This window comes from Rhipicephalus microplus, chromosome 1, assembly GCF_043290135.1.
Source record: "Rhipicephalus microplus isolate Deutch F79 chromosome 1, USDA_Rmic, whole genome shotgun sequence".
NCBI classification, from domain to species: Eukaryota; Metazoa; Arthropoda; class Arachnida; order Ixodida; family Ixodidae; genus Rhipicephalus; species Rhipicephalus microplus.
In genome coordinates this window covers 99,072,383-99,330,812 of record NC_134700.1, presented here as the reverse complement: position 1 = coordinate 99,330,812, position 258,430 = coordinate 99,072,383, and the positions used below count along the sequence as shown (strand labels likewise).

Here is a 258,430-nt window from a genome sequence, read left to right as displayed (position 1 = left end):
CTTACTTCGATGTGTTCTCCCACGGACTCCGTGTGACTTGAATATTTGTTCTCCTTTAGAACCGTCTTTCGCTACACTGTTGGCCTCAGGGCTCTGAGTCCCCCTAAACAAGCTGTGGCTTGACGACCTATTCTATTACCGACCCTCCTGCCTGTCACACCACTGTAGTGAATGCCATCCTGTGCGGAAGAGCAAGCGCCGGGCTCGTAGACGTCTTGGTTCACTTCCATCACGCTGTATCGGAGTTGCCAGTTCATACCCTCGATCACACAGTTGGCCTTGACTAGACTTGCTGTATAAAGTAACTCTAGCCTTCACTATATCCTCTTTTCAATCCCACGAGACTGCCCCCAGACCTCTGGGAGTGTGCATATGGTCACATGCACACTCCCAGAGGCTTCTGGGAGCTTACACATCCCCTCCTTTGTCTCTGAAGGTTCTGATCCTCGTCCTTCAACACATCATTGAGCCCAGCACGAATAATGACGAGATTTTCCCTCTCGATGATGTCCTCTACAACCACCTGAGCTTTGGCCAGTGCATCCACCATGCTCTTCCCTGACTGGGCCTCCACCCTCACTCCCACATCTTACTTCACTGTCGTGAAGACGTCATCCCTAATCTTGGCCACTCCCTAACCCTGGCCATGCTAGAGCCCCCACCACTAGGACCCTTCTACACTCCAATCGCTGGCTTCCTGTTTGTGATGGCGCCCCTGTTCGCTTCACCTGTTTCTCTCTTTGCCGTCTGTCCTGCGTTCCTGCCCTGTTTGAAGACTGCCGTGCCACCGAGCTGTATGTTCTCGGAGTCTCCGTGCTGTGGTCAGACACTTCGGCCCCCTGACCTCACTTCTCGCCTGTTCCTTCCCGCCTGTCGCCTTCTCCGCTACCCACGCCTTCCGTCTCACACCGCTCAGGGTCGGGGCAAAGCGTCATTAGCTCCTTTACCCGCTGCTCGAGCTCGGTTCGCCCTTCCCGTTCTTTTCGAAGGTCACCCTTTATTTGCTCTAATAGGCTGACGGTAGCCTCCCCACGCTCACGCGACGCTTTGAGCTGTTTTTGGAGTTCTATCTTCTGCCCCCATTCCGCCCTAAGCTCCTCTAAAGCCCCTCGATGCTAGCCTCCATGCGCTGCACGGCCGACTTCAGTGCCTCACACAGCCTACACACGAAGCTCGCCTTCTGCGCGTCGGCCAAAATCGAGAATTTTGTCTCGTCCAAGTAGCACCAGCGCTTGCATTCTTCGCACTGCACCAGCTCACTCTCGCCCGTGGTTTTCCTAGCCTCCTTAGCCATCGCCCGCCCGACCATCGGACCGAGCGCACACAAAGTGGTTCTTAAGAGAGAAAGGAAGAGAGAGAGAGAAACAACATTTATTTACGCATCCGGCGTGCGGGAAGTCACCGGCCACGCAGAGAAAAGTGAGCCCCGTAACTGCCTGCTTCAGCGAGCGACACCTCAACAGTAGCTCACAAGGGATGGGGGTGAGAAGGGATTAAAAGGATATGAATAAAGGTGTAGAGAGAGAGAAAGAGGCATGAGGTGGTAAGCTAGAGAGCGACGACATATCGAGGGGATAGGAGATATAGGAAAGATGGAAACACGGTCACAGGAGTCCGAGGACGGGGCACCACTTGCGAGAGCTCTTGTCAGCATCAGGAGGTGACGTAGAGCAGGTACAGTTGGTCATAGCTACACTGCCGTCAGAGGTCGGCGTCAGGAGATGACGTAGGGCGAGCCCAGTTGGCCAGAGCTACGCTGACGTCAGAGATCGCGAGGGCACAACCGGTCGGCACGGAATCCAGCGAGCGAGTGAACCGAGCGCCCGGCTGCCCTAAGTTCAACCGTAACCCAGCTATTTAGCTGCCTCCGCCAACTCTCCTACCTCAACAACTGTTAGAAGCTGCCGTCTACACCGCACACACACGTTTTCAATTTCGCTGTTGCCTCTCATTAGGTCCCCTTCGTGTTCGGCTCGGAGTGGAGCGAGCGCCGCAACACCATCTAGTGAGCAATTCGAATATTAGCGGTGTGATAAATGGATGGATGGATTGATATGGCTATACTTGTAGATGGGGTGACGGCTCGAGTGTAGACAAGGCCTCGAGAGTAGACAAGCCAAAGGCACCTCGAGCGCCCAAGAGGGTGGAGCAGCCGCATTTTCAACCGCACTTGCAGCAACACCTGCAGCCGCAGCAGCTTCATTTGGCACCGATTGTGTTTGTGGAAGACGAAAATGCCGAAATTGGGGAAGTGTACGTGGAGCAGCAGGTTGTGACAGCCACGGAAACGGCCATGGTTGTGGACGACCCCATTAAGCTGCTCACCTCCTTCTTTCGAGCAACATGTATTTGTGGATACATTGATTGCATTGGGGCCCTTTCCTGCAGACCCCACCTACCCCCATCAGATTGTTCAAAAACCTTCTTTTGTATGTTGTGTAGCTTTCGGAGACGCCTCATAAAAGCTTTTTAGGTACTCCAAAAGCTCACCACTTAGTCGCCGCCTCATCACTGCTGCGCCGCGCGGCGCACGAGCCACCCCCACACAGAAACGGCTGCTGCGCCGCATAGAAATGACGTCATGCATTTTCTGGTTAGGCGCTTTGTTTGAATAGTCGGGAGTGTCTATCGGTACGTCTAGACATAACGATAAAGCAGTTAAAATTACGTCTAAACGAAAAAGTGAACAAAAATGTTAGTTAGGTTCAGCGTGACAACAATGCAAAACCGGCTTGTTTGCCACCTCAAATTGATCGGCAGCTGTGGCGTATTTCGTTAAAGCAACACATCAACTGGTGAGGTCGGAGGTTCAAGTCCTATTGCAGTTATCGATACTTTCTCTCTTTTTTTGTTCACGCATGTATTGTTTTAACATTTGCGCCTCCTCATCAGCCCGACTTGCTGCTGGTGGTGGTCCCGTCCACAGGCCCTTTAATATTGGATCTTCGATGACTCTTGCAGGATTGACTATACTTATTATGATGAAGTGTTTTGCTAATTAGTGCTCTTAATCGGCGAGACGCAGAAAGACATGAAAAACTCGAATGCAGCTGGCTGCATTGGTTTCTTCGGCACAGGTGTCAGGAATATTGATTTCCACGGTTTATCAAAGTTTTGATGACAGAAAGGTGCACTGCAACGTAGTCTCGGGCAACTTTCTTTATGTCGCTCAGTGTACCATCACCTGACGAGGTAACCGACAGGCCGCTTTCTTTAAAAATACTGACGTGTCACCGCAATGTTCTAGGTGATCAGCACTTGATAAACAATGCCCAAGGGCAAGTGCCGACTACGTTAGCCCATCTAACTAGAAAACAGCTTGTCTGCCTAGCTCAATAACACGCACGGCCTGTGACTGCACGGGAGCATTCACGTAGCAACGGATGAGAACGGCCGTACGTGTTCGCACTTGACAAAACAGACGGCAATGCAGTAGATCTGGCCTTCGTAGATCACAGGCTTCGTAAGAACATTACAATAAAGTTGTTTCCATCCATCGCATGAACACTTTGCCGACACACTGGGGTTTCATGCAAGTGCGTCCGATCAGTCACACGTGAACTGTGCGAAAGCATTTATTTCATCGTCGACCTTGTCCTTCGCGACAAGCAAAACTCGGCAGCAAGAACACTTTCACCTTTGACAACACCACGCTTGGCATTGCAATCTAGAAAATGCAGTACGTCCAACAACTGTAATCCACACATCATACTGAGAAACATTATGGCGCACACACTCAGATGAGGCTGCGGCGCGGTGGACGGCCGCGCCAGCTCCAACCACCAGGTTCAGTGGTAGGTGTTCTGCGGTTCAACTAAGCATCCAGCAATCACATGAAGCAGCGACGACACTCCAGTCCTCCTTGGGAGTGGCCTAGGCCATGGCCACGATTTCATCGGAGTTTTCACCACCTAACACATCGCAGGCGGCTACCATCTTGCAGTGTTTACCTTTCGCAGCTGCAGCGCCCATGGCGCCCCCGTAATTAAAATACTTGTAATATGTATTTAAATAACAAACCTAGGCTAGTTGACTCGTTAAACACCTGCTTAGTAAAATTTTGTAGGTTTAACGCATTACGCATGAGAAATTTACACATTTAACTAGCTTTAGGTAATAATTTTCAAAGTGACGTCACTTCCGTGCGGCGCAGGAGCCACTTCTGTGTGGGGCTGGCTGCTGCGCCGCGCGGCGCAGAAGACGCTGCCAAAACTAAATTGTTTTTTTATCCCCTGTGTTGTTCAGGACACCTGGTTTGTGTTAAATTAGGATAGAAATACCTAACTTGCCTACTGGAGTTAAAAGTGAAATTATTTCCCAGCCTAGCCCGGTTTTCAAAAGAGAAAAAAAAGTAAATTCAACCCGGCCGCATTCCCATAATTTTGTCGAGCCGGACAGGTTTCTGTTTGGCTGTGGTGGCCTTTGAATAGTGAAGTTAAGGACTGGCACTTTGCAGTGAAAGATTTATTTTCACTCATGCCTTGATTGTAGCCACTAATCAGATAGCCTCCTTCTAGTTATTTCTACCCGCTTAAAGCCCATTTTGTCCTCCCAGTCACTGAACCCCCTCTGCTTTGAAAATTCTGCGCCATTATGTTGGACTATAGCGAGCCCTTTACACAACATTATCAAATGTTCAGCCGTTTCCTCCTCTCCACATGCACTGTACTACATAACGTGTCTGTACAGGCCTTTGTATTTGGCTCGGTACGTCTTGGTCCGCAGTTCTCCCGTTCTAGCCTCGAACAGCAGAGAAATACCGCGGGAATTATCGTAAAACTTTTTTCTATTGCATTGACCTACTTGAAAGTTCGGTAGGTCTCTAGTGATGGTTTCGTATAAGCAATCCAATCTTCCACATGTCCCTATTTGTTTCCTTCACCTTCTTCTTAAACGATGTTTCCTTTCAGCTTGGTATTCTGCTATTGTCTAAATACTTTTTTGACAATTTTCGAGTTCACTTCATCCATTTAGTATCAACATTCTTCATATTGTGAGCGCAGTCACCGACTCTTTTTTATCAATTGGACGTGTCATCACTTGTATACAATTTCCTCATCTGTAGATATCATCATCAGTGTGTGCCAGCTTGAGCTAGTCTCGAATTAAGCTATTCCACTCGATTCTTGGCCGATCCCCTATAGTGGGTATGCGCCAATATCATTATGTGAACAACAACAACAACTACTATTCCTCATAAGTGGTGGACGGTGCTTCTCGATCCCCAAGTCCTCTCGCACGTTACCACAGGAGTTCCGCTCGGGTCGTCGTCTACTACCACCTGCCATGGCAGTGCAAGACAATCCTGGTACATCCAACACCATCAGCCCAGTGCAGCCTCCGCCTTCGATCCTGGCCATCCGCAGCCACCAGCGTGATCCGCCAGTATTCTCGGGTCTCAAAGGGGACGATGTTGAAGAATGGCTACACACGTACGACCTCGTCAGCGAGTTTAACAGGTGGGATACTCTACACAAGTTACGCACGGTCCCTTTCTATTTAACTGATGTTGCCAAAACCTGGTTTTGGAACCACCTCCAAGATCTTCCCGTCTGGGACACGTTCGCACGGCAGCTCTGTCAGATTTTCGGTTCCCCCAGTGTTCGCGCCGAAGCAGCAACAAAGAAGCTTGCTGAACGCATTCAGCTGGCGGGTGAATCATACACCTCGTACATTGAGAATGTTCTTGCCTTGTGCAAGCGTGTAAATTCAGCTATGCCTCAAAGCGACCAAATACGCCATATTATCAAAGGCATAAATATCGTCACATTCAACGCCCTTGCGTCGCAAAACCATACCACGACTCAAGATGTCATCACCATTTGCCAGAGACTTGAAGAACTTCAGTCTCTTCGTCTTCGCCATGATGCCTCGGACATTCGTCTTCCTGCGGCCCTCGACATACGGGTCCTGGTCCGCGACATCGTTCGTGAGGAGCTTCATGGGCGCTGCTCTTCCTGCGCACCGCCATCTACTTTAGCCTCAGCTCCAACCAACTTGCGGAACATCATTAGGCAAGAGATTGCATCGGCGTCACATTTACCTTGTTCCGCCGAATCTAGACCTCGTCAGGTACCAACGTATGCAGAAGTCGCGGCACTCTCAGCACCCACCACTATCCCAGTGGCTACACTAGGTGGCCATGTACCCATGCCGTCAGTGTCCCCACCGATGCGCCCACAGCCGTATTACGCCATGCCGCGTCCTCCATGCCCAATCTGTTATTATTGCGGCTATAGGGGTCATATATCTCACTTTTGCCGAAGGCTCCTATACAGGACGAGCAACGTGGCTACGCTATGGTGGCTAGAAGGAGAGGTGTTAGCATCGGCGCACTGGAGAGCGAGCGAAAATTCATCCGGATGTGGAGCCGCTGCGGTCGCTTTCGAGATGCCCCTCCTCGCGCCCGCGCATCAGTCGTGTTTTGTTGCAAATATTTTACGTTATTCTGCGGATTATAACAAAGTCTACCTGTCACAATTCTGATGGTGCGCTGTAAAGCGTGTATTGACACTGAAAACTAGTGTTTTCAATTCACATCGTAGTATATAAGCTACGAAGCTTAGAAGATAGAGAATCAAGTGACTTGCCATGAGCTTGACAACAAAACAAAGTCCGTGCTGTTTTCACTTTGATGCCGCGGTGTTCTTCGTGAAGTCTCAGTGCACGTAAAGGTATCGGTAACAGTTATTTTTTGACTTGTGCAATCAAGGTCCAATTTTACAAGCAAGACATTTATTTTCACGAAAGCAAAAAACAACATGAAAAATAAACACAACATATGCATTAAGGTTGGAGAGAACTGCAAATGATACGAAACTCAGCTAAAACAAGTGAATAAGGCAACTAAAAAGAACAGTAAATATACGATGATACAATGGGCATACATACACACATGACATTGAGATTTTATTGACACACATTGATACAGTCACAAACCAGTTCACAAAAAATTGATTTCTGCCTATGTGAAACACAGCCAGACAGTGACATCACAGTTGTTTATGGCAGATTTGTAACAATGTGTACAAGACAATAGTAAAATCACAAGAAACAACACAGTGTAAGTAATGCATAATACCATAAAATAAAACCTTGTTCTCTCAGTTAACACTATGATATTTAGTTAATACATCTCAACGTGAAGAACTTCATTTTTTCTCTTTGTTTATTGGATGCATTTTCTCCAGCAACGAGAAAATGCATTCTGGTCATTGTAAAGAATCTAATTATCTGATTTGTCACTTCTAGCTTGTGGTGTTCACAGCCAACCATTTTTAACCTCTTCACAGACAGGCAAGGGATAAGGTCTGTTATGTTGTCACTTTTCAACTTGTTAAAACTGAAGCAATATGTAAATGCATCTTCTATAACTTTGACCAGGTCTGTTAAGGACTCGGACGGGTACAGAAGGCATGATTCTGCTGGAAGCAAGCAGGAATTCTCAGAGTGAAGCAACAACTTGCTACCGTTTTTGCACTTTGTCTTTTTTACCATCTTCCGGGCCACATAGCCATTGCCGTAATAAGTGATCCGGGAATCACTTTTGCGCCCAATGAGATCAGTGTGGTCAGGGGAGCTTCACAAGCAACAATAATTTCATGAACCTCATTGAGGCGCCCCACATCTAGACGCTCATCCAGCTTATTCTGCAATTTCATTGAATCAGTGTGGATGCGTGGACATAGAAGGCTGCTCAGAAATCTAGAAGGTATGTTTCCATTGGAAGGTGACTGCGCCAAGCTGTAAAAACTGAAGCAATTCATAGAGATAAAAAATTGTGTCGGCGAAGGGTGATCATTCGAGCCAGACATTTGCTTCATAATTCAAAAAAAAAAGATTTTAAGCGAGTCTTGGCAGAGGCGAGACGTCATCAAGTATTTATAGCCCAAGGTTTTCGTGACATAGTGCCGGATGGAAAGGATGCTGGTTGGAGTGAGGCGGAGTCCTTCAGCAGTTGACTCACTCCCAAACCCACCCTCCTTAGGTACAGCTCTTTCCCAAGTTGCTAAGAACCCGTTGATAACATGCATGTAGCTACGGATGATTAATCTTTTGTCAAAATCAGCTTCGCACGAGTGCCGCGCGAGCGGCTGGCGAGCGCCCTCGCCCGATCACAGTGGCGACTTGCGCGCCGCTCCATGGCGAACTGAAATACCAGCACGCCTCTCTTCAAAGCGCGGCCGAGACGATGCTGACACCTCTTCTTCTAGCCACCGGTCTCGCTTGCTGGATTCCGGGCCGACCGGTTGTGCGCTCGCGCGCCCCGCGCGCTTGCGATCTCCGGCGTCAGCGCAGCTCTGGCCGACTGGGCTCGCCCTACGTCAACTCCTGCCGCCGACGACCTTCGACGACAGTGTAGCTCTGACCGATGGATGGATGGATATGGCTGTACCCTTTAGATCGGGCGGTGGCTAGCGCCACCAAGCCGTACTACCTAATGAACCAAAAACTATATTTTTTTCCTTAAAAAGTGTGTTTGAGGATTCGTACTTTGCAGTGAAGAGTTTAATTTTCACTCGTGCTTTGACTTTAGCCACCAATCAGATAACCTCCTTCTAGTTAAGTCTACCCGCTTAAAGTTTATTTTGCCCTCCCGGTCCCTAAACCCCAGTGCTTTGAAAAACTCTGCGCCATCATCCTGAACTATAGGGTGAAGCCCTTTACAGAACATTATCAAGTGTTCGGCAGTTTCTTCTTCCTCTCCACACGCACTGCATACTGTGTCTACCCCTTCGTATGTGGCCCGATATGTCTTGGTTCGCAGTACTCCCGTCCTGGCCTCAAACAGTAGAAAACTACCCCGAGTATTATCATAGATCCTTTCCTTGGCAATTTCGTGCTTAAAAGTTCGATAGATCTCTAGTGCGGACTTCTTAATCATGCCCATTCTCCACATGTCAGTCTCCGTTTCCTTCACTTTCTTCTTAACCGATAGTTCTTTTTGGTTTGGCCACCTGCTGTTTTCTAAGTATTTACCAGTCAACTTCCTGGTTCGCTTCCTCCATTTTGTATCTACATTCTTCATGTACAAGTAGCTGAAAACCCTCTGACTGGACTTGCTCTACGCCACCTACCGACGCCGACAAGAGCTCTCACAAGTGTGCCCTGTCCTCGGACTCCAGTGACCGTGCTCCCATCTTTCCTATCTTTCTATCCCCTCAGTTTGTTGTCGCTCGCTCTGGCTTACCACCTAATGCCTCTTCCTCTCTTCTTCTTCCGCTTTCCTACACCTTTACTCCTACCCCTTTTCATCCCTCCTCACCCCCATCCCTTGTGAGCTACTGTGGAGGTGTCGCTCACTGAAGCAGACAGTAAAGGGGCTCAGTTTTATCTTCCTTTCTCTTTTAAGAATCACTTCTCTCTCTCTCAAGCCACTGTAGCTACGCTCCAGAGGAACGCGGATGTGGTGGCTAGAAGGAAAGGTGTCAGCATCGGCGCGCCGGAGAGCAAGCGAGAATTCATCCGGATGCGGTGGCGCTGCGGTCGCTTTCGAGACGCCCCTCCTCCCGTTCGCGCGCGTGTATCAGTCGTTTTTCGTTGCAAATATTTCACAATACCCTGTGGATTATAACGAAGTCTACCTGTCACAATTCTGGCGGTGCGCTGCAAAGCATGTATTGGCACTGAGAACTAGTGTTTTCAATACTTTTTCGTAGTATATCAGCTACGAAGCTTAGAAAAGAGAGAATCAAATGTCTTGCCGTGAGCTTGACACCAAAACAAAGTCCACGCAGTTTTCACTTTTATGCCACGGTGTTTTCTGTGAGGTCTCAATGCAGGTAAAGGTATCGGTAAGCGTTATTTTTATAACTTGTGCAATCAAGGTCTAATTTTACATGCAAGACATTTATTTTCACGAAAACGAAGAGCACCATGAAAAATAAACACAACATATGCATTAAGGTTGGAGAGAACTGTAAGTTAAACGAAACTCAGCAAAAGCAAGCGAATAAGGCAATTAAATATAACAGTAAATATACGATGATACGATAGACACACATGCACACCTGACATTGAGATTTGATTGGCAGACATATACAGTCACAAACCAGTTCACGAAAATATTGATTTCTGAATATTTGAAACAGCGAGACAGTGACATCACAATTTTAAATGGAAGGTTTGCAACAATGTGAACAAGACAATAGTGAAATCACAAAAAAAACAACACAGTGTGAGTAATGCACAATAACATAAAATAAAACCTTGTTCGCTGAGTTAACATTATGACAGTTAAGTCATACGTCTCAACTTCAAGAACTTCAGACTTTCCCTACCCCCTTTTTTTTGACTGGGCGCATTTTTTTCAGCAACGAGAAAATGTATTCTGGTCAGTGTAAAGAATCCAATTATCTGATTGATCACTTCCAGTTCGTGGTGTTCACAGCTGACCATATTTAACTTCTTCACAGACAAGTAATCGATAACGTCTGTCATGCTGTCACTTTTCAACTTGTCGAAACTGAAGCAATAGGTGAATGTATCTTCCATAACTTTGACCAGGTCTGTTAAGGACTCGGGCGGGTACAGAAGGCCACCTCTGTCTAAATAACGTGTGAGTGTGAAGCGTGATTCTGCTGGAAGCAAGCGGGAATTCTCAGAGTGAAGCAAGAACCTGCTACATTCGTTGCACTTCGTCTTTTTCTCCATCTTCCTGGCCACATAGATTTATATGGCGGTTTTACGTCGCGAAACCACCATATGATTATGAGAGACGCCGTAGTGGAGGGCTCCGGAAATTTCGTCCACCTGGGGTTCTTTAACGTGCACCCAAATCTGAGCACACGGGCCTACAACATTTCGCCTCCTTCGGAAATGCAGCCGCCGCAGTCGGGATTTGAACCCGCGACCTGCGGGTCAGCAGCCGAGTACCTTAGCCACTGGACCACCGTGGCCGGGCTCCTGGCTAGCCACTGACGTAATAAGTGATCCGGGAGTCACTTTTGCGTCCAATGAGATCAGTGTGGTCAGGGAGGTCTTCACAAGCAACAATAATTTCATGAACCTTTTAAAGCACCTCTCATCTAGCAGTTCATCCAGCCTATTCTGCAGTTTTATAGAAATATATGATGCCCTGACATAGAAGGCTGCTCAGAACTCCAGAAGGTGTTTCCACTTGAGTGTGATTGTGCCAAACTGTAAAAACTGAGGCGATTCACAGAGATCAGAAACTGTGTCAGCGTCGGGCGATAATTCGAGCCAGACATTTGCTTCAGAATGCCAAAAAGATTTTAAGCAAATCTTGGCAGAGGCGAGACGTCATCAAGTATTTATAGCTCAAAGTTTTCGTTACATGATGCAGGATGGAAAGGGTGCTGGTTAGAGTGACGCGGAGCCCTTCGGTAGTATATTCACTCAGGAACGCACCATTCTTAGGTACAGCTTTTTTCCAAGTTGCTGAAAACGCGTTGATGACATGCTTGTAGCTACGAACGATGAATCTTTAGTCGAAATGAGCTTCGTACACAACGCACTTTTTTTCTCAGTGGTTTGTCAGCGCGAGGAATCGCACGCTCCCAGGCCTTGCGTCGTTCATCGTCGGTGGGAGCAGAGAGATGCTTTCTTGCCTTAATTGTTTGCGGGCGGCGAAGCATATCCCACATTGCATCCAGGTGCAAAGCAGTGTTTTTGCTCTTTACTCATCTATGTGGCATGGCCACATTGGCACGTATTGATCTCGAACAAGTTCAAATAGGCAGAATGCAGACGTTGCGACTTGCGAGTGCACGAGCAAGCGACTTAAAGTGCCGCGCTAGCGGCTGGTGATCGCTGTAGACCGATCACGGTGGCGACTTGCGCGCCGCCCCACGACGAACTCAAATACAAGCACACTTCCTTTCAAGGCGCGGCCGGGACGATGCTGACACCTCTCCTTCTATCCACCATACCGCGGACGCTTCAGTCCACTCGCGAATTACCAGCGCACGCCTTACCGGCCAATGCTTTTCAGCGTTCGCCCTCTCCACCTTACAGGATTGGTCTGCCTGTGAATTCCCGTGAATCTCGCCACTACTCACCATCTCCCAATCGCCGTTCCGTGTCGCCTCTGCGACCCGCCTCCAATGTTCTGAATGCCCACTTGGAAAACTCCCCAATGCAGTGTTAGGAGGGGAAACTTAATTCATTCACCAGACAGCCAGCAATTTCTCCAGACAGACCATCGAACTTGTTAACAGTGTTAGTAGAAGGTATACGCGTCGAAGCTCTAGTGGATACTGGCGCTGCTATTTCCATTATTCACTCTGACCTTTGCTCCCATATCGGCAAAGTAACAACAACTCACTCGGGCCCGTCTCGCCGTGCTGCGACGAACGCCGTTTGTCGCCCACTCGCCGAGTGTACAGTTCGTGTTTTCATATACGGTATTCGTCATCATATTGCTGTTGCAATTCTCCATGAGAGAACCCCCGAACTCATTTTAGGGTGTGATTTTCTGACGTCTGCACGCGCTTCTATATCTTGTCGTCAGCGCCTCATCCACCTTAATCTGACCGACACTTCTGTATCGGAACCCGAAGAGCGCATTCGTCTTGTCACCACATCAGATTATGTTCTTTGGCCATCCCGAGAAGAAGTAATCAGCGTTGATTGCATCAACATTGTGGATGGCGATGTGCTTCTACTACCTTATGGCCACATGGTACATCGAGGCATTCTGATCATTCTAGGCCTTGTTCGTTTTTATGAAGGGTCTGCTTTCATTACCGCGTTAAATCAGACCCCCAACCCTTATTGTTGCCCTGTGGATCAACAGTCACATGCGCTATTGACCCGCATCCCATTGCAATTGTTGCCCTTCCAAGTCAAGAAGACCTATACCAGAGCCAAGTACGCCGCCACTCAACTCTCTCACTCCTCTATCGGTGACGATAAGCCCTGATCTGACAGCAGCCCAGAGTCAAGAATTGCTGAATTTATTGAACAGACATCTCTCTTTGTTTGACGTTCATTCTGCTGTCCTTGGTATGAGAACTGCAACTCACCGAATTCAGACTGACGGCTCCCGAATAATTCACCGGCGCCCATACCACATGTCTCTTGCAGAAAGGAAGAAAATCGAAGAAAACGTGTCAGACGTGCTTCTATGGAATATCATACGTCCTTCCTCTAGTCCATGGTCTTCGCCAGTTGTTTTGGTGCAAAAGAAAGACGGAACAGTACGTTTTTGCGTTGATTACCGGGCACTGAACAAAATAACGCGCAAAGATGTTTACCCTCTCGCACGAATCGATGACGCACTAGATTCGTTGCATGGCGCAGAGTATTTTTTCAATCTTTCCAGACATCATAGTGTTTTCGTCTACCTTTTCGCAACATCTGCAACGTCTCGAAAAAGTCCTAGTTTGCCTTGCAAAAGTTGGTTTACAGCTGAATACGAAAAATGCACCTTCGCAAGCAAGACGATCAAGGTTCTAGGGCACTTAGTCAGCAAAGACGGCATTCGACCGGATACTGAAAAGCTTGCCGCCTTCCTCGAGGTTCCCCGTCCGTTGCGCCAAAAAGACCTGCGCAGTTTTCTCGGCTTGGAATCCTACTTTCGGCGCTTCATACGTGATTTCACAAGGCTTGCCTGTCCGCTCCATCAACTGCTCGCAAGTAACACGGCATTCGTCTGGTCTGAAGACTGTGAAAGGCTTTCCTGGCGTTGAAGCAAGCCCTGACATCCAACCCGGTACTATGTCACTTCCATCCAGGTACACCCACCTTTCTTCAAACTGACGCTAATGGTCATGGTCTCGGTGCCGTTCTACTGCAGCGTAACAACACCGCACGCGAACGTGTCATCGCTTACGCCAGTCGTGCTTTGACTGCTGCCGAGAAAAATTACACAATAACCGAACAAGAGTGCCTTGCTGTTGTATGGGCGGTACAAAAATTTCGTCCATACCTCCCCGGCGGCCACTTCACAGTTGTCAACGACCACAACGCATTGTGCTGGCTTTCATCGCTAAAAAACTTATCGGGCCGCCGTCTTGGCCACTGGGTCTTCGTTTACAAGAGCATAACTTCGATGTCGTCTACAGGTCTGATAAGAAGCACCAAAATGCTGATGCTCTCTCTCGCTCCCCTCTACCCAACCGTAATAGCCCACCATCATCAATTTCCACCGCAGCATTACCCATCGTAGGTCTCAGTTGGTTAAGATCCGGCCGCCCTTCTACCCTTGTGTCGCATCAACGCGTTGATCCTTACTGCCGCTCCATAATAGCACGCTTAAAAGGCACATCCACTCCTCCGAACACCCGAATTCGCCGACAACTTAAACAATTCAAGCTTCCCGATCGTGTTTCACATCGCTATATTTACCACGTTGAAGGAAACAAATGGGTCCCCGTTATACCACGTTGTCTACAACGTCAGGTTCTTGAGACATTCCACGATGATCCTGCTGCTGGGCATCTCAGCTATCACAAAACGTATGACAAAATACGCAGTCGGTTCACCTGGCTTGGCCTCTCATCCGCGATTGCCAAATATGTTTCTTCGTGTGCCTTATGTCAACGGCGGAAACGTCCCACTACTGCTTCTTCTGGCTTTCTCCTACCTCTTCCTTGTCCCGCTTTGCCATTCGAAGTCGTCGGGATAGACTTGTACGGATAGACTCAGAATTCCTGTACATTAGTGTACTCTCAGTGCTAGCTCATTGATGGGCTTTTTGCGTATGAGTTTCTGTCGTTCCTTCAAGTCTAGTCGAATTCGAGACCGCACCATTCTATGGTCACTGTATCGTACCTTGCCAAGCACTTCCACATCCTCCACGATGCCTGGGTGTGCACTCAGTATAAAGTATATTGAAGGCGAATCATTTCTGAGCAAACTTCAGCGACTATCTATCTATCTATCTATCTATCCATCCATCCATCCATCCATCCATCCATCCATCCATCCATCCATCCATCCATCCATCCATCCATCCATCCATCCATCCATCCATCCATCCATCCATCCATCCATCCATCCATCCATCTATCTATCTATCTATCTATCTATCTATCTATCTATCTATCTATCTATCTATCTATCTATCTATCTATCTATCTATCTATCTATCTATCTATCTATCTATCTATCTATCTATCTATCTATCTATCTATCTATCTATCTATCTATCTATCTATCTATCTATCTATCTATCTATCTATCTATCTATCTATCTATCTATCTATCTATCTATCTATCTATCTATCTATCTATCTATCTATCTATCTATCTATCTATCTATCTATCTATCTATCTATCTATCTATCTATCTATCTATCTATCTATCTATCTATCTATCTATCTATCTATCTATCTATCTATCTATCTATCTATCTATCTATCTATCTATCTATCTATCTAGCCGCCTATGACTTTTCGCTCTCCTGGCCGTTTCAATAATGGTATCGATACCAAACTTGTTATGGCATAACATGACTGTATGAAGAACATATTGGACTTGTCATAAAATGAAAATTATTTAATGTATGTAATGAATGTCATGATTTACATTTCATGGTCCTGGAGCTATAGCGGTGGTTTCGTTCACATGGCATGTTGCAAAACTGGTATGGTATGGCATGATTGCATGGCGAACACAAGCGACAGACCCTAACAATAAAATCATGACATGCGTGTCATGTAACAACATGGCTACGTGCCACGCTCATGATGCGCTGGCGGCCGTTTCCCTAGCTCCACTTATACCGAATTCGGTATTACGGGACGTGAATGGATGACGAAGATATGATTCTGGTGCAAACATGATAAACATGATATGCGTGTAATGTAACAACACGACTACAAGCTATGCTCATGATGCGCTCGCGGCCGTTTTGCTTGCTTTACATGTACCAAACTCGGTATTACGTGACGCGAATGGACGACATAGGTACATGACACATCTAAACATGATAATCACGACATGTGTGTCATGTAACAACATGACTACATGCCATACTCATGATGCTCTCACCGCCGTCTCGCTAGCTTCATATATGCCAAATTTAGTATTACGTGACGTCAACGGATGAGGAAGTTATGTGACTGGTGCAAACATGATAATCACGACATGCATGTCACGCATGTAAGAACATGGCTACATGCCACAATCAAGGCGCCAATACGCTTCGACGTGACACGGCACGCGTGCGCATACCGGCGTTTATTTCGTCGTGTCACGCCGGCGTTGCCACGCCAGGCACCACACCGCGCTGCGTTGCTTTGAGGCATGCGTGTCAATCAGGACATGCGTGTCAGGACGCGCGTGTCATGTAAAACATGACTACTTGCTACGCTCATAGCGCGCTTGCGGCCGTTTTGCTTGACCCGCATCTACGAAGTTTGGTATAACGTGATGTGAATAGACGACAAATGTATATCACATGTCCAACATCATAATCATCACAAATAAGGCATGTACGGCATATTTTACGTCCACCCTGTTATGTTGTGCTGATTTTAGAGTGACCTATCAACTTTCCCCATTCGTGCTTCGCATATCGTTGATTCCCACTGCACGTGGGATCTGCCTTTTTTTTTGTAAGCATCAAATTCAAAGCAAACTTCATTGGAGACTAAGTCACCAATACCAGTCTCTGTAAGTTGTTTCATCAGAAACAACTATGTTTTTATTTATGATTAACGTGCGCGGGTTTCCTCTTCAATTCGGAAGAGTGTGCGTGTGCCGCTCTTTCAGTCCGGCCGTAAAGGTGGCTACCTACTACTACGACGACGACGACTGCCACTACTACTACATACATCGTGGACGCACGACCCACGGCTTATGGAGCTTCGCCCCTAAAATTACATCCCGTTCACCTTGCGTCTGCAATATTGGTATACCATTGATTCCCAAGGTACGTGGGATCTGTCGATTATTTTGTTTATTTATAGAGGAAGATCATGATGGTCTGTACCGATGTGCGAAGTGAAGACTCTTCAGCACGGACATTGCAAACCATTTCCTTTGGGCTTGAACAGAGTTTTGGGTGACGTTCGTCATAGGTTTCTGAGGCGAGGAGGCTGATTGGCCACCAAGATGACAAACGCCCACATTAAGTTAAGACGAAGATGGCTTTTGTCTTAGCAGGTGCATGCAAACAGTGCGACACTCTTTCACTTGCAAAAATGCAAAATGACAACGTACAAAGTAAAGCGAGTGTAAATATTTCATTGTTGTGTGCTACGTTCTTTTTAAATGACGTCCTGGGAATAATGAATTAATCTTATGTTTTCGTTTAAATGGTCACATAGAAAACGTATATAAAACCGTGGGACCACATTTATTAGCTGTTGCACTCACTTATTTAAACTTAGATAGAAACTTTTTGAAGGAAACAGCTCCGTTTTCTTGGCTCAAAAGCTTCGGCAGCGACTATCGAACCACTTCGTCAAGAGGTGTCTCTCCGTGGCATTCCTTCATGGTGTGGTTTGCCTATGAAACCCAAGCCGCGCCCATCAAAGAATGGCAGACGTGCCCAGTGTTGCCATAGCACAAAACGTTATGATTGTACATTATTTTCGGGCTTGAACTCTCGCGAAGGAAAGTGCAAAGACCACGCGAAAAAAAAAAAAACGGACTATAAAATTATTTTGCCAACAGCTTTATCTCTCAAGAGTTTTTTTGTTCCTCGCGCTGCTTTATGTGGTAAAGATAGGCCCATTTATTGATTATCTTATAACCGAACTTCAGTTTGCTCTTTCTCATTCATTTACATCTTCCTTATTAGATGAAGCGTTGAGTAATAAATTTCGTGTAGTACTGATATATAAATGAGAAATTGAGTGCCCGGTGAATGAAGGCAGGGGGGGGGGGGAGGGTCAAGGTGTGTATACCACCTCAAGTAAGAGAAGAAAAGGATCAGTACTGCTGCATTGTCGGGTAAAAATTTCGTTACATATACTGTCACAGTTGCACGATGCCGCATAGTCGTCCATGAGTGTATAAAGATCTTGATGATGAATGATGACCTATTAGTAAGGCTGAAACTCATTATGGGGATTGGCCAAGAAATGAATAATTAGATGGAATGGATCACCTAATCAATGTATATATAATGCATTGAAACATGAAAAAAGAAATAATTGTACAAATTTTCAGATTCACGATCAAAATCGTCTTGATTTGGTTAATAATGTTTTTGCATACTGATACCCCGGGGCCAACGATATATAATAAGGGGGTTCCCAAAAGAATAATAATAAAAATTATGAACTATATTTTAATTTTATCGAAAGCCGCCTAAGAATCCTTTTTTTATACAGTAAACTGAAGCGGTCACGATAAAAAACAATGTTAGATTGTCCCATTCTTGTTACACAATGTGCAAAAAAGGGAAGGAGCCACACTAGCTCTGTGCTTGTAATAATTCAGTATTGGAACACGACAGCGTAAATTTGATAAAATGACTTCTTTACGTGTTGAATAGAAATTTCGACATCAAGGAAACAAGATCTGCCGATATTCGTTTAGGTGAGATATTAATGTTGTACCAAAGTCTTGGAATATGGCACGACATCGAAATCTGTTACTTATTATGAGTGCTGCTGTGGGAATAATTAAAAGTATCGGACCACTGAGAGCGGCTTTCGCCAGAGTGTCCGACAGTTCATTCATTTTTATCCCCTTGTGTCCCGGAACCCAGATCAATGTGATTAAAGTTATATGAGTTGGGGCCAGAAAATGAAACGTGCGGGATAAATACCAATCACAACTGCACGCGAGCGCAGAACACAAAGATATCGAATCGGTAACTAAGGCCACCCTTGGGGCTCGCGGGCGGAGCTTTCTTAATGCCAGAATCACCGCCATAAATTCAGCCGAAAATGCTTACCAGAAATCGGGAAGTCATAGTGAGAAGGACCATTTGAAGGTCTCAGAGAAAATGCCAATGCCAGATTTCTTTTCAGATTTTGAGGCATCTGTAGCTATTTTATTTATTACACTTATCTTTGCTAAATGCTGTTGCAGAAGGCAATTTAATAACGGTCAAGACACATTTTTGCATGATTTGGAAATATATTGTCAAAATGATTTCATCATTCTGCCTTGCATTGCTAATGGGAGTGATATCGGACACCTTAACATCTAATGGACGATCGAGTCATAGTACGCATCCCACCTGTGGAGTCTTAGCTTGCACAATCACAAGCTAATATATAACGACTGTATAGCAGTATTTGAAGCGAAAAAGGCTATGTCGTCTGCATACACACATCTGTACACTCCATAATGACTGCAAATCGTGCTTAGCAATATTGTAAGGTAACGTACAATTTGTAACGTGTAAGGCTCACAATATATTAAGAAGAAGAGGTGAGGTGACTGCTCCCTGAAGAATTCCTCGTGACTGTGAATCTATATTTGAAGATTGAGCTTTTAGTGAGCAATAAAACACCCTTCCTAAAAATGCACTAAAACACCTCACCGTGTAGTTTGGAATGTCATGATATTTTAATTGATTCAATAATATTTTATGTTATATTGTGTTATGTGTTGATATTTTATGTTATTATTATGTTATTTTACGCTCTCGTAGCCTTTTCAAATTAAGGCATTAAAAAAGCGCAGCCCGCCAGCCCCAAGGGTGGCCTTAGTTACCGATTCGTTATCTTTGGGTTCAGTGCTCGCCTCCAATCGTGATTGGTATTTATCATGCACGTTTCATTTTCTCGTCCCAACTCATATAATTTTAATCAGATTGATCTGGGTTCCGGGACACAAGGGAATAAAAATGAATGAAATGGCGGACACTCTGGCGAAAGGTGCTCTCAATAGTTCAGTACTTGTGATTATTCCCACAACAGCACTGATAATGCGTTACAGTATTTGAAGGCGTGCCATAATTCAAGACTCTGGTAAAACATCAACTACTCACCTAAACGAATATCAACAGCTCTTGTTCCCTTGGCGTAGGAAGTTGTGGTCAACACGCAAAGAAAAAGTTATTTTCGCAAAACTGCGCTGTAGTGTTACAAAACTAAATTACTACATGCATAGAGCTGGTCTGGCTCGTTTCCCTCTTTGCTCATTCTGTAGCAAGGGTGAAACAATCGAGCATTATTTTTTATTGTGTAGTCGCTTCAAGTCATTAAGAAAAGTTAATCTGAAAGCGACTTTTAATCGAATTAGATTGGATTTGATTATTTCTAGTATTCTCTCCTTGGGAGCCTCCTGATTAGGTTATTGTCACCGGAATATCTATTCTGCTGTAGAAAGATTCTCAATTGAATCAAGGTGGTTTAGATTGCAAATCTCTTAACTTAATTAATTCTTCTAACTTAACTTTAATTTCTTCTAACCATTTTCTAATTATTTTATTTACAAGTAATATGTGATCTACTCTATATAATTACTCGTTTCTTGGCCAGTCCCCCAGAGTGGGTGCGAGCCACGCTTTTAGGCCATCATCATCAACATCATTGTCGTCCACGAGGCATCTTCTGCGTGCACAGTGGAAGAAGAACGTTCCGTGTACGCTTACGCCTGGTATTCTGGGTGAGCTCCTACATTTTTACGCGATGCGCTATGTTTTTCAGGTTCACAAAACGAACTGAAAGCGTCAAATACGTATAGCTGTAGCTGGCAAGAAAGCTGTCAAGCGAGGGATTATCGAAGAGTCTTCTGGGCGATAGCTCATCTTCACATCGGAGCGAAGGCTTTGTAGGTGGGTCTACCACCCAATTGTGTTGCTCCGCAAGTATATAGTACGGCATATTGAGATTGATATCAGTTTCGCTCACTCGCATCGTCAGCGTGTTTGATTATTATATTTACGAAAATATTTGTGGGAAACACATTTCGATAGTTCTGTGTACAATTCATAGTTCTACATTACGAGTGTACTTTTCTTGGAAAGCTAAACAGCACCTTCGCGGCCGCACACTGACTCACTACGTCACGGACGCCATGTTTACTTTGAAAAACGGACCCGCTGAAAAGGTGGCACTGTCTAACAAATGGAAGAAAAAGGAATGCAGTCTTACATAGTGAATAGTAGTTGTATTTCACCTACTACTCCCTGCAACTCTTCCAGTCTCATAATAAATAAAACAGCATTTATTTAGCAAGGGAAATTGACGAAATTGTCAGTAAACTTCTCGACTGGCCTGGCGTCATTTTTGAAGTTTGTACGTATAGCAGGCAACCCATGCTTGCCACTGTGTTCACTTTTCTTATGTGATGAGAGTTGTGCGGTGTTCCTTGGTCTTCTGTGTTTTTCTGTGCTTTTCACTACTACTGCGTGCTGTACGTATGGACTTGTGTATGTGACCGGGCAGCAGTACGTTGTTTCTCGTCGAGTTAGGTAAAATGAACGATGATCAACGGCACGGTTTACGGTTGCTCAAACTGTACGAACAGCAAGCTCAGTGACGAGAATTTTCACCAAGTAGGCTTGTATGTGGTGCCGAAAATCAAACGACGAGAGCGTGCGAAGACAACGGAGCTGCCGTCATGGCGCAGACGTCTATGAATGAGCAGAATCTGTCACGACGACCTGGACGAATAGGCATAGTACTACTGAGTTCGAGGAGCTCACTGCTTCAACATGTGAGCATGCCTCCCCGAAGCCATTGATGCACGCGCGGTTAGCGTAAAGAACTTCTCTGTCAGCATTATTCAGTCGCCACGGCAGCAGCAGCTTTTAATTGAATGTTTGCTGTGTGTGTGGCGGGCCTGCGCACCGACGGTAAGATAAACCAGTGTTCAGCTTACGCTACTATATATCGCGTGAGGACGACCTCAGGTGCGAAAAACACGAAGATGTCTGCTGATCCAGTGAACAGCGGCAAGAAAATGCCATGGGCTGGGTGCCACATCATCGATTGATTATTTGCCACATCGCTAACTTTACAGATAGCTAGAAAAAAACACCTAGTCCCTGACATGCGGTACATTACGTACCACATATCAGTGACGACGACGACGAAGAACTTCACCCGTGGTTGCGTCATGAGACCACTGGTGGCGTAATTATGAGCCCGCGGTGTTTTTTATCCGTTTAATTGCCCCCGTCTCACCAAGTGTGTCCCGCAAACTAGAGAGCTGATGACATCCGCACGGTGTACAATAGGGTTAGAACCAACATCGTTCGTGAAGTAGTCATCGGATAGCACCGACAGGTCTCGCCACTTTGGTGATGTAACCGTTGCGGACGGAGTCAGACAGCGACTTTGCGTGGTGACTGAGCAGCACCTTTCACAGCAGTAATAAATATGGTCGTCGGCAGGATTTCATCTTGGGGTGTGCAAACTGGTGTTCCATCGTTGTGAGCGAAGGGCGAGAGCTCCGGCGTATATAGCTTGAATGGGGTGCAAGGGCTCGGGTAGCTTGAGGGGGGCAAGTGCCTTTTTTGCGCACGCCCTCCTTCCTGCCGACGACCACAGTCCCACGGCAGATCGAAATGTTCGGTGGCGTTAGTTAATGTATCAATACATAGTGACAATGTGCGCTGTCACTGGTCCCGTTAATTAGAGAGGCAATCGCAAGGCTGATTCCAAGGGTAAACGTGTCAACCCCCCCCTCCCCCCCCCCCCTAGACGTACCACGAATGCTCGGACATTTTAGAATTGGTCCCTTTCAGTGCGACAGTGAACGCCGGCTGTGGTGCAAAGAACGAGGCAGAGCCGAGAGTTGATTACAAGAACAAAACTATATTCTCAGATAAGGCAGAACCGACAACACACAAACACGCACACTCGGCTATAATTCAATATAATACGTTACAAATCACAAGACACTCAAACAACGGGCTACACAACGCAAGATACTATCAAAACAAAGGGCACAAACAACACGCACTACAATCTAATCTCATGTATTAACTAACCAAGACACTTATAGACTAAAATGTTCGTCAAGCGTGTTCACTCCAAAGTTCTTAGAACAAAACTTCAATGGTTCTCTTAGGGGGTGCGCTTATTTTACAACGAAACCCATAGGTAATGAATATCGGCGAAAAGTGCTCAATGGGAAATGATAACCAAAGTTGGGGTACCTCCCACGGCCGATATCTTCATTCAAAAGTCGAGCTCTGTGTTTCCGAATCAATTCGAGAAAAGAAAATTGGATAAGCACTCACCGGGAAAATTTTACACGATTCGTATTTGCCCGGTAAACTCGGATTTTAGGGGCCAGTGTCACTGTTTCGTTTTTTAAGCAAAGCGCATGTTCTAAGTGGTCACTGATTCATTGGAAGTTTTGCCAATACAAACGCTACTTCACGTCAACAGTATTTCGTCGACCGCACCCAGCGCATATGGTCGTGTGTGAAGCAAGACATGTGCACTTCAGCATAAGTAAAGTCCCTCGCCAAAGGCGAATAAGGCTCCCTTAGGAGCATCTCGCGGGTCACATAGTACGCAACACGCTGTAGCACCCCAGATCTTTGCGTATGTGCGTACTTCCAGTGGTAAGTGATGTATATAAAGAGCTCGCCGTCAGTATGCTGGATAACGCATATGGCGAGTGGCGGAGTGATTTATGCGTCAGCGGTGACAGACTCAGGTCAGCGGTTGCTATCTATCTATCTATCTATCTATCTATCTATCTATCTATCTATCTATCTATCTATCTATCTATCTATCTATCTATCTATCTATCTATCTATCTATCTATATATCTATCTATCTATCTATCTATCTATCTATCTATCTATCTATATATATATATATATATATATATATATATATATATATATATATATATATATATATATATATATATATATATATATATATATATATATATATTGTGAGAATTATTTATGCGTCCCATCTTTTCATCTGTACATACTCATCACCACCTGTCAAGTTTAGGTTGTGGGGCACATACTCGAGACAATAAAGGAGAGTCTTGAGGGTACTCGACTCCATCATGCAATATATTTATTTATTTATTGTACCCTCAAGGCCCGAGGGCATTACAGAGCGAAGTGGTGAACGGAAAATTATACGAACTTGGGTAGTAAATAACGGAACAAGAACGTAATACAGCAGTGCAATAAAACAAACGACTAGAAATAGCAGTACATACAATGTAGCAAGGAAATGATTTGCAATAATATTAAACACAAACAAAGTAACATGACATTAATTCCTGTTTATACAACTTTACAACAATAATAAGGTGCCATGAATTCAAGTTAAACAATGTTAGCCGTAGCCTTTCGAAAAAGTTTATTATCGATGATGGTGAATATATCATTGGGAAGGTGGTTCCATTGTCGAGATGTTCTAGGGAAAAATGAATGATTAAAGGCGTTGGTGTTTCCTGCTTGAATTCCGACTTTGAAGCGATGGTCTACACGGTGCGATAAGTAATGTGGCTGTGAAATGAAGTTATTATGAAGAAATGGGTGATTCCATTCCATGGCCAGGAATGGCCAGGAAAGTCAATTTTGATCCTACGATTTTTCAATGTAGGACAGGCATATGTCTATCAAATCAATCAATCAATCATATGTCTATCGCTTTAACGAGCTAAGAATGATTGTAACAACATAAAGCTTGTCATTAGATGCGTTTAGAAGAAGTGTTTAACGATCTAGAGTACCAGGTACTCTACTATGAAAGAGCAGATACGCGCGACTGCTGCTTCCGTTAACGTGTCTTGTCATGAAAAGTTGCATCGTAAGAACTGCAAAACTATACGCTAAACACGTTACCACAGTCGAGGGATAGTGGCTTGATGACTTATTTCATGCAGTAAAACCACACTACTTGTCCCCATACGGGCAGTGCACCCACTACCTATGATATTTGCACGGTCAGCACAATCTTAAAAAAAATTAGAAAACAGTTGGCAACGCATGCATTTCCTTGTCTCAGCGTATTTTTCTGCATTTGCGAAACCCCTCTACTATAGCCAGCAGCTATAGTAAAGCTTGAAACTTTTGCCGTTACTAACCAGCAATGCTTTCTTGTTCTGTTTAATACGTAGATACCAAGCCACATACGTTGTCAGATCTCTCGTAAACACGTATGTCTTGCAGTAATTATGACACTTAAAAAAGAATTCAACCAATCTTATTTTCGTCGATAACTTTAGAATAAAATTTCGTACTAAGTGATGCCACACGTGTATAGAAATTAATACGACAATGTGTACGAAACGTTCACTACCTTCCTGAATTATATGGCTCCTAACGAGTACACAGTGTGCTATTGCAAAGTACGAGCATAAATAGCCTTCGAACGGCTGATACACACTCTGCGATACCAGCTAAGTCTTGATATTCTATGTGTGTTTGCGTGTATGTCATCGTCTGTGATTAGCTGATGTCTCTATGTATGCTGTTGAGATGCCTACTTGCCTTGGCAATTACATGAAGTAATTAGGGCTCATAATTATTCTACGTAGAGAATTGCACTTCGCGTATTGCCCTATATATACTTCTGCAATTAAATTATCTTGATGTGTCAATGTACATGGGCATATGAATTTCCGGTAACTAACAAATCAGCAATTATTGATTATTTGAGTTAGCACTATTCACGAACCTTCTAAACAAGAAAGTTTCATTTTTCAGCATTTTACTACCTTATCTTACCAGGCAGTTAGTGTTTTTTGTGACAAGTAAACGGTTAGTATTTAGTTAGTGAATGAGCAGACCCTTTTTCTAAGAGTGCACGTTTGAACGAATGATATTTCAGTATTGTTAAAGCTTAAGTGCGTTAATTCTGAAATGACGAATTAGAGAATCGTCGCGTGGAGATTCAGAGAGGCGCCGCCTTGTTTACGCGGGATCAACTGCTTTGGATGGCTACCCGATACCATGCTTTCAAGAGTATACATTCGATCACTTTTTGTACGATTCATTTTGTAAAACTGTTCATTGCACACGTAGTTCACATGGCACACAAATCATCATGTATGAATGTTCGTGGCGCTGACCTACAGACCTTGGCGATAGTGTTTCAGGAAAATGCACCCGTGTGTGTAGGCAGAGGAAACAATATTGCAAAAACAAAAAAAAAAACAAAGAAAGGTGGGAGGGGGGGGGGGGGAGTAATGTGCGGCGATTTGCGCGCAAACTGGTGTAGGAAAGCTTGCTGTAAACAAACATCGCACCAGCTTCAATACTCGTCACAACTTAAAGAGGCACTTTTTCGAATATGCGTTCGAGTCGTCGACAGTGGCAGAAACAAAAAGAAGTGAAGGATGGGGAAAAAGCAGGCAGCAGAAGTGCTACCCAGGGAGAAAAAAATGACAAAGTTAAGGGTTGGTATACCGCCACCGCATAGTTCTGCATGACGGATATTATGACCTAGAGGTGTGGTTACGTGAAGAGCAGAGAGAAACTTCGGAGCAACACAATCTATATAAGGACAGAATAATAGGTGTGGTGCGGTGCTTAATAATATGCCATGCTTGTAATTAGCCAAGCCTACTTAAGTTATTGCTTTATTGTTAAATTCGAAGGTCTAGCTTACTAATGTATGAGGACAGCACGTTGAAGTAGTGCTATATTTTCGCAAAGAAAGACGTAATTTTATTCCAATTCCATTCCGTGTAAATTGCGCTTAATTCCATTCCAAGTTCATTCCTCCAAGCTTTGTCGCCATTTATTTATTTATTTATTTATTAGAATACCCTCAGGGCCCGTAGGGCATTACAGAGGGGGTGGGTACAACATATATAACACACAAGAAAAAAAAGACAAAATAAAGAAACAAGTATCAGATGCGCAAATCAGGAAGGCAACATAAGTCAACTAAAAATGTATAAGAATTCAAGCACATACAAGACAAAGATAGATAATGGAAACTGCGTATAGTTACAAGCATTGCTGAGAAATTGCAGTCTTGAATAACAAAGGGTCTGTTATTGATACAACGGAAGAGGGAAGGTGGTTCCAATCGGCGGCTGTTTTCGGTAAGAAGGCTGCTGAAAAGAATTTGGTGCGGCAAAACGGAATGGCAACCTTATGCTGATGATCAATGCGCGATGAGTGGTATGACGGTTGTGAAATGAGGTCTCGCTTCATTGATGGATTGTGAAAAAATATCTTATGAAAAAAAATGCAGTCGCGCCAGTTTCCTCCGGACAGTTAAATTGGGTAGGTCAAGGTTAGATTTCATTTCTGATATGCTAGCAGTACGGGAATAATTAGAACAAATGAACCGAACTGAGCGGTTCTGAACAGATTCTAACGCGTTAATTAAATTTTGCTGCACGGGATCCCATATAGCGGACGCGTACTCAAGCTTTGGGCGAATTAGTGATCGGTATAGTAGAATTTTGAGGGACAGCGGAGCGCGAGAAAAGTTGCGGCGTAAGTATCCTAGCGTTCGGTTAGCGTTATTACAGATGTAGGTAACATGCGTGTGCCAAGATAGATTGCTGGTAATGTAAACGCCGAGGTACTTATATGAAGAGACATGCTGGAGGGGAACGGCGTTAATTCTGTAGGTACAAGGGGGGAGAAATAGATCGCCGGGTTATTGACATGCATTTAGATTTGTTAGAGTTGAGAGTCATAAGCCATTTATTGCACCAGGTTGAGACAGTGTCAAGGTCTGACTGTAGAAATTGGTTATCATATTCATTGTTTATTTCGCGGTAAATTACACAATCATCTGCAAATAACCTTATAGCGGAGTTAATGCTGTCTGGGAGATCATTAATATATATAAGAAAGAGTAAAGGGCCTAATACGGAACCTTGGGGTACGCCAGATGTTACTTTAGAAAGAGGTGAGTTATAGCCATTAGTTGTTACAAACTGAGTGCGATTAGTCAGAAAGCATTCAATCCATTTAAGAATGTTCGGGTCAATGTTTAAGGCACTAATTTTCAGGAGGAGTAATTGGTGAGGTACTTTATCGAAAGCTTTTTGAAAGTCAAGAAAAATGCAATGCACAAGTAAGCCGCGATCTAAAGCCGATCCTATGTCATTAGTAAAATAAAGAAGTTGGGTTTCACATGAGTAACTTTTTCGGAATCCGTGCTGGTAGGGAGTAAAAAAAGAATTTGATTCTAGGAATGAGACAAGGTTGGAGTAAATTATATGTTCTAACATTTTACAAGGAACACTCGTTAGGGAAATTGGTCTGTAATTGAGAGGAGACTGTGTGTTACCAGATTTGTGCAGAGAGACCACCTTCCCCATCTTCCAGTCAAGCGGCAAAGTGGAGGTCTGAATAGATTGCGAAAAGATTAAGGACAAGTAAATTGATGAATACAATGCAGTGTTTTTTAGAAACTTTGAGTTGATTTCATCTACGCCACAAGAAGAGGATAACTTAAGCTTGTGAATTAAATTTTGCACTCCAACGGCATCAACGGTAACAGGATACATGGGTAAAAAATCACGACTAGGCATTTGCGGCAACGCAGAAGCAGAACAACTTGAAAAAGAAGTAACAAAAAAATCATTTAATGCAATGCAACACTCTTCACAGCGAACTGGCTGCCCATCTGAGTTCGTAAGCGAAATGTTTATCTTTTCCCTAGGTTTAACAGTTTTCCAAAACTTAGAAGGGTTGGTTACAAGAATTGAAGGAAGGGTATCATTAAGAAAAACGCGCTTGGCTTCCTTGATAGCTGCTCTGTATTCGCAAAGGACAGATTTCTACACGTGCCAACGGGCTAACGAATTAGTCTGCTTTGCCTGACGGAACAACCGTTTCTTTTTATTCCGCAATTTTTTTAAGTCAGTTGAGAACCAAGGGGGGCGTTGGCGACCCTTGATAACGTATGTGGGAATGTATCGCGCGATTAAAGATTCAACTTTCATTTTGAACAAGTTCCAGTTTTGTTGAACGCTGCGATCAAAGAAGCCATTAGCAAAGCTCTCAAAATTCGATTCGAGCTCACTGTTGATTGAGTCATAATCGCCGCGTGAGTAGTCTTTTATTGTTTTCCAATTGTTTGACCGACGCCTTAAAGAACCTGTTAGATTGAAGTGCACGAAACAATGGTCACTTATGCCTGGGATATATGAAATAGAATGGACAAGGTCAGGTACAGTGGTGAGAATCAGATCAAGAACATTTGATGAATTGGGGCCCATTCTTGTTGGTTGCGTTACGAGTTGGGTAAGGTTAAAGTCTTCGCACAGTTCCACGAAATGTAAACTGTCGGCTGAAAGTGAGCTTAATGAACAGGAAGGAAGTGAGCAGTTTATTTTCGGGTAGTTAAAATCGCCTAGAATAAAAACAGGTGTATGCGGGTGCCTTTTGACAATATCATTCAAAGCATCATGCAGTTGCTCGCAAAACTCTGGCGTCGCACTCGGAGGGCGGTAACAGCCACAAAATATGACATTTTGATAGTTGACATGGAGGGAAACACAGACAAATTCTAAAGGTGATGCTATTACTATATGGCTAGAAACTATATAATCAGCTACGGCTATAAGTACACCACCTCCTGGCGATTCTTCTCTATCACATCTGTAAATGGTATAATTATTTTCACAATCGAACAGCTCTACACTTGCAATGTTAGGGGTAAGCCAGGTTTCCGTTAACACTACAACATCGGCGGCACAGTTATCAAAAATTGAAGATAATGCATCCCGTTTTTAAGAACACTTCGTACGTTAGAATATAAAACTGAGTAGTTACGATAAGTAGCCGAGGGGTGAACTTTGTTAGGATAAGAGCGTATCTTCGTCGGCATGCGTAGCGGAGGACGAAGCTTCTGATGAGTTCTGCGCATTTGTATGCAGCTCACAAACGCTGTCGGTCACCGGAGAGTACACAAAGCACTTTTTGTTGATTTAAAGCTTATTGTACTTGACGGTATACTTCTCGCCACTCGCCCTGCCGAATTCAAAAAGCTTCTTGCGCACGCTTCTTGTTGCGCGGCAGAAATCCTCGCTGATTGACACATGAGACTCGCGAAAACTACTTCTAGACTGCAGTATGCTTTCTCGGAACTTAAAAGAAGCAAATTTTACGATCACTGGTCGAGATTTGCCAACTACGAATCTGCCTAGCCGGTGCGCGCGGGATATGCGGTCGTCGCTACTTCCCAAGTTTAGCTTCAGAGTTTCACTGAGGATTTGGCAAATTTTTTCTTCTGATTGCGCCCACGTTTCCGAATCGCAATCTTCTATTCCATAAAAAATCAAGTTTTCTCGGCGAGAACGATCTTCAAGTTCGTCAAGGCGCTTGTTAACCGAAAGTACCTCCGGTACCCGTTGACGATTCGGCTCGCTGCCTGAGACCCGGACACATTCCTCAACTGCGCATAATCGGTTGTCTAATTCTGCCACTTTTTGTTCAAGAGACACTTGCGCTTCTCTAACTTCGTTAATGGATTCCATAAGTTCTTCGTGTTTTGCGTCTATCTTAGAGTGCAGCCCCTTAATCAACGAGATTAACTCGTTGTATTGCTTCCCCGTATCTTCTTTTGGCGGGCCCGGGTTTTCCTCAACATCGCCGGACATAGCCAGAAGCCTAACGACATGAACGCACTCACAAATGGACATAAGCAAAACTTGTGGGCATGGAAGCATCAGCAAACAAATGTTGTTTGTTTTTTTTAGCATAGAGGGAAACCGGTGAACTAACCTGCACAATATAACAGAAGGGTGTCAGATGCGTGTACATCTTTGCCGAAGTTCCATGCCCACTAAAGGGGCGGCCGAAGATCCAGCTCCTTTTATAGCTGCCAGTTGATGCATCCGTCGATGCTGATAACTGTGGGGGGTCGAGCACCGGCAGGCATTCACGAACGCGCAAACCGGAAGGCTGGCAAGCGGGAAAGTCAGGTGATCGCATGGTTTGATTGAAGCGCGTGTCCAAGAACGCTACCGGGTGCGCAGACGCGGCTCCGGGAAAAAGACTGGTAGATGAGGCAATGACGGTCGAAATCAGCACAACATAACAGAAGGGTACCAGATGCGTGCACATCTTTGCCGAAGTCCCATGCCTACCAAAGGGGCGGCCGAAGATCCAGCTCCTTATACAGCTGCCATTTGATGCGTCCGTCGAAGCTGACAGCTGTGGGGGGTCGAGCACCGGCAGGCATTCACGAACGCGCAATCCGCAAGGCCGGCAAGTGGGAAAATCAGGTGATCGCATGGGTTGGCTGAAGCGCGCGTCCAGGAACGCCACCGGGTGCGCAGACGCGGCTCCGGGAAAAGGACCGGTAGATGAGGCTGTGACGGTCGAGATCTGCACAATATAACAGAAGGGTGTCAGATGCGTGTACATCTTTGCCGAAGTTCCATGCCCACTCCATTCATTCATTCATTCCCATTCCATTCCAGGGTCGCAAAAATGTGCAATGATTCATGATTCAAAATGATTCAATGATTCAGTTCCGCTGTGGCAACTTCGTCACACTGCTTTGGATTCAGTACACTGTACTTTGGGAGAGGGTAGGAGCGCTCGTGTTGCTTAGGTAGGATGCAAATGGCTTTTTGGGGGAGACAAGTGCCACTTCTGAACCCCTTGCCAACACCCACGCAAATAACCGCTCTGTTCATGCCAGAAATTGTATGAACGCTGGCGAAGAGAAAACGTTGAATCGATTTGGCGTAAGCACTGTCTGACTATAGTTGGTAATTATGATCATAATCATCAGCACCATCAGCAGACTGTCTTATGTCAAAATTTTCCTGTTGCCCTTCGCAGCTTTGGCAGTCGGTTTCTTAGGGGATTAAAAGCCCGCCAGCCATCATCGTGGGCCGAGAGGTATCTTTATAATTTGCCGTTTGGTCAACGAAGTGCCTTCTTAATTTGCCGTCTGGTAACGGTTATTTTGATGACGTACTTCCGTGATGAAAATACGTTATTACCGCGTAGCATAATACATTCGTGTTAAAATGCCCTTTGCGATTCCATCAAAGTGTGTCAGTACTTCTTCAAGCTGTCTTGCTGGTACATGAATTACTATCATTTGTTTTATATTCATCGTCATTTATTGCGTAGAAAAAGCTGTGAACTAGTCTCAGAAAACTTTGTCCAAACGTATCGAAACTCTTAGCGGAATATGAATATTCGCCTGAGGTACCAACATTTGACAGAAGAAAGTAAACACAAAAAGTGTTGGCAGGAAATGTTCCGTCTACTTTCTGTCGTTTAGTTTCTCCATGTGCTACTTAATGAAACAAATTCACAGCGTTATTTATTCACTCTCATAAGACGGTTCCAAGGCCTTACGTTATGGAAAGTCACGATGAAATCACACTGACGTCGTCATGTCGTCACAAATTTTGATAACTCAATTGTGATGTCATCACCATCGCTGCAAAATGCCGACTCCGACGGTTATTTATCGCGTTTGGTGCGGTATCGAAAGCTTTCCCCTTACTGATAGCTTCTTGCTCGTCCATTTTTCACTACTGAAGCACTTCATTGCTTTGACGTCACACAGCAACCCAGAATTTCGCGCTCGTTTGCAGAACGCTGTCGCCAGTGATCGGCGTTCTATCCGTCCGGCAACACTGAAGAGAGGAGCGGTCTCGAGCGATCGAGAACGGTCTCGAAACCCAGACGGACATGAGCCTGATCGTAGCGCTTTACGTGGTCAAGCGTCGGCTGTGGCTGCAGACGGTGCGGCGCCACTACGTTGCCATGCTACTCGAGTTGCTGTGCGTGGCCGCAATGTCGAAGCTGCTACTCCCCCCATCCAAACCTGACACGAACGGGCATGCACTGAGTGCGCGACCAGAAGCCATAGTTTACCAAGCCTTGGAAGCCGACAAGCAAATCATGCCCGTTCTGGCTGTGGTGTACAAGCCTCGGAATCCCGTGATGGATGATCTCATCATGAAATCCTTCGTCGAAGGTACGCAAGCTATCAGTGGATTCGCAGTGCGCGTTAATTGCATGAAGTTTGCGGTGCAGCACAGCCATGAAGAATGATTACGCTGCGTTTCATGCATCAGATGCGCCACTGTGAAAGCTATCTATGCACGATGTTTGGTCAGCAATGTGTGCAAGTCCGCATGTCTCGCGCTTTTATTTCGTCTTCGTAAACATGACCTCCACGACTGGCTCCGGCTGCGCACTACCGAAACTGACCGCGGAGACCACAATACGAAAATATACACGCTAAGCATGCAGAGTGACAGCCATATAAACAGTGGGTTCGTTCGTTTCTAAGCCACAAGTCATCTTTACTCCATTGTCAGCCTAAAAACGAAAAAAATAAAACCACAATACGGGGCCTAAAACAACGTAACTAGTTTTTGGTGCAAATGCATCTACTGAAATAAGTTATATTTCACTAGTTTTCACACTGCGTAGCACATGATGTATGAGAATGGTGAGACAAAAAAGTGTTCATAAAGAAGTGAAGATGATGGACGCGAGAAGTACTCTGCGCGACAGTTTTACATCAACCGAACCACGAAAATAGGCTGAAGAATCTTTACGCGAAAGCCAGGGGCTCGCGTGAAGAAATATTTTGCATGTTGAGGCGTGGAGGAAAAGGGAAACAAGGATTCAACTATACTCATTATGTACGTTTGTGTGTTGATATTGTCGCGTCTTTTTAGATGTCCAGGTGAGGTTTATTAAACGTAGAAGTAGAGCAGCAGAACTCTTGCCAGGGGCGTCGCCCATATAGACGTGCACTCAAGAGGCGGATAGCGCGTGCACTTTCTTTGTATGGCACGTCTGCGTAAGCATGGCATCCACTATGTACTACGGCTGGAATTATTCCCTCCTCGGCGAAAAATAGCATCGCCTCGATGCTGCAAGGTAGGTGTAGGACACAAAAGTAAACAGATTACGCAGCGCGATAAGATAAGGACGATGAAAGGTAAAGTTGAAGCAGTAAATGAAGTTTAGGTGTAATAAAAAAAAGGATATGAATGGCAGGAGAAATTATGAACGCGCGAAATAAGGTTCCATGCGCAAGACATGAGCTTGGTTATCTTCGTTTTGTTCGAGTTGAGGACCCGCTGTCCGGAATTACCTTGTAGTTCACGTCACTCACGTGGCGCAGCACGTTATAGGGTTCAAAGTACCCGCTTAGCAACTATTCCGAGAGGCCACGGCAACGAACAGAGGTCCACACCTAAACTTGGTCTCCTCGACTGAAGGGCACGTCTCAATGGCGGGTATTGTAGTGTCGTGTATCTTCCTGCTATTGCAGACCGATGTGCAGCCGCACGTGGAACACACGCACAGTATTGAAAATTTTTCTTATGTACTGATGAACTGGTCGGAGAGCAATGATACGTTATGAAGGAGCGCACATAAGCACAATTTCTAGCACATAAAATTACGCAAACATAAACGTTGGACTGCAACTGGTAGCAGCTGAACCGCAAGCGGTGGAAGGCAACAGCAGAGCTTGTGACCACTTACGAATTTGTGACTGCTTGTGTTAATTTACGCGGGCGTGCTTATGATTGAGTCCGTTGTGCACTATTTCACCAAATTTAGGAACGCAGTTAAACTTGACCTTTCCGCCTCCCGACCGGCTATGGCAGTGGCTAATATGTTAATATTCAGTTGTAAACGCCACAGAAAACATTGTACTCAAACATTTATTTTGTGCTAAAACTTGCTTCGTTTTTTTTTCGGGAAAGAAAGCTCGTGAGTCACGCAAAATATGAAACAGTCGCGCAGGCGCGTCGCTACTCGAGCAAGCTCCAAGCAAAGTTTGATGAATACACGGCTGCATTAATGTATCGCGACATATATAGTGCAGGGTTCACCATATGGTGGGCTTCGATATGCTTCGCAATCTAATTAGCGGGTCCACCATGGTGGAGCAGAGGCTATAATGCTCAGACGCTGATCCAAAGGTCACTGGTTAGATCCCGGCCACGGCGGTCGCATTTCGATGGAGACCAAATGGTAGACGCCCCTGTAATGTGCAATGTCAGTTCACGATAAAGAACACTAGATCGTCAAAGTTTTCAGAGTCTTCTGCTACGGCGTCTCTCATAACCATGTCTTCGTTTTGGGACGTAAGAACACCAGATGATATTAGCGTAGGGTGCGAAGCGATAAGCTTTGGTGCCTGTGCACGCAAAAATATGTCGCGTGCGGGACTTCTGAATGGTAGTCGCAAGTTCACCGTAATGCCAAAGAGCAATAATGCTTTCTCTACTTTTATATCGCGAGTCCCTTCTCCCCTTCACTGCTCAATAACTGCGCCACGCTTACTTTTGCGCCAGCGGCTATAGTTTTCATGCCACGACGGCAAGCGTGAAACGATGCCGTGTTTCAAGCGCCGTACGATGCACAGATAGAGGAATGATTCTGGCCAGTGAAATATGAAGTCGAAATCGAAGTACAAAACGTTGCTTTACTACCGCTTCGTCGCGCGTGGTCCTGTCTCAGACAGAGTGCGAAGTTACATGTTTTATTGCTTTTAGAATCATTTCGCGCAATAGTGTGATTTTTTTTGCGACGAACTTTTGCTTGTGTTACCCTATGCCTACCTGAATTGCGTTTGAGGTATCCATTGACACAGCCGTGGGGGCTGCTAGCTGTGGTATCACGTGGTCTGCTTTCCTTTGTGCTTTCGGAACGCTTGTGACGGAGCAATCATGTTTGGGCCATGGGCGGATATAGCCACCCCCCTTTTTTCGGTCGCCTGAAGTAGAATAGGAGAGGGGGAGGGTCTTGGCTCTTGTATTTAGTGACTAGCATCACAAGAACACCATCAAAGCATACATTCTGTTACTTTGTGCTCGCAGTAGTCCAACTTATTTGACTTAGTCGGTGGTAGGAAGCGTTTACTTCAGAGACAACACTCGATGTCCTGAGGTCGTCCGCATACGGTAAAATCGTCCCCGCACAGTTCTCTATGACCTTGGTACTTACTGAGGACGACAGAAGCTTGCTTCAACCGGAAACGTCTTTTCGAGTGCTTTCTGAGGACAACAATTTATCCTGAAAATGTAATTTAAAGAAGTTTTTGAGAAGACAAAAGCAATGCACTAGTGCCGGTTCAAACGTATTTCTAAGTGCTTTCTGAGAACAACAATTGGTCCGGAAAAGGTCCTTCCAAGGACCTTTTAGAGATGACAAAAGCATTGCACTCAGCACTAACATGTACTTTCTCAAGACCTTTGCGCACCAAGTAGATGCATTTCATATGTGAAAACTTTCTTCCCATGTTTATTTCATACAGTCATAAAGTTGTTGTATATTTTCGCCTCTTTTGTTTCGTTTTTGGCAGAAAATTTTTCCGAATATGCGTTCCGGTCGATGAGACACGGATAATAAATTGGTTTAGGTATCGAACCTCTTATTGTGAAATGTCCATTTGAAGCAGTGTGTTCTTAAATGCCACAGCCTTAAATTAGTCATTATACATCGCAGTAGCGCGTAACAACAAATTAGCACCTGGGAACCATTGACCATGCGGCACCATTCTAGATAGTCAAATAGCCAAGTCATTGCAAGCCAACTGACTATCAAAATGGTGTCTGTCAGGGAAGAGCAGTGTACTAGTAGAGTGTTGTAAATGGGGGTAGTGGGATCAGGGAGAGCGTGTGGGTGTGACATCTGACATGGAAGCCGCGAGATGGCGCAACCAGCGCGTGGGCTGCTCAGTTCAGACTGGCGTGGTGGATGAAGGTGTTTTTGAGCGCTCCTGATCGACTGCGCAGATAACAGGTTTTGCATGTTTCGAGCTTGCCTTTATAATTAATAAGGCAGTTTTAAAACATTCGTAGCACTTAATACATTGTACGGCTTTTTCGGGGGTCAGCCACCATGTTGTATGTGTGTTTGTTTCTTTGTGTTTTTTTTCTTTTGCCACCCCGTGGAGGAGGTACTCGTACATCGAACAAACAAATTTTTGTAGTAGAGCATAGACTTTCTCTTTCTCGTTGGGCAGGGTTCATGTTTCGTAATTATCGAGTGACACAATTCATAAGGACAATTGATGTCAGAAAAACATGATTAAAAATGCTGTAAAGTGTTCAGGATGCGAGGAAGGATTCAAAATGGACCCAAGTGCAGAAGCGAATGGCGAGGAGGCTGATGCCAAGTGTAGGCAATGAGAGGTCGAGGAAAAAAATGGAGAAAATGATGGTTGCCCAGAGTGAACTGCTTATGAGGATCACCGAGCTGGAGACTGCGTTGGCGGCAGAGCAAGAGAAAACGAGGGCTATAGGAGAAAGGCTGAAGTCCGCCGAGGACGCACTAGCGAAGGTGAACAAAGGAACGGCCGACGGAGATAACAGTTGGGCACTGGTAACCAGAACGGCGGAGAAAAAAGAGCAAGCAAGTTTGGAAAAAAAAAAGGTTCAGCCGGTTAAATGGGTCGCAAGACCCAGCTTCAGCGAAGTAGTAGTGGAGCAGGGAGGGGACAAAGCAGCCGGCGTCACAGGTTCAAGTAACCCGCATGTACAGGATGCTCCAGCTGAAAAGTCACAGCATGTGATAATGGCTGAAGACTCGAATTTAAATTGATGCGCAGAAGCAATCAAAGAGAGTGCAAGAGGTCACAAGATGGTTGCAAGCAGGAAGAAGTCAAGAACTCAAAACTACAGCTGATGGACAGAACCTCGTGATAATTTCAGTTGGTTTAAACGATGTCTTAAATGAAGATATGGCAGGGCTAGCGATCACACTGGCGAAAGGGGTCGATGACATGTGCGCCACTTCTCCTCAGGTACAGGTAGTGGTATGAACGATACCGGAGGTACCAGTGCGTGACGGCATCCTGCTAAGAGCGGTTGTCAATGCAAACCCAGAGATATGGCGGATGAGTCGAGAGAAAGGCTTTGAGGTGGTGGAAATAAACAGAGAGGTGCATAGGTGGGGTGGTTTTCAACAAGACAGAATTCACTTCGATGGGTGGCTAGGTGATGAGGTGGGTTGGCGACTTGCAGGACGCGCAGTAGCTTTTTTGGGAGGCACGCGGGCCCTTCGGGGTGCTGGATAGCAATTAATGAGGGAAACAACCAGGGAGACTCTTTGAGAGGTGGTATGGACAGATAAGGACAGGAAGGAGTATTGTAGTGTCGTGTATCTTCCTGCTATTGCAGACCGATGTGCAGCCGCACGTGGAACACACGCACAGTATTGAAAATTTTTCTTATGTACTGATGAACTGGTCGGAGAGCAATGATACGTTATGAAGGAGCGCACATAAGCACAATTTCTAGCACATAAAATTACGCAAACATAAACGTTGGACTGCAACTGGTAGCAGCTGAACCGCAAGCGGTGGAAGGCAACAGCAGAGCTTGTGACCACTTACGAATTTGTGACTGCTTGTGTTAATTTACGCGGGCGTGCTTATGATTGAGTCCGTTGTGCACTATTTCACCAAATTTAGGAACGCAGTTAAACTTGACCTTTCCCCCTCCCAACCGGCTATGGCAGTGGCTAATATGTTAATATTCAGTTGTAAAAGCCACAGAAAACATTGTACTCAAACATTTATTTCGTGCTAAAACTTGCTTCGTTTTTTTTTCGGGAAAGAAAGCTCGTGAGTCACGCAAAATATGAAACAGTCGCGCAGGCGCGTCGCTACTCGAGCAAGTTCCAAGCAAAGTTTGATGAATACACGGCTGCATTAATGTATCGCGACATATATAGTGCAGGGTTCACCATATGGTGGGCTTCGATATGCTTCGCAATCTAATTAGCGGGTCCACCATGGTGGAGCAGAGGCTATAATGCTCAGACGCTGATCCAAAGGTCACTGGTTAGATCCCGGCCACGGCGGTCGCATTTCGATGGAGACCAAATGGTAGACGCCCCTGTAATGTGCAATGTCAGTTCACGATAAAGAACACTAGATCGTCAAAGTTTTCAGAGTCTTCTGCTACGGCGTCTCTCATAACCATGTCTTCGTTTTGGGACGTAAGAACACCAGATGATATTAGCGTAGGGTGCGAAGCGATAAGCTTTGGTGCCTGTGCACGCAAAAATATGTCGCGTGCGGGACTTCTGAATGGTAGTCGCAAGTTCACCGTAATGCCAAAGAGCAATAATGCTTTCTCTACTTTTATATCGCGAGTCCCTTCTCCCCTTCACTGCTCAATAACTGCGCCACGCTTACTTTTGCGCCAGCGGCTATAGTTTTCATGCCACGACGGCAAGCGTGAAACGATGCCGTGTTTCAAGCGCCGTACGATGCACAGATAGAGGAATGATTCTGGCCAGTGAAATATGAAGTCGAAATCGAAGTACAAAACGTTGCTTTACTACCGCTTCGTCGCGCGTGGTCCTGTCTCAGACAGAGTGCGAAGTTACATGTTTTATTGCTTTTAGAATCATTTCGCGCAAAAGTGTGATTTTTTTTGCGACGAACTTTTGCTTGTGTTACCCTATGCCTACCTGAATTGCGTTTGAGGTATCCATTGACACAGCCGTGGGGGCTGCTAGCTGTGGTATCACGTGGTCTGCTTTCCTTTGTGCTTTCGGGACGCTTGTGACGGAGCAATCATGTTTGGGCCATGGGCGGATATAGCCACCCCCCTTTTTTCGGTCGCCTGAAGTAGAATAGGAGAGGGGGAGGGTCTTGGCTCTTGTATTTAGTGACTAGCATCACAAGAACACCATCAAAGCATACATTCTGTTACTTTGTGCTCGCAGTAGTCCAACTTATTTGACTTAGTCGGTGGTAGGAAGCGTTTACTTCAGAGACAACACTCGATGTCCTGAGGTCGTCCGCATACGGTAAAATCGTCCCCGCACAGTTCTCTTTGACCTTGGTACTTACTGAGGACGACATAAGCTCGCTTGAACCGGAAACGTCTTTTCGAGTGCTTTCTGAGGACAACAATTTATCCTGAAAATGTAATTTAAAGAAGTTTTTGAGAAGACAAAAGCAATGCACTAGTGCCGGTTCAAACGTAATTCTAAGTGCTTTCTGAGAACAACAATTGGTCCGGAAAAGGTCCTTCCAAGGACCTTTTAGAGATGACAAAAGCATTGCACTCAGCACTAACATGTACTTTCTCAAGACCTTTGCGCACCAAGTAGATGCATTTCATATGTGAAAACTTTCTTCCCATGTTTATTTCATACAGTCATAAAGTTGTTGTATATTTTCGCCTCCTTTGTTTCGTTTTTGGCAGAAAATTTTTCCGAATATGCGTTCCGCTCGATGAGACACGGATAATTAATTGGTTTAGGTATCGAACCTCTTATTGTGAAATGTCCATTTGAAGCAGTGTGTTCTTAAATGCCACAGCCTTAAATTAGTCATTATACATCGCAGTAGCGCGTAACAACAAATTAGCACCTGGGAACCATTGACCATGCGGCACCATTCTGGATAGTCAAATAGCCAAGTCATTGCAAGCCAACTGACTATCAAAATGGTGTCTGTCAGGGAAGAGCAGTGTACTAGTAGAGTGTTGTAAATGGGGGTAGTGGGATCAGGGAGAGCGTGTGGGTGTGACATCTGACATGGAAGCCTGGAGATGGCGCAACCAGCGCGTGGGCTGCTCAGTTCAGACTGGCATGGTGGATGAAGGTGTTTTTGAGCGCTCCTGATCGACTGCGCAGATAACAGGTTTTGCATGTTTCGAGCTTGCCTTTATAATTAATAAGGCAGTTTTAAAACATTCGTAGCACTTAATACATTGTACGGCTTTTTCGGGGGTCAGCCACCATGTTGTATGTGTGTTTGTTTCTTTGTGTTTTTTTTTCTTTTGCCACCCCGTGGAGGAGGTACTCGTACATCGAACAAACAAATTTTTGTAGTAGAGCATAGACTTTCTCTTTCTCGTTGGGCAGGGTTCATGTTTCGTAATTATCGAGTGAGACAATTCATAAGGACAATTGATGTCAGAAAAACATGATTAAAAATGCTGTAAAGTGTTCAGGATGCGAGGAAGGATTCAAAATGGCCCCAGTTGCAGAAGCGAATGGCGAGGAGGCTGATGCCAAGTGTAGGCAATGAGAGGTCGAGGAAAAAAATGGAGAAAATGATGGTTGCCCAGAGTGAACTGCTTATGAGGATCACCGAGCTGGAGACTGCGTTGGCGGCAGAGCAAGAGAAAACGAGGGCTATAGGAGAAAGGCTGAAGTCCGCCGAGGACGCACTAGCGAAGGTGAACAAAGGAACGGCCGACGGAGATAACAGTTGGGCACTGGTAACCAGAACGGCGGAGAAAAAAGAGCAAGCAAGTTTGGAAAAAAACAGGTTCAGCCGGTTAAATGGGTCGCAAGACCCAGCTTCAGCGAAGTAGTAGTGGAGCAGGGAGGGGACAAAGCAGCCGGCGTCACAGGTTCAAGTAACCCGCATGTACAGGATGCTCCAGCTGAAAAGTCACAGCATGTGATAATGGCTGAAGACTCGAATTTAAATTGATGCGCAGAAGCAATCAAAGAGAGTGCAAGAGGTCACAAGATGGTTGCAAGCAGGAAGAAGTCAAGAACTCAAAACTCTAGCTGATGGACAGAACCTCGTGATAATTTCAGTTGGTTTAAACGATGTCTTAAATGAAGATATGGCAGGGCTAGCGATCACACTGGCGAAAGGGGTCGATGACATGTGCGCCACTTCTCCTCAGGTACAGGTAGTGATATGAACGATACCGGAGGTACCAGTGCGTGACGGCATCCTGCTAAGAGCGGTTGTCAATGCAAACCCAGAGATATGGCGGATGAGTCGAGAGAAAGGCTTTGAGGTGGTGGAAATAAACAGAGAGGTGCATAGGTGGGGTGGTTTTCAACAAGCCAGAATTCACTTCGATGGGTGGCTAGGTGATGAGGTGGGTTGGCGACTTGCAGGACGCGCAGTAGCTTTTTTGGGAGGCACGCGGGCCTTTCGGGGTGCTGGATAGCAATTAATGAGGGAAACAACCAGGGAGACTCTTTGAGAGGTGGTATGGACAGATAAGGACAGGAAGGAGTATTGTAGTGTCGTGTATCTTCCTGCTATTGCAGACCGATGTGCAGCCGCACGTGGAACACACGCACAGTAATGAAAATTTTTCTTATGTACTGATGAACTGGTCGGAGAGCAATGATACGTTATGAAGGAGCGCACATAAGCACAATTTCTAGTACATAAAATTACGCAAACATAAACGTTGGACTGCAACTGGTAGCAGCTGAACCGCAAGCGGTGGAAGGCAACAGCAGAGCTTGTGACCACTTACGAATTTGTGACTGCTTGTGTTAATTTACGCGGGCGTGCTTATGATTGAGTCCGTTGTGCACTATTTCACCAAATTTAGGAACGCAGTTAAACTTGACCTTTCCCCCTCCCGACCGGCTATGGCAGTGGCTAATATGTTAATATTCAGTTGTAAAAGCCACAGAAAACATTGTACTCAAACATTTATTTCGTGCTAAAACTTGCTTCGTTTTTTTTTTCGAGAAAGAAAGCTCGTGAGTCACGCAAAATATGAAACAGTCGCGCAGGCGCGTCGCTACTCGAGCAAGTTCCAAGCAAAGTTTGATGAATACACGGCTGCATTAATGTATCGCGACATATATAGTGCAGGGTTCACCATATGGTGGGCTTCGATATGCTTCACAATCTAATTAGCGGGTCCACCATGGTGGAGCAGAGGCTATAATGCTCAGACGCTGATCCAAAGGTCACTGGTTAGATCCCGGCCACGGCGGTCGCATTTCGATGGAGACCAAATGGTAGACGCCCCTGTAATGTGCAATGTCAGTTCACGATAAAGAACACTAGATCGTCAAAGTTTTCAGAGTCTTCTGCTACGGCGTCTCTCATAACCATGTCTTCGTTTTGGGACGTAAGAACACCAGATGATATTAGCGTAGGGTGCGAAGCGATAAGCTTTGGTGCCTGTGCACGCAAAAATATGTCGCGTGCGGGACTTCTGAATGGTAGTCGCAAGTTCACCGTAATGCCAAAGAGCAATAATGCTTTCTCTACTTCTATATCGCGAGTCCCTTCTCCCCTTCACTGCTCAATAACTGCGCCACGCTTACTTTTGCGCCAGCGGCTATAGTCTTCATGCCACGACGGCAAGCGTGAAACGATGCCGTGTTTCAAGCGCCGTACGATGCACAGATAGAGGAATGATTCTGGCCAGTGAAATATGAAGTCGAAATCGAAGTACAAAACGTTGCTTTACTACCGCTTCGTCGCGCGTGGTCCTGTCTCAGACAGAGTGCGAAGTTACATGTTTTATTGCTTTTAGAATCATTTCGCGCAAAAGTGTGATTTTTTTTGCGACGAACTTTTGCTTGTGTTACCCTATGCCTACCTGAATTGCGTTTGAGGTATCCATTGACACAGCCGTGGGGGCTGCTAGCTGTGGTATCACGTGGTCTGCTTTCCTTTGTGCTTTCGGGACGCTTGTGACGGAGCAATCATGTTTGGGCCATGGGCGGATATAGCCACCCCCCTTTTTTCGGTCGCCTGAAGTAGAATAGGAGAGGGGGGGAGGGTCTTGGCTCTTGTATTTAGTGACTAGCATCACAAGAACACCATCAAAGCATACATTCTGTTACTTTGTGCTCGCAGTAGTCCAACTTATTTGACTTAGTCGGTGGTAGGAAGCGTTTACTTCAGAGACAACACTCGATGTCCTGAGGTCGTCCGCATACGGTAAAATCGTCCCCGCACAGTTCTCTTTGACCTTGGTACTTACTGAGGACGACAGAAGCTCGCTTGAACCGGAAACGTCTTTTCGAGTGCTTTCTGAGGACAACAATTTATCCTGAAAATGTAATTTAAAGAAGTTTTTGAGAAGACAAAAGCAATGCACTAGTTCCGGTTCAAACGTATTTCTAAGTGCTTATTGAGAACAACAATTGGTCCGGAAAAGGTCCTTCCAAGGACCTTTTAGAGATGACAAAAGCATTGCACTCAGCACTAACATGTACTTTCTCAAGACCTTTGCGCACCAAGTAGATGCATTTCATATGTGAAAACTTTCTTCCCATGTTTATTTCATACAGTCATAAAGTTGTTGTATATTTTCGCCTCTTTTGTTTCGTTTTTGGCAGAAAATTTTTCCGAATATGCGTTCCGCTCGATGAGACACGGATAATTAATTGGTTTAGGTATCGAACCTCTTATTGTGAAATGTCCATTTGAAGCAGTGTGTTCTTAAATGCCACAGCCTTAAATTAGTCATTATACATCGCAGTAGCGCGTAACAACAAATTAGCACCTGGGAACCATTGACCATGCGGCACCATTCTTGATAGTCAAATAGCCAAGTCATTGCAAGCCAACTGACTATCAAAATGGTGTCTGTCAGGGAAGAGCAGTGTACTAGTAGAGTGTTGTAAATGGGGGTAGTGGGATCAGGGAGAGCGTGTGGGTGTGACATCTGACATGGAAGCCTGGAGATGGCGCAACCAGCGCGTGGGCTGCTCAGTTCAGACTGGCATGGTGGATGAAGGTGTTTTTGAGCGCTCCTGATCGACTGCGCAGATAACAGGTTTTGCATGTTTCGAGCTTGCCTTTATAATTAATAAGGCAGTTTTAAAACATTCGTAGCACTTAATACATTGTACGGCTTTTTCGGGGGTCAGCCACCATGTTGTATGTGTGTTTGTTTCTTTGTGTTTTTTTTCTTTTGCCACCCCGTGGAGGAGGTACTCGTACATCGAACAAACAAATTTTTGTAGTAGAGCATAGACTTTCTCTTTCTCGTTGGGCAGGGTTCATGTTTCGTAATTATCGAGTGAGACAATTCATAAGGACAATTGATGTCAGAAAAACATGATTAAAAATGCTGTAAAGTGTTCAGGATGCGAGGAAGGATTCAAAATGGACCCAAGTGCAGAAGCGAATGGCGAGGAGGCTGATGCCAAGTGTAGGCAATGAGAGGTCGAGGAAAAAAATGGAGAAAATGATGGTTGCCCAGAGTGAACTGCTTATGAGGATCACCGAGCTGGAGACTGCGTTGGCGGCAGAGCAAGAGAAAACGAGGGCTATAGGAGAAAGGCTGAAGTCCGCCGAGGACGCACTAGCGAAGGTGAACAAAGGAACGGCCGACGGAGATAACAGTTGGGCACTGGTAACCAGAACGGCGGAGAAAAAAGAGCAAGCAAGTTTGGAAAAAAACAGGTTCAGCCGGTTAAATGGGTCGCAAGACCCAGCTTCAGCGAAGTAGTAGTGGAGCAGGGAGGGGACAAAGCAGCCGGCGTCACAGGTTCAAGTAACCCGCATGTACAGGATGCTCCAGCTGAAAAGTCACAGCATGTGATAATGGCTGAAGACTCGAATTTAAATTGATGCGCAGAAGCAATCAAAGAGAGTGCAAGAGGTCACAAGATGGTTGCAAGCAGGAAGAAGTCAAGAACTCAAAACTACAGCTGATGGACAGAACCTCGTGATAATTTCAGTTGGTTTAAACGATGTCTTAAATGAAGATATGGCAGGGCTAGCGATCACACTGGCGAAAGGGGTCGATGACATGTGCGCCACTTCTCCTCAGGTACAGGTAGTGATATGAACGATACCGGAGGTACCAGTGCGTGACGGCATCCTGCTAAGAGCGGTTGTCAATGCAAACCCAGAGATATGGCGGATGAGTCGAGAGAAAGGCTTTGAGGTGGTGGAAATAAACAGAGAGGTGCATAGGTGGGGGGGGTTTTCAACAAGACAGAATTCACTTCGATGGGTGGCTAGGTGATGAGGTGGGTTGGCGACTTGCAGGACGCGCAGTAGCTTTTTTGGGAGGCACGCGGGCCCTTCGGGGTGCTGGATAGCAATTAATGAGGGAAACAACCAGGGAGACTCTTTGAGAGGTGTTATGGACAGATAAGATTCCAAAGTGGCACCAATATCTAAGACATGTAGAGTCCGGGGCAGAAACATACGTAACCACGAGGGCCGAACCAATTCAGACGTAGGGTATATTAACATGCAGGGTGGCAGGAACAGGCTGAAGTGGGAAGAGATTGAAGGACAGCTAAGTGAGGAGAAGCCAGTGGTGTACGGTTTTGTAAAAACACATCTCAGGGACATGGAACAACCTTCTAACAATCCGGACTACGCGTGGGAATATTGTAATAGAACAGAAAGCAGCAGAAAGGAGGGTGGTATTGGGGCGTTCCTTCATAAAAGTACAGACTGACAAAGGGTCAAGCAGTAGTGGAAGAAACATTTCTGGCTAAAAGGGTAAGGGGCAGGGCAAATGACACTCCTCGGTTTGGCGTACTTGTGGACGGGAGCAAAGGCCTAAGAGGAAAACCAGGCAATGGTGTAGTGTATGTCAAAGGACATTGAGGAATTAGGAGGAGAGTGCGAGATAATTATACTAGGAGATATGAATGCGCACATAGAAGATATATATAGGTATACTGACCCAACAGGCAAAATGATGATCGATATGTATGAAAGGCATGTTTTGATCATTTGCAACAGTACTGAGAAGTGTGAAGGGCAAATAACATGGGAAATAGGAAGGCTGCAGTCGGCGATAGATTATGCACTCATGTCACATAGGATGTATGATAGGCTCAGGAGAATGCACATAGATGAATGTAGCTCCAGAAGTCTGGGTAGTGATCACAAACGTATCAAGCTAAGTTTTGGAAGAGCAGCGAAAGTGGGAAGGAGACAAGACGAGCAACTACAGCAAAATTTTTATTCAGAAAGGCAAATAGAAATAGCTACTTAAATTGAGAAAGGAATCACTGAGGATAATAAAACAGTGTGGACATACATGAAATTAATTAGACTGTTTGAGCTAGAGCTTGCTAGGGCACGGGGCAAGTCAGCGTGGAAAAGCAGACCCTAACCCAAGGGTCGGTGAGATGAGGAAGTTAAGAGAACCACAGCAAAACGCCAGGAAGCCTCTAGTGAACACAGACATGCTAAGCAGCGGGGTGAACCGCCAGATGAAGAATGGGACATATTTCTAAGCTGTAGACAGGAAGCATTCTTTCTGGTCAATGAAAAGATTAGTAGAAAGGAGGCTCAGTGGCTGGCAGAAGTATATAAGAAGGATAGAAAGGCAGCTGCGAAATTTTGGAACTGTCTAAGCTCCCTAAGAAATTAGACGAGCCTATAGGAGAGGTTTACAACTACAGCTCAAGGTGCTAGGCTAGACGGGGACGAAGCTATTGAATATATAAGAACAAGCGTGACAGAAAAAATTCAGCAAAGATGTGCCTTATGCACCATAATAGACAAGGATGAAACAAGTGGCGCAATGGCTCCGTTTTCCCAACAAGAGTGGGATCGGGCTGAGAAGAGGTTTCCTAGTAGTACATCAACAGGCTCAAATAGCATTCTAATTATGCTGATAAAGACATTAGATGCGAAGTCTAAGCAGATTTGGAGAGAGGCAGTGAGCAAAAGAATAATTGATGGTGAAGTCCCCGGTGGATGGAAACTTAGCAGGATGTGTATGATCTATAAAGGAAAGGGGCCAAAGGTGACATAAACAACTACCGTCCTATAACAGTGACATCAGTGGTCTACAGGCTGATGATGCAGATTATAAAGGAAAGACTGCAGGCATGGGTAGAGGAGGAGTGGATGCTGGGGGAACTGCAGAATGGGTTTCGGAAACTCAGGAGGTTGCAAGACAATCTGTTCTCACTGACGCATGGCATCGAAATAGCAGAAAAGGAAACAGGGCCCTGTGGCTAGCACTTTTGGACATCAAGGGAGCATACGATAGCGTGGTTCAAGAGGACTTGTGGGGAATACTGGACACACTTGGTGTGGAAGATGGAGTCACTAATCTTTTAAAGGATATATATAAAGGTAACAAAGTAGTCATAAGGTGGGAAGAACAGGTATCCAAGCCCACAGAGGTAAAACGGGGGCTTAGGCAGGGGTGCCCCCTGTCACCTTTGTTATTCATGATGTACCTGCAAGGATTAGAGGCCAAGTTAGAGGGAAGTGAACTTGGCTTCAACCTCTCTTTCGTCAAACAAGGGAAACTCATTATACAGGCACTACCAGCATTGATGTACGCAGATGATATAGTGCTGATGGCCGCCAACAAGGAAGATTTGCAGTGACTGATTGACTAGGACGGTTTTCAGCTACTTCTTTATGAAGAATGTTGATAGAAAATGGGGAAAGCGAACGAGAAAGTTGACGGGTGAATACTTAGAAAACAGTAGGGGTCCAAACCAAAAAAAAGTTTTTGTTTAAAAAGAAGGTGAAGGAAGCTGAGACCGATATATGAAGAATCGGCATGATTAAGAAGTCCGTACTAGAGATATATCGAACTTTTAGGCAGCAAATTGCCAAGAAAGAATTTATGATAATACTTGGGGTAGTGCTCTACTGTTTGACGCGAGGACGAGAGTGTTGCGAACAAAGACATATCGGGCCAAATACGAAGGGGTAGACACGGTATGCAGTGTGTTTTGAGAGGAGGAGGAAGCTGCTGAACACTTGATAATGTTTTGTAAGGTGCTTCACCCTATAGTTCAGGATGATGGCGCAGAGTTTTTCAAAGCACTGGGGTTTAGGGACAGGGAGGGCAAAATTGACTTTAAGTGGGTAGAATTAACTTGAAGGAGGTTATCTGATTGGTGGCTAAAGTCAAGGCACGAGTGAAAATTGAACCCTTCTCTGCAAAGTAGCAGTCCTCAACCTCACTATTTAAAGGAAAAAAAATCTAGCTTTTGGTTCATTAGGTATTACGGTTTGGTGGTATAAGCCACCACCCGATCTAAAGGGTACAGTCATATCAATCCATCCATCCATCCCTGTATGGAACGCGAAACGCAGAGCTTCAGCAATGCGGAGAAGCCGAAGCCGTGTGCACTTGGTGTGTCACCGGAAAAAGGAAGCGCGTAGTTATTTAGCATGTTTTGGAAATTTTCCTCTGAATTAAGACAAGCGCAGAAAAACCTGGACGGGCGGACGTTTTAGGCTAGCGTGAAAATAAAGCTGACCCAACAAGTGCAGAAAACGGGTGCAGGACGATGCAGCCGATTGGGAAACTAAAGGCTCGCAAACACTGTAGAGGTAAAAATTTGGATGGTTAAATATTCAATATGTTTTGCCATTGACAATGGTCATACGTTAGGTCTCAATCGCACACACAAGTACGATTAAGCAAAGCAACTGCGGTGCCGCATGTACTAACACATTCGGAACCTGTGCGCTATATCAATTTCATTACGAGCGGTTTTATTTACGTTTGAACATACCCACTGAGAGCTTGGGATTTAATTATTCCCAAGACGATGCCGCTATGACGCGGCTGTAGTAGAGACCCGAGATAGCAAAGTTTTATGACGTAGGAAAAAATGATAACAAAACTAACAACAAAAAAACTTCATTGGCACAAAGCACCACAGTGTTCTCAAAGTACATGGCTGCAACGAGAGAGGCATTAAGAGCAATGGCTTATCTTCGCACGCAATTTCTTTTTACGCCATTCATGTCGTGATTTGTTGAGTTATTTTACAAAAAATGCATCATGGTCGGCTCATAGAACTTGGTCAACTCTGTCCTGAGCGTGTATAGATGCTGGCTGCAACCTAGGACATTACAAAAGTTTTCATTCACCAGCAACATCACATTCCCTGAAGAGTTTTTCGGCTGAAAAACAGTGAAGATGTCTTAACTGCAATAAAAAGCTCCTCTGAGTGATACAACAAGCCTCCCTTGTCACATATCACAGTGAACTCAGTGTTTCTGTTTTTGTATTAGGGGCTTCCAAAAGAAGGGTCTTGCAGGGCATGCAGTCATGGCATTTCAGAAACTTAATTTTGAGCAACACAACCGGCCATGTTATGTATTAGACGGCCATCACTCTTCTGCTCTATTAACTCTCTGTGCTCTGCAAGAATACTCCGAAACATGGGTTCAGCTTACACTAGGGACCCTTTTTCAATCAGATGGTCCACTGCAGGAACCATGGCTTACTGAGCAGGAGGATCTTGTGCACTCAGGCGAGAACTATTGTTAAGGTGAACTTTCCCGGAGCGTACGGTCTCAGAAAGGTTATAAAATTACGGACAATTCATGAGAATTAGGAAATGCGTGGGTCTAGGTTGATCGCTGGGCGCGTTCATCCATCCGAGCGTGCGGCCGTCACAACAAGCAGGCGAAGCACCAGCGGCAGCCACTCCAGCCAGCTCACGCGAGTACAGCGCTGCCACCAGCATCCGGGTCTCGTCCGCACTCGCCGCCTCCCTTCAATGCGTAGGGCGCTCCGGCTGCTGATCCCACTACCCCCTTCTAGAACACTGTAGTACTAGTGAAGGTTCTTGTCCTTTGTTGTTTGTGTGCATGTTTAAAAGTGAGATATGTGTGAGAGTGTAAGTCGTAGGTGATGATGGAAGGTAAATTGCTGTAATGATGGGTGCACTGGGCTTCTCAACCTTCAGACTGATCATGGATGTATTGTCACCAGCCGCCTGCGGCGAGGTGTGGTTCGAAGCAGCCTGGAACACCAGCCAATCACGATCAATTGTGCTTCGAAACAGCCTGGTCCCAACGTGAAAAGATCGACTTCTGCATCTGACACATGGCCTGACCGTGGGCAAGTCAAGTCAACGCCCGTGTCGAGTGTACTGGTCGGCTGTCAGAGCGGAGCCTCTAACACTATTGAACTTCATTGATTTACCAAATCCCGGATTGGCCCGCAGACGCCTCGGCTCATAGACGGCTACGTCACATGCACGTGATCTAAAAGTCCCGAGCCAGCCCAAGCGGCCTCGGGCCATCTACGCGCTTGATGCTGGCTGCATCCGCTGTGGCATCTGCTATGCAAGACTATGCCATCAGCTCCCTCCATAGCTCTGACACAGGCCACAATGCCGACCCAATTCCAACCTAAGCAGCAGTTAGGTAGTGAATTATTTCTATTTATGTTGTGATGTAACATACTGTAAGTGAACTACTCGAGTGCGTGCGCATCGTAGACGGGCGTGGTCGTTCTACTGCTGTTTGTACTAGCGAGTATAACGCGTGTTTGCCCGACCCACCGGACTACGCACATCCTCGACGTGGCTCAGAACACCGATGACCAGAACTCGGTGCGCAAACAATGCGAAATCCCGAAACATGCGAATAGACAGTAAAGCAAAGAGAGAGCAAGAGCACGTCGAAAATTGCCGTGTCTGACTTAAAGGGACACTAAAGTCAAATAACGATTTACGTCAGATTGAAAGTGTAGAGGGCACTGCCAGTGTTTCTTGCAGCATGTGGCCACAAGGAGGTACTGCTGTCCACTGAGTGTATATATGGGATTCGGGGAGAAAAAATAAAGTTCTTTTGGTGTCCGCTTGCCAGCAGTACGCCTCATTTCTTGGCTCCCGGGCTGACCATGGTGTCAGAAGTGGAGTTATGCCATTAATCCGACATGCTTAACGACGCGGTATCGACGCCCGCCGAAGCCAAAGTAAACACCGTTAAGGCGGGCATATCTGACCTGCGTCCTCCAGCAAACTTCACTTTTTCTAACCCCGGAGAAGGGCCCACGTGGATGGCGACGTTCCAAGACTAGGCCTTCTTGGCCGGCCTGCACAATGCTAGCGGCGAGGCCCAGGTACGGACACTTCTTTACTGTATGGGACCGCAAGCCCGATCCATTCTTTCGTCCTTTGGGGTATCGGCACCGGACACCGTTTTTTTCACATCTGTCAAAGAAAAATTGGATTCTCACTTCGTGCACCCTGTGAATGAGATATACGAAAGTCGTCGTTTTCACCGCCGCATTCAGCAGTCCGGTGAGTCTGTGGATGGCTTTTTCACGACGTTACGTAACCTGGTAAAGCGCTGCAGCTACAACAGCTCGCTTGTCGACGACAGTCTTGTTCGTGACAGACTTGTCGTGGGCATAAGTGACGAGAGGCTGTCTGATCAATTATGCCGCTGCACAAAACTTACCGCCGAAGGAGCGCTGTGCGCAAGCATCAAGCTCAAGATGGTGTTTGCTCTGTGGTTATGACCTACTGCACAAAAGGATGCCCCGACAAAACAAAGGTGCCTCTGCAGGTCACTCCATTTTGGAAGGAAGAGGGACAGACTGAGCGTGAACGACGGCATCCTTCTGCTGGACCAACGACTTGTGATTCCACCAGCCTTGCGCCAGGATATTCTCGCCCTATTACACGAAGGGCATCGGAGAGTGTGCAGTTGCCAAGAACGGGCCAGGGAGACTGTTTGGTGACCTAACTGTAACATGCATGTGGATCACATAGTGTCACAGTGTGCTGTATGCGCCGAGACTAGAGTTCAGCGATCCGAGCCTATGTTGCCAACGGTTACACCTGAGAGGCCATGGCAGCACCGTGGCATCGATCTGTTTCAATTGAAAGGGCGCGATTACGTCCCGACTGTTGATTATTATTCCAGGTTTCCCGAAGTAGTCTCCGTTCGGTCCACCGCGGCACCAACCGTCATTTCGGCAATCAAGAGCTGTATCGCCCGTTTCGGCGTACCAGACGTGGTCCAGACCGACAACGGACCGCAGTTCGTGTCACGTGAGTTTGCAGAGTTAGCACAGTCATATGGCTTCCGTCATGAGACCAGCAGTCCAAGGTATACTCGGAGCAACGAAGAGGTGGAGCACATGTTGTGCACGGTAACAGACTTGCTTTCCAGAGGTCCTGACCATTACCTGGCTTTGCTCTCATACCGTGACACATCCGGTCCAAACGGCATTTCTCCGGTCAAAGCCTTGATGTGAGGGAGATTGCAAACACGTCTCCCGCGACTACCGCAACAACTGGTGCCGTCATTACCATGTCATACAAGTTTCAGGGAAAAGGATACCAGTTAGAGGGCACAGCAAGCAAAGAACTACAATCGCCTTCGGGCTTCAAGCGAGCTGACCCCTCTAAGTTCTGGCGACTGTATGTAGGTCACCGACAGGTGCTGCAGTGGCGAAGTGCTTTCACAGGCTCAGAGTCCACGGTCATACCATTTTGAGACCCCCAGAGGTGTTCTACAGCGTAATCGTCGACACCTGGTGTCTCATTCGACAGAAACGAGTTCAGCACAACTAGCAGCTTCTCCGCCAGCCCTTCCCGAGAACTTGCAACCTGAAGCTCCGCAAGAAACCGTGCAACCAGAAGTAACGCCACGGGAAACTGTGACGAGGACTCGCAGTGGTCGTATAGTAAGGCCGCCCTGACGTTTGAACTTGTAGAGACCTGCCCTATAAAATCTGAAAAAGAGGGATGTAGAGGACACTGCCAGTGTTCCTTGCAGTATGTGGCCACAAGGAGGCACTGCTGTCCACCGATTGTATAAATAAGATTTGGGGAGAGGGAATAAAGTTCTTTTGGTGTCCGCTTGCCAGCAGTCCGCCTCGTTTCCCGGCTCGGGCTGAACAGAAAGCTCAGTGTATGCCAACATCTAAAACGACAATATTATCAACAACAGTACCCTACTTACCGAAAAATTAGGGTAAATGCTAAAGAACACAATCACCACTGTAGGACGTTTTCAAAATGATCCCGATGACATCAGATGGACCATCTACAATTCATGACTAGTAATCGATCTAACTGCACTAAATAAAGAACCTTCCGTGCATCAAGAGAGGCAATAAAATGCTGCTTGTTCGTTTCTGTTTGATTAACACAAAAAAGAACTGTCGGACGTCACTATGGGTAATGGCGCGAGTGGTGTTCAAAAATTCAAATTTTGAGTGGTTACACGGAAGAGGTGGTGCCATATAGCGGGGCGCAGTTGTAACAATAAACGTTTGCAATCTCGAAGCCAATGGCGGGAAATTGATCAATGACCGTTGTTGCTGCTGTGACCCCACCTGCTTTCGGTCTGTCGCTACTAGCGCAGTAAAGCCGGGCAACGTTATGCATGGCAACAGTGGCGTGAGTCGGTCCCGTCACCAGGCTTCTTGAGGCGGGTAACATGAAGTGCGCCAACCCGATTCGGATCACTAAAACGTAATTTTATTTCAAAATAGGCCCTTCCTTGGCATAAAAGTAACACTACGAAGTTTCTGGACCACTATTTCAACAATAAAAGTTGGATTAATAGTGGCCTTTACTGTCCCTTTAAAACGGCTGCACAGGCATGCGCCGCGCGCTGTCGGCTGCCAGCTTCCCGAAAGAATTCGTTCGGATGGTCCCGGGTCGCCCGCAGGCTGCTAGGCACGCAAAGAACGAACAAGCGTCCGAGTGACTCCGGACCAGTGGGCGGAGCTTCCAGTTGGTCCCCGAGAAAAATGAATGCGGTGCCGGCGTGCGGGGCCGTACGGAGCCGTCCGGGATGTGTAAATCGATGAAGCTTGGTGAGTGCATTGGGCACGATACACGTCGTGATGAGGACACTGTGTCAAACTTTCGAGGAAGATTACAAGCGTGGTTGTTAAGCTGTGCTGACTGCCTTGATAATGGTTTTCTTTTTTTAAAGACTATACGTGGTCTCGAATGCCCGGCAAGGCTATCAGTGTTGAATAATTACTGTTAAATAAATAAATTTCAGTCAACTAGCTTTGTTTGCTTTACTGTAATAGTGCAGCACTGCCACATCTCTGTTGATTGACACAGTATATATACACGACACCTCGCAGGTGTTTTTGTCTTGATGTATGGAAAGATCATGGAAAGAAGTAAATCATATGTAGTATCACTGCACATAATACCGAACCGGCCACGCTAGTTTTGTTCTGAAAAGATACTGAAAAAGTCCTAAAGTGTTGTTTTGAGGATGTTCTGAGGTTGTTATGTGTATGGACAAGGGGGCGGGATTAGTGCCATTCTAGTACTATAAAGGGACATTCTGAGGGCGTCATATTGTCCTCACAGAGGCATGCTGAGGACTTCCTGAGGTTGTGCTTGTGTTGTCTGGGGCCAGGGATCAGGCAATAGAAGGAGGGGGTTGGAGGTCTTGACACATGCTAAGATGTCTCCCCCACCTCCTCTTCTGGATCCGCTGCTGAGCAAGGCGTGAGATCGAGAGCTTTCAAGAAGCAGCAAGGTCTGCTTGCTTAATGCGAGGAGGTGGCGGAATTTTTCGACAGAAACATTCCGCGCTGCCATTGGACCACGCAGGTCACTCGCCAGAGGTGACGGCCTTGATGAAGGGGCCCGAGGTGGAGTCGAAATGCCGGTCCGAGTGGACCAAGTACGGCACACACGGTCAGGTCGCGTGCGTTGAGTTCACGGAGGTGTTTGGCGTCACCGGCGGCGGCAGCCTCGAGTACGAGTTACTGCAAGCGTCCCAATTCGAAGTGCCCGAGAGACTACCGTTGACCGGTCCGAAGAGCTTCACACTAGATTCAGACGACCGCTTCAAGGATTACTTCGGTAAGCGGCGTGGCTCTGGCGCAACGAGAAACACTTGTATTTTAAACAAATTGCTCTCCGTGAGGTAAAAATACGCAGGAAAGCTGCGGCGATTTTCAGTAATAATAATTAGGGGACACTGCAAAAAAATACCGTTGGAGTTGCAGATTTCAACTGACTCTTCAAGTCGCTGTATTCAAGTAGCTGTATTCGAGAGCATGTTTTGCTGAAACAAGTGCATTTCTATTTTTTAGCTCAGCATTGAAAGTGGTGATGGCGCTGTTAGATACTTAGAAAACTTGACCAAGTTATGAAGGGACGTCGTGAGTGTTATTATTCTCTAACAGGAGCGCCCAAAGCAGGAATAGAGCTTTTGTCCATAATCAAGCTGGTCAACCTGCGGGCTACGCAGTGCAGATTGGCAGGCGCTCGCGCATACATGGAATGACAACAGGTCGCTTCTGCTTTGTTACGTCCCTTGTGCCGCTATCGCTGGTGGCATCATGTCGAAATTTTCTCAATAAAGCTTCACATACTGACGTTAACGAAACTGAAGAAAAACCCGCTGACACAAGCTTGCACATTAGGCAATTTAGTGAACAATGTGTGAGTGTCCCGTACTTGTTTACATTTGACAGTGAGTTTGCTTTTTATCTGATAGGTTGGTATGATAGTTGTTTGTGTTCTTTGTGCGCTTGTACGCATGCGTGAGGGCTTCAGAAGATGAGCTACGGTTTAATATCTGTCAGTTGCGAGTGTGCGCTTTTCCGTGTCCCTTCTTTCGTATTCTTTCAAGTTTTGCGCCAACGATGTTTTACGCAGCTATGCACCAACTAGCCCGACAGCATACGTTACTGAGCTATCCTCAATTGTATCGTACGCGTGTACCTCTAATGTGCTTAAACGCCATGTAGGCGTATATAATCGCTATAAACGCCTAAACACTATCAGCAATATGAGCGCATCAAGCTATCATATATCACCAGGAGTTTGAGGAATTGCAATATTTTCAAACTTCAGTCACGTTATACATCATTTATGCCGCAAGCAAACCGTTATGGGAGTACTGTGGTTACTGTGCTCTGCTGATGACCCCAAGGTAGGTTAATAAAGTTAATCTTCGGGGTAATTGCTTTTGCATGATAAGTACAAACAGCGCGATATTCAACCCGGGGACACAAAGGAAACGGCACGGGCAAGCGCTGTCTGTGTCTTCCCTTTTGTGACCACGTGTAGAATATGGTGGTGTTCGTACTTCAAAGTAGGTCGCGAGCTCGATCCTGGCTGCGGCGGCCACATTAGTCACGAAAACGTAAATGCTCGAGGTCCATGTGCTTAAATTTAAAAGCACGGGGGAAAAACTCATGTTGTCAATTTCAGGAGCCCTGAAATGCCATAATTCTTATAGCTGTATAGTCATAGGGTGGCTTTAGCACCAGCAATTCTATTGTACCGTTGCAAGCTCTCCCAGTTGATTGAAGATACACAGGCATCGTTGCAATATACTTTGGTTATAGCCTTTCTGCTGTTGTCATAGAAACAATGCAGTAGCTAGGTTCACGTTTCCCGCTTTTACAAGAACATTGGTCATTCTTTAAACAATTTAGTAATAATAGTCGTTGGGAAGTAGCAGCCGCGAACAACAGTGTGATAATGAGGGACGTCATAGTGAACGGTTCTGAAAATTTCAATAACTCGGTGTTCTTTGGCGTGCACGTGAATCTAAGCACACGGGTCTCAAGCATTTTCGCCTCCACCGAAATTGAGGTTGCCGCTAACTATTTTAATATACTTAAAGGTTGCATCGAATAGAATTGAAATGTTGCGCTTGAGTTACTTTGATCATTGTTGTTTCCATTTTTTAACTTGAATAAAAAATGTGAAGCTGATCATCAAGATAAGGTGCAATATCAACGTACCTTGACTATTCATTCGTCCTATGCAAAGCAAGACATGAAATAGTCGTACTCAAAAAGTGATCCTCTCTCGTGAAAGGTGAGACAAACTCATACATAAAAATATTACGATTCAGCGTATGTTCTCCGAAGTTTTCTAAATGCTATCAAGGTCGGGTACATAAATAGTACGCACCCACTTCAGCTAACAATTGCTTGAATACACTGGCATGACTTCTGTGATTCTAGGAGTGCTTAGAAGACAAGCTGAAGAAATACAAAAGTTCAGACATACTATTTAAGCTTTTTGCGCGCAGTTATGCCGATACCCGGAGTTTGTATGCAATAATATTAAAAGAGACGAAACATGTTTTTTCGCAAGGAAAAGCACAGCCATTTTGATGCAAAATCAATTTTAGAACTTTTGGGCAAGTGTATCGTCTCAGCAGTTTAAAGACATAGCTTTGTTGGCAAATCAGAACTCACTCGTTGTTACCAACGGTTCGGGACCTTAATCAGTCCATTGTATAGATTAGTTTTGTATAAGCTAATCATTTACTCAAATAATTTTTACTTTTACGGGCAGGTAGCAAAAAAGTGTTTGTACATACGAACGAACTTTAGACACTTTGAATTCGCTAATAGTAGGCATGGGCACTATAGTAGAATTTATCGAAAACAAATAGGGATGAAGAAGGAACCACACGGACACAGCTCAATTTTCCCGTGTTTTTTTTCTTTTTGCGCTAAAGTTTGCTATGATGTTGTACCAACTCGCCCCACAAGCCACTGTTTCGAAGTATAAGCATTCAGCGCTTTACCAGAATCTGCATATTGCAACGTAAAGACATATTTGATTGTTTGAGACGTCCTACAATAAATTCCTATTCACTTAGGATGGTTTTCCATCTTTAAACTTCTGCATTCTGTCCACAGACTTTATGTTGGCGGAGCAGGCGAAGATTGACTCTAACTTCCTGGAAAAGGCCAAGGGTTCGCAGGACGTAAGGCGACAACAATTTGTTTTTTTTTTCGCATCACCTTTCAGTCATCACTCATCACCATCATTCAGGGCTCTAGAAATCAATACATAGCACTTTCTGAAGGCGTATATAAAGTAGTACTTAAAAAAAGTTATTTTCTTTGGCACCATGTGACATTGCTCATAATATTCAGGGTGCATCTGTGCTCGACGTGTGCGGCCATACAAAAGGCTGCCGAAACCCGGGAACGTGTAGTCTAGAAAGCATAACATTTCAATATCTATGAAATGATTTTGCAAAATCTTGCAAGATGCACGAAACTTCGAAGTTATTTCAGAGTGTTCGCGATCATCGCGTCGACATCAGAAGCGCGTGACGTCATTTCTCGACGTTTAGTTTCACTTTCTTGTCACTCGGCCTTGTTGACATTGCATCGCTTGTTTGGAGTTTCAGATGGCTATAGAGTAAGGTTTATTTTTGCACGCCGCCGATAAGCAAGGCGCAGATGTAGGCTGAAGTTAAATGCCAGCGACGTCTTACATGCAACTGCGGCTTCATTACGTGTCGAGGTGCAATAATTAGGGGAAATACATGTGGGTCACCTCGATCATACAAGACTAAGATATGCGAAATTAAAAAATAATGGCATTAGAAAAGGAACATATTGGAATGACCTGCCTTTTTGGTCTTGATTGTCCACTTTTTATTTCATGTCCATGCGTGCTGAGTGTAACTGATCGACAACATTGCTTTGTCGGCAGAAGTCGCGTGTATGAACAGGTCTTTGTGTTGCACATTATGCACTATTTTTACGATCCGCAAGTGCCGTTTTCTGGGCTGCATTTTCACCCACTCACCCATTGGTAGCACAATGCTACGAGAAAAGAGATAAGGAAGTCGATGGGCTTGTCACGTGTCCATTAGCAACTTACATTGTCGTTTTTATTTTTCACGCGCATTAATTTTGCTGTAGTCTTCATGATGGTGTGTTTGTGAGCGCCTGTCGGTTTGTCGCCTCTGCTTCGTTCAGCAGTTTCGCTCTGAGAAGTTCTGCACAAAAATAGTCATTTGGCATGTACACTTCAATTCGACATTTAATTTTCCGTGGCTCCAAAGCGTTGCACGACAGGCAAGGCTGGAGCGTTCCAAAGAGAAAAAAATCATCAAATGCGAAGCGCATACGCTGTCAGAGATGTAGAGTATTTTATTTTCGACACAAGGTTGCTGAAATGTTGCACAGTTCAAAGAACGTTTTCTTGTTTTTGCGTGTGGTGACGTTCAATTGATAAGGCCATGGATTGAAGAAGGCACCAACTCTTTCTTTGCATGTTCGTCTATTATAGCACTGTGCGTTTAGTTAGAATACAAAACAGCAATGTCACCAGCCCAATATCACAGCGCCGAAACCAATCTAAGACATTTCATTAAGTGGGATTGTTTTACGTGGCCTCACGCAAGTGTGAACAACCAGTCTGTGCACGTCACTTTGAATATGACAGTTTTCAGCTTTCGAGGTTATTGTGGGGCTGCATGAAAGACCGTCGATGACAAAACTACATGGGAACTGCTGGCTTTTTTTTTGCTGGGTCGCGGAACGTGAAAAGTTCTCAAAACTGGAGTCGGAGTTTAGAATAACCTTAACGCTATTGGTGACCTCGCTCGCACTCAAGTTTTAGCATACAACTTTTTAGTCAATTAGGTAGGGTGTGACAACCTGTAGACACGTTGGCAAGTAGACAGACTGTTCATAGGAAAACACGAAATTTTCCACAACAATCGTTCGAGAACAACTCCCTGCCAGTTTATCGATATCCTGACACTGAGCGCTCGTTTGTCAATGTCGTACCGAAGTTTTCTTAGAAATGCTTCGCTACCATTCGGCGCACTGACATGTGTACATACGAAACTAATAGAGCAGTTCACTTACGCAGTCATTCATTTCAGGTTCCGAAGGTGTTTCTACGGCGACTGCCCGATGCACCGCCATTCATAGATCAAGAACAGTTCCGAACCGGCTTGAAATACATCACGGTTATGGTCTTCAGCATTGCGTTTCTGCGCCGAGTATCAGCTATAACGCAAGAGCTGCAATCGGGAATGAAGGTGAGTCACTCTTACTTTTTTTCGTATACGTCTCTAGGATGCCGTTGTTTGTCTGTTTCTGTTAGCTTTGTTAAGCTGTGACGTGGAAGTGTCCATGCCACGACTGCTATACGGGTTATCGTATCCCCTGGTGAAACAAAAAAGGGCTTCTAGCTTTATTAAAGTGAAAGACTTGCATGTGTAATGACTCGAAATATCTGGCGACCGTGATCAGCCCGAAAAAGGGAATATAAAACGCGTAAAAGTTGGCAAAACTCACCCGATATTCAAGTCAATGAAACGTACCACTAGTAACATGATCTAAATGTCACGTGGCAATCAACGACGCCACGACTGTCGTGATGGCATCACATCGTCTCTTGGTCAAAGGAGGACTGATTTAGGGGTAGTGCAACACCACGTCACGTGTAGAATAAAGTTGCCACTCACCCATACCAGATCCCGTGTAGAAAGATGAGAAGCTGGTGGAAGGAGGGGGAACAGTCAGAGCCTATAGGATTTAAAATATAAACACTCGTTAGCATTGCACCAAGATACTTCGATTTCTTTCGCATTCTTTAGTGCTGATATAGCGATACAGTGCTTAACTAGATACAATGGATACAGTCTTTACACTGTATCCATTATCATCTTCTTCAGTGCCTGATTACATGAGTTGTAAGTATACCTTCATTGCTGTAAATGATGTAGAGCCAACGGACGGGGCCAGGAGGGAGAAAAGCGAATATGGAAGCGGAGTATGTTTATACGAATGTAAGTTTTCACTGCTAGCTCAATAGAACTGCAGTAATTAACACTTTCGCAACATTGTTCTTGACCTGACTAGTTGGTGACGATGCATAATAGCTTACGGCGCACTCTGGGACACGGGAGGAGAAGGGACACCATGTTTCTTCGTGTGTCCCTTTTTAGTTCGTGTCTCAGTGTGCACTGTAAGGTATTATTAATAGACAGCGTCTGCAGCAGCAACACGGACGCAGCCTGCCAGCCATTTGCAATGGCAGGCCACGTCCATATGGCTTTAGTTGCGCTTTAGTTGCGCGTCCATATGACGCGCAACTAAATCTGTCTGTTGACACTTTCGGCTGTGAAACACAAACGTGTGGTGCAAAGCGTGCTTGCTTTCCGCCGTGGCACCTCTTGGTACTCGTCTCTTCACTGACCATAGAATAGAATAAAGCAGTTGTTAACACGCGAACACTTCCTGTGACGCAAGTAAAATTTTTAAGCAGCAGCCGAGTGAAAGGTTGCGCTGAAGTCTAACGTTCCGCGTAACGGCTGAAGTCGTGTGTTAAGGGGATGCAGCAATTCATGCGGAAGAGGTGCTCCCGCATGACATACCAGTGGTCTGTTTGCGATTCCGGTGGACTATTTTCAGGGAAATCTTTCAAGCATTCAGTGGCCGGCTCTTACTGACACACGACGTGACAAAGGCCTCAGATCAGTGGTATAGAAATGTACAGGGAGGCGTACTATAACGCGTCCGACTACAACAAGACCTCCAGGTTCACAAAATAGAGCAGGACGACAATTGAATTGTTTAAATAATGGCAGCATATCCACGGAGTGAATGATGGATAGTGGGGCGAAGCATCCGTCCGTCCATTCGTTCTTGCTTCCGTCCACCCAGGCGTGCGTCTTTGTGGCCGCTCGTGCGTCTGTTCGTGCGTCCACATGTTCATCTGTGCGTCCGTTCCTGCTTTCGTCCATGCATCCACTCCTGCGTCCGTCCATGCGTCCATCCGTCCGTGCAGCTATCCGTGCGTCCATCCGTGCATCTGTCTGTGTGTCCGTTGGTCCACCTATTCAACACTCCAAGTATCACCATCTCGCATCTTTTCATATATTCCGCATATAGAAGCACCGCCATTCAGCGGACATTCCAAGGACTGAGCGAGAGGAGGCACACATACACTTTCTTACGGCTTGTGCGTCGTGTCTACTTCTCACCTTTAACCACCTCGAGTTCATGGTATATACTAGTTCACTGTATTCATGGCACTGTGGCCCAACGCTCGCTAAACCTTTCCAAAACCTAGGAGGTTACGCCCAGCGAGTATGACGTAGGAACCTTTTCTTGTCTTCTGTGCGTTGTTGAACAATAAAAAATTCGCAGCGTGCGCGTTAACTAAAAGCCGAATTCTCCTGTCTCTCATTCCCTCTTAGCAGCTATTGGCATGTACATTGAACACTATCTTTTATTGTTCAACAACGCACTGAAGAAATCTCTCACCGGCACTACCTTGGAGGTCAAAATGTAATATTTGTTACACACTACTACTATGGCCACGAGGGACGAACGGGTAACGCTATAAGGAACTTATGGACATATTACGTGCCACTGAAAACTTTGATTGTGGTCCGACTAATATTCGCGCCCGAGATCACACGTATGTCGACTGCTGCACCTTCCATTTCAGTGGTCTTTGGTGCAACTGTGTGCACATGGCAAAGTTGTCTGAAGCGTACAAAAGAGCTCGCTTTGAGTGCGTTCCTAATGCTGACGCAAATCTTTTGCGTTGTTCTGAAACTTAATTATAATAACCCCATTACTGCCAGACAGGCGTCCATCATTTTTCTTACCCATTGTTTCATTCGTTGTCAAAAAGTCCTTAGAGCACATGTCACTCACATAAGATATCGTGTACCTCGTAATACCTTTATGATCCTTAACGTTTTGGTAGCGCTATTACGTAAATTGAGCAGATTAAGCTGCCCTTATATCAGCAATGGAACATTGGCGTTAAAATATATAATGGATACTTGTGCACACTTTTATTGCGTTCATAGAAGTTGTGTAATGTTGGGAAGCGACACTGTGTCCTTGCAAGACGCGGCGATTGTCGCAGTGCACTCTAAAAACACAAAACGAAAAAAAAATTGGCAGATCCCACGTACAGTGGGAATTGGTGATATGCGAAGCACGAATGAGAAGTGTTGATATGTCACTTTAAAAACAGCACAATGTTCTGAGGTGGAGGTAAAGCAGGCCGTACAGGACTTCCGTGTCGTAATTATCATGTTTGAATGTGTCGTTTGCCTTCGTCGTTTATTCACGTCACGTGATACCAAATTTAGTATATGTGGAGCTAGCGAAACGGCCGCAAGCGCGCTATGAGCGTGTTATGTTGTCATTTCCTTACGTGACCTGCGCGTCAGGATTATCATGTTTGCACCATTCATAGGTTTCGTCATCCATTGACGTTATGTAACACCGAATTTGGTATATGTGGAGCTAGCAAAACGGCCGTGAGTGCATCATGAAGGGCCCAATATACTAAAATGTAGCGTTGACGCGCGCGCACGCTGAGCACAGCAACGCTACGTTGCAAAACGCAAGCACTCTATAGCACAGAGAAATAAAAAAAACGTTAAGAGTGGACACTCCCGTAGACCCCAGCGGCCCAATCGACCCTAGCACACCTGGTGGTTGGTGAGAGCAAGTGGCGTGCGCTTCCTCTTTCGGTTTCACTGGCGCAAGTTTTGAATTACTTTGTGTAACCGACGTTTGGCTATGGCGAAAGTTCATGATTTCAGACCACTTTTCATCGCCCAAATGGATAGTTTTTGTAGGTCGTTTTGATTTAGCGATTCCCTGTTTTGTTTTGTTCAGTGGTTCGTGCGAATTGCTCGTGACGTAATTTTTATTTCGATTAAGTTATATTAAAAAAAGATGCAGGTAATGATAATTCACTACGGTTTTATTCATCGCGCTTGTGTTTTTCTTTTGGAACAAGCGATCAATGTATATATCAGTCAAAGAGACAGAGTACCCGCAATGTTTTATTCAAAGGCAAGGTAGAGTCTGAGAATATAAAAAGCACAATATGACAAAGGTAGACAACAAATGCATCTCGCCTTACAAATAAATTGTAACAAATATTGTAACAAATACAGAGAGAACACAGATAATGCACACATCGCTAGAGTTGGCAGAAGCCGAGAAGCTGGTGAAGTATGACACACCGGGCCAGTGGGTAAGTAAGGATCTATGGCAAAAACACAGCGCGCAATGCTGATGAAGAAGGAACAAGTGACATATACACAGCAATGAAGTAGCGAATCACGCCTGGGGCTAACCGAAATAATGCATAGAAAAAAAGAGCGCACAGAAACCACACGACACAATATAGCAGAAAGGCAAAGGTGCAGTGTGCTGGCTGCGCTTAAGAACAGCTAGCCCAAAATGAAAAAAAAAGCAAACTTGATGCCTGCTTGTCCTCAGAAAGGTAGGGCTTTGCAGCTTGCTCACTACGTGAAAGACAAACTTTATGCTACAACACTGGCAGGTCTTGTGGCTCTTCTTATGTGTCACCTTCATCAAAAACTTAAGATCCCAAGTGATTTGCGTCTGGGTGTTGCTGTGACGCTTGCGAGCTAAAATAGATTGTAGTCATCACTTATCCAGAATTGTGGACCTTAATTGGTGCTACGAGAGCAGTATTACAGGGCTAATAAATAGCAGAAGGAAACCACTTTGGCTCATTATTTTTCACAAAGGCTCTACATCGTACGTTATCACTCACAAGCTATATAAAAATAAAATGGCAGCGTCCGCAGCCCCATCAAACGCTACAAGTTTGGGTATTCTTTGGAAAATTTTGATGGGCGAGATGAGGAGGTTTATGAGAAGCTAAAATACGAAAAGCGTGATAACGTGAACCGTGCCCACTTCATACTGTGTTCCTTACCCGCTCGAAGACATTTCAACAAGCGGTTTTGTTATCGATATATTACTTGAGCTGGAGAGATAAAGCATACACAGTGATCAAGCGACCCACAGTAAAGTGTACAGTTCGCCTGCATTTGCTATAAAAATACAGACAGGATACCCAACATTCTTTTTAAGGTTATGCAAATCACTTCGAGCGAATACACAGTGTCCCTACTCCTCATAGCGGGTAACCAAAACAATGTATGCAACGAAGGAGTGGTTAGTCCAGTTGAACTGAGTATAAGCATATAAGACCATAATGAAGTCTGCTGTGACGAAGTAATAACATAACAAAGCTATTGCAGGATTCGGCTCAACTCGAATACTTTAGTGTAAACCCGCCGCTAATTGCTAACCTTTGAACTTGTCAAGCTGTATGCCTGAGATTGAAGACTGGAACCTAACCCTATCTAAGTTTCGGTTCACAAAACGCACATGCCAACATAAACGAACCCGGCAAAACATTTTCAGAAACTTCGCGCGACACCCAGCAGAGCAGAAATGAAAATCGCCAACACTTGACAGATGGTGATGAAAACATCGCGCACTTTCAGGTGATGTGCAGTGGCCTCAGTCATGGCAAGAAAGCGAGATTCAAGTTGTTGTATGTATGCAAAAGCTGCTTCTGATGGCACAGTGAGATTTCCAAAAAGTTTGCTGGGGACGTGGTATGCTTTGAGCATTGTGAAATACTGGTGGGTACCCTTAAGCGTCTCACGACTGTCGTCTTTCAGTAACTGTGGGCAACTGCAACCGTCACATGCATTCCGAAGGAAGTGTTTGATGATAAATCCAGCTACATAATATTCAGCAGAGTCATCGATAATATGGGAGTGAATGTTGGTCGCAAGTTCAGAGAGATCGTCTAGAGCGGGAAAGTCGTCAGGCTGTGGCTGTGCACACTCCTCATTATCCACAAGAGACGCACTGGTGAGGGAGAATGGCGAGAGCTGCTCCTAGAGGTCACATTCATCATACTCAACATTTTCGTATTCTGACAGCCTGAAGAGTTTTCTTATGCAGATGTGCTTCAGGCCACAAATAAATTGTGCTACATTGGGGTTGGTGTTGCAACCCTGTTTTTGCCTAATGTGGCCAAATATGTTCTCCAGAGGATGCTGTTGAAGCCTGCGTGTTAACAGGTATTCAAAATTGTAATTTTTGGAGAGGTCGTCCCATAGTTGACAAATAGCCTGAATTGTAATTTGCCAACCTACGATGGTTTGTGGTTGACGTCTGCCAACAAACTGCCATGATGCAATCCAGGGAAGCTGGCCTCGGAGGAAGTCAATCAGCTCTGAATCATTTTTCATGATTGCATGCCGCAGCTTTTGCGAAGTTCTTTTTTTACTCGAGCTGTTCAAGGTATCGAAAATCCTGTCCATACGATCCCAAAATTGAGCTGTAGTGATGGCCGAGGCAGGCAGCACCTTCGCATACACCATTGCCGTGATAGCAATCGAAACTGATGCACTGAGGACCTGAGTTGCTCTGCTGACCTTCATATTAGAAAAAGGTTTCTGATGAACGTGCCGTTCAGTCAACTTTGGAGCCAATCGCAACCGCAACTCATGTGAAGATTGGTAAAGGCTTACAATATGCGACCACTTAACGATGTCATCCCCAATGTATAACTTGTGTGCTTGGACATTATCGCGCGTTGTTTTAATTACATGCGGAACATCAAAAATATAATACACCCACTCACTATTAACTTCAAAAAAAGGCTTTGCTACAGTCACTCTTAGTTGGTTAGCGAGACTTACATTTGAACTGCCCTGGTCACAAATGACTGCTTTCACTGCAATATTAATGCTACTAAGCTCCAAAATGAGTGACACCAGCAAGTTATGCATAACAGACGATGGTGTTGATGTGTGCCCTATAGTAAAAGCAACCGGTTGAACCCACTTTCTCGAAACACCAACAAGAAGAAAAACCAGTGCTCGATCAGCAATGGTTGAAGTGCGATGAGTGCCATCATCTGTAAAACCCTGGACAACGTCTCTTGCAGCATCATAGTAGAAATTCTTTTTGAGTGCTATTTCGTCAAAAATTAAAGCGCACACTCGGTCCCGTTCATTCCAAGCTTGAGTGTTTGTTGCAACGGAAGAAAGGTTTCCTGGAATTATGCCTGTAGTCATCTTCACATTAGCTAGCAACCTCCTTAATGAACGCCGTGAGGGCAAAGAAAAGTATGGAGCCAGAAATCGGCATGCTCGCGGACCTCGGAAGTTTAAGTGAAGAGCGAATTTCTTGAACCACACGCGAAACCGCTTGCCCTTGCGTTCGGGCCTCAAGCGAACATGTGCAGAAAGAAGTTTAAAAACCTCCTCGGTGACGTGTGGTCGGATAACTCCAAGGGCCTTTTGAAGTCGATGACGGTGCTTGGTGAGGCTGTCTCCGCAGTCTTTTGATAGTTTTCCGCTGTGCTGCTACTTTGGCTTGCAGATGTTTAATGGTTTGCTTGTACTTCATTGATGAAGACATTGCCGCTGGTACACAGGAACACACTGCAATAAAAAAATGGATGTAAAAGCGAAGAACAACTAATCCCATACGAGCACTTTCCTCACTCTTTCAGACCCAAGGTGCACAACTTTCTGTGGTGCAAAGTTTTCGATTCCACTGCCTAAAAACAAACCATTCACAATGTTGACAATGCACACAAAAAATGAAAATCACTGAGAGCCCACCCTTACATTTTGTAAGTGCACACGTAGTGTCCTTTTGAGGATAGTTTCCTCAGAATGTCCTAAACATAAAACACATATTAAAAACAGCTGCAATAAAAGCATAGTCACCATTTTCTCTAGGGCACTCGGGCGTTGAGCTGTTGACGGAGAAGTCTTCTGGAGGGTCTTGTGAAGCTTGGTCAGTGCCTCGGACAGTGCTGTCGGAACAATCTTGCGAGCGGCCTGCGGAAGTTTCTAAATCAATCCACTCTGGTGTTGAAGTGAACATACAACTTACCGGTCACACAAGTTCCTTTTGTGACAGCTGAACGACTGGTTAGGTTTTCTCCGGCAAGACGAAGTCAGCAGAAATTCTTTCACCAGCTACAAGGGAGCTGCCATTTGCAGAGAATTGGTCAACAGTAAATTTGGGTAAAAATAAATAAATCGCGACACTGAACGCACCCTGATCATCGGGGCACCTCAATGTGTGGGAGCCGCTTTTTGAAGCCTCTACCGCAGGTACTGAAGAAATGAAATTACGACAATGTGTCAGTAAGAGGCTTAAAATAACACAAACTGAACCTCATCCGCACCTTGCAGTGCAGCTTCTGCAGTTATGTCACAGTCACTATTTGAAGCGACGCTCAGAGAACCTGCATATATGTGCAGTTGGTACAAGTTACTAAGCTTGTAGCATGGGGAAACTCAAACAGCTCTTTCAAACGCATAAATTGGTCAAACGTGGAAAAAAAGAGAAGGCACCAACTAGGAAACAAGTAATTTGTGATTTTTGGAATTATCAACAGTGCCAGCTTTCACTGATGAAAGGTGTATGTACATGTGCACTCAGGCTTGAAGATAACATCAAATAGCCCTTTAAAGTCTTTCAAAATAAGTTGCGCAGGTCAAGAGCATCAAAAAACGACAGAAATGTAAAGCTGCTGTTAGGAAGGTAATAAATAGCCCACAATTCACAAAATTTAAGACTTTCCAAGTGTTACTTTTATAGTGAGGTTTCTCCATCGGCTACAAAGATCTTCGCGGTTAACTGTCGCCACTGATTCAATACAAGTGGCTGCTATTGCACATATTTGAGTTTCAGCCAATTACTTACATGGTGCAGCTGATTGCACACTGGGAACAGCCATTCTTGTAAGCCTTGTGTGCCCAGGGTCCATAAAACTTTGAGCAGTAAAATGGTCGCTACAAACCCTGTACGTTGCGTACAATAGGCTGGCCGGCTTACTCAGGAGATCATCGCGTCCAGCATACTGCATCCATGCTTTCATCCTGCATTGGCAATGAACTATCAGCTGAAAGGTGAAGTGCTTGAATAGGGATTTTTTATTGTTACCCTTACTGAGCAAGTACGAACAGTAAGCCTAAAGACATGCAAACCATACAAAAGTTTTAACTCACCTGCCGTCCCGTGGTATGCAGAAGAAACTCGTCCCAGGCTTCTTGTGGGTTCTGCCATTGTTGAAGCACCACGATACACAGCAGTAGCTGCCGTAGCTTGGACCGCCGGACGGCATGGCATCCGCGCGGTCTGTAAATGTTCTCAGTAAGTGGATGCTTCGCTGTCAAATTACGAAAAAGATATGTGCACGTCATAAGTGTACCAGCAAGCCCGTTTGAATCATTAGCTAATCGATGCACAATACGAAACCAGTGATACATCTCTGACCCATAAAACTCTGATTTACAAAGACAGACGTCAAGACCAAGTACAAAGATCTTCAGAAGTTTCGAGGCCGCTATCCCTTGTAATGCAATGGTATCGCGACCTGGGAACTCAAGAACACCTTCGTGCGTACGCAGTATTAGCAGTACATTGGGAAGAAAAATCGTAGTTGAAATTTGTGTGGTAAAATTATATTGGAAACGTCAAAAAAATTTGTGGGCAGCTTGCACTAGTGGCACAAGGCTAGCGAAGAAACAAAGATGATGGCCACTTGGCTAGTCCAGATTTGCCTCCGGCACGCCAAGAATTATTCGTGTTCCGAGCCTTCGGGAAACGCGTCGTGAAGCATGCGAGGCCCAGCTAACGCTTCTCAATATTTTGCACCGAGCCACCGAGCCTATGACCTAGCTGCCCAGCTATGCTCAGCGCACAGACGCTCGCGTCCGTGGCAGACGCAGCACGCATCACCTCGGCTTGACACCGTGCCGCCTTTGCTATACTGCATACGTTGCACAATGTTACCGTCTAGCCGCCGCATAGAGCCGCAAACTTTCTTTTTAGCGAACCTCCCCGTCCTTACAAGCTTCAGAAAAAGGTTGCAACTGCGTGAATGAGACGCCACGTAGGAAACAAACTCGCACACACGAAGCGCAACGTGTGTGTGTGCATCTTTCTATGTTTGTTGCATGGTGTCTTATTCGCGCAGGTGTAACCATTTTCTGAAAAATTGACCCAACAAGCCCAACAACATGTCATTCAACAAGTTTGGCTTGAAAACGTGCCTCACCTGTTATATCTCACACACGGAAACCCCGACGCAGCCGACGTTGACGAAAGCGCCGAAAGCTTCCCGCTGTCAGTCATGCATGGGCTTGTCGCTGGGTGTATGGTGTTTATGACAGTACGGCTGAAGAAAAATAATCGCGTAAGGTGTGTTGTATAAATTGTTTTTATGTATAAAGAACATACCAAATTTGGGTGTATAATTATTACTTTGTAAAAACAATTCTGTTGCATTGATTATAACTGTTTTTTTTTGCGCTTGCGTCCTCTGACGTTTGGTGAGAGCACTAGTTCGTTACGTAGTCGTGACGCACTTCCTGAGGCCAGGTTTCGCGGAGTGTCCTCTCTTGTCTTTTTCTTTCTCTATGTCTATAGTCTGACGCCAGGCGCGACCAGCGTCCGTCAGCGGGGCGCGACGGCAACCGGCGCGAAATATGACATGCTGCCTTTCGCGCCGTAGTGTTACCCAGACAACACTGCGTCTCCCTTTTTTCGTGACGGAGGTACGCCGGACGCGTTGAAACGCTCATGCGTCAAAGCAACGCAGTGGGGCACACGCCTGCCAGTATATGGCAGGACCGGCGCCTTGCGTGGCAACGCCGGCGTGACGCGACGAAATGAACGCCGGCGAGCACGCGCACCGTGCCACGTTGAACTGTAGTGGCTCCGTGACTGCGGCATGTAGTCATGTTCTCACATGGGGCACATCTCGTGATTATCATGTTTGCTCCAGTCACGTACCTTCGTCATCCTTTGGCGTCACGTAATGCCAAATTAGGTATATGTGAAGCTAACGAAACGGCCCCGAGCGTATCATTAGGGTGGCATGTAGTCATGTTGTTACACGACGCGCATGTCATGATTATCATGTTTGCATGTGTCATTTACCTATGTCGTCCGTTCGCGTCACGTAATACCGAGTTTGGTATTTGTGAAGCTAGCGAAACGGCCGCGAGCGCATCATGACCGTAGCATGTAATCATGTTGTTACATGACACGCATCTCGTGCTTATCATGTTTCCACCAGTATAATACCTTCGTTATCCATTCGCGCCCCGTGTCACAGGTCCCGTTAATTCGGGAGGCGATCGCCGGGCTAATTCCAAGGGCCGAAGTATCGGCCACCCGAACCCCACCACGAAAGTGTGGACAATTATGAAGTGGTCCTATTTGGCGCGCCAGCGGACGCCGGCTGTGGCCCAAAGAACAAGTCAGAGCCGAGAGTTGATAAACAAAACAAAATTATATTCTCAATTATGGCAGATCAAAACGATACACAAGTATGCACACTCTACAATAGTTGAATACAATAAGTCACCATTCAAACAACGTACTACGCAGTACAATCAGCCACTCTCGAAACAACGGACACAGACAACAACACGAACTACAATGCAGTCGCATGCATCCAACAACCAAGACGCTTAAAGACTAAAGAATTAGAACACTTATTCAGTCCAAAGTTCTTAGAACAAAAACTCCCAAGCATTTCCCCGAGGGTGAACATGGTTAAGTGCGAATACACGGGGTGATGCTATGAAGGGTATTTATTAATTCGCACTATTATATTTATTAATCACACTATGGTGCCTTTAGGGTGTAATGGTTCCTAAGAATCGCAATTTGATCACACGGGGGAGTTTACGTTAACTCACTGGCGAATACCAACGGATTTTAACTTTACTCCCCCTCACGACCCGCTCTCGACGGGAGACTGAGAGAGAAGGCGGGCGCGCGAGAGAGAGGGGTGCGCGCGCAGCTGCAGCGAGCGAGGAGAGCGGAGGAGCGAGCGAAGGGGGAGGAGGTATAAGGCGCGTTACTGACACCGATATCAGCGTCGCGTCCGTGGCTTATTCGGTAGAGCGTCGCGCTGCGGCCCGCCAAGTCCTCTTTATTTTAAAGATAGAGAGAAGACTGCGGACGCCGCCGACGGCGGTGAATGGTTTGGGGTCGCCTATAAAGTGTATTCACACTTAAAAGTCTGGATGATACGCTTCCGAGTTCACTCACTCAAAGTCCAGCATTGTTGTCGTTCCGCTGCCCCCGAAGTTTCTCATCCAGGAAACGTCGCGTCTTCACTTGGCCGCTCTCCAAGCTTCAAACTTCTTCGCCGAAAACACGTCGGCTTCCCACACGCAGCTGTTGCCACGCGTCTTCGCTCGATAGTGGTAGACACACACTCATGCCTGTAGCTTGAGTCTTCACACCTCAGGTGGAAATCCTCTTCTTCTCCTCCTTTGTCACGGAAGACAAAAGGCTTCGCTCACAAGGCGGAACACTCTACGCACTATGGCGCATACTTTCTTCTTCTCCTGCTTTGTCACTAAGGACAAAACCTTCACTGACAGACGCGGCGGGATACCCTACGCACTCTGGTGCTAACTTCCTTTTTCTCCTGTTTTGTCACTGAGGTCAAAACCTTCACCGACGACACGGCGGAACACCCTACGCACTCCGGCGCGAAATTCCTTCTTCTCCTGATCTCCCATCTCAGCTGCTCGATTAAATACCTTCCGCGCGAGATTCCAGAAAGTTCTCATCATTTCATCTGCGCGATACGCAGCGAAAGCTGGGGAAAGCGTGAGACGGTACGAGGGCCGTCCGCGAAAGATGACGCAACTCTGCATCACCACGCGCATTTCCATCGAGAACGTTCTAGGGCTTGCTCGGCCACCGATGCGAGGAGGTTTCGTCGGCGCACCTACGCTTCCGAGGGGAGAGGGACGCGCGCCCGGGGAGCTTTGGATGCTTATTTTCTTTTTTTTTATCGTTGACCTCTCGGCGCTTCGTCGCGAGAATTTGGCGGCGTGCCCTTTTTTGAGTGCTCGTTTTGTGTGACACCCCGAAATACCAAATTTGGTATAAGTGAAGCTAGTGAAATGGCCGCCAGCACATCATGAGCACGGCATGTAGTCATGTTGTTACATGACACGCATCTCATGATTATCATGTTTTCACCAGTCACATACTTTCATCATTCATTCACCTACTGTAATACCAAGTTTGGTATATGTGACGCTAGCGAAACGGCCACGAGCACATCATGAGTGTGGCATCGAGTCTTGTTGTTACATGACCCGCATGTCATGATTTATGTTTTAGGTCTGCCGCTTGTGTTCCCCATGCAATCATGTCATACCAAACCAGTTTTGCAACAAGCCATGTGAACGAAACCACTGCAAGAGCTGCAGGACCATGAAATTTAAATCATGACATTCATGACACCCGTGTAATGATTTTCATGTTATGGCTAGTGGAAAATGTTATTCATACAGTCATGATATTCCATACCAAGTTTGGTATTGACACCATTATCAAAACCGCCAGTAGAGCTAAAGGTTGTAGGCGGCTAGATAGATAGATAGATAGATAGATTGATAGATAGATAGATAGATAGATAGATAGATGGATGAATGGATGGATGGATGGATGGATTAGATAGATAGATAGATGGATGGATGGATGGATGGATGGATGGATGGATGGATTAGATAGATAGATAGATAGATAGACAGACAGACAGACAGACAGACAGACAGATAGATAGATAGATAGATAGATAGATAGATAGATAGATAGATAGATAGATAGATAGATGGATGGATGGATAGATGGATAGATAGATAGATTAGATGGATTAGATAGATAGATAGATACATAGATGGATAGATAGGTAGATAGATAGATAGATAGATACGCTCAAAGTTGCCGAAGTTCGCTAAGAAATGCTTCGCATTTAAAAGAAATGAGTTCCTTGACTATTCTTTGAGAACTCTGGCTTACCACGCATATGAATGCCCCTGAAGTGACACGTGAAATATTTGGAGATCTCGCCGGAGATACGTGTGAACCAGAGTGAGTTTATGAATTAGAATAACCAAAGGAGCGTACGTGTTTTTTAGAGAGAGTCACATACGTGCTCTTTTAGGGTTGTGTGCAATGTTCAACAGATAGCATTTCTCTTTCTTCTTTTTAGGGTGCGTTTAAGGAACTACTGCAATGAAAGTGTGTGAGTGAGAGCTGCAGGCATTAGTGTAGACACAAAGTAATAAATGTAGTCAGTGACGCTTGGTAAAGCAGGTGGACAGGGCTTGTTTGGAAAAGTGGCCATTCAATACATTCAACAGGCAACTGAATTTGGCAGCTACTCTGTAATATAGGTTAGAGTCTAAAGCAAAAGAAAATTCATTCGTGCGGAAAGACTAGCGAAAAAAAAATAAATCGACAAGTAACAAATACACTTGAGTTTACGCTGCTAAATGACACAGGCGATGCTAAATATTTTCAGCATAAGCTCAACTGTAAGCAATACACGAGCGAGTGTAACGCAAGCAGTGCCACATGGAGGAAACATTAGCAGCCGTTAAAGGCTGTTTTTGAAATGAAAAAGAAAATTGGCTTTTCAAATATTCTGTAAAGCTATTTTCTCCCATCTGAATTGTGGACTACAAACTGCCGTAACGCGTTTCTTTCAGGACCAGCAGCGACTCAACGGTTTACCATCGTCGGCTTTCTGGTTGGGCCACTTCCTCGCGGCTTTCACGATTCAGATGGTCGACAGCGCCATCGTTATCGCGATTCTGTATATCGCAGGAAGCCACGGTTATTGGAAGGACACCTTCTTCACGCATACCGACGTCAGCTTGGTTATATTCGTCATGATGCTGTTCAATACGGGGCACGTACTGTTGGCCATGATCGTGTCTGCTGTATGCAGAGCGGGTAAGTTGCAGTGCAATTCAGTTCCTTTTCAGTCGAGATGTGTTGGAAAATGAAAATTACATAGGACGGCGAAATAATGAAGACAAGGCAAACGCGTGTCAACAAAGTGTTTTGCGCCGTGTATACGCCGACGAGGTGCTTGTGGTCGAAAGCCTTTGTATGGGCGGATACACATTTGTTTTCAAGTGCGGAGCACTTAGGACGCTGGGATGTCGTATGCTGTGGTCGTATGCGGTACTCGTAGCTTGTTGCAATGCAGGCAAAGCCACGTATTGCTGAGCCACCTGAATAGAATATTGGACGCGCTTGCGCCAGCGAGCGCGGCCTTCGAGCACCCTGATGATATTAAGTTCGGACCACATTGAGGGCCTGTGCTGCTGTACGCTGTCGTCGCTCGGCGTAAAGCCAGCAAAACGACGTATGAAAAATTGAATATCAGGAAAGAAGCGAGAAATATAGAGAAAGGAAGGAAACATGGGAAGAAAATAGAAATAGAAGGGAGGAAAGAAAGGCGAAATTGCATAAACAAAGTAGTCTCCCCCACTCCACGCTTCATATACTGGCATGGCACCACTAGTCTGAAGCCTATAGTGGTGCCCCCTTAGGAGTACGGGAAGAACTAACTTCGGCGCGTTCGTTCTTTAGCGATGCGTATAGAGGAGACTAAAAGTTTCATCACCGTAATGTTTCAAATGTGCTTCTGAAGCATTATACTGATAGAACCACTAGTGCGATGTAGTGAACAGTGGGAGAACTAATGTGTCAAAGAAATAAAAAAAACAAAAAAAAAATCTAGCAAGTGCGTGTATTGCCACGTCAGTCTAGTCGAAGTTTGGCTGTGCTGTCACGCGGTGTCGCCGTTGGCCAGACTCTAAAAGAAGCCGAAAATCAAGCTGAAAGTTGCGAAAGTAACCTAGCTATTTAATTTTTGCGTCAAATCTTTAGCACAATGAAAAAAAGTTCTTAGTATTCAACAGTGAATGTTATGATTTTGAATAAACAAAAACAGATTATAACGAGCGTTATATTTTCCCCTTTTGCTTGGTCTCCAAGCCTTAGGTAACATGCAAAAAAATTATCATAAATTAACAAATGATTTTACTCTCAGTGCGCCAGCATTCATTTTGTCTACAATAGATAGTGTTCTTGCAAAAGTAATTTTAAACTTGCAACTTAGTAGGAACATCAAACGTTCCGGCTACTTTTTTTTTAAGCCGTAGACTGAGACGTCAACAAAGTTACAGTTTAGCTTCAAATAGAGAAATGTGGTTGATGGTGAAAAGTCCAGCTTCATTTTGTTGCTGATACCTCTTCAAAGCACTGTGTTTCAGCGTGACAATATGTCATGTCCGCACTGTGCTATATATATAGCCTCGCGTTACTTACATGCATGCATCCCTTCGAACGCTCGTTGGGTGCCTCGATTTTCACTAGCACACTGGCGGGACAAGGACGTCTGCATGCGTAGGGAAACCGACAGGAAAACTTGCAAATAATTGCCATTCTTTGAATTTGCTTTCTGCGTTATCTTCAGTTAATATAAAGAAATGGTCAGAAAATGCGCCAAATAGAATTTCAAAGTAACCAGCAAGTAGCCATGGCACCAAGATGAAATTTTAGTCGCCAGAAAGGGTCGGGAAGTAGAGAATATGGCACAAAGTGGCCACCAACGGCAACCTTAAGGCATTGTCGTTTGTATAGCACGGTTTCGTAATATTAAATAGGGCTATAACAAGAAGAGAGCAAGAGTTGATAAGGGAACAAACGGGGGTTAAGGATATCATAGCTGAAATCAAGAAGAAGAAATAGACATGGGCCGGGCATGTAGCGCGTAGACAGGATAACCGCTGGTCGTTAAGGGTAACTAACTGGATTCCCAGAGAAGGCAAGCGGGTTAGGGGGAGACAGAAGGTTAGGTGGGCAGATGAGATTAAGAAGTTTGCGGGTATAAATTGGCAGCAGCAAGCACAGGACCGGGTTAACTGGCGGAATATGGGAGAGGCCTTTGTCCTGCAGTTGACGTAGTCAGGCTGATGATGATGATGATGATGATGATGATGATGATGATGATGATGATGATGATGATGATGATGATGATACTCTGTTGATACTACGCATGCGCGCTGGAACTCATTGCACCTCAGCCAGCATGGGAATTATAGATTGTGTAAGGATTTTTCTAAACTTCGTTTTTTGTTTCCATGTGGCTCCATGTGGCCTAAAGGGCCACTTTCTCGCAAGACAAAATTCAGCAAACATTCAGCAGTTTCACATACGTTTTTAGGCTCACCAATTCAAATCGGCTCACAAAGTTCACAAAATTGCACTCTTTTATCCAAAAGAAGCGTATGAAAAGACTACAATAAATAAAGCCGTAAGCACGAAGATTAGACAAATTTTTGTATTACCCATCATTCACATGTTGGCTAAATGATGCCGTGAGCGCGAAGATTAGGCAGATCCGTATACTACCAATCATCACCATGTTGACTGAACAATCACAGCGACAGAGTTCCCTCTATAGGTAGTATCAGGACGCGCTATAGTTCGTAGCAAGTATAGGACGGTTTTACGTAAGCCACATGAACGCCACCAGCTTGAGCTGCTCTCCAGGCGGTTGTGCTGCATCGATCCTGTACCGATTCGACGGGGGTTACGGTAATTTTTACATCACCTTCGGTGTCCAGTGGAATCCTGACAGCAAAAGTACCTTTGTACGAGTACGGTCGGACGATGTAAGTCTATGCACGTTTCCCGTGCCATACAGCCGTGTTCTGCGGCAGCGCCAGCTGTAAATTACGCCTGCAAAGATGGAACGTCCCCGCGTCGTCTGCTAGCGCGCGCGGGATGATGGATTGCGCCACGTTCTACCGTCGACCTCCACGGTGCCACCGTGGCGTGCACTCGTGTTGTAGCCGGCCCAGAGAAACACGCGGCACCGCACGCGGGGTGCCCAGACGAACGTACGGCACGGCACGAGTGCACAGAAAATGCCACCGGTGCAGCCAGCCGAAGATGCCACAAGACTTTTGCGTGGTTATAACGTGGCCACAGAAACCACAGGGCTGAGGTGACTGGCGAAACCCGCGAAGGGCCTTTGCTTCGCACTTGGCGCTTTCAGGTTGATGACGTCGACGATAATGATATTAATGAACCACCGAAGTAAACATGTCTCACTAATAACAAAATTTTTGTCATTGGTACCAGGGAACAGAGCCACCTTTTGTGCTATATTCGTGGCCTTCTTCATTCCGTCGTTCGCATTCCCGAGTGAACCATCGTCGCTCAGCGGGTTGGTGTTTCAAGACCGCTCGGCGAAGCTCAAATCTGCCATCGCTCCACAATACGGATGCTCTATATTGCTGAGGACTCTCGCGATCTTTGACGACTACGAGGGTAAGTTTGCACGACATCAGGCTTCGAAAATGAGTAATCTTCATTTGGTCACCCACAAATGCCGAAGGGATTACTATCGCGGTTGTTTGACCGGTCACCCATTCTATTTAAAGCAGCCTTAGTGTCTACTTCCAAGGTAATTTTATCTTTGCGAACCTTTCCATCTTTGCATCGCCTATGTACGCCGCTGTAGTACAGTAATTACGGTGTTCGGCTGCTGCCCCGAAAGCGGCTGCCGCGATTCTGGTCTCGGCAGTTTTTTGTCATGTTTGTTGTACATGCCTGTCTTGCGATGCATATTCACCTGCCAAGGTAATGATAGGACCACTATGGCATCGCGGCGTAATGCATGACACGTACATTATGCTGTTCTCGTCAGGGCAATTCATCAATGTTTAAGATACACATGGTACGCCCATTTTAGTATATACTATGCTCGTGCAATGACAACCGGGCTATCACGATGGCACGCTGTCATTTATGTGGTGATAAAGCTGACATGTGTCGCGTTATTCATGCATTACTCAGCCCTGTAAGTTTGTGGCGTGATCATGTCATGTCAAGTGAATTGGGATACATACCAAGTGAATGAAAAAAAAACAGAAACCAGATAATCTAGACAGACAGACAGACAGGCAGACAGACAGACAGACAGACAGACAGACAGACAGACAGATAGATAGATAGATGGACAGATAGATAGATAGATAGATATAATTCGCAATTACCGCTCTAATGAGACAAATTTTTTTGTACATTTTATTCTCCTGTGTACATAGGTGGAGCCGGCTGGGGAAGCATATTCAAGCATGCACTAAACTTCGACAGCGTCACTGTGTTCGAGTTATTCGCCGTCATGGTGCTCACGTGCATTGTCGAAGTGTTTCTATTGTTCTACCTCAGCAATGTTCTGCCGTGGGCCACGGCTTATCCGCAGTCACCGCTTTTCATCGTCATGGTTCGTGCATTTTGCTCATCGCATTCAGCGCTCGCTTTACAATAAAACTGACAACATTAATTAGCACAGTGTCGCGTTTAGACAAATAGAACACCAGTTGACTTCGTGAAGTAAGGCTCATTGTGTGCACAGAAAGCGCGCAAAGATAGATAAAGATACACCCTTTTTTCTATAGACTGCCATCACGAACAGTAAAATGTCCTTGGTTTTACCTGCATGGTGCTTCTGAGGTTCTGACATTTTAATTATTCGCAGTGAAGCACTGTAAAAAAAGGCAGCAGGCGAAACAATATTCACCAAATCATGCTGACTGAAACTTTATTTTCCACATCATCAGTTGCCCCGCCGCGGTGGTCTAGTGGCTAAGGTACTCGGCTGCTGACCCACAGGTCGCGGGTTCAAATCTCGGCTGCGGCGGCTGCATTTCCGATGGAGGCGGAAATGCCGTAGGCCCGTGTGCTCAGATTTGGGTGCACGTTGAAGAACCCCAGGTGGTCAAAATTTCTGGAGTCCTCCACTACGGCGTCTCTCATAATCATATGGTGGTTTTGGGACGTTAAACCCCACAAATCAATCAATCAATCAATCAATCAATCAATCAATCAATCAATCAATCAATCAATCACATCATCAGTTTCACGGCCACAAAGTACAAACGCAGCGAGAAGCTTTACGGCGTCTGTCCTCAATTTGGCAGACGTAGCAGCCGCGAGAGAAAATGTAGTCACATTAATAAAATAATCGCCCGCTACATTCACTAAATATGGTATCACAATGTGACAACGATGGCAGTGAAGTGTATTCCAAGTTAGGAAGAGTACGAAGAGTAGCACTGCATATAGGATGTGTATGGCAAGCTGCACGGATTTGTACTATAAAAGTGAGCATGGACCAATAAGAACATTGCGTTGAAAAAAGGATAGAAAGAAAGATGACGTTTGTCATTAGGAAAGAAAACCGTGATGTTTTAAGAAACACAGGATAAGAAACACAGGAGAGACGTATTCTTTTTTTTTTAAGTGCAGGCCGCATCGTATCAGAGCAAGTCAGGTATCGTGTATTGTAACACGGTTTGTCTTCATACATGCAATCATGTCCTTTTTCTGGATAATAGGTACGCCAATCGTACTCATATGCATGTCAGCTGAGAAAGCATAATGGATAAAAAAATCGGCAGATCCCACGTACAGTGGGAATCAATGATATGCGAAGCACGAGTGAGGAAGGGTGATATGTCACTTTAAAATCAACACAACGTTACGAGGTGGAGGTAAATTATTCCGTACATGAATTCAGTGTGATGATTATCATTCTTGGAGTGTCGTTAACCTTCATGATCTATTCACGTCACGTGAAGCCTCATTTAGTATATGTGGAGTTAGTGAAACGACCACGAGCACACTATAAGCGTGGTATGTTTTTATGCTATTACAAGACACGCGTTTCATGATCATCATGTTTGCATCAGTCATATACTTTCGTCATTCATTGACGTCACTTAACACCGAATTTGGTGTATGCGGAGCTAGAAAATTGGCCGCGAGCGCATCATGAAGATCCCAATATACTCCAATGTAGCGTTGAAGAGCGCGCACGCTGAACACAGCGACGGTACGTCAGCAAAACGCGAGCACTCTATAGTTTGACGCCAGGCGCGACCGGCGCGACCAGCGTCCGTCGACGCGGCCAGACGGCAACCGGTGCGAAATTTCACATGCTGCATTTCGTGCCAATGCGTTACCCAGACAACACTGCATCTTTCTCTTTTCGTGACGGAGGGACGCCGAACGCGCTAAAACGCGCATTGGTCAAAGGAACGCAGCGCGGCGCGCGCCTGCGAGTATATGGTAGGACCGGCGCCTGGCGTCGCAACGCCGGCGTGACGCGTTGAAATGAACGCCGGTGAGCGCGCGCACCGCGTCACGTGGAAATGTATTGGTGCCTAGACGGCGGCATGTAGTCATGTTCTTACATGTCACGCATCTCATGATTATCATGTTTGCACCAGTCACATACCTTCGTCATCCATTCACGTCACGTAATACAAAATTTGGCATGTGTGAAGCTAGCGAAACGGCCATGAGCGCATCATGAGTGTGGCATGTAGTCATGTTACATGACACGCATGTCGTGAATATCATGTTTGTATCTGTCATTTACTTATGTTGTCCATTCGCGTTGCGTTATACCGAGTTTGGTACATGTGAAGCTAGCGAAACGGCCACGAGCGCATCATGAGCATAGCATGTAGTCATATTGTTACATTACATGGATCTTATGGTTATCATGTTTCCACCAGTATAATACCTTCATCACCCATTCATGTCCCGTAATACCAAATTCGGTATAGGTGAAGCTAGCGAAATGGCCGGCAGGGCATCATTAGCGAGGCGTGTAGTCATGTTGTTAAATGACACGCATCTCATAAATATCCTGTTTGCACCAGTCACATACCTTCGTCGTCCATTCACGTACCGTAATACCAAATTTGGTATATGTGACGCTAGCGAAACACCCGCGAGCGCATCATGAGCTTGGCATTTAGTCATGTTGTTACATGACACGCATGCCACAATTTTCATGTTAGAGTCTGTCGCTTGTGTTCTCCATGCAATCAAGTCACACCGTACCAGTTTTGCAACATGCTATGTGAACTAAACCACCGCAAGAGCTGCATGACCATGAAATGTATATCATGGCATTCGTGACATCCATGTCATGATTTTCATGTCATGGCTAGTCAAATATGTTCTTCATAGTCAGGTCATGCCATACCAAGTTTGGTATTGATAACACTATTGAAACGGCCAGGAGAGATAAAAGCCGTAGGCGGCTAGATAGATAGATAGATAGATAGATAAATAGATAGATAGATAGATACGCGTAAGGTCGCCGAAGTTCATGTGAACTTCGCATTAAAAAATAATTTATGCGGCTGCACTGGGCCCCAATGCACCGTCTCTACCCAACGAGATATAGCTCTATGGGCCCGCTTTGCAACCTACCGGACACCCTGGCGCACTTGCTTCTTGCATGCCAGTGTATTGCCAGACGTAATCTGCAACAACACACGACTGATAACGAAGCAGGACGGACGAACGAAGACCTAATCGAAACGTGGGAGGCGAAGCTTGCCCTCGAGGACCTGGAAGAGCAACAACTACTCGTCGCCAGGGCGAAGAGGGCAGTAGAAGCCAGAGGGTTCCTGGAATAAGGAGCCCTGCCACCTCAGGGTGACACCGGACATTGCTCGGGGCACTGTTTCAAAAAAAAAAAAAAATGTTTACTTCTCTCTCTCGGCGGCTGCACCCAACTTGAAAGCGGATCAGTTACTCACCTGCTGTTCGGCAAAGCTAGCGTTCACGAGCAAGCGTGTCCTGGCGTCCCAAACGTGCAGCATGCTTGGAGTCCTTGGAGGAAAAGGAAACATTCATTTGTGAGGCCGTGTCTTCTTTTCCAGTCCTCCATTTCCTCCTCTCCCCAACATCACTCCTCAACCTCACTTTTCTTACCACTTTCTATGCTACACTCCATACGGCTATGTTATACTTCACCTTCCGCGCATACTCCTTCCTCTCCTCTTCAACCTCCCATCTGTTCTCACCAGAACTCTTTTTTTTGCGCCGTTGCTGGTGGCAAAAAGAAGAGAGCGCGAGAAGCAGAAAAGGAAGAACAGGCGGCTATGGCATATCATGGCTATATATAATATGCGGCCATGATGTGCCGTAGCCGCCTCTTTCTGCTGCTCGCGCTCACGTTTTGGCCCTAGCTTGTCATCCCCAGTTTGTCACCACTTGATATATTGAACTGTACACATATATACTATGATTCATGTATGCTATGATTCAGTAGAAATATCAGCAGTCATGCAGACACTGTGGAATTAGGGCGTCGATGAAGCATATATAAACGTTCTGGAAGGAATCTACAGGGTGTCAACTGCTACCATAGTGCTTCATAATTAAGCAACAGAATACCAATTAAGAAGGGTGTAAGGCACAGGGATACAGTCTTCCGAATGGTATTTACCACGTGCTTACAGGAGGTTTTCAGAGGGCCAGAATGGGAACAATAAGGGATAAGAGTTAATGGAGAGTACCTTAGTTACATGCGCTTAGCCGGTGATATTGCATCGCTGAGTAACTCAGCGGACGAATTGCAACTCATGATTACGGATTTAGACAAGGAGAGCAGAAAGGTAGGTCTTAAAATTATTCTGCAGATAATGAAATTAATGTACAACCTCGGAAAAGAACACTGCTTCGAGTTGGGTAACAGTGCACTTGATGTATAAGACTATGTCTACTTAGGAAAGGTAATAACCGCGGAGCCGAACGATAAGATTGAAGTAACTAGAAGAATAAGAGTGGGGTGGAGCACATTTGGCAAGCACTCTCAAATCATGACAGATAGATCACCATTATCCCTCAAGAGGAAGGTATATAACAGCTGTATCTTGCCGGTACTTAGCTACGCACCAGAAACCTGCAATCTTACAAAGAGGGTTCAGCTTAAATTTAGGATTACGCAGTGAGCAATGGAAAGGAAAATGGTAAGTGTAACCTTAAGAGACAAGAAGAGAGCAGAGTGGATTAGGAAACAAACCGGGGTTAAGGATATCTTGGTTGAAATCAAGAAGCGGAAATGTACATGGGCCGGGCATGTAGCACGTAGACAGGATAACCGCTGCTCATTAAGGGTAACTAACTGGATTCCTAGAGAAGGCAAGCGGGTTAAAGGGAGACAAAAGGTTAGTTAGGCAGATGAGATTAAGAAGTTTGCGGGCATAAAATGGTAGCAGGAAGCACAAGACCGAGTTGAATGGCGGAACATGAAAGAGGCCTTTGTCCTGCAGTGAACGTTGTCAGGCTTATGATGATGATGATGATCTTTGCTATGCTTTGCCATCCTCATACTCACTATCATAATCAACACGCCTTTCCGCACTTCCCTTTCTTCCCTTGCTATGCGGCCGTAAACATGGTTATGCTTACATGGGTTCAATGCATGACGACATACATGACTGTGCTGTCTTTACCCCCCTCCTCACAATCACTTTCCTTTTCCACGTACGGCTGTGCTTTACTGCACATTGCTTTGTTATTCTATACTTTATATACCATGCTCTACCCTCTACTTTCCTGCTTTTCCACCCCTTTCTATATTATATTACAGGCGGCTATGCTGCGCAACACATGGCTACGCGATACTTTACCTTTTATCTTCCTTTTTTCCATACTTCCCACTTTCACATCACTCTTACTTACTGTCGCTTCCCTTTCCCGCGTTCTTGCTGTGCTGTACTGCCCATGACTGTTGTATTTATTCTTTACCCTGCGTGACGCAATGAATGGCTATTTCATGCTTTACCTTCTGCCCTCCATCCCCGTCACTCCTCTCCCTTCAATTTTACTAACGAAGCTTTTTAAGGTCGAGGCTTTTTCCGCTGGCGGCGTTGGCGTTCGCCGTAGCCGAACACGATGACGATGGTACTGATGACGATGAAGAACAAGCGCATTCCGGACCACACATTCTCTCTCAGCCATCACGGCACAGCACATGAAAGGTACTCAGTATACGCCATGACGATGACGCTGGTGATGATGATGATCTAAATGACGTCTCAAAATGCTCTACGATGCACTTATATCTGGAAACAACCAACAACCACCAAGGGAACGTGCCCGGACCTCCTCTTCGCCAAGTTCAGGCTAGAACCGATACCATAAAGCAATAATAATGGAGACAAAACACAATTTAGAAGTGAACACATCATACCAGTTATGACCAATAAGTAATTTATATATCTGTACACCGCTGGGAACTTATTTACATGCGTGTGTGGTCAATATTACGGGTGATTTACAATAACACCGAATAACGTCGAAAGACCCACTGCTTCGCCTTCTCATGTTCAATCACTTCATAGGCATGCCGTGTTTTTTCTCCGCCTCGTCGCTGTACTCTACGTTGCTATGCAATGAATGGCTGTGCTATTCAGGTTTTTTTCAACGTGGCAGGCGATGATGCGTGGCGACGGGTGACAAGGGACAGCAGCATACGACATCCGCATTTAAAGAAATGAGGTTTTACAACCAAGAAATGAAAATGTCTTGCATTCTTGAACACATATTTCGGTAGCGCAAAAAAAAAAAAAACACGAATGAAGGTGAGTACACAGGACGGGACGGGCGCCTATCCCGTGTACTTTTCTTCATCGGTGTTTTTTTTTCGCGCAATCGAAATATGTGTTCAATAAGGAACCAACTAGCCTAAAAGACAGCTTTACTGCTACGAATGTCTTGTAGCCACGAGATTGATGAATAGTCATTTGCAGAGTGAGGAAGCGTACCGTCGAGGACTAAACTGTGAAGACGTGGGACATGCCCTTCTGGGTCTTCTTTATTTACTCGTCATAAGTTACACACTTTTCACTTCTTTAGATACTAGTATATTTTGTAGGATGTTTTGCATAGAAAAGTCACTCGGTTGCATATATTCCATCCAGCGTTGTCGCCAGGACGGACGACTCTGAGGACAGACAGCGACGATGCAACCTTGTCTTTTACGGTTTTGAAGATGCCAGTGACGAGACTTGGGCACAGTCTGAGAAGCACGTCATGGATATATGTCTTGCCAATCTGGAAGTTTCAGTCCAACCTAGAGACATTGAACGCGCTCACCGCATAGGGCGTTTTCAACTAAGTAAAAATAGGCCCATCATTGTCCGGTTCTGCCATTTCAAGGATCGAGAATTAGTGCTGTCCAACGCCAAAAAACTAAAAGACACCAATTACAGCATTAGCGAAGATCTTTCCCCCAACACACGCAAGGCCCGTAAGCACCTTATTGAATTTGGTAAAGTATCTCGCAAGGCCTATAAACTTCGGTACAACAAACTAACCATTGATGGCACCACTTACGTTTTCGATCGCTTTTCTGAAAAAGTAATCCCCCTCCGCTCATAGCTACCACCTCTCACCCCAGCGAATCCTAAATTAAATCCTGAACTTTTGTCAATTGTACACACTTACATTAGAAGCCTCTTGCCGAAACTCGACTCGCTCTTTAATCTTATCTGCACGACAGAATGCCACTTTGTTCTCTTAACTGAAACGTGGCTAAACCGTTCAATAAGCGATTCCGAATTAGCACCATGCTTTCCTGGCTTTACTATTTTTCGGCGAGATCGTGATGGTAAGCGTGGTGGTTTCGTTCTGATAGCTGCTCACAGTCGATTAAATTGCTCCCCAGTGGTCATCCCTTCCAGCCTTGAATTACTGTTTGTCTGCTGCAGAAATTCATATCCCCTGGTTATCATCGGAGTCTGTTACCGCCCCCCTGACGCAGATGCTTCATTTATCACTAATTTCCACAGTGCTCTTAACTTCCTGAATGCCTCTTATCCTAACATACCAGTTATTTTAATGGGTGACTTTAACTTCCCAGGAATAATCTGGTCTATCCTCGCGCTCACGATATCTAAACACACTATGGAAAGCGACTTTGTTAACACGTGCCTAACATTCGGTTTATCTCAGCTTGTTTCATTCCCAACGCGAGCTACTGAGCACTCTTCAAATATTCTCGACCTCATTTTCACGTCACACCCCGGCAATCTTGCATCCCTAGTTCCTCTTTCAGAGATTAGTGATCACGCTGTGCTTCACGCTTCGTTTTCTAATCAAATACCAGGCAAAAGTCATTCCAAGAAAACCCTCACACTCTACGATAAGGGTAACTATGCCGCCATTAACAACGAACTACCCATATTTTGTGAATGCTATTTAAACGACTTTTTCCAACGCCCCCTTGAAACTAACTGGTCTTTGTTCAAGTGCAAAATCCATGATTTGATGAATAGATTTATACCCACAATTACAATTACGGAACGGGCGTCTTCACCTTGGTTCAACATATCTCTTAAGCGTCTTAACAACAAGAAAAAGCGATTATATCGCTCGGCTAAACTGTCTAACAGTGCGAGCGCTTAGAACAAGTACCGCGGAACGGCAAAGGAATTTGAATCACTCGCTGCGAAGGCTAAGCGTTCTCTTTTCTCTTCTATATTACCTGATATGCTACGAAATAACCCTAAACAATGTTGGAGAGCCATTAACCCCAACCCCACAAAAACGTTATCCTTACTCGATGAACACGGCGATCCTATTCCAGAACATGTTACCCCTCAAGTACTAAACACTGCCTTCTCTTCCGTATTTACCCCTGAATCTTGCAGCCCGCTTACAGACTCCCCATTTCTTGATCATCCTGTCATGCCAGGCATTACATTCGATTGATACGGTATTGCAAAACTAATTGACGAATTGAAACTAATGTCATCCGCGGGAATGAATGGCATCAATTCCAAAATTCTGAAAAACACTAAGCCTATAACAAGCATTCTTCTTTCGCACATATTTCAGCAGTCCATTTCATGCGGAGTGGGGCCGGAAGACTGGAAGCTTGGTAAGATCGTTCCTGTCCCGAAAAAAGGTCTTTCATCTTCACCGATTATCGCCCCATATACATCACAAGTGTATGCTCTAAATTATTGGAACACATAATTTATTCCCACATAGTAATTTTTCTACGTTCAGTACATTTCTTTCACCCTAACCAACACGGTTTTCAAAAAGGACTTTCATGTGACACTCAACTCGCCCTGTTCGTTAACGACCTGAGTTCTAGCTTGGATAATAACATACCTGTAGACGCCATTTTCATTGATTTCGAAAAAGCCTTTGACAAAGTTTCTCATAACAGATTATTTGTGAAGCTTTCACGTCTTAACCTTAATTGTCTTGTTTTTAATTGGATATGTGACTTCTTGACTAACCGTAAGTAGTTCGTTTGTGCTAATAACCATCGCTCCTCCCTATCCGCTGTAACCTCCGGCGTACCTCAAGGCACGGTCCTTGGTCCTCTACTATTCCTAATCTATATTAACGACCTCCCCAATAACTTAGCGTCTAACATTCGTCTGTTCGCAGACAACTGTGTCATTTATCGTCCTATTCACAATCCAAACGACCCTCTCATCCTACAGTCTGATCTTTGTTTGATTCAATCATGGTGCGAAAAATGGCTGATGTCCCTTAACATCAAGAAAACTTGTGTCATTTCCTTCCATCGCCGTCAATCTTATTCCTCCAATAAATACTTCCTATTTGATTCTGAAATAACAGCAGCTAATTCATGTAAATACCTCGGTATCACTCTAACTTCAGATCTGACCTGGTCATCCCACATTATGAACATCACTAATGACGCCAACCGCGTTCTTGGCTATCTCCGAAGAAACTTACGTCTAGCCCCACCTTCTGCTAAACGTTTAACCTATCTAACATTAGTCCGCCCGAAGCTAGAATACGCATGTGCCATCTGGGATCCCCATCAAATAACTCTTATTAAAACGCTTGAAACTATCCAAAATCGTGCAGCCAGATTCATTTATTCTGACTATTCTTATCTTAGCAGCGTCACCGAACTAAAATCTCAAGCTAACATGGTTAACTTAGCTCCACGCTGCAAAATTTCAAGACTGTGTTTGTTTCACACATTTTATCATGCCTTGCACCTAAACCATGTTATCGTTCCAGCCCATCGTCTTTCATGCCGTATCAGCCATTCAAAAGCGGTTTATCCAGCCCGTGCGCATACCACTGCCCATCCCTCTTCATTTTTTTGTGCAAACATCAACAGAATGGAACGATCTTCCTGCTGACATCGTGCACCACTCCAGCATCGCCCATTTCAAAGAAGCCATCGAACAAATCATCTGTTTGTGAACTGTCTACCCCCTCATGTAACATCCCTTGACTGGGGCCCTTGAGGTATTATAAATAAATAAATAAATAAATAAATAAATAAATAAATAAATAAATAAATAAATAAATAAATAAATAAGTAAATAAATAAATAAATAAATAAATAAATAAATAAATAAAAATAAATATTTCGTCTTGCGGTGTCATTGAGGCGTCGCTAAAGCATAAACACCCTTGCGTGCAGCCCAACTACTGGATGCCCGCTAAGGTGCTTCCGGAAGTCGAGGGTGACGTGCAAAAGCGAGACCCCGAACGTTTTGAAGCCCCGCCGGACCTTGCGGCAGCTGTAGACATCCGCGCCTTGACGGTGGTAAGAGAAACACGATATTATATTACAAAAATAGGAGAGAAAAAAGGAGGTTCTGTATGTCTTGTCTGCTTTACAGAGAAACAGCGCCTGCTTAGCAAGGACTTCATTTGATCTTTAATGCACGTGACAATAGGAACACGAATCATGTCTAACTTTGAGCTTAGGTTCGTATGGACGCATTGTCTAGTTACCTTGGTATGTACAAGATTTCTCCCAACATCAAGAGCCCAAGTTTTATAGCTTGCAATGGTTTCCTGAGTATCACCGACACAACGTACTCTGATAGCAGTCTACAAGTTTATGCTACTTCTTGTGTTTGTCGTCGAAGTTCAACTTTTATATTTTCTTTTTTCGTTCTAGCTACTTGCTAAGCTATAAGCTCTAGTTTAGTCTGATACTGCATGGCTCACTTTGCGTGGACCTGATGCAGCCATGATAGGAATGAGCGGTTTTTGTTATCGATTGAACTGCATCTCAGTAGCTTAAGGACTGTTTTTGTTTTGCATCTATGATGAACGTATCCGCAGAGTTTCGGCTCGTTCACCGCAAATGACAAGGTCAGTTTCAAGATCTACACAACCCAAGTGACTGCGCTGCTTGGCCACAACGGTGCTGGAAAGACAACCCTGATGAGCGCCATCACAGGTGAGTACTGCAGCTACAGTGTCTAGAAATATACCACCGAGTGGGCTGAGCGCGCGCATTCCGTACCAGAGTGGGTGGCTGCACTAGATGCCACAAGTGGCGCTGCGTGTCGAGAGGGTGCATGAACGCGCGAAATTTCTCTCGTCCTGTTGCTGCCAATGCCTCGCCACGTTTAAAATCAGTGTGTGACAGCTGACATCTGATTTACTGTGAAGTTCGACGGCGTTATATGTACACTGCAACACCCTGAGCTAAGCGGCAATGCAAAGAAAGGACGTGTATTGTGCCGCTGTGTCAAAGAAGTTATCGGTCGAACAAGAAAAAGGTGTCTTGTTCCCCGCACTAACGCCTCCAGCACGGTTTCCTGAATGAAAAAGTAGGATCAAGAGGGCAGACAGAAGGCTGAATACGAAGGCTGTCGTGTGAGAAAAGCATTTGAGAGTGACTCCACCGAACTATCCTTTCGGATGAGGGTGAACGGTGTCGGGAATGAAATCGCCGTTTAGGCGAAATTTCAAATATTAATATTTATCTAAAAAATCGAAAATACCCTTTCGAATTTCATTCACACAGTTTTCTCCCATGTCAACGTCGGAATTTCTTTCTAACAACGTTTTGAGTATCATAAGCGGCGAGTGTCAGAATGATATCAGTGACATGTTAGCATTCTTTGTTTTCACTCGAATCTTAATGGAATGCAGATTATTAGGTAAAGGTTTTAGGGTCTTCTGTGATAATTCTTGCTCTCAAGAACAAAGTACATTTTAAAAAATAACTCTGGTGGTTATACTGTCAGTAGTTTAAAAAAATAATTTCTTTGCATACTGCAACCACTTTGACTATCTATCTATCTATCTATCTATCTATCTATCTATCTATCTATCTATCTATCTATCTATCTATCTATCTATCTATCTATCTATCTATCTATCTATCTATCTATCTATCTATCTATCTATCTATCTATCTATCTATCTATCTATCTATCTATCTATCTATCTATCTATCTATCTATCTTTCTATCTATCTATCCACCTACCTACCTACCTACCTACCTACCTACCTACCTACCTACCTACCTACCTACCTACCTACCTACCTACCTACCTACCTACCTACCTACCTACCTACCTACCTACCTACCTACCTACCTACCTACCTACCTACCTACCTACCTACCTACCTACCTACCTACCTACCTACCTACCTACCTACCTACCTACCTACCTACCTACCTACCTACCTACCTACCTACCTACCTACCTACCTACCTACCTACCTACCTACCTACCTACCTACCTACCTACCTACCTACCTACCTACCTACCTACCTACCTACCTACCTACCTACCTACCTACCTACCTACCTACCTACCTACCTACCTACCTACCTACCTACCTACCTACCTACCTACCTACCTACCTACCTACCTACCTACCTACCTACCTACCTACCTACCTACCTACCTACCTACCTACCTACCTACCTACCTACCTACCTACCTACCTACCTACCTACCTACCTACCTACCTACCTACCTACCTACCTACCTACCTACCTACCTACCTACCTACCTACCTACCTACCTACCTACCTACCTACCTACCTACCTACCTACCTACCTACCTACCTACCTACCTACCTACCTACCTACCTACCTACCTACCTACCTACCTACCTACCTACCTACCTACCTACCTACCTACCTACCTACCTACCTACCTACCTACCTACCTACCTACCTACCTACCTACCTACCTACCTACCTACCTACCTGGGTGCCCTCACAATCACCGCCTTAACTTAGGGTCTTCAAAATAATTTGCAAGAAGAGCCAAATGTTCGTGAAACGCCAATGATGCTTCAAGTGTTGACTATCCAATTTCTTGAATATAATTAGTGCCACTTCATAATGTTTCACTTATTAAAAAATTGCAACAGAGTCACCTTGCATGGCATTGATTCCCAAGTTACGTGGGATTTGCGTCTCTTTTTTTTATCGCGGGCAGTAGCGGATGGCGAAATGTATGCCACGAAATGATCTTCATTTGGTATTGCAAAGCGCCAGTACTGTGAACGCAATCAAGTAGTTCCTATACAATAACGCATTATGTAAAAAAAAAACACTCCGAAAATGCAGAAAATTAATAGTTGGCCTCGCCCGGCTCGGCCTCCTGCAGGCTTCGCAGTGCTGGTGGAGTGCAAGGATTGATCGCAAATGCACCCACTCGCACAGCAGCGCACCATGTGGGCGCTGCCGGCAGTCATCAGCGGCAGTGCCATCTCCTAGCCCGCGCTAAGCACACTAGGCAGTATCTTTCTAGACACTGTACTACAGCGTATAAAGAACTTTCCCGAAAACTTCAGCTCTTTGGGTAAATTGTACAGCTTGTTTGCATGGGGTCTGCCGCGATGTGACTTCGAAGCTCGGCTGCTGACTCAAAGGTCGTGGGTTCGATTCTGGCCGAGGTGGTTGCATTTCAGTGGAGGCGAAATGCGATAGATGCGCGTGCGCTATGTGATTGTTGTGAACGCTAAAAAGCACCAGATGGTCGAAATTTTCCCAGCCAGACGGTCTTTCGAAACTACGCCAGCAGCAGAATTTCTCGCGAGGCATTGCAGATTCTTAGTAAAGGCGAAATTCACGAGGACGACAAATAGGTGCACATCCTTTGGTTCCCTGCCCACACCCCACTAGGTAGCCTGGAGGACAGTCCAAAATGAAGTGGCGCACAACCTGGCTCGAGGTCTTACGTTTCGAGTCGCGTCAGACGAAGCGGCCACCCAAACGGACTTTCCTGCGCCGGTGTGGGAATGGGGCGATCGGCTCACTAAATTTAATGACATAACTCAGCACTATCGACTGCAAAGGCGGGAGTACCCTCCGCCTCACCCCAAGCGAAATCGAGCCCAGTCCGTTCAGTAGCGACAGCTACAAACACGCACATACGCGAAGCCCGTCATCATGCACCACATATATCCCGACGTCTATAGTTTTAATCTGTGCCAGTACTGTACCACCAGAGCCACTCTTGACCATATCCTATGGGAATGTCCAGCATTAATAGAAAATTCTCGTGTAGTGGCCTCCAATGGAGACCGTCGGGCACGTTGGCGGACTGCGCTGCTCAGTTCGGGCCAGGTCAAGCAACTCTTGGTGATCCAGCTGGCCAAGGAAGCTGCCGAGAAACACGGTCTCTCCGTTAGCTCCTAGGTGGTAGCCCCGCCCAGCAATCTGCCAGAAGTTAATAAAGTCTACCTCTCTTTCTCTCTCTCTACTACGGCGTCCCTTGTAATCATATCTTGGCTTCGGGACGTAAAAACCCAGATATTATGTTACTTGCACTGGAGAAAATATAGCTCTTGAAAGCTGCGGCAATTATGTGTACATATAAGCTGGAAAGTTATCCGATATAGCTTCGTAGCTGTAATTTGGTATACATATACCGACAGTGACTGCTTGTCCCTGTATATATGTGCTAGCACATCCACCATCATGCTTTAGTAGCCAACTGATGCAGGGGGCAGGAAAGGATAGATTAAACGTCTTGCGCTTGTGATCTGCTCGTTCATTAAGCATCCGAGTCAAACCATTCTCAACAGAATCGAAAGTTGGGCTAGTTGGATATGCATGGTATAACTGTCAGTTCAAGCGCACGAATAAACAGAAAGAAAGAGAGGTGATTTCTCCCCCCCCCCCCGCCCTCGGGTCGCTGTGCGCAGGCTCTCTCTATTTCTTTATGTATAGGCTGACTTTGCGCCCCCCTCTTCAGTGACAAAGGGGAAAACGGAAAGCGGCCCCCCCCCCCCCCTTATGCAGAAGGGCCTATGCATAAGGGCCATCAATCATTGCAATAAAATCTCGCGTGTACATGTCTGCATCAACAATTGTATAATTTTTATTCAAAAGACATGGGCTTTTTTTGTGGTGATTATGACCGCTGCTGTTCTTTTTTTTCCTTTTTGCGTTCACTTTTGCGTTCACCTGCGAATGTTTTAAATTTCGCGAGCTTAACTTTTTACTTTTCTCCCTAAAACAGAAAAAAATATTTTGCGCTCTAAGTATTTGCGTGACATATATTTACGTATGTTGTTTACATTTAAATGCAATAACAAAGTTTTTTTAGTACGCAAATCCGAGCTACGTCTGCGGGTCTGTAATTATGATACTTGTGCTAGAGTCAACATTTATAGATACTTTTGGCTATAGTGGCTCGAAAGGTTTTCCTAGTGTCGGGAACGACGATAGTTACAGCGCTCGCATAAAAAAATTCAACAACTAGATAAAAAGACGCAAAGACAAGTGTTTTGATGCATGATGTAGGTGCACAGTGAAAAAAAATGAAAGAAAGACAGGTATATCTCAATGAAATAAGCATTATTTATTAAAAAAATTAAAAATGAGCATCAGCCCGCGATAAGTTGAAGTTTATGCACACATGAGGAATTAATATATTTTGAACATATATGAGGAAGCTGCGACAAACCGAATGTACATACATTACCATGAAGAAGGAAAAAAGAAACAAGTGACAGGTGGATGCGAACTTCGATTTCTCAGTGCCCCTATTTGCAATGACACTTAGAAAAAAATTGGTATTCTTACGTGAGGTTGAAACTGTGGTTACTGGCACCGCTGCATTTCCAGGTGTTGTTGTTTGTCCCGTTTTCAGGCCACGTTATGTGTTCAGTGACTGTGAAAAAGATACAGCCTGATGAGTGCATAAAACTTTATCATGTCCCCAGTGAGCCGCCGCTTATGTACTGTGCATGCAACCGGTTGGTTCGAGTCCACAAGCTTGAAGAAAAATCTAAATGCTGGTCGTTCGCGATCAATTTCTGCAACCTCGCCGTTGATCACATGCTTGAACGTTGACATAGCGGCCATCAAAATGTCGCGTACACACCACACACGTTTCGCCAAGCTTCCTGTCTTTTCTCGTGATGTTTCTCGCCCACCCTTGCAGCCGTGCTGGGCCCGTGGGAGCTCTGATTAAGGATACCTTTTCTTCGCAGGACTTGTATCCGCCTTTGCATAATGGCACGAAAGAAGTTCTCTTTTTATTTTTAGCCATATGGTACGTTTTAGCGGCTAGACAGATATGCAGTTGCACGCGGGCACAGTGCGAACCTTTCAAGACGCAGCTCAGAAATAAATTGGAGCAACCACCGGTTCCAGTGCCGAACTCTGACAGGACCCCCCCCCCCCCCTTCCAACTAGCGACGGCGGCTTTCCCACTCCCCTTCAACGTACGATCTAAATTAGACATATTGGTCTTCAAAGCAATTGACACGCTGATTTTCAAGGAATTTTTCGCAGCTGCTTTGTGCGTGTGTAGAAAAGCACAATAAAGCGGGTAAATTTCTTAAATTAACAATTGGTACAGACAGCTCTAAGTAGAAAAAAAAAATACAGGCGCGTCGTTTGTTGCATATATTTATTTCTTTCGTTGGTACTTCATCAGTCTGGTAGTTACTTGCTTACCATTCCATTCCAGCCTTTGTCAGCTGAAACATTCACTTTGAATTGGGGGGGAGGGGGGCACGCGAGCTCAGGTAAAATATAGCATATTTAGGAAGATACCTTGCTAAGACAGTTAAATTGTATTGCCGCTAGGTTGTGCATCTGTGGCAGGCTATATAGTTGGTAAAATTATATTTATTTCCTTCTATCCCTGCCAAGAAGATAATTAGTGATAATATCTACGGTTGAAATGAGTGTTTCGGGAAGGAGTTATGCGACAGGGACGCAGTTTCACTGCCGCCAGCTGCAGCCCGTCGTCAACCTATTCCGCCCGTCAACAGCGCGCCAGCAACAGGCAGCGCCGCGTCGCGGTGCATAGAATTCGGTTTCTTCGCCGCCGCTTGAGAAGGCGCCCGTTCACGACATCAGGAAAACTTTTCTAGCAACTATACTTTTGCAAGTGGAGGCTTGTGGCGGCTCGCAGGGCTCGGTTTTGCGTCGATTTTTGCCGTGTTTTGAGGTGTATTTGTGCTACGTGTTTGTTTTTTTGTGTTCTGCTGGTGTTGCTTATTACAAAGATTAGCTATACTCAAGCGAGGACGTGTGGCGTCGTATTGTGGAGCACTCGCCAGGTATGTACCACGTTCCTGCTGTCAGCGCTTTGTTAGTACAACGTTTTTCGTAACATGACGATAAGGGAAGTTTGTTAACGTAGCGAACCTGTTTGTGTGTATCGTGTCATCAGGATGAAGGCAAATTTGTTAGAAGTGAAGCGCGGGCGAGCTTTTTCTTTTGATCGAAGCATGGTTCAGTGTTTATGTGTGCACAGCGGGAATTCGGCGGCAGATTTGAGCAGAGTTACCCCCGAATGCAGAGATGTTACTTGGCTCGCGACTTCAACTTAACTTGAGCAAGTCGGCGCGAAGCAAGCAGCGGACTTCAAAACGCCCAAGTCAGCCTTCGCGTTTCATAGATGCTCAGGCTGTCTTGCTTGGTCAAGTCAAGAACGAGCTTGAAAGCAGAAACACGCTGCTTGCCTGCTAACGAGGGCACTAATGAAGTTGTTCGCGTAAGGCATGCATTACACCAAAAAAAGACCATACGTTTTAAAATAACTATAAAAACGAAGGGCCACAAGCATATTCTTGCCATTTTACGGCTAACGAGCGGCACGTGGTGCCTGCCACCACAGCGATGCGCAGTGTTGCTTCTGTAAAGCGTTCGTTGTCCGCTGGTTTTAGTAGCCACCCAAATGCGGTGCGTTTCTCCATGGTTGCTTGTTTGGAGGCGAAACAAGCATCGCGTTGGGTTCTTTCGTCGTTTTTTTTTCTCAATCGAACACCATGGCACGTATTTGTGCTGACCTGGCTCACGAGGGGACGCGATTTCCACGGTATTTGCCTTTCTGTTCGCCTGTGTGCATGCCTGTAATGGGCTAGGTCGCAGTTATTATGAAAAAAAAACAAGTTCTGGGAACAAATGTGATTCGTATCCTTCTGTTGAGCTTGGTAAACAAGAGAAAAAGCGGGGGTCAGGACATTGCCCTCAGCAGAATTCTGTCTCGCGGGGTGCAGCAATGCATCGCTGCATCATGGTGACGCGGATAAAAAAAAACCGTGATAGGGGCACCTCTTTTTTATGTGTGTGTAATTTTACGTAGCGTTGTGCTACAAGCGATGCCTTTCTGAGCGAGAAACAGTGCCCTAGACGGGACGAAAGGATAGACGAGGCACACGGACACAGCACAGTCAATTTTTTTTTTACCGAAAGAGACGGAAAATGTCGTCATGTTATAGAAAAACAGAAATAGCCTTTGCGGTTACGGAACACTTCGGCATTGTCGACACCGGGGCTATTAATACGCACGTGTGTGTAGTCGACACAACTTGTAACGCAAGGGAACTCAGCCACTTCATAATTGTCCGCCGGCTGCGGAAAGCGCACCAGCATCGCGTTACAGGTGCTTGGCGATGAGTAGCCTAACTTTTCCGACTGCACGGCACACTGTCGACTACAGAATGCGGACGAAATTTCCGGTGACTGGTTGGAATGTGCCAGCGCTGTAAAACCTGAGAGCCATCAGTAGCTGTAACACTGGATGCACGGGCTGTCTTCGATTGTCCCCACTTTCACGGAGCGGCAACATAACGAGCAGCTGCCCCACGGCGTTCTTTATGAATCTGTACCTAGCGTGGAATCGTTGCTCGTCGTACAACTCCATCGGGTTTCCTTGGTCACGTAAAGTGGTTCCAAGAATCTTCGGCAGGCAGTGCGCCTCAAAAAAATGCTACGCTTATGGCGAGGCAAGCAAACTCAAAAGCGGCCACCTTTCACGCGACGTCCATTCGTGAGGTGGCCATGTTGGAATAACGCGTGAAGTCGCTTTCAAGCTAGCTGCGCAGCTGACTTGAAACTTGTCCTGACTTCGACCGAGCCAAGTCGCCTTTAAGTCATCCGCAAGTTCGAGAACGATTTATGGCGACCGGCAAGACTGTCTTGAGTCAAGAACGAGTCAAGTAACATCTCTGCATAGGGGGGTTAATGGCGGCGCCCGCCTCTGTTGGCAGTGGTGTTGGAAGGGGGCTTGTGCGCGATGTACTACTATTTTGGTTAAATAATTCCTGGATGAAACGGCGTTTGTTAGCTCTAAGCGTTGATCACGTCTAGGGCGGGCGTACTTGGATCTGTTTTTTTTGCACGCCTGTTCATATTGTAAGCTTTATAAGTGAACCTGTCTAAGAGTTTCATATGCTGTACGTCCGTTTTGAACTGCTATCAGGAATTCTGGCGGGTAGCTGAACGTATGCAGGTGTATGCATCCGTATGGGCACGCATCTTTGAACTACCGCGTTACTCGAGTTGTGTTCGCGTGCAGCATGTTGCTTCGTCTTAAACAGGCCTCGCAAAGGTTGCATCATGCAGCCCGTTTAGTCAAATCCGAGCTTACAGCATACACCCGCAACATAGGTTGCCAGATTCGGCCAGAACTCGCGAATTCTGAGCCGTTTGTTAAAGTTGAACTGCATTTTGAGATATTTTTTGATGGCTAATTGTGGTCGAATCACTGTATCTAAATGCGTGTGGCCTAATTAGATCACTAGTCCATGCGATGGAGCAGATTTGATTTTATTGAGCTTGTTTTCACTATGCTTGGATTTCGTTCTTTTGTTTTGGTTTATTAAATATTGTGTGCGCCTCGCCCGACCTTGGTGTTCAAACTATGCTAACACTTTTACATGTACAAACAACAAGAACAGTTTAGACCACCACCTCCACTGAAATTTTGTAATAGATGACAAGCTGAAACTCATCTGGTCAGGAACAGACATGAAAAGAATCGGAAACCACACTCTGACCACGAATAAAAGCACGTTTGTCACTTGTGAGCAAGGCTCCTGTACAGAGGCCAAAATGCCGTGCTTTTATTAACTTTCATTCGTGGCGAGCGTGTTTTTTTAATTGCTTTCACATCAGATGACAAGCTTAAGTAAATTCTCTAGCCATGCGCTACAGTTGTAGAACAAATGTCTGGTGGTTCCAGAAACGAAAATTTTATTTATCACTCAAAACTCGTGATAATGTTATACATCACAATATGCATGCATAAGGCATTCACGTGTTGCTGTTAAAATATAAATTGGACATCGTATTTATCTGAGAATCATGAATATAGACAGAATGTTCCTAAGTTGTTTGCATTGAAGTAAATATACGTTGGAAATCAGTCTCATATATGTTTATAGTGTATTGCTAAATCCCAGTCAATAGATAGCTTCCAGGATTCTGGTTACTGGAGATTGTTGCAGAAGCTTGCTTGCTTTGTTGGAATGGTGTGTAGTTCAATATGGATGCCTTGTATGCCTTAGCATTCCCACTTTTTTTTCATACATTTATAACACAGCCTGTGATAACAGGTATGTGAGGGGTACTGCCTATTTAGCCAATCAGAATTATTGAAACTAATGGCCATTATTTAACAGCAAACAATAGTAATTTAGTGAAACCAATTTCTGATATATAGGTATAATCGTCACAATGTAAGCCGCCGGAAAAAAGCTGCATTAGCTGTGTTCAAAATAAAATACAGAATTTAATTTTATATGTTACCTACAATGGGTACTTGATGAAGGTGCATACCGTCATGTATGTGCTGTCATATCACTAAATTGGCATGTATACGCACAATGCAAGAGTGCTATTCAAGCATATTTGTGACATACCGGTAATGTGGAAATTGCATATTCTTTTTTAAAGTTGCGGCTGTGTTCACCAAAAACATTGAGGAAGTTTTCCTTGTAACATGTCTGGTTTTGTACATCCTGCTTTATTAAGACACATTGTACCTGATCATTCTAAAAGAAACTGCCAAATAAAGCTGTACTAACCGACACATTTTACTAAATTGTTTTTTTTTTTCATCGCAGCCTATGCGTGCTCGTCGTACGAAGAGTGTGGAAGACGTTCGGACTAGCCTGTCATCAATGGTGGTTCGTGGAAAACTTGGCTGCTGGTGCACAGCAGCTGTACTTGGTTTCTGTTTTCTGTGAAAAGGAAACTTGACAGAACCACCTGGTAGCTGTATTCAAGAAGCACGCATGTTAAGGATGATCAAAATTCACCCTTTTGTTTTTCCTTAAAAACGAAGTCAGCACTGTGTGTTATGTGTGTAAAAGCCATCTTTGAAGACAGCAATGTATCCAGGGAGACGCAGCGTGAGATAATAATTATCATTGTCAGCGGTGCCGCTGAGTAATATTGAATAATGAACTTATCGGTGACCGCTGTAGGCGGTTACTTATGTGTTGAATATTTCAGCGAGTCATATTTCTACATAACTTTACTTGTAAGAATTCTAGCATGCTTGTGCTCAGATATCCCACTGGAAAGTTTTGTTGCGGCTTGCATCATTATGTATGCAGGACAGTGAGAACTGGAACAGACTCCCTGATGTGATTGATGCATTTAATCTGACCATGAGTCAAAGACATGGATGGACAATATAATAATGGCTGCCCTTTCACTTTTGGCTGGCAAAAGCAAGAACTGGCTGCTTGTCCCACCAGGGAGTAATATATTGCTGATCCTCACTGCCTTGCATGTGTAATCATGAAAAGCAAAATTAAACATTGGAATGGGATATCAAACACGCTCAAAGAATTTTTCCAAGTGGGACTGTGTAGAAACACGCCCGCCTCCAACTTTCCAATGCAGACATAGCTGCTTTTTTCAGTTATTAAAATTTCAATATTCTTAGTTTATGGGGCAACTGACAGCATTATTTTTTTCTTTTTGTCCCCGTGGACACAACTTAATTGGAAAATGTTTTTTTTCCTTCTTGGAGCTGAATTTCAGTTCATCTACAAAGCACATTTGTGAATGTGTGAGTGCTACTTACTGAGCTCTTTAATGCATATTTAGTTTTTTTTTCAAGATTTACTGATTGAGCTGCACTCCAGACTTGCAAGTCATGTTTTAAGTGATGCCTTGTTAATGTTAAGTGAACTTTGTTAATAACTGATAGAAGTCATTCTGGAATATTGTAACTTGAGTCCATGGATTGAGGGGGGGGGGATGCTGAATTTTTCTAACTTTCTAACTACATAGTAATATCTGCTTGCTTTACTTTTTGGGAAGTGTAATTCGAACGATACTTACTGAGTTCGTGTTAAAACCACTATATGATTATCAGTAAAAACTGGAACTATAGAGGCACAAAAAAAATGTTTTAGGTGTCTATAATAGGCACTAAAGAGTGCCATTTAGGCATAAATAGGTATTAAAACTATCATTTAAGCATATATAGGCACTGATTCAGTAGCGTGCTGAGGACAAATATTCTACTTCTAACAAACACAGCAGGTGAATTCAGGGCTTTAGAAAAACTAAATTTATATTTTTCATGAAAAGCAATAGCAGGAAGCACAATCATTTGAACAGATTTGAGTGAAAGCTGAGGTAATTCAACATTGTGAGAAAGGCTGCGAAAACAGTGACAAACCACCATCATCTCAAGGTTTTCTGCCTTGAATTGTGCTTGCTTTCATTCAGTATTTTGCTTTTATGTGAAAAAGAATGCTCGACGTCCACTGAAGTTAGTGAAGCGTACTTGTGGCCTAGCACTTTCAATGCTTTAATCGCATCCAGAATATTTGAATCAGCCCCCCTCGAAACTTTAGACACTTGCTTTAGCACATACAATCTGCGATTCTTTCCAAGGCAGATTCAAGCATTGAGGCAACCCTGTCAGCGGCGGGTCTATTGGAGACGAGGCGAACCTTTCCTGCACATCCGAAAAAAGAAAATAAAGGGGGGAGGGATATTCTTAAGCTTTCCCTTTAAGCGTTAAAACGCGATAGCGACCCTGTCCCTAGTGCATACTTCCACCACTTAGTGCATACCTTTATTGCATGATGTTACTCAACAAGTTTAAATTGTGGATTACCATGCAGTGTAATTGATAAAGTTGAAAGTGGCTTGTATCAGTGAAGCTTTCACATATGGCTGCATTTTATGTAATATGTGCATGTGAGTTCCCAGATGTCGATATAAAAAAAACAACATGCATCTTTGTGCCCGTGGAATGACCACAAAATACACGTTATTCGCGCAGATTCAACGGTTGTTTCAATAAATTGACAGTTGCATAACCAATTTTGGACGTTTTATGCCTACGGGTGCATCAGAGTGGACATCAAACTTAAAAATATTGTTGACCTTCCCCATTTCTTCTCCCCAGCTTCTCATGTAGACCGTTTCTCGATCGACGAAGTAGCGCTTTGATCCAGTGGTCCTTTGCCTGAGAAGCTCATTTTACGGCTTCTCTTTATTTCGCATTGCTCGGCAGACTCCCTACAGCTGCCGTTATTAAAAACATGAAAGCCAACAAAACTTATGTGTGGGCCGTAGTCAGCAGCGCTAGGCTAGCTTAGTTTCGGCTGATTAGTGTACGTTCTAAGTACACTGTACTCTAGCCTCCCAAACGCAACCGCCGAGCTGCACTACTCTGGCACCTAGCGACTGGGATTTTTAAGGAACAGTGGGTACACTAGCGTTAGCCTCTCCTCGCTTCGCTACAGTATACTATAGCCATGCTCAAGCAGCAGTGCAGAACTACTCTCAAACGAAGCGACGGAAATCTTTTAGGGGGGCCTGCTAGCACTATAGGTGCTTGCCTTGCTCTTCCTCACTGAGATACAAGCCCCGCTCTCGTGAATGCGCATTTAAAGTGTGTTGTTATCTGAGCGTTGGCAAACGTCACATGCGTCCGAGCACATTCGCCGAGTCTAGATACATGTTGGCTGTGGCAGTGCGTCGACCTATGATCTGTTTTCGCTAATATAACACAGTGTATGCGCGCGTTGACCCTGCGTTGAACCATAATCGCACTTTACCAGTGGTTAAAAACATCAACGAAAAATAAAAACTAGCGCTCTATGCGTGTGTTGTCGTTATTATAGCACATCAAGTGCTTCTTGTTTTCCTTCGTATGAAGAGCTAATTTGAGCAAAACGTTTACGCAACAAACATGAAAAAAAATTTTTAGGCACTGAAAAGCTTATATAGGCACGAAGCTCGAATCAGGCACTTATAGGCACAATATATATGTGATTAAAATGTTACCCATCGCTTAGTTCGTGTTTATATGTGAAAGAGACTCGAAATGAATTCCAGAAAAAATAGGCATTTTGTCTAAAGTTCCGGTCTTTACTTATCAGGGACGCCATAGTGAAGGGCTTCAGAAATTTTGACCACCTGGGGTTCTTTAAGATACACCCATGTCTAAGCAGACAGGTCTCAACCATTTCTTCTTTGATCAAAATTGTGGCCACAGCCAGGGTTAGTTCTGCGGCCTTCATTCAGTTCTGCAGTCGAGGGTTACGTGAACAGTATACTGGTTGTGGGCTATAGTCTTGCTTCCAATGATGCAGGTTAAGTAGAGCGGTCTGTGCCAACTAAGCATCTCTGCTAGTGCTCTGATGTTGTGTTTGTCACATTCCTAATTTACTGCAGTATGTAATTATTTTAGCATGCACGCATTCACGCATTCTTCAGCCGCTCTGGGTAGTGTGTGCTGATGTTGTTTATTACATTCCTGATCTTTTGCAATATTTAATGACTGTTGCATGCATTGTGAGTTAGTTGAAGTTATGATTGTTCCTTCTTCTATAGTCTGTAAGGCTGCATACATTTGTTATTAGCCTGTAAAGCCTAACAAGTCACTGTGATACACTTTGCATATCGTACATGAAATGGCTAATTTAGGTGTGCAGAGCCTATGGAAGTAGCCCATAGTGTTTTGAATGCCTTGAAATTTGCATTGTGATGAGAAGTTACTGTTGTGGAGAGTGTGTTTTTTGAGAAATGAATGTAGTATCTATTACCTAGAAAGATGCTGAAAAATTAAAACCTTTTAAATGGTAATGATGTGCTGAAGCTTCATGGGGTTAAGGCTGATCCGTTGATCTTATCTTTCTTCAGCCGCCTACAAATGTACATTACCTGTTTGAATACTGTCTGTAAAATGCTCCAAACTGAAGTGTAAACAATAATAAATCAATAATTTTAGAATTCGGTGTTCATGTCCATGTACATTTCATTTACAGCAGCCGTATTATGCGGCACCATGCAGACAGTGCAACGGGCCTAATTTCTGGTCTGCTTAAAAAGTGGCTACTTACAGGACACATCCAGGACGGAGTCTCAGATGCGACATAAAAGCAGCGGCCTAATCGTGACAGCTGGGAGACGTGCAGGACGGTCACAGATGGGAAACGTACAGGATGACGCCTTGAGGCAACATAAAAGCGGCCGCCAAATTGTTACAGTTGGGAAACATACAGGTTGCGTCCTCATGTTGCCTCAAGGAACCTTACAGTACACGTACAGGACGTTGCCATTTTTATAGGGGTAGAAATAGCAACAAATATTCGATTAACAAGAAATTATTTTTGAACATGGATTACCTGCTGTGCTATTTTAGCGGCTAGGCTGCTGCTAAGAGGATGTTAGTTCGACTCTCGACTAAGACTTCCGAGTTTGGATGCGGGCGATATGCACTATAGCGCCTGCGCACTTTCACGAATTTCATGTGGCCTTATACAAAGGCTTGAACTGTTGTGAAGCTCAGTCATGCTGATGTTAACGCTCGTGGCAGCCGTTTAATGAACATAGCATGCATCGACCATGCGCGCGCTACTTACGCATCTTATGCATCCTATAATTTGACCAAAACAATCGCGATTCGCAAAAATTCGTCTCGGTTTACAACCTGCAGGCCTGCTCAAACCTACGTCGGGTGTCATCGAATTTCCCGGTGGTGACGGTGACGCCCACAATTCTACTGGTTTCTGCCAACAGTTCGACGTGCTCTTTCCTGACCTCACTGTCAGGGAGCATCTCGTGTATTTCGGTCAGGTGAGTAATCTCCTTCAGCTCATTAAGGAAATGCGTGCATGATGTAACAAATGAGGAGTATAAGTCTTAAGCAATGTGTTTTCTCGCTTGTGCCAGGAACATTTGTGCCACTCATATTGGGCACTTAAACATAGCGTTTATAAGCACATTTTTATGCCGTTTGAGAAGCTGTAGTACTGTCGAAGGCTGTCATGGAAGATAAACGATATGTTGTCACTCGAACACAATGCGAATTACAATTTTTGGCTAGGGTGATGGGCGATGTAAGTGGCAGGTCAAGCCAATCGCCTAGCTGGCTGATGCTGATCAATTCCTGCTGTTACTTTTTTACTGCTACAACTTATTAGTGCGTGTAAACTAGTGCAGGTTGTGCACTGTTTAGACGCCATTCTAATGATAAAAAAAGGACAGTGGGCTTTAGGGACTTCTGAGGATGGCACTTCCTCAGAAGTCCCTAAAGTAAATATAGTGTTTCCATTTATACTTCTATTAACAAATCTAGATTGTTCATTGTAACAACACTTCTTAAAGCTTCTAAAATGTGACACGTTATTTGGAAACGTGTATTTCGTGCGATGGTTTAAGGAAAGAAGTGGAAACTTCGTAAAGTGGACGATGGGGGGGCACCACTGTAGTTCAGTTGGTAGAGGATCGGACGTGTTCTTCGAAGGTCGCAGTTTAGGTCCCTGCCCGTGGCAAGTTATCTTTTCGTTCGATTCTCTTTAATCACATTTACATTACAATTACTAATATTAATGTTCCAGATACTTTCTTTAGCACAATTGTTTGTTGGTTCTTATTAATGCAATGGTTTAGAGTACTTGAGTAGAATTTTTTTGTGAAGGCTTATTTAGGCTACTTAAAGTTGACTCGTTCGTCATGGTGCCTCTCCTGATTCCTCCCAAGTATTGTAAGAGTACTATACTTGTACTTATAGAATACTTATAGATTATAACACATTTTCCCGAAACCACCATATGATTATGAGAGACATCATAGGGGAGGGCTCCGGAAATTTCGACCACCTGGGGTTCTTTAACGTACACCCAAAATCTGAGCACACTGGTCTACAGCATTTTCGCCTCCATCAAAAATGCAGCCGCCGCATCTTGGATTCGATCCCGCGACCTGTGGGTCAGCAGCCGAGTACCTTAGCCACTAGACCACCGCGGCGGGGCTGTTCCGTGTTATACCAATTCCTAAATAGAGGGATCAGCCACGTTATTTTTTCCTTTTGCGACGATCATAGCTTACCCTAAAAAAGTTCGACCAACTGCTATGTACGCCAATTTCTTCCCGATTTCAGGGCATCATGTAACGTCGAGTTCGTAAGCAACACTGTGAAGCGTGGTGCAAGAAGGTTGCGAATGCGCATTTGAGTTATTAATGAAAGAACATTTTAGGGGCAAAGCACCATACCCACGTATCCATAACCGCTTCTTTACTTGAACTTGACTTGCCACCGCCTTTAATGCAGTACAAAGGCATTGCGAATGCACTGATTTGAGGCGGTGGCAAGCCAACTTCAAGTAAAGGAGTGTTTCCGAATACTGAGGTCAGGGACATTTCACGCACTTCCCGCCCAGCCGCAACGCAGGTGCCGGGACCCTTGCCACACCCAAGCGGAGGGTGAAAGAGCGTCGCCTATTCGTTCACTTTGCCCCCCGCTTGGGTGCGGCAAGTGTCCCAGCACGTGCGTTGTGGCTGCGCGGGGAGCGCGTGGGATGGCTGGAGTCACACAATGACCGTTGTCGTGAGGCTTGCCGTCGTCCCTAGTCGAAGTGCAGGGGCGAAATATCTGCGCACAATACCGTCTACAGAGTGCAAATAGCACGCATATTACTTAAATATAGACAGTAATCTGACCGTGCATCAGTCTGTCCGTCCGTGCTTACATCTGTCCGTCATGATTATAGTCGGCGAGTTCAACGTATGCATTATGAACCTTAAGATTTAGCTTCCGTCATCATTCACTTTGTAAAGGTGCTGTGACGTTTTTTTTTACAAATGCCTTCAGTCAAACGATACATTCTATGTACATAGGGCCATATTGATGTCCATAGCCATGTCTAAAAAGTTCACAGAGGTCAACTCTTTTTAGGGCAGTGGTATAAATGTGTACCACTTTTTCACTGTATCTCGAACACACATATATAACCGCAGTCAATACTGGTGCCGCTTTTACTGGTGGAACCGCATACCGAGGTACTGAAAATGTTTATTTTAAGTTCTGACTACGTTACCGCATGTGGCGTAAATAGCGAATTGGATTTTGTACGTACTCTTGCTTACTGCTACATTACCGCTCGCTATCCACTGCAGTGGCCTAAACGAGTGCCTTGAAAACATCGCTGCAACACGCCTGTGAAGCGTCCCATTTCATTTTTTTATTAAGCAGAATCCAGTGATTCACTTTTAACACACGTAAATTTTTGCTGCCCTCATCATTCACCTTTTCAACAAACCAATTTTTGGCTTGATTTTGGTTGATGGTGTTAGCCCCAGTACGCTAGCCATTGCACCACCACAGATGCGCATAGGAAGTATTTTCAATTTGGTTTTTTTTCCATTTGGTCCTAGCTGAGTACCGAGGTGCACATGTACCACACTTGATGCCATGCCCTAACCGCAGTGCACGGTACATATACATGTGACTTTCCTGTTAGAATATATTCTGCTGACTTTATTAAAAATTGTCAAACATTTTTCTATGCAGTATTTAACGTTGTTCTGCAGGTGCTAAAGCGAAAGTTTCAATTTGAACGTAGTGCCTTACAAAAGATCAAGTATATAATATATTGCCACTACAATAGAGTAACCTCGAAGGCAGCGAGAAATATTGCATTTCCTATTGAGGTTTTTAGGGCACATTGTTCAAACACCCTGTGTATTAGGCACTTGAATGATGTGAACATAATGTATTTTTTATTAACCACCTAGTTCCCCAATTTGCATTGGAAATGACAAGCATAGCTGTGACCACCTAATTATGCTTAATACGCGCGCCTCACAGTTGCGGAATGTCGACAGTGAGGAGCTGAACAAGAGCATCGACAAAACTCTGGAGGCGGTGAAACTCACCGACAAGGCATGCTCGTTTCCCTCGCAGCTGTCTGGCGGCATGAAGCGACGGCTGAGCATCTCCATCGCGCTGGTTGCCAGACCCAAGGTACTCGCAGTCGGTGGTTGACAGTGCCGCAGGGGCATGCAATATGTGCGGCTGGTGTGTCATAGAGACTGTACCTCAAGAAATAATTTCACTTACGATTCCTGGAACGTTCACTAGGAGCACAATCACCCAGTGTTCTGCCAATCAAGACAAACCCTGTCCACTTGATAAGGAAATAGACCTTTTTCAAGCACACTAGCGCCAGCAACGGGCACGCTAGCGTTTATCGAAAAAGCTGGTACGCTGCAGCAGCTGCCGCGACGAGCATGCGGGCCTCACGCTTCAACTTTCCATTTGCACCGTGTCAGCGCTTCTCAGATCAAGTGAACTCCGTAAAGTGTGATGTATTACTGCACGGTTCACTCACAAACTTCAGTGTTTGGGTGCGATGACCTATATACGATTTGCTCTTATCCCCCTGTTCAACGATCTGAGCGGGTCAGAAGCGTCAGTTCATTATTAATATCCTTTAGCATCAGTCCGCTTTTGGCATAAATAAATAAAAAAAACAGTTCAACTTGGTTGCCTAAATGGTGGAAGCATTGTTCATACATTCACAGGTTTAATAGGAATCAATGTCCTTTGAAGCCAATTATGAGTTATTTGAACAGTTCTGGTATATTCTAAGATTGCTTTATAAATAAGCGCAATTTCATAAAATAAAAGGCATTGACTGGACCATTGCGCGCCGCTAGCAGCATATGCGTCTACCAACTTTTCTTGGCACCGTAACTGCAGATTGAAATAAAGCCTACGGGCCAAAAAAAAAAAAAAGAAAGAAATAGGACCAGCAAAGATATATGCACACCGGAAACACTCACTCGCGACTGAAAGGTTATCGTATGTGTTAACAGACATAGAAAAAAAATGGGGGTGCATCACGCACGTCACAAAGAGATACAAAAAGACTAACAACCTTTAGGCACGTGTTTATAGTTGATTAATGAAGTTAATTTTTGTGTTGTAGCGATAGCGAAGGTTAATTGACTTAAACAAGGTGCGGTGTTCTTTATGATATGTCTCAGAGATTTCTCGTGTGGTTTGGTTGGGGGAACTGTGCGAGATTACCAGGCCTCAAAAGTGAAATTGCATGGCTGAAAATGTGAGGTGCGATATGAGAAGGCTTCATTCAATGAATTTTGGTGCTTTCTGAGGAGCACGCTCATACATCAACCTGTCTGACCGATGTATACATATGTGAACACAAGAGGAATTCGGTTAGCCATTCTGGCACAATAGTTGAAAGAACAATTGACAACCTGTCATAGTACTTTGCTCTGCCCACTGCAGACCCCTGCGACTTTTTGCGCTCTATGAAAAAAATGTTACTGAACATAAGGTGCGGCAAACACAGCCCTCCCCTCGTATCGCTTCCAAACTTCCTTTCAGACTGTGCAGAACGTATGCATGAAATAATTGGAATAGTCCTCGTTTTTTGTTTTTGTTTTGCAGGTGAAGATTGTCCGAAATAATATTTTTTTTGCAGTGCGAATGAGCTGTTAAAGAACCAATGCATTATGATATAGGCAGGACACCGTGCCTTCTTGCAGCTGGAAACTATTGCTCATGTATTGTGCTCAAGATTTTCTTGGTTTTTTTATCTTCGCTGAGCCTAACTACGGCATCATTATTCCTCGTTAAACAATATTTGAATGCGCTTACGCGAAATTCAACAGTGGTCTCGCTGAATGCGGAATATACTGCCAGCAAACATGCTCCGCAGACGCACTCGAGCATCTTATAGGAAACTGCAAATTATCAGAGCAAGGTATCTCGCACGTGAATTCCTGTTCCTTCCCTTCGTCTTCAAACGCGTTCAGAATGTGTTTTCTTTTCTTTTCTTTTATTTTAGTGCGTCACTTGTTCTCAAAAATTAAAAAGAAATGCTACAGCTATAACACTTCTTGCAGTCTTGTCTTAACAGCCCAATCAAACCGCGATGGTATTAAAATCATGGCGCTTTATGAGCATTTCATCGTTGAATAACTGTGAATTCAGTGTTCCTGCTCACATTCCTCACGATAGCATGTTTTGACCGCACGTATTTGTACGCAACAACTCGCATGCCCCTCATCACCGACGTTCGATGTAAACCCGTCCAGTGATACCTACACTAACTGTGTTATTCATTTCACACTTCTTGCTTAGATATACATGCAGGTGCGTTCAGACTCTATTCAACAAAGTGTGGCATGTTCTTTTCGTTTTGTGCTCGCATGGCGTCCACGAGCCGGTTCTCCCGGCGTACCAACTTTTCCCATGGTGCACCGCGCGCCCGCTGGGCGCTGTGGGATTGCTTAAAAATGATCAATTGAACGAACGCACATTGTTTTGGTAACAACGGTGAAAGCCACGGCACTTTCTTTTGTCGTTCATCGATTCCTAGCTTATATTTTTAGTGCTTTCGTGAAGATGTCGAAGTTATGAAAGCAACAGTATTCTTGATGGTGTATATTTATTTGCTACGGTGGGCATATTAAGGTAAACATTGTCTTAAGTCGTAGTTTCGTAGTAAAGAGTGCAGTCAGCTGTCATGACCCCATGGTTTAGACAAATACCGCGTGGGATCTTGACGACAACGGTGTCACAGAACGAGCGCTAAAAATGGGCGCGCCGCCAAATTCTTGCTATAACGGGCGGGAGAAACGCCGCGAGGTCAAAAAAAAAAAGAAAACAAACATCCAAGGCTCCCCGGGCGCGCGCTCTCCCCTCGGAAGCGTGGCTTCGCCGATGAACCTCCTCACCCCACAGCGGTGGCCGGGCAAGCACTGGAACGTTCCAGAAGGAAATGGGCGTGTATGCCGGGTTGACTCATCTGTCGGGGACGGCCCCCGTACAGTCTCGCGCCTCTCCCCAGCCTTCGCTGCGTATCGCGCCGACGAAATGCAAGAACTTTCTAGAATGTGGCGCGGAAGGTATTTAATCGAGCGGCCGAGACGAGAGATCAGGAGAAGACGGAAGTTGCGCCAGAGTGCGAAGGGATCCCGCCGTGTAGTCGGCGAAGGTTTGTCCGTTGGGACGAAGCAGGAGATGAAGAGGATTTCCACCTGAGGGGTGAAGGCTCGAGCTACAGGCAAGAGCGTGTGTCTACCGCTATCGAGCGAGGACGCGTGGCAACAGCTGCGTGTGTGAAGCCGACGTGTTCGGGCGAAGAAGTTTGAAGCCTGGAGAGTGGCCTATTGAAGGCGCGAGGTTTCCTGGAAGAGAAACTTCGAGGGCGCGGAACGACAACAACGCTGGACTTTGAGTGAGTGATTCTCGGAAGAGTATCATCCAGACTTTTGTTCCAAGAACTTTGGACTGGATAGGTTTCTATCTCTTTAGTCTTTAAGTGTCTTGGTTGTTCAATGCATGCGACTGCATTGTAGAGCGTATCGTTCGTTGTCTATGTCCGTTGTTTTGAGTGTGGCTGATTGTACTGTGTAGTACCTTGTTTCATTGGTGACGTATTGTATGTAGCTATTGTGGAGTGTGGATACGTGTGTATTGTTTTGATCTGCCGTTAATGAGAATATAATTTTGTTTGTTTATCAACTCTCGGCTCTGACTTGTTCTTTGGACCACAGCCGGCGTCCGCTGGCGCGCCAAAAAGGACCACTTCTAAATTGTCCACGCTTTCGTGGTGCGGTTCGGGGGGCCGATACTTCGACCCTTAGAATTAGCCCGGCGATTGCCTCCCTAATAAACGGGACATGTGTGACAATTAATCTGGCGTCCGCGACAGGACCTTTTGGTGCACAGTGTGTCCAAAGTAGTGAGAAAGAGCCTCGAGTTGTTGATAGTGCTATCGGAACAATTTTGTGTGTTGTTCAGTGTTCTCGATAACGAGTGCAGGAGAGTGTTCCGATAGAGTGATTTAGGCAGATACTTTTCTTGCACGCGGCAAGGTTTTATTTGCGAGACACCATGGATCTCGAAAAGTTAGTAGCTCTTGGTGAGAAGATGGGTCTTTCTGGCGCCGAACTACGGAAGTGGGTAAGCCAGAAGGAGAAAGAGACGGTGGAGAGAGAAAAGTTGGCAGCTGAAAGGGCGAAGGAAGAAAGAGAGCAACAATTGAAGTTGGAGTTGGAGAGAGAAAAATTGGCAGCCGAAAGGGCGAGAGAAGAAAGAGAAGCGAGGGAGCGACAGCTGAAGGAAGAAAGAGAAGCGAGGGAGCGACAGCTGAAAGAAGAAAGAGAAGCGGAGATGGCTGAAAGGGAACGGCAGCGGCAGCACGAGATGGAACTCGAGCGGCTCCGTTTGCAACAGCGAATTGAAACTCCCGTCCAAGCTAGAGTTGAAAGCAGCGAACGGGAAGATCATGGCTTCCGCTTGAACCCAAGCAAGCTGCTCGTAGCGTTTGATGAGAGGAAGGACGACCTTGACGCGTACCTTCACCGATTCGAGACGATTGCGAAGAGCCAGAATTGGCCGGAACATCAATGGGCAACTGCTTTGAGTACTTGCTTAAGTGGTGAAGCGCTCAGTGTGTACGGTAGGCTGACGCCGACCGATGCAGCCAACTATGCAAAGGTGAAAGCTGCTTTGCTGAAGCGATTTAGATTTACTGTAGAAGGATTCCGAGACAGATTTCGGACAGGAAAGCCAGCTGATGGTGAGACGGCTACGCAGTATGCCGCCCGACTTTGCCATTATTTCGACAGATGGATTGAACTTTCAGGGACAGCGCAGGAGTACGATGAGCTTAGAGAGCTCCTAATTAAAGAACAATTTCTTACTAGTTGCCACCCAAGTCTGTCGCTGTACTTGAAAGAGAGGAAGGCTGAGTCACTTGAAGGAATGCTTGAATTGGCTGATCAATTCTTGGAAGCGCAAGGTGGCACTAATTTGTCCAAGGTCAAGAAAGATTGTCCCGATGAGTCGAAGAAATTGGCTCCCGAAGAAAAGAAGCGTGCACCAGAGAGCATTCCGCGATGTTTTCTGTGCAACCGAGTGGGTCATCGCGCGAAAAACTGTCGAACGATCTTTACGAGCCCTACGGCAGTAAAATGTTTCAAGTGTGGTCAGACTGGGCACAAAGCAGACGCTTGTCGGAACGGAGTGAGTCAAACTCACCAGGTATCCTGTGTGCAAGTGGCACCAAAATCTGATAATAATGCCGTCACCGATGGATTCGTAGAGTTGAAGAATGGGGAGAAAATTCCTATTGTGGGAGCTGTAATGTCAAAGCGGCCAACCAGTGTTACGAAGGGAATGCCAACGCTGCCTGGAAAGGTTGCGGGGAAGAAGATTACAGTTCTAAGAGATACCGGTAGCTCCACGGTTATCGTGCGGAGAAATTTGGTACGGGAAAGTGAGTTGACAGGCAGAACGAAACCGGTTTGCCTAATTGACCGTACGGTTCGGATGCTTCCCGAAGCAGAGATTGAGGTGGAAACCCCGTACTTCAGCGGGAAGGTTACTGCTTTATGCATGACGTCCCCCCTTTACGACCTTGTCATCGGAAACATCGCCGGGGCGCGAATACCGAATGATCCGGAAGGTTTGGAAGAAGACCCTAAGATAGAGCCCTCGCCAACCCAGCGACCGCGAAATACAGTGGAGGAGCATCCCGTGACGGATCTCACTAGAGCCCAAGGTGAAGCCGCGGCGCAAGAGACAGTGAATGAGAAGACGATCGAGTTGAATGAGTTCACATGCTGCGCAGCTGGACGTACGTCGGCACGACCCCAACCGACCGAGAGTGTAAAAATGACGGAGTCGGCCAGCCAGGCCCAATGCCGTGACATGAACAAGCTGGTAAATAAACCGACAGGAACCGTTGAACGTTATGACCCGTTAACGGTGTCGGAAGTGACAACGATGGCTGAGACGCCGCCTCAGATATCGTCGCCGGAAAAGGCTCGGCGAAAAAGAACAAGGAAAAACAAGAAGAAATTGAGCGAGCACCGCAAGAAAGGACGCAAGCGCAGCTCGAAATACACAGGATAAGTGCTGAAGTCGAATCAGAATGTGTTTGGCAGTGCTGAGTGCCATATGTTGTGTTAATGTTGTGTTATCCTGTGTCACAAGTGTCGAAGTGTCTGTGCTGTGGTGTGATGTATAGTGTTGTATAATTGTTGTAATGAGAGAACTTTGTACGTTTGTATTGTTCGGAATGTGTGATGAAGTGTTGTAGTCATGTACCTGAGATTATATTTCATGTGTGTGAGATCGAATTGTAATGTCCAATTGTATTGAGTGATGTATTGTGAATGTGAAGTGTCATGAGCGACGGATTGTGTTACAGTCTGTGAGAGTGTGTGGTGACTTTTCGCGCTAGTTTGTGTGGTTTTGAATATTATGAGATAATATTCTTAAAGGGGGGGGGCAGTGTCACAGAACGAGCGCTAAAAATGGGCGCGCCGCCAAATTCTTGCTATAACGGGCGGGAGAAACGCCGCGAGGTCAAAAGAAAAAAAAAAGAAAACAAACATCCAAGGCTCCCCGGGCGCGCGCTCTCCCCTCGGAAGCGTGGCTTCGCCGATGAACCTCCTCACCCCACAGCGGCGGCCGGGCAAGCACTGGAACGTTCCAGAAGGAAATGGGCGTGTATGCCGGGTTGACTCATCTGTCGGGGACGGCCCCCGTACAGTCTCGCGCCTCTCCCCAGCCTTCGCTGCGTATCGCGCCGACGAAATGACAAGAACTTTCTAGAATGTGGAGCGGAAGGTATTTAATCGAGCGGCCGAGACGAGAGATCAGGAGAAGACGGAAGTTGCGCCAGAGTGCGAAGGGATCCCGCCGTGTAGTCGGCGAAGGTTTGTCCGTTGGGACGAAGCAGGAGATGAAGAGGATTTCCACCTGAGGGGTGAAGGCTCGAGCTACAGACAAGAGCGTGTGTCTACCGCTATCGAGCGAGGACGCGTGGCAACAGCTGCGTGTGTGAAGCCGACGTGTTCGGGCGAAGAAGTTTGAAGCTTGGAGAGTGGCCTATTGAAGGCGCGAGGTTTCCTGGAAGAGAAACTTCGAGGGCGCGGAACGACAACAACGCTGGACTTTGAGTGAGTGATTCTCGGAAGAGTATCATCCAGACTTTTGTTCCAAGAACTTTGGACTGGATAGGTTTCTATCTCTTTAGTCTTTAAGTGTCTTGGTTGTTCAATGCATGCAACTGCATTGTAGAGCGTATCGTTCGTTGTCTATGTCCGTTGTTTTGAGGGTGGCTGATTGTACTGTGTAGTACGTTGTTTGATTGGTGACGTATTGTATGTAGCTATTGTGGAGTGTGCATACGTGTGTATTGTTTTGATCTGCCGTTAATGAGAATATAATTTTGTTTGTTTATCAACTCTCGGCTCTGACTTGTTCTTTGGACCACAGCCGGCGTCCGCTGGCGCGCCAAAAAGGACCACTTCTAAATTGTCCACGCTTTCGTGGTGCGGTTCGGGGGGCCGATACTTCGACCCTTGGAATTAGCCCGGCGATTGCCTCCCTAATAAACGGGACATGTGTGACAAACGGTGAATAAGTTGGAAATAATAAGGAGTTTTCGGATAGGGGCTCCATAAATTTGGGGCCCCAAAGCCCATTGCGTATGCTCGCTTTGGGTCAAGAAGGAGCTAAGAGTTTTCGAATAGGATCCGCTGTGCTTTGGACACTCTCACTATTATAGGTCACTCTAGTATTGGCCGACAGCCGGTGCCGTCATCTGACACGAAGATTTTGGGGCAGGCTTTCGGGCTTACGTTAAATGGGTGAAACAACATCCTCAATGCAAAACCCGGACCTTGATTGGTTGTCGCGAATGCGCAGTGGCCTCGACGCTATTTCTTTGGCGCCCCTACTCGAAAGCTCTTTAATGTGAAATGTGGCTATGAATGCAGAGACAGAAGTAATTATTGTTGCTGCAACCTGCACATTAATAAGGACATCGTAAATATCGAGCTATAACAATACGTACAAAACCTACCATACTATTGATAACACATCCGAGAAAAGCGCAAAAAGTTATAAAATACTCACAGGCCACCTTGTTTGTTTGCCTAAAGCGTGTTTCACATGCGAGCAACTGAGAGGCGTTAGTGCGGCAAAACCAAGTGGACGCACTTTCACCCTCCGGTCAATTGGCTTGGTAAGCGGGACTAGAAATACGTTCTATGTCCCGAGCGCTGTGCCGAGCACGCGTCTCTCATATCTCCAATCATGGCTTCCGAGACTTACCCATGACGTGGCGTTGCCGGAACTAATGGAGGAGAAAGCTTCAGCAGTGCTGCTGTTGCAGATCACGCGGCATATCGAGAATCGAGAGTGTTCGCTCGGTGTCTTCAGAAGACAACACCACGAGAGGCCCGGCGTCCACAGTCTCTGTTTTTTTTCACCGAAAGCGCTCTTTACGTTCGCTTGTGAGAACTCCGACTTCGTTTTTCGAATTCAGTAATGATCAAGCTGTCCTTACATGCTCCAACCTGGTTTTAGCCTCTTTTCCGGCCCTGCCGTGGTGGTCTAATGGCTAAAATACTCGGTTGCTGACCCACAGGTCGCTGGATCGCATCTTCGCTGTGACTGCATTTTCGGTGGAGGCGAAACTGCTGTAGCGCCGTGTGCTAAGATTTGGGTGCATGCTGAAGAACATCAGGTGATCTAAATTTCTGGAGCTTCTACTACGGTGTCTCTCATAATCATATGGTGGTCTTGGGACGTTAAACCCCAGATATCGATCATCAATCAACGCTCCAAAGTCAATTAAAAGAAGGCTTCAGTTTCCCTTTAGGAAGACTTGAAAGCGATCTTCTTTCAGATGCGAAGCATCTATGAGCGAGGTTGATCCGGTGGCGTCCGCCCTCCACTGCGCATACGCGTCTCCTCCCCGCACTCTCCTCTCCTACGCTCCCCCTCTCTCGTCTCGCAACGCCCACGCAGGCGGCATCTGCGGTCAGAACTTGTTTTTCTCTCTCTCCTTTCATCGTATTCTTATCCTACTGCTTTCTCTTCTCTCTCGCCGTCTCTAATATCCCCATCCTCCGAGAGTGTTTCAATTAAAGTGTCCGCATTGAGACAGTTATCGTGCAATTCTCCGCCATTTTCCTATACTTTCCCTCCAACTTTCTCGTTTTCTTTTTTTAATAAATGAAAAATACTCACCTTTACACTCGCTCCCACTCTCTCTCTTCTAGGCTGTAGAGTTTCCTAAAGTTAACCAGACGGGACTCTGGTACTGCGACCGTTCAGCGATCATGGGAATTATGGGAAGTACATGGACTTCGTGCTTGAGGGAATTGAACGCTCTTGCCGCTTGTTTATTGCTGCGGTTTGATTTCGTTTGGAATGAAAGAACAAACCGTTCTGAACTTCACGAGCCGAGGTGCAATCACAGAACGATTTCATTTCTTTATTCTATGCTTTTCGCCGTCATTAGCCGTCTGCGATTGGTCAAATTGCACATGTGGTGCGTTTCGATCAATCGCAGATGTATAATGACACCAAAAAGCGTAGAATAGAGGAATGGAATCGTTCCGCGATTGCACCCCTCATTTGAAATGGTGATCCTAAAGGGTGAAGGTGGTGAAGCGCAACTGCCGAACATTTGCTGATTTTTGTTTCGTGATAAAGCAGATTCGATTCCCGCAAAGCCAGAAGGAACTTGAACTACGAAGGCTAGGCAATCTATGTAATACTCATAATTCCTATGCTCGCGGAAGCGCCATGCGTTGTAGCTCCCATAGACAGTGGCGCCTAAGTTCCCTCTGGTGTTTGTGTAGGAAACTCTATTCTCTAGCTGTCTCTCCCGCGGCGTTTACACCCTCAATGCGCATGCGCGTCTTCACCCTTTTCTTTCCTCTCTTACACCCCCCCTCCACCGCGCTACACCATCGCAAGCGGCATATGCTAGCGAGTTCGTGCATAGAAAAGAATGGCTGATCCCACGTACAGTGGGAATCGGCGATATGCGAAGCATAAATGAGGAAGGTTGACATGTCACTTTAAAATCCGCACAACGTTAGGAGGTGGACTGACATAATACACAGTGAACACAAGTACCCGTGTGCTCAGATTTGGGTGCACGTTAAAGAACCCCAGGTGGTCTAAATTTCCGGAGCCCTCCACTACGGCGTCTCTCATAATCATAGAGTGATTTTGGGACGTTAAACCCCACATATCAATCAGTGAACACAAGTAGAAATGTTAAGTGCATTCACTCATCTAGGTAAGATACAAGTATGTTGTTTATAGTCGCGGAACGACGGCACCACTAGCGTTTGCGATACCAGCACCAGCAGTGGTAGGCATGTAATTTATGCCGTACACGACTTTCATGCCATGGTTTTGATGTCTACGCCTGACATTTGCGTTTGTCGTCCATTCACGCCACATAATACAAAATTTGGTATATGTGAAACTAGCGAAATGGCCACTACTAGTGCGCTAAGAGCACAGTAAGTAGTCATGTTTCACATGACATGAATGTCATTATTATCATGTTTGCACCAGTCATACACCTTTGTCATTCATACCAAATTTGGTATATGCCAAGCCAGCGAAACCGCCACGTGAGTGCTATGAACGCAGCATGTAGTCACGTTTTACATGGCACATATTTCGTGATTATCAAGTTTGGACGTGTCGTGATAAGCGTGGCATGCAGTCATAGTCTTACATAACGCGCATGTCATGAATATCATGTTTGTACCAGTTGTATACCTTCGTCATCTATTCATGTCACGTAATGTCAAATTTAGTATGTGTGAAGCTAGCGAAACCGCCGCGAGCGCACCACGAGTGTGGCGTGTAGTCATGACTTGCATGACATGCATGTCGTGATTTTCATGTTAGGGCCTGTCACTTATGTTCGCCATGCAGTCATGTTATGCCAAACCAGTTTTGCAATATGTAATGTGAATGAAACCGCCGCTAGATCAGTAAGACCATGAAATGTAAATCATGACATTCATGGTATATGTTTCATGATTTTCATGTCATCACTAGTTAGGCTCGTCATACAGTCATGTTATACCATACTAATCTTCGAATAGATGCATTTATCTAAACGGCCAGGAGAGCTAAAAGTCGTAGGCGGCTAGATAGATAGATAGATACGCTCAAAGTCACCGGAGTTCGCTAAGAAATGCTTCGCATTTAAAAAGGAAAAGCAGTGTTGTCTGGGTAATGCATCGGCGCGAAATGCAGAATGTCGCACTTCACGCTGTTTGCCACCGGGCCGCGCCGACGGACGCTGGTCGCGCCTGGCGTCAGACTGTAGAATGCTCGCGTTTCGCTAACGTAGCATCACTGTGCCCAGCGTGCGTGCGCGCGAACGCTAAATTGCAGTATATTGGGCCCTTCATGACGCGCTTGTGGCTATTTATAGAATCACATATTGATTGATATATGGGGTTTAACGTCCCAAAACCACCATATGATTATGAGAGACGCCGTAGTGGAGGGCTCCGGAAATTTAGACCACCTGGGGTTCTTTAACGTGCGCCCAAGTCTGATAGAATCACATATACCAAATTTATTGTTACGTGACGTCAATACATGACGAAATATATGATTAGTGCAAACTTGATAATCCTAACAAGTGTGTCATGTAGGAACATGACAAAATGCCTAGCTCATAGCGTGCTCGTGGCCGTTTCGCTAGCGTCACATATACCAAATATGGTATTCCAGTATGTGAATGAATGACGAAGGTATGATACTGGTGCAAACATCATAAACATGAGATGCGTGTCATGTAACAACATGACTACATGCTACGCTCCTGATGCGCTCGCGGCTGTTCCGCTAGCTTCACATGTACCAAACTCGGTATTACACGACGCAAACGGACGACTTTGGTAAATGACAGATCCAAACATGATAATCACGTCATGCGTGCCACTTAACAACATGACGACATGCCACATTGATAATGAGCTGGCGGCCGTTTCGCTAGCTGCACTAATGGCAAATTTGGTATGACGTGACGCCAATGTATGACGAAGGTATGTGACTGGTGAGTTTAGTTGAATAAACTTTATTTGTCCAACGGTTGTTGCTGTGCCTGGGGCTAGGCTGCGAGGGACACATCGTTCGAGGAACATCTTTTGAGGTCCTCGGCGATGGCTCTGGCCCGCTGGATGGCCCACACCTAGTCTTCGAGGGCCTCGCTGAGAAGGGCGGCTTGCCATCGTCAGCAAGGTGCCCCATAATGGTGGGTCCCTCAGTTGACGTCATCGTTTCTCGTGGCCTATCTTCATCTCTTTCGCGTTGCCAAACTATATGTGACATATCGGCCCGTTCGTGCGCGCACCACGGGCAGCCAGGCGACGGGTGCAGCGTGGGCCATAAGCGGTGCAGATGGTAGGGGTTGGTGATACTGCCCGTATGCAGCCTTCTCAGGTCCACCGCCTGCGACCTGTCCAGGCGCACGTGGGGTTGCGGAAATTTTTTCCTGTCTTTCCTATAGTGCGCAAGCACGTCCTGTTACGTGGCAGGAAATTCTTCTCCATAGCAGTCGGCGCACCTCTGTTGTCTCGCTTCTTCTGCACCAACTTCAGTTGCTGCAGCAACGGACGTGGTGGTAATTTCGGCAGTGCCTGTGGCCACCACCGTGCCTCGGCCGGTGCTCCTCCGAACCACGGTGGCGGCTGCTCCCTGGGTGGCTGCGTCGCGACGGGTAAGTTGCCTCGCGACGAAGTGGGCGCGTTGGTTATGGTTGGGTAGGATCCCGGTTAGTCTTTGGCTGTTGGCGTTGTTGCTGCTAGTTTTACGGCTGTTGTTGTTGATAGTTCCACTGTCCCCCATGTGAGCGGGAAACCATTTGAGGGCCTTGTCAGTAATCTTGCCTGACGCGAAGTCCCCAGCTCTGGCGTTGAGCATGCGTGTCACCTCCTCAGACACCCAGCCTTTAATATAGCTCCGAATCGCTGATTTAAAATCGTTAATAAACAGGCTGTCGTCTGCACCGCTGTGGAGTACCGCTAAAGCTATGGCCATTTCTTCTGCAGCTTCGGATGATGGCAGCCGTGCTGATGCCGTGACCCGAACCTTTCCTGTTGTACTCAGGACCGCCATAGAGAAAGCAGGTCCCGCCGCCGCTGACCAAACTCGCAGTTGATGTTGCCGCTGTCGCTGCAGTCGTTGTTGTCGTAGCAGTAGCAGTGGTGGTAGTGTTAGTGCCGCGACTTCGACTCGCTCGTTCACGGGTAGCAGCAGGGGTTCTGAGCGTCCCTCATCGCCGCCGCCGGCTGACAGAGAATACCTGGCCGCATCGACGAAGAGGACACCCTCTTGGCTTCCATGCGCCTTCAGGATTGCTGCAGCTCTGCATTTGCGTCGTTGCAAGTCGTGAACGGGGTACATGTTTCTGGGGATGTTTACTGTCAATATGGCGTTCCTGACTTCCGGTAGCAATGCTTCCTTCAGTCCACGCGCCTCATGATATCGAATCGCGAGCAGATCGAGAATGCGTCTTCCCGTTTTTGTGCCAGACAACCTCTCGAGCTGCGCGATCCTCTGCACTTCTGCTATCTCGTCGAGGGTGTTGCGCACACCCAGCTCCAGAAGCCTACGGGTTTCCGTGTACTGGGGCACACCCAGGGCTACCTTGAACGCTCGACGAATTGCCGCGTTCAGCTTCTCGGTTTCGCTTCTGTTCCAGTCGGCATACGCGGCGACATACGCTACGTGGCTCAGCGCGTACGCATGTATTAACTTCGTCACGTTGTGTTCCTTTAGCCCTTTTCTTTTTTTCGCTACCCGACACACAAGGTGTGTTGCGGCGGTCACTTTCTTTTGCAGTTGTGCTACCAGCTCGTGGTTCGCACCATTCTCTTCCAGTCACAGGCCGAGCACTCGTATTTTTTTGCACACTGTTGGTATTTGGGTCCCCTCCTTCGTCATGACGTAAATGCCCAAGCGACGGGCGTCCAGTACAGCCTGCGGGTGAGGTCCTTTCCTGCGTGGTCTATGCAGGAGTATTTCCGATTTATCGGGAGAGCAGACGAGTCCCGTGCCTTCAAGGTGCCGCTCCACGGCCCGGACGGCCTGCTGCATTCTCTCTTGCATTTCACTAACGCTCATATTCGCTGTGGTCCACACGGTCACGTCGTCTGCGTAGATCATGTGATTGATGCCCTCTATTGCGTCAAGACGGTCCGGTAGTCCGGTCATGATGAGGTTGAAAAGCATGGGAGAGAGCACCGAGCCCTGTGGCGTACCCGCACCCCCCCTGTCAACTGTTCGTAGTGGGGCACTGTTCATCTTCACCGTCGCCTTGCGTCCGGTCAGGAAGCTGCTGACGTACCGGTGGAACCTTGAACCAAGATCAAGTTGGCTGATCTTGTCCGAAATGGCAGCATGTTTTACTGTATCGAAGGCGCTTTCGAGGTCTAACCTGGGACTGGTGCAAATATGATGATTATGAGATGCGTGTCATGTGAGAACATGACTACATGCTACAGTCAAGGCGCCAGTACATTTCGACATGACGCGGTGCACGTGCTCACCAGCGTTCATCTCGTCGAGTCACGCCGGCGTTGCCACGTCAGGTGCCGGTCTTGCCATATACTCGCAGGAGCACGCGGCGATGCGTTGCATTGACGCATGCGCGTTTCAGCGCGTCCGGCGTCCCTCCGTCACGAAAAGAGGGAGACGCAGTGTTGTCTGGGTAGCGCATCGGCGCGAAATGCAGAATGTCGCATTTCGTGCTGTTTGGCACCGGGCCGCGCTGACGGACTCTGGTCGCGCCTGGCGTCAGACTATTGAGGGCTCGCGTTTTGCGAACATAGCGGCGCTGTGCCTATAGAGTGTGCGTGCGCATCAACGCTAAAGTGGAGTGTATATTGGGCCTTATGTGATGCGGGTGCGGCCGTTTCGCTAGCTCCACTTATACCAATTTTGGTGTTATGTGACGTCATGAATGACGAAATATATGACTGGTGCAAACATGATAATCCTGACTCGCAAGTCATGTAAGAACACGACAATATACCACGCTATTAGAGTGCTCGCTGCCATTTCGCTAGCTCCACATATACTAAACTTGGATCACGTGACGTGGATAGATGACAAGGGTAATTGGCACATCCAAATATAAGAATCATGACAAGGAAGTCATTTACCTCCACCACGTAACGTTGTGGTGATTTAAAGTGGCATATCAGCATTCCTCACTCGTGCTTCGCACATCCTCGATTCCCGCTGTATACGTGGTATCTGCCAATTTTTTGTTCATTTCGCCGTTGGTTTCTCATACGCCGCTTATTGAATGTGTATGATCGACGCTCGCGCATTCAGGTTAAAAAAAGTGTGCTACTACAGATATGCTGTGTTTAATGCCTTGTTGTAAAATGAAATATCCAGCACCACAAACACAAGTGACGTTGCACAGACATAACGCCTACCGAAGGCGTTTTTTCCAAAGCAGTTTGTAGACTATAGCGTGGCTCTGTCACAGAATACATGACTGGGATGCAGAATGCTTGGATTATATTCTAGTTGGAATCCTCATTTCCCTTCTTGCATTCGTAGGGTTAACACTGCTGATGTCGGTCTTTCTTAATGATGTCACGTTCAAACTACCAATGTCTGGTGTCGCCACTTCTGGGTAGACGGGAAATGTGAATCATTCCTTGCGCACACCCGCACACTGCGACCCATGATGTACGGGCATGTGCTGTACACATCGGAAGGAAAGCGCTTGACAACGTACATGACAGGATTTTCCAATACTCATGTAATGACCAAACAGCCATACTTAATTGTCAAATGATCTTACCTCTACACGCCAATTTTGGTTTCCACGAAGTCGATACGATCACGAGAGCACCTAAGCGTGAGAGGCTAGATAGATAGAAACAATCGAAGTGCCTTAGGTTCGCTCAGAAATGCTTGGGGTTGAAACGATGAGCAATGTTGTTTTTCATATCATATCATCGAATGAACAAGTTACACAGTCAGCTCAACGCGTAATCATAACACACAGCTGACGTAGAAAGACTACTGCGCAGTTTTCGTAACAGGTAACCATACGACATACTCGGCGTGACCGGCAATCGTAATACGCAGGTTAGCTATGGCCGAGTAAAAACGCTGGGAGGCTAATGCCGAATAACTTTGATTAAACGATAGAAAATGGGAGCACACGATAAAAAATGGCTGCCAGTGTTCAGTAAATAACCACTCATGTCGTCTATGCATGTCAAGTGGTGGCAGATGTGGCATAAAGCTTCTGTATGTTGGTTAAGAGATGCAATAACAGGAGCTTGTTTCGGGAGACATATGATCTACGGTTAGTAAACAATTGTCCAGAATTAGTGTGCCTACGATACCACCTTTTTGTTGGATTGGACCTTGTGGAATTACAAACTGAAATGTATTATGCCCTGCTATGTTTTAACTGTAACCAAAATGAAACATGTACGTTTTCTTGTCACAAAAAAGAGAAAAAACAAACCAGCTAGAGATATTCAAACTTAAGGCTACACAGTTTACGGCTGATGGTAGTAGAGGCGTGTAAATATTCACAATTTATTTTTCAATTTAGCGTGCACTGAGAAGCTAACTACTCGGTAGAAAAAGCGCATCGACAAACACGGAAGAAAGAAAAAAAACGACAAACTTACCGCACATTAGCAACTATGTCTTGTGGATATCCGATACCCACCACGATTTTCTCTAATATGGGGCTTGGTTGCCGACCCAAAAGATCAAGGCATGTAATGCGTGCTCCGACTGCTGCATACCGAAGGAGACCAAATGCTAACAACACATGTACTCAGATTTAGGTAGACGTTAAAGAATTCCAGGGGGGGTCGAATTTTCTGGAGCCCTGCACTTTGTCCGTCATAATCACATAATTGTTTTGAGACGCCAAACCCAAACAATAATAATTATCCTTATTGGACTTCAGGCTCGCCGTCTCCCGTCCGTAGTCAAAGCAAGCCAGACAGAAGCGTCGAAGTGCTAAAGATTTACCTTTATTATTACTCTTCATATTGGAAGTCGGGCTCTATCCCTCCCGGCCGCACTCAAAGCAAGGCAGACATTGGCATCACAGTACGAAAGACGTCTTTACCCGAGATAGCATCACTTTGCCACCATGGCCACAATTTCCGGGTCACGTGCTCGTGCAGCTGCTGATCCTGGACGAACCGACGACCGGAATGGACCCCGAAACTCGACGCAGCATTTGGGACTTGGTGGGCGAGCTTCGAAACAACACGAGCATCTTGCTCTCGACGCACGACATGGAGGAAGCCGATGTGCTTGCGGACCGCATCGTCATGCTGAGCTCAGGAAAAGTCGTCTGCGCCGGCTCGCCAGCCTTTCTCAAGCAAGCATGTGGTGCGTACTTGTTTTTTAAAGAGAATTGTGTTATTGACTTCCGCTATATAACACTAAAGTGAGACGTGTCTTCACGGAGAAAGTTCACGTTTATTAGATGTGAAGTATCTTAAGGTTGAACTCAATCCGGTGTGCGAATTGAGTTCAAACATCCAGTTTCTCCCCTTCTACGCTTCACCCTCTCTCTCTTCTAGGCATCCCTTCCTGCAGCGTTCATGGACGCATTACGCATGCGCGCCCCCTTTCACTCCTCTATTACGCTCCTCCCTTTCTCGCCTCGAAACGCCGACGAAGGGAGGGTCCGTAGTTTACAATCACTCCCCCCTCTTTTACTGGCATCCCTCTCGGAGGCGTATACACACCCATTGCTCATGCGTGCTTCATGAGGCATCTGGGGATTTCGTCGTAAAACGCTAGCTTTAACTTCAAATGTTGCAGGTGTGGGCTACACAATCAGCGTGAACACTGAGTCCGGCGACTTCGACCTCAATGAGACGTTGCACATCGTCCGAAAGACGGCGCCACACGCCGTGGTGCAAAATGAGAAGCAAGGCACCACGATGCTCGCGCTGCAGACCACCGACCACAAGGGCTTCGCAGAGATGTTCAAGAAGCTGGAAAGAAATTCTAAGCGCCTAGGAATCGCAAGCTTCGGCGTCACTGTGGCCACGATGGCGGACGTGTATATCAAGTGAGCCAGCGCCTTTTGGCGGCCTTCTGTGCGCACTGTAAAACATCTTGGACGACAGTATAGATGCTTATTAGTGTGGACGAACATATCCGCTTCCTCTGAAAAAAGTGTTTTTTCTCCCAGAATAAACGGGCTGCTTGCGTAATGTACACATTTGCGGACACATATGGGTACATTGGTATTAATCTAATACCCAACAGGAAGAGTTCCCGCCGAATACATCATCTATTCATTACCCTGAGTGCACTCTTCTGAAGTGCTTCACAAGTCCGGCAAATCCAACACAATGTGGAAATCAATTTTATGCGAAGCACTGAGTGAGTAGCAGCATATGCCGGATCCTTTGCCCTGAGCCAAGCGTTGCATCGTTGTGTTCATGAAAATCGTGTCGCTATGCTTATATTGTGGGTGCACTATAAGGCACCCATCGCACCGCCGTTTATAGAATAGTGGATAGTCTAGCTAAACGTCGGCGTTTACATTTAGCGGAGTAGAGATTTTACGTGGAGGAAGTGTGCTACGATGACGTGCATATCAGAAGTAGCCGTTGTAGGCGTATTTGCAGAACGCTTGACTATGGCTGACGGACGGTACACTTGGCGACAACTTTCTGTTTCAGGAACTGTAGTGCGTTGAAGGGTTTTTCGGTTTTGGTTTCGCTAGCTCACTTAGCATGTGCGTTTTCGTATTAAAATCCACGGCTTTATCGACAAAACAGTGTTGTTGGAAAGGATGCCTATCTTATATATATATATATATATATATATATATATATATATATATATATATATATCGTGAGCATCATTACTCGTTCCATTTTTTTATCTGTACATACTCATCATCACCAATCCAGTTTAGGTTGTGGGGCACATACTCGAGACAATAAAGAAGAGTCTTGAAGGTACTGGACGCCATCTTACAAGTGGTGGAGAGTGCTGCCCGATTCCTGCGTCCTCTCGTGCTCTCGGACAACCCCAGCGTCTTCTAGAACACATCCCTGGAGCTCCGTTCAGGCAGCCGCTTAAACGACCTGGGTTCGGTAATGTCGCAAGCCGACCAGCCTAGCGCAGCAGCTGCGCCACCGCTCCCACCGCCAAGAAACCCTTCTCACCTGGTCACCAGCCCTCAAAAGGATCCTCCGCTGTTCGCAGGGCTTCCGGGTGAGGACGTGGAAGACTGGCTCGAGGAGTATGACCGCGTGAGTGCCATCAACAACTGGGATGAGCCTGCGGAACTCACCCACGTTGCATTCTACTTGAGTAGCGTCGCAAAAACGTGGTTTTTAAACCACGCTACAGATTTTTTGACATGGCCCGCCTTTACGCGCCAGCTCCGCCAGATTTTCGCCAACCCGTCAGTGCGCTCAGATATCGCCAAGAAAAGGCTTGGTGCACGTGTTCAACGCCCCGGCGAGTCTTAAACTTCTTACATTGAAGATGTTCCCGCCCTTTGCCGCCACATCGACAACCATATGGCGGATAACGACCGTGTGCGCCACCTGCTAAAAGGCATTGCGACTGTCGCTTTTAATGCGCTTGTGGTGCAGAATCCCCAGACCGTAGCCGATGTTGTAGCTACCTGTCAGTGCCTCGACGAGCTTCAAACCACTCGGGTGCAACCTGATATGTCTGATCTCAGCTCGAGTCATGACACAACAGAGCTGCGTTCATTGATCCGCTCTATCATCCGCTAGGAACTTCATGCACAGGCTTCACCTCGCCACCTTGATATTCGAACGACGCCACCTGCTACTACTTTACGCGACGTCGTGAGGGAGGAACTGGCCTTGATCGCAGGCACACCAGTTCCGAGCTCACATCCCGTGCCCATGCCAAGTTATGCTCACGTTGCTGCAACGATGCCGGCGCCCCTCCAAAGCCTGACCTCGATGGCTGTCACACCTGTTCAGAGTTCATATCCTGTGGCCATGCCAACTTATGCTCAGGTGGCTGCTAGGACACCTGCACATCAGCACAGCCCAAAGCAGCTACCAGCGCCCGATGTGCATGGTTCGCTCAACTCGCTTGCACCGCGACCATCTTACCAGCCTTACAACACCTGGCCTACTACACGACCGACTTGCTTTTATTGCGGCATCCGGGGTCATATTTCAAGGTTTTGCCGACGCCGTCAACAAGACGAAAGACGAAGGTACGGTGACTATGAACGGGACGACTTCTACCCAACTGGACCACCCTATCACCGACTATATCAGAACAGCACACGCCGGTCGCCGTCTCCGCAGAACTTTGCCTCAGTTGGCAGTTCCCGTTTTTCACGTCGTCGCTCGCCTTCACCGACGCGGCGTTCCTCCTCTGCCCTTCAACTTTCTACTTCGATTCCCGACCGCCAACTGGAAAACTAAACAGTGCAGCTTCGGGAGGAAAAGCTGCATCTTTCGAACTGCGTCACACTCCTCCAGACCGCCCATCAAATGTTTTATTGGTGTATATTGAAGGTATACAGACAGAGGCACTAGTAGACACAGGCGCATCACTTTCCGTAATTCATGCAGACTTTTGTGCCCGCCTGAAACAAGTTAGGACCCCACACGATGGCCCTCCCCTTCGTTGCGCAGATGGAGTCTCTATTCAGCCTTCAAGTGTTTGTACAGTCCGCGTTTTCAGAGACGGCATCCTTCACCACATTCAGTTTCTTGTACTTCCTATGTGCACTCACACAGTCATTTTAGGATGGAACTTCCTATCTTCGGCATCAGCTTTCATATCATGTCGTCAGCGAGTAATTCATATGTCAGCTACTGAGAGTTCATCTGATGTCGATCCATACAGCTTCCGTTTCGTTGCTGCCGCGGATTGTTTCATTTCGCCAGGAGATGAACGAATTCTCACGATCGCTTCGGATACTGTAGTTAACGGTGACGTGTTCATTGCTCCATCAGTTCCCTCCAAACCCGCGGGGCTTACCATTGCACCCGGCCTTGTACGGTTTAACGACGGTAAGGCATTGGTCACCGCCTTGAACTCAACTTCTTCGCCAGTGATGCTGCCCCAGGGCACTGCTGTGAGCTGCTTCGCTGACAGTGAGCCTTTTTCGCTGGGTCCTCTTCACGCAGAATCACCGCCTTTGTCTGTTACAACTGATACCAAGGCAACCACTGCTGCTTTAAATGCTACCATAAGTCCTCACCTCACTGCTGAGTAAAAGAGAGACCTCTTAGACCTTCCCCAAAGGCACATCTCTTCGTTCGACGTACATTCCAAAGTTTTGGGCAGCACCTCTGTTGCAGAGCACAGCATCAAAACCGAAGGCAGCTCCATTGTGCGCCGCCGCCCATACCGGCTGTCTTCGGCGGAACGGCAAATGATTGAGGAAAACGTCGCCGATATGCTCAAAAGGGTTATTATTCGACCTTCATTCAGCTCTTGGTCGTCTCCTGTGGTGTTGGTCCGGAAAAAGGATGGCTCTGTCCGCTTTTGTGTCAATTACAGAGCGCTCATTAAGACATTGAAAAAAGGTGTATATATCCGTTGCCACGCATAGATGATGCCCTGGACTCCCTACAAGGCACAGAATATTTCTCCAGCCTTGACCTTCCGTCCGAGTATTGGCAAATACATATGCGCGAAGCAGACAAAGAGAAAACAGCGTTTGCAACGCCTGACGGGCTTTACGAGTTCAACGCCATGCCTTTTGGCTTATGCAACGCTCCAGCAACATTCGAGCGCATGATAGATACTGTCTTACGTGGTCTCAAGTGAAAAACCTGCTTATGCTATTTGGACGACATCGTAATTTATTCTTCTACTTTTCCTCAGCACCTTAAGCGTTTGGACGAAGTTCTTACGTGCATTTAGAATGCTGAGCTTCAGCTCAATACAAAGAAGTGCCACTTTGCCAGCAGGAGCATCAAAGTATTGGGTCATCTTGTCAGCAAAGATGGCGTTCGATCCGACGCTGACAAGGTTGCTGCCGTAATTAATTTTACACGACCGGGCAATCGCAAACAATTGCGAAGTTTCGTGGGCCTGGCGTCTTACTTCCACCGCTTTATCAGTCACTTTGCTGCCATTGCGGGGCCGTTACACAAGCTTCTGACGTCAGGAACGGCCTTCACTTGGACCGACAAGTGCGAGTGTGCTTTCCAAGCCCTTAAACGTGCTTTTACATTAGACTCCGTCCTCCGTCACTTCGATGAGAGTTCACCCACTTTCCTTCACACAGATGCCAGCGGCAACGGAATCGGTGCCGTGCTCCTCCAGCGCGACGACACTTCACGTGAGCGAGTAGTTGCGTATGCCAGCCGCGCACTAACATGTGGCGACGCAAAGCGGTGCTTTTGTGTGCGGTGCAGATAGTGCATGCGGCCGCACGAGAAAGTTATCTTCGAGAGGAAGGGTGATAACAAAAGCCAATTGTTCTTTGGGACGCGAGTTGTTCACTTGCGCAGCTCTGCCGAGCGACGCGTCTCAACATTGGTGACCCGGACTCGGAATACAGACACAGCGACCGGAGTGTCGAACCAGCCGCAATATGGATTCAACGTCCACGGCCGACGCCCCTCCGACAGTCTCCTGAGTCGACGGTAAGCTGCCCCCTTTTTGGACTGCGGACCCCACACTTTGGTTCATACAAGTGGAATCTCAGTTCACAGCCAGACGAATCACCGCAGACCTTACGAAATACCACTACGTAGTCAGCAGTCTGCCGCCCGCCATAGCCAGTGAAATCAGGGATCTGTTGCTCGCACCACCTGTCGAAAACGCATATGCAACGCTAAAAGAAACCCTTATTCGCCGAGTTACGCCCTCCGAGCCACAACGACTGCAGCAATTGCTTCGCGGCACGGAACTCGGCGACCGTACTCCTAGTCAGCTTTTGCAGCACATGCAACAGTTGCTTGGCGGAACATCAAACACAATAGATGGAGTATTGCTCCGAGAACTTTTTTTGCAAAAGTTGCCTGCAGGCGTCCGCATGGTCATCGCGGCCTCAGAGCACAAGGATTTATTCGCAGCCACCAAACTTGCTGACAAACTGGTAGCAATGACACCGCCCACACCCATGGCTGCCGTGCAAGCGCAACAGCCTCTAAACGAACTTCAAGAGATGCGTGAGGGGATTGCTCGACTTGCCGAAACAGTATCAGCTTTGCAATCTAGCAGGACGGCGCAAACGATAACCGAACCTAACACGCCGCTTTCGCAAGAGCAGCACGAGCATATCTGCTGGTATCATCGGAGGTTCGGAAGTAGTGCGCGTAAATGTGTCCCACCGTGCGCGCACTCGGGAAACAGCCGCGGCAGGCACTAAGGGCGACCAGTGCTACTACGTTGCCTCCAAGTCGTCCCTCAGTATTTTTTATTACCGACCGCAACAACGGAGTACGTTTCTTAGGGGACACAGGCGCCGAGGTGAGCATTATACCGGCGTCACAAGCCGAAAGAAAGAAACCTAGTACATCGCCCTTGCAAGCTGTCAATAACACGGTGATAACAACATATGGCCATCGTCCACTGTCGCTGAACTTCGGTTTCGACAGAACGTTTACCTGGGTGTTCATAGCTGCTGATGTCAAATTCGCCATACTAGGCGCAGACTTTCTCCAGTTCTTCGGTCTGTTGGTCGACGTCCGCAACAAACGGCTTGAAGATCCCGTTTCTCGGGGAGCGGTACAAGGCACGCCGTGTTGGCACCCCCCTATCAGCCCGGCCTTGCTTAGTCCGGCTGGAGAAGCGTACTTCACCGCAATACTACAAGAGTTCCCAGAGCTGACACGACAGCCACAGGCATTTCCAGAAGTAAAGCACGGCGTCCTGCCGTGCCTCACATCAAAAGCACAGGCCCACCGGTCTATGTGCGACCACGGCGCCTGTCACCCGAGAAGCTGCGGTTGGCTCGACAGGCGTTTGCCCACATGATGGAACTCAGGATAGTACGTCTTTCATCCAGCCCATATGCGTCACCTCTTCACATGGTCCCAAAATCAACAGACGGTGATTGGCGCCCTTGCGGGGACTATCGAGCGCTGAACCGGGTAACCGTGCCAGACCGTTGTTACCCAGTCCCACACATTCTTGACATGACCTCCTTCCTGCATGGTGCTACCATTTTCTCTAAAATAGATCTAGTGCGAGCATATCATCAGATACCCGTAGCACCGGAGGATATCCCTAAGACCGCAATAACAACACCGTTCGGAATATTCGAGTTTCTACGCATGCCTTTCGGCTTACGCAACGCCGGCCAAACTTTCCAACGGTTTATGGATGGCGTTGTCCGTGGCCTCGACTTTTGCAAGGTATACCTCGATGATTTTCTGATTGCTAGCAGCACTCCTGAAGAGCACGAGTGGCATCTCCGCTACGTACTTTAGCGACTGACAGAGAACGGCATCGTTATCAATACGGCAAAGTGCGTGCTTGGGGTACCGACACTATCATTTTTGGGCCACAGCATTTCAAGTGCCGGAGTACAGCCTCAGAAAGACAAGCTGGAAGCAGTACGGCAGTTTACACAGCCGAAAAACCTCCGCCAGCTTCGAGAGTTCCTGGGACTTGTCAATTCCTACCGTAGGTTTATCCCAAAATGCGCCAACATCCTTCACCTTCTCCACAGCCTACTTGCGGCAGCTGGATCTAAGGCAACTGCCATTCAGTGGAACGACCGATCCACACAAGCATTCCGGATGATAAAGGAAGCTCTCGCAAATGCTACCATGCTCACGTACCCGCAGCTGGGTGTTCCTCAGTGCGTCATGGTGGACGCCTCCGATGCAGCGATCGGAGCCGTGTTGCAGCAGAGGGTGAGCGGAGTGTGGCGACCAATTTCCTTCTTCTCCAGAAAACTGAGCCCGTCCGAACGAAGGTACAGCACCTTCGGTAGGGAACTCCTGGCCATATGCGCGGCTATCCGGCATTTCCGACATTATGTGGAAGGACAAGAATTTTTTTTTGCTCACGGATCACAAGCCACTCACCTACGCATTGCGCGCAAACTCCGATTCTGGTGCGCACGTGGCACGGGAGCTCCGCCAAATGTCGTACATCGCAGAACTCACGACAGATATACGCCATGTTAAGGGCACGGATAATGCTGCTACCGACGCTATTTCGCGCGGTGCAGTGAATGCTATCAGCCTGCCGAGCGGCGTAGACTTCACCACACTTACGACGGCTCAACGCAGTGATGGAGAATTGAAGCGACTACTGACGTCTTCAACCAGCGCCTTGAATCTGCAATGGTTGGCAGAACCCACAGGATCCGTATGCTGCGACATGTCTACAGACAAGGCCCGACCGTTTGTCCCCTCGAACCTCCGTCGCAGCATTTTTGACTTGCTGCACAGCCTGGCGCATCTCGGGATTCGAGCCACGCAACGGCTATGCACAGCGAGGTTCGTCTGGCCAGGAATAAACCGGGATGTCCGATACTGGACATGAGAGTGCATCGCATCCCAGCGCTCCAAAGTTCAGCGACATGCTGTGACCCCCTTGGGATCCTTCCCTCTGCCGGACTGTCGATTTGCCCATGTGCATGTTAACATTGTGGGACCACTGCCGTTGTGACAGAGGCAAAGCTACTTGCTAACCTGCATCGATCGCTTCACGCGATGGCCGGAGGCCGTGCCCATTCCAGACATGACTGCTGATACCGTCGCCCGCGCATTTATCTTCCACAGGGTGGCCCGCTTCGAAGTGCCGGCAACCGTGACTACGGATCGCGGAACACAGTTTGAGTCCACTCTGTTCGCAAGCGTCACCCGGCTCTTGGGTACTCACCGCATCAGAACAACTGCCTACCATCCGATTAGCAACGGTATAGTGGAAAGGTTCCATCGCCATCTGAAGACGAGCCTGACGGCTACTGCGAGTCACAATTGGGTAGAGGCACTGCCGTTTGTTCTGTTGGGCGTTAGGAGGGCTCTGAAAGCAGATATTGGATGCTGCTCCGCTGAACTGGTGTACGGAACAACGCTTCGCCTCCCAGGGGAGTTTTTCACTACCAGTAAGGACGAAAACGTGTACGCGAACGCGGACTACACCGTGCGACTGTGAGATATCATGAGCAAGCTACGCGCTGTCCCTCTGCGTCCGCCCGCAGCCCGGCCAGTCTACGTGGACCGGGAACTCTCCTCCTGCTCTCGCGTGTTTGTGAGGCACTATGCCGTACAGCCTGCACTCCGGCCACCGTACGACGGGCCTTTCAAGGTGCTGCGACGGGCAGACAAGCACATTACAATCGACAGAGGTGGTCGTCACGACGTGGTTTCTCTAGACCGCGTAAAGTCAGCACACGTGGACTCCGATAGCGAAGCGCCTGCACCACCTCGAGCTCCATCTTCGCAGGCACCCCCGGCAGACCACGTAGCGCAGCCCCAACAAGTCCTCAAACGGTTTACGCGGAGTGGACGGTGTACGAGACCCCCGGTGCGCATGAACGTATGAACCGCAGTGGGTCGTCCGAGTGCGGCCGTTGTGCGCGCACTCACTAGGGGGGGGGAGTACTGTGGCGACGCAAAGCGGTGCTTCTGTGTGCGGTGCAGAGAGCGCATGCGCCCGCACGAGAAAGTTATCTTCGAGAGGAAGGGTGATAATAAAAGTCAGTTGTTGTTTGGGACGCGAGTTGTTCACTTGCGCAGCTCTGCCGAGCGACGCGTCTCAACAAACACCTGCGGAGCAGAACTACTCGATAACAGAGCAGGAATGTCTTGCTGTCATTTGGGCCATTCAGAAGTTTCGACCTTATCTGTATGAACGCCACTTCACTGTCATTACCGACCACCATGCCCTATGCTGGTTGTCCTCACTGAAGAATTTGTCTGGGCGACTCGGTCGCTGGACACTCCGTTTCCAAGAGTACACTTTCGACGTTGTGTACAGGTCTGGAAAACAGCATCAGGATGCCGACGCTCTCTCTCGCTGCCCTCTGCCACTTTCATCTTCAACCACGCATCCTCGATGCCCCTCAGGTGATCAAGCGGCTTCCTCTGCACTCACGTTATCAACCCTGGCAGTGGCTGGGTCACTATCTTTAAACAGCAGCGCTCACTTTGCCGCGTGCCAACGTGACGCCCCATACTGTAACCGCATCATCGGGTACTTGAATGACTCGCCTTCTCCACCTAATGCGAGACTACGTCGTCAGCTACGGCAGTTCAAGCTAGACAACATTGTCCTGCAGCGTTATACTTACAATGCGGATGGGGATCGGTGGGTGCCAGTACTTCCCCGTTCACTGCGAAAACAAGTTCTCGAAGCCCTCCACGACGACCCATCAGCTGGACACTTGGGATTTGAGAAGACCTACAACCGCGTTAGGAGCCGTTTCTTCTGGCCTGGTCTTTCTACCTTTGTGGCTAATAATGTCGCTTCTTGTGCACGGTGTCAACGCCGGAAACGACCAACTTCTGCTCCTGCTGGATTATTGCAACCCATTCCATGTCCCGATACACCTTTTGTCGTTGTCGGAATAGACCTCGTCGGACCACTTCCCGTAACGCCAGTGGGCCACCGCTGGATTGTCACAGCCGTCGACCACCTCACACGATATGCGGAGACCGCTCCTCTACGTACTAGCTCCGCCTCGGACGTTGCCGCCTTCTTTTTAAAAGCCATTGTGTGGCGTCACGGTGCACCTCGCACGTTGTTGAGCGACCGGGGCAAGGCCTTCATGTCGACGATTCTTGATGAAATTCTAAAAACTTGTGGCACAGTTCATAAGACCACATCCACTTACCACCCGCAAACAAATGACCTGACAGAGCGATTCCACTGGACTCTAATCGACACGATATCCATGTACATCGAACCGAACCACGATAACTGGGACAAAATCTTGCCGTTCGTAACGTTTGCACACAACACAACTCCCGTCGAGGGTTCCTCGGACTGTCATTACCATGCATCCGAGATAGTTCACGTTTCACGCCCTAAACCCTTTGTTCGCCGTACCTTTCCCGCCTAAGTCTCGGCCAGGCCGGCCACTCAAGTGAGCGGGGAAAATAAGTGCGAGCATCATTACTCGTTCCATCTTTTCATCTGTACATACTCATCATCACCACTCCAGTTTAGGTTGTGGGGCACATACTCGAGACAATAAACAAGAGTCTTGAGGGTACTGGACGCCATCTTACAATATGTATATACTGATAAATTTATCATCAGCCTGACTACGTCTACTACAGGACGAAGACCTCTCCCATGTTCCGCCAGTCAACTCGGTCTTGTGTTTGTGGCTGCCATTTTGTACCCCGCACAATTCTCAATTTTATCTGCCCACCTAACTTTCTGTCCCCCCTCCCCCAACCTGCTTGCTTCCTCTCGGAATCCAGTTTGTTACCGTTAATGACCAGTGGTTATCGCGCTATATTCCCAACCCATGTCCATTTCCTCTTCTTGATTTCAACATTGATATCCTTAATCCCGGTTTGTTTCCTGATCCACTCCGCTCTCTTCTTGTCTCTAAAGGTTACACCTACCATTTTCCTTTCCATTGCTCGTTGTGCCGTCCTTAATCGAAGCTGAACCCTCTTTGTAAGTCTCCAGGTCTCTACTCTGTAGCCAAGTACCGACAAGATGCAGCTGTTATTTACCTTTCTCTTGAAGAATAGTGACAATCTATGTCATGATTTAAGTTTGCTTGCCAAATGAGCTCTACCCCACTCTTATTCTTCTAGTTACTTCAGTCTCATGGTTTGGCTCTGTGGTTATTACCTGTCTCAAGTAGACATAGACTATATATCAGTATAGCACTCAAGGAAAAGAAATATTTTTTTGCACCGAAAGTACATGGTGTAGTAATTTTAATGGCGTAAATTAAGGACGAGGCGAGGATTTGTACCGTAGCCACTTCTTTACACATTCATCAACCAGGAAACGGTCGAGAGTGATGCGCGTGCTTCACTCGATTAATATATAGGTACGAGCGATCGGACGGAGGCGCAGGGAAGAGAGAGAGCGAGCGGCACGGGAAGGAGCGGCAAAACACTGCATCTGTCCTTGTACCTGACGGCCATAATGAAAGCGTCTTATCAACACAAACGCTGCCAGCACAAACGCTGCAAGCGCATTTCAAACGCACTGCATTGAGCCGGTGGCAAGCCACCTTCAAGTCAAGGAGAGGGGCGCTGGTTGCTAGGGGCTAGGATAAGCGCGCGTGCCTGCAGCTGTTGCGAACAGCTGTCGTCGCCGAAGCGTGGCTTGGTGGGGACTCCAGATGCTATGGACGCGCGCTCCCGCAGCTCTGGGAGAAGGCGGTGGACGGATACCGGCGGACACCTGACATCGCCCGAGTAAGAAATGTACTCGCTTTAAAAGTACCTGGAATGATTGCCGGGCTCTTCTGCAAATCACATTATATAAAGCATGTGGCAGTGGTTCGAGCCCGCGTATTGACGTTGCTTTTTTTGTTTTGGTTTCTAGAAAGAACTGAGATAGATAACGCAGGAAGCAGTGTGAATGCCATTTTTACACACACAAAAAAAAAACGCGAGCAAGAAGGGAAGAAAGCCCAGACAGGCGCTGACTGTCCTTTGGAAATTTATAGTCGGGAAAATTCACATATAAAGAAAAAACAAGGACACATGGTTACGAATACAGGCTCGCGCTTAGATAATCTATCTCAAGTTTATGCAGGTTTACGGAAGGCCATGCCACACACTCGGCTCTTTTAAGCAGGAAGCAGTTTTATTTATGCAGTTGTTCGAAATTCTCGAAAGGCATGGCAAAAAGCAGGATCGAATAGTGCGATTGGAAATTCAACGTAATGTCAACAAACCATTTAATTAATTTCGGTGCATGCAGGGCCGTATTGCCGTTTTTGGAGACGCAACAATTTCTGAAGACACTCACGTTCTTCTCACAGCGGAAGCGACGGCATCGGCGGGATGCCGAAATCTCGGCCGCCATCGGTTGTGAGCGGGCATCTAACGTTTTTAACATGATAGTGTTAGAGAGCTCATGTCGCAGAAATTTAGCCGTCGGCGTCGGTTGTGAGAGAAAAATCGTCTGTGAGCGAAAAGTAAAAAAAAAAATGCAAACAAAGTAAAGAATAAAGCTTCTGGTCCTACTGAAGATCAAACCCAGAACGTTCACGTGGCAAGCATGTCTCCTACCACAAAGCAACGATGTTACTTGCTTCTAATTCGAAAAAAAAACACTATATAAATGCCATGTAGGGGAAAGAGTCTCCCTAACGTAATTTGTTCGGCAGGTGTCACGATGAAAACGGGCTCATTCGGCGATTCATAGGCGCATTTGGGAGGCCATAATGTTGAGAAAGGCTGGGATAGTGCAGTAATTGCCACTAAATGCACACACAAGAACTTTCAAACAGCATAGAAATGGACAACTATGTCCATCTATCAGAAAACATATCATGCCTATTCAGAGGTGTTGATCAAGCAAACACCAGACGATAGATAATGTGCTGCCATCTGTGAAGCATTGTGAGACTCCTTATGACCTCCGAGATAGCGAGCGTGTGGCGTGTATCTTGGAGGCCTTGCGATTCTTGCTTTCGATAAAAAACGAGTATGTACCATTGGCACGCGATTGCTGGTACAATCTACTGTGTGTGTATGTGTGTGTGTGCGTGTGTATGTAACAAAACATAATAATAAGTACGCACTTAGCAGTTTTAGGGCGCAATATGGGTCGGATTTCGCTATCATGTTCATCTCTTAAAGGTGAAGCGTAAGGGTCTACCAATTTTTTGAATTCCAAGCGGGTAAAAAGCTCTCCTTAATCACCGAGGTCAAGAACGGTGTTTTAAGGGTGGAGCACCATAGGGGTGAGGTTTTTTCGGTGTCCGTGCGTGAGGACTACATTATGTGGGGCAAAGCTATATATTGTATGGTAACGTGAGAAAGAAAAACGTAAAACGTTTATTAATGGACAAATGCCGATCATAATTATGGCAGAACATATACAACACTTACAAACCCTTTATATTAGTCGGCGGCTTCAGCGTAGACATTGTGGGCCTATAAATAAGTAAATGATTGAATGAATAAATAAATAAACAAATAACCTCTAGGATTCGTAATCTTTGCGAAAAGTCGCCAAAATCTTTGCCTAGCGTGCGCAAGTGGCCCCTCCTTCTGTGTATCTTCACCAAATGGCTGAAATAAGTTCCGTAAAGGCTGAGCGTAAGCGCACGCTCATTAAATAATTTTTTGCAACAATGTTTCATCCTGTGACGCTACGACACAGAAAATTCACCACTAAGCACACATTCTGCGGAAACAGACAAATGAAAATATTTGCAAAAAATACAGCACAATAAAAACAGGAACACAAACATCACTGTTGTTTCTGTCCTTTATTCTCATGCTTCGTATTTTGCCCTCCTTTTTTTCCACGCCATGCCATACCAATACGCTGAAGCACCTGCGTTAGCGGTATTTAAAGATTTGGCTGTCTGTACACTCGCAACATATGTTTTAATAAGGCATGCTAGAGCAGTTCTGGTGCAGTGGTTGTTATTTAGGCTTACACGTAGTGTAAAGGCGGTACTGACCTCCACTGATATAGCGAAGGGGGGAGCGGGGACCTCTAATGGATGTTGATATCTACCCCACATGTTCTGGAGGTGAATAGGGTGGTTCACTTCCGTCACAACAATATTTTTAATTACTGTGTTTTACGTACATTACAATATGTAAAAGTCACTTGATTCGCCCCTCCCTCCCTCTCTCCTTCCCTCCCTCCCGCGGAAAATATTTTTGGCTACACCCCATGCTGAACTTGTCTGGCTTCTTGTTTCAGAATAAACAAGCTTTGGGTTCCGCATGACGGCGACGAGGAACAACATGGGAGCACGAGATCTCAAGGTAAGTTGTCCCATCATGCTGGTCGTTGAGCGCTTTAAGGATCAAATTAAAAAAAATGGCAGCATATCCATGGAGTGAATGATGGATAGTGGGGTGAAGGATCCGTCCACCCATTCGTTATTGCTTCCGTCCATCCATGCGTGCGTCTGTGTGGCCACCCGTGCGTCCATCTGCCCGTCCGTGCGTGCGTATGTTCGTGCGTCCGCATGTTTATCTGTGCGTACGTCCCTGCTTTCGTCCATGCATCCGCTCCTGCGTCTGTCCATGCATCCATCTGTCCGTGCAGCCATCCGTGCGTCCATCCATGCATCTGTCTGTGTGTTCGTTCGTCCACCTATTCAACCCTCCAAGTACCAACATCTCGCATCTTTTCATTATATATTCCTCATAGAGAAGCACCACCATCCAGCGGACATTCCAAGGACTGAACGAGAGGAGGCACACGCACACTTTCTTACGGCTTGCGCAACGTGTCTCCTTCCCACCTTTAGCCACCTCCAGCTCATGGTATATACTAGTTCACTGTATTTATGGAACTGCGGCCCAAACGCTCGCTTAACCTTTTTAAAACCTACGAGGTTACGCTGAGTGAGTATAATGTAGGAACCCTTTCTTGTCTTCTGTGCGTTGTTGAACAATAAAAAGTTTGCAGCGTGTGCGTTGACTAAAAGCCGAATTCTCCTGTCTCTCATTCCCACTTATCAGTCATTGGCATGTACATTGAGCACTATCTTTTATTGTTGAACAACGCACAGAAGAAATATCTCACCGGCACCACCTTGGAGGTCAAAATGTTATATTTGTTACACAGGACTACAACGGCTACGAGGGACGAATGGGTGCCGCTATAAGGAGCTTCGCCCCTAAAGAACTTTCATTGATGGTTTCATTGAGCCGAACAGTAGCACTCGTGACACCTCCGCAAGCTATAAGCTCCACTCTGGCTATGCCATGTCAGCAGGGAACCAGTAAGCTAGCTAGCACAAGTGCAACTCTTTAGTGCTGATATCACTGTACTGAGCTTTTCCGGAGGAAGCCTTAAAGGTGTGGATCTGCCTGGCACTTTTTCAACAGCTAGTGTGCAAAGTCGCATACTAGAGGCATGAAGTAACCGAAGTGAAATAGACATGACGTATGGAAACAAAAACTTTATCAATATGCTCATATCCCTACTGTTTAAATGAGTTCGGGTTTGTTAGGATAACAGTGATGTTTAGTACACAAGTTACAAAATGGGAGACGGGATCATCCACGTCACTTTTCTCTGCGCTCAGTGTGAAATGTCACCTGAATAAACGGTACGCAATTATAAATATCAATATATGCAATGCATACACGATAGACGCAAGCAGAACAAATACAAGGAGCACAGCGCATATACAAGGTGCCGCAAACACAACGTTGCCGACGTTCGTCTCCTCACGAGGGGCTCGCGCTAAACAAGCCGATGTGTTGTCCCCACAGATTAACCGCGACAACACGTCCGTCTACGCGCGCCGCCAAAGAGCCTCGAGCGCTGCTGTACGCCGAAATCCGGCCTAATATTCCCCGCCAGGCGGCGCGATGGGCGCCGCCGTGCTAACCTCACTCAGGGTCTTTACAGTCCACGGAAGGACAGTGGCACCTCTGGCTCGATGGTTTTTAAAGGCAACTGCGACTTATCAGTAAACAAGGTTCACGTGTGCAAACGAGGTTCACGTGTGCTATTATGCGCAAACGACTTCGCAGAGGGTAATCGGAACCCCACAAGGAATGGTCGACGGTAATAACGAACACTAGCGTTACTGCGGTCACGGCACGGACTTGCCTGCTCCGCCGGCGCTTGTCGCCATTTTCTGTGCCCGTCGGATACACGCTCTTTAGCGATACGTTGATGATTACTCCTCCGTTTCGCTACGCAAATTTCTCAACTTACAAGATGCAAGGTTTAACAACTAGTGAAAGTTTTCAGAGCTGTGAGAAGTTTCTATAATTTAGCTAAGAATAGGTAGACTCCCGTCCAAACGGAAGATTTATTGTGAACATAACAGGAGAAGACGTTCGTTGCTTTTATCGCGTACACCACAGAATGGGTGCTAAGAAAATATACCAAGTGGTACTAACATTATTAGAACTAGGCATACACTTCGTGATTAGAATATGTCTGTGGCGATGCATGAAAAATGTAATTGGGACGTTTTTTATTCACTAAAGACATTGCGCTTTACCGTGCAAGTTAGGCCTGCATCTTCGAATGATTTATATGATTTGGTAGAGCTGCGCTTTCCCTAGCAGCAGACATTACATGAATATGACTGTCATAAGCACTCAAGTAACATATTCGTCAAACAAATAAAATATAACTACCGCACAATGATTTTGGAAATAATGAGGTGTTTCTGTTGATATAGAGGTTTCTTCGCAACAGTTGCCAGGGATTATGTAGTCCTATACCGTGATTTTTGTGAAATGCTGGTGTTCTACCGTCGCGTCACAAACGCTAATGGGAGTTTCATGTGGGCGCACCACTGATAGCAGCGATTTCAACACAAACGTCAGAAAGTCGGAATGAGCTCTTTCTGTGGCACACTCACGGACGTGGTCCAAGCAGTGGCGTAACCAGGGGAGGACTCACCGAACCCACGCCCTACTCCCCGAACTTTTTCCCCATGGAGAGAGAAAAATGACCATTTCAAGTAGGTGCCCTGCCCAACCGCGAAAAAATTTCAGACGATAGGCTTCTGGACCCATGTAATAACTGAAAAACATTCGCCTCGATGAGGCGATGACTGGTCTCGCACGTCATGCCCACCAATAGGTAATTACCTGCAAGGAAATTCAACATATGACGTAGCTATCTAGACTGGTAGTTCAGTTGCTACGATTCTGCACAAAGACAGAACCTGACAGCAATAGGAATTTTCGCACCTTACCTTAACCGCACTTGACCTCAATAATTTCGGTCTATTAAAGCTTCAAAATTATTGCGAGGGAAACATGGAACTAAACGTGTTGAGTGAGCAAGTACACGGGAAAAAAATTGGCCCCGTATCTGCATGCTTCACTGCAAATGTCGTTGAAAGAACTTAGTCTTGCATCTGAAGATTGATTTGTGGGGTTTAACGTCCCAAAACCACCATATGATTATGAGAGACGCCGTAGTGGAGGGCTCCGGAAATTTTGACCACTTGGGGTTCTTTAACGTGCACCCAAATCTGAGCACACGGGCCTCGACATTTCCGCCTCCATCGGAAATGCAGCCGCCGCAGCCGGGATATGAACCCGCGACCTGCGGGTCAGCAGCCAAGTACCTTAGCCACTAGACCACCGCGGCGGGGCTAGCATCTGAAGAAAGTTAAAACAGAGTTTTAGTGGTGGGTACCCGAGCGGCTTGTGTACCCAGGACGTTGAGGCGGCGGTATTGCCCATGCGCGAAACCTCGAGCAGATGCGTCGCAAGATCGCTGGGGCAATGGGGCCATGCATCCGCGTGGCCATAAGCAACGCTGCCACCACTGGCCTGCTAGCGGAGATAAGCTGCCCTGGCGCACATGCTGGCGCATCATGTAACCCGTGATGTCACCCACGTTCACCTCGAGCCGAACCGAGCCTGGCCAGAGCCACCAACTTGACTTTTAAGTTTTAGGCACAAGTATTATAGTGGCTAGCCACTATAAAAATATCATAGCACAAAAGCGGCAAATCTCGGACAGCATGGATCGGCCGCCTTGTAAGATCCAGCTTCGAAGGAACTCACGGTATCCGCACTGCGGATACTCGAGTCTACGAGTTAAAATAAGCCAAAGTGCGAGCACCAATAACGATTACGTTGTTTCAGCCAGATTAACAAAGCTAGAATGGCATGGAACATAGAAGCCAAAAATGTGCGAGCCCCTGACCAGCTGAATAGGTGGTGCCATCTATCGAGGCCATAGTGAACCAGGCAATCAAAAATTGTTATTGCAGAAACATTGTGCATTGTATGTCTGGTGCAATAACTGGGCAGTAGCGTTATTACAAATGAGTTACCTTAATAATCATTTTCACCCCAAAAACATTACGCGTAAGCCATAGTGTTCATGAATGTAATTGCACGAAGTGTCACATATGGACATCATCGTGACAGTAACCTTGCATTTTTCACTTTTTAGCACATACCAGGATACCGTATACAATAAAAAAAGTCGTGATTTTGCCGCAACTGTGATTCAATCCTACTCAAGTTAAATGCAGTTAGCATCACCATTTATGGTTTGCGAAAATGTAAAGGTATACACGTTTACGTACGTACGTAAACGTTTATGTATAAGGAGCTCAAAAAGTTGGAAGACGCCCGTTCCGGTAAGACAGTAAACGCAAACCGGTACCCGGTAACATGTTAACGTAAAGAATTATACGTACAGGCTAAAAGTTACACAGAGTTGCATGTTACACCGTTGTTCTGTCGTTGCGCTTGTCGGACTACGGCCGGCCGTCTGGATTGCTTGGCATCGACGGTGCCGGCTTCAGTCGCAACTGAGGCACATACGAAGAAGTTTTTTTGTTTCGGGTTGATAATTGTTATATTATTTAAAAATGATTTTTCGAAAATAGTTTACTTCGCGTAAATATGTATGTTTAACATTTGAAATCGTAAAAATTGTTTTATAATACTTACGCGACAAGACGCTATGGTGCTACGAGCGCGTGTGGCCTTCGTACGGCTCGCGTTTGCGTGCGCACCGCTATAAGGCATTTCAGTTGGGTTCGAGTTGCGTAGGCAACGCCACGCGCCTCCAAGCCCGCGGCGCCTCAAGAGCTTGCGAACCCAGCACTAAAAGAGAGTTTTAGTGCGGGGTACGCAAGCTCTAGGGGCGTTGCGGGCTTGGGGGCACACGGCGTTGCGTACCCAACCCATACCCAACTGGAATGCCTTATAGGGGCGCGTACACAAATGCAGGCCGCACGAAGGTCACACGCGCTCGCAGCGCCATAGTGTCCTAATTGTCGCCTAAGTATTATTTATGTTTACGATTCAAAATGTTAAATTAAACTTACACAGTGACATGAAGTAAACTAATTTCAATAAATTATTTTTAAATAATATGACAGTTATCAACACGAAAAAAAAACTTTTTGTATGCGCCACATTTGCGACTGAAGCCGGCACGGTCGATGCCAAGCAATCCAGACGGCCGGCCGTAGTCCGACAAGCGCGACGACAGAGAAACGGTGTAACGTGCAAACTTTTTGCAACTTTCAGCTTGTACGTATACTTCTTTACGTAAACGTGTTACCGGATACCAGTTTGCGTTTACCGCCCTACCGGAACGTGCTTCTTCCAAGGTTTTAAGCTCATCATACGTAAACATGTATGCCTTTACGTTTTTGCGAGTCATAAATAGTGATGAAAACTGCATATAAACTGAATTTAACTTACATAGGAATGAATCACTGTTGCGGCAAAATCACGAGACTTTTTTATCGCAAAAAAGTGAAAAATACAAGATTGCTGTAACGATAGTGTCGACGTCTTATGACAGTTCGTGCAACCACAGTTATGAACATTGTGGCTTACGCATCATATTTTTGAGGTGAAAATGAATAAAAAGGTTACTCATTTGTAATAACGCCGCTGCGCGTTTTTTGCACCAGACGTACAATGCACAATCTTTCTGCAATAACAATGTTGTGATTATCTGGTTCACTATGGCCGCGCTAGATGGCGCCACCTATTCAGCTGGTCAGGGGGCTGGCATATTTTTAGTTTTTATGCTCCAGGCCATTCTGCTGGCCTCCTAGCTTATCTCCGCTAGGAGGCCAGTGGTGGCAGCGATGTTTGTGGCTGCGCGAACGCATGGCCCCATCGCCCCAGCGATCTTGCGACGCATCTGTTTGGGGTATTGCGTATGCGCAATACCACCGCCTTAACGACCAGGTACGCAAGCCACTTGGGTACGCAGCACTAAAACTCCCTACTCTCTATCGCACTGGATGGGGCTGGCCGTTTCGGATATCTTTTGGGGCAGTTTGGGGGGTATCGTTACGTCGGACAAACAGACAAACGTACAGACAGAGAGACCAAAATTTTTGCGACGAGACACAAGGAAGACTATTGTCTTTAAAACACACATCAGCGGTTGCGCTATTCTAGGGCGAGTGCTTTCTGGTATATGTAGAGATACTCGATGGTGCGCGCCAGCGTGAGGCTTGATATTGTTACGAGTAACTTGTTTAATGAACTATTCACAGCGCAGAGAACCCGACGAGCAAGATGGCGTCAGAACAGCATCCAACGGAAAAACCCACTTCGTCCTCCTCTTTCTTGCAGCCGTGTTTAGCCGCTGTTTTGTATCATGACCCCCGGCGGTAGAAGCACCGTCCCGGTGCTAAATTTACGCAGATGATGTCGAAGGGGAGTAATAGGGCTTTAGCCGAGCCACGTGAACGGTGTCGCTCGGAGCTGACGATGACCTTGTTGGATCGGTTGGAACAATCTCGTACGTGACGTCTGTCACTTGGCGAACCATACGGAATGGTCCAGTGTAGGGCGACAACAGTTTTTCAGACAGTCCCACACGCCGAGTAGGTAACCAGAGGAGCACGAGAGAACCCGGAGAAAAGTGCACGTCCCTATGGTGAGAATTTTAGAGCTGTTGTTGGCGCGCCTGTGAAGCCTGTAGACGGTTACGGGCGACTTGGCGCGCGTGGTCGGCGCGGGCAATGGCTTCACCAGCATATTCAGTGGCTGCAGGTAGTAACGTGTCTAAAGGTAGAGTTGGGTCCCGGCCATATAGTAGATAGAAGGGCGAATATCCGGCAGTGTTGTGACGAGATGAGTTGTAGGCGAACGTCACATACGGCAAATGAATGTCCCAATCATGGTGGTCTGGCGCAACGTATTTGGCAAGCATATCGGTTAGGGTCCTGTTAAGGCGCTCCGTGAGGCCATTTGACTGTGGATGGTACGAAGTAGTAAATTTGTGCTTGGTATGGCAAGACCTCAGGATTTCATGAACGACAGCTGATAAGAACGTGCGGCCACGGTCGGTGAGAAGTTGACGCGGAGCACCATGCACTAATATTATGTCGTATAGCAGAAAGTCCGCAACGTCGGTAGCGCAGCTGGTCGGGAGTGCTCGTGTGATTGCGTACCGCGTCGCGTAGACCGTGGCAACAGCAATCCATTTATTTCCGGCTGTGGAGAGTGGGAAAGGGCCCAACAGGTCGAGACCAACTCGAAAAAAAGGCTCGTTGGGAACGTCGATCGGCTGAAGGTAGCCGGCTGGGAGGGCAGACGGCGTTTTGCGACGCTGACAGGGCTCACAAGCGGCGACATAGCGTCGAACCGAGCGGGCAAGTCCAGGCCAAAAAAACCGACGTCGTACCCGATCGTATGTGCGAGAAACGCCCAAGTGGCCCGTCATGGGAGCGTCATGAAGTTGATGCAGGACAGTGGAACGCAGGTGCGCTGGGATGACAGGAAGTAAGCCTAATCCGAAGGAATCAAGGTTGCGGCGATATAGGATCCCGTCTTTCACCAAAAACATTCGTAGGGACGGGTCGCGAGGCGTTGACTCCAGTTTGTCAATGATGGCTCGTAAAGAAGCATCCCGACGTTGCTCTTCGCCAATGTTTAACAGCTGCGACACGGAAAAAACGTCCGTGATAGCGTCAGTATCGGTTGCTTCGTCAACAGGGTAGCGGGATAAACAATCCGCATCCTGATGTAATCGCCCTGTTTTGTACATTACAGAGAACGTGCACTCTTGAAGGCGTAGAGCCCAACGAGCGAGAGGTCCCGTGGGGTCCTTCAGGGAGGCTAGCCAGCAGAGCGCGTGATGATCCGTGACAACACGGAATGAGCGCCCGTACAGGTATGGGCGAAACTTGGCGACTGCCCATACAAGGGCGAGGCACTCGCGCTGCGTGATGGAATAGTTGCGCTCGGCTGGAGATAGCAGTCGACTTGCGTAGGCTATAACACGGTCGTGTCCGCGTTGTTGCTGCAATAGCACAGCTCCTATGCCATGTCCACTGGCATCCGTGTGAACCTCGGTTGGAGCTAATGGATCAAAGTGAACCAAGATTGGTGGCGTTGTAAGCAATGTCGTAAGTTGCGAAAACGATGACGCTTGGTCATGGCCCCATGTAAACGAGACGTCTTTCTTCAAGAGGTCTGTGAGTGGGCGTGCAATAGTCGCAAAGTCCTTAACAAAGCGTCTGAAATATGAGCACAACCCCACAAAACTGCGGACATCCTTTGTGGTCTTCGGAACGGGAAAGTTCGTGACTGCGCAAATTTTCTCTGGGTCTGGACGCACGCCTTGAGCATCGACAAGGTGACCGAGCACGGAAATTTGACGACGAGCGAAGCGGCACTTGGAGGCGTTAAGCTGGAGTCTGGCTCGACGAAAAACGTCCAGAATAGCTGACAAACGATCAAGATGCGAGTCGAATGTGGGCGAAAAGACGATAACATCGTCAAGGTAACACATGCAGGTGGACCATTTCAGCCCTTGGAGCAATGAGTCCATCATTCTTTCAAATGTGGCTGGTGCATTGCAGAGTCCAAAGGGCATCACCATAAACTGATAAAGACCATCAGGAGTGATGAATGCGGTCTTCTCGCGGTCCATCTCGTCGACGGCTATCTACCAGTAGCCTGATCGAAGGTCAATAGTTGAAAAATAAGTGGCACCGTACAGGCAGTCGAGGGCGTCGTCGATGCGAGGTAAAGGATAAACGTCTTTTTTGTTAATTTTGTTAAGGTGACGGTAATCGACACAAAAGCGCCATGTTCCATCTTTCTTTTTAACAAGGACGACTGGAGAAGCCCAGGGGCTGCATGAAGGCTCAATAATGTTTTTTGCAAGCATTTTGTCGACTTCATGTTGTAATATTGCACGCTCCGACGCCGACACACGGTAGGGGCGTCGGCGAAGGGGGGTTGCATGGCCAGTATTTATGCGATGGGTGACAATGGTCGTTTGGCCCAAAGAGTTGCTGGCAAAGTCGAAAATGCTACGATAGCCCTCAAGAACGTGGCAAAGCGCTGCAGCTTGCTCAGACGTAAGGTCCGATGACACCATTCGCTCGATGTCGGCGCCCCAAGAACGTGATGGAGTGGAACCACTGACTGAGCTGCAGCAATCGTCAACTCTGAAGGGCTCGACATGGTCATCTTGGAGAGCAGTAATTTTTGCCAGGGAGATACCCTGTGGCAGAACTTGGGTGGTGAGTGAAAAGTTGACCAGTGGAAGGAAGGCGCGGTTTCTCTTAATCGTCAGAATCATATGCGGCACAGCAACCCCATGCGTAAGCATCACTGCAGGAATCGGGGCCACCATGTAATCACCATCAGGTACTGGCGGCGTGGAGGATAAGTCGACATGTGTGACAGAGTTAGGAGGGAGGCGCGTGAAATCAATGCAGCAGAGGCTGGTTTGCGGAGGGCTGGTCGGGTCGGAAAAGAGGGGTAAATCGAGATGGAGAGAACCAGCTGAACAGTCTATGAGGGCAGAGTGCATGGCTAGAAAATCCATACCGAGTATGAGTTCATGAGGGCAATGTTCGATGACGGCGAAAAGAACGACAGTGCTTCTCTCCCCTATAGACACTCGCGCAGAGCACATGCCAAGAATTGCAGCAGTTCCTCCATCGGCGACTCGTACAGCTCGGTTGAGGGCGGGCGTGACAACTTTTCTAAGTCGGCGGCGAAGGTTAGCACTCATAATGGAGACATGCGCGCCAGTATCTATCAATGCACTGACACGAACATTGTCGACAGTAACGTCCAAAAGGTTCCGGTTCGTTGTTAATGTTAATCGAGGATTTCTTACGAAGGTCGTCAACGCAGCTCCACCTCCAGAAGCTGCACGGCCTAGTTTTCCGGTCGGAGATGCTGCGAATAGGTCGGGGAGTACGCGCGGCGTTGTGGGGGCGAGCGGGACTGACGACGAGCAGGGGACGGTGACCGGTCGTAGCGAGGTCTGCTCAGAGGTGCTGTAGGAGCGGAAAATGTGGTCGGCGTTGATGGAGAAAGCGATGGGGACGCCTGGCGAGCAGAAGTGGTGTGATACTGAGGTGCATAATGGGACGGTGGAGCCCAGCGGCTGCGGCAGTGACGAGCGATATGGCCAACGCGTCGACAGTTAAAACATATTGGCCTGTCATCAAGAGTATGCCATTCGGACGGATTGCGTTGTATGCGAGGTGCAGAAGGGGTACGATAAGAAGGCTCAGCAGAGTATACGGTAGGAACAGGATGTAGGCCGACGTTCGATAGCTCTTGACGAACGACCGCTTGTATTAAAGAGATCGTGATCGGGGAAGGCGCAGGCGTCGGTAATGTCGTGGCTACCGGTTGTGCTGCCTCGACCTCTCGACGGATGATGCGTGTAAGTTTGTCACATCGAGGGGCCTGGTGGAAGGCGTCGTCACACGAAGAAGTGGCCGCTGTGTTCGGAAGGCGCACGATGCTTTGGGCTACGCGGCGGGCTTTAGCTTGTTCGAGACGTCGGCATTCTTTAAGGATTGTGTCGATGCTCGAGACGTTGTTAAAAACCAGCAGGTTGAAAGCATCGTCAGCAATGCCTTTCAAGACGTGGTTAACCTTTTCGTCTTCTGACATGGACTGGTCGGCCTTGGAACAAAGGGCCAAGACGTCAAGAATGTAAGAGACGTACGATTCGGTAGAAGACTGGGCCCGTGTGGCAAGAGTCTTCTTCGCAGCGAGCTGACGACCAGATGAATCGCCAAACAGGTCACGTATCTTTCCTTTGAAGAGATCCCAGCTCGTTATGTCTGCTTCGTGGCTTTCAAACCATGTTCGGGGAGTGCCGTCCAGGTAGAAAAGCACGTTGGCGAGCATGAGCGTAGGATCCCATCGGTGAGTAGCACTGACGCGCTCGTACCGCTTCAGCCAAGTGTCGAGATCGATCGTACCATCACCGGAGAAAGTGCCGGGATCCCGGAGGTGCGGTATTGTGACGTAGGTGGTGGCTTGGACTGATGAGGGCGGCGTAGAGGAAGTACCAGCAGTCGAAGCAGTCGAAAGGTCGCCGATGGTGCGACCGCTGCGCGTCTCCATCGAGGTACGGGGGTCGTCCACCTCCACCAATAATGTTACGAGTAACTTGTTTAATGAGCTATTCACAGCGCAGAGAACCCGACGAGCAAGATGGCGTCAGAACAGCATCCAACGGAAAAACCCACTTCGTCCTCCTCTTTCTTGCAGCCGTGTTTAGCCGCTGTTTTGTATCAATATGCTTGTGAAGGGGCTGTACGTAGATACGTGGATTTCTCCAGTACAAATTTTTCTAAAGAAGGAGAAGCCCTGATATGCTTAAAAAGAATAACCCATGCGCATTTCAACCTAATAATGTGGAAATGGTGACTTAATTTTTACTCAAAATCACACGAATATGCGTGATTAAGTTCGTTGGGTCCAAACGGAAGTGTGTTCTTGATTTTCACACACGTTGGAATGCAGCGGTCGTCGCTACGATTGGAATCCATCATCTCGATTAGCAGCGCGACGCAGACCTTCTCACTCATCTCACATTACTGTACTACCTAGCGCGTGATTGGGCGGAAGCAAAAGTAAACTTTTTATTCTTTTACTTGAAACATTACAAAATCTGTTTTCTACTTTTATCTGCATCTTGAGACAAGCAAAAGCGAACGAAAATATTGGAAGAGCGCACGAAGGAAGCGCATCATTATGTATATCGTGCCGCAGCTCGCATCGAGGAGTCCGTTCCGTGACGTAATCCACAAGGCGGCACCACTCCAACTTTTTGGGGCTAATAGAGTCAGTTTTGCTGTAGGGTAATAATGTTTCAAACCCACTATTTGGTTATGAGAGACGCTGTCGTGGAGGCCTACGAACATTCGGACGACCTGGTGTTTTTCGACGTGCACTCACATCACACAGTATATGGGCCTCTACCGTCTGCCTCCATCGAAATTCGACCGCGCGACCGGGATCGAACCCGCGACCTTCGGGTCAGCAGCTCAGCACCTTAGCCACAAATCCTCCGCGGCGGACGCGGGGCGATTCAGTGAATGCGGTTGCAAGAAATCGGAATGTTACACGAAGTAAAACTAGCCGAGAACTCCTTTAGGATTCGATGTGAACTTCGCTCCAGCTTAAGAACACGTAAGTATGATACCACAAGAAAAAGCTTTACACCAGTATTGTTGGTGGTCAACTGCAGAAGTTCAAAAAAGAAAGTGGATGAATTAACAGTCGTAGTTGAAACGGCAAAAATACAAATTGTTATGGCTTGAAGACACAATATCAGATGTAGAACTATTTCTGCGATGTTTTACAGAGTACCGTAAAGATAGAAACAGGCGTGGATGCGGTGTGTTGTTTTTTAATTTAAAGTAGCCTTACCAGTGAAGAAGTTAGTTTTTATAATGAAACTGAATATATATGGTGCCGTGTCCAACTTCCCCCGTCCATCATCGTTTTTGGATCGTTTTACTGCCCACCAGACCACAACACAACATTAAAGCATTACTTCAATTTGCTGACATTCTATCGCAAATATCTCAATACGTGATACTGGGAGGGGATTTCAATCTGCCCAACAAGAAATGGGAATCCGACTGTGTAACCTTACAGGAAACTCGGTATCGTTCTGCCTTTTCAGAAATCATTTGCGCGTTTATGGACTACAGCATTATGGGAACGAACCAACACGGTTCAACGCATTACTAGATCTTTTACTAAGCAATGATGAAAATGTTATTGTTCACACTAATGTATGTCCAGGAATTATTAATCATAGTTTTGTTGTTGGGGAATTAAGCCTTTCTAGAATACCAGCGTGTAAGCAACCCCCTCACAATGTTTTAATGTGTGACAAAGGGAACTTTGACGCTATTATTAAAGCGATGGTCTTGTAATATCCCACTTTTTCATGCATATCGAAGTCATGCGGTATGGGTGAATTGTGGAACATTTTCTGTGACAAGAGTACAGAGCTGGTGAATATGCATAAACCTCAGAGGTGTCTAAGATGCAGAAAAAACACAAACCCTGGATCAACTCTGAGATACGCAAACTTGTTAGAAAAGCAGCTAATGCCCACAAAAAGTTCCTTAAAAACAGAAGAGCAGTAAATAAAACAAAACTTAAATGTGTAAACAAAGAGCCTAGGTTAAAACTGAAACAGGCGAAATTCGTCTTCTTTGACAAGCTAAGTACAGACCTGAAGCGCAATACAAAATTATTTTGCAAGTACGTCAAGAGCAACAGAAAAGATGACACAGCTATCCGTGACCTCTTAGCTGAGGCAATAACTGATGACTTGGAGAAAGCTGGAACATTTAACGCCTACTTTCAGTCAGTTTTTTCAAAAAAGACTTAGCACTCACCAATATTATCTTCTAATAATTTTGGTAATGAAATTGAAATTGACTACACTACAGGACCTGATGGTATGTAATCTCATGTACTTAAAACGTGTCACGTTATTATTGCACAATATTTATGCATAGTGTACAAGTTGTCTCTAGACACCGCCGGGGTTCCAGGGGACTAGAAAACAAGAAATTGGGTTCCTGTGCACAAGGCAGAAAGCAAAAAACAAGTATACAAAATTATCGTCCCATAGCCTTGATTTCTACCTAATTTTTCACTCACTCCCAGCGTGGATCTCGCCAGGGTCGTTCATGCGTGACCTAAATCACTGAATTTCAGCTCGAAATATTGATTATGCTTGACCGTAACAACGTTGTTGATCAGTTGTTTCTCGATTTTCGCAAAGCATTTGATATAGTCTCACATAATCTGCTAAAAGTTAAACTTGCTTCACTGAATAATAATGCCAAGCTGCAAACCTGGCTCCAGAATTACTTAAGTGGTTGTAAATAGTGTGTCGTCTCAAATTTTAAAATGTATTCATATGTAAATGTGCCTTCTGAGGCGTGCCACAAGGTAGCGTTCTGCGTCCGCTGTTATTCTTGGGTTACATAAATGATATAGCAGAAAATAAGAAATCTAGCCTAAAATTATTCGCAGATGACTTCGTCACCTACCGTCACATCACTTCAATCGCACACACTGAATTCTTACAAGATGACTTAGACACAGTAGCACACTGGTGTTCCACGTGAAACATTTGCTTAAATATTTGAAAGTGCAACCACATCAGGTTTACAAAAAAAAAAACATTTCAGAAATCCTGCGCACATACAGTATTGATGAAGAGGCAGTTAAAAAAGTACCTGAGTGCAAATATTTAGTAATTCATTCAACAGAATCAGTCCATTGGAACAGACACATAGACGAAATGATCTTAAAGGCAAGCAGAATGTTGTTTTTAAAGACGATAGTCTTTCTTATGGACCTTCGACGCAAAACTTTTGGCCTGCCTGCCTGCCCGCCCGCCCGCCCGCTCGCCAGTCCGCCTGCCTGCCTGCCTGCCTGCCTGCACATTTGTCTGTATGTCAACTCGTACCTGCATCGGAGACTTGAAACGGCCGACCCCATCTGCAGCAACCACAAATGTTGCTCAAGGTGGAGCGTTCATGCTTGTGCAATTGTCAATTATTGCGGATGTCTTGGGCACCATAACGACTCGCATATGTTCTGCATATGCATTTCTTACTAGAAAATGCATACAAAAGTAATTTTAAGGACCGTAGCGCTTATCACGCTGCACTTACCATGCAACGCTTGCACGGAACGGGGAGTGTTTCCAACGCTTTGCTAAGACGAGATGGTGGTGGAACCTACCCGTTGCCTCGCGTTCTACACCTCATTACCTCTGAGACGGGCGCACACGGCCACGTCTTTGTTTTCCAAAAGAAACTGCCAGATGGCGCTCATGTCTCACGTGTGACGTAGAGTTACTGTATATGCTACCTTTTAAAGGTAGCATATATAGTAACTCTAGTGTGATGTGACTTGATGCGCTCGCTCACCTCCGCTGCAGGCTCGAGGCACTCTAACGCAGCGCCTCCGGAATACCATTCACCGATTTTCTTGCGCAGAACATCAAATAAATATTTTGTTCACTCTCTCCACACGCAAGACTATCGTCTTTCGATGACATTTGCAGATTACATGCAGATACGGGGCCAACTTTTTATTTACAGAAACTTCTCCTGTGCAACAAAACAGGCAAAGGAAACTCTCTACTTCCTGCATGCAAGGTCTACACTTGAATATCTTTGTGTTATCTGAGACCCGGCTCAAAGGTATCTTGCAGAACCAATAGAAAAAATTCCAAACCAGGCAGCTTGTTTTGTCAGCAAAAAATGTGGCCTATTTGCTAGTACTATATCAAAAATAGAGGTCACATTAGGCTGGGAAACTCTACAGTCTAGAAGACGAAAACTTTGACTAAAACTTCTGCATAGTATATACTATAACCTAACAGGAATTGATAGATCAGAATGCCTACAAGCACCAACACATCGTTCCACAAAATGCCAACACACATAAAATACGAGAATATGCATTCAAAACCACAACTCTTGCCAACTTTTTTTTAAAAAAACAATTAAAATTTGGAATGAACTTCCCGAAGATATCGTGAACTTGAATGACAACAGTGCTTTTTTTTCATCATTGTGACATGCCTATTCAATTTTAGTACCTGTTTGCTACGTGTCATATTGTATTAAAATATTTTTGATTGCGTACTGTAATTATTATATGTTGTTATATTTTCCAGAATGTTTAAGGTTCACTATAGCAGAAGTGTCAGCAACCATATTGGACTTGGTATGTATACTCCCTGCAGTAATACAACTGCGGCGTTGCAAGCACTCTGTGAATGAAAAAAGTAAATAAATTAAAAAAACGCCGGCGTGATTAAGTATGGCTGCTCGAGGAAAGGAAACGGTTTTTGTGCTGTCTGGCTTCAGCTCTATACTTAAGCGGCGAGAGCACAGTGCGCACATGGAAAGAGGCCATCTGGTTATTTAAGTCGAAGAAACCCGCGCAGGCGTGACCTCTATTGAAGTTCACAGCTATACGACATCAAATCAGCCCCATTTTTTTCTCAGTGATGTTGGTGGTGAAAACTTTATTTGTTTAAAAACTACAGAGTAAAAAAAGATTGCAGATCCCACGTACAGTGGCAATCAACGATATGCGAAGCACGAATGAGGACGGTTGATATGTCACTTGAAAATCAGCACAACGTTACGGGGTGGACGTAAAAAATGCTGTACATGACTTCCATGTCATGATTATTATGTTTGGACGTGTCATTTACCTTGGTCGTCTATTCACGTCACGTGATACCAAACTTAGTATATATGGAGCTAGCGAAATGACCAGGAGCACGGTATGAGCGTGTTATGTTGTCATGTTCTTACATGACACGCGTATAAGGATTAGCATTTTCTGACGTGTCATTTACCTTCGTCGTCTGTTCATGTCACGTGATACCCAACTTGGTTTATTTGAAACCAGGAAAATGGTCGTGAGCGCATAATGAGCGTGGCATGCAGTCATGTTGGTACATGACGCGCATCTCATGATTATAATTTTTGCCCCAGCCATAGCCCATCATCTATTCACTTCAAGTAATACCAAATTTTGTATATGTGAAGCTAGCGAAACGACCACGAGCACGCTATGATGGTAGCATATAGTCATGTTGATGCATGACGCGCATGTCATGATTTTCTTGTTTAGACGTGTCATTTACCTTCGCCATTCATACACGTCACGTAATTCCAAATTTGGTCTATGGGAAGCTAGCGAAACTGCCGCGAGAGCATCATGAGTGTGATATGTTGTCATGTTCTTACATCACGTGCATGTTATAATTATCGTGTTCGCACCACTCATATACCATATACTCATACACCATATACCATATATGCTCATATACCATATGCCATTCATACACACATATACGTCACAGCTTCGGCCCCGCATTTCTGGGGGTCAAGCATGTTAAGAATAGCACAGAGTGGGTTATGGCGGTGCCCAGCAAGCCTTTGTTGACAAACCTAAGAAGTCCGGAGCAACTTCCAGATCACTGATGCATGACAGTCGATCACCTCCGCGACTAAAAAATCCCGCTTATGCTCTCGGCAATGCATTGTGAAAATGGGGTCACTGGCCGTCCGGCTCATGACGTCTTTCTGAAGTGCGTGCCCATTGGGGCAGGTTTGTATGTATCCGCCTTTGAGAAGGAACGGCCATGGACTTCTGAACTTTTATCCGACTACTGCAGGACTGCGCAAGGTATTGAGTGGGAGGTTTCGGTTGTCACTCGTATCCCCGACAGCTGTGGGGAAGTTTCGAATGCAATGCTTTCATATCTTCCCCTGTAAATGGAATGAACATGAGAGTAACTCCTAAATAAATCAACACTACGTCAATTGGCTTTTATGATGGAATTCCCGCAAATTTGCAGGCACCCACCAGTCGTCTCTGACTGCCCACATGAACATCGCGACCTCCGCGAACGGCATCCAGCGGTTGCGCGCGCTGTTTCGAAAGCGGGCGCTGTACTGGACCCGCTCGCCGCTCACCATCATTCTCGGCTCCATTGTCCCGGTGGTGCTCTTCTACTTAGCTTGCTTCGGATTGCATCTGCCCAGAAGCCACCGAACTAGCTCAGCCGCGAGCGTGGGCCTACCCCAGACGGTGGAACTGCGCAGCAGCGTCCACTTCGGTGCCGCGCGCTGTTTCGTGGAAGAGGCACCCGCGGTGAACAAGTTCTTGGAGAACTTCGAGGCCCTGGCCATCAGCGAGGGCGCCACTATCGATAAGCTGGAGGATGCCAAGTGGAACCTTTTGGAATTCGCACGCAAGGACTTTGTAAAATACTACACTTACTACGCCTACGGGATCACCTCCAACGCTACCATGTAAGCTGCCTTTGGAACGGCAGAAGTGAAAAACTTCGTTTCGCCACAAGTGCGCAGAAACGAATGCAATAGCAACGTATTGAAATATTATACGAAGAAAAGCTAGCTTGCTCCTTTAGCAAATGTGGCCTCTGCAGCGAGCCAAGCCACATTCTTGTGCTGCATGACTTCAACGCAAACTTTGCGGTGAGAGCGTAACACAGGAATGCTGTTGAGTGTGTTGAGTGCGACCACAAGATACCACTCCCAGTAAGTAAAAGTATGGGCGTTCTCCGGCTCATATATATATATTCGCCGCGAAGACGGACATGCAGAGTGATGCCCTTTGAAACGCGCTCTTAGGCAATTTTTGCGACCTTGCGGGTAAAAGCGAAACACTGTTCTCAAATGCAGAAGCACCTCCGCAATATACGTACTGTCAGCGGTAAATGTTGCGTAAAAATAGCTCATCAATCTGTTTTTTTCTTAAATACTCGTGCTCTCGCCTATGCGGGCTACTACATCTCACGCCGGATAAATCTGTCGCCCGACAGTGCACGCCAAGCGCACGTGTTCAGGGAGTGAAGCAAATGAGCATGAAGCGCAGTTCGTGATGCGGCATGAAGCTTTGACAAGCTCAAGCAGCCTCGCTGCCAAAACACGCAATCTCTTTTGGTGCAGGATCGAAGGCTGGTACAACCCGGCGAGCCCCGTCTCGGCAAACGTGCTTCTCAACCTGATCGACACGGCCCTGTTACGCACCCTCTCCAACTCTCCCAAGGCCCGCATCACCACCACTGCGCCATTCTACCGCATCAAAGCACCTGGCCTCGAAGAAGCTTCCAAGGATGAAAAACCGTCGTCCTCAAGCGTCGCACTTTTCTGGGTCACACTACCGCAAGCCGTACTCGGTCTAACTGTGTCGACCATGGCCATATTTCCTGTCGCTGAAAAGAACAGTGGTGCGCTCGAGCTCCAGCTCATGACGGGCGTCTCGGGCCCACTGTACGTGTGCTCGCACTTCCTGTTTGATCTGCTCGTGCAGTACCTGCTGCCTTTCGGTGCCTCGTTCACCATGTATGCGTTCGGGTACGAGACAGACATCAACCTCGTTGGTTTCGGTGAGTACCAAGTTAAATGTACTGCCTAGACCTTTTCACTCAAGTCTCCCTGGGCGCTGCCATAGTTCTCTCTGCGCTGTTGTTAGTGCGCGTGACCCCCCCCCCCCCCCCTGCCCCAACAAAAAGTGCACTGCCGAGGTTGTAACGTCGGCTTTTCTACTCTCGCGCAACAGCCCAGAAGGAAAAAAATTCCTCCTCTTCGGAAAAAAAGGTCCATAGTTGGCGGTATGAAAGTTTATGCTCAGATGGACATAAGGGCACAAAAAACGTCTTCCACTTCTCGTCCCTAATCTTGGAGCCCTTTGGTTTGCGTACTACTTTCCGTGAAATATTCAGTCCGGTCAAACAATAACTCGTTAATGCATATAGCTGGCTTTGTTGGTACTGACATAATGAATGTGCAATATCCGTGAACACAAACTACTTGAGACACCCGCACACTACACAAGACAAAATCTAGATTTAAATCAATCTCCAGTGGTCTAGCTGAAGTTGAAGCCTTGCTGAAGGTCCACCATTTCGGAATGTCCGTTCTATGTATACGCATATTTTGTCCCGCTTCGAGGAGAGGGCGACGCTCCCTCGTGCCATTATGTCGTGGTAAGGAGAATCGTACGTCTTGGCTGGCTTCAAAATTTACCTGGAACGATTATTTTGTAGTTACCGGGTGCACAAAGGTCACTGCAATCATTGCAGTCTCCGTTTGCGAAAAGCACGCGCTTTTCAGACATAGTGAATTAACAACTGAGACGCTTGTTCGCGTGCATCTGTACCTGTGAGCACGTTTCGTGCGTCATTTGTGCGTGAGAAACTTGCAGCACGTTTAGATCTGCTTTCCATTCAGCGCGTGACCTTCTAATTTGTCGCTATCACGTTCATTCCTTCGCCTTTGCGACAAAGCTGTGACTTTTTTGTTTAAACAGCACGTCAAGCATCGAGTTGTAAACGTTGTTAGTTAGCTCTTTCTGTGTGTGTTCTTTTCGTGCGTCATATGTTCATGAGCAGTGCGCTGCTCGTTCGGATCTTCTAGCCCTTCTCAACTTTACATTCCAAGTTATTGCTATGCATTCATTTCTTTGCCCTCGCGGCGAAACTGTGATTTTTTGGGATGAAACAGCAGAAAAAATTAGCGCAAGGTATCAATACTCAAGTTGTGGTGAGGAAGGCTGTGCTGACTTTATTTTAACAGGACAACACTACGTGCAGTTGTACCTATTGTGAGCATTTTCAGCGCTCATTTCTGTTCCTTTAAAGCTTACTTTGCTGCGAGCACCAACCATTTTTTGTTTATTTGAGTGCTGTTACTTTGGCTGTCGAAACTGTCTAGCAGAGCTGTTGTCCCTAAATATGCACCTACTTTTCAAAAAGTATACGATATAACGAAACTTCTTCCACACACTAATATCCGATATTGCACTGAGCAATGAGTGGGGCGATTTCACATGGTTTGTTCGAATGTATTTATCTGTCAAGTTATCACGCACGCTTACACAAGCACATAATTACTGGTAGATAATATGACCTCAGGAAAACCAGAAGAAATAAAATCATCCGGCATTGTGATTGGTAGGTTCTATCTATATGAATGAGAGAAAAATTCAGAAGCTATCATAAACAATTGACCAAACTTCAACGCTTTTGCAACGCTACTTCCACCCTTCAGAAGCATGGCAAAGAATTTTCCTGGAGACTATAAAAGCTCAAGTAAGATATGAGTGACTTAGCGCGGCAATAAGTGACTAGTGATGTGGGAGCAAATTTTTCTTTATACGGTCATGCCTTAAAAGGTCGCACAGAGTTGGACAAACATGAAGTGACATCATCTTGTCAACGTCGGTGTTTTCACATTCATAAAACAAAATGTTTGCAGCTTCACCATGCGCCTTGGGCTATTTAGCTACTTTGCTTGCTTATATACGTGTATGTCTGGGGAGACCGCACTGAGTGCCTAGCGTGTCCATCTCCAACGTTCTAAGCACTAATATCCAAAGTTGCACTGAAGGAAGAACGGAGGAATTTCACAGGGGTACAGCAATATGGCGAAAATGCACAAAACGGAGATGATGTGTTTATTCCGTGGTATTAAAAGAAAACTTGCAGGGGATTCTTAGGCAATATTTTATTCGATGATAAAAAAAGTGACAGCTTTGCGCAGAGGCGAAGAAATGAACGCGATAGCTACAATATTGAAGGTCACGTGTAGAATGGCAAGCAGATCGAAACATGCCCTGTGTTTTTCACGCACTAATGACGCACAAAGCGTAATCACGGGTACAGATGAACGCGAATAAGCGTCTTAGTTGTTACTTCGCTATGTCTGAAAAGTGCTCCGTTTTCGCAAACCGGGACTCAACGATCGCAGTGACCTCTGTGTGCCCGGTAACTACAACAGATTCATTCCAGTAAAATTCCAAGGCCAGGCAAGACGTACGATTGTCACTACCACGAGATAAGCATGTGCGTTAGCGTCCGCCCGGCTCTCTCTCCGCGGGGCAATGTACGCGTGCGAAAGGAGCGCGCGCGCCGCCACGTCGTGACGATGGGGTGACGCACGCTCATTGCGCCATCTTGCTGGTAATATTGAAAACACGATAGTTTTCTCCGAGATGCCCGTCATCAGAGGTAAGTGGTAAATATAAATAGCTTGATGTTTGAATGTGGAAGGAGCTGTTCCTTCGTGACTCAGGGTTTAACGCCTCCCACTCATAATTTAGAGGCCACCAGTTCGATTCCGCGCACCAGGGTCTTCTAAGTGCGATGTATTTCTTAGCGAACTTCGATGTGTTTAGCCGTACATGTCTATTTATCTATCTAGCCACCTACGACTTTTAATACTCCTGGCCGTTTTGATAAAGGATCTATACCGAAATTGGTTTCGCACAACATGACTGTATGAGGAGCATAAGTGACTAGTCATAACATAAAAATCATGACTTGCATATCATGAATGTCATGATTTACATGTCATGGCCTTGCTGCTCCGGTGGTGGATTAGTTCACATGACATATCGGAAAACTGGTATATGACATGACTGCATGGCGAAGATAAATGACAGGCCCGCACGTGGAAATCATGACACGCACGTCATGTGAGAACCTGACTACATGGTACGCTCTTGATGCGCTCGCGGTTGTTTCGCTAGCTTCACATATACCAAAATTGGTATTGCATGACGTCAATGAATGACGAAGGTATATAACTGGCGCAAACATGATAATCATGATGTGTGTGTCATGTAAGAACATGACTACATACCACGCTCATGATGCACTTGCGGTCGTTTCGCTAGCTTCACATATACCAAATTTGGTATTACGTGACGTCAATGAATGACGAAGGTATATCACTGGCGCAAACATGATAATCTTGATGTGCGTATCATGTAAAAACATGACTACATATCATGCTCATGATGCGCTCGTGGTCGTTGCGCTAGCCTGATATATACCAAGTTTGTTATTCCGGGATGCAAGCGGATGATGAAGTTAAATCACACGTCCAAACATGATAATCATCATGTGCGTGTCATGTAGAACAGACTACATGCGGCGCTCATTGTGCGCTCGCGGCCATTTTTCTAGCTTCATATATACCAAATTTGGCGTTACGTGACGTGTGTGGATGACGAAGGTATAGGGCTGATGCAAACATGATAATCATTATATGAGTGTCATGTAAAACATGACTATATACCACGCTCATGATGCGCTTGCGGCCGCATCGGTAGCTTCACAAATACCAAATTCGGTATCACGTAACGTGAATAGACGAAGAAGTTAAATGACACGTCTAAACATGATAATCATGACATAAGTGTCTCATAAAGCATGACTACATGCTACGCGCATAGCGTGCTCGCGGCCGTTTCACTAGATTCACATATACCAAATTTGGTATTACGTGACGTGAATGGATGACGAGCACAAATGACATGCGCAAACACGATAATTGGGACATGGAAGCCATGTACGGCACAACTTCCGTCTGCCTCGTACTGTTGTACTAACGTTAATGTGAGAATTCAACCTTCTTCATTCATGCTTCGCATATCACCGATTCCCACTTTACGTGGGATCTACCATTTTTTTCTGAATAATTTGTTTCTTGAGTTTTCATATATTTAATTACGCATACATGTACGGTGAGTGACGCCAACGTCGACGCCAGCGGCAACGTCTTACCAAGACTGTCCGTAATATAATTGCTGTCGCAATAAAAGAAAAGTGTTTGTTTTAACTAGCTTTTTGTGATGGCGGCGTCATGCAATGTATTTTGTGGAAATTCCTCTTTCCGAAGCCCCGCCTGCAGGTGGTTGCTGCGGCAGTTCGTGGCGCTGGCCTGAGTTCCGGTAGAATAAGTCACGTGATTTAAAAAAAGTGGCTTCGGAGGCGCCAGCTGAGTGCGCCGTCTCACCTTAGTTCGGCCAGCCTAGTTCAATAGGAACCTGTACAGAACGTTCGAATCGATCAGCTGGGACTTCGTAGTAATAAATGCCTGCGTTTCTTGCTAACCGTTTTAAGAACACTTCATTTGTGCTCGTTTTCACTAATGTTCACGTTGCCTTTAAATTTTAATTTATGACATGCTGTTTAGAGCACACTTATCATCTAGATGCCCCACAGAGCTCATGATGTCATTCGCTATTTTGTTGTTGAGTAGTCTAACCTACGCCATTGTACATCACAAGTTTTTTGCACTGAACAGAATGTCCCGACTGTATACCGGTCACCATCGTCGATGCTGTGCCAGTGTAGACATGGCACATAAAAGTACCGTAGCAGATGTTTCCATGAAATGTCAGTGCAAATCACCAGATATTAAACTGTATTCTTTACGTTTAGGTATTGCATCGCAATATCAGCGCTGATATTAGTATTCTACCGTAGAGTACTATAGATTTCACAAAATATAGTGAAAATATTGGCTCCCAGATTACTGGTGTCCTCAAGATGCCAACCTATCGCGTTTTAAGGCTGATTAGGTATAAAAAGGTTTGGAATACCACTCGGCACGTTGAAACTTTAGCGTTTCAGGCGTGATAACAGATACTCGATGAGGCATCTTGTGATGAAGACGGGTGGTTAGAAAGTTCGACATGGTCGTTTGCCAGTAGGGTCGGGTACAGGATTTTTCCAAGAGAGAATCTGCTTATGGGAAGTGCAAGGCAAGCAATGGGAGGCCATAACAGATGCTCTTCTTAGAAGTACACAGTAAAATTAAAGTAGGGAAGGAGGTGGTGCTGCATATCTTTGCTTGCTCTCTGGATCTGCGCCCACAAGAGTGTTTTACAATGCTGGTGCTTCAATTTAAATTCACGTAAAGTACCTCAGGTAGTCAAAAAATCTTCAGCCATTCACTACAGTATTTCTGATATTCTTGTCGAGGTTTTTCGACTTTAAATATCAAGAAATATTAGGTCATATTATGTCCTTCACCAACTTTCTCCTTAGAAGTATGTACCAGCCAATGTCTCCATCGTGTTGCAATGTCTCCCCATTGGTTTTTGTGCGTACAATAATTTTCCCCTCTACGTGCATTTACCTATCCACATGTCAGGAACAGTGGCTCGGAGCCATGAAAAATTTTCAAAAATGACCACCTGAATGTAACACTTGTGAGCAAGTTCTGTTTATTTTTTATGCTGAGAAAAACAGAGAAGTGGCAGAGAGAAAAAGTAAGAGAGGGCAGCACAAAAAAGTAATAATTGGTTCTGGTCTTTAGTCTGGCTGTGGTCGGACGCTGCTCGTTGGAAACTTCATTTGCTCGTACACGTGCAGTGAAATTCTTGCGAAATGTTTGTGAATGCCTTTCCTGCAATAGTTCTTCACACGGGCAAACACTGGTCCACAGGCTAGTCTAGTGCTCCAAGCTTCTTTAGTTACTGTCCAGCCCTACGTGTTGAAGCGAAGGTAGCGCACTGTGGGATAATCACACTTTGAATTAAGCTGTATGATGTACAGAGCCAAAGTGAGCGAGGAACACGTGTTGATGTTGAAAAGAATGTGTTTGTGCTATTCTGTTGTCAAAGCTGCTCGTTTCAAAAATACATTCGCTCACGCATTCCTAGTAAATATTTTGCTTTGTCATGCGAGTGAGCTACTGGCTTTCCCTCATCTTTTGTCTCTCAACTCATAGCGCCCCGTGAAAGCAAACCCTACGGTGAAAAACTAACAGTATTTGCGATCGTTTCTGTAGAAAAAAAAAGTCAGTAGATTCGGACACCTTATTCCTCAATCAGTAGAAACATTTAAACAAAATCAGTAGATCTACTCATAAATCAGCAGCCGTGGTAACACTGCACTAAGGATATCAGACATGGTTTGTCCACAATCTATGTATACCGTCTTTACAGTGGCGCTGTACTTGGTCCTGCTGTCATTTGCTCCGGTGGCAATACTCTGGCCGTACCTGTTGTCCGGTGTGCTCCAGACAGAAGGTTCTGCATTCACTGTTACTCTGGCGCTGTTCGTCATAGGAGGTAACGTGCTGTTTCCCTATATAGTCTGAGCACCGCACAAGCAGTCTTTGAATTATAATAAGCACAAGGATAGAGTTGTCTTGTCTGAAATTTGTTCATCTGGCTAGCAGACTGTCGTACGGATGCGAACTTGCGCTATGGACGTTATGCAGCAGATGTTTTGAAACAGAGGAAACTCGGTTGTTATGACAACGTTTGTTAGGAGCTTGCTCGGCAACCTTCTTATGCTCGCGCCTTGTCCGGCAGCCGCCAGCGTGTGCACCGGTGTTGCCAGTGTACACTTCTCAGGTCGCCGCTCAAAGTATCCGGTGAAGGTCGCCGCTCCAATAGCCTCTCCGGTGATTCGAACGATGCTCACCAGATAGCGCACCGCCACCAAAGACGTCCGTTTTCGAAGGCTCGCGTGCTTGCCTCCTCGCGACTACGTCTACTTCGTTTTCCTCGGTTCATAGGCACGTCAGCACGTTACAAGTTCTTACGATGAGGGTTACGCATGAGTTTCTTCCAAGTGCCGTCACCTACTTGCTTTTAAGTCCATTGAAGAACACCTGATAGGTCCACGTCTGTTATTCAGGAGCAATAGGCATTTGACTCACGGAAACAGCCAGTAGGCATAAAAGGGCAGATGGTTAACGTGTCGATCAACATGGCAAACGCTGTGCAGTGCCGGTCGTGGAACGTGCCCGATAACGCTGCCTTCGACATACACATCATGCGCCAGCTCGTTAAACTAACAAGCCTTCTTACAGAAATGGTCCTGCCAATTAAGAAACAGTCTGTGCACCTCCGAGGAAGCTCCCCTATCGTCACTCATTTTGTGGGTACGGCGGTGATTTTTTATATCTCATTTGCAGAAATTTGTTTCACACCACATCTGCTCATGTCTTACAAATCAAATTGTCAAACAAATAGACGAACACATCGGGATTCTTATGCGAGCTGTTGCTGGTAGCTACCGCATTTTTTACCCAAATATGCACCTTCCTTGAGTCACTCACGCTTCAGAACGTCTTGTATTATGTATCCTCTTTGTCGATATTTAGACAAAGTGGGGTCAGCGTAGATGAAAAAAAAATGCTAGGATGCATAGAAATGTTATGTATATTTATTAGGTGCGAAACATTTCTTTACGAACCAAAAACACATTTACGATTCTTATATGTAGCCACATTCATCTTGTTTAAAAATCCAATAACATTTATTGCCCTGTTTAGTAATGAAATGAGTGGTTCCGAATATATCATATGCCCTACACCACGATGCAGTGGCGTAGCCAGAGGGTGGCATACCAGGCGCCTGCCCTCCCAATTTTTCTTTTGCATCGACATACTAAGTACAAAATGACACTCAACGAGATATGCCGGCCCGGCCCACCACTTAAAACCAAATTAGTGCCCTCGCTCTCCCAGATTAGTGCCCCATGTCTCCCCCGATGAGAGGCAAGTCAGTGCCTCTCATCGATATCATTCCCCTTCATACGTTGCAGATGCTGACGACGGTGTTGGTGATGTTCCGTGGAGATTGGGTGTCCATAACCATCCTGGGAAATGAATGAACGTTGCAAGCTGAATTCATTAGAAACGTTTGCTGCCCCGAAAACCATGGGCTTGCAATCTTTTGCGAACATGAGTTGATTACTGAAGACAAAAATAAATCTACTGGTCGAAGGACAATTGAAATGTTAAAGCTGTGGCCCTTACATACATTAATATTAGGATATGCTGATTTTTGGGGGACAAATAGTTAACCTTGCAATATAGCTTTCAGTGCAATTCAAGAAGTGCTCAGAAATCGGGTGTATGGTATAGCGCCTAGGGTTGTGCGAAATTTAATACAGATTCATCCTTATCGACCTAGTTCATAATCATATAGTGATTTGTTGTTGTGCCTTCCTAGATTTCTTGCACTCACTCGCTCACTCACTCACTCACTCAATAACTATCACACTCACTCTATATCACTCACTATCTCTCACTCTCTCACCCACTCTCTGTCTCACTCACCTACTAGAACAACGTATACGTGACGTTCAATAATTCCTGTGCAAGTTCAACTAACATTTACTTGCGTTCTACCAGTACTGGTTAATAGGGCGTTTGGAGAGTGTTGGCTAAATGCTGGCGGAGGTTCACTGATACTCGCCTGATGCTGCTAATAGTCCTAGTGTCGTCAATGAATAAGCGAATGAATGGCTAAGTTGTGTATATTTGTTTATTTTCGTCCTCGTAAACTGAAGCGTTGCTTCTATATCATCGTCCTCATCATCAGCCTCACTACGCCCAGTTCACGGCAAGGACCTTTACCCCGTTTCGTCAATAAACCTAGTCCGGTGCTCAATGCGGCCACGTTATCACCGCAAACTATCTCATCTGGCCACCGAACATACCAGTTCCTTTAACGTGATTTTCTTTTGAAATCAAGTAGTGGGCAGTAGTTATCCTGCCTTCGGCCCATTTACATGTGTGTGGGTGTGTGTGTGTGTGTGTGTGTGCGTGTGTGTGTGTGTGTGTGTGTGACTTTTGTGATGGTTATATAGTGTCACTCCTTATACATTGCTTTGTTATGAATATTTTGTATGTATTTCAGAGCGTTAGTATTTCTTGGTGTCTTGGGAAACATGCGTTTCTGCGTTTTTTCTCGTATTTTCACTTTCAGATGCCTGTAATATTGTAATTTTGTGTCTTGTTATCTTTTGCGATTCAAGGGGTCAGTCAGGTTGTGAAAGACCGCTTTTTCTCCCTTTACACCAAACCACTCATACCCTGTACTCGAATGTATCTGTCAAGTTGACTTAAATTAACGTCAACTAAAACAAATTGGCATATCCCATGCACAGTGGGAATCGATGATATGCGAAGCGAGAATGAGAAATGTTGATATGTCTCTTTAAAATCAGCACAACGTTACGAGGTGGAGGTAAATGATGCTTTACATGACTTCCGTGTCATGATTATCATTATTGGATGTGTCGTCTACCTTCGTCATCTATTCACGTCACGTGATACCAAACTTAGTATATGTGAAGGTAGCGAAACGACCGCGAGCAGGCTATGAGCGTGGTATGTTTTCATGTTCTTACATGATACGCAAGTCAGGATTATCATGTTTGCACCAGTCATATATTTCATCATCCATTGACATAACGTAACATCAAATTTGGTATATGCTGAGCTAGCAAAATGGCCGCGAGCTCTTCATGAAGGGTCCAATATAATCCAATATAGCGCAGACGCGCGCGCACGCTTGGCACAGCGGCGCTGCTGCTGCTGAAAAACATTTATTCACAGATGTTATTTACAGGGAGGGTGGGAACGGTCCTTAAAGGGCCGCCCCGTACAAACACTAGGTGAGCTCCCTCTTACGGGAGCCCATTGGCGTTGGCCGCGGCCCGGGCACGCTCTACCAGGGCCCGTTGGGCCGTCAGGTCAGAGCAGCCGAGCAGGGCTGCCTCCCAGTCCTCCCGCGAAGGGTTGGGTAGTGGGGTAAGGTTTGGGGTTTTTTGGCTTGCCCACACCATGTGGAAAATGTCAGAGGAATTTTCCTCACATTCGGGCACTTCCCCGTACAAGCGGGGTCAAAGTGTTTCATGATTGCCGTGCACAATAGAGTTTTAGTATAAAGGCGAAGGAGGATTCGCTCCTCCGCCTTCGTGAGGCCCTTACAGGGTTTCGGATAGACTTTATGGCCGGATTGGCAAAATTGTGTGACCTCCTTAAAGGTGTAGGCGGGATTGGGTTCGAGTTCCGGATCGGTAGGGGACGAGGATGGTGCCCGGAGAGTGAGCGCGCGGGCGGCGGCATCGGCCGTCTCATTACCATCGAGGCCCGTGTGAGCCGGAGCCCATATGATCGTTCGGTGCGCGGGGGCACCTAGGTAGCTGCTGTTCTGCAAAATTTTGTAAGCACGGTACGGAATGTATCCTTGTTCAATATTGCGACAGGCACCCCTTGAGTCGGTGATGATGACCCTCGAGTCCTGATCTGCGGCGGCTAGTGCGATGGCGATCTCCTCCGCGTGCGTAATGTTATGTGCACGAAATGTGAGTCCGTTTACAACGGTGTTTTGGTGGACGACCACAGCCGTGTACCAACCACCATGGGGGGGGGGCCGGAGGCGTCCACGTAAAATACTCCGAATTTGTGGCCGTAGTGTCGAGCCAAGGCTTCCGCCCGCGCGAGGCGTCGGCCACTGTAGTCGTCTCGGGTCATGTTAGCCGGAAAAGGGCGCACGTGCAAGGAGTATCGCCAAACTTCTAGAATCCATACGCGCTCTTCCGTGTGTATTGAATGATTGATGTGTAGCCGGGCAAGGAGGCGGCGACTCGACGGTGTTTTAGAGAGTCTAGTATATTGGTTTGTCAAGTGCGCCTCTCTCAGCTCCTTGAAGGTGTTCACCATTCCCAAGCTCAAAAGGCGCTGGTTAGAGGTGCTGACAGGAAGGTCGAGGGCGCGCTTGTAGATTTTGCGGAGAATGACTTCGAGTGCATTCTCGTCGGATTTGCGTAGGTGGAGGTATGGAGCCGAGTACAGGACTCGGCTGGTTACGAATGCATGTGCCAGCCGCAAGGCATCTTTGCATCGTAAACCCCCGCGCTTGTTGGAAACCCGCCGGACCATCCGGCCCACCTGGTCCCCCACCTTACGCAATTTGGCCAATGTTGTATCTGCTCTGCGATTTTTGTGTATAAAAAGCCCCAGTACTCTAATCTCATCGCGTTCGGGTATTGGTCCGCTGTGAAGGGAGAGGTCGATTTTTGTGGTGCACTTTGGTGAGGGGCGTATGTGCACGAATTCCGATTTGGACGGGGAGCACTGAAGGCCGCAGCGACGGGCATAGTCATCCACGATGTCCGCCGCTTGCTGCAGGCTTGCCTCCATGTCTCCTGTCGAGCCGTGTGACGCCCATATGGTGATGTCGTCGGCGTACAGCGCATGCTGTATGCCTTCGACTTTCGCCAGCTGAGCGGAGAGTCTCATCATTGCCACATTGAATAGGAGGGGCGAGAGGACCGCTCCCTGCGGAGTCCCTCTCGTGCCTAATCGGTAAGGGCCGTGTTCAATGTCCTGAATCCGAATGTATGATTGTCGGTCAGTGAGGAATTGTTTAATATAGTTGAAAGTGTTTTGGCCGCAATCCACCTGTGAGAGATGTGTTAGAATAATTTCGTGGGTCACGTTATCAACGGCCCCCAACAGATCCAAAGCGAGCACAACTTTGTCATCCAGGGGATACTCGACTGGATCGAGGATCTCATGGTCGAGCTGAAGCAAGACATCTTGCGCGGACCGGTGTGGGCGGAACCCGAACATGGTGTCTGCAAATGCATTTTTGGTCTCCAGGAACGCGCACAACCTGTCGCGCACCATCGTCTCCATTAATTTTCCCACACAAGAAGTAAGGGAGATGGGGCGGAGGTTGTCCGTGTTAATGGCTTTGCCCGCTTTGGGAATGAAGGTGACCAGGGCGGTCTTCCACTCAATTGGTAGGCTTGTTTTCCCGATTCAAATGGAATTTATGTAGGCAAGGAGCATGGTGTAGGCCGAGTCAGGAAGATTGGCAAGTAATTTCACGGTGATTTTATCCCTTCCCGGCGCCGTTCCTCGCCTCATTTTTGCTAGGGCTGCCTTCAGGTCGTGTAACTGGAACAGTTGATCCAGCTCCGCGTTTTCGGTACCTGCATACGAGTGCGCCGGCCCTCGGGAGTCCTGCTGTGTGCATAGATATTGGTCTCGGAGTTTACATGCCAATTTGGCTGCGTCTCCGTCGAAGCTGTGAAATGCTCGTTGCAGATGCTTTTGTGTCTCTGTTCAAGTTTGGGTCGGATCAATCAAGGCGCGGAAGAGGCACCAGGTACTCCGGCTGGACATTTGTCGAGCGGCCATGTTGCAACGGTCCACCCAGTTAGAGTCAGCGAGCTGGGCCGCGTACTCTGCTGCTCGCTGGGTGAGCTCAGCGATGCGAATTTTGAGCTTTCGGTTGTGTTTTTGCCGGCGCCATCGGCGGACGAGGCTGCGCCGGGCCTCCCAGAGGTGAAGGAGATGGTTATCCACCGCCGGAGTCGCCTCGGAGAGTTCAATTTGTGTTTCTGTGGAGCGTAATGAGGAAACCAGTTGCTGGGACCAAGCATGGTATCCTTGCTCCTCAATGGGTGTCGAATTGGCGCATATTTGTCGAAACTTCGTGTAATCGGGTAATTTTGCCTCTCCGTAGGGTCTTGCCAAAGGATAGGTGCGAATGGTAGTGTTGAGTATGCAGTGGTCGCTGCCGAGGGTCTCTTCAGTGTTGACCCAATCCGCATACTGAATGTTTTTCGTGAGGGTAAGGTCCGGACATGTTCCCGGGTCACGGAGTTACCCACGCGAGTTGGGTAGGCAGGGTCGGTGTGAAGAGTTAGGCCCAGCAAGTTCCGCTAATTTACGTCCACGTTTCTCTTCACGTGCATACCCCCAGAGTGTGCTGGGGGCATTAAAATCACCCACGATCACCAGAGGGTCCCTGTCAGCAGCCTTTAAGGCGCGGCTAAAAAGGTCTGCGAATGTAATGTTGCTTAGTTTCGGTGAGCAATAAATGTTTAGCACGTGCAGTGGCGGGTCCTGTTTACGCAGCGGAAGGAGTGTCACCATCACGTACGAGAAAGCTGGCTTAAGGCCGAGATCAACTAGGTTGGCCGTATAATTTTTGTGCACGCAGATGCAAGATAAAGGGTCCTGCTGAAACGTAGTATAGTTTGTGAGTGTGGCAGCACTCCCTGGCTCCTGGAGGGCTACCACAGCAGGAAGGTTTTGAAATGCTGCGAGGAAAAGCCGGAGGTTGGCGCGCTTAGTGTGAGCCTTAAAGCCCCGACAATTCCACTGGGTGATTTGGATGGGAGTGGCCGTATTGGATCAGCGGCGCTACGTTAGCAAAACGCGGGCACTCAACAGTCTGACGCCAGGACCGACCAGCGTCTGTCGGCGCGACCCGTCGGCAACCGGTGCTTTCACACCGATGCCATAGAGTAACATTACGCTATGCTGATGCGTTACCCAGACAACACAGCGTCTTCCTCTTTTTGTGATGGATGAACGCCGCACCCGCTGAAATGCGCATGCGTCAAAGCAACGCAGCGCGGCGCGTGTCTGCAAGTTTATGGCAGGACTGGTGCCTGGTGTGGCAACGCCGGCGTAACGCCATAGAGAAATAAAGGTTAAGAGTGGACACTCCCGTAGACCCAAGCGGCCCAATCGACCTTAGCACACCTAGTGGTTGGTGAGAGCAAGTGGTGTGCGCTTCCTGTTTCGGTTTCACTGGCGCAAATTTTGAATTACTTTGCATAACCGACGTTTGGCTATGACGAAAGTTCATGATTTCAGACCACTATTCATCGCCCAAATGGATAGTTTTTGTAGGTCGTTTTGATTTAGCGATTCCCTGTTTTGTTTTGTTCAGTGGTTCGTGCGAATCGGTCGTGGCGTAATTTTTATTTCGATTAAGTTATAATAAAAAGAGATGCAGGTAATGATAATTCACTACGGTTTTATTCATCGCGCTTGTGTTTTTCTTTTGGAACGAGTGATCAATGTATATATCAGTCAAAGAGACAGAGTATCCGTAATGTTTTATTCAAAGGCAAGGTAGAGTCTGAGAATATAAAAAGCACAATATGACAAAGGTAGACAACAAATGCATCTCGCCTTACAAATAAATTGTAACAAATACAGAGAGAACACAGACAACGCACACATCGCTAGAGTTCGCAGAAGCCGAGAAGCTGGTGAAGTATGACACACCGGGCCAGTGGGTAAGTAAGGATCTATGGCAAAAACACAGTGCACAATGCTGATGAAGAAGGAAGAAGTGACATATACACAGCAATGAAGTCGCGAATCACGCCTGGGGTTAACCGAAATAATGCATATAAAAAAAGAGCACACAGAAACCACACGACACAATATAGCAGAAAGGCAAAGGTGCAGTGTGCTGGCTGTGCTTAAGAACAGCTAGTCCAAAATGAAAAAAAGCAGACTTGATGCCTGCTTGTCCTCAGAAAGGTAGGGCTTTGCAGCTTGCTCACTACGTGAAAGACAAACTTTATGCTACAACACTGGCCGGTTTTGTGGCTTTTGTTATGCGTCGCCTTCATCAAAAACTTAAGATCCCAAGTGATTTGCGTCTGGGTGTTGCTCTGACACTTGCGAGCTAAAATAGATTGTAGCCATCACTTATCCAGAATTGTGGACCTTAATTGGTGCTACGAGAGCGGTATTACAGGGCTAATAAATAGCAGAAGGAAACCACTTTGGCTCATTGTTTTTCACAAAGGCTCTACATCGTACGTTATCACTCAAAAGCTATATAAAAATAAAATGGCAGCGTCCGCAGCCCCATCAAACGCTACAAGTTTGAGTATTCTTTTGAAAATTTTGATGGGCGAGATGAGGAGGTTGATGAGAAGCTAAAATACGAAAAGCGTGATAACGTGAACCGTGCCCACTTCATACTGTGTTCCTTAGCCGCTCGAAGACATTTCAACAAGCGGTTTTGTTATCGATATATTATACTTGAGCTGGAGAGATGAAGCATACACAGTGACCAAGCGAGCCACAGTAAAGTGTACAGTTCGCCCGCATTTGCTACAAAAATACAGACAGGATACCCAACATTTTTTTTAAGGTTATGCAAATCACTTCGAGCGAATACACAGTGTCCCTACTCCTCATAGCGGGTAACCTAAACAATGTATGCAACGAAGGAGTGGCTAGTCCAGTTGAGCTGAATATAAGCATATAAGACCATAATGAAGTCTGCTGTAACGAAGTAATAACATAACAAAGCTATTGCAGGATTCGGCTCAACTCGAATACTTTAGTGTAAACCCGCCGCTAATTGCTAACCTTTGAACTTGTCAAGCTGTATGCCTGAGATTGAAGACTGGAACCTAACCCTATCTAAGTTTCAGTTCACAAAACGCACATGCCAACATAAACGAACCCGGCAAAACATTTTCAGAAACTTCGCGCGACACCCAGCAGAGCAGAAATGAAAATCGCCAACACTTGACAGATGGTGACACAAAACATCGCACACTTTCAGGTGATGTGCAGTGGCCTCAATTATGGCAAGAAAGTGAGATTCAAGTTGTTGTACGTATGCAAAAGCTGCTTCTGATGGCACAGTGAGATTCCCAAAAAGTTTGCTGGGAACGTGGTATGCTTTTAGCATTGTGAAATACTGGTGGGTACCCTTAAGCGTCTCACTGTCGTCTTTCAGTAACTGTGGGCAACTGCAACCGTCACATGCATTCCGAAGGAAGTGTTTGATGAGAAAACCAGCTACATAATATGCAGCGGAGTCATCGATAATATGGGAGTGAACGTTTGTCGCAAGTTCAGAGAGATCGTCTAGAGCGCGAAAGTCGTCAGGCTGTGGCTGTGCACACTCCTCATTATCCACAAGAGACGCACTGGTGAGGGAGAATGGCGAGAGCTGCTCCTGGAGGAGGTCACATTCATCATCCTCGACATTTCCGTATTCTGACAGCTTGAAGAGTTTTCTTATGCAGATGTGCTTCAGGCCACAAATAAATTGTGCTACATTGGGGTTGGTGTTGCAACCCTGTTTTTGCCTAATGTGGCCAAATATGTTCTCCAGAGGATCCTGTTGAAGCCTGCGTGTTAACAGGTATTCAAAATTGTAATTTTTGGAGAGGTCGTCCCATAGTTGACAAATTGCCTGAATTGTAATTTGCCAACCTACGATGGTTTGTGGTTGACGTCTGCCAACAAACTGCCTTGATGCAATCCAGGGAAGCTGGCCTCGGAGGAAGTCAATCAGCTCTGAATCATTTTTCATGATTTGAAGCCGCAGCTTTTGCCAAGTTCTTTTTTTACTCGAGCTGATCAAGGCATCGAAAATCCTGTCCATACGATCACAAAATTGAGCTGTAGTGATGGCCGAGGCAGGCAGCACCTTCGCATACACCAATGCCGTGATAGCAATCGAAACTGATGCACTGAGGACCTGAGTTGCTCTGCTGACCTTCATATTAGAAAAAGGTTTCTGATGAACGTGCCGTTCAGTCAACTTTGGAGCCAATCGCAACCGCAACTCATGTGAGGATTGGTAAAGGCTTACAATGTGCGACCAGTTAGCGATGTCATCCCCAATGTATAACTTGTGTGCTTGGACATTATTGCGCGTTGTTTTTATTTAATGCGGAACATCAAAAATGTAATACACCCGCTCACTATTAACTTCAAAAAAAAGGCTTTGCTACAGTCACACTTAGTTGGTTAGCGAGACTTGCATTTGAACTGCCCTGGTCACAAATGACTGCTTTCACTGCAATATTAATGCTCCTAAGCTCCAAAATGAGTGACACCAGCAAGTTATGCATAACAGATGATGGTGTTGATGTGTGCCCTATAGTAAAAGCAACCGGTTGAACCCACTTTCTCGAAACGCCAACAAGAAGAAAAACCAGTGCTCGATCAGCGATAGTTGAAGTGCGATGAGTGCCATCATCTGTAAAACCCTGGACAACGTCTCTTGCAGCATCATAGTACAAATTCTTTTTCAGTGCTATTTCGTCGAAAACTAAAGCGCACACTCGGTCCCGTTCATTCCAAGCTTGAGTATTTGTTGCAATGGAAGAAAGGGTTCCTGAAATTATGCCTGGAGTCATCTTTACATTAGCTAGCCACCTCCTTAATGAACGCCGGGAGGGCAAAGAAAAATATGGAGCCAGAAATCGGTATGCTCGCGGACCTCGGAAGTTTAAGTGAAGAGCATATTTCTTGAACCACACGGGAAACCGCTTGCCCTTGCGTTTGGGCCTCAAGCGAACATGTGCAGAAAGAAGTTTAAAAACCTCCTCGGTGACGTGCGGTCGGATAACTTCAAGGGCCTTTGAAGTCGATGACGGTGCTTGGTGAGGCTGTCTCCGCAGTCTTTTGATAGTTTTCCGCTGTGCTGCTACTTTGGCTTGCAGATGTTTAATGGTTTGCTTGTACTTCATTGATGGAGACATTGTCGCTGGCACACAGGAACGCACTGCAATAAACAAAAAAATGGATGTAAAAGCGAAGAACAACTAATCCCATACGAGCACTTTCCTCGCTCTTTCAGATCCAAGGTGCACAACTTTCTGTGGTGCAAAGTTTTCGATTCCACTACCTAAAAACAAACCATTCACAATGTTGCCAATGCACAAAAAAAATAAAAATCACTGAGAGCCCACCCTTACATTTTGTAAGTGCACACGTAGTGTCCTTTTGAGGATAGTTTCCTCAGAATGTCCTAAACATAAAATAGCACATTAAAAACAGCTGCAATAAAAGCATAGTCACCATTTTCTCTATAGGGCACTCAGGCGTGGAGCTGTTGGCGGAGACGTCTTCTGGAGGGTTTTGTGAAGCTTGTTCAGTGCCTCGGACAGTGCTGTCGGAACAATCTTGCGAGCGGCCTGCGGAAGTCTCTATATCAATCCACTCTGGTGTTGAAGTGAACATACAACTTACCGGTCACACAAGTTCCTTTTGTGACAGCTGAATGACTGGTTAAGGTTTTCTCCGGCAAGACGAAGTCAGCGGAAATTCTTTCACCAGCTACAAGGGAGCTGCCACCTGCAGAGGTTTGGTCAACAGTCAATTTCGGTAAAAAAAAGAAATCGCGACACTGAACGCACCCTGTTCATCGGGGCACCTCAATGTGTGGGAGCCGCTTTTTGAAGCCTCTACCGCAGGTCCTGAAGAAATGAAATCACGACAATGTATCAGTAAGAGGCTTAAAATAACACAAACTGAAGCTCATCCGCACCTTGCAGTGCAGCTTCTGCAGCCATGTCACAGTCACTACTTGAAGCGACGCTCAGAGAACCTGCATATATGTGCAGTTGGTACAAGTTACAAAGCTTGTAGCATGGGGAAACTTAAACAGCTCTTTCAAACGCATAAATTGGTCGAACGTGGAAGAAAAGAGAAGGCACCAACTAGGAAACAAGTAATTTGTGATTTTTGGAATTATCAACAGTGGCAGCTTTCACTGATGAAAGGTATACGTACATGTGCACTCAGGCTTGAAGATAACGTGAAATAGCCCTTTAAAGTCTTTTAAAACAAGTTGCGCAGGTCAAGAGCATTAAAAAACGACAGAAATGTAAAGCTGCTGTTAGGAAGGTAATAGCCCACAATTCACAAAATTTAAGACTTTCCAAGTGTTACTTCTATAGTGAGGCTTCTCCATCGGCTACAAAGATCTTCACGGTTAACTGTCGTCACTGATTCAATACAAGTGGCTGCTATTGCACATATTTGAGTTTCAGTCAATCACTTACATGGTGCAGCTGGTTGCACACTGGGAACAGCCATTCTTGTAAGCCTTGTGTGCCCAGGGTCCATGAAACTTTGAGCAGTAAAATGGTCGCTACAAACCCTGTACGTTGCGTACAATAGGCTGGCCGGCTTACTAAGGAGATCATCGCGTCCAGCATACTGCATCCATGCTTTCATCCTGCATTGGCAATGAACTATCAGCTGAAAGGGGAAGTGCTTGAATAGTGATTTTTTATTGTTACCCTCACTGAGCATGCACGAACAGTAAGCCTAAAGACATGCAAACCATACAAAAGCTTTAACACACCTGCCGTCCCGTGGTATGCGGAAGAAACTCGTCCCAGGCTTCTTGTGGGTTCTGCCATTGTTGAAGCACCACGATACACAGCAGTAGCTGCCGTAGCTTGGACCGCCGGACGGCATGGCGTCAGCGCGGTCTGAAAATGTTAGTAAGTGGATGCTTCGCTGTCATATTACGAAAAAGATATGTGCACGTCATAAGTGTACCAACAAAGCCCTTTGAATGATTAGCTAATCGATGCACAATACAAAACCAGTGATACATCTCTGACCCATAAAACTCTGACTTGCAAAGATGTACGTCAAGACCACGTACAAAGATCTTCAGAAGTTTCCAGGCCGCTATCCCTTGTAATGCAATGGTATCGCGGCCTGGGAACTTTAGAACACCTTCGTACGTACGCAGTATCAGCAGTACCTTGGGAAGAAAAATCGTAGTTGAAATTTATGCGGTAAAACTATATTGGAAACGTCAAAAAAATTTGGGAGCAGCTTGCACTAGTGGCACAAGGCTAGCGAAAAAACGAAGATGATGGCCATGGCTAGTCCAGATTTGCCTCCGGCACACCAAGAATTATTCGTTTTCCGAGCCTTCGGGAAACGCGCCGTGAAGCATGCGAGGCCCAGCGAATGCTTCTCAATATTTTGCACCGAGCCTATGACCTAGCTGCCCAGCTACGCTCAGCGCACAGACGTTTGCGTCCGTGGCAGACGCAGCACGCGTCGCCTCGGCTTGACGCCGTGCCGCCTTTGCTATACTGCATACGTTGCACAATGTTCCCGTCTAGCCGCCGCATAGAGCCACAAACTTTCTTTTTAGCGAACCTCCCAGTCCTTACAAGCTTCAGAAAAAGGTTACAACTGCGTGAATGAGACACCACGTAAGAAACAAACTCGCACACTCGAAGGGCAACGTGTGTGTGTGCATCTTTCTATGTTTGTTGCATGGTGTCTTATTCGCGCAAGTGTAACCGTTTTCTGAAAAAATGACCCAACAAGACCAACAACATGTCATTCAACAAGCTTCGCTTGAAAACGTGCCTCACCTGTTATCTCACGCACGAAAACGCCGACGCAGCCGACGTTGACGAAAGCGACGAAAGCTTCTCGCTGTCAGTCATGCATGGGCTTGTCGCTGGGTAGATGGTGTTTATGACAGTACGGCTGAAGAAAAATAATCGCGTAAGGTGTGTTGAATAAATTGTTTTTATGTATAAAAAACATACCAAATTTGGGCGTATAATTATTATTTTGTAAAAACAATTTTGTTGCATTGATTACAACTGTTTTTTTTTTGCGCTTGCGCTCTTTGACGTTTGGTGAGAGCACTAGTTCGTTACGTAGTCGTGACGCACTTCCTGAGGCCAGGTTTTGCGGAGTGTCCGCTCTTGTCTTCTTCTTTCTCTATGGTAACGCGACGAAATGAACGCCGGCGAGCACGCGCACCACGTCATGTCGAAATGTATTGGCGCCTTAGCTGTGGCATGTAGTCATGTTCTCACATGTCACGCATCTCATGATTATTTCGTTTGCATTAGTCCCATACCTTCGTCATCCATTGGCGTCACGTAATACCAAATTTGCCATATGTGAAGGTCGCGAAACGGCCGCGAGCGCATCATGAGTGTGACATGTAGTCATGTTGTTACATGACACGCAAGTTGAGATGATCATGTTTGAATGTGTCATTCACCTATGTCGTCCGGTCGCGTCGCGTAATACCGAGGTTGGTACATATGAAGCCAGTGAAATGGCCGCGAGCGCATCATTAGCGTAGCACGTAGTCATGTTGTTAGCTGACACGCATCTCATGTTTATCATGTTTGCAGCAGTATCATACCTTCATCATCCATTCACGTACCATAATACCAAATTTGGTATATGTGACGGTAGCGAAACGGCCATGAGTGCATCATGAGCGTGGCATGTAGTCATGTTGTTACATGACACGCATGTCATGATTTTCAGGCTAGCCTCCGTCACTTGTGTTTGCCATGCAATCATGTCACACGATACGAGTTTTGCAACATGCCATGTGAACGAAACCACCGCAAGAGCTGCAGGACCATGAAATGTAAATCATGACATTCATAGCATACATGTCATAATTGGCATGTTATGACTCGTCTAATGTCTTCTTCACACAGTCATGTTGGGCCATACCAAGTTTGGTATCGATGCGATCATCGAAACGGCTAGGAAAGCTAAAAGTCGTAGGTGGCTAGATATACAGATAGATAGATAGATAGATAGATAGATAGATAGATAGATAGATAGATAGATAGATAGATAGATAGATAGATAGATAGATAGATACGCTCAAAGTCGCCGAAGTTTGCCTAGAAATGCTTCACATTTAATACCAATTTCTTCTTGATGCAGGACCAGTGACGTGGGTGTTGTATATGTTGTCGCTCGTGGAGGTGTCGTATCCTCGTCTGGTACGCGCGGCCTTCATGCTCCTGTCGCCGCCGTTTGCTCTGGCCCAGGCTGCCATTACAGCTGTCATGGAGGGAAAAATCGGCTACTTCTGCTCCATACATAGCGATAAAAAGAGCCGTGCACGGGTCTCTGCGCCGGTTAAGCAAAACCTACGCCTTCCAGCACGAGGCGAGACATTTCTACGGGGTGAGCTGGACCATGTCAGGCAACTGTGCATGTCGATTAACTCGCCTGAGGGGTGACGCCATCATGATCGGACTAGAAGCCTCGAGTGGCTCGGGATGTGATGACCTCGTGCGAAGCACAGCAGCAGCAAAAATTCGGCGACAACCCACGGCACCATTTAGCTACAGGCACTAAGTATAATTAGATATAATTAATGACCGCACTATTCACCGGCACTAATTTCTTTTAGGATCATAGCGCCTAGAGAAATGGTGCACGTGACGAGGCTGTGTTCGTGTCATCTACTACTCCCTCTACCTTGCTAACTGACGTTATTATGAACTAACTATATGTAAATAATGTGTGCATGTGCCATTTGTTCTGTTCGTTTTAATCTGCCACTGGTCATTGTGTACGTATGCTCAAAGAAAAAAAAACACAATTTACCGGTAAGTCGAGCCCCGATATTGCGACACGTGGCTCTGTTACGCCGTGGGTCGTATGTCCCGTGTCGTCGTAGTCGTAGTAGCCAATTGCACATTGCATTGTATGTTATAAAAACGGTGTCACAGCATATCCACGGAGTGAATGATAATGAATGGTGTGAAGCGTTCGTCAGTCCGTTCGTGCTTCCGTGCATCGTTTATGCATCTGTCTGTGTGTCCAACCATCCGTCCGTTCGTCTGCTTCGCCCCATTCGCCATCATTTTCCTCGTGGATTTACTGTGAATTTTTTCACTAGCATGCCAATAGCGGCGTTGCCAAGCGCATTCTATTTTTCAACGGAAGGTGGCTGGCGTGAAGCAGCCCATCTTTCTGTGGGCCCATTCGAAAGCCCATATCTTCAACGCTTGTTCATTGCTTATCAGAAGCTATGGCTACGCACATCATTTAGTTTTCGTTTTCCTAGATACCAAATACTTTAGGCGGAAAGGCCGTCGTCGTGGCTTGGCGTAACGCAGCCAGAACCAGATATAGCGAAGCCAGGTCTAGCACATTGAGCGCGCTCGCGTCGAAAAGAACTTTTCTTTTTCTTCTTCGAGCACGTTGGGGATAATTTTAACGCAAGTGTTTTTCCTATTGTTTGTCGAGTGCGACGATTACATTATAAGAGCCTCCAAAACTGTATACAGTATAGCCAACTGTGACACATTGTACCTGCACTCGCGCCAAAAAGAAATCTTTTTACTCTTTTTCTTCGAGTGCTTTGACGGGGATATACTGTGCGGACATTAGTATTTGGATATAGGGAAACACGACAACACAAATAACGTATAAAAGAGGAACCAATCGAGCAATAGAAAGATAGAAAAATAATACGTGCAAAAATATAATTCATAAGTGTAAACAAAAAAGACTTGAAAAAAAGACCACAAAAGAGAGAGGAGGAAAGAAACGAAACTGGAGAAAATCGAGGAAGGGTGCCCAGCTCCGTATTTCTTTCAGGCTTGGCACCGCTAGTGCCATGCTGCCCTGACTTTCGTTTTACGCTGGAGTCGCGAAAGCGTAGTTGCCTCGAAAACGCCATTTGTTTTGAGTGCTTTTTGCCCGCCACCCCTGCTTTGAAAATAGGAATGTGCTTGACATATTGACATCCTCAAAAAAAAAAGAAAAAAAAACCATCGGCGCGTGTAGCAATCTTGCCATTCCGGTTACTGGTCCCTCATGCCATTTCCACCCCCCGTTGAGACTGTACATACTTGAAAAAAGTTGCTTCCTGCTTAGCGAATGGAACAGCAAGTCGCACACTCTCTCGGAGTGCACCCGTTGAGAGCAATCAAGCGTTGATTGAAAACGAAGATTCGGCGCTCGTTTTCGCGACATTGCGCTAACTGAGCTTGATCCGAAGATGCAACGACCGGAAAACCACAAGAAGACAGCGAAGAACAACCTCACAGGACAAGCGCTAGTCCTCTGTGCTAATTGTTCGCTGCCTTCGTGTGGTTTTTCACCAGTTGCATATTCCGATTACTATGAACCAACGCGCTCAGCAATACACCTCACTAACTCAGCCCAACGGCGGCATCTCTAGTTCGAGGTTTTAATTGTGTTTTAATAATATTATCGAGTGTCGTGGCGCTTGATGCAATTTCAGGAGGACGATGATTTCCATCCACTCCAATCTCTTGCATACACAATGCAGTCACGAGGGCTGTACCACCGATGGTGGCTCTTTTGATCACGCTGACAAACGCTGCCATCATGGCGGTAAATTCATCTACATTTGATGTAACTAATGTCTTCAGTTTACAAAAGTGCCGGATCTTCTCGTGAGGTTTACAATGTGTTTATCACCCTTTCTTCACCACGAAATCATGTTCGGTTGCCGCTGACGTGTATTGTCTTTTACCCGTATTTATTTTTAAATTTTTGTGAGGGTGCAGTTTTCATGAACCCTAGCTGATTCACGACGCAGCGCAATGCCTTTCCTGCTACCCTGCAGACGAGAAGGGAACCCGTATACAGCCCAGGTAGCCCTTCCCAAATCCCTTTACCACTACGATTCGTTTTTTTATTTATTTATCCCCAACTCCTACTCAACGCATTTCGCATTCCAACTCATTCCAACAGCTTCTTGATGTCCTCTCTTCGCACCTCCTTTACTGTTGCTCTTCTAAACCAACTGTCTTCTGCTGCTCTATTTTGTGGTTGAGGGAAGGTGAGCAAAGCGTGCAAGTTTTTTTTAAGAAAGCCAGTTGCTGCCTTCTCGATGAGGGGTTGAGTTGGAGAAAACGTTGGTTTCAATGAAATGTGCGGCTGCGGAAGTCGATTTTTCGTGGAGGCTAAAATACTACGTTCCTGTGTGCTTACAAAAGCATCTTAAGAGGCCGCAGGTTTTGAAGGCCTCCACTATTTCGCGCCTCTTAGTAACATCGTGGTTTGGCGTCCAAAAACCTTGGGCATTGTTAATTTTTCCTTGTTTGAAAGTTAAACAATGCGGCATAGCGGGTTTCTTGCAGACTGCTTTGCAGAAGCTCAACTTCCAGGGCGTGCGCGTAACCCGGGGGAGGGGAAATAAATTTTGCATATATATACATGCACACATATAGGCACACATACAAACACGCACACATATACACGCACACAGGCAAATGCGCGCATGCATGAACGTTAATAAGGTATGGTTGAACCTTCCCCCCCCCCCCCCTTCAAAATTTCTGTATACGTTCATGTACCAAAGGGTCAATATTCTTCTTCCTTGTCACTGAATTGAAATAAAAAATGCATATAGACCTTTTCGAAAACGCCTCCCTGGGTGCCGCCATAGTGCTTTTTGGGCTGCGCAAATTGGTGTGACCCTTCAAAAATGCACTGACAATGCTGCGCTTTTGGCCTTTGTACTCCCACGCGCAGCCCATCATGGCAGTGTTTTTTTCCTTCCTGTGAGAAGGTGTATACGTGCATATCAGACAAAGCGATTGTTTTAGCCATGCTCTGTGCTTTGTTTCTCGTGTATGGCAGTTGGCTTTGACAAGAAAATCAACTACGAGGAAGAGGACCCGTGCAGCGTCAGCTTTTTCTCCATGTCCGAGCACAGCGTGTTGCCGGACATCTTGCTCCTCGTGGTCGAAGGCCTGGTGCTCTTCGTCATCCTCAGCCTTGTGCACTCGGGATACGGCTTGAGTCTTCGCAAGATCATCGATGCAGGTTCGCACTTCCAGCTGTAGTGTATGTGGAAAATGTGTGAAGAACCAGACAATATATTCTAGCTTTGCCGTCTATTATTTTTCTGAAAAAAGCTGACCTAGCTATTCTGCAGGATTTCACATAACATGAGGTAAGGCGTCCATGAGACAAACGCCAAGAATTAAGCGCAATTACGGATATCGGCGAGGAAGACAGTAGACACATAACTTGTCTTAGCGTGTGGAGGTATTCAAGTGCTACTGCTTATGCAAATCTGCCACAAGCGTGGTTTTTCGTATGATAAATGTTTAGGTACTTCAGTGTTTCTTCATGTAAAGTTAATGGAACGCTGATTCACGCATCTGTGACCGCCATTAAGGCGTTAGTGCTCGTAAAAGCGTTTGCAGAAATTGCCGAGTGGGCGCTGGCATCGTTGGTTGGGAGCGAAATATCAGCGCAAACCGTGGGGGAACATTCGATATATACGCAATCCTAATGCTTAGTTTCGGTGGTAATCAAATTGATGACTCTTGCGTGAGGAGCAAGTGTTCTGCCACGGAGCCTCAACCGTGTTAGAACTTGGATAAAATAATGTAAGAGCTCCTAAACCACCTCCGACATTTCTTCCAACATTTCAAGTGAACGCAACGTGTGCTCAATGCAGTCACGATCAACGCAGCCATGTGACAGTGCTATGAGCCACCGGTTTATCACAAGTTTCATGAAAATTTATGTGCCCCTCTTCGGGCCTTTGCAGCCTATGTGTGACGTCGAGAAGTTGAATCTCTGACGCGTAGCGCAAATCATGCTGCGATTGATCGAGCAAGGATCTACGACTTACGGTTAGTCCGCTATCTTCAATTGCTGTTCATCGTGTTGGGCGCGTGCTCCGCCTCCCTGCCTCATACGTTCTCCTGGCCACGCACAGACCACACGTGCAGCTGCATGCCACTGAAAATTGGAAGGGCCGGGCGCTTGGCGAGAGGGCAAAGTGGCCTTGGAAGAGGACGGCAGCCGAGGGTAGCAAAGAAAAGAGCTAAAGGAGTGGTCACCGCGTTTGGTAATCAAACTCGTCTAACTCCGTTGTTACGAAACTGCTTCCGAAAATTTTCACGACTGTGTGTTGTTGTACGCACGTGCGCAATTTCAATCTCTGGGTGTTTTAGGCGCCCTTTTAACAGCTTCTAATTAGTGGTGACAGCCTTCTTTGTTTCTCTTCAGTTTGTCTTGCTTTCCTTTTTACGATTTTTGGCGTGGTTTTAGTGGTTTTGTGTTTGCGGTGCTGTGTTGCTGTGCCTTTCGAGTGCGATACACGTCGCAGACGGCAAGTGACTTTTCCGCATTTTGAGAAGCTTCCGGGATACGTCCTTAAAGCGTCCACTGTGGCGTCTCCCTGCATTTCGACTGAGGCACACATCTTGAAGCCCGCGTACATCAGCTGCACTCCGAAAAAAGCCCACAAATGGTCGCAATTTCCGGAGGGCTCCGGTATGGTGCGCTTTAGAATCATATGGAAATATTGCTAGCTATTATAAAATCCTAGTATTGCCTCTTTCGTTTTAAAAAGATACTCAATAGAAAAACAAAATAAATTTCGCGAAAAAAAAGATGGGTTGAGACGCCACCTTGAGATTCTGCGTCTACTTTGTCCTACGTAGCTCCTAATCGATAAAAATGACGCACAATGTCGTCTGTGGGTGCCATGAACCTAGGATCCGAAGTTTCGAAAAGTTTCGTTGAGTTTATTGCGTAAAAATACGAAGAATGCATCTTTAAAATTTGGACGTTGCACGTGGAGACATCGGCGCGAAATGTAAAAGTGAAATTTCAACCGTCATTTTCCCCCTATAAAACAATAACAACAAAACTTTTTTTAGGGAAGGGATAGAAATAGGCGTACTCAAGAGCATGTCGGTTGGGGCCCAAATCCAGGGGCTCGCTGGCTTGCACCGCTCGCCTAACTTGACTCAGGAGTGCCCATTGCACTGCTAGGATCGAGCTGGCAAGGGCTACTAATAAAGTTATGATAGTGAAACTTGTGGCAATGGAGTTCTCAAAGCTCAGTTCATCAATTTAAATCAAAATATTGTTGCTTCTTAGTGTCCCTTCAACTATATGGTTTCACAAAATTTAGCTCACACCCACCGCCAATGTATCGTATGCAAGAGGTGATAGACAAGCTAACCTCGCGTAGACCTGCGAAAATACTTGCTGTGATTCTGAATTAAGTTCACAAGAAAGCAGTGTGTGGAACCATGTGAAGGCATAACCACACATGCATGTTGCAGTACGTCAGCAGGTGGCATGTATGTCCGCTCCACTTTCTATGTAGAAACGAAGCGCGCAGCTAGGGATAGCCGTGCGTCCCCTTCCTCCATAGCAAGAGGGCGCGGTGCCACACGCTGACACATTGTAACACATACGCGGGGTCTGGCTTAACGCATCTGTGAGCATAGCTGCGGCAGCTTAGTCCTCGTCGACGAGTTGCTTCCACCAATTGATTGGTAGCACATTAATCAGTGAAACATGCCACACAACCTAGAGACTAGGACCAGTCATCAGTCATTGCAGGAGAGCTATAAATTCCAGCTGCGGGCGTTGCCTGCATGCTGGTCGACGAAGTGAAGCGTCGAGGTTCGGTCAGTCAGCCAATGCTGAGGTCTCGAGTGTCGTATTGACAATGTCTCGCAGCCAGCAGCCAGTTGCAAAGCCAACACAGTGCAACAGCGCTTTCGATGACAATGTTCTGGCAGCCAGTGGTACCATAACGTGAATAATTCTGGTCGAAATACCAGATGACCGGCGTGAGCGAGTTTCGGTGACAGCGTTTAGCGGAGAGCACCTGCAAGCTCGGCCCCAGCCGAGGAAGAGTGACGGTTGGAGTGAGGAGAGAGACCTAAGGGTGGCGCATGAAGTGGAGTGAGGAGTTTGCGCTTCTTTTATTCTATTGAAGGGCTTTGTGCGTATCTGCAGATAATTATTGCGTCAACTTCCTGTTTCGCTGAAGTGCACCATTTCAGTCAATCGTCGGTGTGTGTGCTCCCTTGTGTCGGCGTTTGCACGAGTCGTCTTTCTTCATGATCTTACAAGTTCAAAATTAACGAACACGGTACAAGGCTAAGGCCCCTGTCTAGAGAGCAACTGCATTTGCAGTGCAGTGCACGTTAAAGAACATAAAATAATCTGATTCCGGAACCCTCCACTATGACATGCCTGATAATCATATCGTGGTTCTATCAAGTACGATCCCTCTATTCTTTCTCTTCTTGTTATTAATGATATTATAATAATAATATTATTAATAATAGTAATAATAGAGGTTTTATGTACCGGAAAGACGATATGATTATCAGACTCGTCGTGTAGGGTTCCAGAAATATAGATTATCTGCTGTTTAACGTGCAATGGCGACTGCAAATGCAGTTGTTGCTTTGGCCAACATAAGTCTGCTTGTCGAAAAGTTGGCTTCACTGACACCCCAGGGATCGTTCATGTATTCTAAAGAGCACATTCCTGTGTGAAAAGGAGGACACACTGAGGCAGATCTCATGCACTAACAGTGGCTTGCAGTCTTTCGCTTCTTCTCGATTGTGCTTTCAGTCCATGGAGCCCCACCCCGTGGAAGCGAAAATGCCTTGGACGAAGACGTGAAGACTGAGAGGGAGCTTGTCGAGCATCTGGCGAAGACCGGCGCGTCGCCCGAGCTGGAGCGACTGGGTTACACGCTGGTGGCACATGATCTGAGCAAGTGGTTCGGCTCCTTCCAGGCCGTCAAGGGAACCAGCGTGGCCATCCGTCGCGGCGAGTGTTTTGGGCTCCTCGGTGTGAACGGCGCTGGAAAGAGCACCACTTTCCAAATGCTCACTGGTCTCCTCCACCTCAGCGCAGGCGAGGCTTACATGAGCGACGTCAAGCTGACGAGTTCGCTTAGGAAGGTAGGGACTCTTTTTTCGATTGTTCAGTCGAACGAAACGTGAAGCGCTAGCTTATAAAAATAACACTGTTTCACAAGTGATCTCGTAGGAGTCGGCGTGTTAATGAAGCGACTTGTCGTCTTGTCTGGTTTAGGCAAGGCCCCTCATCTAAATGTTGTTTCAAGTGACAGTCCTTGGTCCGGGATCTCCCATTATAATTTGACTTAACTTGCAGAGCGTGCATCTTGCCTAGGGTAAACAATAAGTTCCAAGTGATATGGTCAACTTTTTAGGTTTTTGTGTGGAAAATTACATGATTGGGAATGAAGGTAAGGAACTTTAATTGGATGACGACTAATGCGAAGATATTTTGTGGCGACGAAAGTTACATGGAGTGAGTGTATGGTGTGGGCAGCAGTTCTATCAAATGAATTGGCTCGAACTAATGTGCTCTCAAATACGCGCCATTGTGTATTGGTTAATATTCCAAAAGAGTAACGGTACTACAGTAGTAACGGCAAGACACTAGCAGAACAACTGTGGCAATATCATATCAGTATCGACAAATTTTCCTGGTTCGTGGGTGACATAAGACACATATAAAGATCAAGAACCTTTAATACAGCCTTATTTACCCTTTCAAGACGAACAGGTACTCCGAATACGAAAAGAAAAACCTAGCTAGCAAATAATCCAAAGAGATAAGTTGCCGTTTCACCGTAAGGAGTAATCAATTATTGTGGTAGTAGAAAACAGGAAAGTTATGCGTACTAAGGCTTGTAGCTCACATCTAGAGCGCCTGACTTGGCATAACTAGGCAATTTGCTGGAAGCGAAAGCAGCTGCTTCAGCGATGGAAGTTACCTTCGTTGTGTCTATATGGCTTCAACACATAGTTTGCGATGAAAGCATGACACCTATAAATAAATGAAGGAGGCATCCGCTGAATTTCTCTAAAAATGTTGGATGCGCAAAACTGTGGGCGTGTCCATTCCCTGAGCACTCATTTGCTCCAAGGAACACGCTAATCCCCGCCCCTCTTCGGCTTCTACTATCGTTTGCGCGTTGAAAGATGCACAGGAATTTTCTGCTCTGCTTAATGGCCCATCAACGGTAGCCCACGCACATGGGGCAATGTTATTGTATGCAGCCCTTGTGCGATGGAGATGACCGGCCAACTTTGTGTTTGCTTCATTCGCGCTCATAAGCAGTATTCGCACGCTTTCACTTGTGCATGCAAAATACGACGCAGATGGGTGGGGTGGGGGGGAGATAATATTTTTGATGTGGGTTTTAAGCGGAACACAAACGCCGAGAGCATGCAGGAACCAACGCAGCGTATTCATATAGCAATGAAATGTAACGGGGTGCTGATACAAATGTTTTGGTGCGATCGGTGGCTTGTTGCAGCATGCCAAAAATAATTACAATCTTTTTATTGTCGACCAGTCTCAGTTTCGCTTTGGGAGAGCTCCGAGAACGAAGGCCCACCGTATGCCACCAATGTCTTCTAGCCTCTGAAACGGCACAGAACTGTGGGGCACTTTCGCGCTGCCTGCGTTTTCTATATTCACGTTCATTCGCATGCGGCATTTGCAGTGAGATGTAGTTTCCATGGTTATCATCATTCACCTAGTGCCAAAGACCTTCCTAATGCTTCGATACGTTCGCAGGGGCATGGACTGGCGGGCAGCTGCCAAACAGTAGTTTGCTAGTGCAAGCGCGGCAAAAGAACAGTGGCGACAATGGCGTCATGATTTGTTGGGCCTCTTGCAGCTCGGCCGCAGTGGTGATGCGGCGGAAGTTTGGTGTCACCTTCTAGTCGCTTCTTATGAAGCCATTGTCGCAAGGCGCGGCATGGTGCGGAATCGAAAACACGAAGTTCAAAAGTCATATAAACTGCCCTCCAAGCTGCATAATTGATCCTGCAGGCCGTCACAGCAGGAAAATTTTGACATTACCGCTTCAATGCACAAGTGATGGCTGGTGGAGCTAAATCGGACATAATAATTAACGCGTGATAGGCAGCTTCTGAAACTATATAAGAATGCCATGGTAATGAACTACGAATTCTGAAATACTCGCAAACGGTGAAACCCTGGGCGTCATCTCCAAGAGATGACGTGCTTTGTTACTTCAACTACATTGCCAGCTATAATTTAGTAACAAAGAAATCGTAGTCTGTGCTCAACATCTCGAAACAATACATTAGAGAGCACAAAATTGAATACACAGACAGACATTCCACTGAAAAGAAAAAAAAAAGCGAAAGAAAACCAGTTAACGAAGCAGTAGCCAGATGTTGCTTTGTATGATATGCATGCGCGTGGTTTGCATGCCTTTTTCCTGTTTTGCGTTCAGTTTTATGTGCATCCACATATTATTTCATTGGATATTTTACTGATATTGAGTTCCTAATAGCCTTATATTCTGAGTGTATTAATATTGATATTCACATAGAAACAATAATATTGATAATTTTTCAATGATTTCTGTACCTTGTGCTGCAAAATTACGGTGACCTTTTAATATATTTATGTTTTCTTCCCTTCACTATAGTTACTACAGTTTGCACCAGTCAACTATTGCGCATTATTGTTCCTGTTTCTTAGTATCTTTCTTATTTAGCGTGTCTGTTGTAAAGCACTGCTGTATTTCTCCATTGCGCAAAGAAATCCCACTACATCACAGTTCTTGGTTAAAAGTATGGATATGTAAATATAAAACTGGATAAATAAATAACTAAAGAATAAATAAATAATTAAATAAATAAATAAATAAAGCTAATGCAAGCAGCTTAGATTACTGCGCATAGCACATCCGGCTGTGCCTTAGCGTAAGTGATTAAAGCATGATTAGATGGTGTGAAAGCACGATGAATTTAATCTCTGAGGGTGAATGCGAGAGTTATAAGACAGTCACACAGTGGCTGTAAATTCAGTAGCATACTGAAAGAAAAAGCGAGCTAGGTTTGCATATTTCCGAGACTCTGAGTTTTCATGCAAATAGGTAACAACTAGTCAAGTAGTAGTAGCGAGTCAGGAATACTCAAAGATGGGCAGTCAGTAGCCAGCAGTTGCTATGGTCAGACTGTCCTTGCTTGTCTCTTACATGTGTATTCTTTCAACAAGCGCTCAAATTTACATTCCCTACAAAGAGAATACTACTTGAACGCCAAAAAATTTTGCGCACGAGCTAGGACTGTCAAATAATGTGCGATTTGTTTCTGTCATTCTCCTTGCGTAGTGGCAGTCCTACATCGGCTACTGCCCACAGGACAATGGACTCTTGGAAAAGCTCACTGCGTTCGAGCACCTGCGACTCTTCGCTGGGCTTCGAGGCGTCCCCGATAGCGTTGTCGAGACAGCAGTTCATGCGGCCGTTCAGTTCGTTGACGTGGAGCAACATGCGGACAAACCGTGCGGCACTTACAGGTGCGTGTACGTGATGTTCACGAAAACATGTACGTGCTCCAAATAAAGCAGAGAAAACAGATATGTACAGGGAAAATATCTTCACTGTGTCCTCATTATACAGATTTAGAAATTAAAGTATTTCGGGAGATTCCTTTCAATGACAAAGGCAAATTTACAACCGGCCTTTCATAGCATGAAACCTCAAAAAAATTCACGTAGGTTTCTTTTATAGAAAGCCTCTTAGTTCTGGTTTGGGGATTGAAACCAGGACCCATGCCTTTCCGGGGTAATCGCTTTACTGAGGAAGCTAGCAGTTGGCAGCTATAAGGTGCTTTTCGGCAACTAAGAGGCTTCCTTCCTGACAAATTCACATGCATTTTCTTGTGGCGTCTAACTTGAAACGGGTAGTCATCTATTTCTCTTTCCTACCCTTACGCCACCCCGCGGATCTCCGCTGAACCGATGTGTGATTACACGCTCAGTGGAGATGTTAGGCTGAACAGTTTGGGACAGACACGAGAAGCGAGAAACCGAAGCTATTTAAAGCGGGTGACTTCATACCCTGAAACTTCTTAATTAGAACAATTTCTAAGTACGCTTCTTGCGGCTTCAAGTTGACATCCTACAAATGCGCATTTATCGTTTCCTCACACAATTTAAACCACGGTGTTCTTCGCTAGCCCTTTAATTAAGGTGAAATAAAAAAATAAATATTGCTAGAAGATATCGTATTGCACCATTCTCGCTTATTCTTCTGTCCTCACCTTATCGATCCTGCTTGACGCACGAGAATGAAAAATCTCTTAATTACCATGAATAAATCATACTGCACAAGGCATAATTATTGCTAAACGTTACTAACGTTACATAAACGTTACATAAACGTTACTGCCAGGCAAATGTGTGCACCAAGACCTACGTGTATTCATCAATGTTCTTAGTTATTGCCGAGGGCACACAGAAAACAAAAGTAGAAGGAAGCATAAAATTATGTTTGGGGTCGTGGAGGCCCATCGCTTTGGGCGCTGCGCGCGGCTTCTCGTCGTGTCTTCCCACGGTTTCATTTTGGTTCACATCATTTCTGGACCATATGAAGAGCTGGTTGGTGCATGGTAAGCTCTAGTTCATCTTAGCGTATTGCTGGCACCGTCTAGCGGGCCGCTTCGGATCCCTTAAGTTAATGTTTATGCGGGCTTTGTCGCGATTGCGGAGTAATTTCACTAGATCTCAACGATGCGTTTCGAACCTAATATATGTAAAGGTTACGAAATATAATAACACTATTTAATTTATATGAGCTACAATTGTGAAAAAGTTACATCAGTTTAACGTAGTATTACACTGCCACTAGTGACGCTGAATTTTTCGCCGAAGGTTATGCCTTATTTAAGCCATCCAAGGTAATAGCGACTCTTGAAAAGTTACATTGCCTGTCTTACGCTGTGCATTGTTAACGAGAGTGGTTTGGTTTAGAAAGTCACACAACTGATTGCCAGGGTCTTAAAATTGGAAGTAAACCAAATAAATGCTGTTCCTGACGGCGCTACAAGCTATCAGCCAGTGGTGAAGTTCTTTTACGTTCTCATTGCATTATTTTTTTCCATCTCTCGAAACAGCGGAGGCAACAAGCGGAAGTTATCAATCGCCCTGGCCATGCTGGGAAACCCCCGGGTCATTTTCCTCGACGAGCCGTACGCCGGCGTCGACATCGTGTCCAGGAATAAGATCAATGACCGGGTGGCCACGATGCGCACCGGGCTAAAGGTGCCCGTCGTAATCACGTCTCACGGGTACGGTGTCATAGTGTCGACGGTTGTTGTCTGAATTCAGTTCGGTTTAACGTGCCTTCGTCATAATTTAACAGCCAGTGTTTGCAGTCACCCCGCCGTGGTGGTGTAGTAACTAAGGTACTCTGGTGCTGAACCGCAGGTCGTGGGATCGAATCCCGGCTGCGCGGCTGCATTTTAGATGGAGGCGAAAATGCTGTAGTCCCGTGTGCTCAGATTTGGGTGCTCATTAATGAACTCCAGGTGGTCAAAATTTCCGGAGTTGTCCACTACGCCGTTTCTTATTATCATATGGTGGTTTTGGGTCACTAAACCCCATGTATCAATCAATCAGTGTTTCGCAGTTATATAGTGCACATCAGCAAGGTTGTTGCCGAAGTCGTTCCTTCGAGCATCGCTTGGTTTGGCCGGTGTACTACCTGATGTATGAAACAGTAAACTGAATTAAATTGTAAAAGTTTGTGCAATCGATGTCATTAATCGACACCATTAATAAACATAAGCGCCATGGTCTAGCACAGGAAGCCAATAGGTAATATGATCTGTTGACATATCGGAGCCTCACATTGAGTGAGCACCTCTTTCAACACAAGGCAGCACAGTTTGCCATTACATTCGAAACCTCTTAAATAGTATAGTATACCAAATAATGCAAGTTGCGACGAACAGGTGAAATTCAAGTACATAAGAGAGGTGCATGCTTCCAAGGCAGTCATTGTTTACTCATGTACATTATCTTGCTCACAAGGTACACTCTGATAGTTGCACGTACTGATGTGCATTTTAGGGCCCGCAGCTAATGAGGGTGCTCCTGAGAGGGCCGCTGAACAACCCCTGAAAATACCAGTAACGGGCGCATTATTCTCTTCCGGCGTTCGCCATCTTTGCTCCTCAATTCCAGACGCCAGCAGTTTGTTCGCGTGATATCAGGATGAAATATGCTCTCGATTGGTCGATATAAGAGAAACATCCGTATCAGTCACCTACCTTGCATTACAATTCATTCGCATGCCTGCTGTACCTTGTCTCATATGACTAATTTTGCCTTTGAACTCGCTGTGGTTTGCGGGATCCATTCCCGTAAACACTTCTATATCATCTGCAAAGTATCAACAGCGAATATAGCTCGGGAGGTATTTTAAGTTAATGTTAAAGTTTGCGTGAGCACTCGACTCCACCATGCTGTTGACACACTCGAAGGGGACCCTTTGGGAACACCTAACTTTCCGCACGTCACCACGCTGCAGTGAATAAATCAAGTTATGATGACGTCATAGCCACGATTTGTCTTTTGCCGCGTTTGTTCTTGTTGCCTAGACGTCTCGGCGGCTAGTTGTGAGTGCGTGGCCGTAGCGCACGCTTTGAATGTTTTGTGTTTGGCGACCCTGCAGTCCCGTTGCCTGTTCGAAAGCAATTCTAGATGCGGAAAGTGTGGAAGTGTGCCACAGATATGCTGTGGGCTGACGTTATCGAGAGCTGCACACGCTAGGTGGCGATAGTTGCACCTTGGTTTTGGAGCTCTCTCAAATAGAAACTAAAACTGGTCGATAATGAGGGGCCTGTAATTAATTATATCTCATGTGCTGCAACAATGTGTCGTGTCATAAATAACAGGCCCCCCGCAACACATTGCTGCAGATAAACGCGAGGTCAAAGTTTTTGTATCAGTACCCCTTCAACATAGACAAAAAGGATGTATACTTCAGTCAGGTGTGCCATTCCATAAGTTGTATATTTGCTGTCTTAAATGATACAAGACTACTTGCTGAAACGTCGGCTTCAGCGACACTGTCGACCTTTTTGCCCGCTAAAATGGGTCAGTGAACATGTACGATGCTCCAGAAACATCTGTCACACAATCTCTGATGCATGATGCTGTGGAGTGTTGCCACCGGTGAGTAATGAAGTGGAGTATTGTGTTAGGACACTAAATAGAGCCAATAGGGGACGACTCGTCGACGTCACAGTTCAGATGCATCGATGCCTGCAGAGTTAACGCTGTCGTCAATGTTTCGTCCTATACTTGTAGTTACGCAGTTTGCCTTTCGCGTCGTGCTATTGTGGGATGGTTCGTTGTCACAGCAGTGCAGCTTCCACATGCCCTAAAGTAGTTTCTCCACCCTGGCTACTGCTTTCAGTACGAGGGCACCAATAGTAGGACTGCAGCAAGCGCTACAGAAAAGCAATGGCATCTACGGGTGAATGTCTTACAGTGGTGGAGCGGGGCACACACTTGCGCAATAAATTCGCGTGTTCACGGCTAGAGCTCATGTCTTGCTTGAGAAAAAAATAACTGCTCATGCCCTTCGTAGAAATGGTTAATCAGTGAAAGCTGAAACGTGTGGCCCTAGTGCTTAGCAGTGGGTTCAACCCAACGCTACACTCAATTCATTCTCAATTATTAAAAAAGAAAGTCTTTTTTGGGACGCTTCAATGCAAAAAAAGTGGTGTCTGTATGTCTGTCGGTCTACTTGTCTTTCACCCGAAATGGATCAAGTGCGACCACATCCGCAGCACCCGCCAATATTGCTCTGATTTCTGCACTCATACTTGTGCGAGTGTTGCTTAAAAGCAAATATTACGCATACACGAGGCATGATGTCAACACGTCATTATTCTGTAATGTGTTTTTTTATACAACTAGAAATGACACACGTAAGCAATTCTAAGAACTGTACGGCAAGCCAAAGATGGCATAAGGCGATACAGTCCTGCCACCTACATGGAAATCTACAAAATATGGCCTCCGCGATTGTCCGAGCAAGCTGTGCACTTGCTATAGCGGAGGCCTTCCTTTTGTTTTCTGAGATTACCGTCAGATGGCACTCACGTATCACGCAGCGTGTTTAGAATCTCATTCATCGATTTATTTGTGCAGAACATCAAATAACTGTTTTATTCACTCTCTCCAGATAGGAGACCATTGTTTTTCGACGATATTTGAAGTCAAACATGCAGATGTGGGGCCTTTTTTTAATACATGCTCATGCTTCTTAATGAGGTTCGACACACGTTTTGCTTGGGTTCACGATACTGCTTTTTTTTTCACGTCCAGCCGTGAAGACATTGCATCCGAAGGAAAGTGGCAGTGGCGAGACTCCCGCCGGAAGCAAACGCACTTACTTAATCATGACATTGACGTTTCGTTCCCGCAACGCCGCTTGTTCAGTGCGTCGTTGTTGCAAGTGTTTGACATCGCGAGCTAACTTGGTGGCGTAGTTTACAATATACGCCCGCCACGGTTGCTTAGATTCCCGTTCGCGATTTCGCGCAGCTTGCAAGGCGGCCGGATCATCGGTACACAGTTTCTGCTGAAACTCAGCCTCCCAGACCTGTTTTTTTTTGCTCGGACTGCAGCATCGGCTCTGCGAACGAGAGCTATCTCGCATTTACACTGTCGGCACTTTTCTAAAGTTGGCCGCTGTTTGAGAGTTCGTAGGATCCATGGCTTACCCACGTGGATGCTCTCAGTAGAAACTCATGCGCGCGTACTCATCGCTACGACGTCACTACCAGCGCAGCAAATAGCGTGCGTGCTTGGGTACGATGCTGAGAACTTCTGAACTGATAGCACAGCCAACAGAGACCACTCGTGACAGGGACTCGCTCGCTGGATTCTGTGCTGACCGGTTGTGCCCTCGCGATCTCCGACGTCAGCGTAGCTCTGGCCGACTGGGCTGGCCCTACGTCATCTCCTGACGCCGATCTCCGACGACAGCGTAGCTCTGACCTACTGGACTTGCCCTACGCCATCTCCTGACGCCGACAAGAGCTCTCGCAAATAGTGCCCCGTCCTCGGATTCCTGTGACCGTTTTTCCATATTTCTTCTGTCTCCTAACTCCTCGATATGTCCTCGCTTGCTGTCCCAGCACATCTCTCTCTCTCTCTATACCTTTGATCCTATCCTTTTAATCCCTCCTCACCCCCATCCCCTGTGAGCTACTGTTGAGGTGTCGCACCCTGATGGAGACAGCTACGGGGCTCACTTTTCTCTTCTTTTCCATCTTATAACCACCACCACCCCACTCGTGACACAGATGCCGAGTGGTGTTTTGCTTGTATTAGACATATGAAGCTTTCGCTGCAATATAAGGGGCTGGGACGTGTTGCCACCTGAGATCGGTGTACTGCACCATGACATTAACGAACGCCCAGACAAAGCGCTTTGATAGTTTCAGCGTTAGGTGAAGCGAGAGACCCCAGATGGAAGCATGACGTCTTGCCAGATTCATTGCTGAATCTACGTCTGCCTCTAGTAATCCTGAAGTGCTGTGATGCACATGTTTGAGTACAGGGGTAGGCTACCCTTTTACTTGGGAGGGAACACTGTGTCGGTTATCTCGTCAGACGATGACGTTTTGAATATGTGCATATGGAGCGGCAATGTTTATAAAGATCGCGATGATGTCATGTTGCACCATATGATTTGGCCAGGCATATGGTAACATCACCACTACAAGGAATAAAGCGTGATCATGGGCGTTAACTTGGGAATAGAGATTTGACGTTAGGTGTCAACGTGGACGCATTCATGTTAAAAAGTGCATAGTGGCTGAAAACAAGAATACATTGCACAAGCTCTTGTATATCAGCTACACTAAACAATCAGCTACTTCTTGGAAGGTAAGTTTTCCTTTCGTGTTATATTGATTCTTAATACACAGGAATCGGCCATATTTTTAAAAGCGAAGCTTTTGCAGCTTAATAGAAAATGCTGGGTGTTTGCGAAAAATCCTCCGCGCTGTTGCTGATTACGCGTGATTAGACAGATTTAGTTTGCCGTCCGTAGCAGCCGTACAGATGCAGTCTGCTAGCCATTTTTGATAGGCCACGTCCGTACGGCTGCTGGGGACGCGCTACTAAATCTATCTATTGCTTATTAGCCAGGTTCTCCGACGGACACAGTGCGCGCAGCCGTCGCGTCGAGTTTGTCCTGCGCACGAACCAATTTCGAACGACGAAAGGGTCGTGCTTCTTCTGGGGCTACTGTGGTCACGATTTCAAAGTTTTCTACGTCGACGCCTCCGGCCCGCATGAAGGAGGACGGTACACGGCTGTTGTCGCCCACCAAAACAACCCAGTAAATGGACTCACCTTCCGTGCACATAGCATCACGCACGCGGAGGAAATCGCCGTCGCACTAGCCGTTGCACATCACGGCTCCAGTGTCATTCTTTTTATCACCGACTCAAGGGGTGCCTGCTGCAACATTGAAAAGAGCTCTGTCCTTGGCCTACAAAATTCTGCAATACAGCGACTACAATGGTGCCTGCGCGCACCGAACAATCGTACGGGCTTCGGCTCCCACGGGCCTCGACGGTAATTAGGCGGCCGATGCCGCAGACCACGTGCTTACTCTCCGGGCACCGTCTTCGTTTGGCACCGATCCCGACCTCGAAACCAATTCTGTTCACACCTTTAAAGTAATCATAAAATATTACCAATGCGACCATCACATTAATCCGAAATACTGTAAGGACCTCACGAAGGTGGAGGAGTGAATCCTCCTTCGCTTTTAAATCAAAACTCGATTGTGCCCGGCAATCCTAAAACACTTCAACACCGCTATCACGGGGAAGTGCCCACACTGCGAGGAAAATTATCGTGATATTTTCTACATGGTGTGGGCATGACAAAAAACTCCAAACCTCACCCTTATATTCTACCCTTTCCAGTAGGAGTGGGAGGCAGCTCTTCTAGGCTGCTCTAACTAGGCGGTTCAACGGGCCTTGGTTGAGCGAGCCAGGTCCGCCGCCGACGCCAATGGGATCCCGTAAAAGGGAGCCCACCAAGTTTTTGTGTGGGGTGGCCCCTTAATGACCGCTCCCCACTCGCCCTGTACATAACTTTCATAACTAAATGTTCTAAATGCGAAGCATTTCTTAGCGAACTTCGGAGACTTTAGCGTATCTATCTATCTATCTATCTATCTATCTATCTATCTATCTATCTATCTATCTATCTATCTATCTATCTATCTATCTATCTATCTATCTATCTATCTATCTATCTATCTATCTATCTATCTATCTATCTATCTATCTATCTATCTATCTATCTATCTATCTATCTATCTATCTATCTATCTATCTATCTATCTATCTATCTATCTATCTATCTATCTATCTATCTATCTATCTATCTATCTATCTATCTATCTATCTATCTATCTATCTATCTATCTATCTATCTATCTATCTATCTATCTATCTATCTATCTATCTATCTATCTACGACTTTGAGCACTCTTGGCTGTTTTCATAATGATATCGATACCAAACTTGGTATGTCATAACATGACTGCATTACGAGCATAATTGATCAGTTATAACACGAAAATTATGAAAAATATGTCATGAATGGCATGATTTAAACTTCATGGTCTTGCTGCTCTTGCGGTGGTTTCGTTCACATGACATGTTGCAAAACTGGTATGGTAAGACACGACTGCATGATGAACACAAGCGACAGAACCTAACATAAGAATTATGAAATGGCCCCACTGCGGAGGCCTAGTGGCTAAGGTACTCGGCTGCTAACCCGCAGGTCACGGTATCGAATCCCGGATGCGGCGGCTGCATTTTTTTTCATTTATTGCATCCTTAAAGGCCCGAGGGCATTACATAAAGGGGGGCAAAAAATACGCTGTAAGTGTGTATAATTCAAGTTGAACAAATTATTATAAACAGTACAGTTCTAATATGGTAGTTTGGTCAAAAATGACAACAAAAATGATTCAAATAACACACAAAAGAAACGCTTTGGCTGGGAATTAGAGTACAAACAACTAGGCACAAGCAAATTATACATACAGTACGTTGGTAGAATATATTTACAGCCACGGGTTAATGGGTGGAATCAAAGTGGGATTCCAATTTTGCGCGGAATGATGTGCGGTCAGGTGTGGCAACAATGGTGTCGGGAAGGCGATTCCAAAGTGTTATTGCTTGGGGGAAAAAAAAGTCGTTCATTGCGGATGTACGGCCGTTGATTAGTGCAATGGGGTTTGAATGGTTAATGCGGGAAGAAGTTCTGTTTGGGGGCTGTAAAAGTTCGTGTCTTGATCGGGGTCGGAAAAAGAAACTGTGGAGGAGGCATAGGCGCGAGATGAGGCGGCGCGACGCGAGTGATGGCAGTTCAATTGATTGTTTTAAGGCGGTGATGCTGATTTCTCTGGAGTACTGTGAGGTTATAAAGCGGGCAGCGCGGTTTTGAACTGCTTCTAGTTCGCTAACAAGGTATGCCTGGGGTGGATTCCAAATGGACGATGCGTATTCGAGCTTTGGCCGTACGTATGTTAAGTATGCTAGTTTTTTAACGTCAAGAGATGCTGATTTGAGGTTACGGCGCAAAAAACCAAGCGTACGCAGAGCGTCTGAGCAGATGGACTGTACGTGCGGTGCAAATGAAAGAGATGGGTACATGTGCACTCCGAGATACTTGTATGACGAAGCCGAATCGAGAGGAAGCGAGTTGATAAAGTAGGTATGATGAACAGTGGTGCGTTTACGGGAAAATGACATCGATTTGCATTTAATTAGATTTAATGGCATTGATGAGTCTTGGCACCATAGCGCAACTGTGTCGAGGTCTTGCTGTAGTTTAGTACTGTTTTCAAAGTTGTGAATGGGGGAGTATATGACACAGTCATCTGCAAATAGTCGAAGTTTTGTTTGAATGTTTGTTGGCAGGTCGTTTATGAATATTAAAAATAGAAGAGGTGATGAGCCCGCACCCTGAGGGACGTCTGATGATACGTGAGTTTTAGAGGAGTTATGATTATTAGCGGAGGTGAATTGTTTACGGTTGGAGAGGAAGTGTTTAACCCAGGAGACAATATTCTGTGCATTGCCAAGGGAATTAATTTTGCTAAGTAATAGGTTGTGTGGTACGCGATCAAAAGCTTTGGAAAAATCTAGGAATATGGCATCAATCTGCAGGTTATCATCCATGCTTTTTAGTAGGTCGTGGGTAAACTCGGCTAATTGGGTCTCGCATGAGAAGTGCTTTCGGAAACCGTGCTGGTGATTATAGAAGAAATTTATTGATTCAAGGTGAGTCGCGATGTGAGAAGATATAATGTGTTCTAATAATTTAGAGGGAATGCTTGTCAGGGAAATAGGGCGGTAGTTTGCTGCATTCGTTCGCTCTCCTGTTTTGAAGACGGCTACTATTCCGCCTATCTTCCAATCGTCTGGAATTTCGCTTCTTTCAAGGGACTGCATGAAGATGAGGCAAAGAATCTGACTAACCACTGTGACGGTGTTAACTAAAAGTTTCGGGGTTATTTAGTCAGAACCTGGCGCTGAAGATATCTTAAGACCGGTGATTAGTTTAACGATTCCTTCAGGGTTAAATGCTATTTCGAGAGATACAGCGCCGGGGGAACGGGTAGGTATTCGCGTTGACTGTGTAATGTTAGGGGTAGAAAATACTGATAAAAAGTAATCATTTAAAGTGGAGGCAACGTGTTTTGCGTCTATTGGTTCCCCGCCTGGGCCTAGAAGATCTATGTTGGTACTTTGATTTTTGTGAGAGAGCATGCGCCAGAATTTAGTGGGATTTGAGCGGAGGATAGATAGTAGGTCACATAAAAAATATTTATCTTTGGCTTTTTGTAGTTTCGTAGGATACTTTTTGGCGCACAGGTGATATTTTTTCCATGTTAAAGGGTTATCGCATTGACTGGCGGTCCTATAAAGACGTTTCTTTTTATTTAAAAGACTTTTCAGTTGTTTGTTGAACCAATGATTTGTGGAATCTGATTTCACGCGAATGGTTGGAATATACTGTTTTTCTAAGTTAAGTATCGTGTTTTTGAATATCTGCCAGTTGGCGTTTACTGAGCGGGTTTGATATGATCCGCGAAAACTGTTAAAAAAAGAACCAAGTTTGTCGTTGATAGCGTCATAATTTCTTAGTTTGTAATCAGTTATAAATTTTTCAGTCGGTGACCTTCTGATCAGAGGTAGAGATATGCAGTTGTGGATAAGGGTATGGTCGCTAAACCCGGGAGTACTATTGTGCGCTTTATGTCATCCGGGCTTGATGTTAGAAGAAGATCTGAAGTATTATCACCTCTTGTGGGGCATGTTATAGCTTGGTGTAGGTTAAAATCTAGCGTCAGATCAAGGAATTTCTTTGATTCGTTGGACGGGGATGCACTAGGGACTGAAGGCCAGTTTATTTGAGGGAAATTAAAATCACCGAAAAGAAAAATAGGGGCGTCCGAGAACTTGTCTTCAATCCGGGTGAGTGAATTTGAAAGGAGGATGGAAAAGCCAGGTTCAGAATCAGGCCGCCGGTAAAAGATGCCAAAAATCGCCTTTTGGGCAACGTTTGACACTCGCACCCAGGTTAGTTCTAATGTGTCGTCATGAGTGAGAAGAGAAGATGTTAGATTGTTTTTAATAGCTATGAGCACGCCTCCACCCCGGCGATTAGTGCGATCATGGCGATATAAAGTGTAGTCCATGTTAGACGGGAAGATTTCGTTGTCGAGTACGCTTTCGTGTAGCCATGTTTCTGCTAGCACGACAATGTCGGCTTCTACATCTTGGATAAAACTATGTAGTCTGTCTAGTTTAGGCAGTATGCTTCGTATATTAGTGAAGGCAACATTTAGATTTAGCCTTGATGATCGGCTTGGTCGAGGGTTAGAGGTGCAGTAGACAGAGGGGTGTCATTCGGTGGTTTTGCTGCTCATACCTAATGACTCACCAGCTATGGCACGCACAGTCTGTTTTTTGCTGATTTCTACAATTTTGTCGGAAGTCTGGTCATACATGTAGCACTTTTTGTCCACGTGAAGTCTGTCGAGACTCAGTTTAAATGCGCATTTTTGGGGGCGGATGAACTGCAACAGCTTTGACCGCGCAATGCGGGTGGCAGCTGCGAAGTCCTCCCTAATGGCCAAGTCTGTGTCTTTAAGCATGCGACCGCAGTTCAGAATGCGTTCCTTCGTTTTGTAGTGGGCTAGTTTTACAATGATGGGTCGAGTTTTGTTTTCTGAAAAGGTCCCGATTCTGTGCGCGTTCCATCGCACCCAGTTCCAGAGTAAGTTTAAGCTTGTCGGCACAAAACGCGGATATCTTTTGCTCCGACTCTTCCCATGTTTCCTTTATGTTGTCTTTTATGCCAAGAAAGAGAACGTTGTCCGTCGTAGGTGGTTGCTGGCGTCAATAGTTGCGGCTTTGAGCACAGAAATTTCGTGCCTTATCTGGGATGAATCGTTGTTATCGCTAGGGTTGCTGGTTTGGGGCTTTAGTTTTTCTAGGATTTCGAGCCGGTTGCTAATTGAGGAAATTTGTTTTTCCTGGGTTGCTTGGGCAGTTTTAAGGCCGTCTATCTCTAATCGAATCGTTTCTAGATTGTCCTCGACGCGTTTGATAGAATCCAAGATTGCGGCTATATCACTTCTTTTTGTTGGGCCGGGATTCAGTTCCACGTCGCCAGAAAGCAGCAGTATTAATTGAGAACATAAACCAAAAGCAATCGCGTCAACGCACAAGTCCAATATACTGCGCAATTTAAAGTCGTTGGGGCACGACACAGCAATAAGGAAGCGATTACTGCTTCTACACGATTTCCACCGATGGTTCATGGTTCCACCGATTGAGATGGAAATATTGTAGGCCCATGTGCTCACATTTGGGTGCACGTTAAAGGACACGAAGTTGTCGAAATTTTCGGAGCCCTCCACTATGGCGTCTCTCATAATAATATGATGGTTTCGGGACGTTAAACCCCACATATAAATCAATCAATCAATCAATCAATCAATCGAAAATCATGAAATGTGTGTCATGTAACATCATGACTACATGCCACACTCATACACTCGCGGCCGTTTCGCTAGCTTCGCATATACAAAATTTGGTATTACGGGACGTGAATAGATTACGAAGGTATGTGACTGATGCAAACTTGATAATCATCAGATGCGTGTCATGTGACAACATCAATACATGTCACGCTCATAATGCGCTTGCGGCCGTTTTGCTAGCTTCACATGCACCAAATTTGACATTACGTGACGCGAATGACGACATAGCTAAATGACACTTGAAACAATATAATCATGACATAGAAGTAATGCACGGCATATTTTACCTCCGCCTCGTAACGTGGTGCTGATTTTAAAGTGACATACCAACCATCCTCATTCGTGGTTCGCATATCGTCGATTTCCACTGAACATGGGATGTGTCAGTTTTTTCACCACCACCTGCTAGGGTTCCCACCGCCAGCTTACCACGTTAGTTCTTGTGATATAGTTTGCACAATATTACACGGATGGCGTGTGCAATCTGTGGTTTGACTAAGTTTGTATACGTCAATGAAAGACCTGTATCAGCCAAGAAGGACACATTTGGCCCCCTTGTCAACCAGCTTTGCTCTTTAATAAGCTAATAATGACTTGTGTAAATGTCTGCCTTTTAATTCTAACAATTCCGAAGGCTAAAGCAGAAGGTTTCGGTAGCACGTTACTCTGCTGGTACACGTTAGTTCGATCGCAGCTGCGCTTCTTCGGCATGTTTTCGAGGCTTAACTGTTGCTTCAAAAACTCGTACTGTACGGTCACACTCATGCCAAGAACGTTTCTCTTACTTGACGTGTCCTCTTAGAAAAAAACTGTATTCGTGATCGAACTTACGCTTCTTAGCGCTTCTCACCTATAGCTTCCCTCTTCGTGATCATCGTCGGCCATAGCGTCCTAAGCCTTCCGCGCCATCCACGCAATTCGTTAGGCCCCGTTTGAGCGTCTTCCGCCACCGTCTCTCTCTCTCTTTACAGTTGATTGTCTCAGCGAGTTAGCTGTTTGTGCAGGTTGGTGTATAGGTTAGTGACATAGAAAAAAAAAACTTTTTCCGTGTGCAGAAAAGTTGAGCAACATCCTGCAATTGCAGCTGTCGTCACTGCTGCTGCTTTCGTCGCCGCTTGATAAGAACGAAGAAACACTTGCTTTTCTCTGTTCGTGCGGCGCTAATTACATTTTTCATGTGTAGCTCACAAAGCTAAGATCAAGTTACATTTCTTATCAGTCGACGAGACGCTGCATTTTGTCGAGGTCACTACGCATAGCACCGTTTGAGATTTTCACTTTAATTTAGTTTGCAGAGACATTCATACCGACAGGTTATGCACACTTGATAGAACTATTGCTGTGCGTCTACCCGTTGATGATCTGCCGCCTTTCAGCATGGAAGAATGCGAAAGAGCCTGTGACCGACTGTGCATCATGGTGGCCGGTGAGATGACTTGCCTGGGCACCATGCAACACCTTCGGGACAAGTTTGGCACCGGCTACACTATGCAGCTGGTGGTGGCGCGTAGGGAGCCGACGGGGACCCAAGTAAGCGCGGCAGAGGCAACCACCGCGGAGGTGAAGTCAAACCAAGCACTCGACAAGGACGTGGTCGCGCTCTTCCCGGAAGTGCGTGTCCTCGGCGCACATGATGTAAGATATTGGCTTGCCAATTATACTATATATATAGGACAGAGATAAAGTTTTGAAGGTATACAAAAGGTAACGTTGGTGGCCGCAAGGTTTATCTTGTCGCCATTTCGGCAAGACACGGCGAAAAATGTGTACATGGGAACTACATCCTCCCATACGGGAAAAAAACATGCGGGAGACGCAAGAAACACCAGATAACAAAATGTCGGTGATATCTTTAGTAAAGGTGTACGGCACAACAGATCTTTTTGAATTAATGCACGATTTTCAGCAAGGCGTAATTTCGCAACCAGCACAATAGCTTCCCGCTTTGGAGAACGTAGAGTTATATTGTTACATCCTCTCAAAAAGCCTTTTGAAATGGAGTATAAGGAGACGTTCGCCACTTGGCGTCTACATATGTCGTTTAAATAAACAAACAGAAGGATTAACATAGCCACAAGAGCTCTACGCTCGACATGCGTGGAGCTGTCGGCATATATGACCCTAAAAAATCAAATAATGCAGTCCATCCACGAATATTTATTGTAAGCAGTGACTTTATGGACGCAATAAACAGAGAAACGGGTCAAGAAAACTTCGAAAACGCTTGAACTTCGTCCTTAAAAGTAGAACGCAATGGCGTAATCAGGCTCAGTTCACATCACCTTCTCACATGCTAGTCAACCTGAGCTCCTAAGGTGTGCACCTACACCGCGCTGTTAGAAAACTTTGTACGCGCGCAACATCAGCCATTTCAATTATCATAGAACACCTACGGCAAGTAGGCTCGTGAAGTGCTCACCGTGTTATAATTCATCATTGTGCGAGTGAGCCACATTACCATTATTAGGCGTCCAAGGTAATGCGCGCACCTCGTAGCCGCACGATTTGATGAGGCTGTAGCTGATAATGACGATAAATTGCGCCGGTGTGCTCTGCAATGGGTAGACTTTAGCAGCAACCGCTCGATGCACAATCCACATGTTTCGACACCTGGTGCGATTTCGCGCTTTTGGCATGCAATATTTCATGCGCTAACACGACTACTTGCGCTGTATCTGCGCATTAAAATCACATCAATTCGATTTCATATGGGAGTACAGAACTCTTCGAATTAGGTTGAGTTCTAATTGGCGGGTGGACTCTAGAATGAACGGGCATCGCGTCATACTGCACGGACAGTGCCCAAAGAAGTGACTTAAGGACTCATTATTGTAAAATAACTTACATTTGTAGGTTTATAACAGTACAGAATTAACTAGTAAGTCAGTGAGGCTATAAACAAGCACCGACATGCATGTGAGCAGTGAGCCTTAATGTCGAAAAAGTATAAGTTGGTAATTATGTTCGAAAATACGTTTATTTGCATGACGGAGTTAACGCATTCAATCGGCAATTTACAATGGCTTGTGTTTTTTTATCCACACGTTTGAATAGTTTCCAGCTTGCACAGGAGCTCCAGTGCAGCGTATGAATTGTTATTCTCTGAGAAATGCTGCTGTTTTGTTGTTTTGCATCTCAAGCAAACGATTTGCAGCGCAAAAGAAACACGTGAAAGGAAGTCAACTAGGATGGGTGTACCTTAAAATTTACAGTATTGCTAATGCGGGTTCACTGTGTTTTTGGCCACAGAACGTGCATGACTACCACGTCAAGGAGAAACTTTCATGGAGCACTGTCTTCGAGAAAGTGGAGCAGCTCGAGGAGTCCCACAAGTTCTCCCACGTATTAATCCAAGACACCAATTTGGAACAGATCTTTATTTCGTTCGCCGAAAAGCGGGCTGAAGCTCACGAAGTTTGATGTCGGATTTTGGGATGTTATCCCCAAGAAACGTTACGATCAAAAATTAAGTTTCGTTGCATGTACAATAGGATGATTGCTAAATAATGCGTATTAAGAACTGTTATGATCCTTTGATCTGAACTTTTATTCGTGAATTACAAGTGTTTTCTGCCTGAGAGCCTTTGTTGAGAATGCTAAGGCCTCGAGTTGAAAGATAACGAGGCAATCACTGCCGCGTGGTGTTGGATATTTATGATTTAAGATTTTGTATTTAAGATTTTATGATTTAAGATTTTGTAGCTTGTGCGCTTCAACTTTTATTGTAATGGTTCTGTATTTGGCAAATAAAAAAGTAACCAGTCATTGAAAAACACTTTATTACTCTATGAAGTGAAATAAGACAAAATCCAGCACTCTGTCGTGTTCTTTCACTGAAGACCATAAAAGAGGTGCTTGTGGAGCATTCCGCCAAATACCTTTGTCACTACTGAGGGAGAACGTTACCCTTACTCACAATTCCGTTAAAATAATAGCGCAGCAAGTGTTTAATAGCAGCGTAGACATCAGAAGCTTCACAATATTATTTAAAAGGCTCCCGCCAGGATGTATTCGACCAGTGTGAGACGACAAAATCGAGTAATCACGCGACAACAATGTGATGGAGAGTAACGAAGCTGTCAGGTTAATAGACTGTCCTATGCGTCTATCCACCTACACTATGGTGCTCTCGTGGTTGTCTCCTCAATTTGGTTGATACCTAAAAAGGATGATTGAAGAATGTAGGAAAGGGGGCTGCAGCTCGACTAACACGAAACCTTGGAGGGCTGAAGGATGAAGTATAGGCCCTTGTTTCCCACAGCAACATCGCTGCTAATGGGGAACGAGAGACAGAACAAGAGATGGAAGGAGGGCCTAAACAAGGTAATTTGCCACATTTTTGAGAGAGATTTCTTCGATGGATCTCTAGCAGGTTCCAAACCCGAAACCAAGCGTAAAAAGAAGGGTCGCTAACTTCGTCGGGAAACTGCGTCGGAATGCAGTTTGCTGAGAGGTGATGCTTCTTATTTTTCTGCTCATTTTGTCATTGCCACGGGCAATTATTTTGACCTAAGTTGTCTTCGTGTCAGACACCGCAACCTGCTATAGATTGTGAATTACCGGAGAAAATTAATTACGAGGATTAAGGTAACGAACCCATGTTGATGAAATTAAATTCTCGTACTTCATCTGTTGTTGTTTGTCTAACTGTTGGTGGTCGGTAGTGGGATTTAACCTATTTTTGGGGTGCATACTGATTTATGATGGACCGTGACGATAACACGACATGCTGACAAGCGGGGCCCCTTAGGTGCTTCACCACTAAAACATCACTCATAGGAAAGATCATGAAGCCTTTAAGGACAGCAACTTCTTACGTGCATGGCTGCACTGGCTTTGGTGCAGCCGTGCACGTAAGTTGCTGGTGTGCGATCTCGGTGTACGTAAGATCCTGGTGTGCGACTTGCACTTTCGTGCTCGAGATGGGGAGTTGTCTGCCACTGCACCTTACCAAGTGTTAGACTTTTGCCGAGAAAATTGGGTAAGCCATTCGGGTTTATACAATGACGAAACACGGATTTTTTGCCCAGAAGTAAAATACTGCCAACATTCACGTTTCAACCTTTTTGCTTTGAATGGAACGAAAAAACTTAATTTGTCCTTTTGCATCGAACGCTGAAATATTTACTATACATTCTCGCAGCCCTCACATCCGCCATGCACATTTTTAACGTCACATCTTTGGCAACTCTGTTTTGACATCTTCGGCTATCGTTATCGCGATAAAAATGAATACGGAGGCACATTTCATTTCTAAACTTCAATATTTGAATAATTTATGCCTAAAATATCCAATAAAATTTCTTTAACATGTGTTCCTTGTCAAAACATCTTTCAGGCACGCAAAGCTCATTCTTTAATTTGTTTCAAGTTGTTCAATTTTGGCCTACAATCTCAAACGCAAAGTTCCGTCAATCAATTGTGTGAATTTTTTATGATAAGCCCTATAAGGAGGACACACAAGATAATGCTGGGTTTCCAGACAGCACAAGCACGGAACTTCTATTACGGTTAGGCATGCACAATATGCTTTATGAGCAAATAATGGCACACTCATTGCTGCAACTAGAAATACTATCGAGGACACGAACTGGCAGAATCATTGTGGACTAACTCGGGATACAAAAACCGTCGTGAGTGTCAGGACAGAAGAGAAGGAGCGGGCGAGAACAGGCACACACTACGACGTGGTTTCATAAAAGGAAAACGCTCACCTTTATAAATCAACATGCTGCGCAGGAGCACCATCACAACCAACAAAAAAAATTGAAAGCAGACGCGAAAGAAACCACATTTCAGCATGGTAAATTGCAATGGAAGTCTTGATCATGCACTCGTCACCTGCTTTTTTAATGAAAATTGCTTCTAGCGTTTTGCTAGCCATCTTTTCTCTACTTCTGCCTAGAGTTTTCGCAAATCAAAATCGTTGTTCACAATGCGAGCACGCTTTGAAGTGGTCATAGAGGTGACTTTTCTCCTTACTATTCAGATTTTTTTCGTGTTCCTGGAGTCGTTCATCGAGACAGCGTGCCATCTGACTGATGCAGACTTTGCCGCAGGACAGGGGTATCTCGTACAAGACGCTGTTGACACACTTCACAAAACGTATTTCATGGTTCTGTTAGCAGACCTCTTTATGCTTCACGCAGGTGGTGCGCCGGACCTGAAGACAGCTTCTTCGGGGTCAAGAAAACCTACCTAACCTTGAACCGACTAGCCCCTTTTTTCAGGCTGTGTGTGACGTTGTGCATGTGTGCGACTAAAGCAAGCTTGTGCCATCCCACCAGGGTCTTAGCGCATGGAAGTTTCAGAGTGACCGCTCATTATCTTCTGAACAAGCATCCCAGCAACAGACACTATGGCTGACCTGAGGAAAGCAGCTGAAGAAAAATTGGCAGGATATCCACGGAGTGATTGATGGAGAGGGAGGCAAAGCATTCGTCTGTCCATTCGTTCTTGCTTCCGTTCGTCCATGCGTCCATCTGTGTGACCGTCCATGCGTCCATCCGCCCGTCTGTGCGTGCGTCTGTTTGTGCATCCGTCCCTGCGTTCGTCCATGCATCCGCCCCTGCGTCCGTTCATGCGTCTATCCATGCATCTGTGTGTGTGTCCGTTCGTCCATCTATTCAACACTCCAAGTACCACCATCCAGCATCTTTCCATCATATATTCCCCATATAGAAGCACCGCCATCCAGCGGACATTCCAAGGACTAAACGAGAAGTGGCACACTCACACTTTCTTACGGCTTGCGCTTCGTATCTACTTCCCACCTTTAGCCACCTCGAATTCATTGTATATACTAGTTCATTGTATTCATGGCACTGCGGCCTAACGCGAGCTAAACCTTTCTAAAACTAAGGAGGTTGCACCCAGCGAGTATAACGTAGCAACCCTTTCTTGTCAGATAGTGCTCAATGTACATGCCAATGGCTGCTAACGGGGATCGCAGCGTGCGAGTTAACTAAAAGCCGAATGCTCCTGTCTCTCATTCCCCATTAGCAACCATTGGCATGTACATTGAGCACTATTTTTTATTGTTCAACAACGCACAGAAGAAATCTCTCACCGGCACCCCCTTGCAGGTCAAAATGTTATACTTTTTACACACTACAATGGCTAAGAGGGACGAACGGGTGCCGCTGTAAGGAGCTTCACGTGAGCTGCTGACTCCGGTTTGCAAGTGCTAAGGACGTCCCTGATCGTTCTACGTCAAGGGCGTCCGTCAGTACGAGTCATGGTGCCCGTCGCGTCTTGAACGCCTTCGAAGGCGCTTGTCTTCGATGTTGTTGTCCCTACGGGGACTAGTGCCGAGACCGTCGTTGATGCGACGGCCTTAATAGTCGGCCTCTCAGAGGTATACTGCGTGCAGCATCAGGGAGCTCGAAGCTTCCAAGTCACCGTGAAGAGCATGGCCTCCATGTCTCTAATCGCCAATGCTGGCTGCCTGGTGATTGGCGGCGAGCATGTTCAAGTCGTTCCCGTTGGCCCGCAAGTGACCAACGTCGCCTGTCTGTTCCTGATATCGTTCGTCTCAAACGAAGCTCTCGCCCAAGCGTTATCCCCCTATGGCAAGGTGCTCACTGTCAACAGTGGTTTGATGAGCGGGCGACGCGGCGTACTCACTGGAACGCTGTATGTTCGAATGGAGATGAACGCCACTAATCCTGTGCTGAACTACCTGCGCATCTCCGGTCACCGTGCTACGTTTGACTACCGTGGTCTGGAGTGTGTATGCCGAAGATACGGCTCAGGGGACCATCTACGAGCCCAGTGCACAACACCGTATTGTGGTCGCTGCGGTGTGCACGGTCACGTTAGTGAAGGATGTGACCGCCCGTGTCGACGCTGCGGGGATGGCCACCACACTGTGGTTTGCCCTGTCCGCCGCTCTGACTCAGACGCTGCCGCTGGTGCTTTTCCACCACTGACACCGGCAACGGAACCAACTACCGACTTGGGGGATGCAGAGGAGGTCACCGACGCTGTGCTGGCCTCACCCCTACAAGGACGCGCCATAGACGCCACCGGGAGCGGCTGCGTTTCGCAAGTGCTCCGGCAAAACTCCTGTTTCTGACTGCTTAAGTCATTCAATGGGAACCTGAACAAATGTGAAGCTTTCTACGGAATTGACCGCATCACCTGAAGTGATTTCAAGTGACTGCTTTGCAGTTCGCATCCACGAAGATAGACCTTTTGGCAGCGTTCGACAACCTCGGTGGGCCTACCGGCTAGGCCTACTGGCTAGGCCTGATTGATTTGTGGGGTTTAACATCCCAAAACCACCCATTTGATACTGGCTGTTACCATTTGATACTGGCTAGGCCAGTATCAAATGCCAGTATCAAAGTATGATACTGGCTAGGCCTCTCAACATGGTCATCTACGAAACAGAGGGAGAGGAGCTTCCCTCCGCCGAAGCTCTCGACGATGATGAAGGCAGCTGGCGTCAAGTGTTTGCCAAGGCCAGAAAGCCCGCTTTATCCCCGAAGAAATCGACGCCTGACATCAACACTTCGCAAGAAGAGTCACAGAAAGCTCTCCCATCGACTCGTCGCACTGCCCCCAGACCCCCTCCACTTCCAGTGGACGACTAGAAAATAGTTCTGCGAGTACGTGGAGGCCTCAGCTGTGCTGACACTCCACTTCCAAGGCTCATCCATTCCGTACTGAAAGCGGCAGCGCTCACAAGCTCCCTACATGACCAATACGGCATCAGCTCTGTAAGCAACATTCTGCTCATAAGCACACCGGACTCGGCACGCACCGAAGCATACCACCGTATCAAATCCATCAAGATGAACGAGCGCAGCTTTGAAGTGGTCCCCCACATTACCGATCTATCGAATCTGCCGAGGGGTCATCCGTAATATTCCTATAGAACACACATCTGAAGCCATCTTGTCAAGTCTGTTGGACTATGAAAGACTAGGCTTCATCCTGATCGGACGTCGCATGGGTTCCACAAGGTCCATCTTGGTCACCTTCAGAGGTACGCGCGTGCCTTTCTACATAAGTTATCAGGGTGGCATCACCAGATGCGTACCCTATCGTCATAAGACGGAAGGCTGTAATCTCTGCCGCAAGCTTGGCCACAGACCAGACGTATGCCCAGGCACCCCTCAGCCTTTATGTCCAATGTGTGGCATTCCGAACCCATTCCTTGATCACGAATGTGAACCTAAGTGTGTGGTGTGCAACAGTGACCACCCCACCAGCTCGCCCCAGTGCCGACAGCTCTACAAGCCCAAACCAGAGCACGCACCCTCAACTTTCCAGCAAGATGCAGCTACATTCCTCAACCCAAGCCCATCTTTTAAGAATGCTCCAGGAGGACGCTCACCCAGTATCAGAAGACAGCAAAGCCGAAAAAGCCGCAGCCGCAGCCGAAGCCGCAACAAAAGCATTCATCAAGACCCCAGCCCTCGCACTGGCCCTGGACACGAGGTCAGCTGGGCTGATGTAGCCTCCCCTGAAAGCTCTATTCAAAAGCAGCTCAAATTATTGCAGGATGAGTTGGCTAAATTAAAGGCAGAAAATGCAAAACTATGCCTAGAGCTTCAGTCCTTCAAACAACCATCTACCTCTCCACACCTCCCCGCCTCACCTTTCACCCCTACGCCTATCTCACCAGCACCAGCTCCTCTCTCAACCACCCCTATAGCTAGGCACCCCGCTCAACCATCTGCGCAAAAACGAAAAGTCTCGACTCCCACATTGTTATTCGATGAGCGAGTAGACCAAGTCGAAGCGAAACTAGAGAAGGTTGACAAAGAGAAAGAAAAATTAACTAAACTTGAGGAAAAACTAGACAATTTTATTACCTTCTTCACAGGTTTCTTGCAGAAGCTACATGAATCCGTGGCCTCGATACAACAAGCCATGTTACCGATGCAACAAACCCTAGATAGACTCACGCAGTGGATCGACGCGGTCCACGCTAACCATCCAGAGCTTGCCCAATTTAAGCCAACTCAACTTAGCGAAAATGGCTCCTCGTAACCGCACTGAACTTTGCGTATGGCAATGGAACTGCAGGGAGTTTCGCCGAAAAAAAGGCAAACCTCCTGCAGTACATCAAATCACACACTACTCCTTCCCCAATCATTGCGTTACAAGAAACAAATGATGTACTGCAGCTGCCGGGTTATAGAGCGCATCGAAACCCGGCTGGTGCTAAACCAAACACTGCTGTCTTAACTCAGAAGCACCTTACAGTTACCTATTTGAAATTAGTTGACATCGACATTGAGCACGACTTTCTCCAAATACTACGTGATAAACTTAACTCGCCATTCTTATACATTGTTAACGTATATAGTAGACCACAAGAGCAAAGGCACCGCTTCGATTCTCTATTTGCCCGAGTACATCCTTGGCAGGCAAACACACCCTCCTCATAGTGGGGGATTTCAACGCCTTCCACCCAGCGTGGGGATACACCGCATCTACACCGAAAGGTAGAACCCTCTGGTCCCATATTCAGGCACATCGTTTTACGCTGCACAACGACCCAGAAGAGCCAACTCGTTTTGGGAACAGTGTGAACAAAGATACATCCCCCGATATTACCCTCACTCACAATGCCCCCACAATGGTTTTGACTAACACCCAAACTAATCTTGGCAGTGATCATTACAATATTAGCATTACTTTACAACTAAAACACATACCCATTGCACTTAAACCACTGATGCTCACAGAATGGGACAAATTTAGAGAGACCCGCAACAGCACCGCTCCCTCACGTACTGCAGACCTTACCGAGTGGACTCAACAACTTCAAAAAGTTGTTGAAATTCACACGAGAACTCTACCCCTCGACACCCCGATTACTACTCTCGACTCCAAGCTTCTCCATATGTGGGAAGCAAAACAGTCACTTCTGCGACAGTGGAAAAACCAGCGCCACAACAGGAAACTACCCATTAGGATAGCGAAGCTAGACCAACAAATCGAGCGATACATGACTCAATCGGCGGCACAACAATGGGGTCAGCTTTGTGAAGGAACCCATCACCCCCTCAGTAATAAACGAACGTGGCAACTTCTTAGACATCTGCTAGACCCCAGCACTTCTCGCGCACAACGCTCTCACGCTATCACTAAACTGTTACACGAGCACAGTCACCATTTAGGACAGCTCTTCGATAACCTGCGTACGTTGCATTTACCTCAATTACATAAGGATTCTATACCATCTTGCACAGGGAAACCTAATGAGTCCTTAGATGCACCGATAACGAAAGCGGAAGTTAGGCATGCACTCGCAACACTCCGTACCACGTCGGCTTCAGGCCCAGACCACGTTAACAACAAATTACTTCGAAATCTTGACCCTATTTCTATTAAAGCTTTGACTAAGTACTTTAATGACTGTTTTGACACTGGCACCCTTCCACCTTTGTGGAAAGATGCCAAAGTCATATTTATACCTAAACCGAACAAAGCTCTCTTGGTAGAAAATCTGAGGCCCATTTCCTTAACATCGTGTCTCAGAAAGATTATGGAGCATGTTGTGCTTGCACGCCTCCAGAGACACGTGGAGGATAATGGACTACTGCCTCCAGAAATGATTGGTTTTAGCGCCTCACTTTCAGCGCAAGATGTGTTGCTTCGCCTTCAACACGACATCATAAATCCTAACCAGAGCGAGGATACTCAGGCAATCCTTGGTCTGGACATACATAGAGCATTCAATAACATAGCCCACTCAGCTATATATGCTGGCCTCAACTGCATTTCTTGTGGCGCTAATATGTACTCTTACATCGAAAGCTTCCTCACAGACCGCGCAGCTACATTAACATTAGGACCAGAACATTCCTCGCCCTATACACTAAGCAGCTTCGGAACACCTCTAGGGTCAGTGCTCTCTCCAATCCTTTTTAACCTGGATATGCTACCGATACCCAACGCTCTTCAACGTATCCCTGACTTGAACTTCTCCATCTTTGCCGATGATATCACCTTATGGGTGAAAGGAGGCTCAGATGGACACATTCAAGACACCCTACAAACAGCTGTAGATATAGTAACAGCACTAACATCTCAGATGAATCTCTATTGTACCCCGAGTAAATCAGAGTTACTCCTTCTACCAGCTCATCGTCAAAACAAACACGTTCCAATGATCGAAATTCACATAAATGGGTGCCTCATTCCTTGAGTATCACGCATTCGTGTACTAGGCTTATTTATCTAAAACAACCGACTTAATACGCACACACTCGAAGCTTTACGCAATACTGTTGAAAACACCCTAAGTATGATAGGAAGATTCTCAGGGAAAAATGGAGGGCTCCGAGAGTCAGAGCTACTTCGTATGATACAAGCTTTTGTGATTAGTAAAATCACATATACCCTCCCTTACCTTCACCTTAAATTAGCAGAGGAGGAATCGGTCAACACTCTTTTCCGCAGAGTTTACAAATACGCGCTAGGCATTGCAATCAATACCTCTAACGCACTACTCCACCAGACAGGAGTCATAAATAGCCTATGTGAAATCCGTGAAGCCCATTTAACAGCCCAATACGCAAGGCTCGCGACCACTACCGCAGGTCGCCGCACTTTATCGTCTACCCGAATTAACTTCACCTCACTCACCAATTCTAAATGCAACATTCCCCAAAACATACGCAAACAGTTACTCATACCGCCCCTTCCTAAACACATGCATCTAACATATCACACTAAGCGTAGAATCCAAAGAGCAAAAGCTTTCCAGAAAAAATTGCATGGAGCCAATGACGTGCTCTATGTTGATGTGGCAGAATATACCCATCCTCCTCATCCTATGCCCTCTCTGCTGTAGACTATAATGGCAAGGCGTTCAGAACGGCATCCGTCACTGTGAAATCTTCGGAGGAGGCAGAGGAGGCTGCCATCGCTTTAGGTCTATTCATCCCCAATATCACTATGATTGTAAGTGACTCCAAAACTGCCATACGCAACTTCAGCGCAGGTCGCATCTCATCAACTGCCCTTTCGATTCTTAAGAAACATCCTCCCACGCAAGACGTTGCTCTCATATGGACGCCCGCGCATGCGGGGTTGAGTGGCAATGAGGCGGCTCATACCTGTGCTCGAGGAATGACCGGCCGAGCGCAGGCCTCTAATGGCGCCTAAGACCACGCGTCCTTTTTCAGCGCGAGAGATTGTGTTTTGACCTTCCACGATATAACAATTCGCTACCGCCTACAGCGCACTATATACCCCCCCTTACATCATGGAGCTTCGCGCTACCATGAAATACTATGGCGCCAGTTACAGATCTGTACGTTTCCTACCCCATTTATACACCCTGCAACATACTTCTCCCCTTTGTGCATTTTCTGTCAACAAAGAGCTAACTTAGACCATATCATGTGGGGGTGTACTCGAAACCAACCACCTAATTCTCTACACATTAATAGTAAGGAGCAGTGAGAGACTGCTATGTGCAGCTCGGTGCCCGAGGTCCAGGACCAGATCTTGGATTGGGACAAGAGGGTAGTGGAGACCTACGCTGGGTAGGCTCCTCTGACACTCCACCACCGCACCTTTCCCTCTTGGGATAAATAAAGTTTTTGTCCTCCTCACCCCTACAAGTTCCTTCAAACGAAGCGCACAACGAAAGCGCGATTGTCGATGCGACGCTTGGCGCGTCGGCCTCCCCGCTGGTGCAGGAACCGTGCGCTTCGAAAGACGCAACGCACTGCCCTGAAAACGGCGTCGGCGTCTCTTCTCAGACGCCACTTGAGGAGGATACAACTTTATTTAAAAAATTCAAAGTAAATGTGGTTGGGCCCCTTGATGTTCAGTGCGCAAATGGCCCCAGTTCTCAGACTGCTGCGGTTGGAGTTGACCCTACAAGCCCTGTTATTTCAGAAAACAGTGGCGAAAATACCACAGACTCTTCTTTTGCGGCCGCTCCGACCATTTAGACATGGCATCGCACACGTAAAAAATCGCCCACACAAAGGGGGCCTACGCCGGCCTGCCGAGACGTGGACAGTGCTGCCAGCATCAAGGATGTGGATCCAAGCTTGGTGGCGGCTCAGTCCCTACCTCCTCAGGACACGTCTTCGGAAGACGGCTTTAGCCTGGGACTGGATAGTAGCATCGGACTGTCTAGCCTTGCCAATTTTGACGTCGAAATGAGAGCTCCACGTGAAACAAAGCGAGGGCACACTTCCAGCTCTTGCTCCGATGAACGCAGTGATGGCCATGGTAAATCCCAACGGTCCAAAAAACTTCGACCCTCTTCTGGAGGGTCGAACAAAGCGTTGTAATTTGGTTGAGCAAGTGTCCCCTGGACACTTTCCAGGACACCGTCTAGAACTATGCGTCCAGGTTAGTCTTCACTTTTTATGATGGCTACTACACTGCATATTATTTCATTAAACGTTCAGTGTTTTCGCAGTGCGGCAAAGCAGGCTGAAGTGATTAGTGTCGCCCACGCTGCAAATTGTGATTTTTTGTGCCTCCAGGAAACAAATTTCTCCTCGTTATCCGACGTGCTTGCTTTTAAATGAAACTTCAACCTAGATTGTTATTTCTCTTTCGCTACATCTCGTTTTATGGGAGTAGGTATTATTATTTTTAATCGAGCTCTATTACGGGATCATCATGCTTTTTACAATGGCGTGGGCAGGGCTTTAGACTGTAGCTGCTTTTTTTTTTCAGATTACGGATACTGTGTGTGTATGGGCCAGCGCAAGCTGGACAGTCTAATGACTCTTTTAGAGACCTGGATGTGTTTTTTCTTGACGGTCATGATGTCATTCTGATTGGCGACTTCAACTGCGTTCTAAATACGCAAACTGATGTAAAAGGTCCTGGCTGGGGCTGGTCTGCTTCGAATTCACGTGAGCTGCGTCGCCTTGTCACCCACTACTAGACGCGCACAATGTAGTGCACGGAAATACCTTTCTTTGGACATGGCGACGTGGACAATCCTCCATTAGGCTCGACCGGGCTTATATCTCACGAGCGTTAGAGGCGTTTGTCTCCAATTTATGCGTTCCGTCCTTCCCACCTTCTCCTGTGTACGTATCTGATCATCGGCCTATTGTCTTGAAGCTCGAAGTTCCATTTTGTTTTTCGGAAAAGCCATGGCGTCTTGATGTTCGCGTCCTGCAGGACGCGCGCTCAAGATCAGATGTCTCACGCGCAATACGAGTGTCACTCACGGCGTCTGGTCCTCAAGATTGGGGATGCGCTTGAAACACAGTGGCACTTGCGCTGCGCATTAGAGGGGCGTTCGCTTTGTCGACGCGTTTTTGAAGAGCTTGCTGATATTGCGATGAAGTTATGCATTGCTTTGCGCGCCGAGACGCCTTCTCCTCTGATGCGAGCGTGGCAGCGTGAACGCTTTCAACGCTTGAATGCTGCTTCGTCCCTGGCGGCAGCAGCATGGCGCTGTAGACACAACCCATGTGCACAACCGGAGGTGCTGCGCTACGCGAGACATTCGTTTTTCGGGCAATCAGAGCCATCGGTCTCTATGACAGCACAAATACTACCTGCGCAGCGGCTTCCTACGCGTGATCGATCTGTTTTCTTGGCTCATTTTGAAGCAATGTCGTGTTCGGCCATGCGGACTAACTGTGATAAAACATCGCCAATGCTTAGAAGTTTGCCCCGTATTCCTCAAGAAGCTGCGGATTGCCTTCACATCCCTTCGTCGCCTGAAGAGGTAAAGGCGGCACTGAAATCTATGAAACGTGGAATGGCCCCAGGGCCAGACGGTTTTCCTGCTGAGTTTTACTTGACATTTTGGGATGAGATTGGTGCTACCTTTACCACGGTAATCCGGCGATGCTACGAGGACGGTGTCTTTCCATCAAGTTTTCGAGATGGACGCATTGTGCTTATTCCAAAGGGTGATGCTTCCTCTGTTAATCCTGAAGATCGGAGACCTATCACGCTCCTCAAGGTTCACTATAAGATATTCGCGGTGGTAGCCGTTAACCGTTTGAGGGGTCTGTTGAACACCTTGGTAGGTCATCACCAGACTTCATCAGTGCTTGGACGGGAAACACACAGCTTGTCATTTACCATACGGGTTATCATAGCCTATACTCTGTCGCGATCTGCGCGTAGTATCCTTGTGTCTTTGGACCAGGAAAAAGCGTTTGACCGTCTAGAGCACGCGTATATCCTTAATGTGCTCACAGCCTACGGCTTTTCTCATTCGTTTGTGGAAATGAATAATAATATTTGAAAAGCACACTGGTCTGAAAAGCACACTAGTTCTGGCTGGCATGGAAATTGCCGCCTTTTCAATAACACGTGGGGTCCATCAGGGATGACCATTGTCCCCTGTGCTATTTGTCCTCAGCCTTGAGCCATACTTGCGTGGTCTTGACGCGGATTCACGTGTCCGGAGTCTTCCGCTTCCTGGTAGCGTTGTCGCGAAAATCACAGCTTTCGCTGATGATATAACCTTGTACCTTTCAGATGAAGATAGCCTTTCACGCAGCCTGCGTGTATTTTCCCAGTATTGCGACATTTCAGGTGCAGCGTTGAACATCTCCAAATCCCGGTATTTCTTCATTGGCTCTCCAAACTCCAGGCTTAGCGCCAGTTTTCCCATTCAGCCGGCCGCGTCCCTTCGTATTTTAGGTATTTTATACGACCACTACGGCATTTGCGAATCTGTTTGGTTAAACGCTCTCGAAGAAATAAGACTGAAAATTCAGGATGCATGGGATTTTGACTTCCCGCTTCTTGAGCGGAAGTACCTAGCGCTGACTGCATTTTGCGGTCGCATTTGGTACCTTTCTCACGTCGTGCAACCATCTTTACGTATCGTGCGATCACTGCAGTCTGCTTTGAGTTCCTTTTTTTGGTCAGGCGGCACTGAGTTGGTCTCTCGCGCGGCACTGGGACAGCAGCGTTCTCAGGAAAGCTTTGTTTCTCTTAAGTGTCCATACGCTGTCGGCTGCTGGCACTGCGCTTCCTTTCGCGCATAGTGCAAGGGGAGGAATCTCCTGCATGAACGCTTGTATATTACTTTCTGGATACTCACCTTCGGCATTTGATGCCTAATGTGCAACTTAACAGGGGGCCGCAGTCAATAACACTTCGTGCGTTTTATGCAACAACTGTTTCATTCTTTCGCCTTGTCAAGTCGAGCTGTCCTGGCATAGATGTTTTGAAGAACCACATAGTTGAGACAACCGCTGCTTTGTTGCTTCCGTTAGTCCCACCGGCCTACCGTGCTCGCTCTAGGCTGGTGTCTTGGAGCACCTTAACGGCTTCGTTTATACCTGAACACCTCCGGGACTTCATGTGGCGCCTGGGATGGGGTGTGCTTCCTACTCTCGACCACCTCGAAAGGTGGAGAATAGTCCAGTCAGCAACATGTCCGAACTGCTCCCTTCGGGAAACAAATCAGCATTTTCTTAGGCATTTTGTCATTGCTCGCGTTTTTTGGAGAGCCGTACATGCAGGATTTCACTGCCTCAGAGTAAATCGCTTCGTTTCTTCTGGGCGTTGTTCGCGAGGCCGTTTCGCTTGTCTTCCCATTGTTGCCGGCTCTTTCTGCTTCTGGCGCAACCGCTGCGAGGCGGTTGCAGTGGGCCGCCGCCGCCGCGTGCTCTACCCGATTCTAGAACGATTGTACTCGGAGCTGCTGTCTGGTTTGTCGGAGGAGCTCATCTTTCTCAATGAAGAGGAATTTCTTCGGCACTGGTCTTGCCCTTTTGTGTCGGTCTATGACGAACGAGTGAAACATATCTTTCGGCCGGCCTGGTATTGGTAGGCTGATCTGTCGATGCGCCGGCAGAAATGGCATGCCAACATGTAAATATGCAAAATGTACATATTTGTGTTTTATTTGTGTCTAAGTATTTTTTGTGGTTGTGTTTGTGTGAACCATCGAATGTACATGTTCTTTCAACGTCATCTCATATCCATGTTCATGTAAATGACGTCTGTTTTGTCATCATCGTTAGAGTATGTCTAAAAAGGAAATGTTCTGTTGAGTGTTATTGACGTTTGTGGCAATAATTTTTTTTCTAAACAAAACGCTTATCCAATCGTAGATCATAACTCTCTTGCACATTGTCAATGCAGGACTTCCCAAGCACAGATTCCAAAGACAGTGCAGCGATGCCTCTCTTATCATCTTAGAATGAGCCGATTTGTATAGAAAGAGCCATTTATGAGCACTCGGGGAAGTACACCCAGCAACAGTAACTTTCGTTGAACTCGAACTGGAGGTTTAAAAGCTGAAGCTTACTTTCTTGTGGGCTACCTTCTTGTGGACCTTCAAAAGCAAACGATAGTTTTCCCATTATTTTGTAAGTCTTCAAGGACACACTTTAGTACGGGCTCATGTTGGCCTCATAAAAAGGATTAGACTATCGTCAACCTAACGAAAAACTTCAGGGACCATGTCGTTAATAGTACAACAAAAATGGTAATGTACAGCTCGATTGAAAGATGATATGGCACAACACAGGTGCGATACAAGAAGAAATGTAGGTAACATTAATGAAAAGATAAATCAGGTCATCAAAGTTGAATAAAGCGGATCGATGGTAAAATTATAAAAGCTCTAAAAGGTTCTCCACTGACATCCCTGCAGCATTTTGAAGATTTATGACCACATTTTCACGAAAGCACTCTTCAACTACTGCAAACAATTCACGATGAGCCACAGCGCAAAAGGGCTGTTCCACGTTTATAAAAAAAGCAAAACCAATGTCTCGTTGCAATATCAATAGAACTTTTTTTTAGGGAATGGAATACTTATCTCAAGAGTATTCAAACTTTGAGCAAGGACTTTATAACGCAATGCTGCCGCATGCCCAGTTCATTCACAATGCTACGAAACAGGGCTTGAGGTTCATGCCTCTTAACTTCAAAGAAAACATTCAAAGATACACTTTCGCGGTTGGCTACATATTTCTTATCTAAACCTAAACAATGAGAAAGTTATACTGCTTTACTCTTAACTGTGACAACGAATTTTATAACGGAAAGAAGTTCTTATTGATAGCCACGGTAGCTTTTTCATTGTACATGGTTTTGATAATTCATCAGAGTCATTCATCTACCTTATCTGCGTGCAAGACACAAAAGTAATTATGTCTGAAAAACCTAACTACACGTTCCAAAGGGTCTAAGGAACTATGGCACGGTCCATTTAGCATTCTTGGTGAGGCAGTGAATTCCCTCCAAAAGGCAGCGTTCACGGTTTTCCTGAGGAGCCTTCTGTGCAATCCGACATACCAAGGTCGCGAGTTCATGGTGTGGAACATAAGGCTCAAGTTTAAAGTTGAGCCCCTTCTCTAAAATATATCTAATATTGGTATGCATGGAAGCTCCTCCAATGACGATTAGGCTGCCCGTGGGGCACTCCAACTTCTTAGGTTTCGCCACGGCTCCAAGGATCCACCTGAGGAGGTAGCTCCACGAGAATACTGTCAATCCCACAACTACCTCTCTGCCAACCATGCAGTACTGGGGAAAAGTATTCAATTAGGTCAGCCATAAACTCACTTGCTGCAAAAATCTTGAGCTTAAAATTTTCACCAGACTTTTCACATGGCCCCACGAAGGCGCAACAGGACAATCACTTACTTCAGGAGGGATGACGCTCTTACCAAGGCAGAAACCAAGACACCTAGAACGACAGATCGCTGCAACAATACTTGCCAGGAGGCAAGGTGATCTTGTCAGATAATGCTTGTCAGGGTGATTGCTTTTCGAAATGCTGCCGGAATCCCAGTGGAGAACTCTTTAGTGTTTTTAGAATTCTACCGTCAGCCCATTTTAACCATGTTTGATGACTTGTTTATCTTAAAGAAGGTTATCTGCATTGGTATTTGTATCGAACTTGCGTTGTTCTATATATTTTTATCATCCTCCGATCGGGCTGTACACTACCATTTTAGTTTTACTAGCAATGTCATAGTCCCTTATGGATGGATGGAAAAACTTTATTTCGTCAGAAAGCAACTGAGGATGATTCCGTGTTAGATGGCCATCAACCCAAGGTTGGCGGCGACCTGTGTGGCCCACTCCACGACCCTTAACTGGACGACTGGGTCTGAGCTGGTGAACACGGCCTCCCAGTGCTCAAGAGAGAGATCACGCATAATATTCACCGGCAGCGGCACTATCCTACATTCCCAAAGTATTTGATCATATGTTGCCACAGCCTGACACCATTTGCATTGCGGTTTAATCTCCTCCGGGTACGTTTTGTTCAAAACGTAAGGGTTGGGAAAAGATCGTGTCTGCAGTTTTCTCCAGGCGCATTCCTGCGCCTTAATCAACCGCTTGTGCGGGGGCGGATAAAACCTCCGCTCTAGTTTATAATGATTCGTTATGTCATGAAAGAACACTAGCCCATCTCTCGCGGACCTCCCCGGAACTGGCGGCTCACCTACCCGGCTGACGAAACGTCGAGCATTCAGGTGAGCCGCCTCGTTCCCAGGGTTCTCAGAGTGTGCTGGTACCCAGACAATTTCTATTTCTTTAATTTCTCGTCCCGTGGCCCCATGCGGAAATCGTGCGGCGGTCGCCGATATTCTGCCCCTCGCCAGATTTCGGATGGCTGTCTTTGAATCACTGAAAATCAAATCTGTCTGCGAATTAGTTATAGCTAGCGCTATTGCCGCTTCTTCTGCAGTTTCCGAGGAGCGGGTTTTGACCGATCCAGAGGCGACCAAGCACCCCCGCCTGTCCACCACCACAATCACAAAAGCGTCTTTGTCCTTATATTCCGCAACACCTGTATAGACTGCCGCTTTGTACTCGCCGTACTCAACGTGTAAAGCTCTGGCTCTTGCCTGCCTGCGCTGCGTATGGTGAATCGGATGCATATTTTTGGGCAAAGGTTTTATGTACAGGGCTTTATGTAACTCTCGCCGCACCTGAATTTTAGTGTCCCCAGTGGGAGCCTCTGCTCCAATTCCAATCCTTTCCAATATGATCCTGCCCGCTTTGGTTGTCGAAAGCCTTGCGTGCTGCATCACCAGATGCGCCTCCTATAATTCATCCAGGGTGTTGTGTACCCCTAGTTTTAACAGCCTTTCTGTAGGCGCATTGTTAGGCAACCCAAGCGCTGCCTTGTAAGCTTGTCGGATCATAGCCTCGACCTTACCTTTTTCTGCGGCATCCAACTTCATATAAGGGGTCGCGTAAGTAATCCTGCTGAGCACAAACGCCTGTACCAGCTTACAGAGTTCTTTTTTCATTAACTCCGCTCTTACGGTTAGCGATTTTTTTATTAGCCTGACAGTAGCATTGACCGTGGTCTTAAGTTTTTCAAGGGCCACCCTATTCTTCCTGTTAGTTTGCAGATATAGGCCAAGCATTCTAATCGTTTGAGCTTCAGCTACCGGCCTACCCCCTACCTTTACCTCTAACGGCGGTGGCGGAATATAGTGTCTTGCATGTAGCCCTCTTGGTTTGTCCCGAATCACAAAGAGCTCGGACGTGGGCTGAGGGCATGAAAGTCCCGCCTCCCCTACCAACTCTTCGACAATATTAACTGCCTGTTGTAGTGTTTCTTCCAGATGCGCGTCACTACCCCTGGTTACCCATAGAGTGATATCATCTGCATAAAATTTGTGTTTGAGTCCCGGTATCTCCTCCAGCCTCGGCGGTATTTTAATTAAGGCGATGTTAAACAGGAACAGTGACAAAACTGAAGCCTGCAACGTCCCTTTGCCTCCCAACGCGAATGAGTCCGATTTGATATCTCCTATTGAAATTTCTGCGGTTCGGACCTCCAAGAATGATGTGATGTAGTGAAATGTCCTGACCCCTGGGCCAATTTCTGATAGGTTATTCAATATTGCCTCATGCGAAACATATTCGAAAGCTTTATTCAGGTCAAGCCCCAATACAGCTTTGGTGCCCGTGCCATGCTCACGATCGACTACATCATATTTTAACTGTATCATGACATCCTGTGTAAACAAATTGGCCCTAAAATCTATAATAGTTGGGAGAAAAATGGCCTTGTCCTCTGCATAATTCTGAAGCCTGTTGAGAACCACGTGCTCCATCAATTTGCCCACGCATGATGTCAGTGATATGAGGCGCAGGTTTTCCAAGCAGAGTTTCTTGCCTGGCTTCGGAATAAATATAATCCTAGCAGGCTTCCATTGTGCTGGGATCTCCTCGGCCACCCAATACTCATTTATCAAGTCAGTGATCGCCCCGACCGATTTGAAATCTAGGTTTCTCAGCATTTTATTTGTAACTCCATCCGGACCTGCGGCACACGTAGTACGCAGCTGCCCCATGGCAAACTCCACCTCCGCAATTGTGAACTCTTCATCTAGGTCTGAGTTTTCCACCCCCGAGTAGTGTGGTTAGCAACCGCCTACTCCATCAGTTATGTACCGATTCCGGAGTTCCTGTATAAACTCTCCAATTGTGCTGTCATATTGATACATTAACCGAGTCATTTGTCCCCGTTGCGCCGATTTTGTTGCTGCAGGATCCAAAAGATGCCTTAACAGCTGCCATGTCTTTTTGCATCCAAACTGTCCATTCATGCGATCACAGATCTGGCCCCACTGCTTGGCTTGCAACTCAATTGTATAATTTTCGATTTTACGTTCTAACTTGGCAGTCCTTCTGCGAAGGACGCCATTATGTTTTTGCTTCTTCCACCTCCTCAAGAGAGTCGCGTGCGCTTCCCACATGTGTAATAGTCTCGAGTCAGCGGTAAACTCCTCCTGCTCGACTGGCACTTCTACCATGGTATTATTTACATCCTCCTTGAGCGCCTGTACCCATGCATCCAGGTCATTAATTTTCCCGTTCACAGTGTCTGCTCTGTTTTTCCTAAATCTGTCCCAATCTGTAATTCTATGCCCCCTCACTTTGTCTTTATGCTTCGCAGCGCTAAACGTCGCGGAAAGGATATAGTGATCACTTCCTAGGGCTTGTCCCGTGTTAATCGACTTTGCATTACTGATGCCTCAAAAAACGTAAAGTCTGCGGAGGTATCCGTGCTTATGCTGTTGCCTATCCTCGTATGATCTTGTGGATTGTTTAACAGCGTCCATCGCAGATCCCGGGCAACTTGCCAAAGCCGATTGCCCTTTGGGCTGGCTCGAATATAACACCACTCCGGGTGAGGCGCATTGAAATCTCCTACCACTATAAGCGGAGCGCGAGCTGCTAACCGTTGAGTTTGAATCAGGGGTTGTGGCAAGCCCAATCCTTTATCTTTTGGAGAACTATACACATTAAGTAAAAACAGACTCTTCTCATACTTTCGTTTAGGCAAAATCTCTAGCAGGACATAGTCTTCCCTGCTGCTATCTACGGAATGCTGAATGGCAGTGATGTTGCGATGGACTAGCACGGCTGTGAAGACACGTGATACGCCCCTTGAATCAATTCCTGGCGCTGTAAATGCCTTAAATCCAGGTAATTTTACGGAACCACTAGCCTCCTGTAAGGCTTTTATGTCTGGTTTACTGTCCAGATTTTGTACGTGAAACTGCAGGTTACCCCGCTTTTGACGAAAGCCCCGGCAGTTCCACTGCCAAACCTCAATTTGCTGGCGAGGCGCCATGATGAGGCACCAGGTTGACTAATGGCACTTGGCCACCCACGGGAGGCAGTCTTGCCTCCAATAGAGTATGAAGCTGCTGAAACATGCCCATGACCTGGGTTTGGGAATCCCTAAATTGAGTGGAGAGCATGCCGAGACGCTCCTCTATTGTGTCTAATGTGGCTTCGATCTTTTCGACTCGAGCCTCCAACCTATCCTGTCTTTTCCCTTGTTTGCCTATTTTATCCGCAAGTGTTGTTACATCCGACTTAAGACTAATGACCTTAAAAACAGGCTGTGGCATGTCTACTGGTGACGTTTCGGCTAATCGTTTTGCGTTAGCTACCTCATCCCCCAGCAGTGGTCTCTCCACTGTCCCCCGATACTCCACTTCCATAGCTGCACTCTCCTGTACGCGAGCAGACGCCTGTTGCGTCGCTTTCTGTAGGCCTTGCACCACTGGTGCCTGTGTCCCCTGCCGTTGGTCGTTTCTAATTGCGCGTTCGATCTCTGCAATTCCGTTTTCCATTCTTTTAATCAAGTCTCCCTGTCACTGAACCAGCGCTGCTAACTCCCTCTCTCGAGCGGTTTCGTTCTGGGAGGCCGTGCTTGACAAGCTCACCTTTTTGTTGGTGTCGCGTGCGCAGCTGTTGGTACTGGATGCTTGTCCACCATCTTGGCCGCCCCCGCGCCCTGGCAATGGCGGGAAGGAACTCGACCGGTCCCTGCTTTTGCTTGTGCCTTCTTTACTCCTCGGTGACCGCTCCGTGGTCCTCGAGGACCACTTATCATTGCCAGCTTCGCTCTCTCTTTCGATGCTCTGCTGCCGGCCTGTCGGTGGCTTGCGAGCCAGGCGAAACTTGCAGTTCCGGCTCCCTGTGTGATGCACACCATGGTACACGATGCAGCCCGGCGTGCACGTAGGTGGCTCTCCTTCTGGCGGGCAGGATGGTCTTTCCCACGACGGTGACATAGGTTGTTCTTCTGACGATAGCAAACGTCGGCTCGATGTGCAACTCATCTGCAGTTGTAGCAGGTCTCGACTAAATTTCTGTACGGGCTCACAGCGTGCAGACTGTTCCAGTAAGTAATCTGCCGGGGTATCCGTTTTCTCCCGAACGTAATCTGAATCGCCTTTGACTTTCCCAGAGGTCTCGCGTCCAGAATGTCTATGCCTTCATTCTTCTTCAGGAATCCCGCCCGAACTTCTTCCACTGGGCATCCATCATAAGCATTGTATATCACTCCCCGCACGGAGTTCCCCAACGGCGCCACGAACGCCGAAAACGGCAGGTCACGATCACCCAGCTTGAGCGTCTTCACAGTCGCAGATGCCCCACTGCGATTTATGCATGGTGTGCTCACCGTCTACGTCTTGTTTGTGCCATTAACCCGCACAATGTCTTCTTCCGTGGCAATCGCACTCGTCAGGAGCGCTGGTGCTCTCAGTGCACATCCGAGTTCTCTCGCTGTCACAACACTCAAGTCCCAGTTCTGGGGCCTGTACACAATCTTGAAATCCGTTGCTGGCAACTTGAGACGCTCCGCGTTTCTTCCATACCGGCGCTTTCCCCCGCTTGACTTGCTGCGCTCCTTGCGTCTTGCGCCCGTCGCTGCCGGCCTGCGTCTCGCAAGGCTTACTCTTGGCGTTGTCGCCATGCTGAGTCTTCTTAAATCGGTCCTGTGCCTTCAGCACTGCAGCCCACTCTCCCGCTTCAAAATCTTTAGGTGTTATAGTCTCCCCTTCGACGTAGTATTCCATCTTCAGCCCAACAAGACCCACGGTCACCGGGCGCAAGTCAGACGCCCGGCGACGCGGACCAGGCTTGGCCTAGGAGATAGGCCTAGCCTTGCCACCGCGGGGTTGATAGGAAAATCTAGGAAACTCCAAAAACAGGGACAAACTTGCCTAAACGAGGGGTGTCCGTAGGTACAGGGCAACCTCCTGCAGACGAGCCCACTGACAGCAAGTCCTGAAAAAAGCGCGTCCGCCGATAGTCGGTCACCGGGCCGGAGCTCATGCGAAACACGTCCGCACAGCGTCTCAGTCCAGCCGCGTCTCCCATAGTCCCTTAAGTTTTTTAATGCGAAGCATTTCTTAGCGAACTTCGGTGACTTTGAACGTATCTATTTAGCTATCAAGACACCTACGACTTTTAACTCTCCTGGCCGTTTCGATAATGGTATGAATACCAAACTTGGTATGGCATAACATGACTGCATGAAAAACATATTTGACTAGTCATAACATGAAAATCATGACATGTATGTCCTGAATGTCATGAATAACATTTCATGGTCCTGCAACTCTTGGGGTGGATTCGTTCACATGACATGTTGCAAAACTGGTATGGTATGACATGATTGCATGGAGAACACAAGCGACAGACTCTAACATAAAAATTATGACATGCGTGTCATGTAACAACATGACTACATGATATGCTCATGATGCGCTGCGGCCGTTTCGCTAGCGTCACATATACCAAATTTGGTATTACGGTATGTGAATGTATGACAAAGGTATAATACTGGTGCAAACATAATAAACATGGGAGGTATGTCATGTAGCAACATGACTACATGTTACGCTCATGATGCTCTCGCGGCCGTTTCGCTAGCTTCACTTATACCAAACTGGATATTACGGAACGCGAATGAACGACGAAAGCATGATACTGGTGCAAACATCATACACATTAGATGCGTGTCATGTAACAACATGACTACATGCTACGCTCATGATGCGCGCGCGGCCGTTCCGCTAGCTTCACATGTACCAAACTCAGTATTACGCCACAAGAACGGACGACATAGGTAATTGACACATCCAAACATGATAATCACGACATGCGTGTGCTGTAACAGCTTGACTATGTGCCACACTCATGATGTGCTCAGGGCGGTTTCACTAGCTTCACATATGCCACATTTGGTATTACGTGACGTCAATAGATGGCGAAAATATGCGACTGGTGCAAAATTAACATCATAATCATGAGATGCGTGTCATGTGAGAACATGACTACATGCCACTGTCAAGGCGCAAATACATTTCGACGTGACGCGTTGCATGCTCACCGGCATTCATGTCGTCGCTTCACGCCGGCGTTGCCACGCATGGCGCCAGTCCTGCCATATATTTGCAGGCGCGCGCTGCGCTGCGTTGCTTTGACGCATGCGCGTTTCAGCGCGCCTGGCGTTCCTCCGTCGCGAGAAGAGGGAAACGCAGTGTTGTCTGAGTAACGCATCGGCGTAAAATGCAGCATGTCACATTTCTCGCCGGTTGCGCCGGGCAGCGCCGACGGACGCTCGTCGTGCCGTTAGCGCCTGGCATCAAACTATAGAGTGGCGTTTTGGTAACGTAGCGTCGCTGTGCGAGTGGTTCTTAATAAAGAGAAAGGAAGAGAAAAGTTAGCCCCGTTATTGTCTGCTTCAGTGTGTGACACTGCCACAGGGCTCACAAGGGATGGGGGTGAGGAGGGATAAAAAGGGTAGAAGTAAAGGTATAGAAAAGAGGAAGAAGAAGCAACAACAAATTAAGGGAATAGGAGAGACAGGAAAGATTGAAGCACGGTCACTGGAGTCCGAGGACGGGGTACACTTGCGAGAGATGTTGTCGGCGTCTGTAGATGGCGTAGAGCAGGTCCAGTAAGTCAGAGCTTCACTGTCGTCGAAGGCCGTCGGCGGCAGGAAGTGACGTAGGGCGAGCCCAGTCGGCCAGAGCTACGGTGACGCCGAAGGTCGCAAGCGCGCGGAGCGCGCAGGCGCACAACCGGTCGGCACGAAATCCAGCGAGCTCTCTAGCGTCGCTGTGCAAAGCGTGAGCGTGCGCCAACGCTACATTGGAGTATATTGGGCCCTTCATGGTGCGCTCGCGGCCGTTCTGCTAGCTGCACATATACCAAATTTGGTGTTATGTGACGTCAATGAATGAGAAAATATATGACCGGTGCAAACATGAAAATCCTCACATGCGTGCCATGTAAGAACATGAGAACATACCACGCTTATTGCATGCTCGTTGCCGTTTCGCTAGCTCCACATGTACTAAATTTCGTATCACGTGACGTGAATAGAGGACGAAGGTAAACAACACACCCAAACAGACGAAATTTTAATCTTTTTTAAGAATTGCTCAAGATGACCATGCGCTAAAGTGTGTCCTTGATGACTTTAACACTAATGGAAAAGGACCTTTAAACGCCCACAAGAAGGCAAGCTTCAGTTTTTAGACCTGCAGTTGAAGTTCAATGAATGCCATGTGTGCAGGACGTACTCCTCCCGTGCACCGAAGCAACTGCTTTATGCAGATCAGCTCATTCTAAGACAATAAAAGAGGCATCAATACACTCTGTTAAAAATCTGCGCTTCTGAAGTCCTACATTCACTATTCGCAAAATAATTATGGCCTACAAGGGGATAGACTTATTTCAGCAGGTTTCCCTGGGTTAGTTATATAAAGTGTCTGTTGCCGAGACGCTTCCAACGAAGACCGCTGAAGACCTGGTTGGCTGGCAATGGCTAGCTGTCGTCCACCTAGCCTGAAAAGTCTCACATAGCTTGAAAAAAGTGGCTAGTCGGTTCAACGCGCCGTATATTTTGTCGGCGCTAAAGAAGCTCGGTCTTTTGATCCGGCGCACCACCTGTGTGGAGCCAGCAGGGGGCTGCTCAAAGAGCCATGAAATACGTTTTGTGAAGTATGACAACAGAGTCATGTACGAAATTCCCCTGTTTCTTAGCAAAGTTTACATTGACTAGATGGTGCATTGCCTCAACGACCGACTAAGAAAACACGAAAGAATTTTGAATAGCGAGAAGAGGAGTCACCTTGTTCACCATTTCAAGGCGGGCTCGCATTGTGAACTGCGATTATTAGCAAAAATGCTAGGGAGAAGTAGAGAAAAACAAACGACTCGTGAAACGCTACATGCATGTTTCGCTGAAAAGCGTGTGAAGAGTGCGTGAGCAAGACTTCCATTGCACTTTACACAATTCCTTTCGAGCCTGGTTTAAATTTTTTTGGGTTGTTGTGATGGTGCCCCAGCACAGCGTGTTGATTAATAAAGGTGTGGGGTTTCCTTCAAAAAAACCTGTTGGTAGTGTGCGGCTGTTATCGTTTGCTCCTTCTTGTGTGTCCCATTTTAGTTGTGCTCTCACGATGGCTTCGCTGTTGAAATACCAACTGGCCCTACAGTCAAGCCTGTTAAACTTGGCATAGCCTATCACAGGTAGCATGGCGACAAAGCATCCCCCCTAGCCCGGTGAGTGAGAAGCTTCGCGTGGCTAGCATACCGAAGAACATGCCCGCTGAATTAAATCATGCTCGAAGAGAGATTTGTTACGCCTGAGAGTCCAGACCAAACGTCAGTGCTTCTGTAATGGCAATCAGTGTCAAGGCCAGTGAGCAAGGCCACCTGAAGCAATCGCCTCAACAACGTCATCTAGCCCGGCGGCGCCGGTGTGCCTTACGCAATGCACGACAAGCTCCCTCCATGCACCGGTCCCATGGCAGCCTGAATGATGCGATTGACACAATCCAGTCTGGCGAGTCTTACGCAATGCGTGGCAATACCACTCGCTCCTGGGTGCAAACTAGAGCAGTGGATTCTGATTGAAATATTTTGATGTCACAGCCAGTGGCGGTTCTGGTAGGACGTTAATGAAGTAAGGCTTCACACGGGGCCTATAAAGAATCAAGCGGCGCCATGCCAAGCAGCCCACTTATGCGTCAGAGAAATGACAGCGTTAGAGCGTCTGAAGACATCTCGGCTCTTCGAGTCCTTAAGCTGTCGGCCCTAGTGGCGAATATGTAACGCCTCTATCCTGTGCATAAATCTTGCCTGAACTCACCGTCGTCTTGTCCACTCGTCTATTAGCTCTGCGCAGAAACAGCCGCGACCTAAGGAACGCACTACTGAACAACCTTGGTGGCCCGTGACCTCGGCGCACTACTTAACAGTGTTGGCAGCGGCGAGTTTCGTAACAGAGGCGCCGTGCGGAACCGTGGCGTTGGAGCTTTGTAACAGCCCCGCCAGGGTGGTCTAGTGGCTAAGGTACTCGGCTGCTGATCCGCAGGTTGCGGGATCGAATCCCGGCTGCAGCGGCTGCATTTCCGATGAACGCGCAAATGTTGTAGGCCCGTGTGCTCAGATTTGGGTGCACGTTAAAGAACCCCATGTAGTCGAAATTTCCGGAGCCCTTCACTACGGCGTCTTTCATATGGTGGTTTCGGGACGTTAAACCTCACATATCAATCAATCAGTTTTGTAACAGGGATGGCAATGGTGGGGTCAGCCAGCGTGAGCGATCTCAATGCGGTGGGTGCCTCATGTTTTCCTCTCAGTTCACCAGACAACTCTAGCGCAGGTTATAGTAGTTTAGAGAAGGGCTGTGTAAAGCATTAGGCTTAGCTTTGATCGTTTCAAGCCAAGTCGGAGCGCTTTGAAACAAAAAGTAATGCGGAGGATGTAAACACGGTAGTGTCAAAAATTATTTGCTCGTCTTGCTAGAAGACTTATAGTGGTACAGCAAGTAGATTTTTAACAAGGGCAAACAGCAAGAGTCAACTGTGAACGATGGAGAACCTTATAAGGAAGGAACGCATCGAATTTTGTGAGGAACTTGGCCTTACTTCGACGCGCGAAACGAAAGCAAGCAATCCTAGAGAACATGGAGAATGAAGGAGTGATGGCTAAGGCACTCGATGAGGCTTGGGTGGATATCAAAGCATGCCACGAAGAAGCAAAAGGCGTGAACGTCGCGAGCGTGAGGAGACTGAGAGACAGGAACGCCTTGAGTTGTAAAGAATAGAATTGGCTATCCTACAGTGTCCGCAAGCGCCTATCGTAGCTTCTGCGACAGTTGATGTCAGCGGTCATAGAATTCGGGACCAACTGCCACCGTTCTTAGTAAACGAAGACATGGCGAACTATCTCGTCAAGTTGGAGCACGTCTGTAAGCGAAATGCCTTGGAGCAGTCTCTTTGGGCGCAAAGCCAGTTAGCTCTATTTCCCGGCGCGGTGTCTGACGTGATCACGTGCTTGTCGAGGGAAGCGTTTGAGAGCTATGACGAGGTTAAGGAAGTGTTCTTGAGACGTTATAAGTTGTCACCCGAGGCTTCCAGGCAAAGGATCCCATACGCGAAAAATAGAAGTGAGTCGCACTTTGACCTCGCTTTCGTCTTGAGGCCGATTTATTGAATAGCTCAAGGGCGAAGAGGTTTTTATGACGACCGAGATAAGGTGGTAGAATGCATTTCATTGGAGCAATTCTACCGCTGTATCGAGGATGCCGTCAAGCTTTGGCTGCAAAACAATTAGGCTTGGTGAAGTACAGCTAAACAAGGCAGCAGAGTTTGCTGAGAAGTGTTATGATCGCCTGAAGTTGCACACTAGGACAGTGCGCGTTGAAAATGGTGAAAGATGGCTTTTCAAAGAAGCCTGATGAATGAAAACCCGCTCTGCATCGCAACTTCAGAAAAGACCCCGCTCTTGCGAAGGACACTGTAGGGGAAGGGCAAACAGAAGCGGAGAAATAAAGTGAGGTTTCTGAACAACGCACTGGTACTACACAGGCGTTTGATTCACGGAAGCCCCTTATCTGCTACAACTGCAAAAAGGAAGGGTACATGGCTGTAAACTGTAAACAAAAGCTTGCTTTCATAAAAATCTAAGAATCGAAAAAAAACACGCGGTTGTTAGAGCCGTATCTCCAGATAATTAGTGCCAGTGGGAAAGCGTGCCGAGCACTTCGAGACTCAGTGGCAACCAGGGACGTTGTCCATCCTTCGTTGGTGTCTCCAGACGACTTTACAGGAGAACGCGCCGATTAGGCGAGTCTGCTAAGTCTGCTAAATGTCACCTAGGGTGCGGCTCTGTGTCTTACCTGGGACACATCTTGGAACGCGACCAACGTAGACCTTCGGCTATTAAGGTCTTGTGTCCCTGTATAGAGAACGAAATTCTTATAGACACGTAGCTAGGTATATGTTGCACTATATTTTGTCTGGTGTTCTATTGGGTCACTGAGGGCACTCTCTTGTGTATAGCGTTGTCTGTTGACGACCTGTCCTTGACAAGTTGCAAAACCATCGACAAGTGCTGAGACCAAAAATTGACAGAAGGGACGAGCGAAGCTAGTCGACAAGTTTTGTTGATAAGCCAGTGGAGCTGCGATCCATTCTCAAGAATGAGACGTGTTCACGAAATTCAGCCGGGAGCCACGTCATCACCATGGCCCTGGAGGCGAACCTGGAGGGACCTGGCGAACGAGCCCACCCGACATTCGAGCCACGTGGAAGCAGCTCGTCTTTCCAGCACATTGTCTGGCGGCGGAGGTGCTGTCACGCCCGGGAGTCCAGACCGAACGCCATTGCCTCTGCAAAGGCAGTCTGTGTCAAGGCCAGTGAGCGAGCCAGCCTGACGCCATCGCCTCAACGACGTCATCTAGCCCGGCGGCGCTGGTCTGCCTTAAGCAACGCACGGCAAGCGCCTTCCATGCACCAGCCCCATGGCAGCCTGATGATGCAATTAGCGCCATACAGTGTGGCGAGTGTTACGCAATGCGTGGCAATACCACTCGCTCATGGGTGCAAACCAGCGCGGCGGTTTCTGATTGGAGGATTTTGACGCCACGTCCAGCGGCGCTTTTGGTTGGACGTTGCTGATGTAAGGCCTAACCCGGGGCCTATAAAGAACCAAACGGTACGATGACAAGAAGCCGACCTATGCGTCAGAGAGAAGACAGCGTTAGAGCGTCCGAAGACATCTCGGCTTTCCGCTTCCCTAAGCTGTCGGCTCCAGTGCCGAATATGTAACGCCTCTATTCTACGCTGTACATAAATATTGCCTTAACTGACTGTCGCTTTGTCCGCTCGTCTATCAGCTCTGCGTAGAAGCAGCCGCGAGCTGAAAAACGCGCTACCGAACAACCTTGGTGGACCGTGACATCGGCGCACTACGTAACAGTGTTGGTAGCGGCGAGTTTCGTAACAGCGGCGGCCTGCGGAACTGTGTCGTCGAAGTTTCGCAACAGATTAGAGTCATGCAACCTGTGATTCTTCTTAGATTAGCTGTTAATTCCTGACGCCCCATACCCTTACACAAAACTCTCTATTCTTCAAAACTTTGCATTGCCCTCTTAGTTTGTGAAGATGGCAATATAAATCCCATTCGAAAAGACTCAAAGGATCTCCATAATTTTTAAAGAGTCAGGTATACATAACAAAGAAAGGTGCTTGGGTAAGGCAATAGTAACTATAAACTACCGACTACTACATTTCTTCAGTTCAAACAAATTGTTTCACCTATACCCGTGCGGATATTGAGGGGCTTGATGGATCAATGACCAATTGATATGTGTTCAGGTGGCACAACTCCGGCAGATTTTGTTCAGAAGCGGTTCTTTCTCTCTCTGTTGGTCAACACGGGAAACTTATATGGTGCCACGTGGTGGTTTGAGTTGGTTGTCTGGTTGGTTGTCTGGCGGAATTGTTTAAGTTATTGAGGTTTGAAACGATGAAATTTGAGTTCTTAGGGGATTTCGATTGTCGAGAGTTTATGAACCACCCAGTAAATGGAACGTGCACATTTTGTGTACATTTTGTCATAAACTGAATACGTGTAGTCTGTGCATGTAATTGCGGTATGTTTTACTGAATGTAAGTTGATGACGTTGACGCAGAATGTACATCACGTGATGCTGCAAATCGCGTGTAACAGGATCAGCATGTAAAAAAGATGTCAAAATGGGCACACGAAAATAAATGTAGGTTGAGCCCCTCCAGGCAAAACCGACGTCCTTTCTTCAAGAACGAAGGGCATGCACCCAGATCCTCCCACTGATATACAGGGTCCCCGTTTGACCATAAAACAAAGCTTAAACTTTTAAACATTATTTTAGACGCGAGGCGATCTATTGTACTGAATTTGAAGTAGTTTAAGAGCGAGTGCTTGATAGTAAGGAAGATGTCAAAGGTGGAGTACGCTTGGCAAGGGGTAGTAAGACGTGTCTGATGAACCTGCTGTATAAAAGTCGCCTGGGAAAGCACCGGCACTGGAGGACGTTCATTTAGCAGTGTGTCACTCCAACCTATCCGAAAAAGCTGGATCATGCAAGTACAACATAAGTATTGGCCTGTATAGATGCACCCTCAATGTAATCCCGAGTAGAATTATTTTTGTGGAGTAAATTGAATCGTTACTTCATTTAAAAAACAATCTCTATTCTTTCACATATTCATCGGAAAGTTATGGCAGTGATCATTCAATTCATTCGGCCCTCATTGACTTATCTAGATTTCAGCTCTTTCCCAATGAGCCCGCAGTGACAGAGTACTTGCCGACTCTAACGACAGATCCGCTTGAAGAAATGAGTATGTAGTTCTTTGAAAATTACTTAATGGCTGCCACGGATAATACCGTCACAGTGGCTTCCAAGTCACTGCGGCATAATAAGCAACAAACGTGCTGACGCAGCTGCTCGTGAAGAGTCAGTTCTGTTTTCAAGGTACTGATCCTGCCGTGAAAGTACGAGAGATTGGTAATGAAGATGTAAAGTTCTTGGGGAAGACAGCATGCTTACGGCACACGCGACTGAATAGGCTAGACCTGTCTCGATGGCTTCAGCCTTCGTCCGGACTCTCTCGACTTGAGACAATAGTGCTTTGCCGGCTCTGGCTTGGTGTGGCTTGCAGTAAATCTTTTGACTTATGAATCGGCATGGAATATAGCGCTGCTTGCAATTAATGCTGCAGGGATGGAATGATGAGCACGTTTCTTGTCACTGTCCTCGCTACAACGTGCATAGACTGTCGCTAACTGCTGCGTTAGCCCGACTTGATGAAAGACACTTCTCAAAACTGTCAGTGCTCTAATTCTGACATGATCTGTCTTCGCAGAGAAAATCAAGCAAGGCCTTATCTCACCACTTTCCTCTTCATCTTTTGTTTCATTTGTTCTCCCCTTAGTGTAGGATAGGAAACGGGATGCTATGATTCTATTCACCTCCCTGCGTTTCTGTCAATTTAGCTTTAATTTCACTAATAAATGTATCATTTCCCGTACTGAAACGTTCCGTATGCGAGTCCAATATTTCCATATGTTTCCATAAAGAATACATATGTTTCCCTTATATTTTCTATATATTTCTGTAAGATTCTTACGGAAACATAAGAAATTATTGAACATCGCATACGGAACGTTTCAGTAGGGATCTTAGTATGTTGATACCAAGGCTCAGATTTTAAATTCGTTGCACGCTTTTCATGGCAACTTTTACGCCCGTTCAATGCATATGATTTTAACGTCTTATAAGTCACTTCAGATTAGCGTATTATTGATGACCACACCAAGGCATCAACGTTTTGTTATCTCTCCACTATACTTTCCTTATTCATGAATAATAATTTGGCATAGCGTCTTGGGCAGGAACTGGCCAAAGAACACGTGTTGTGATACAATATTAAAGATAGTGTTATGGGTAGAAAATAAAATGCTATATGTAGTGATTGTACTTAAACCACAAGTATTACCAGCTAAGCCATCGTACGATCAATTTCAAAATGTTGTACACACAGTTTGATAGTACTACCGTTTTTCTCGTCTTTTTTGTCATTTGCGTACAGTTTATCTTGAAGAAAAAAAAACATTTATTCACTTATTTTTATCTCCAAGTATTCTGAAAGTCCACAACAGCGGTTGAATTGAGAATAGCGGATGACATCGCAAAAAACATTCCTGTCCCGAAATCACCTAAAGCTAAAGCAATTATCCGAAATGGACCATTGTAGATGCGCTTTGCCTGCACGTAGCTGCTGCTGCTTGTTCTTGTTCACCTATTGCCCGTGGCGAATACCCACTTTGGGGGATTGGCTGAGAATTTGGTGGTTTTACAGCGAAAGCTGTTAAGAGATCACAACACTGTTCACGCGCAATTGCATGTTGTCCACCGCCGCCGCCGCCATTGGTGTCCGTAACCACATCGCGTGAAACTGGAAAAAAACCTTGCACTAATGACACAATGGGGCTTGAACTCGGGTCCACTAGGTGCCAGCTCAATATTTTACCACTCAGTTACACCGGTGCTTGTAACTTGTTGTCAAACTTGCCTTAGGTAGGCATGACCTAGCACCAATGGCACAGTGGGGCTCGAACCCGGGTCCGCTGGGTGCCAGTCCAGTATTCGACCACTGAGCTACTCCGGTGCTTGTTACTTGTTGTCAAGCTTGCCTTAGGCAGGCTTGATGTCCAGAAAGTATTCGCATTATTACGACTTATAAAGCGTTTTACAATAGCGAAAAAAGAACCAGTCATCGCACAATGCGATTAGCATAACGAGTCGGCCGCCCAATGCTCCAACCCATTACAAAAGCTTGTTCTTGTTTCCTTATTAACTATGGCGCATACCCACTTCAGCCATAATTCCTCATCGTCGTCAGCCACTGGATGGGCGATTAGCTCACAATTCCTAACAAGTGTTAAGCGGATTCCACGCTTTTCAGAAGACTGTTGAAAAATAGCATAGCGAATGCCGGCCTACTACCCAAAAGTTTATTATTAATGCCCTAGTGGTTATTAAGCAAGTGCGCTTGCAGTAGCTACCCAATGAGTGTTTTGAAAAGGCTCTGTAAGGCTGTTCTTCTAGCTTTCGCTGTTACTGCGCTGCGCCTACCGTGCAGGCCTGGTGTTTTTTAAACAGCAGCGGCATCATCATATAACGATGATGATGATTCACGGAAGAATGACAAAACCCACCACAGGGAATCGGCCACGTAGTGGCATGCCATTCAGATAAAGAAGAAGAATTCTAATGCAGACGAAGACATGGCTTTGTACCCTCCTGGTAAGATTTATTTTTTTCTGGTCTCTACATTTGTGACATTGGCATATATCCTGTCGTTTGGAGTTAATATTGTTCTCACCCTTCCCTCAATGATTATGGAGAGCAATTTACTTGTGCTGGTATATCGCAAAATTAGACAAGCTACATGATCCGTCATGTTGGCTGCTAGCAGAAAGGAGCTAATATTATCGCATCATTTCGACGACTGTTACCGTTATACAAGAAAATTCGTGCCGCCTGCATCTGAACACAAGAGGTACGCAGTGAAGACCAAACATTGCTTTTACGTTGTACTTCAGAACCGTATGTTCTGACTGGCTGAGCTCAATGAATAGTTCATGCTTATTATCCACGTTTTCGTTGTTATAAGAAATGGGAACGAGGACTGTAGTCAACACTGCTTATTGTTTAGCAGTGTGGTAGCGTGCCAAGTATAACTATGCATATTAAAATAATTAAGGTAATGATCTATATGTAGTGCGATTGCTTGAGAGCGGCTTTTGTTGTCGATTGCATAGATATATACTACGTCTAATGAAGCAAGTCATAAACAGGCTGAAGTTCTTAGGCTACGCAATGAGTTAAAAAAATTTTCAGCTGCAGATTCGATGTCATAGTCACTAGACTGTACCAGCCAAAAGCGGAAGTTCATCCCACAACCAAAACAAAAATAAACGTTTAAGCAATAACACTTAGCGTGTTGTACGAAATAAATTTTTATCAGTTTCATGTTTGTTATTCACGCAATTCTGAAATTTCGTTAAGTCTGTTTCATCAGTCGGTCGATCAATCAATTGATAAAACATTTAATCAATCAATTATTCAATCAAATAATCAATCAATCAAGTAATTTTTAAATTTCACAGTAGGCAACATAGTGCACTGTAAAGTGAAAATAGGAGACCAGAAAAAAAAAGAAGCTGCACTTGCTCAGCTTTCATAAGTTCTGGCCACTGGCATAGCATCTGTGCCCGGACGAATCATCTCAGGAAATCCGGCCATGGTAAATGCAATGCTATTATCATAAATAATATTATCAATGGTGTATAGAGCAATGTATGTTTTTAACTAGCGACCACATTAGTCAAAAAAGGTACCTAACGGAAACAAGTATGCAAATCAGGAACTACTGGACATAAGGAAATAATAGTGCCAAAACATTTACATAATCAGATCTAGAAAGGCTTCGTTAAGTCTGGCCGCTGGTATTTTTAAGACCGGATGCTTTATTGCTCACGTCTTCACACTTCAGACCGGCTTTTTCCAGACTGATCTGCAATGGCAAAACTACCAAGGATACATACATTAAAATCTGAAATATTATTCCCGAAGAACAGAAAGTACATTAATGGCTAGAGACGCGAGGCTTATTGGGAGGCTGCGTCCGCAAGGTTGCTGTGGACACGCAAGAAAATCTGTGTTTCTAGTGTTTTTTCATCAAATGTTCGTAAAAGGTCGCTTGTCGGGGTTCCGAAAAGTCATCAGGATTCTATCGATACCGTATTGGACCACGGTGAGTGATTTTTTTCTAAGTTAGGAACACTTTCTTTTCCTGGGCAGCGATACCCTTTTTACCCTATAGCGATTGGCCCGGGAGACCGTGCCCTACTGGGATTATTCTCGCCGGCAGCCGGCCCTTTGCAGGCCCGATGTGCTTAATTATTTGCTCACGATGAAGTATGTAGCACACGGAGAAGATATTTGAAAAGAAGAGTTCAGTCAAGATAAATGTTGGCAGTCCGCTTGGTTCAAAAGAGGTTGCGCCAAAACACGCTCTGCTGACTCTAACGCGCCATCGCCGCAGCTGGGCGCAAGCCGCAGCAAATCATGTGGTGCTGCCCTGAAGATTATGGGCGGGAAAAACGCCCTCGCTTGCTCGAGATGACTTTAATATTGTCATCAGACCGAGAGGTGGACTCAATATCTCGAAAATTGGCGCAGCTATGGTGGCAGACGCAATACTCTTCGCCAATTGCATAAGCAGCAAAATTCGTGCCATGATACCTTACGCCCAACTTATAGCAAATTGTTATGGTGGCCAGTACTCCCTGACGCAAAAATGTGGGCTGATACGTTCGGGTGAAGCAAATATTCATTTTGGGCAAGGTGCAGGAGCTAAGTGCCTTCAAGACTGCTCCAAACTCCACCTGCTAAAGGGTTATTCACAACATCCCCTTTGAAGACGGCCCTGACGTCATCAATGCCAAGATTGTCAACACCAATGATTTACTCGCCTTAGCAGCCAAGAGAATAGCCCAAACCGGCACCGTCATCATCGCTTTCGACGGATATCGTGTACCAATCTTTGTCAGGTATGAACCGGTGCTGATGTAGTTCTCAATCTACCGCAAGCAAATCGACATGTGTTATGCGTGCAGCCATCTCGGTCATAGCGCTGAAGTGTGCCCCACTCTCCGTGGAACGAGTTGCCGAGGCTGTGGAGCCGCAAGCCCCGATAACCAGCATGTATATACTTCAAGTGCGAACTCTGTGGTGGTCAGCATCTCACGGCTAGCAAAGGCTTTGCCCAAAGGTTCAAGATCACGGACATTGTGCTTAGTCGTTGCAGAGAGCACGCCAGAATGGCTGGTGCCGCGTCACCATCCCGCAACGTCACCCCGACACTGCGTACGAGTTCCAGGCTTCGTCGTCCACCACGGATGCTCAGTGCAGAGGACGTCCCCGCTCCATGGGCCGCTCGGGAGGCCACCCCGGTTCTAGGCACCACGGTGTCTCCAGAGATGTTCTAGCTTGTGCTCCAGCTCGACAGAACGGGCCCGGGGAAGCTACACTTCACATCCTCGCTGCACCTCAAGGCCGGGTCATGACTTGTCAGGGCCGACCAGATCCCGTTTCCGCACGCCCACTACCTCTAAAAGCAAGAAGCTGACGCACTCCTGGGCCAGCAAGGCCCCGAGGAGGGTGTGTCTCCTAGAGGCGACGACCCGAATCACGGTTCTTCCCACGCGAATGAGATCCATGAGTTGCGACAAGCTAACGAGCAGTTGAGAAAAGAAAACGCGCAGCTTAAGGAAGAAACGTGCAAGCTAGCTGCGGAGATGGCGGAAATAATGAAGCTTGCGTGTTCGTCCCTTGCGGCACTTCCCGACTCGGTCACGATCGCCCTGAATACGTCTGAGGCACATCACAGGTCTTGCGCCACCAAGAGCTGATCGGATTAATATACGCAGGAAGAAGAGACTCTGGCTTACTGTCAGAACTGAAGGATTCCATCGTCAAAATGCAGGCTACCTTAGAGAAATTTCAGGAAGTCATGGTGCACCGCGAGGTGAAATTAGGAGCACTGAGTGACAGCATAAGCAAGTTAGAAGAGAAGAGGTCGGTGTCAGGAGAAACTCTGGTCCGACTCCTTTGCAGGTCGCCGCACAACGCAACGTACTCGCCACTGAGTGAGGGCGTGGCCCTCCTGGCCGCTTTAGCTGCTCAATCCTTATCTGAGCCTCAGCATGAATAGTGCAGCATGAACACTTCAGAGTCTGGCAAAGAAACTATGGTGGATTTATTCGAAAAAAGCTGCTTCTACCGCAGTATTTAGGAATCCTCGATGTTAGGTGCCAAGTCATCGCTGTTCAGGAAGTTGTGCCTAGCACCACAATCAAACTCCAGGGTAACCAAGTAGCGTCATCAAATTCAGAAAGTAGGGGAGTTGCCACACTCGTCAATAAAAGGTACAACTACCTTTCGCGTGACCTCAGTGCAGTTGCCGTTGGGATAGAGTACGTACTAACCTAAATTCTCATGAACTCACCCATAAAAAACGACCTTCGAAGAAACACCCTTTTTGTTGTCAACGTAGGCTGCAGTCCCAGTTATCGACGGGTGAGAGAAGGCTCTCTCCTCCAAAGCACCATGAGCATGGCCCGTGGTCACCCTCTTGTCGTTGTCGGGGATATGAACGCCCCACATAGCGTTTGGGGACATACGTATCATACGTCCAAGGGACGCGAGCCATGGCAGACTGCAACCGAAGCCGACTTAACGCTTATTACTGACAAGGATATCCCACTAGGAGAGGTAACTTCAAATACCGAGACACCACCCCAGAACTCACTTTTGTTAAAAGTATAGATAAGGTTAAATGCATCTTGACTCTGGGCTTCATCACAACCGGGATGTTAACCTACTTTTTGATATCATGTCAACCCACGATCTCGTGCAAGCTGTAGCTGAACCTACTCGCGTGGAAGGTTCTTCATCATCTGTTTGGGACGTGGAATTCTTTTCTCGCAAATTTGCTGAATTTACGGTGGTTGTTGAGCCCGGGCTATCAGATCACTATCTTGTCTATATTTCCTTGCTGCTTATTTCTGTAGGAAAACTGATAAATCATGTGCCCAATCTGTCAAAGTTTATTCTCGCTCAAATGACGCATGTGTGACTCATTACTTAGAAAACTGCTTAACTGATTTTGTTTAGAATGATGTGAACATACTTTTGACTCGCTTCAAAGATATGTGTCATTTTTTTCTGAACAAAGTCATACCAAATAAAAAAAACGAGTACACAAGCACACACCGTGAATAAATCGTCACATCATTCATACGAAGTGCAAAATTAAGCGATTGACGAAGGCACATGAGCAGCGAAATTTAATATCGAAATTACAAAACGAGCTCGCGCTTGTGGTGCGCGATTCGAAGGAGTATTACTTTACCACGTCCCTGTCCAATTTCATTAAAATGATCCAAGTAAGTTTTGTAATTACATTGCTGAGAAGAAAAAAAAACCAATATCACAAGTGACAGTGAATGAACAAATACTGATAAGCTACAACTTGCCAATCACTTGAATAAGCTTTTTCACGGTGTTTTTTCTAATTCAAGTGATTATTTACACAACTGTACAGGTCCGCAACTTTCTGATGCAAGTTTTAAATCGAACCCGGGTGTACTTGCTATGTTTCTTAACCTCAAACCCAAAAGTTCTAGTGGACCTGACAATATCCCTAATTCATTTCTTCGTAGATATGCGGTAACTTTATCAAAATTTCTTGTTATAATACTTCGTACATCACTGTTGTTGTCAGAATTACCGAGTGAGGACCGCCGGCATTGCACCAATTCATAAAAAGGGAGATTGTCTTCTCGTTGAAAATTGCCGTCCTATTTCTCTAACCTCGTCATGCTGCAAACTTATTGAACATATAATCACAAACAGCATAACTACATATTTAGAAATTCATTCTGTTTTAACTAAGTGTCAGCAAGGTTTTAGGAGGGGGCATTCGACTGTCACTCAGCTGATCACTGTTGTTCATTTGACGGTCAAATTGACATATTTTTTTTAGACTTCCGAAAAGCTTTTGACACTGTCTCTCACAAATAATTATTCCTGAAGCTTGAAAACGCAGGAGTCCGAGGATTGTTAATTTCTGGCGTCGCTGCGTATCTAACAAACTGGCATCAATTCGTGGAAATTAATGGCGAGAAATCGGGCTCACTTCCAGTCACATCAAGTGTGCGCATGGGTAGTGTTCTCGGCCCTCTTTTTTTCTTATATACTTTAACGACATTGTTATTATGGTTGAAGGTGGTGTCCAGATACGATTATTTGCCGATGATTGCGTGCTTTTTAAAGACATAAATTTTGTCAATGATCAAATTAGCCTACATAATAGTTTAAGTGATATTCATGAATGGTGTACGCACTGTTGAATGCCACTAAACACAGACAAAAGCGTACTATTGCGAATGACACATAAGAAATATCCTTTGCTTCATACGTATAAACTAAGTTCATCCCCTCTGCATGAAGTAACCCAATACAAGTATCTAGAAGTCACCTTCCACAACGCTTTAACATGGAATGGCCACATCAGTAAAACTTGCCGATGAGCCTTCAGAAAATTATGCCTCTTGAGGCACAAACTTAAGAAAAGCACCTTCCGACATAAAACTGCTACGCTATAACACCTCAATCAGAACCAAACTAGAATATGCATGTATTGTTTAGGATCCGTACGCAAAAACTAATATCAAGAACCTCGATCGAGTGCAGCGAAAGGCAGTTAGATTTATATTGAACAAATTCTCAAGACAGGACTCACCCACAGAACTTATGAATGCTAACCGCATTGAACCACTCGATATGAGAAGACAGAAACACAGAATCGAATTTCTTAAACTAGTTTATACGAACAATACACCCCTCCGCTCATCATTATATCTGTCGCCCCTATTAACCCGAACCACTCGTCACCATAGACAAGATGCATTAACACCCTACTTCGCGAGAACGAATACATTTAAAAATTCTTGTTTTCGCTCGAAAAATAACTGAACGGAGTTGCGTAATCGAATCGACACCAAAATGCTGATTATTATTAATTTGTTTGTATAGCGTTTCACCAAACCTATTGACTCTGTTTTTGTATTAGTGTTCTTGTTTCATTTATTCTTTTGTTTTCGACATGTTCACTGGTGTACCATTTTATTTGTCCTCCGCGCTTGGACTAAGTGTCCGCAGTATTTGATAAATAAATAAAATAATAAATAGGTGGGTCAACACGGCTCTAGACCTTCGAGGTGACCACACGTCACCAAGGTATCCTTCCTGATTGCCTGCTTTAGGACGACAAAAATGCCTCTCTCTCCCCTAAAGGAATCGGGAGTAAATACGAGTGCATGGCGTAGGGTCCCTAACGGCGTTTTGAATGTGAGAACCAAGCGTTAGAAGAATAATGTTTTGTTTTTTTTTCTTACTCCGTGCATCTGAGCGCCGTTTGCCGCTCATGGCGTTTTTCTGTCGCGAGAAACACGGTATACGTTTACAACTTCAGTAGCTTGTGTGCATTGAAAAAATACTTCGAAGTGAACAAAATAAACAGCGTTCTCGGCTCGCCGTTGGCGTTTTACAGCGCTGTTTCGAGCACACATATCTGGATGTTCTTGAAAAGCGCTCTGCCAGTGAACAAACAGATGGGAAAGTAGGGCGCAGGGCGGAGAGAGAGCGAACGGCGAGAAAAAGAGGGGCGAAGCACTGCACCAAGGAGGATTGGAGAAAAGTTGCTGGAGTGGAAGCTCCCGCAATGCCTTGCCAGCAGAAGTGAAGCCACCTTTTGCCACTGCCAAGATGGCGGAAACATTCTCTTTTCTGGTAGTGCCCACTTATAGATAAGTGGTTTGGATATCTTATGTAAATGCTACGTAAGTTCTATATTAAAAGATTGTTGTTCCCGACGAAATAACACACAGAAATGAGTATAGATGACTGAATCTTCAAAGTACTTTGGCTCCAATTAGAGGCTCACTAAGGAAAACTAGTAACTGTAAGACGCACTTGGAGCACTATGTGACCCGAAAAAGTTCCCACATTAAACTCGTTGGGCGTACGAGAAAAACGCTTCGTGTTTAATTGCTGAATGGTGATAAGTTATCATGCCCCTAGTAAGATGGCCGCCGCAGCCGCCATCTTGCCAAAGGAACGGCTTTACTTCTGCGCAATCATTTCCACTCCGGCAATTTTTTTAATCCTCCTTGCACTGCACCTACCCTCTCCTACACACTCTCGCGCCACATGCTCGAGTTCTAGGGGCGAGGATAGGCGCGCGCGTGCCCCAGCAGCTGTTGCTGTGGGAGAGGGAGTGAGAGTGGCGAGATAACAACTGCAGGCACGCGGACACCGCCATGAATGCTGCAGACAACGCCGAATGCCTGACATAGCCCTACTAAGGAATGAATTTGCAGGTCAAAGTTCGAAGTGGCTGACTTAAACGTTTTCCGCAAAGTCAGAGCTGTGCGAGCACCGATGACCGGGAGAGGTTATGAACGTTAGTACAAAAGAATCAGAGATGACGCCACGGTGGTGACCAAGGATCTCGCACAGTCTTCAACGTTGGAAACTTCGAGAACAGTTTGGCCCACCTACTAGAAGGCAAGAAAGCCCTACTCACGAGGTGGAAGGGGTAGAAGCATAGCAGGAGGCCTCGCATGAAGGTTCCCGATGTTAACAGGGTGATGGAGGATCACTTCAAAACCTTGTGTAAACAACAATAGCATGAGCTCTACGAGAGCATCAAGTCAGATCTGGGAAGAGTTGGGGTCTTCTTAAACACATTCTCGATCTGGGCAGCACCAGGTACAGCCAGAGGCCATCTCTCGCGCGAGCCATTCGTCTTGCTACCGACTATTACCCTGGACAAATTGGTTGTCAACAAGCTCACAGACAAGTGTCTGCGAGTCGGAGATAGCTCTGCCTCCTGCAATTTCCGGACTACGCTGGGTGTGACGAGCCGGAGTTGAACCAGGACTTTACTGTGGCCGTGATCCGACAGGCTCTTTTCGGGGCGAAGCTCCTTAGGGCATGGGTCGTGCGTCTTTTGTATGTAGTAACCACCTCTTATTTTAGTTTTTGGAATGTCCGCTGTATGGTAGTACTTGTATATATTTATTATATGATGAAGAGATGTGAGATGGTGGTTCTTGGAGTGTTCACTAGATGGACGGACGGACAGGCGGACATACATACATACATACATACATACATACATACATACATACATACATACATACATACGGACGAACGGATGGACGTGGCCAGCGGATGATTCACTGTTTGCCACTAAAACCCTTCGAAGCTTCGCCCCACTCTTCATCTTCAATCCGTAGATATTCTGTAATTTTTTATCTCTAAATGAAAAATCCGCCCCAGGCCTTGATTGCATAACTAATTAGATGCTCAAGAACGTTGATGAGGACTCTATTGACTTCCTCACGGAAAATAGTAATGGTGTGGCATCGTGGCATCGTGGGGAGGTCACCGCACAGTGTAAAAACGGCCTACATGGTACTGATCCTGAAGTCTTGGTAAAGTAACAGGAATCGATAGTGGAATACCAATTTTCTTAACTTCCTGTGTCGGTAAGGTCACAGGGCATGTCCTGCTGAACCACCTCATTACGAAAGAATAAGCGTGACCAACCACGGGACGACGTGGCGAAGCTAAACTACGTGTTTATCTTCTTCTTCACATTAGTTATAGGGGTCCATTAAGGTACACAGTGACTGAGACCATAGCAGCAACAACAGGCAAGGCAGTTTTGACAGATGTCATCGATGACAAGAACAGATGTTGCAAAATCACAATTTCTGACGACACCATTGTGCTTTTACAGTTTAATGTTCTTGTCTACATCTCTTCTGACGAAAAACGACGGCTCAGGGCATTTCGCACCATTTGCACTTCTAGTTCCCCGGCTATACCTGCCATTGCCATTTGCCGTCCTCATGCTCAATTCGGGCGCCTCTGTGATGTACATCTCAAATCCATCACCCGAGCCAATCGCTCGGCGCCGACGGGAAACCCTCAGCAAAGCCGAGCCACTGGCGTCATTTTCATTATTCGACACCATGGACGACTCCAATCATATGACCACCCTCGAGACATCAACTCCTAAGCCACTACCGCGATATTACACACCAACTATAGCCAGCGACCTTACGACGACACAACGAGACCAACTTTTAGGGGCGAAGCTCCTTAAACCAGAACCCCCTCGTCCCTCGTAGTCGTAGTCGTAGTGTGTCACAAGCGTTACATTTCGACCTGCAAGGTGGTGCCGGTTGCGCGTCTCTCATAATCAAATGGTGGTTTTGGGACGTTAAACCCCACAAATCAATCAATCAAGGTGGTGCCGGTGGGAGATTTCTCCTGTGCTTTGTTGAACAATAAAAAGTTCGCGACATGCGTGTTAACCAAAAGCCAACTGCTTCTGTCTCTCATTCCCTATTAGAAGCCACCGGCATGTTCCAGTAGGAAATGTTAGTAGAAGTAGAAGTGTTAAAAGTTGACTTCTGCTGTCTCTCATTCCCAGTGGCAGCCATTGTTTACCTTCAAGGTAGTGCCTGGTGAGATTCTCCTGTGCGTGATTAAACAACAAAAAATTTTGTTCAGAACGTCGTTGATTGATGAAATAAACCAACGAAAGACGCCAGATGTTTTCTAAAAGCAAAACGAAAAGATGCCAGATGTTTCTAAAGCAAAACAAAAAGAAGACGCCAGGTACTTAACGAAAGACGCCAGGTGTTTTCTAAAGCAATGATTTTTATCGGGCGAATTAACGGAAGAAAATTTTACGGTTTTACTTCCACGAGCTTCGCCCAATCTCATCATCATTCACCTCGTGCATCTGCACGAGGTGAATTTTTCGCTTGCTCGACGATTTCTCCTCCTTTTTGACCGTCAAGCAAGGGCACTCGGCTGCACGACTGTTTTGCATACTATTGACACCGGAAGCCATGCGTCCGTTCTACAACCTCCCTACTGAGTGTGGGCGAGTGAAAGGTGCATTATCGATGACCAGGCGAATAACATTGCCATACGCGGTGGAATTCGACGTTCTAACAGTCCCTGGGTGTGACCTGTCGTCCTTGTTTGGAAAAAAAGATGGCGCGATGCAATTTTGCGTCGATTATCGCCAGCTTAACAAGATTACCCGAAAGATTGTGCACCCTCTGCCACGAATTGACGACGCACTCGACTGTTTGCAAGGAGCAGAGGTTTTTTTCTTTCTTGGATCTTCGTTATTGCTGGAGGCAAGTGCCCATGGCTGAGAATGACTGCTCCAAAACCGCGTTTGTAACATCAGATGAATCGTACGAATTTCCTGTAATGCCATTCGGTCTCAGTAACGCACCCGTCTACCTTGAACGCATGATGAACGGCATCGAACGTGACCTGAAGTGGCGTACTTGTTTCTGATATCTAGATGATTTTGTCGTCTTTTCGCCAGATTTTCCGACCCACCTACGGCGATAAAATCAAGTGTCAACGTGTCTTCAATATGCCCGTCTCCAGCTTAACTTGAAAAAGGGCTTATTCGCCACTCGGAAACTAATTATAGACTCCTTTCTCACACTGGACGATTCATGCCTCAATTCTGTTGACCAGTGCCCCTATTTCATGCGGATTCCCAGAGTCGTCTGGTCTGAATTGCACATCGCACCGATTCCCGGCAATATGTACCTTGCGCACAACGTCAGTCGACGTAGGGGCAGAGGTAGAGCTCTGCTCGAGCACTTACGTAGTAAGCCCACTGATGCAAGCTTCGTGGGTGCTGCGCCATATGTCCTACAAGACGCACTCACGGTTTCTATCTTCGGCTCACATGTTAGGCTTATTTGTTTCGCCATGCTACGCACATTAAAGCCCATGCTAGCTCATAGGTTCCACTTGCGCTGGATGAGCTAGATTGCCACAGAGAGTCACTATACAGCGACTACCAGTTGGCTATCAAGGCCTACGAAACCGTGATGGTAGCCCCTCAGGCCCTCCGCGTTCTACAAAGCGTCAAGAGTAGTCTGCCCCATTCTCTTACTTGGTTTCCCGCTCACCAGGGGTCTATTGAAGGCTCTACCTCTAACCCTAATAAGGGCGCACACGAGGCCGCGCGAGGACTCACTGACTGCTCCACCTCCGCAGTCCTTCTGCCTCACCGAAAACCCTTACGTTCAACAAAATAACAAAACATTTTTGTCTGTCAAGACGAGGGACCTTTAGACTTTTGCAAGCCAGTGCGTATCCTAACCCTGCTGCTCTTAATGCCATGTACCCTGAACCGTATCCAACGTTCAACAATCTGTTATGTAAATGTGACTGTAACATAACATGCTATGAACTGTTACCAACGTTCAACAATTTGTTATGTGAATGTGAAGCCACCAGCTCTATATCCAGCGAGGACAGGTGGGCAGCGCCTCTACGCAGTCCCAACCTTGGTCAAACTCTGGCTGTTCAGAATGCCCGTGAACGGACCGCCAAGTTCGTCTTGACGGTTCATACGCGGGATTAGCAGGCTGGCGGAGGGTCTTCCCTGCGTCTTCTCTGGAGCAAAATAAAGTTTTAATCATCATCAGTAAGTTTGTGGCTCTGTTTGTATTCGAGGTGACCATAAAAACAAACAAAAGCATGGGAGATCCCTCCGTCATAGAAGTCGGTAAACCTAGAAAGTCTCCTTACACAAGTAGTGGAATGTTTACTGTGCGTTGTCATGAGACAGCTTGTATATATAAAAAAATTGGCAGATCGCACGTACAGTGGGAATCAGTGATTTGCAAAGTACTTATGAGGAAGGTTGATATGTCACTCTAAAATCAGCACAAAGTTTCGAGATGGAGACGAATTACGCCGTACACGACTTCCATGTCAAGATGCTCATTTTTGGACGCGTCATTTACTTTCGTCATCCATTTACGTCACCTGATACCAAATTTGGTATATCTGGAGCTAGCGAAACGGCCACGAGCACGCTATGAGCACAGCATGTAGTCAAGTTGTGCATAAAACGCATGCCATGATTATCATCTGTAGACGTGTCATTTCCTTTCGTCCTCAATTCACGTCACGTAATACCAACTTTAGTATTCGCAATGTCCATGCACTGTCGCGCTGCCTAGCGGAATTCAGGAGCGTCCTCTCAAAGATGATCAGTAGGCAGACGCTCCCAATTCTCCCATGTTTGGTGATGCTAGGGGCCGTGTTAACGTGTTAACAAGAAACTAACACAAACCACTTCGTATGCTTCGTGCAGCAGTGAAGATATCTGGTTGCCCGTGACACGATCAATCTGATTCGTTCTTGCGAGATGCAAAGTTTTTGTGAAGATACGAGGCAACTCGCGCTTTCGATTATAGCCCGCAGAGTAGACATATCAGCTTCGCGAGATTTCCAGCAGTCACTTTGGATAGTTAAATGTTATCGTGTGAGCATTCCAATTAAAACTTACATTGTTTTACGTGCATATAGCAGCGTCAGTGCTTTTGTAGTGCATGAATCCCATAACATTCATTGTAGCGCAGGCTCGCAATTCGTGTTTTCAAACCTTGGTTTACACTGCACCACTTGTTTTTTACGCTCACTGATAGATGGAAGCAAACGGCAAGCGATTCCTTTCTTGCCGGGTATCGGAGCGAAATGATCTCCGCACCCCCCGATAAACGTGGTGAGTGATGCCGTGTGGGTGTTGTGCGTGGTGAATGACGCGTTGTTGGTGCTATCGAAGTCATTTTGCGGAAAAAATTCCTCAAATTGCTTTCAGCAGTGATGTTCAAAAAAAAAGTCTTGACGTTGAGGATTTTTCATTGAACGTAGATGGTTGTCAACGCGCTGAGAGTGATAGCGACGATGAACAATCAGCTGCTAGCTCACAAGCAGAGAGTCGCACTGCGCATCCCGTCGTGCGTTAGAGTTTTTTCACGCTCGTAAGTCACTTTGATCGTACTTATTGTATAATGTTCTTTAGCAATCTCAAAATAAAAGCATGCTTTTTCTCGTGCATTGAATATATCCCCATTACAGTGGATATTGCAAAACACCGCATGCCGCCAACACGCTCGAGCTTGACCAGCGAAGCGAAATGGTTAGAGCAATGAAATATGCAGGTACGACTGCAGTCCACACTAACTTCTCCTGCACTTCACCGGTGCCGTCCGAACGACCTTGTTGTTCGAGTAATTTTCGTGATGTTGACGTTGCGAAAAGCATACGCGTGTCGATATGCTTGTTGCGATCGCGCTGATGGAACCTGCAACATCCGAGTGCAGGGAATTGCACATCGTTAGAGTATGAACATGGCTGCGACAGAAGCGCTACTTAATGGAAAGGTAAATGCTTGAATTTGTTGAAGAAGCAGCTGCATTATGCTTACAGCTCAAATAATGACAACGGCGTTTAGTGTTTGCAAGCCATCTCTACGTTAAAAATTCAGTCATGTGCAGATGCGTCGACGCGCTACTTGCTATGCTGGCCTACTACTGCGGCAAATCTGCTAGACAGGCTTGGCACAAATGATCTTGGAGTGCCGTTCAGTACATACGTGAATTTTACAGTGCACAGTTTTCTGTAGCACGCACAGGATTACCCAAGCATCGTTGATACATGGTCGATCAGCTGACACATCAGCCTTTGCACTGCGGCAAGAAATGATGTAGCAAACATTCAGCAGGTCTTACGGGTGGCAAAGTACTTTGGTTTGATATACATTCATTTGACGATCAAGAGTTCATCCGGTAAAAGTGGCACGAGGAGTATGTTCATGCGCGCTACCTTTTCTTATGCGAGTTCACGGGTTGATCATCCATCCGCAGCCATCTTGGATAGCACGGCGCGCCACCTATAGGCCGTGGGCATTGCGAATATGTTGAGCTAACAAAACGGCCGTGAGCGCGCAATGAGCGTAGCATGTAGTCATGTTTTACATGGCACACAAAATATGATTATCATGTTTGGATTTGTTATTTACATTCTTCGTCTATTGACGTCATGCAATACCAAATTTGGTATATGTGCCACAAGTGAAACGTCCGGGAGCACGCAAAGAGCGTAGCATAAAGTCATGCTTTACATGACATGCATATCATGTTATCATGTTTATACGTCTAATTTACCCTCGTCGTCTACTCACGTCACGTGATAGCAAATGTTGTATATGTGGATCTATCGAAACGGCTGCGAGTGCATCATGAGCGCACTATGTTGTCACGCTTTTGCATGACACGCGTGTCATGATTATCTTACTTGCTCCAGTCATATACCGTTGTAGTTCATTGACGTCACGTAACACCAAATTTGGTATATGTGGGGCTAGCGAAATGGCCGCGAGCACATGAAGGGTCCAATATACTTCCACGTAACGTTGACGCGCGCGCACGCTGGGTTCAGTGACGCTACGCAAGCAAAACGCAAGCACTCCATAGGCTGACGACAGGCGTGACCGGCGTCCATGAGTGCGGCCCAGCGGCAACCGGCACGAAATGCAACATGCTGCATTTCATGCCGATGGCGTTCCCCAGACAGCACTGCGTCTGGCTCTCTTCGTGACGAAAGGACGCCGGGCGCGCTCAAACGCGCATACGTCGAAGCAACGCCACCCGGTGCACGCCTGCGAGTATATGGCAGGAAGATAGGCGCCTGGCGTGGCATCGTCGGTGAGAGCAGAAGAAACGAACTCCGGCACGCACACGTGTCGCGCCATGTGGGAATGTATTGGCGCCTTGAGGGTTCAATGTGGTCATGTTGTTACAGGACATGCATCTTATAATTATCATGTTTGCACCAGTCACATACCTTCGTCATTCTTTTACGTCTCATAATACCAAATTTGGTATAACTGAGGCTAGCGAAATGGCCGTGAGTGCAACCACCACCACCACCAGGCGGAACAATTGCCGGCCATGCAGGCCAGGCTAACCCCGCCTGCTGCACCACCACCACCACTACCACCACCATGCATTGTGAGCGTGGCTTGTAGTCATGTTTTTGCATGACACGCATCTCATGATTATAATATCTGCACCAATCGCATACCGTCGTCATTCATTCACGTCCCGTAATATCTAATTTAATGTATTTGAAGCTAGCGAAACGGCCGTGAGCGCATCATGAGCGTAGAATGTAGTGATGTTGCATGATGCGCATGTCATGATTTTCATGTTTTATAGTGTCTGCGGCTTGCGTTCGCTATGAGGTCATGTCATACCATAGCAGTTTTGAAACATGTCATGTGAACGAATCCACCCCAAAAGTAGCAAGATCATTAAATGTAAATCATGACATTCATGACATACATGTCAGGAATTTTTTGTTATGACTCGTCACTTATGCTTGCGATACAGCCATGTTAGGCCCTACCAAGTTTGGTATCGATACCAATATTGAAACAGTCAGAAGAGCTAAAAGCCTCGTTGAACAACAAAGAAGCTGCTTCAGCGCTTTGCACCGCAACTCAATACCCACGCTGCGCGAAGAAATAAACTATATATCTGTAAAAAAATGGCAGCATATCCACGGAGTGAATGATGGAGAGTGGGGCGAAGCATCTGTCCGTCCATTCGTTCTTGCTTCCATCCGTCCATGCGTCCGTCTGTGTGACCATCCGTGCGTCCATCTGCCACCCCTGCGTCCATCCTTGCGTCCATTCGTCCGTGAAGCCATCCGTGCGTCCGTCCATGTATCTGTCTGTGTGTCCCTTCGTTCATCTATTCAACACTCCAAGTACCACCATCACGCATTTTTTCATCATATATTCCCCATATAGAAGCACCGCCATCTAGCGGATATTCCAAAGACTAAACGAGAGGAGGCACACGCACACTTTCTTATGGCTTGCGCTTCGTGTCTACTTCCCACTATTAACCACCTCGAGTTCATGGTATGTACTAGTTCACTGTACCCATGGCCCTGCGGCCCAACGCTCGCTAATAAACCTTTCTAAAACCAAGGAGGTCACGCCCAGCGGGTATAACGTAGCAACCCTTTCTGGTCAGATAGTGCTCAATGTACATGTCAATGGCTGCTAATGGGGAATGAGAGACCGCGGAATTCGGCTTTTACTTTCTTACGGTTGCGCTTCGTGTCTACTTCCCACCTTTAACCACCTCGAGTTCATGGTTCACTGTATTCATGGCACTGCGGCTCAACGCTCGCTAAACCTTTTTAAAACCAAGGAGGTCACGCCCAGCGAGTATGACGTAGCAACCCTTTATTGTCAGATAGTGCTCGATGTACATGCAATGGTTGCTAAGCTAATGGGGAATGAAAGACGGGAGAATTCGGCTTTTAGTTATCGCGCACGCTGCGAACTTTTTTACTGTTTAACAACGCACAGGAAAAATCTCCCACCGGCACCACCTTGCAGGTCGAAACGTAAGACTGGTTACACACTACGACTAGTACTGCGACTACGAGGCATGAACAGGTGCCGCTTTAAGGAGCTTCGCCCCTAAAAATCATGTAGACTGTTCGCTAGCTAACGCAATCCAATTCGAAGCCTGTACTTTCTGTAGGATGTGTCATTTATTTTCGTCGTCTATTTACGCCACGTGATACCAAACTTAGTATATGTTGATCTAGCGGAACGGCCGTGAGCACATCATGAGCGTGGTATGTGGTCATGTTCTTACATGACACGCGTGTCAGAATTATCATGTTTGCACTAGTCATATATTTCACCATCCATTGACTCCACGTAACACCAAATTTGGTATATGTAGAGCTAGCAAAACGGCCGCGAGCGCATTATGAAGAGCCCAATATACTTCATTGTAGCGTTGATGCACGCGCACACTGGGCAGAGCGATGCAACGTTAGCAAAACGCGAGCACTCTATATTCTGACGCCAAGCGCGACCAGCGCCCATCGGAGCAGCCCTACGGCAACTGGTGCGAAATTCTACGTGCTGCATTTCGCGCCGATGCGGTACCCAGACAACACTGTGTCTCCCTCTTTTTGTGACAGAGGGACGCCGGACGCGCTGAAACGCTCATGCGTCAAAGCAACGCAGTGCGGCGCATGCCTGCGAGTATATGGCAGGACCGGCGCCTGGCGTGGCAACGCCGGCGTGACGCGACGAAATGAACGCCGGTGAGAACGCGCACCACGTCACGTCAAAATGTATTGGCGACTTGACTGTGGCGTGTAGTCATGTTCACAGATAGCACACATCTCATGATTATGATGTTTGCACCAGTTACGTACCTTCGTCATCCATTGGCGTCAAGTAATACCAAAATTGGCATATATGAAGCGAGCAAAATGGCCGTGAGCGCATCGTCAGTGCGGCATCTCCTCATGTTGTTACATGACACGCACATCGTGATTATTATGTTTAGATGCGTCATTCCAAAAAAACATTGTGACAGCCCCTTCCACAGCGTTTTCTTTCCTTTTAAAGGAGTACGTGGTCACACAATGATATTGTATGCTGTGGTTTAGGTATTTTTAAATTGTTTTTATTTTTTTTGTGCCGTGCAATTCTACTTGTCCCCACTGATTTAAATGTACTTTGAATTTGTAAACCCCCCTACAACAATGCCCCCAGAGGACGCTGTAGGTGTAAGTATAAATAAATAAATAAATAAATAAATAAATAAATAAATAAATAAATAAATAACTTTACCTATGTCGTCCGTTCGCATCGCGTAATACCGAGTTTGGTACATGTGAAGCTAGCGAAACGGCCGCGAGCGAATCATGAGCGTAGCAAGTAGTGATGTTGTTACATAACACGCATCTCATGTTTATCATGATCGCACCATTATCATACCTTCGTCATCGATTCACGTCCCGTAATACCAAACTTGGTATAAGTGAAGCTAGCGAAACGGCCGCCGGCGCATCATGAGCGTGGCATGTAGTCATGTTGTTACACGACACACATCTCAGATATCAAGAATAGCTATCGGCACTTATTCAAGAACTAAGGGTTGAAGGGTAGTGAGTACTTTATTTTTGGCAGAAAAAACAATGGCTTTAGTTTTATTTGAAATATTTTAAGCTGGTTCTGAACCATGAATATTATTAATGTAAACATTGAATATCAGTGGACCGAGTATACTGTCTTTTGGTAAACTACGAGTGAGGGGCGAACTTGACGAGCTATTTTTGTT

At 46.2% G+C, this 258,430-nt stretch overlaps 2 protein-coding genes across 3 annotated transcripts; one reads left to right on the top strand and one right to left on the bottom strand.

Annotated features, from left to right (window-relative positions):
• The first annotated feature begins 32,331 nt into the window (after positions 1–32,331).
• Positions 32,332–207,440, top strand: LOC119177926 (phospholipid-transporting ATPase ABCA3). The gene is made up of 24 exons (XM_075886165.1): positions 32,332–32,730; positions 54,771–55,025; positions 57,836–57,903; positions 59,827–59,985; positions 74,320–74,566; positions 77,774–77,962; positions 78,742–78,920; positions 88,935–89,060; positions 89,588–89,705; positions 104,445–104,584; positions 107,598–107,753; positions 124,793–125,003; positions 125,442–125,694; positions 139,425–139,489; positions 156,843–157,299; positions 157,960–158,399; positions 164,753–164,878; positions 179,872–180,117; positions 183,559–183,744; positions 187,324–187,658; positions 190,883–191,070; positions 192,669–192,842; positions 205,042–205,300; positions 206,915–207,440. The coding sequence occupies exons 1-24, from the start codon at positions 32,442–32,444 to the stop codon at positions 207,083–207,085; spliced, it is 5,037 nt and encodes a 1,678-aa protein (XP_075742280.1). The 5' UTR covers positions 32,332–32,441; the 3' UTR covers positions 207,086–207,440.
• LOC142795691 (uncharacterized) lies at positions 175,158–178,666 on the bottom strand. Of its 2 annotated transcripts, XM_075886118.1 has the most exons (8): positions 178,536–178,665; positions 177,497–177,626; positions 177,192–177,367; positions 176,675–176,734; positions 176,544–176,603; positions 176,377–176,481; positions 176,206–176,321; positions 175,158–175,909 (listed from the first exon to the last, which is right to left on the bottom strand). In XM_075886118.1, the coding sequence occupies exons 2-8, from the start codon at positions 177,610–177,612 to the stop codon at positions 175,871–175,873; spliced, it is 672 nt and encodes a 223-aa protein (XP_075742233.1). In that variant the 5' UTR covers positions 177,613–177,626; positions 178,536–178,665; the 3' UTR covers positions 175,158–175,870. The 2 variants fall into 2 exon arrangements, with proteins under 2 accessions (XP_075742233.1, XP_075742253.1); XM_075886138.1 differs by lacking the exons at positions 176,544–176,603; positions 176,675–176,734 and having other exon boundaries at positions 178,536–178,666.
• Positions 207,441–258,430: the final 50,990 nt, after the last annotated feature.

Excerpts from the sequence above, each read along its gene's own strand:
- LOC119177926 (XM_075886165.1), top strand. The coding sequence starts at position 32,442 with ATGAGCCTGATCGTAGCGCTTTACGTGGTCAAGCGTCGGCTGTGGCTG. Across the intron at positions 125,695-139,424 it reads ATGGCGGACGTGTATATCAA|AATAAACAAGCTTTGGGTTC; the intron begins GTGAGCCAGCGC and ends TTCTTGTTTCAG. Across the intron at positions 191,071-192,668 it reads AAACCGTGCGGCACTTACAG|CGGAGGCAACAAGCGGAAGT; the intron begins GTGCGTGTACGT and ends CTCTCGAAACAG.
- LOC142795691 (XM_075886118.1), bottom strand. The coding sequence starts at position 177,612 with ATGCCGTCCGGCGGTCCAAGCTACGGCAGCTACTGCTGTGTATCGTGG. Across the intron at positions 176,735-177,191 it reads TGTGCAACCAGCTGCACCAT|GTTCTCTGAGCGTCGCTTCA; the intron begins GTAAGTGATTGA and ends ACATATATGCAG. Across the intron at positions 175,910-176,205 it reads AGTGCCCTATAGAGAAAATG|TGCGTTCCTGTGTGCCAGCG; the intron begins GTGACTATGCTT and ends TGTTTATTGCAG.